Source organism: Chlamydotis macqueenii, chromosome 20 (genome assembly GCF_036417535.1).
Source record: "Chlamydotis macqueenii isolate bChlMac1 chromosome 20, bChlMac1.mat, whole genome shotgun sequence".
Lineage (NCBI taxonomy): Eukaryota > Metazoa > Chordata > Aves > Otidiformes > Otididae > Chlamydotis > Chlamydotis macqueenii.
This window is the reverse complement of record NC_141575.1, coordinates 7,379,707-7,668,064: the sequence shown is the minus strand read 5'-3', so window position 1 is coordinate 7,668,064 and position 288,358 is coordinate 7,379,707. Positions and strand designations below refer to the sequence as shown.

General features: G+C 44.4%; 2 protein-coding genes across 6 annotated transcripts; both read right to left on the bottom strand.

Annotated features, from left to right (window-relative positions):
* Window positions 1-152,976: 152,976 nt before the first annotated feature.
* Window positions 152,977-231,651, bottom strand: CDK5RAP2 (CDK5 regulatory subunit associated protein 2). 5 transcript variants are annotated; one of them, XM_086763512.1, is made up of 39 exons: window positions 231,539-231,651; window positions 231,329-231,390; window positions 229,486-229,553; window positions 224,843-224,953; window positions 223,349-223,425; window positions 222,021-222,144; window positions 219,435-219,586; window positions 217,240-217,402; window positions 215,804-215,857; window positions 215,251-215,370; window positions 214,541-214,633; window positions 212,614-212,832; window positions 207,672-207,842; window positions 206,676-206,849; window positions 200,175-200,272; window positions 197,117-197,247; window positions 195,407-195,522; window positions 193,801-193,929; window positions 189,314-189,409; window positions 188,584-188,631; window positions 187,767-187,957; window positions 185,206-185,659; window positions 181,764-182,031; window positions 180,188-180,304; window positions 177,764-178,364; window positions 176,189-176,421; window positions 173,622-173,670; window positions 172,645-172,829; window positions 171,375-171,500; window positions 166,936-167,052; window positions 165,846-166,035; window positions 165,519-165,640; window positions 163,884-164,132; window positions 162,480-162,563; window positions 162,095-162,354; window positions 159,812-159,958; window positions 157,640-157,778; window positions 154,508-154,554; window positions 152,977-153,730 (listed from the first exon to the last, which is right to left on the bottom strand). In XM_086763512.1, exons 1-39 carry the CDS (start codon window positions 231,589-231,591, stop codon window positions 153,722-153,724), a joined length of 5,847 nt encoding a protein of 1,948 aa, XP_086619638.1. In that variant the 5' UTR covers window positions 231,592-231,651; the 3' UTR covers window positions 152,977-153,721. The 5 variants fall into 5 exon arrangements, with proteins under 5 accessions (XP_086619638.1, XP_086619637.1, XP_086619640.1 ...); XM_086763511.1 differs by having other exon boundaries at window positions 152,978-153,607; XM_086763514.1 differs by lacking the exon at window positions 180,188-180,304 and having other exon boundaries at window positions 152,978-153,607.
* A 4,470-nt stretch (window positions 231,652-236,121) lies between these two features.
* Window positions 236,122-288,087, bottom strand: MEGF9 (multiple EGF like domains 9). The gene is made up of 7 exons (XM_086764205.1): window positions 287,932-288,087; window positions 280,695-280,791; window positions 261,694-261,895; window positions 249,268-249,407; window positions 245,557-245,700; window positions 244,576-244,848; window positions 236,122-240,445 (listed from the first exon to the last, which is right to left on the bottom strand). The coding sequence occupies exons 1-7, from the start codon at window positions 288,085-288,087 to the stop codon at window positions 239,991-239,993; spliced, it is 1,467 nt and encodes a 488-aa protein (XP_086620331.1). The 3' UTR covers window positions 236,122-239,990.
* Window positions 288,088-288,358: the final 271 nt, after the last annotated feature.

Below are 288,358 nucleotides of genomic sequence, written 5' to 3'. Positions count from 1 at the left end.
TTGTCATCCCTCTCTCAGACAAAGACATACATCATTTTACTCCTACCTTCAGTTTTAAGGGTGAAATAGTAGGGGGTGTAAACAACACAAATGCACTATATTTCTTTGTATTTTCGGTTGACTGCACAGGATATTTTACTTCACACTAAACCATTCCTGAAGGGGAAGCAGAACTTTCCTACTCCTTTATTTTTGATACCCAAAGAGAATCAAGATGCAGTGAGTTGATGCAATGACATCAGCTCTCGGTGCTGTCGTTTCACGCTATTTGGCAGTTTTTAATCTTAAAGCTCCAGCTTCCAGAGCCATGTGATAAGACTCAAAAGCCATAGGAAGACAATGTGAGTGTCTCTCCCTTTTCACTGAGGGGAAAAATTTTAAAATGCTGACCATGTGACCCCTTCTGGACTCTGAAAAGATATGGCAATGAACTTCTGGACTTTTTCCTTTCTACATGAAAAAAAAGAATCCTTGTGATTTTGGAGCAAATCTTGTGATCTCTAGAAGCATTTTACTCGTGATTCCTGAATGCTCAAGGTTGGCAACATTGACCTCACCCTGTATTCTAGGAGCACATGACAAGGAAACTTGCTATATCAGCTAACCTGTAAACACTGTAAACTGTCTGTATTTATGTTGAATAATCACTTTTGCAGGGCAAGCGAAAAACAGAGCTCATAGCATTCAAAAAAAAAAAAAAGAGGGGGAGCTGAAATCAATACACCCTCAGTTTTCTTGTCTCAGCAAAAGGAGTCTCAGGCAGCTTTTTAACCCTTTCATGCTCTAAAGAGAAGAAACAGCCCGAAGAGCCCGATCTCTGCCTTGTCACACTTGTTAACATCACCTCTCTGATCTGATTCAAGATGTTGTGACAACAGCCTAAGCCCATGTCCTTTAAATATTTTAAAATACCAGACATGTATGGTAAAATATTAAGACCCACGGCAAGTGTAATGAAGTGGTACGGTGCCTAGGCGGAGACAAGCCCGTGGGAGCCAGGATCCTCGCCCGCAGGAGGCAAGAGATGTCACAATCCACCCCAGATGCCCGTGTCTTGTCTGATGCATCACTTAACTGGCGTGGCAGGCCCACCAACATGTCCAAAACAGCAGTCAAGCTGTCTGACGGGCCTGCTCCCCTTTCTGTCCTCATCCTATGGCCTGTACGGTGAGCAAACACATCACTTTTCCCATCTCATCAAGAAGGGCTGATGCTACAAATGAACCCCAAGACCTCTACGTGTCCATCTCAGGATTGCTCCATCTTTGCATCCTAGTCCTTGGAAGATGCCAAGGGTTTAAGGTGCTGCAAGCTAAGGAAATCAGGCCAAGGCTGCCAGCTCAGCTCCCTCGCCCTTAATGTATGCAGGTAGTGCATTGGTCCATATGATGTCATCCCAGAATTAGCATGCTGATTAACAACTGGCTCCCTGCCACTCTAATAGGCTCTAAATACCTCTCCTAGGAGCTCCTAAAATGAACTGGATTTTGGAAAGGATGGGTGAGGATATTTTGTATTCACGGGGTCTTCTTCATACCCATAGGACGTTCAGTAATTCTCAGTAATTGTCCTACGCTCTGTTTTTAAAGCTCGTTATTTTCAAAAAGCGTTTCATTGGCAGATGCTCTGGCAGTCTCCATCCCCCATCCTTGGCTCCCCTTTTCCCCCCTTAAATTATTGATCTTTAGCCATAACAGGATTTGTCTTCATTATACGTGAGTTGCAATCGCCACAGATATTAGTGTAAACTCCTGGCAGCAGATTGATTAGTTCCTTGCATATGGAAGCAGGAGGTCCCTCCCACAGATTTATCAGGGATCCCCAGAGCCAGTTGTTCTTTACAGGACACAAAAATAGAAATTAGATTTCAGTTAAATACATCAGAAATTAGATTAGATGTTATTACTTCGAAAAGCCAAGCTCAAGGGAGCAGTGCACCTCAAAAGACTAAAAAATATTTCGTACGGAAATATCAGTAGCATCACTCCTTGCCTCAGTGATTTCCAAGTGGGAAAAATTTATGTTTCTCATCCCGTCACTCATGACCAATGGGTCTAAAAGCAATCCTCCTCAGTACGGTGCAAAAATAAACAGTGATAAGAACAAAAACTCACTCACCCTTGGGAAGTAGAACTGCAAAAAGCAAGTCTGTATTCCCTATAGTCCTGAAGCATCACTGCTGCTGGTCTTTACTTGTTGTGAGCAAGGAGTTAGAGACCAAAAGCTAGTTGGGGAGAGGTGTTCTCCCATTGGGACCCATCACAGCTGGCGTATAAGGAAGCATCAGGACAGAAGGGCATCCAGTAGACTTTACTAAATATTCTCTCCTGCAATCACAGGCGTCTGTGGCCAAAGGATCCCAGAAATGTGCACCAAGGCCACAAAAGCCTTCCCCACACAACAGCACGTGTGGCAGCCTGGGGCACCATGAGCACTGGCAATGGTGATTGCAACGGCCAGGCAGCATCACCACACAGGGCACCAGGTAAAACATACCATGTTTGTACGAGACGTGGTATGTGGTGACTACAGCTTTGCACATGAGAGATATTCTGGGACATTGCTGAAAGTTCCCAAAGACAAATGTGACCCAGGATTCACAAAGAAACAGGTTGGCACCCCCCTGCAGCCAACCAAAGGCAGGAGGAGCTCAGCAACATACCAGCAGCTATGAGGAGAGCTGCTGTAAAGGGTGACAGAGCTGCATGGTCATCATAGGGCTTTTTTTTAATCTTACACCAAGAATGGCAAGAAATAGTCTTTTCCCTAAGGAAAAGTCTGAAAGTTCTGGGATCATCACCTATTGTTAGAAAACCTTACAAATTTCCATTCTATACCTAGCTAGTCCACAGAGTCTCCAACCTTAGCCAAACCAAGCAAGCCCTCCCATCATCTTGTATCCTGATTGATGCCTTTCTTTGGGCTTGGAAAGCCACTCTCTGGGCAAGTTATGTTAGTTCCAAATGCTGTTGCAAATGTCATTTTCCCTACCCACCACTCTGACCCCTTCATGCTTTCCTCTGTTACCATCCCTTAGCTATTTCCTATCTCTCACCCCTAAAACAACTTGTTTCCGTTGCAGACCTCATGTAGGCTGTCAGACTAAACCGAGATAAGATAAGGTGCCCTAATTACACAGGTTATTTTAGATAGATACTCTAGTTTTTACAGAAAGCTGGAGGTTTATTTAAGTAAAAATTAAGCTGTACAGTTAATGTTTCTATTATGAGGACTCTTGCAAACAACTCAGTAATAGGCTGTTAGCACTTTTATATTCATAGCCTCTTTGGCCTGGAAGAACAAGATGATTAACATATGTAAAAGCTCCAAATGATCAGCATCCTTGATGCTGATCCAAAGAACCTCCAAAGAGCCATTCCTCAGACATGTCCTTTTGTAACCCAAACCATTTAATCTACATATTCATTTACATATGTCCCACAACACTTTAAAAGTTTCTCGTTGGGCTGGTTCAATAGCAATTCATTTATATTTATCTCACTTCCACATTTGTAACATCATTAGAGTCACAATGAGCTTAAAATACTGTAACAAAATCCTTGGTGTTGGAACAGCCCCACCTCAGAAATGTCTTATTAAAATTTCTCATCACCCAGTCTCAAAACATCTTCTAATCATATTCCAGTGCAACAAATTAGCAAATCGCAAGGTTGTAGCTCACGTTATCCAATTAAATGGAAATGAAGGACTTCAGCTCTGTCAAAGACAAATTATTCCTACTGCTCTTTGCAGCCAACTTGGGCTCCCGTTTCTGGTCTCTTTATAGCACTGAGAAACATCCTACAAGCAGTAAAGACCCATTACTCCAAGGACAATGCAAAGCAAGATTCCCAAATGTCCCATTTTCCCTCCCATGGACCTTGTGGACTCCCACAAGGATGACCCCATGGCCCCCACATCTGACAGATGTTCACTGTTGGTAGAGCGTCCACCACACCGAGGTACTGGCCTGTCAGCAGAGCTTCAGTGTGCTTCAAGATTAACAACAATCCTTCACTTTTTCAATTCTCTGTCCCTAAAATAGTTCTCATCTTTTGTCAGTCTTTCCTATTTATATTACAAGCTCTCCAGAAACATTTTATTTAGAAGCCAGCACAATGGAGCCCCAAATTCCCTCACGAACATAGGTTATTTTCCTTTCTTAATCAGAATAATCATCACTGTCACTGACCTTCTCATACCACGTCCCAATCTCGCTGTCATATGCAGCCGTTATTTTTGGAGCCATTTCACACATCTAAGGTAGCTAAATGGCTTTCATCATTTTGGCAGTCAGAAAACTTGCTACCATACAAGGACAAAGTTTCCCAGGAACAGGAAAGCTACTCAAGAACCTTCTTCTCATTTTCCAAAGCTAACAGTGTCACTGACAAAGGCATTCACAGGTTCTCTATGCGATGGGCTAGAATTAACGAAGGGGTGAGTCATCTTTCATTTGCAGAATTTTAATGACTATCAACAGCATTTGCATTCATTATTCCTTCATGACATACCAAAGAGCTGGGAAAATTTTTGCACTTAGAAAACGACATCACTGCAATGCTAGTTATGTCAAGGCCTTAATATTTATTTGAATTATTCTTGGCATGCTTTTTCTTCTCATAGCAGTATAAGACATATAATTACTGAAGTAAATATATATCCCCACATGCGTGTTTCTGTAAAATACTGTAAATATACCACAGAACTGATCATCTCTATAACATAAATATTTTTCCACTGAAGGATCATATGATTTCAGGAGCTGAGTTTTCTTTCATTTTCAGTTGGGTAACTGTGAATCTACGTCAGAGTGAAAATCCATGGCCAGGATTTTCCAAAGGAATAAAGGATATGAAGTATGTTTTTCCCATGAAGGATTTGGTATATCTCCAGTTAGAACCTAAATTATGAATAACCTAAATTATGAATAACCTAAATTATGAATAACCTAAATTATGAATAACCTAAATAAGAACCTAAATAAACCTAAATAAGAACCTCACTTCCAATATGTCTCCAGCTACAAACATGAAGTGTGAGAAAGGTTCTATCACGAGGCACTTCTGAAAAGTCATAACTTGGCAATCAGCTGAGCACCAGAGGCAATATTGCTAAGAGGTTTCCCCCACACTTTCAACAACCTGTTTAGAGAGGCTGCTTGTAAGGCTTCGGTCCTGACAGCCAGTTTGGTTGGTGGTTTCCCTGGTGAGAATGATGACAAATGAGTCAGTTCATGCCAAGCAAGACAGCAGCTTTTCTGATTTATATTTTCCATCAATAAGAAGAGCTCAGAGAGCAATAAGTTGTGCCAGTCGGGTCAACAACAGATTCCAGAGTGTTCTGATTTTTCATTATTTGATAAAAGAGATAAACCTCATCCAATACCTAGCTAGCAGGAGGTTAAAACCCTCTCCAAAGAAATTAAACACTCGTGCTCTCATGTCTGTAGATGAAGACAAGTCCCTGGGACTGGCTCACATTGAAGCAGCTATCAACCGCTTTTCCAAACAGGAAGACCAAGGAGCTTCCCACAAGTTTACCAGGAGCTAGCAGATACAGGCAAGAGTGGCATTATCTGTGTAGGGAGGAGGCTAGCAGGTATGAGACCCTCCACTAGCATGACACAGTGTGGCACGTATTTATCTCACATGATGGAGAGTGACAGTGCCGTTATCGCCCGTACACGTACACAAGCATCACCAGCCACCTGCATGCAGCCCTGGGCATCATCATTTTTTTTTCCATCACTGTGAGCTGAATGCAAGCTCTGAGCATCAGCGCAATCTCTTCTGAGGTATGACCAAAAACGCTCTGGTGAACAGGGTCCATGGGCTGAGTCTGACCAGAGGACTGCTGCTTTCACTCCTCAACTGTCTTCAGAGGCAAGGAGCATTAAATTGGGACCAGTAGCTACACTTGTCTCTGTACCTTAAAGGGAACCCTGATGGATTGTTTTATTTGTTTTTATATCTTAAGGTAAGAAAGCACGAACATTTACTGACAGAAAGCTTGTTTTTCTTTGGTTTCAATTCTAGCTGCGGCAGTGCTTTTCTTTTATGTTGGAATATGCCTTGCAGTGCAGATTTTCAGCATAATAAACCTGAGCTACAGAACTGACCTGTCACAGATCATTGCAAACCCAGCCCAGATTTTAAACCCATCACAAAACAGTGAAAGACTCCATATTTTATCTTTTATCCTCTTAACCACAAATAAAATTTACTCCATTCTTTGGTAAGAGAGTGAACAAGCATCAGTAGCAGGGTAGAGGTACCATTTAAAACAGCTGGGGGAATCTGTAATCCCTAGGCCAACACTACCTATGTTTTAGATGATATTTACTCTCCCTTGAATTCCTGTTCATAAGGTTCCGTGTTCTGTTGACATTCCCCTACTAATTAGAGAGGCGTTTTACGGTACAAAAGAGACATTCCTTCCCTTTCAATCCCAGACCTATGAATTCCCTTATTTCTCATCCTTATTTGATCAACAGGTAAAGAAATGACAAATTGGTCATTTACAATTCTCTAGACGAAACCTGCGTCTCCGGGTGTCTCTAATGAAGCTAGTCTAATGTGTCATGAATTTCTGATGCTATCTCTCGGAAACACTTGCAAAGCAAAGCTTGTATGAAACAATGCACCTCCAAAGCTATATTTCATAGTCTGCCTCCTCATATGGGACTCACACACACGTGAAAAAGCACTTAACAGTAGTTATCTCTACTCTATTGAAAAAGGAACTTTCCAATTTTCAGTTATGTTAATACAAAACCTAATGTCCTGTGGAAGCTGATGTGAGCTGGGCATGCATGAATTATCATCGATTTTCTTGCAAAGACTTATCTCTGGACTACAAGCAGTCTCAACATAAAAGTTAAGGTGAAATACTCTCTAAACTGTGTTACACAAAAGGAAACTATTTCCATTCTTCTGTGGGTAAACTGATGGCTATTGCTATGATATCTGGCTAATCCTTTCTGGATAAGCATTCGATTTTTCTTGGCACAGCAACTTGAACTACTGAAAAAAAAAAAAAAACAAAAACGTAAAAAAAAGCTGTTGCCAAGGCAGTAAGCAGGAAAATGTTGAATGCTCATCTTGCAAAAGCAGCTCAAATAAACTATCCATGCACATGATAAAGTGGAAAATGCATGAGTCAGGCTGAGCCATCGTATCTGCTGGGGAGAGTGGGGAGCCACGCACAGCACCCAGGCTCTGCCTGGAGCAGCCGGAGAGCTCTACTGCTGCAGATACCGCCGTGTGAGCTGCCTTCCAGGATCACAGCTTTGTGTTTTGCTGGTGACTCAGAGTTTAAGCTTGTCAGAAAATAATTATTCCATATACCCAGGGAAAACATTGATCTTTACATGAAAACCTCTAAACTGTACATTTTTGCACATCATGTACATAAAACCAGAGATTAATAAATGATGCTACCGTACTTTGCAGGCATTTCTGCTCTGCCTTCACGGTGTTTTCATTCTCCCGTGTGGGGTATGCTCAGTGGGTGGACTACATTTCCCCCAGCACACTGTAATTTCATTTCTTGGCGGTTTTCCGTTGTTCATCATGGGAGTTCCCAGCTAAAGCACATCAAGCTTTTTGTGTCCAAGTGAGGAGCCCAGACCAGAGCAGACACAGGTACATGAAAGGAGAGGACAGCAGTACACTGATCCAGGAATGAGGATCCAGGAATGAGTGCACTGCAATTTGTGATACAGTTTCCCCATTTTTTCTGTCTGAGACATCAGACTGGGAAGTTACCTACTCCACCACTGCTCCATTGGGAAAGCTGTACTCAGGGAGAAGGGCTTTATCCTCAGCGTATGAATTCTGAGAGGATACTTCATTTTCCAGTGTTTTTGACCCTGTTTCTAAACTAGCTGGCCAGGGAGGGAAGATGCTAAGACACCAGCCATGCTAGACAGAGCAGAGAGGAGCACGTAGTTTCTGATTTTATGTTCAAAGCAAGTCTGCTGTTTTACTGAATTTACTAACCATTTGACTGCTGTAAATGAAATCAAAAGCAGGCCTGGAGTTAATGCATGGGCTGTACTGATCCTGCATAGCTGTCATCATTTTGTTTTTCCCTCCCATGTCACAAAGGCTGGTTTTTTTCCTCCCATATCACATAACAGTGCAGGATCCCCAAATACACTATCTTCTATTCACTGCAAGGAAAATTAATTCATCCTGATCATTCCAGTAAACACTAAACCCACTAAGGCACATTTTTAATCAAATAATTAGGAGAGGTGCAGGGGAAATGTGTGCTGAAAAGATAATGTTGCACTTTAAAGGATTCATTATTGGTTATTACATTTTACATAGAATGTCATTTTCTTTACTAGTTAAATAAAAGGTGAAGGAAGAGAAACAAAGTCCTACAGACTAAACGTTTCAGCTCCATCTAAATTATAGACTGCTAGGAAATGCCTGAAATTGGAGGTGCCACCTTTCAGAGAAGCACTGCCATTATGCTGCTAACACGGCATGATCCGATTTTTTCCTCTTTTCAAAGTTATTCTCTACATTCAAGTGCTTGAGCAAAGAGATACACGAGCATTCTGGCAGAGCATTTGTATCCTCTAACCCCAAGAAGCAGCATCCCCAGCCTGCTCGCAGAGCATGTTGAACCCGCAGGAGCATGCGATGCAGTTAGAGCCCAGGAGACGAAGGCGTGTATCACACATCACCGTCCTGCATGGGAAGACGCCGGATACACAAGCACTTGGCAAAGACCTAAGAAAGCCGGTAAGAGCAACGTGCAAGCACATGAAGTACGGCAAAAAGGAGGGAGATATAGAAAAGGAGGGTGTAAAATGCTGATCCTCACCCTCACGTCAACATCCAGCAGTAGTTTTGATTTAACACGATGTAAATTAACAGACAATAGAATCATAGAACCATAGAATCACAGACTGGTTTGGGTTGGAAGGGACCTTCAAAGCCCACCCAGTCCAACCCCCCTGCCAGGAGCAGGGACATCTCCAACCACATCAGGTTGCTCAGAGCCCCGGCCAACCTGGCCTGGAATGTTTCCAGGGATGGGGCATCCACCGCCTCTCTGGGCAACCTCGGCCAGTGTTCCACCACCCTCAGTGTAAAAAAAAATTTCCTAATATCTAATCTGAATCTCCCTCCCTCTATTTTGAAACCACAATCCAACCCATAAAAACTCTTAAAATCTTTTTCTGTGCTTCACAATCTGCAGTTCTCTTCACCTTCGACTGAAGAGTATTAAAGCCAGAAGACTGACAAACAGTTAAAAACCACCTTTTGAAAAGTGTCTGCTGCTGGTTCTACTGTTAGTATTGAGATTTCCTGTCAGCTTTTACAGAAATTCTTTGGGAGTCTGACAGGATTAAGGGGATTAATACATTAAAGCATTATTACAGCTTTCACAGGGGATTTTCAAAGACTTTACACTGTGATCTATTTGTCCTGTTACATAAAACGAGCATTAATAGGCTGATTGAAAAGAATCATTGCAATCGATAACCTTAATTTTTGTAAACACATTCTGCCATCAGAATGAGGAGTTGAGGTCACCAGCCCTCCCACAGCATGTTACTTAAATTAAGCTGCATAAACATATTTTTGGTGTATGCCAAAGGTTGGCCTGGGTGTTACAACCTACTCCTGACAGAGAGAGATTTGTTAACACTGAATCACCAGCCCCAGCTCCTCAACCCCTGTGGTGTCCTGCTGACTCATCACCTGGATTGCCCGTCACCTGCTCTTCAGAGACCAGTGCTGCAGCTCTATTGCCAAATGGCTCCACTTGGAGGACAGGGTTTTTACCTTAATTAAAAGTTCATGGGTAGATGGGTGGTTGTCAGTTGCTGGGGTGTTGCTGCTCCTGCTGGAGAAGATTGTGGTGCTGGGAACACCAGGATGCCACATCCCCTTCTCTGCTCCAGCCTGGTACGGTGATCTCCTTGCACGACTAGCTCAAAGAGAGGTAACCCTAGTGCCTCCATCCTCCTACAAAACTCACTCCTAATTTATTTCAGGATTGTAGGCAGCACTTGCCCTTGCTGATTTTCCAGACTTCCCTCACACGGGCAGGGTCCGCGCTCCCCTCAGCACTGCACTCTCACCCTCCTTTGCATTTCTGTAGAAACAATTTCTCACCATTGCTTAGCATAAACTTCAGTGCTTTGTTGAGAAAACTTCCCTTCAAAACTTTTCTCAGGAAAAAGAGCATAAACTCTCCTCTCTGTTTTCAGTCTCTGACTGCTTCTTGTAAGTCTCTAAAATATTTAGGCATAGGGAGACAGATCCTCACCTCTTACACGTCAGCCTAAAACAGTAAAGGTGAGGATGAGGGCAGCATTTTCCACAGAGACATCTTCTAAACCACCACAAACAGAAGGGTGCTCTCTTTATCGATGGGCTCTGCTGTAGAGAGGGGCTGGGTTCCAAAGCTTTTCTGTTGCCCTGTACTTTTGAGATAATACAGACAGCAGAGTTTTGCTTATACATGTCCTGGGCTTTCAGACACTACTTTACTCAACTAGCCACAACTAAACCAGCATCTACGTAATTCACAGACCTTAAGGGATCCATGAACCTCTAAATTAGGAAAAGAAGCATTAACCTTGGCTTTTGGATCAAGACCTAAAATATAGTAAGAATAAAACTGAGAATTTTCTTTTTCTAAGCCAGACTAGGTATCCTATTTTCAGTGAAATACGATAGCTATTTTGTGTCTGATTTCCCTAGGCTGTTCTGAAAATCCAGGTACTATGAAATCCCTCAAAGTCTGAGTAGAGGTCACTCACCTCACACTCATTATCTTCTCCAAGTGGTTGCCTAGCCATTGAGCCTAGTCTCAATTAAGGGCTATTAATGGGCTACTTGTATCACCACAATGTATATTATTGTATGAATGTGACTGTCAGTTTTTGGTTGCTACGAAATGCAAGGCTGGCTATGTGAAAAAGGCTTTGCAGTGAGATTTCAGCATTGCTGTACCAGGCAGAAAAGAGTACGCAATCTTACAATAGGTTAACAACTTTTTAAGGAGTTACTAAAGCACTGAGGCAGTCGGTGGTCTGGTGGGTGGAGGGTTAAAACTATTTTGAAGTTGTATCAAAGATATAAAGAGACTGCTGTTGGAACAGAACAAAACAGAAACCCCAACAAAACTTGTATATCCAAGTCGGCATCCTCTCCGCGATCTAAAAAAAAAAATAAAATCTAACAATATGAGCTCTGCCTAAGAGCAGGAGACATAGGCACGTGATTGAGTAGATATCACAAATGGCTTACTGGCTGGCTAATGGAGAATCAGAGAAGTCTCTCAGATCTGATCTAAGCACAGGCAAACAGAAACACAGTTTTCTTTTATTTCTCTCCTCCTTTTTCCATGATACCATGTGTTACCTGCACCTTTATTTTAGCAAATATTTTTTCAATATATTTTTACTTTTATTTTTATGTCGTGTTTGGATGTTTGGCCCATTTCTCAGAGCTCAACCTCGATTCAGGTCTCCAGAGTGTCTGGATTGCAGATGTGGCCGGTTGCATTGGTGGGAAGAGGTCGGGGCTGGGGGAGAGGCGCTGGCTGGGTTTGCTCCTCGACTGGGTGAATTCTGTACCACCAAACCACACTAGTTTACTCCTGGCCACAGTCCTCTCCTTTTGGTTTTGTGCCTCAGGAAAAACTGTCATATATTTACTGGATTCAATGGGAATGGCAGTGCGCATGAGTCAGGGAACCTTTTCAGAGTCAGAGGCTTTCCAAAATTTCTCTACTTTCTTATCCCACCCTTCATCCACTGAACCAAAGTGATTTGCAACACCTGGAACAGGCAAATGGTTAAAAAATGAACTCTAGCAAGTGGTTGCTGCTGTTCCTCTTAGTATTGAGATCTCCTGTCAATCCCTTCACAGAAATACTTGGGTAGTTTGACAGCATTAGGAGGATTAATATATTAATGCATTATTACAGCTTTTATCGGAGATTTTCAAAGACTTTAAGAGTGAGATCCATTTGTCCTGTTACATAAAACGTACAGTAATTGTCTTAATTACTCTATTGTGACTAGGTATTGCTGCTCACATAGTATCGCAAGCCTAATTGTGCCAATTGTTCCCAATTGTTCCAGGATCTTGCAGCAGTACAAAAAAAACCAAGGTGAGCCAAACATGAGACTGCTCTCCAAAGATTTCTCTCTCTACAAGCCAAATTGCCTCTCTAAACTGGGTGCAGGGAGCAAAACTGGTTCTGTAATCCTAAAAAATCCTGTCCATGCGTACACAGCAAGTAGCGTACAAAGGCAGTCATGAGCACAGGCTTGTTTTCTCTCACCCACAAAGTAGACATGAGTGTGAATTTCAAGGTAGCAAGTCAGTAAGTGAAGTAAAAAACTGTTGAAAGAGTGAGATGCCCTTTTCCCCTGTGTTGTTTTTGTAGAGGAACCAATCATTAAACATACCCCAAAGCTCTTCCTCAAGTGGTATGCAAAAAAAAAAACCAACAAGGAAGCGTGAGAAGATGTGTGCTGTGCTGCTCGTGCTTAGCCGTTGGCCTCTGGCCGTGCACACGCAGGGACTTGTCAGCGATGAGAGTCCTTCACTTGGCGTTGTTGATAAGATCCAGTTCTCCCATGAAGACCCAATAAGACACAGGATCTATGTCCTCTATGCCCTGCAAAGACACATGCAGAAGTGATCTCAGAGATACAGCTGGGTGAGTCCCGCTTGGAGTGATGTTTGTGACAATTACAAATAGATAGCCATTCAGGTCGTTCTCACTAAAATACTTTTTTCACCAAAAAATGCTGATTTACCATGGAAATGTGCAAATATCATTTCAGCTCCTTCAGGAAAAGGACATGTAGAGTTACTGAGGACTGACCTTAGTGCAATGGCTAGGAAGGGCAGCCTAAGTTACTGGGAGAAACTACTGGTGCACAAGAACACAAAACCAGCTGGATTCTCACCCATTCAGTCCAGCTTTTTGCATCTGTCAGAAACTGCCATCATGTGCTCCCAAGGAAAAAAAAAAGAAAGAATAATCAGAGCAGATAAATGCGTGAGAACCTGTGTTTCAGGAGGCTTTTCTCAGTTCTCAAGTAGCTTAAACAGCGAAGTACAAGAGCTGGTAAGCTTTTGAAAGCTCTCCCTGTGTTCCCTGGTATACTGGATTATTCAGTCCCTTTCCCCCACCCTAGGCAGATCCCTGGCCAAATGCAGAGCAGACTGGCAGAGTTGCCTTAGCTGCTCACTTTGGGGCTACACGCCAGCCCACAGGCTCTTGGAGGGAACTCGGGCTATGTGAATTGGTTCAAAATGCCCCTCTCACAGATGAAACCACACATTTGCCTCTTCTTCATAACCTTTCTGATTGTCGAGAACAAAAATTTAGTTATAACTGTGAAGTGATTATAAAGCATCCTTTGAAAGGATAGAGCATCTTGCTTTTCAGAGATTTCAAAGCAGATAGGAAAACAAACAAACTTTATGACATAGTCACAGATAATCTACCTTGAGTTTTCATATTCCAGTTATTTCTCAAGTTCTCTTGCATACTTGATTTCACCTGACTAAGGAATCAGCTGGATTTCCAAAATATATTCCACAGAAATCCAAATGAAAATGCCCATGGGGATAGTAAGAGAATAGGAAAAGAGTAAGGTCTGCTGTGTTGGAAGAAAAATTTATCAGTGAGGAAATAAAAGAGACTTAGAGTTGGGAAGAAGTCCGATGTAATCTGCTGAGGTCCTTTGTCCAACTGCGACATCCCTTTCCATAAAGAGAGCAGGTTCTCGTTTCAAAGGCACACAAGATCACTGCGCAGGCAATTGATGCTATCCCCTGTGAAAGCCTTTCTGCAGTTAGGGAACAAACAGCATCACACTGATTTCTTTCCCCCTAGATTTGCTGCAATGGAAATTGTATTTCTCAGCAGGCCTTCTACATCTAAATTATTCTCCAAGTTGTTATCCATTCCATAGAGTACACCGAAGTCACTCACACAACATCTCCCCGTTTGAACTCTCTCGGATTGCTTTGGTCTTTGGAAAGCATGGGTAATATCTGCTGCAAACACAAGACTTTTTTTTTTTCTTACCATTTTCTTTAACTTTGTGTATATAGGCAGGTCGGGAGAGGGGAATATTCATTTTCTGTGGTGTCCGCAGGAGCCGTGCTCACCAGTCCTCCCCACCGTCTATTTAAACGTCTGCATCTGCTTTAAGCTGGCAGAACCCAGCCATGATAATGAGTTTGCCCCCCTGTGTGACTTTGTTAGCACTCAACTTTGTAAAGAAAAGAGATGGATTTGCCCAAAAGTGACTGGGGAGAGACTTGAGGCTAAGGTTTAAATATCTGTCACTAGATCATTGAAATAGGGAGGAAATATATATATTGATGGACTGTTTGCATTTGTTCTCATTGTGGGCTTTGAAAAATGCTAATTTATGGGTTTCAAGCCTGTTAATAAGCTGTCAGATCGAGATGAAAAATTATATAAAGTGCAGTAATTGAAAAAAAGGAGAAGAAAGCACAGAAATTAAAAAGAAATCTTTGTCCTAATTTGATTTGTGACTTCATTGTAACAGAATAAAGCGTGTGTAGATATTAACAATTCATTTACATAACCAACTCCAATCAAGCAGTTCAGATAAATGTGCATTCACTTCTGGAAAGGTGGGAGGATTAATTTTAACCTATTAACACCCTTCCTTTCAGATACGTTCTTGTCTACTTTCTTCCATTACCAGATAAAGTTGTTTATTGGTGAAGAAAACAACTTACTGGATGGCAGGGCATTTAATTTTCAAAGCTCCAGGCTTCAATCAAGGCATTAGTCTTGGTTTACATACACCAAAAAATAAGAGAGGCCTTGGAAAGCAGAAGGAAAAAGGAATGCAGTGAAGAAATTGCTGGTAGTCCCCATTTGAGAGATGGCAAACTGAGGCACGGAAGAAACCGCCTTGCATGAGCTCTGATGGCAATTCTTTGGGAAATAAAGGATCCTCTGTCCTGAGACCACCTGAGGGGTTTCTGCTGCCTCCTTCTATTTCTCTTACATCCTTCGTCCTTGTATCTAGGCACCAGTGACAAGATTTCCAGTAAAACCTGCCACCATTTAAAACACCTCATACCATTTACCACATAAGGCACACATGCGTTTTATTTGCCCGTCACATGCGAAGAAGCAGAGGCAGAGAAATTTAAGTGGCTTGTCTGAAGTCAAAGAAAAAAACCCTGAGGCACAATAAGCCCTGAGGACTGGCTGATCCCCAAATCCTCTGTTCATGCTCAGCCTGCCACAGTTTCTCATGCCATGCCATGCAGGTTTCTCACTGCTTACGTTGTCCCTGGTCATAATTAATAGAATGGTTTTGTAGTTCTCCACAGAGTAATAAAAAAAAAAGGCAGTCAGATTCCCAGATCCTCTATTTACTGGTCTAGGTGAGGCTGTCTTTGTCTACATACATTACTCAAGTCTAATTAGAACTGTAAAGGATTTTCATGACTTTGTAGTTTTCCCTGCTCAAAAGTAAATCCATCCTTAATACCATAGAGAACATATTCTGAGAAAGCCGGAGAGAAGGGAGAATTAAAGGAAAGCCCAAGTGAAGATACGGGAGAGGATGCCAGGTACAATCACTGAAGCAAATAAAGTGAATTAGTTGGAGAGACAGCTAAGCGTTCTGCTGAGAAAAGGAAAAGGGGATGGAATGGCAAAGCAGGGAGATCTGAACGGTGATATCAAGCTAACAGAGACAGCACCATGGAGTTCAGCAGCTGCGTGTTTTGTTCTCATTTACACGGGTGTGAGATCTGGGTGACCAAATTGACATGAGTGGTATTTGTACGCTGTTTGTCTCTGCGTAGCAAAGAGCAGACTTTGGCCTCCTTTTTGCCATAAAGTCTCCACTCTGTCACAAAAAAAAGCAGATTTTTTTTTCCTCTTCTGCCAGCTGTCAAGTGAATGATGGGTCGACTGAAGGCTTAAGCCACAGAAAATAAATTTTCCAAAGCCACTCACTTCCTGTTCATTCATACATGGTAGTGTGCTCACTTGTTTTGTAGCCTATCCGGGATCACTTTGATGCTTAGGTGCCTACTTTCCTCCAAGACCGTGCTCTCCTTGTGTTTCCTGGTGGCCAGGCCCCTCTGTTGATCAGCCTGTAGGATGCTCAGCAGGGAGAGCACAGCGGTCGCAATCCCTGTGACATCTTGTTCCTGTCATCCTGTGTGTAAAGAAGTAAGCAGTGACACCAGCAAGGCTAACTTTGGATATTCCTGTTACCATTCTCCTCAATAAAGACTTATAAAAAAAAAAGATGTAATGTCTTCCCATGAACAATTTAGTAGCGATGGCACGTAATTTTGCCATTTGAAGTTCACTCTGCAGAGGATGGAGGTCTGCATTTATGTGTAGGTTCTGCCATTCACCGTCGTTGAAAACGCCATGAGACCCGTTTTGTGGTCACAGCAATGTAGTTTGGGATAATTCTGGGAAACAGAGTGAAATCACATCAGGGTGAATTGAGCTGGTCGTGGTCTGGCTCGGTGCTTTGAAAAAAACCCCAGCCACGAGTAAAGTCTTGCAATCACCTTTTTATTAAAAAAAAAAGGAAGTCAGATGCTTCTGGGAGTGCAGGCCTAGGTCTTGAAGGCAACAGCAACCATAAAGCGCTCCTGGTTTGCATTTCCCTTTGACGGACGGTTTACAATAAGGAAAAGTTTCCCAGCTGGGTGCACTGGCCTAACTTTAACCTTTCAGTTTGGGGCTTTTGCAGACTTTTTTTAAGCTTCAGATAATTTAAAGCTGTGAAGAAAGTGTGAACGTGGTATTGACCAGAGCTTAGACAAGAGACGTGGCCATGCTTTGACAAGCTGCGAAGAGCACGGGATGCGCTTGCAGTCATCTGAGAGGAGACCACCCTGCCCTGGGGAAGATGCTTCAGCCAGCAAGGTCAGCGCTGCAGGCAGAGATGTCTGAGGCACAATGTGCGTGTGACAGCTTCATAGGAAATACGTAGCTTAACATTGCACCAGATCCAGAAAAGTAATTAATACAGCATTAAAAAAAACGTTACTCTGTTTGAGCCAACCGAAAAACCTCGGCTTCAAAATCAAACTGTTACCATTCTCTTTCCCTTACTACAAAAATTCATCAGGTTAACTTTTTCACATGGAAATGTCTTATTTTGCAGAAGCTGTATTTTTCTATTTAAAAAAAAAAAGGTCAAAATCCAAAAGCATGCCTTTCTAAAAGAAAATTTTAGTAAGCTGATAACAATTTAATTACCATGGATTAACTAGTGCAGCTACACAACACCTTCTGCTAGAAGATATCCAGTCTCTGTGGAGACCAATGTCCTTTTGAAAAACTGGCTTTTGCAGGAGGGCTGGGCATCGCACACCTGTCTCTGGATTCTTAAGTAATCCTAAAGAGAAGTGAATTTAATTATTATTGTCTGTTTTGAAGATGAAGATGGAAGATTTTTTTTTTTCTCCCGTGGCAAAGACAAGGTTCAGGAATGAGGAAAGAGGAGGCCAGAGTGAAGTGAAGGTCTGCTTTGGTGGTTTCCCGTGTTTGTGTGCTACCTGCAGCTTCCCACGCACTCAGCACCCTCAGCACCCAGACAAATGTGCTTTCCTGGGCTCAGCCACCTCCAAAAACACCAACATGCCTCCACCACAAGCCTGACATTTTCTGAGCAGTGTTAGAAACGTGGCTTATTGAGAACCTGCTTGTCCACTTCCCTGGCAGCTTTGTTGGCACCCATTCCTCTGTATCCAGATGGAAAGGGAAGCAAATAATGGGACTGAGTGCATCTCTGTTCTTACTTCAGCTCTACTCACAGACCACTGCTTATTTATTTATTTATTCTCTTTATTGCACATCCTTGCCCTGTGACTGAACTCCTGTATAACTGAATTGCTTGTACCTATGGAATCCCTCGAGGGAGAAGAGGGATCGAAAAGGGAAAGAGAAAGGAAAAGGAAGTGGAAAAGGAAAAGGAGGAAAAGAAAAGGAAAAAGGAAAGGGGAAAGAGGAAGAGCAATTGGGCAGGGGTACCTGGCCAGGGAGGGCTGCAGTCCCCTGGAAGCACTTCACAAAGATGCTGCTTAAATCCATACAGATATTTACCTCTGTGCCCCAGCCCGGAAAGGCAGTGAGATCGTTTCGCCCGCCACTGGATGACAGTCATGCCTGGGGTAAAACAGGGAGAACGTGTTATGTTTGCCTAAAAATTTACCCTGTTTACAACTCCGTCCACCACAGCAGGCATGTACTTTTTGCCAGACCTTTCGTCTGGCACCCCCAGCTCTCTCTTGTGTACGCCTAGGTTCATACTTTTTGTCCTCTCAGGTTTCTCATTCACTGAGCCACAGATAATTATTGAGCTGGGAATGATAAAAGACAGGCCAGTTAATAAAATAAAGGAAAACAAGAATAAAAATACGACCAGTTTGTGCATCAGCCAAAGTGCACCTCTGTCTCAGAGCTTGTGGATAAGCCTGGCCTTCCTGAAGACGCCCTTCTCTATCTTTCACAGTGACAGGGAAGGAACAGTCCACCCACAAGTTTAAGGCTCCCTCAAGTCCTCATATTTGTGTGGACTCCTCCAATTAGTTTCCCTGCCTTTGCTGAGCAAGCTGAACTATTTTCTTAAGGTTTGATAAAGGGAGTGCACATTCCCCTTGCAGTACATCAGACTGCATCCCAAGGAGACCTTGTGCAGAAGAGATGCTGAGATGTTGCCTCCTCTGTCTGAGGATCAGGGTACGGGTGTGCCCCAGGGGACAGATCTTGGGAGATACCTGCAGAACCAGCCCTAAGGTGGATTGACATGAACCAAGGACAAAGAACAGGCAAAAAGTGATCGTTCAAATAACCAAAATCTATGTGGCAGAGGTGGCACGGGTGGCACTCTGTGGGTTTGAGGCCAATTTGCTGGTGATTGCCAGTTTGGTCAAGGCTTCAACAAAACAGAGAATGAATCAAATAGGGAAATCTCTGGCCTTAACAATTCTTGATGAGTGAATGTTATAAGAATATTTGTCAGATTCCCAGCCATTCTCCCCAGGTTTTACGTCGAGATGATGCCAATGCCTACAAACAGCACTGGGAGGTATGTCTTAATTCCTGAGTTTATCACCATTCTTAGGATTTCCTGTCTTCAGCACTATAGACATTTTTCATTCTTAGGTCTCACTTCTATCTCGCTCAGTACAGCAATGGAAGCAAAACAGTGGCTCCAGCAGGAATATGTGAGCGGCTGCCTGTTCTTCTGTAAGTTGTGGTGTTCAAAACGGAAGAGAACAATAGGACAGAGACAAAGCTGTTTCCCTCCAGTGCTCTGTGCTTTGGGACAGCAAACAGAACTACTGCTGTTCACATCTCCAGGCTATCTATCTCAGATATTCACCTCCCAGCCTCTTCTCACCTTTAAGAGACGCCATCAGAAGAGCACTCAGCATCAACGGTAACACTGCAGGCACTTTTATCAGCAATTCCACTAAAACTGCTCATGTTTTGCGAAAACATCACTGTCCTGTAGTTAGCCAGTGTTCGTGGCTAGTCATTCCTGCAATGGGAATTTCAGACTCACAGAGCTGGTGCGTAAATCTGGACTATGTTCAAGTCCTCTGGTAATGTAAAGCAGCACCACTCCACTGCAAATCCTTGTTTGCCCTGCTCATTGTTTGCTCCACGTGATTAATTGTGCTCCTAATCCATCAACGGGGAGGTGGAGTGAAAGAGAGGGGGAGCAGGAGCTTGGGAGAGGGAGGAGACAGATGAAGGGCAGTGTGGTGGATTACAACATGAAAGTGATTTTTACCCTTTGTTGTTCAGTGCATTTGCCATCGACATAGATTATTATTTGGGTTTTAGTTTACTTTCAAATCCAATCACAAATTGATGGGTGTTGTAACACAGTACAAAGTGTTCATACCTGATAAATCCTGCTTGGCTCAAGTACCTGGCTCAGCTGAAAGCATGCCAGCACGCTGAGAGTAATTAGTCAAAGTCCCTTCTCTGACCAATCATTTATGCAGGACCAGGCAAAATATTTGTGACAAATCTGAATGATTTTTGCTCCCATCAGCTGGGTGCAATGTGGACGCTGGGTACTCCAGTATTTTCACAGCATTGTCAATCTGGATTGAGAGAGAGAAGACTCTTGTTCTCTGTCTTTTACCACAGATTCCTGTGTACTTGATCAACCAAAGACACAGAAATACCAGACATGAATGCAGAATGACCTATATTCCCAGTACATCAAGCATACACCTGCATGATAAACAGATTTTTGACTTTTCAGTACGTGTCACACAATGACTATCGTAGAACAATACTACATTGCCCAGAAGGTACAGGTTCACAGTAGAAGATCACCGTTAATATGATCACCATATGGTTTTGGGTTCCCAACAGACATGTGTCTTAAATTCCCCTGCATACTTCAAAGCATTGGAATAATCTGTGTTTAGAGGTGTAGTACTTATGTGCACTGAAAAATTGTCAAGATCCCAAGGGCAGATTCATACCTCAGAGCTGTAACGCCTGAAGAAACAAGTGTCTGAAAAAACAGAGACTTAAGCGATAAAGCTCTGTCCTGTCTATTGTGCCAGCTCCTCCCACGTGCTGCTATGGAGGGCTCAACACTCTTTTTTGTAGTCTTTGGTTAGGATCAGTCTTTCTGGCTAACTCCTATACATGCTGTCTCCACAGTTGTCCTGTTTCCTATTTTGCAAGACTAAGGGACAGTTTCCATAAAGAAACAAGTTGTGTTTGTACACAAGTACACAGCACACAGCACATGTGAATATTGTAATTATCATAGAGTCACAACATCATAGAGTGGTTTGGGCTGGAAAGGACCTTTAGAGCCCATCCAGTCCAACCCCCCTGCCAGGAGCAGGGACATCTCCAACCAGATCAGGTTGCTCAGAGCCCCGGCCAACCTGGCCTGGAATGTTTCCAGGGATGGGGCATCAACCACCTCTCTGGGTAACCTGGGCCAGTGTTCTACAACTCGCATCGTAAAAAAATTTTCCTAATATCTAATCTGAATCTCCCTCCCCCTATTTTGAAACCATTACCCCTCCTCCTGTCACAACAGGCCCTGCTGAACAGCCTCTCTCCAACTTTCCTGTAGGCCCCCTTGAGGTACTGGGAGGCCGCTCTAAGGTCTCCCTAGAGCCTGCTCTTCTCCAGGCTGAACAACCCCAACTCTCTCAGCCTGGCCTCACAGGACAGATGCTCCAACCCTCTGATCATCTTCGTGGCCTCCTCTGGACCCTCTCCAACTGGTCCATATCCTTCTGATGTTGGTGGCTCCAGAACTGGACGCAGTGTTGCAGGTGAGGTCTCACCAGAGCAGAGTAGAGGGGAAGAATTCAGGTCTCTACACCTCGCTGTCGATAAACATGCAGCACAGAGCCACACTTACAGCCACAGGCATTCAGCACAATCGATCTCCACTCCAGCCCCACAAAATGCAAAAGGTTGAAGGATTTATAGTCATCCCATTAGGGCTGCATGTAGCTAGGCATCTATGTGGCTACAGATGTGTTTACAGTCTTTGCAGTTGTGCTAACTTGGGGTACAGAATTTTACATGACATGCATACATTCATGGCTCGTAACACATGCACACCTTTCAGTCTGGTGTTCGTGTGTGCAATGGGCAGAATGTGCACACACCGGCCTCTTCATGCTGTGCAGTCTGACATACAAACATGAGATAAACACACAAAAACCCATTCATAAATAAACACGAGAAGCAAACCCATGCTTTCCCTCTCACATGGATATGCACATATGGCACATTTTCCTGTACATTTGCAGCGGGCACAAGCTATGTGTGTAATGAAGTCCATGTCACGTAGCATCCTAATTGGTTTTGTGAAGCCACGTGCCTGCAGACTCAACACCTACATCAAATATCCAGATCACACTAGCTTTTTCTGTCCATGACTCTCCCGATCCCCTTTGTGGAAAGCAGGGCTGCGTTAAGAGCTATCAGAGAGCAGAGCCAATATTGCCAGCCAAATTGAAGGCACGGCTTTGCAAGATGTTTAAAATCTAGCAAATCTGTAGCTAACGTGCAAATCTCGAGAGCATTGGCAGAAAAGTATCAGATTCATTTTAAGACCTAGAATTTTGGGATGGGTAGCCAGCTAGTTATTTCAAGAATAATCAGCTGCAAATGATCAGTTTAAGGCATTTTTCAATATCCGAGTCACAAAGAAGCTCAATACTTCCACATGCCACACCTGAGGGGCTCGGACTGGGGTTTAGGCTTCAGAAGGGGTCTTTCAAATTGAACAGACAGGCATTGGGTAGAAAAGCTGCCTCAGCTCTCATTTTATTAAGCTTAAAGGAAAGGTGGGGCAAGGGAAAAAAAAAAGGAAGCCTCTGCGATCACAAAATCAGCTTATAAGACAGAAAAGGAAAACAGCAGGTTAGATGACTTCTAGGGCCAAAATGGAGACAACCTGAACTTTCAGGAGCTGCTCTCCTCTGCCCCACGCAGAGGAAGAGCAGGGTGCGTGTAGATACCTCAGGTCTGGCTGTGCAATTACCACCTCTGGTTGTGTGCCCTGCACGGGCAGCAGGAGCCTTCCCCCAGCCCTTATTCAGCCCAAATCTCATTTTATCAATACCATTATCTTCAGCAGGGAACCCCTCATTTTCTCCTAAAACCCCTGGTATTACTTCTTTGGTGTTCTCATGAATGCTTTTCACAATGAAAGCACCGCTGTCTAGAACATTATTGTAGTAGGGGCTTATTCAAACAAACAGCATGGAGAAAACCTATCCCTCTCTTACTTCATTTTGGAGCTGCACATTGCTTTGTCCTTGCCCACCATGGGCACACCCATGGGCCAAATTTTTCTTTTTAGGTTTGTTTTTTTTTTTTTTTTAAGTTTTCATTTGTTTGAAAAGTGTCAGATTGACCAAGGAGCAATTGAGTTCCCAGAGTGGTTTATAATACTCAGCAGTGTTTTATCCTTTCGCTTAAGGATCAAATGCAACAACTGGGGGACTGAAAAGGCGGGGAAGGATTTAATGGTGTCGTGGTTTTGTTAGTGAGGGGGGGCCTAAGGTGGTAGCTTCTGTAGGAAACTGCTAGAAGTCGCTCCCCTTTGTTCAGTGGACTCGGCCTGTCCTAGGGCGGACCTGCTGCTGGCCAAGGCCGAGCCAATTGGTAGCAGAATGTTCCGTGATAACGCCTCTGCGATAACTTATTTAAGAAGGGGAAAACAGGAAAAAAAGAGAGAAGAGAAGATGTGAAGAAGCTGAGCGGGGGCAGAGGCGCAGAGGGGGAGGCGCAGGCCTCATGGGCCTTGCAGGCCTCACCCTCTGGCCTCTCGCCACGCAGCCAACTGGGCCCGACTCGGTCCGGCCTGGCTGCAAGAAGTGGAGAGGAGATGAGAAGTGAATAAGATGTAAAAAAGGTCCTGAGAGACATCCACCAGCCTGTTGTGAGGAACGGCTGCAGACGCCAAGGTCAGTTCAGAAGGAGGGGGAGGAGTAATACGGCTCCTGGCCAAGATTCCCCTGCAGCCTGTGGGGACGACCATGGTGGAGCAGGTTGTCCCCCTGCAGCCCATGGAGGTCCACGGAGGAGCAGAGATCCACTTGGAGCCCGTGAAGGACCCTGTACCGGGGGAGGTGGATGCCTGAAGGCAGCTGTGGCCCGTGGAGGGCCTGCTGGGACAGCTGTTCTAGAGGGACTGCACCCGTGGAAGAGATGACCCACGCCGGAGCAGTTCCACGAAGGACTGTGGCCCGTGGGAGGGACCCCACGATGGAGCAGGGGAGGAATGCGAGGAGTTCTTCCCCCGACCATGAAGCAGCGGCGTAAAACAACGTATGATGAACTGACTGCAACCCCCATTCCCTCTTCCCCCCCTGTGCCGCTCGGGGCGGGGGGAAGGTAGTAGAGATAATGTTAAGCTCGGGAAGAGGGAGGGGTGGATGGAGGTTATCTTGTTCTCTGTCTCATTATCCTGCTATTTGTAGTAATAAATGAATAGTTTTCCCGAAGTCGAGTCTGTTTTGCCCGTGATGGTAACTTTAAGGATTTCTCCCCGTCCTTATCTCAAACCTTGAGCCATTTTTCTTATATCATCTCCTCCTATTCTCTCGGAGGGTGAGGGGAGCGAGAGAGAGACTGTGTAGTCTGGTCCCGATCGGGGCTGAACTACGACAAATGGGTACTAACAGCACTGGTAGCTAGCAGTGGGTCCTGGTGGCAAAACAATCCAGATGGCAAAAATACAGAAAACCAAAGGATGTTCTGAGCTGCCAATGGGGTTTGCTGTAGAGTTAGCCTAAACCTGTGCCGAAGCGAAAGACATCAGAGTCTCAAGGCATCAGTGGATTCCCACAGGGATCAGGAGGTAATTTCTTTCCACGCATTGCACAATTAGTCTAGTGAAAAATGGCTTGGAGGTAGAGGTAATTTTCCTCTGAATCATCACAGACTGGCCACTGCCAAAGGCAGGAAATGATGTAAAATGCATGGGTGATCTCAGGAGATACAGCAAATCCTATGCTCCCTCTTAATGCAGAAGCTCAGGCTCTCCTGGTAGCTCCCCCAAGGAAAGTGCAGTTCGGCACAATTTCCACATGTATTCGTATTCAATAATTGATGAGCTCAGTGAGTTCCTAGCAATGTAGCTGCTTCCAGCCATTTCCTTTATTTAAATGTGATTGTTTGTTTAAAACCGTAAAATGAAAGCCCAGAGGGAGCCAGAGAGTTTGACCTACTGTGCCCACCGTAAGAGATCCACAGCCGCAGCAGGGATTTTGCTGCTCTGCAATGCTGATGCTTTCCAAAAGTTGCTGTTCAGCCCAGAACTCAAGCTCTCTCCCTTTTGCTCAAGGAGTCTCCACAGCTTCTTGGCAAATCATGGCATGTAACAGCCATGTAAGTGTTCTTGCTCTATTTAATAAGGTCCACACATTACATCTATTCACCTGCCCAGCCATCATGTAGCAAGCCTAGCTTGCTGTGATCCCAGAGAAACATCTTAACTAAGTGAAGAGATGGGATGCATCATGAAATCACCCAGATGATCTGTTGGAGTCTCCTTGTCTCATCCTAAAAGTGGTGTCTAATGGTGATCCATTCAAGTGACAAAGGCCAGCAAGCAAGGAACAGACACCAGATACCTTCCTCCTGTGACCCTCGCACTGTAATGAGCACCCGGAAGCCGTGGTGGTTGCGTTCCCCAAGCTTCCAACATCTGCAAAGTTAAGGTGAGACTTGTACAAAAAAAAATATGCTGCTTCACAAGCTTTCCACAGCTTCCTGCTCGTACTTCTGTATGGGCTGGAAATATAATGAAAATACCCTTAGTCAGAGATATTTCCGTCCTCTGCCTTTCACTTGGATCTAAGAAATACAAAGTCAGATGAAAGTAGTTCATGGAAGGAAGAAAGGAGTCTCCTCTCCCCTTCTCAGGAGCCTCATTTGGATTTGGTGTGCAGCAGATATGCAGGCCTGCAGCAGTCTTATCCCCCAAGACATCAAGTGTGCTCAGCATATCAACTATTCATGTCAGAGCTACCTGCGGGTCTGCCCAATGGCCGTTACCCAATTCTTCAGGCTCTGGTGTGTCCCAGGAAGGTGCCCCCACTTACCCACGTACTTACCATCCTCTCTGCAGCTCTCGTAGGAATGTCCCAGTAGTGTTTGGCAGCCCAGTGCTCTCCCACACACCTCCCTTCCCAGGGCACCTCCCTCTCAAAACATCTCCTGCTCTATGAAGCTAGGTGGGGTGTTTGTTGCGCAAGCCCCATCCTTGGGAGACATGGTCTGGATGCATGCAGCCGCCTTTCTGGGCTCATTGCCTTCGGGTAAAGGGTGATTCAGGAGACAGCAGCTTCCCTCAGGAAAACGCAGGCATATCTGACCAGTCCAGGAGGAGGAAATGTGCTGTTTGCTTTGGCCCTGGTCCCGCAAAGGCTGAGAGATACGTTAACTTTACGCACTGCAAACAGTGCCACCGCAGCTGCTACAGAGGCGTACAGTTTATCTTGCTCCTCATCCTTGCTCTGCAAAGCAGCTTGGCCCTCTTTGCACTGGTGCATCCCGGACTGAACCTCCGTGTCCGTTCCAGAGGTGTTGGTAACCGAGATAAAGCCTGGCTGGGAAGGCAGAAGCACATCTGGCTGCAGGATGCTTGTAGCACCTGAGGCAAATCCCCGTGTATTGTGCGCGTGTGGTTAAACCTGCGCTGTGTGTGCTTGATAGCTGGGTATCAGCTAGGTATATGGCTATGTAATTATACCGCAATTAAATTTAATAGCTTTCCTAACAGCTCAACTGCAGGAGAGTTTGCCTAAGAATTTTTGTACTGGGATTATTAACCTTTTCATGACTTCACACATCTATTTCCACTTATATACTGTCCCCTAAAATTATATTCACATTCCATCTAGAGGTTTATAAAAACATTGTCGTTGTGATTGTTATAAGCCAGCATTGCTCAGTGCAAAACTGCTAAAGCAGGGTATGTTGCACAAGTGGGGCGAGTCCTGCGTGCTGGTGTCCATGACAGGAGGGTCTTGGTCCCATGAGCTGGACAGTAAGCTTTGCCCTCCCGAAACACAGCAAGGAAGGTGCAGCGTTCCCGCAGGAAAAGATGTAAGGTGGCACTGAGATGTTGTAGAGGGAAGCAGTAAAAGAAAAGCTGCTGAGGCGTCCCATAAAAGCCTACATTTTTATTTGAGATTGGTTCTTTCCCATCACCTGGTCTGTGCTCTCTCACCTAATGGACCGAGGCGAGATAATTGAGAACTTCCATCTTAAGGTCCAAGTTTGAAGCAAACCTGTGTGCTGGAAAGAGCCACCAGCTGGTCTGTGGCAGCAGCAGAAGCAGTAACCCAGATTTCCATTCAACAAGGCACTCCCCCGTCCAGAGAATTCATTGCTTCGGTAGTATCTCCAGGGACACAGTGGAATGTATCTCACAGACTTCCATGCCAGTTTAGCACACAGTGTATCTCCATCCTTTTCCTTGTTCAGGTTGCAGGATTCTATTGATCTTCTTATTTTAACCTTTTGTACCTGTAAGGTCTCTCTTTAGGCATCCTCATTTCTCTCTATTTATTAGGAGCGATGATTTCTGGTTTGCAGATTGAATCTGCTTCAGCTTTCACTGTGATTTATAAAGTCCTATCTGTCCTACCATGCCAGGTTTTGTTTTTCTGTTTTAACTTGTTTTCAGCTTCATAATGATTTTTAGTCAGACAACAATTAACGATGCAAATAAGAGGAATGGACACTGAGGGATTGATACATCTACCGCATCAGTTATTTGGACTTTAATAATTCTGTCCTCTTTTTTTTTTTTTTTTTGTCATTTGGAGGCCTATTACCACAAATATCTTCAAGCTACTAAGACCCACTGCAACAGCCTTTATTCAAAAAAGGTATAAGCTTTGGAAAATATACTGAAAAAGAAGGAAAAATAAATCATCTTTCCACCTTAACCCCGATATTAATTTTCACTTTCATGCATCATTGCTGTGATAGTTTTTAGAGAATATTATACTATTAGGAATTAATGTTTTTAGGGAAAAAGAGGAAGTCACTTGGTGACATGATCTCTTTGATGAGTCCAGCTATCTCCTTGTAGAAGACATTGCATCTTCCAAGCTATTCCTTAGCATATGACTGCCCATGGGTGAACTGGAAGGTATTTTCAGCCTTTGCATTTGAGGCAAACCGAAGAAATACTATGTTATTGCTCTTTGAGTGCTCTCCTCTTATTGAAGTGGAGTTTTTGGAGGCTTTTCTTCTCACTCCCATCTATATAATGCAGTTTTCCATGAAATGTATAATGCTACATCAATAAATCACTAGGCAAAATAAATATGCAGATCTTTTAGTCACGAATGTTGCAAGAAATAAACCCTTTGTAATTGATAATTAATGTCTTCAGGATCAATATCTGGCAGAGAAACCTGTAGAGTAAGTCTGAATCATCTATGACTACTCAGGAATGACTGATGCTTTAAAAACAAGCCTGAGTACCAGCCAAGAGTACAAATTACAGCTTTAATATAAGATAGGTGCCCAATGGCTTGAAACAGGATCTGCTAGTGGCAGACACTGGCATTCTAGAGCACTAACACATTATTTCATCGTGTTGAGACAGACATTGAGAGAAGAGTATTACTCCAGCTTGGGACTGTATCACACACAGTTCGGAGATGGGCTGTCTTGCTTTCTCCTGCCATTAGTACTCCTGGGAGGTGCTGTAACTAAAATAATGAAGATTAAAATTCCATTGAAAGAGGGTGCAGGAGTGGGCCTTTGGGATGCATTGCTACATGCGGGCAATTTATACCAATAGAATAACCAATAGCCCAAGCAATGACTGCTGCAGCCCGCAGAGAGAGCAGGCTGCCGTAGCTCTTGTTATATTGTGAATCCAGGGGGAATTTGTGTGCAGTGCAAGTGAAATAATAGAACTCTCCGTTCAAGCTTTGAAATTCGAGGATGAAGCTAGACCTCACTGCTGAGATTATCCTGTCTGGGATTTTTGATAGATTTCTATTCTCTGTGTGTGTGGATATAGATGTTCGATGTGCTAGATGTCCATTACATGTCGTCTCATGCGCGGTGACTAAAAGGACAAATGTAAATACACAGACAAATTCAGGCAGCTCAGGTAATGTGCTGAGAGACCCAGCTATCATAAAAAGACCAATAAGAAAAAGCAGAAGGGTGTTTGACTGCTGGAATGACTCTTGTTTCCTTTTCATTATTCTTAATAAAAGGAGATGGTGCCGAAAAATTGTGTTTCCTTGGTTATTTTTCCCAGGAGACACTTTATAAAACACAGAATATATAACAGACTGTGTTGCAAGCAAATACCTTATTAAGTGAATATAGTTAGAAAGAAAGAGTAACAGAAATGAATGGTAATATTTTTCCCCTTTTACACTTAGTAAAAAGTGCAATAGTTCTTGATATGGATTTAATAGCAGCTGCCCTAAGAGTGGTGAGAAAAAGAATCTCAAGGCCATGGCGTATAAATGGACTTTCTAAATACTAGTACTGAATCATTAGCAACCAAAAAGATATCATAAGACTTTTTGAGTAGACAGCAATAAGATTTCACCTGTGAGACCTGGTAGTGAATAGAAGGCATTTCTTCTTCTAGAGTCCAAAAATTCAGGTCTCTAGGCCATACTTAATGGTGGTATCTGTGAACGGGCCGTTGATTTCCAGCGTTGAAGGACCCAATTCAGCAAGGCACTAAGGTATGCAGTCGCACCACACTATCAGGGCTGACTGCCAGGCACAGCCCCTTGGCCAAACCATCCCAGCTCTGCCCCAAGCCCCAAGCCCAGGGCTCCTGTGTTTCCCTGCTGCTGCCTGGAATGGAGGGTGGGATTCAAGAGAAACCTGACCCAAAAGAACAACTGTTGCTCTAGGACCCTGGACTGGGTTCCAGCAGCAACCCTATGGGAAGTGTTATGTGAAACACTGTATTTGAGATGGTTTTCCACTGTGCAAGCTAGCTCCTAATTTTGTCCAGATTCACAGACTTTCCAGTACAGCCAGCCCAAAAGCTGGCCCATGACTCGTAATGTAGGCAGTGCCAAGACCGCTGCGCAGAGCCAAGGCCAATGTGTTAGACACACTGTGCAGTTAGTCAGCATGAGGGCCTCCATAGCTCTTCAGATAACTCCACTTTCAGGCATCTAAGCTGGAAATGTGAGTGCTCACGATTTCCACTGTAGTCAACAAAGAGAAGTTGACACGTCCGGAGGGCAACTGAGATGCGGATGAGCTGCCTCTTCAGGATATCTGGCTCTTTATTGACTAAACAAGAAAACACACTGAATTAGTCCCCTAATCTGGGCACATCAAGTGTCCCAAGGTAGCTGAGATGAATGTTAAGCTTTGAGTAGCAAACAAAATTCAAAACAAAGAGCTAAGGACGTGCTTGTCCAGTGTTTCTCTGGGAGGGAATTTTCAGCTCACGGGTGTGTGTCCATGGGTACGGCTGCTGACTTGAATGCAACTGGGTTCATGAAAGAAAAATATCAGTTGACACAAGCTTATCAGCAGCAGCGACACGGTTGCCTGATGCTCTTGTGATCCAATGAAAAGGTTTCTGTCAGAAGGCAAAAGGGGTGTCCTTCAGTGAAAAGCCCACCAAAGCAGGACACTTACCAGTTACACAGCCTCATTCTTCCAGGACAAGCTCTGCCAGCCAGGGAATAAACCTGAACAGCAGAGATAAAGTTGTATTGTTTCCACTGATGCTAGATGACTTTTTGAGTAGAAGCCATTCTATGTGGTTACATTATTTTTTATTATTTTTTTTTCTCAAGGATTTGAATCACCTTCAAAAGGAATCCCCCCCCTCCTTGCTACTATCATTCTAGTATCACTCAGAAATGGCTGTAAAAATGACAACAAGACCTGTGGAAGAAAAGAATATTTTTTTAAAGAAAAAGGAAAAAAAAAAAAAGAAACAGCCAAAACCAGCCAGAACTTTTATTTCTTTTTGAGTAACCATATTCCATGAGGCATGGCGAGCAGACATTAAATTCTCACTCAACTCAAAGGCAAACCATTATTCTGTAATTTTGTATGTAAATAAGATGTATTAGGAAATCGCTCAAGCAATTAATTAAACAGCTGTTACAGAATAAGTGATAAAGGAAACAGAGGGATGAATATACGGAATTTTCCTTGCACAGGCATCAGTATGTATTTATTTATTTATTTGTTGCTTGTGTAGACGTGCGTTACAATTCTTGCATGCCTTGGTATCAGCTCTGAGCATCATCAGGGGGATGTTATCCCATGTTGTTGGATCCTAACTTCATCGCTACAGCAAGAGGAACAGGAATACAAGATAATTTGGAAGGGGACGGGAGCTTGTGGCTGTTGCCATATGAAGCTGTTGGTGGCATGACCGCCAGCCTGCATGCATGGTGTACACTTTAGCTGAAGGAGGGATTTCATTAGCTTTCAGAAGCAATCCTTTATCTTTGAGAGGTGCAGTGACCTGGGAATGATGCTCTGAGCCTAAGCCAAATGGTAGCATCAGCCTTGCTGTCTTCGCATGGACACTCATTTGGAGAGAAGCCTACAATTTTTTAACCCAGGCCACGTATTTCACACAGAAGCCATGCAGTAAGGGAAAGTCTTGGGAGAATGAAGCTCTCCAGGCCAAATACCAAAGGATGTCCAGGCCTTGACCACAGCTGAGATCCAATCAGAGCAACGAAAGGCATACAGCAAGGGACGGTCTGGGACTGATGAGCAGGGCAGATGAAAGGTATAAGGAAAAACGGGATCACAGAGATGAGATTTGACTGAAAACACACACAAGGCCATAAGCTGACTAAAGACCTCAAGTCTGCCATTTCCAGATCCTTCCAGGTGGACTGTCCTTTCCTTCACCTCCCTGGAAGCACTAGCTGTGCTCCATCAATGGAGCAGGATCAGGCCCTTGGCACATCATCCCTACAGCTGGCATACCCAATACATTTCTGAGGTGTAACATGAAGAAACTGCAAAGGTTGGCCAGCATGAGGGCCATCACAGAGAAATGAAGCTCAACCCACATTTTCACTGTACTTGCTCTGCTAGTCTCCCTGTCCTTGCATAGCATTTGGTCTGACTCCTCATCTTGGAAAGATCCCTCTCGCCCTGAAAGGCTTGTGGCTTACAGGTGTAGTGAGGATGTCTACTCCTTTCTGACAAAGCCAAAGCAACAGATCATGCTAGTTATGGTCTTCTGCTCCTATCTCATACTCCTGCCGCTCCTCACTGGTGGGATTGGTCTCAGACTCAACTTGTGAACATGTTCAGCCCTTTCGGTAGAAGAACACCATTTCATTTTCAACAGTGGTTTCATTTCAGTAACGGGCTCAGAAGCCACCTTCACCGCCATGTCTATTTGCAGCAAGAACAGCCCATTCTACTGCCTCACTGCAGGTCTGCAATGGATGTTGTCCAGCTCTAGACAAGGTCCAAATTGAACAGAAGCCTTCCAGCTTTTGAGCTGCACTTGTGAGATGGGAGACGCAAATGCCTTGAAAGGTAGAGAAAGGCTTGCAATGAGCAGCGTTAAGGGATTCATCCCTCTGCAGAGGACAGCACAAGGCAACGTATTGGAGCCTCTCTCAGCCTTTGGCTGTTTCCGTCCTTTCAGCTCAGTAGAATGAATGTGCTGCATGTGAGTGGCTGCAAACTGGACCTTGTGCAGAGATGGCAGTGTTGTGGAAATGTCCTGGGTCTGGCTAGGATGGAGTTAATTTTCACCAGAGCTGGGAGAGGAGCTGGAGCTGGTGGCCTCTGTGGCTGGGGACACAGCTGGGACAGGTCACTGATTACCCACCAGCTGGGACAGGTTACCCAAACTGGCCCAAGGGCTGTTCCACCCCATGTGACTCATGCTCAGGGTATAAAGTGGGGATGGGGCTGAGGGGCTGGTTTTGCTGCTCAGGAGGGAGCTGGGCACCAGGATCCGCAGTGAGTTATTGTACTGGAAATTACATGCTGTAGTATATTCTGTTGTTGGTTTTATTTTCTATCTCTTTCTATCTTTTCCTCTGTTGTTCCCTTGAACTATGTTTATTGCAACCCATGAGTTTTGCCTTCTCTTTCCTGATTCCTTTCCTCATCCCACTGTGGGGGTAGTGAGCGGGGAGGGAGCAAGCGAGTGACTGTGTGGTACTTTAGTTGCTGAGTGGGGCTAAACCGTGACAGGGAAACAGGGCCTCCAGAGTATCCACAGCAATTTGCTTAGCTCTGGGACTATACTGTGTGTGTTCCCAGCCTTATTAAAAAGAGCTCACTGCTTCTCCAGTGGCAATGATCAGAGCCTCGAAGAGATGAAGGATTGTTCTGGCTAGTCAAGGAAGTAATTTTAATTTGCAGCATTCAGCTTCCAACTGTTCAACAATAGCAAGAGGTTAACAACGTGGAACTGGGTCTCGCTCAGAAGAGACATTCGCTCAGTCACTGTGCAGATGTCACTGTCGGTCCTCAGGCAGCTCTTTTCTCCTGCCCCCCCACCCCCCCGCCCCAGCTGAAAGGAGCTTATGCCCAGGCAGTGCCATGGACTCCTACTCATTTGCAGTTTCTAAGGCAGTGTCAAATTGAACTGGGTTTGAACCTGAAGTCAGCAGCAGACTTCTGTTGCTCTGCTCTGGCCTTGTGGCCAAAATGTTCTTGTTCCACTGGAAAATTTTGAGTTCTTTCTCCAGTTCCATGAGATTGCTTTTGATTGCAACTCATTATCTTGTCTTAGGTGAGTTTTAAGATCTTACCTTTCAGACTCTGACACTAAAAGAAGGACCTTGGATATTAAGTCAACCAGGAGAAAAGATTCTCCTACCACACCACACTTTTGACAGGTGATCCCAATGTTCTTTCTACTCCTATTCCAGCTTCACTTTTCCTGCTAGAGATGTTGCACTGTTCTAACATCACCTTTTGAGCGACTTCAGAAAGCATGAATTGAGCCTCAGGGTAGTAAACTTTTTTGTGACAAGCACAACAGCTCACAAAGTACCATTGCTGCATCATCATGATGATGCAGGCTGTGTCCTTTAGATCATTTCCATGCCCACCATTTACCACCATCAGTCTGTTCTCCTTGCCTAGGAAGAAGTTGATACCCAGCTAATTTAAAAGGAAAAAGCCAAGGGCAGCCAGGGAGGAAGGGGCTGGCTTTGCTCCTTGCATGGAAATGTGGCATTTTCCCCATGTGCTTACACACAGAAATATGAGAAAAGGGACACAGCATGGTCCGTGAGGCCAAAATAACTCAGTAGGTCATTCTCATATCAGACCAACTGGCCTCTAATTAACAGTCCCAGGAAACATGGGTATTTTCTTTTTTTGTCTGCACTGGACAATTATTCCAACAGCTGTCCTAGATGTGGCAGATTTAGTAACCGCAGATAAAGGACATTTATCTCTGAAATAACTATTTTGATTTTAAAAAAAAATGGTAAAATCAATGAATTCATTACTACATGCTGACAGTAACAGTTGAGGGGGAAGGGAACAAGCTTGTGCTGTTATAAATAATTGCAGTCTGGTGGCATTTCAGTGTTCAAGGAGGTGTTTTTGTGTAATGGACACATTTGTGGCCGTTATCTGGAATGGCAGTGGTCTAATATGCAGAGCACACCTGCAAACACCACTGCAAAAGGCTTCTGAGCCACCTGCAATTTCTGATCCACCCCCATTGGCAGAGCTTGTGGGAAATTATATCCAGGAAAGTGGTCATTCAACACTTCTTATCTGCTGAGACAATGAGGGAGGCAGGGATGGAGATCTCATATCAACACCTCTGTTCTCAGCGCTAAAGCCTGAGCACACAACCTCCAGCATGCACAACATTTAATTTGGCACAAAGCAAATTTTAATAAAGTGGCTGATTTAACTGGTTCTGGTAGGGTTAACCACAGCAGCAAGTGTGTGAGTAGATATTCCTGCATTCCATAGTGGGTCCAGTTTCAAAAATTTTCTGTGCGCTGTTGAAAAATTGCAACTCAGGATGTGCAGAAAATATTAATTTCCTTTGCAAAAATCTTTTTAAACTATTATTGGAGAATTCCTGCAAAATATTTTCACTTCCAGTTTTGCAACTGCCATCTCTATGGTTTTCTTTCCTTTATCCCCTCATCTTTTTCTTTCCTGAATTTGCTACTCAGAAGAGAAGAAGAGGAGGAGAAGTAATTGTATTAAGTCAATGTTTCATTTACTTTTTTGCATGTCAGTGAGAAAAGTAAGAATAAAATTATTTGTAATAACAATTAAATTTTAATAAAGATGATTGGGTTTTTTTGACAGAACAGAAAAATCAACCAGCTATGTTGCTCAGTTGCTATTTCTTGGACCACCTAATTTTAGACAGATCTTGAAGACTTTCATCTCCCACAGAAATGAAAGGGTTTATCCCAATTTAATTTACCATTATGCGAGGTTGGAAATACACGTTGAAAGTGCCATACATTGTCGTCCACCATCTGAGGCCTCACAGTTGTCAGGCTGTATAGAATAACTCAACACATTCAGCACAATAGGTTCACTGGGTGTTCAGTGTAAACAAGCACTGATGGGATTTATGGAAGTACCTTCCAACTTTTTTTTTTTCTTCCAAAAAGCAGAGAGAGATTTTGTGGCATGAACCTGAAAACCCCCCTGTATGCATTAGCAAAAGTCATTTAGTCCTTGCTCGTCACACCTGTGACACTCAGCTCTAGCTTGGCAGCTTCTCTCTTCTCCTCTTGTTTTGCTTTTGATCCTGGTATTTCTTGATGGGGATTTGCAGTGACTGCCTCTCCAGGCTGTTCACAAGAAGCCGGTATATGATGTGAAAACTCTGAGCCTGCAGATCTGCAGGGCTATGTTGTCATCAATGGACTGGGGCCATCTGACACCAGCTGAGGATCTGGCCCATCACCCCTAGCCCGAGAACCACCATTGGATAATTCTTGACTGGGCCAATACACAGCTGTATCGAGGAACACGAGACCCTAGATGCTACAGATGAGTCTGAATCAATCTGTGCTGTACTCGCCATTCGTTTGCCCTAGAAATAACAGCCTCGTCAGAGCACAGCGTACTGGCAAGATCAGCAATGCACCCGACATGATGAATAATGTTTACGTCGAGATTCCAGATGTCATTTTCCATCCTGTAGCTTTAGAAATAATGGCCTGTTACTTCTTATTAAATCAAGGGTAATCCATTCACCTACAGGCCCAATGATAGCTGTCTCTGCTAATCTCCACTCAGGGAGCTATATTCATCAGCAGGAAAGGCCTGTGTTTCTAGCAACAACTGGAAGCCCATGATCTTCAGCAGTGAAATTTCAAATATCAATTAGTAGTTTAAAAGTATGGGTCTGTTGGTGCAGTCCAGCATTTACATAAAACCAGTTTTCCATCAGTAGCATGACTTCGTGTCCTCAAGCACACAGACCCTAGTATTATTCATTTCCTTCACAAACCTTTTTATTTGCTAGCAATAAAAGGCTTAGTGACTCTCTTCAGTGATGACTTTCCCAGTGTCACACAGCACTTCAGCCAGTTTAATCCTCCTGCGGATGGATATGACTTCAAAATTGGCCCTGCTTTGAGCCGGGGGTTGGATGAGATGACCTCCACGGGTCCCTTTCAACCCAATTTTTATAGGATTCTGTGAGGGAAGTGGTGATAATAGCTATGATTAAAATGCCATGACCTTGAAAAACAATGGAAAGCTCTCTTTAAACAACCTTTATGCAGTTTGGTTTTCCTAGTTGGGTTGAACCACTGACATCCTTGATTTGACCTGGCAATTATGGCAATGTGCACCTGCCTTCCTTTGTCTTTCTGCTGAAGTGTGAAGAAAGGTTATTTTTCGGGGGGGGGGGAAATTCAGAAAAGAGATTAAATAAACAAGTGTGTGACCAATTTATTATGAGCTATTTGCACACAGCAAGATCTGGTCACATCTACTTTCAGATTCTAGTCCTTTGCTTTGGGGCTTTTGGACTGTGATTGTGTTCAGTCTTCTATTTATACAATGAATCTATAATGTAATTTCATGAGGTACTGAGATGCACTGAAAAACATATGAGCACTAAGTTGCTCTGCCTAATCCATATGAAACAGTGTTGGAAATCAGCCTGGTAAACATGGCAAGAGAATGAGCAAGGATTTCATCTGGGGCTCTGACGCTAATCTAAAAAGGATTATCAAGGAGATAGCCTGAGATGCAGAGCACTTGAACAGAGAGGACAGCAAATCCTATTTAAATGAACACGTTGGATTGCAGGTGGCTTGTAAGTGATTAGCACACGGACTCCATACTGACCAAGCCGGTAGGAGTTCATCCCTCACAGCCACCGCACCAGTTACGTTGACTGCTCCATTCATTGAATACAAACAGAGGTTAAGAGAAACAGATGATTCTCAAACATTAGCTTTTAATAGGGACAGCACGTCTGGCAAGATGAAAAGAATGAAAAGCCCTCGCTGTTCACAGTTGTAATCCACCCTCAGTCATCTTGCTGTTGATTCTCCACAAGCTCCACCGCTTGTTGCTTTGGGGAGCCCTCATCAACACACATCAATATGAAGACAGATGATGCTCTGTGCTTGGTGCCCCAGCAGAAGGTGGTCCTTACAATGAAGTTCACACTCTGTGACAAAGGTGGTGATGCCTCTGACCAGGCTCCTCTGACCTCCCTCTGCTGTTCTGCTTGTCTTGTTTGCTCTGTAAATTGTATGTTGTTCCTAATAACAGATCAGTGAACAACTGCCCATTTGGGGTGATGGAAAGCAGAAGTCAGGCCAGCAAAATATATAATTGTAACTTAAAACATGAGAATTACCCCTTTGGAAGCAAAATAACTCGTTGCCTCCTTTTGTGGCAGAAACCGAAGAGCCTGCTGATACACTCGGTCTGGTCTGCTTGTCTGGCAAATTGAAGGTTTTGTGGCTTTTGGCCTTTTGAACTATAGGATTTAGTTTCCAAATACCAGAAAATGTTCTGTGGATTGTAACATGTGCAGTCCTATGCTCCTGTATCCCATGTGCCTGAAGCCAAGCGTCTAGCCAAGATCAAGAATTTATGCGATGTTTCAATAACAACTGAACAAATCTGTGCTAATTCTACAAAAGAGCTGCCATCCATCCTCTCACTGTTCTCTTTGGGTTTTGGCTACAAGTAAATTATGAACGCCCTGAAGCTCCCTAAACTCTTCATGGGTCAATGGGGTATCCTGCAATGAGTGAACAACTTCAATGGCACCTCTTTAAAGTTGGACAACTCTTCTTCATGTGGTGATGCTCCTGACAACCCCAGCACTGCCACAAGCGCTTCCACCTAGAGTACATCCACTTCACAGAGATGTGAAGTGCATGCACAGGAAGATGGAGAACAATAAAAGCACTCTTGCTAGTCCTTTCTATTCCCACTCTTTTTCTTCTTTTTTTTTCCCATTGCTTCTGACTAAAGCTAATAAACATCATAAGATGGGAAATGCATTAACTATACCAATACTTTTCCACTTTTCACAAGCCTCGTCAAATTCTTTTCCCAGTTTTGTTGAGTAGCCCTATTTCCACAGAAAAACACTCCCATATAATTGTTGTACCAGCATGGCTCAGCGTATGGTTGAATTAGAAATTGTACTGGGTAATACAGAGCATTCCTTGTTTGACGTAAAGCTGTCGCAAATGCATCAAAAGCACATTTTCCTTTTTTTTCTTTTTTTTTGCATGCTATACAACGGAAGATGCTATGTACACTACAAGCATTTGTGCATTATGAAGTCATATTTTATTCAGTAAGAGCGGAATGAGTTCCGGTAGGTTAAATATCTCAAAAGCCAAGGTTCCTTCTTTCTGGAGTTCGTGTGCTTAGTTCACTTAGCCTTCCAAACGTAAAAGTAATCTTAACATAATAACATACCCAGGGCATCTGAAACCCTCACTGGGTATTTCATGGGATGTATTAAGCCATCTACTGTGCCGTTCATCCATTGGAAGATTTGTGCAAAATAGAGAATATTGTTATAAAAGAAGACAGATCATAAAATAGAGGGCCAAGCCCTCGAATTGTGTATCATAGAAAACCAGTAACACTGTTCTGATTTGTGCCAGCAGAGAATCTGACTCTTTGTATTTAAAATAGACATAAATATCTCAAGAACTAAAAGTGAAATATGCTTTAGCTGTACTTTAAGGAGAGATTTTTAGCAAACTTTATGTTTAAATTTCTCGGTTGATTAGCCCACAATGGCTTCTAATCGCTTGGGAGAATTTTTAAAAATCAAACTTGAATATACTCGAGACACAGAAACTGAGAAAGTTGTCTGCAGTTCATGGGGACTAACTTTTATTTTTTAAGGGGGGAAAAAAGAAATCCTTCAGCTCATTTGCAAATGGCTATTGCATGCAATATTGAGGATTTGAAACTAGCAAAGCCTGTTGTTTGAATGAAAGCTCAGCACCTCATTTTCCACTCATCTCGCAAAGGATGTGCAGTCCTGCACAAAATGATCGAGTAATGTTATTATAAAAATGGAGTGATAGATAAATGCGATCTTTTCTATTTATTGTTTTGAGGTAGCCCTCGCAGGTGGGTGGGTTTTGTGTGTGTTTGAAGATGGGATAGGGATGCATCCTATCAGCCCTCACAGAAGACCAGACAAAACTACGTACGCAAACTCGGGTCAGCGTGGGGTGTAACGGAAACACTTGTTTTGTCCATGGCACTCCAATTCCCTTCCTCACCCTGCCTTTCTCTGCAGCTGAAGGCGCTCGGCACCTCTGAAGACCCAATGGTTTATGAGGCACGTCGGGTTTTCAGTAGCGGAGAGATAATGCAGACATCGCTGGGAAAGCTGCCTGCACCCCTGACTGCCCATCTGTAAAATGTAACTAATTTCATTCACTGGGGAGCTCTGGGAGGATTAATTGGATTTAGTGGCCACAATGTACTTTACATTGGTTGGGTGGAAGGAGGCCGATAAGAGTTGAGGTGCAAATTTCTCAGAGGTGCAAGGAAAAAAAACTGACCAAGGAGGAGGGCAATTATTTAAAGAGTCAGTGAAGCAAGGAAAAGACAATTAGCATTGGTATCACCCTAATTCACAACAATTTGCAACAATGAGGCTGAGCCACTCTTCCCATCAAGGCCAGAATGCAAAATTCCTTGACCTTATTATAAAACATAATTTAAAAAACATGAGTGAGAAGGCTGCTTGTCCACATAGGCAAACAGAAAAATGAAGGACAGATGAAGGAGCTGAAGGACAATGTTTCTTGCAAGCCCTGGATCTGAAAGAAAACCACAGTATGCCTATCAAGCCTAGGGCTACCTGATGGAGCCATCGTAAACATGTGACAAAACTTGAATCACACAGCCTTCACTGTATTTTCTGTCCATCAGGAGTCTCTCATCTGGACCTTGCTTGCAGGAAATCCCAATGCTGGTGCACAAGTGAGTAAAGAACTACACAGCTGGCCTGCTCTCCTGCATTGCACGGGGCTAGGACTCTTTTTTCCTGTATTCTTGTGGGTTGTCTTAGATGTTAGCCTCAAATATCTCCAGCAATGCAGCATGGAACAAACATTAGAGGAGCAGATGGAGCACCAGGAGCAGCAGCATCAATACCTTCTGAGTGGATTAGAGGCTGGAGTACAGCTGCCACTTTCTTGATCTTTTATTAGCACATAATGTTATCAATTACAGAGTGAAAGGAAAGACATTTCGAAGGGGGCAAGAGAACAGACCTCTAATGGAATTGTGACTGGTTTATACCACGGCCTTTCTGTTTTCTTGTTTTTCTTATGTGGAGTATCTGTTTTATATAGGAGGATGTTTTTCAAGGAACATGTGGTGCTAGGGACTTAGGCCAGATCAGCTTGTAATCAGAAAAGTACACCTACCTGACCTTACCACCTTTAAAAGTCTCCTCTATGATTTTTTTTTTCAGGTTGTTTATGGTGCTTGTGTTTAAGAGTCTTGTCTGTCCAGGAGGCAGTGGTAGATATCATGTTTAACTAGGATTGCCTTCCTCTCCTCAATTAGGAAAGGAAAAAAAAATAACACCACCTGGTCCAAAGAACTCCTTAACTTTGTTAAAAATAATACATTTATCTTCTTCTGTTCCATTCTCAAATAGAAACACTTTCAGAAGATTTCCTATTAGGCTAAGCAGGAAAATGTTCATCAATGTTAAAGGGCAAGAGATCTCTGATAATACCAACTTTACACAGTGTTTTTCATATCTGCATAGAATCACAGAAGGGTTTGGGTGGAAAGGGACCTTCAAAGGTCACCCAGTCCAACCCCCCTGCACAGAGCAGGTACGTCTCCAACCAGATCAGGTTGCTCAGAGCCTCATCCAGCCTGGCTTTGAATGTTTCCAGGGATGGGGCATCCACCACCTCTCTGGGCAACAGTTCCTTTATAAACTCTGTAAGTATCACTTTCAAATTTATCCCAAAGGCCATTTTGAGCAACCCTAACCAGCCATATCCTAAAAACCTGGAAACAGGCACCCCCAGCCAACACTGTTACACGGATCAGTCTAACTTTACTGATTTTTGTGTATCTGCAAAATGTATATGGGCTGAATATCAACCTCCTTGCTTTTTACAGTTGTTTACAAAACACCTAGTGCACTGTAGATGTTATTTATAAAACTATTGATTTTTATTATTCATCTTTATGCCTGCCTTGTTCTGTCTGCTAGCTGATCACTGTCAGATGTACTAGATTGCGCTCATGGATTGAACTGGAGTTGATGGGATTAATTGATTTGATTATATTGAGTGAAATCAGTGGATTTCACATCAAATAGAATCAATAATCTGAATTACATTAGACAGATGAGCAAACATTGGACAGGATCATTGCTTTGGTTTTCATGGGCTGTAACAGTGGTTGATATCAGTGGCTTGAATTCATCTGTGCGAGATACGGGGACTGGTTCCATTTGAATCGCACTGGTGGGCTCAATAACTCCAATTCCTTTTTAACTTGAGTTTTTACTGATCTTTATTATAATAATTATACCTAGCAGCAATCACCCTCCCTGGTACACACACAAAAAAAGTTCATTATATGACACAGAGATGAAGTGGCTCATTTTCCCCCTGTTCTAATTTGGTAAATGGTGATTACAGAGGTAGGAGCTTAGCGAAACCCAATGAGCCTTGATACGTTAGTTAGATTTTTAGCAAGTCATCTTTACTGAGACCTAACTGCATGTAGCCAAGTAAGATGACAAGTCCAAAACTCTTGCCTGCTGGTAGTGTTGTTATTCTCTTGATTATCTTCCAGCATGTTGAACACTTTTGCATTAGAAGGGCAACACAAACGGCTACGGCATCACACATGGCCGTCTTTCTCTTGTCCTTAATCAGAAATGTTGAACTGTTCTCTAATCCCTGAGAGGAAAAAGAATTCATTAGATTTCATCTTTTTTCACTCCTGAATGCTAAGTGTCTCTTTCTTTTTCTCTCTCTTCCTGGGGGATATGTGTGAGGAACTAATGTTTAGAAAAAAAATATTATCTTTTGCAATTCCCACATGGTGCTGAATTCCATCTTCTGCATGAAACTGCAGTCAAATGTCACTGTAACAGAGGGATAGGGTGTTAGCAGCATTTCCTTTCAATTCAGTGATCAAAAATAGAAGATTAGCTGCCTCCTTCCAAGCTGAGTGACATAAAAACCATGGGACTGCTCTGCAAAAGTAGAAGGCAGAGAGTGTTGGCAATGAGAAGAAAGTTCAGTGGGTCATGACCGAAGCTGTCACTTGAAAATAAAAGTTTATTCATATTTTCACATACATAACACTACCAGATTAGAGTTCACAAGACCAAAGTTTTGACAGGAAGTCAGGGAGGGTTAGAAGAAAGGATTAGAGCCAGAGACTGCCTTCACCTGCAAAACCCCTTCAAGGTCAACTCAAATCTTCTGTGTTTATCACACATTTCTGTCCAGCAAGCATTTCTTGTTAAAGTTTGTACCGGAAAATCTACATTATTGCTAGAAGAAAGGAGCCCAGACTCTTACTCCTTTTTTGTTTTCTTCTTTCTGCCTAAAAAATCAGCCCAGAGACTGAATCCACAACTGGCAGCCCTCGAGCGAAGCAGGTGAACGTTTCCCCCAGGTCCAGTGCTATTGGAGCTATCCCGGACAAGGGGTGGGTATGAAAGAGGCACAAGACCATCCTTCAGGACACCTACCTTTCTCTTCTTACTCTACCTGACTGCATGAGTGAGTTGCCCAATTTCTCCATGTTCTCATTGCTCACATACACATACAACAAAGGACATTGTGGCAAAGGATGGAGGATAAAAGCAAAATAAAATTATTTGGTAACATGGACAATACCGATGTCTGCCCTTGCATCTTTCCTTTAGTTAAACTGTGAACTTTATTCACAGCTGTAATTTTCAGCTGTAGCTTACTGTTTATTTACAGAATATTGACTTCATTTGAACTTGGGGAGTCTGACATTTTTATTATGGAAAGTTGCCCATTGTACTTACGCACAACTGGACAAGGACATTTCCTGGTCTTTGTCTGGGAGGGCAGACTGGGTTGGGCTAGTAAAGGACAGGGGAATATATCAGATTCGGAATATGAAACACATAGCAATATTCCACTATTTAGCTGTTTATACAGTGCTATCCAACCTTATTGAATGCTAAGAGACTGCCTCAGTTTAAAAACACGTTAATGCAGAGAGTTGGACTCACGTGTTATGCACAAAGAATAGAGAAGCTGCAGCCTTTGGCTCAATATCTCAGTAAATCCAAGTTGCAACTCATCAATGTTGCTAGCCATCTAGCGAGACCTAGCGTCGCTCATCCCCATCTCCCGCTCAGGACGGCTCTCCCCCTCTCCCTGGGAAGGCTGGAACTCATCTGTCTGCAGTTAGCGGAAACCAAAGTAACTGGACTCGCTGCTGGAACAGAAGAAATATGTGATGTTAACAGTTCATTGAGCTGTGAGATGAACAAGCTGGGTGTTGAAAAGGAAATCTGAGCTAAGAGTACATTTCCAGTGTTAATAAAGCTTTTTCCTTTTGTTGTATATTTCCAAACACTGATTCTAGAATGGTTGTCATCCGTTTTCTTCCAGAATTAGACAACAGGACAAATTTAAGGTATCTTGGACTCATTTATCCCTGCTAAATGATAGCTCTCACTGCTGCTTTAGGAGATCTGTTTCCTCCATCTTCTGCTAAAAATTCTATCATGTCTACAGCTGTCATTGCCTTTTGCATCAAAGCCTTCTACAACACTTTTGAGTCTCTATTGCCTATGTCCCTCTTTAAACATGAAGTGATAAGCTGGAAAGCAAGATGTGAATTTACTAGGAACAGAAGCAAGACTGCTTTCTGGATAGAGGAAGATACAGCAATACCTCTTCTGATACATGAAGGCACTTTCCTTTCTGACATGATGACAGTGTTTTTGGGACCCAGACGTGTTGCTGGTGGTGAAAGAGCCTTCATACAAGAGCAACCATGAAGCCAGGTGGAAAAGGCACAAGGAGCTGGGTGTACACTGTGAGATCATAACAGAAAAAAAAGAGCAGAGGGTTGGAGCACCTCTCTTGTGAGGCCAGGCTGAGGGAGTTGGGGCTGTTCAGCCTGGAGAAGAGAAGGTTCTGGGGAGACCTCATAGCTGCCTTCCAGTACCTCAAGGGGGCTACAGGAAAGATGGGGAGAAACTCTTCAGTAGAGCATGTTGTGATAGGATGAGGGGTAATAGTTTCAAAATAGAGGGAGGTAGATTTAGATTAGATATTAGGAAAAAATTTTTACAATGAGGATGGTAGAGCACTGGCCCAGTGCCCAGAGAGGTGGTGGATGCCCCATCCCTGGAAATGTTCAAGGCCGGGTTGGATGGGGCTCTGAGCAACCTGGTGTGGTTGGAGATGTCCCTGCTCCTGGCAGGGGGGTTGGACTAGATGACTTTTGAAGGTTCCTTCCAACCCTAACAATTCTATAATTCTATTAAAAACCCACACGGGTGAAGTTTTCCTCAAAAAACATGGTTTTCTCTAGATTGTGGTGCCTGAGAGAAAATACTTTCTCCCCTTTATTTCTGGCCACAGAGGCATTGCTATGAAAGCCATGTTATTTCTGCCTTTTTGGAGAAATACCATAGGTATGGCAGGTAGGGGTGTGAGGTACTGTTCCCAGACGTTTTTGCTTTCACTTTATGTGAGCAGATGTTGCATGCAGGCTGCTCTCTGCTATTCTTGGCAGGAGCCAACTCAAATAAAACTTTGCACTACACTTTTAGATGCAGAAGAGCTTTGGTTGTGTTTTTTTTTAGGAGCATTATGTGTAGCAATTGCATAGCCTGAAATGATTTACAGATCATCTCTGTTACAGTAAGACCATTTGGCGTTTACTTTCACGAGCCACAATGGAGACCTCATGCTGCAGTGAGGTTTGTCTTGAATTTGTGTTTCACTGTCACAAAGCCATCATCATCTGCTTTTGCTTCTGAGTTTTATCTTTTGCTCAGGAGAGGAGTGCCATATATTATTCACATCACATTAGTGTTTACAACATGTGAGGTGCTGGACAAATGCATTGTAAGAAAACAGTCCCTGCTGTGAAGAGTTTACAACCTAGGCAGAAAAAGCAGATGAAATTTAGAAGAAAAGAGGTGTAACATAAAAATAAAATGAGGTAAGAAAACACTCAAGATGTCATGATTAACAGATGTGTTAATTCTTTTTTTTTTTAATATTTCATTTTATTGGCAGAGATGGTTGAAAATTTTTCACAACTCATCCTCCTTCTGTTAAAAAACATTTACTGTGAAAACATGAAACCAGTTTTTGGTCTGTCTTTTGAATTGAATTTTCATTTTCAGAAATACTTTTCAACTTTCGAAAACTCAACTGCAGATGTGCTTTATTAAACTTTATTTTCAAAAATCACGTATTGTATTTGTCTTTAAAAAAAAAAGAAAAAAAAAAATCCAGCACAGTCCAAGCCTATCCTAACCAAGAGGTGATGTACCACTCCCTACCCATCACCAGAGCAGAGCTGTGCATCCTTCAGATGCACACAGCAAACTCATTTTAGTATTTTTCCAGTCTGCCCATCACTCCTGAGGGATTTGGTGGCTCCTTTGCTGGCTGCGCCCTACACCATACTTCCATCATCAACAGGAATATGAGTTTACGCAACACTTGCTCTTGGAGGATCTCCTATGTCTTGAAGACTACAAACATCTATCTCTTATCATAAGACTGCATTTTTATCACCAAAAGTCCAGAGCAAGCTGGTAACTTTGTTGGTGGCAAATTGCCCATTTAGCTATGGGATTTTAGTTGGCTTTTTCTATCCAGTCTTTTCTATAGCAACTGATCTTCAGTGAGTCTTTGAATCATACAATTGCCTTTGTGAAACTACAGCAGAGAACATCATTATTTTCTTTTCCTCGCTACCTCTCAGTTCAGCAGCAACATCCTTGAGGTGTCCTGTAAAATCCCGAAACACGGCAGCAACAGCCCACGTTTGCATCCAGACAGGAGATGGCAAGTCCAAGTGCGCAGGCACTTTGATGTGATTTTTAGGAGCAGGGATTGTATTGCCAGTGCTAACATGCTCTTTTTAGGCTATTCATATTTCATTAAAACCAAGCAGACTGCATCGCTGTAAGAAGAGGGGGAGAACTGCTGTTGTGTGTCATGTCGCAGAGCTGAGCACAGAGAGAGAGGGGCAAGCACTGGGTGTTCTCTTCCATTGAAAACTCCCTTTAGAGAAAAATAAATACATTTAGAAGCAGACGAGGTCCTCTGGTGTCATTTTTTATTTCCCTTTCAATGAAATGTCACAGCCAAAATGTTTTCAGTTGGTCAGAATGTTTTAGTTCAAACAAGGAGGGATATCTGAGTTTAATGCTCATCCGAATTCTTTTGATGTGAAAGCTGTACCGTCCATAAAGGCAACGGAGCCTGCCACATATGACAGGGGCCTGGATGCTGCAGGGACTCTTCTTAGGGAAAGGAGCGGCATGCGCGGAGCTAGCTGCCAGTGGAGAAGCTCCATCAGTTGGAGTTAGCCTGAAGGAAGCCTGTTTCCAACTTATTTTAAGCTGTCTCACTCCATTTAAAAAAAAAATCAGGTTGGGTTCAAGCCAAAGGTAGCTCTGGTGTTTAAGCATCCCTCTGGCTTTCCTGGTGTGTCACACCAAGGAGAAGGTGCAGTTCAGTCCGCCCTAGGGTCTGGGCGGCTTCGGTCCCACCGCCGGTCAGGTCCAGGTCCCTGCTCTGCCCGCCCTGCTGTATTCCACAGCTGATGCTGGGCCATTTGAGTTCGGTGGCAGACGCTCACATCAGTAAAACTGGAGTCTGGTTAAATCGCTGCTCTGCTTTGTCCTCTCCAGAGGAGCGCAGCGGGGGAACGTTGTGTTTTCAGGTTCCTGGGTGTCGCAGTAGGCTGTTGTTCGGGTGCTCGTTTCCCATTTGTTACCAACAGCTCAATTTTCTGCTTCAGCTGGGGTGTGTTTGCAGGGCTCTGTGGCTGGTCTTTCTTTGCTTTGTTTTACACCAGATTTCAAGATTTCCTTTCCTCGCCTCTCCCACAGCATATTGAATTCCTGTTGGTATGAAGCAGGCTTCACCATCTTAGTTATTTTTCTCTCAAAGCTTTTCAATGTCTCCACTGTCAGCTCTGGTTTTGGTTCTCAGACTTACTTCTCTAGGCTATTTTCACAACTTAATGTTGATTATTGTTGCCACTTTTAGTGTAGCATTTACTTTCAGGAACAAACTCAGGTTTCACATTCAGAAATGATTTCTATTGGAAAAATGAGAAAGCTATTGAAATGTAAAACTTGCTGAAATAAATCATAGAATAATAAAAAAAAATGTTGAAGATGTTCTGCTTCGTTTATATACTTACAAACACACTTAAAGGAGCAGGTGACATTCCAGGGAACCATCAGCAGATGGCAACTCCACCAGCAGCAAGCTCAGGGGGAGCAAGAGGGAGCTGCTCTGCTGCTTTAAGAATGAGGTAGCTATTTTTCTCCAGTGCATAAATCTATGGATTATAGCTGGGGCTTGACAACCTGCCACTAATTAAATTATAAATGACATGACAAGAAAGAAACGCTTTAAAATCACTGGATAACTTTTTGGGACACTTTTAGTACATTCCGCTATGCTCCATTTTCTGAAGCAGCGTGACATCTCCCAGTGTTTATATTTAAAGTAAATTGAACCAGTGAAGGATCTGACACATCTCCCTTCGCGGGAAACCGGGGTGATTGCCGAAGGAGCTGCAGGAGTCTCTGCTAACAGCCTGGGCTTGTTCCTTATTTCCCTGCTCAGTAACTGTGCCTGGACCAGCCGTGATCCCTGCACCAGCTGCAGCTGATTGAGCAGGCGGGGAACCTTCTGCACCTTCTCACCCATCTCCTGTCAGGAGAAAACAGCCCTGTGCTTAGCGAGCGGGTGATGCACTCAGGGCTTGCAGCTCCGTGACATTAACCTCTGCACGCAGCGGAGGCCGCAACAAATAATGCCTCAGGTTCAAACAACGCAGGCCAAGCCCAGAAAGGTTTACTTTTCCCAGGTCCACCAGTGAGGTCCATTGGCAGAGATGGTCCACACTCACAGCAGCTCTGACACTCTGCTGTATTCATCTCCCTGACACTCATTTCAAGGCGTTTCATGTGATGCCATTCACTGCCTGCATTTGCTCTCCAGGTCCGTCTGAGCTTCACCGCCGCCACTGCCTGCAAGGATGAAGCGTGGCTTTCGCCTGCCAGTGCGTCACCGGAACCCAGGTCCCGTCTCTGGGTGCTTGCGGAGCCACGTGTCACCCAGCAGATAATTAGCTGATAAGGCAGATTCATTGCCTCCCTTTTTCCACCGGAAAATGACATAAATCATAGCAGATTTTTTTCTTTGATAACTTAATGCTGCAGATGTGAAGTGTTTGGGGATGAATAGGACTCAGTGTTTGTTAATGACAGTTTAATGTCTTCATATTCTGCATTAAACTCCAGTTAATTAATATTCATTCAATTAGAAAATGTAAAAATAAATTATACAAAATTAAGCTTTACACAGGAAGCAAATGACCTCATTTCTGCTCCTTTCAGGTGCTAATTAGATTAGCCTCTTTCCTATAAAGGGGGAGGCACCAAGCCCTGCCTGCTCTAAAGGGGAGCCTTGCAGCTGGTTACAGACCTTCTCACCTGGGAGTGCTTGGTTCCAGCCTGCCCTGAGCTGATGGAGACCAGAAGCTACAGCCAGGTAAAGCACAATGAGAGCATCTGGTAGTCTGGGAAGCTTGCTGGCCAGTGGAAGGACTCTCTCTGGTGGAATATTCGTGTTTTTATGGAGCTGAGTGTTGCTCGGAGAGAAGGATGTGTGCTCAGCTGGTGGCAAACTGGAAGGAGTGGATGAAGTCTTGGTTCTAGTCTGGTTCTGCCTGTTGGTTTTGGTTGAGAGATTCTTACTTGCTGTGTTCCTTTTTTTTTTTTTTTTTTTTTTTTCCCTGCTCTGAAAGGATTGTCTAAACTCAAAGTCCTTTGGGAAATGCAATAAATGGTGCTTTTCTGGAATTGTGTGAGTGGCTTTGGCTTAGAGAGAAGATGAGGTCTGACTTGAGCAAGGCTAAAGGCAGGACAAAGCAAGCCAGCCTGAGCTGCCTTCATACAGGCAGCCACAGGGGTCCCAAATTATTGCTTATCTAATGTAACTTTGAAGTTGTCCTTGCTTTGAGTCAGGGATTGTCCCAGATGACCTGCAGTGGTCCTTCCAACTTCACCTGCTCTGTAACTCTCTGTTCCTTCTGCTCATCTAGATCCTGATGCCATGCTTCTCTTCTGTTGCAGAAATACTGGCTGTGAGAGCTAGTAGAAAACTCAAACTACTTAAAGATCTGCTGTGGATTATCGCATACTGTGCTGGGGGCAGGGAGGGGAGTAAGGGGACTGAAGGTGTTATGCTGTTACCCATTTTATAGTGCATCATCCATCACTTTCCTCCTAATCTGATACTTTCCTGTAGCCCTGAATAGCAATTCACTTTTAAAATGGGGAGGGGGGTGTGCATCTGTGTGAATAAAACTCAGAGGCTGTATCTTATCTTTGGAGATTGTCAAAAGGAGAAAGCACCATTGGATAAGGATGGTTCAGGTGTAAGTGTCTGGGGAATTGGTTTTGTGTGCACCGTTAAAAAGAGTGAAAAGTGGTACAGACTATTAGTAATGCTGCAGTGAGATTGCTTGTGATGATAATTACTTATTGCAAAGCAGGAGGGTATAATAAAGTGATAAATACTTTAGAACAATTTAAAAAAAAATTGCAACACTACTGACACAGAGAGATGTGGTACCCAATTGTGTTTCATTATGTCATCTCATACTGGAGAGAAACGGGATTATTCTTAGTGTGGTATTTCTTATTTGACTCAAGCCGTCGTGAAGCCATAATGATTTGCAAAGGATACACAAATGGGCTACAGTGTCACAGCCTCTGGCACCTTGGCAGAAAGGAGGATATTTCATGGAAGGGAGGTCAACGATGCTACAAAGGACAGCTTTACTTTTTCTGCCTGGTTCCTGCTGTGGCCCTGCACAGCAGAACACAGTGGCTCTACCATGGTTTGCTTTGCTGTGAATTCCTGCGAAGACTGCCATCCCACTGCCTTTCTTCTCTTCTACTGCTTCTGTGTCTTTCACTTGCTCTCTCTGCCACACCTCCTCATTAGCTGAAATATCTTAATCTTCAGGACCTGTGCTTGGTTTCAAGCCAGATTCCTGCTTTCCTTGGCTTATTCCAGCTATCACAATAGTTGGCACCAACTGTTAGGGCTGTGCTTGAGGCCCCATTTCAGGATATTGCTTGTCAGAGATGTAGAGGTACTGATTTGTCTGGTGTGGGCGATGCTGAGAGGCATGGGCTGCTGTAGTGATTCACTGGACTGCTTCATGTTCCTCTGTGTCGCTCAGACCATCTTAATTTACTGTGTGCTGCTAAGCTGTGAGGGAAGGAGGTGGCCCCCCAAGCATCAGGTTTATAGAGTTGTTTGGATCATACAATATTCCCCTGATCACAATAATGCTGCGCAGCAAAGCACTCCTGCACGTCCTTAACTCATAATGCACGCTTCAAGTCTATTGAAGTAGATGAGATCTGGTTCTCTGTGCTGAAGTGCTTTGAATTGACATGCTTGTCTTGAGTCTTGAAGTTACTCATCTCTCTGGACCTGACACTGTCTCCTGGCTTGGAGAGGAGCTCCAGGCACCTGGGAGTCTGGCAAGGCTGTAATGATCTCATTAAAGGGTTAAAAAATAGAGCCTGCTTCCCAAGGTGATTGGATTAGTCTTGGTTAGACTCACCTGGGCAAAGAGCAGGACCTTCCTCATCAATTGTTTCCTGGTGGAACCAAGAAAATAAGATTGTTCCCATATATCTCCCACAAAGCCTCCTTGCTGAGAGGGAGGTGGAAGTCTCTGGGAGATCAGAGACCTTACTCTGCGTGCTCTGTTTTCCAGGAAAGCTTCTCTTTGCTGAAGTAATGCCTGCTTGAGTAGAGAGCTAAAAAATACAGCGCGCCTCTGAACATCACAGCTCTGCAGATCAGGTTTCTCCCTGGCATTATAGGTTTTCCTACCATATCATCCAGCCTCTTTCTTTTCTGTGATAACTGGGAAAACTGGCAGTTTTGGGTCTGCCAAAAAAAAAAAAAAAAAAGAGAGACATCAGCTTCATATCCCCTGCCCCAACCCAGTGCTGAGTCAAGAAGTGTTTACACTTGACAAGATGAATCTCCAGCTATTCGAAGATTTTACTGAGGTCTTTCATTTCGCTGCTCACTCAGGCTGCTCAGGAAGATTAGGGTGATTGCTGCTCATGGCTTTGCAAACTGCTCCAGTGGACGCTGAGTAAATGTTTTAGAAAGCACAGCTGCAAAACACTCCAAATCCAGCCCTTACAATGGCAAGCCTTACCTAGCCAGCCTGGTCAGAAGGGGAAACACCAAATCCTGGACCGCAAATCCTCCTTGTTATCCTTTTAAGAATGACTAGAGTCATGCTCAGATACCTCACAGAAGCAAACCCTGATTTGCTGGTGTTTTCTGTACTGTGCTTCTGGGCAAAATTTGGCAAACATGAGGTTAGAAGTGGGGCATGGACCTGGGCCTCCACCCATGTGCTTGGTGTCAGTTTGGGATTCATCCTTATGGCACGCTGAAGAGTCTTACTTAATCCAGTGAAAATACTTGGGGATACCTATGCTTCTCAATATTTTTGATTATTGGAAATTTATTAATGAGTGATAGGTCCTGTGAGTTAATCACATGTATGCTAAATGAGCTACCAACCAGGTACAGATTTCTGCCCAGCAGCCATGATATTTAGGGCAGACCAAAAGGGATGGATATTCCACTTTAGTTTTGGTTTTTTTCAGAATCTAGATTATAAGTATGGAAGGGTTCCTGACAGTACTTCATCCCCCAGTTGTTACCTACCCAACTGAGTATGAGCTTTGTACTCAAACAAAACCTTTTAAATCTTAATTTAGTATGGAGTATCTAAGCCTAGTAGAGGCTTTGCTGTTGGAGCTAAAGTTCTGGGCAGAGAAGGCAACCCTCAAGCACAGCAGGCAGTTTCTAGGCTTTGGGAAACGAGTACAGTACTGCCTGTCAGCCCAGGGGAGGTCCCATCCCCATGTTTATTCCATGCTTTCTCAATGGGATTCAAATATGGCAGAGATCTCATCTTAAACATTCTGAAGGAAAGCCAAGTGTTTTGCAAACTCTGTTAGCTTCAACAAAACTAGCTGGCATCAATGATGATATCTAAACAGATCTAAGTTTTCTTCAAAAGTAAATAATTAGGATTATTAGCATATGAATCTTGGACTGTACTGAAAATTGAAATCACTCCTCAGACTTTGTTAGAGCTTTATATAATTTCCATAGGTTTAAAAGAGCTGTACCACCCTTCAGTTAAGGTGTCCCCTCACTGCTTTCCATCTCACAGGTGAAAAGATGGGTTTTTAGTCTAGCTCTGAGGTTTGAACAAAAAGAGAGCACTGCTGAGTGAAATCACCTGGCTCCTGGTGTGCTACATCTCTCCAAGTCGACTCTGCTTATTTCTTTTCACATCGACCACTTCCTCAAGCACGCATGCACTAATGATACTGGTAATGGCAAGAATGTTGTGCTCATTTCATATTTATCTCTGTTTCCTTGGCTTCTCTCCAGCCTGAAAAGTCCCACTAAAAGGAAAAAAAAAAAAAAACAAAAGCTGTTGTGTCTGAACTGATTACAGGCCATCAGACTTGATGTCCCTTTCAAATTATGACCAGCCTTCAGAGACAGACAGATCTCTGCTCCTGTCTGATGCTGATGGGTCATGCATTCCTACAAGAGAAAATAGGCGGAGGGCAGGCTATGAAGCTTGCTTTTTTCCTTGGGTGAAGGGGACATTTTCTAAATGGGATTTTATTACAGTGACAGTTCTGAGTGTGAATCACCCCATTTATGTGATATTTCCAGCAGCTCCACCAATTATGGCCACCTTTGCCATGAAGAACAAGGAAATTAACAGCAGCTAATGGACTGACAAAGCTTTCAGTGCCAAGTCACTAGCATATGACAAGGCAGATCCGTCCCCGCCTGCCTCTTTTCTTATTTTCTTCACTGTCAGATATTTATTGTAATAGTTGAAAGGCAGCATTTAGCTAGCGTAGCACTTTCTATTTAAGGTGCTGTGCAGAACAGGCCATTCCACAGATAAAGGGGAAAGTATGTTTGAGGATGATATCGGGACTGAAATGGAAATTGCCTTAAATTGGGTTGGCGAGCATCCTTATTATTCATTGGGATGATTTAAGTACCTGTTTTAGAAAAGAGAAAAAAGAGTAAAGGTGTGTGTGGGGGGAAATATTCTAAAACTGAGACTGTTCTCTGCTCACTCATTAAATAAATTCATAACCCAGCAATGCCTCAGGGAGTCTTCCTCACAGCATCTCCAGCCCAGGCTGGTTGCAGAAGGGCTGGAGGGGTGGTCTGTCTGAGAAGCAGGTCTATTTGGATCAGCTTCTTGGAGGGCTTCTGCAGAGACCACCCTCAGAGGGAACATTTGCTGAATTTGAGGAGTGGGAATGGCTAAGGTGATCCTGTGGGAATGGTTAAGAGATCCTGTGCCTCAGCCTCTGTGTGCAAGTGCTCCAAGGCAGGAGAACTGGTATAGGATTCATGTTCCTGAGTTTACGGAGGATACAGCAGACTCTTCAGTACATGCTATTGTGTGATTCACATTTGTGGAGCAATTTCTAAGCCATATAGGAAGCTGCTAAAAATATGAGCAGCCCAGGATGAAGTATCCTGGACTGATTAATCTCTCTGCTCTCTGCAGGGTTCCCAAGAGATTAACATTCTTTCCCTTTCCACAGTGTTTCCCTAACGGGGGCTTCAGAATTTTCATGACAATACCAGAAAGGACTATTACAGCAGATACAGGCTTTTTCTGTGGTCTAGATTGTAGAATTTTACCTGATGAGTCCACAATAAGCCTTCAATAGTAACAGACTCCTAAACACTGGCATCTCATGCCCCTATTTAGAGCCTGAGATTCCTAAAGTGCTTTTTTGGATGTACATGCCAGAATTACTTGTCACACCTCTGAATTGCAACCAGTTTGGAGGAGTACATTATTGCAAGTGCTGTGGGGCAGTGATGCTGTCCCAATATTCGGAGCAGAAAATGAGGAACTGCAGTATCTAACTGCAAATGAGCAAGGACTGTGCTTATCAGAGTGTAATTACCCTGATCTGTGACCTTGAGGGAGCTGAGGCTCTGATAAGAAGCCCCTGGGAAGGGTACTCTCCTGTCAGGCTGAGAACATGCACAGAGATTAGCTGCTGCTGTTATCCTAGTTTCTCCTTTATTTCTTCCTCCTTTTTTTCTTTTTCCTACAGAACAAGCTTTGTGAGGTTTGAGCCTTTTAAGCTTCCTGGGCAGCAGTCTGAAGAAAATCACTTTCACATCCTTTTTCTGGCAGAGTCTCAGACATTTCTGGGTTCCTCTCCGATGAACTGCGGGCAGCTGTAGTGTCCTAGTGTCACCTGTGGTGGTCTGCTCTTGACAAAACTTTATAGTTCAGTGTACTCATATTCCCAGTAGCCATTAGCTTTGCAGCCTGAGCATCATTTGATGGGCTGGTGGTGCTTAGGGGCCTGAACACACGGTGTATGAATAGCACACTGAAGGCAAAACTGAGGCAATGGTTTCCCCTTGGGCACGTAGATCTTCACACTCTGCTGAAAACCCTTTAATGGTTTAGTTCAGATATAGGTTTAACTCTGCCCTCTCCATCTCTAAGTAACACCAGATACAACACTTGCACTCCAAGCCATACTACACAAGATGCCTCCTCAGCTGCCCAGGTTCTCCACAGCAAGCTGCATGCCACCCATCCTGTATAATTTTACACTTCACATAGCCCCTTCCATCCCAAAGCATACTCACAAACAATATTCTGTCAGTTCTTCAAAGAAAGACTGAATAATGCAAAACAGAGGCAGTGTCTATGTTTGGCAAGTAGCATGGACCTGTAGGAACACCTGTGGAGAACAGAACAGTTGACATGAAGGACCACTGTCCATGCTATAAGTGTTAAAGGGGAATTAATTCAGGCTATGTCTCTTCTGGTCCCAAAGCCTGACAGTTAATTAGTGTTCAGTGTGTGTTAGGAGTGTGCCTCATCTGAAAGTAATTCAGTTTGTGCGCACCAAGCCTGCCTCACTGTGTGAGCTCAAGTGTAGTAAAGAGGGAGATCTCTTATCCAAAAGCACACTTTTGTTCTGAATCAAAGCGCTGATGTAGGTATGGACACACAGGCAATGTACAATGGCCTAAAACTGCAGAGAAAACTTTGACAGAGCTGTGAACAGGGCCAGGCAGCCTGGCCTTCTGCTCTTCTCTCTCAACTGGTAGATAACACTCAGTGCATCCCAGATAACACTCAGTGCATCCCCAGAATGGACGGCACTTCATGCTTCACATATATTCCCTTCCAATTGGGTCTGAAATATCTAAATGTCTAGCTGGGTCTAAACAAAATTAACTCTATGTTACGAACCCATGACGGGGGGTTAGAGATGAGCTAGGAAAAAGCAGCTGGGATTTCATAGAAATAAAAATATATACATCATATCAAGAGGAAACAGAAAAACTTCCATTGCAGCTTTTGCTGGGAATGTCATTTATAAGCATTTGTCAGAGGACTACTTTTTGTTTTGTGTCTGGAAACAGTTCATTATTAAAAAAAAAAAAAAAAAGCTATGCAAAGTATTGGACCCGAGGCAGATCCAGATATCTCTGAAGCTGAGTAAAATTCAAGTCCACCGTTTCAGTTTTGAAATGAGGGTATATAGATGGGGTCCTGGATCCTTCCTTTCTTTGTAACATGTGGTGTCACCCAAAACCTCAAATTACTGGAAAAAGAATTAGCGACTATATCACAAGAAGCTGTACAGCACTGCTTTTTTGTGTGTATTTCTTCCAGCATATCTGACTGTAGAACCCACACGGGTACAATTCAGTTTCAAATAACCATGCCTGCTAACCATATATAAACCAACAGAGCCTAGATGCAGATGTACACTGCTCGCATAAGTTGGCTTCTGTGTTAGGAAACAGATGTGTTCCTTGCAGGCTTCCTAGGATATTTGAATATCCAGTGCCACTGTATTGCATACAGCCTTGACATGGTTATTTTACTCCACAGTTACTTCCCTAAAATGCTAATAATGGTGCTGTGCCCTCTCACGTTAAAATCGGTGAGTACATGTTATTTCCAACAGAATAATAATTTAATATCCCTTTGGAGCAGTTCAAGAAGGGCTATTTTGGGGAAGGAGAGGGTGGAAGTTTTGTTTTTCCTACATACATCATCTTGTGTATGTGGCTTCAGTGACACTTGACTGCCTGTACTTCCCAAAGACTAGTACTGATTTGTTCCAGGGATCCTGCATTCATTTATAGAAAACTTCTGGGAAGTTGAAACCAGAGGAAAATCTTTCCACAAAGACTGTGTCTGCGTTTGAGGACCCTTCTGTTCTGTGGCCTCATGCTTATAGGGACCAAGCTCAGATTGGGTTATTTATCAGTCTCGGGAGACTCACTTGCTTTAGGGCCTTTGGGAACATCTCTCCTTTCTCTGATGTTTAGGGATGCAGTCTTGGCAAGCCAACACACACCCTGAGGGTCCTGAGCTCATCCTGGCCACTGCTGCGCTGAGAACATCACGGGTAGTGGCGTGCTGGCTCCTCTTGAATCCAATGTCAGCAATACAAACTGACAGCGTCCTGGTAAATCTCAAACCAAAACTGTAACTTTCGTTTTGCTGCTAATTGTTTGGAGTTCTTTGAACTCACGTCTGCGGATGGCACTTGAAGCTGCCTCTGCCTGGTACACCTCATAAACAGATGGAGCGTTTGTTGACGTTCCTGTGACAGCTTGAAAACTTGTCTCCTACCTCTGAGCTGAGCCCTTTCTGCCTTGTCCTCCATCTGCCATCTCATTTTAAAACTAGCAGAACAACTCGAGTGAAGCAATTCCGACTTTTTCCATCTGTGCACAGTTAATTAAGAGGGTAATGAGAGCTCCGAATGAACAAGCCCTGCATTAATTCAAGATATGATTAAGGGAAACATCCAAACCCGAAAAATATATATGTGCCTACGTACATGCTTTTAAAAAAAAAAAAGTCTGAGTCCCTTTTGTCTGTCCCTGTACTTGCCAGCATTATGGCTATGCATGATTAAAAAAAAAAGATAACTGTGGAAAACTGAGGTCATATTCTGAACATGAAATCTGTGTACAAGTGGCTCAAAGGCGTAGGGACGGTTGTAGCCGAGGCTCTGAATGTTGAGTTCCCTTCTTGTAACGCCTGTGCATGTGAAGATGGGTGCTTGATAGTGGGAGAAATAAATGCTGTTTGCTTTTTGCTTTGGGTTTGAAAGGTGAGGTGCAGAAATAAAGGCATGGAGAGATGCACAAACCAAAGAGTTAGCCCCACTGAAATTAACTCGGAACGCAGGGTTCTCCATGACATCTGCTTCTGTGGCCATCTCTGCATGTTCTCAGCCAGGCAATGTGTGATCACATGAATCTATCTTGGGAAATCTTACAAGAAGTCAAGACTGTCTCGGCAGTTACTCAGGAATTCTAGCCTAGGCTGGAAAAAGGGTTATGTTACCTAATTTGGCTCTAGTTAAACTACAGAGGCAGCAAGAAGCCCAGTTGGGGACCCAGGAGTATGAATCACACAGGGAGTGAGGCCGTACCTGGTCCTGCAGCATTTAAAATCAGGAGGGGCTTGGTGGTCAGGCAGGGTGGGACCACAATGACGCAGGAGGTGACACAGGACAGGCAAGAAAAGAGGGCATGGAGACTTCAGAGCGAGGAAGAGGAGAGGGCTGCAGGGCAAAGCAACAGCCGATGAAGACTATCAGCTTTCCTCCATTCCTCGTGGCTCCCTCCAGTCTTATAGCTTGACTTTTTTTTTTCTTTTTTTTTTTTTTTGTTTTACTGGGGGTGGAAAAATGAGTGGCACTGAAGAGGCTGAGCGAATTTCTGTTTGGGTTTTTTCCCCTTCTTGGTTTCTTGCAGCAGCAGGAAACACAGAAAATATTTCTAAACAAAGCCTGAAATTGGCTGTTTGCATTTTGCCTGCGAAATTTCCTGTGGCTCACAAATTGGACTCTCATCCCTTTGCTGCCGGGAAAGGCAGACGCGTTAGCAGCAACTCGGCAGAAATCTCGGATGCAGCCAGCAGAAAGGGGCTCAGTTTCACCTGCTAAAGGCTTTATTAATTAAAAAAAAAAAGTTTTCTGTGACTCCTGGTGCTCATGTGTTGCCTGGCAGATACCGCTGAGAGCAACCACAGCCTTTTAACGCCTGCCCCGTGTGCTGTTTGCCAAGGGAGGGTTTGCACAGACGGGAGACGCTGGATTTGAAGGGCTGGTGGCATTTACACACGGATCCCGAGGAGACAGCCGGAGCGCGGCGTCCCAGACCGAACAATTACACAGAGGAGCGTTGGGTAGGATGTAAGCCATCAAAATATGTATTCTTTCTTATTTCTAAAGCATTTCCAGAGCACTGTAGGAAATGGAGCTGAAAGGGAGATCAAGATATAATCCCCTGCCCCAGAGGAACATCAAAATTGTCAGCCCTGTCAGGCATTTGCCTAATCTGTACTCAAAACCTCCCGGCGTGGGGATTTCACGCCCTCCCTGGGCCGTCTTTTCTGGTGTTTAACTACCCTTGCTGTTAGAAAGTTATCTTAATGTCTAGCCTGAATCTCCCTGGCTGTAACTGAAGTCTGTGAGTCCTTGTCCTACCCAACATGGAGACAAAATTTATTCTCCTTTGTGCACAACTGTTTCTGAAAATTAATATCTTCTAAAAGATGTATACAGAGTTGGGCCTGCAAGGAGAAGCAGGGATGTGAACGCTTGCTCCCGAGCCCACTGGTGACACATCTGCGTGTTGGGATTCTCAGTGTTCCTCAAGGCAGCCAATGTTTGTACCCCAACACCTGAGCTGGGCTGACTTACACTGGTTTGGTGAGGCTGACAGAGTGTAAACCAGGACTGGGAAGAGAAGTGGGATATCAACGTGGGGATACGAAACAAAATTCATCTGTTACGCAGTGCACTTCTGTACTGCCTGCAGTGTGCCTGGGGTTTTACAAGCTGGGAACACCGGATCATTGGGATTCTTTTGCATTGGGATCTTCAGCAGTTATCCCTGGGAACAGGGACATGCCCTGTGTGGGTATCCAGAATGGTCGTCTTACCCTAGCCAAATGCCATTTCTGAGGAGATGATGTCCACTTTAACGCTATCCTGAGGCAGCGCGTTGCCTTTGTACCGAACGTACATACACATACCCACAGAGAGTACACACTAAGCGAAACTGAACTGGTAGTCTGAGGTATGCTTTGTTATGTTATTGAAGACTTACACTAAATAATCACATCATTATCTGTGTGTATATATACGTAGGCCAAGTAACATAAACTTCAGGGTTCTGCTGCCTGGAAGTCCCAGACAAAAATCTCTGCGTAGGCAGCCCAAATACAGGATGGTGTGATGAGTTTGTGCAGCCTCATGGGTTTTATAAGCAGAGATAAACATTGATCCAAACACAGCAAATTCCTGGGGTACCTGGACTCCCAACACGTGAGACGATCTGTCCCACTGATCAGAGCTTCAGTCTGATTTTGGTTGGTCTGACTTTATGGAAAACAAATTGTTACAAATGGATCTTCCTTTTTACACTGCAGTGCGTGCCCTGCTCCGAGATTTAAACCTCTACCGCAAACTGCTCCAGTGCAACTTCCCAGCTGAGTTTTCCACATTCAAGAAATATCTTTCATAAGGCTTCTGCTTAATGTTCAAACTTTTTGGGGGGTTAATCTTCTCATTGCATTTGAACAATAAAATGGACAAGTAGCTTTTGCTCAAATCTGAAGAAAATAATTAAATTTTTCCCCAGGCTGGGAATTTGTTATAAGTTTCCATTTAAAAAAAAAAAATCCCCCACCTTTCTACCAACTAAGTCTGAAACTCCTTGAAATAAGGGCTAGTAATGGAAGTGCTGACAGTCTCTTAACTAAAGCAGCGTGAAAGGAGTGATATAATAGTTTATTTCAGGTAATGCCATGGTGATTTTTAATTTACATAATGTCAAAAATGCAATATGTGAACTTTCTGAAAGCAAAAAAAGTGGTGATAAAAACATCTATTTATTCTTCCTGCCTCCTTGCAGAAATGAGAGAATGAACAAAGCCACAAGGAAAAACCTCAAGGCCATGGTATTTGCATGAAGCACGCTACACATAATGTACCCTAGAAGTGTTTGAAAGAGAAGCTGACCCCGAATACTTACTCTTGTCTCAAATCATTTGCTAGTTTAATAGCTTAACATTTGCAAAATGATGTTTAGATTCTTTTCCCTTCCTAGCATTGAAATGTAACTGGTGTATAGCAAATGTGAGCAATCTGTGGAGGACTTCCAGGTCCCAAAGTCGGTTCCTGTGACGGTTCAGCAGCATGTCCTAGCTGTTGGCGCACAAAGTGTGGTGCAAAGGGAGGGGACTGTGGGGGTCCAAGACCTCTACTAGAGTTTGGCATTTGGGGGATTTTTAGATACTTAAAAGAAGCTACACAGCTGCTTTTTTTTTTTTTTTGGGGGGGCGGGGGGGAATAAGTGGTCCTCATTCCTGGAACAAGGCACCCAAGTGGTGTCCTCCAGTCCCCAGCTGTGCCACCGTGATGAGCTCTGGTTCCAGCGCTGTTGCGTGTGTTCCCTAACAGGACAGGAGGATGGATTTTGCCCCGGGAGCTCAGCCCTGCCACGTGCTGGTGTGTGAAGGCTTTGCCTGAGTGAGTGGGAAGGGGACGCTGAGCCCACTCCCTTGCCCCTCTCCCTTCAGCCAGTGGCTTTTGGAGGGCCCTAGCTATCTTAATCACAGACTTATTCTGGGATCGTTCTGGGGGTTAGTAATGAGTCTGCTGTCCATCTCAAACTCTGTGAAATAGTTGCATTGGCGTTACTATGAGGCTGTTGTGAAGAGAGGATCAACAAGCTCCTTACTAAAGAAACTGAGCAGTAAGTGTCTGACAGATCTACTGTTTGAAGCCCGTTCTTTACGTTCCAGAGTGACGGTTTAACAGTTATTCTAGAAAAAAAAAATATGGTTTGGTATAACCAGTCCACTAAAATCCCAGCTCAGAGTTCCTAATATTGAACCAGTCTGAGTACCTTCTGCGGCTGGAGTTGACTTCTATGGCCCCTTCTGTTGTCAGCAGAGCCCCACTGGACACTGCTTGCTTCTAGATAATTTTATTAATTTTCTCTAGGAAAGAGGACTTAAAGATCACTCTGCCAGGCACTGTACAAACATAGGAGAAGGAGCACGTCCTGTGCCAAAGACTTTACGGGGTGGGGTGGGGACGACACGACAGGAAATGTGGGGAAATTGAGGTGATATTGGTCACCAGCATCTCACAGGAGCAATGCAGAAGTCTTCCAGTTGGGACTGAGTTGTCAAAACATAATTTTAGCATGTTTTCAACATGTTGAGTCCTTGTATTAGCCCTCCACACAAAGGGTAAGCTCCAGCTTGCGCTATTAACACAACCCAGTGTGACACGATAGAGCCTGCAGCCACTGACGCAGCATAGTGTGACCAAAAATTTCTGAGACACGCTAATAGAAATCCTGCATGATAAAAGAATCCACAGAGTAAGAGAATCCTTTGTGACAATATTATACTTTGAATATCATTCATAAAAATAAAACAAATAAAAGTCAATTGTAAGGTCCAGGAAACCATAAAATATTAGTTTGGATAGAGACACTTAGAAGGAAAATTTGCTTTAAATCTGTGTAACCACCTTGAAGCCTCGCACATTTACAGTTTTAATCTAGCACATTAGTGAGATTAGTACATGGGGTTTTTTGCAATTAAACTGCATATTTTATCACTTCTTCTACTTCCATGCTATATAAACCTCCAGGAAATTACAGGCCTATAAAATGTTGCCAGAGCTCTGCCACTGTGGGAGACAGGAGAACAGACAGAAGCAGTGTGGGTGGCTGCTTCCTTTTTTCTCTAACTGTGTCACTAGTCAATAAACCCAAACCTTTGTAGAGGCAATTGTGGGATCAGGATACATGCACGCAGGGAAACCCGGAGCCCAGGTCCCTGAAGAACACTGTACCTGAAGTCACAAACGCCTTTCTGAAGAGGGTGCAGAACAAGTCTCCTGATGTACTAAAGGGAAAATGGAGAGGGCAATGGTAGCGCTGATGCAGCTTCCCACGCAGTATCTGTTGGCTACATCTTCTCCTTTCATGCCAGGCTAGGTCACTATCTGAGGAAGGAGAACTCTCCATTCATCAGCCCTTACACTTGCTAAGTGCAAAGATGTCCTTCCACTTTCTGCCCATGGCCTCTCATGGTTATTTCTCCCTCTCCTCCTATGCTGAGCGTCAGCCTATCCAGGCATGTCTTCTGTTATCACAGTTTACATTGCCTATGAGTTTTCTGTCTTCCTCAGATATTAATTCCTAGTGACCCCTTAGTTCAAATCTGTATTGCAAAAGATTGCGCTAGCATCAATGCTTGCAGTTCTTTTTACGGTTGGAGAAAGCTATCCCTGGGTCATAAGGACTGCAGCTCAGCCCTTTCTGCTTGGGCTACAAAGCTCATTTCCCATTTTGCACCAGACACCAATGTTTCAGAGGGTGCAGGAGCCCAGGCGTGTCCCCAGGTCAGCGTTTTTCTAGTCCTTAACTCTGTGCTGGACCACACCTGTGTGTGTCCTAGAGAGAAAAGCAACCCTGGAACTCGTTCACCACTTTGATCTGTGGGTCCCAAGCCCCAGACACTGTGTCAGAGGTACCTTCCACCTCGTCCAAAGTGCCTTCGGGCGTGTAAGACAGGGGTCGGGCAGTTCCACCAAGTCATACACTGTAACAAGACAGATAATGCTCTCAGCAGAAAGGGATGCGAACAAGAAAAGGGCAGATGCCAGCATTTTCAGAGATCAAGGCACCTCTGTTGTAGGAAAACAAATAAATAAGAGCTGAGCTTTAGGCAGGGTTTGGGTAGCTTTAGAGTCAGCCTGGAATCTGATCCACTCAATCCAGTGCTGCTGATGCCTCCAGCATTGTAAACTCAGCTCCCTTAAATGTCACTTTGGAAGGTGAACAGATGGCAAGTGGAGCTAGAAATACATGATCATGTTAGATTTCTTCTAAGAAATTTTTTTTTTTTTTAAAGTTATTCCTTGCAAGCCCTTATCTGCTCTGTATTCTCTTCCTTCCACGTTGTTAAAACCAACAGAATCCTGATCAGGTGCACTGAAGCAGATCTCTGTCAATTCAAGCCAGTAGCTGAAAGAAAGACCCAACTCGATGAGTGCTGGGCGTTTTGCTGGAATAACAGGAACATTTCACCAGGCTCAGCCAGCTGCATCTCCGAGTCCCTTCCCAAGTGCGACTTTTGAGGCTGACCCAGTAGTGACCGTACTGCAGACGTGCTCGTGCCTCTGGCACAATCGGCAGCTTGGGAAGTGAGAAAGTAGCAGAGCTTTCCTCGATGAACCAAAGAAGATTCGCTGAGGCATCTCCAACTAATGTGCAAAAATCTCTGTGCCTGTGTAGCCAGGAGGTGGCTTGCTTTTAAATCTCCTGGTAAAGCTGTTGTGTATAGATTGTGAGCCTGCAGAATTTTGGAAATAATGCAAAGACTCTTGCTTCCCAACAGAGGCAATAATCAAATTCCTTCATCTTATCAACCGACACTTTTTCAAATCTGACAAGTGATTTGGGATGCTAATGCTTCAACAAACCCACAGCTATATAGCTTAGAGAGTCGTTTCTTAAGACAAACCTACTAAACACATCGCACGGGAGCTCTTTTTCTCACGTTCCCTGCTAACGCCAGTTGTGTCTCCCCCAGAGCTCCTTGCAGATCCGAGATCGGGCCCACCTGCCGCACTGGGTGCCTGATGGTAGAGGGAGAGAAGGACTGGGAAAACAGTGTTTAGTAGTGAACATATCATCATCCAAGGGTCAAAACCTAGCCTTGACATTTTACTATAGTTGCCTTGCTATAGAAAGATTTGCTAAGCCAATGTATGCCTATCACATGGGCCAGGGACTCACCAAATTCTCCTGCACACCGGACACGTGCTCCTTTCTGCAAACAGAGCTGTGCAAAAGCCTTGGAAACGGGGAAGGACAAATGTCTCTGAGTTCACATCCCTCCGGTGCAGCAGCCTGCATCAGAACTAGCGTGCTGACACTGCTAGGTGCAAAGAGAGGTGAAGATGTGCGAGGTAGATGTAAACCCAACATCCTCAGATATATTTTAGGTATTTAACTCCTGCTTTGTCTGGGACAAGGGCAGTCTTGTGCACCAGATGCCAGTTAGCATCTGTGTCTGGTGTCCTGAGCTGGCACTGCTGCAGGACATCAAGACATCACCAGTGGTGAAAAGCTCTTCAGTGACACTTGATGTTTATTCCCATCTACTTTGCAACTACAAGCTGGTAGATATGCCAAAGAATCTTCTGGGAATACAAACTTCCCCCTGTCCATTTGAACAGGTAAGACAAACCCTTCCACCCCGTCACAGCCTTATTCCCAAGCCTCTCACATGCTCCTATCTCACGTTATTGAAGCCACCTGGGGAGAGAATTGGAGAGGGGAATAAATAAATAATGTAATTTGTATGGTCCAATCTCATTTACAGTTTGGCTCACATTCTCGTGTCCCACAAACTCACCTGTGTTCAGAAAAATTGGTTCTGTGGAGGGGTGGTTGTGGGGGAAGGTAGGGGTTTTTTCTTTTTTTTCCCCACTGATTTGTGTCTCCGGAGAAAAGAGTAAAGCATTACAGATTAATGTGGCATAGAAGAAAGAACATATGCTGTACATGCATTTAAATAGCATTTATCTTACTTTTCACTGACGTAGTGGTGAAATATGTTCTCTTTGCTTTCAAATTTTAGGGACGAACAGATGGTAGAAAGCTTAGTTTTGGGTATTATGTCCATCAAAATAACCTGTATTGCAAGTACCTCTTACTATAATTGGGGATTTTAGCTGCAGTAGAATCTGGGCTCTAGGAAAAGTCCCCTGCAGAAGTAGTATGCTAAAAAAAAAAAAAAGGACTGAATGTTGTCCTATCTATATATATATTTAAAAAAAAATACAGTTCTTCAATGATGTGATAAGAAATGCACTCATCTTTTTTGATCTTGCTTTTGCTACGCATGGAGTAAAGCCCAAAGAACCCAGTTTCTGATCTGACTCCCACCTCTCCCCACCCCAAATGGTCTAGCACACACCTCCAAAAGCATTCAGCCAGCCCTGTGGGGATGTATGAGAAGAGAAAAGGAAAGGTTTGCCAAAGGTATTTCTTTCAAAAAGGAAAGCCCAGCAGTCCCAAAATTATCTCACCTATTTTATCACTGTTTGGATATTCCTAAAAATTCTGAAATTGTCAATATGAAATGAGTTTGGATGCATGTTCTGCCCCAGCCACCCTATAACACGTGTTGTACCAAAATTGTTGGAAGGGAGGGATTCTGGCATTACAGGAAAAATTCCAGTCAGACATTGCAAAGGAAGCCCAGCCCTTTGCTTGAAGCACCGCAGAAAGGGAACATACGGCCCTGAAATTAAATAAGCTTTTTGGGAGGAGGTTCATACCGTGTCCGGAACGATGGGAACCTTGTCTGCTGTGTGCCTGTAGGAAGGAAACGCTTACGCCCTGCCACATCTGTACAGACACGTGAACAAGTTCGTTATGGGTTTATACACAGACAGGCAAATTCAGAAACATTCAAAAGCTGTCTTGCACAATTTTAGAGGATTTTAGGTTTGAGCTGGCGCTTTTTCCTCTGACTTTTTTGCGTTAGGTTGTTGGGGTGGGGTTTTTTTGTTTGGTGTGGGTTTTTTTTTTTTTTTTTTTTTTTTGGTTTGGTTTTTTTTGTCATAGGTTTTGTTTTGGTTTTGGCTCTGATCTGCCTGTTCTGCTCTTCAGCACTTTTCCTGGTTCAGTGACTCAATTTCTAATCTCTCTGTTGGTGTGTGTTTGCATGAATTTAATATCTGGTCAGCATTATCCCAGCTTGGCGGATGAGGGTCTTTTACGCTGCCATTTCATTCTTGCAGCTCAGATTCAAGTTAGTTAATTGTGCAGAGGGGATCTTCTAGCAACGTGTTTAGGGACTTAAAAAAAAAAAAAATTAAAATTCCCAAGAGGGAAATATGTAATTCCAGCCACCTTGATGGAAGGATGCCCAACACAGCAGCAGCAGCATTTAAAAAGTCACCATTTGCCAGCAATAGCTGCAGAGTGGCGACACTGGTTTGGTCTTTTCTCCCTATGCTTAGAAAAAGAAATAATTGTCTCAAGGATGCTGAAAAATAATTATGGGAAACGTACTTCAGATACATCCCTCATTTTTAGAGCTGTCAATCATTTTAGTCCCAAAATTACAATGTACAATCAATGTCCCTCCCATTTTTTCCATTAAGGATTGTTTACCTCAGAACTAAAAAAAAAAAAAAAAAATCATTAGAAAAATAACAGATGGATGGAATAATCTGCATAGAGAGAAGGAATCCAACCATGTTTTATATACCTACATAAATAATTCTTTTATTTTGTGTAGACTGTGTCTCACATTTGGGCCCTGTCAGACTGAGAGCTATCGTTCTGATTTTATTTATCTGCTTACAGTGAAGGGTGTATTTGTTTTAATTTAAACTGGGGGCTCAGAGACCCGTAAAATGTTTAAACATGAGCATGGTTACAAATTGTCTGGTGTGTATTTACCACGGCCCCCCGCTGCTTGCGACGAAGTCACTTAATTGTGCTTGTTTGCATCATCTGTGCTGTAACGCTAACAGCACTTTATTCATGTTGGAGGAGCCTATGTTTTTGCATAAGGAGGAGTTTGGTTTTTTTTTTTAATTTTTTTTTCTTTTGTCTGTGCTGAAGCAGGTTAAAAATGCTGGGGTTTATTTTTTTTTTTTTTTTTTTTTTTTTTCCAAAAGAAGGAAACATTTGTTCAACTTGCTTAATAACCAAATACTGAAAATCTTTTTGTAAGGATTTTCTTTTTCCTAAAAAAAAAAAAAATGCAGAAAATTCTGAAACAAAATGGAGAATTGTCAAATCTTATTACACAAAAGACACAGTATCAGTTTTCACCTATTTTTTTTTTTTTTTTTTTTTTTCTCCACTGTAGTTCTGACCACAAATAGCTGTTTTAATCTAGAGTGCTGCCTCTTCATGGTGGTTTGGGTGACTAAATGATACTGCACCAGATTTAATCTCCTTTAAGGATAATACATTTAAGGGGGAGAAGGCAGGAACTACACTTCAGGATTTAGCTTCTCTAAGAAGGATGTTACAAGAATCCCTGATTTCCTTTTACATAAGCCTGGCCAAATGGCAAAGATGCCAGCTTCTAGTGTTTCCCTGGGCCAGAAGATACCATTAATTAGACCAAGGAGAAAACATGTCTGTGTGCTTCGTATGATATACACACATATATATGACATTCAACGAATAATGTGGCTATCCTGCTACCCAAGTCATAAAATTCAGCGCAGTTTGGCTCAGTTCTGGCCGTGCATGCTTGTGCCAGCAAAGGCTCTCACCACGCACACCACCTCTTCTGAAAACATACAGGTCAAGCGTGCTGCGGTGTGTTCAAAGGATAGAAGGATAAAAGCCGGCGCTGTTTACAAAAATCTTTGGCAGTAAGACTCAAAATTCAGGGAAACGGTAACGTGCTTCCAAGTTCTAATCCCCATCCACGCTGGATTTGCGGGTTTGGGGCACGTATAGCTAGGCTTGTGCTGAAATCCATGCTCAGTCCCTGGGTGGAAGAGTGCGCTTTGCGTCGCTTTGATAGGGGGACAAACTTATTAACTGAGCTTCTTCCTTTGGAAAAATGTGGTGTAGGAGCTAAACTTCAAAGGTGAAAGTGGGGAGCATAAGGGCGTAAGAGCAGCCAGACCAAGTTGCCGCCTGCTCAGTCTCCGGCACAGTGACCTGGGCCAGGCAGGGCACCTGCCCTCCTCAAGCCTCCCACCTACAAAAAATTCTGCATTCAAGCATCACTCTGTGCGTAATAGTCTCCAAATTTTTCTCCTTTATCAGAACTGTTGGCCTCCACTTGTCCTGGAGAACATCAGGAAGCCAGTCCCAGGTGTGTCACCCCAGCAAACGCAGCCATGACATGGTCCCAACATGCTTCTATATCTTCCTAAACACGTGCAGATCCACATGTGGTTCTGAAAGACCTCCCATAAGTACCTGGAGATGTTCACCAGCTCCCAACTGACAGCTTCCCAAAAATCTTCCTCCCCTCCCTCCCTCACATGAGCGTGCCTGGGCACTCACAGTCTCTGTCCTGCAGCTCTTCTTCGCTCAAGCTCCAGTATTGACCCCTTGACCTGTAATTTTTGGAAGTACTTCAGTCTCTTTCCAGTCTCTGGAGGGTAAGGGTGGAGGTTATGGCTGTAAAGGGCTTTACAGCGAATGCAGCTTTGTGCAGTCTTTGTCACCACGTTGCTTATCGCAGCTGAAATATGTTGGGACAAGAATTCGGATGTGAAGGCCACAGAGCTGAAACTGCGCATATTTCCTTGTAGTTCACGAGGACCCGGTGTAAATCTACCCTGCTCCAGAGAAATTGTACACTTTCTCATTTTCTGAGAATAAAAGAACACTGGAAGCGGGAGTTCTCACTACTGCCCGTTAGTACAAGTGCGGGTTGTGTTACCCTGTTACTGTCGCCCCGTCTGGTCTCTGGGATAAGCAGAATCTTGTCCAAATACTTTTGTATGGGTTTTGCAAGAAGCGCAAGAGTTATAACCGATGTCTGGATGAAATGGGGAATGCTGTGAAAACATGCCTATCAAACGTTCACCAGTGAGATGGGTCCATCAAAGAGATGATACGCACATTTCCTTACTGGCAAACTAGATTTTAAGCCTAAACAAAGAGACACTGTTCCTTTAAAGGATTTTTATCACTTCCCTACCTCGCAACATCTTAAACCCCTTCTCCTTAACAATTCCAACAGCATAACTTCAGCATGTCAAGGTTATCTATAATTTCTTCATTTCTTTTCAGAAGGGCTTCCTACCTACACACTACATCATGCATCTTTTATCACCACCTTAACGTATTTATAAAATATTGATCGTTCCCTCCAAATGGCTTTGCAAATGAAGCAATGTGGCATGGTATTCCCTTCAATTAGCAGCATGTTCGTCTGTTTACTGAAACGACCCCAGATTCAGAAGCTGGTCCTGAAAATGAACCTTGAAAATAAGCTTTTGCGTATTTTCAGTTCTTGTGCCAATTTTTGCTTCCAGTTATATTCAACGTACACCCTGAGTAATTTTTTTTTTCTTTCTGTGAAGTTGCTCTCAAATTACACTATGCTAACAGGGGACTGAATGGGGTTAGTGGAGATACTCTGTGAGTTTTTTGGTTGGATGTTTTTGTTTTTGTTTTTGCATCAGAGTGCAGGGTAGATTTATCCAAGACTTGCATTGCAGTAACTGGGATTAGCAGAGGGCTGCTCTGGATTTGTTCTGAGGAACTGGAGGCATAGTGAGGTTAGTCTCCATTGATACCAGTAGAGCTGAGTTCTGAATTGAGCACCCAGTGTGTAAATTAACACCTGGAATTAATTTAGCATCACGCTTGCTAATGAGAAAATAGAAATGCTGGTTTATAAAACAAAGAAACACACGATTCAGAGGGAAGAATAAGTGATAAGGAGGGCTTGTTGAAAGCCTTGGCCGCAGGCTCCTTCATAAGGAAAGTTTGTTGTTAAAATTAATGGGCTATAGGTGTTGATTGGTAGAGTCGTAAAATGAACTGTTAATTTGCTATTCTAAGAGTGGAGAAGCTAAATTATGCAAATTGCTTTTAAAACTGGTTTGTTCCCAGCATACAGTATAACAAGGTAACATGGCCCTTTCCACACCATTGTTTTTCGGGCTTTTCCCCATCGTCGTCACGGGTAAATCTCAATGCTTTGAAGTGCCGCCAGGCTTTGATTCCCTCTGATCTGTGCTCTTGCCAACGCGGCTCCGCTAGGCGCTGCCGTGCTGTGTCAGCTGGGAAAGGGGCTCCCTTTTTTCACCTGTGTTTGAGCACCCACATGAGTGAGATTTTAAACTGACAGCCTGAAAGAGGCAGCGGTGCTTGCCGCTTCCAGGATGACACACGGGGAGAGAGACCACGCTGGGAAAATGAGCGTGCGCCTTGGTGAACGTGCAGACTCCATTCATCTGCTTCGTGCTGCAACCGCATCGCTCAAAGACCGGACTGGGGAGGTGTCAGCGTTTACACTTTATGAAGAATGAAATGTATCCTGCCAGATCTGGTGCTTCCAGTGCAGCTATGAAAACGTCAGGCCCAGTAAGCTCAAAATGAGCACCTGAGCGCATGAAACACGCAGCCCGTTAGAATCGGCATACGCGGGGCAACGGTTGGTGTGTTTGCTGAGTGCAGTGTGATAAATAACAAGGGTATGCTGTGGATGCACAAAGAGCTGTCTCTCAGGATAACGCTGAAACACATCAGATCTGATGTGTAAGCTGTCCTGGGCTTTTTGTGCCACAAACGTGATGTTGGCGCCAACCACAGTACTGCAAACTTTGAAACTCTGTCCACTACGATGCCAAATTTGCTCCTGCTCAGAGTGGGGATCGATGGACCACATTTCTGTGGAGTTAGTGAGAGGTCGTCCTGAGGCCATCTTCTACTTCGTGGGAATGGTAAAATTAGCGTCCAGATCAACATCTTGGGCTTTCTTAGTTGGTGCCCTGCTGAGTATGAGGTTCCTCACATTTATCTCTTGGCCAAGGCCATAGAACAATTCTTCATCTTCCCAGGCCCCAGTTTCTGGGACATACACGGCTCGACAAACACTTGTTTTACAGAACCACAGGCGCATTATCTGCCAGGGCTGGAGAGGAGATGGAGAGCAGGGACCTCAGTGTTCAACTTTGTAACCTTCATCATCCCCTGAAATGAATGCAGCCTGTAGCCGCTGTCCCAGGGCTCTCTGCAGGCTCCCTTGTCACATTTTTGTGACTTCTTTTCCAACCACAATGCTTAGAGCTATAACTTATTTTTTTAAGAAGTGTGAACATCTGAATTCTTCAAGGCGTAACTAGATACACCACATTGACTGTAGACTAGCTCTTTTCTTGCTGTTTCGAACTAGAAGTCTTTGCAGGTTGGAGGATTGAAGCATAGATGAAGACTTTTTCAATATCCATAAAAAATAACTTCCAAGTGAGTAATATTTCTACCAAAGTGGTGCTTTTTTTTTTTCTTTTCAGTGATTTAGAGTAATTTGTGCTGGTAGGCGAGCAGAATTCTGCATCTAGTATTGACATTGAGGAGAGGTATGAAAACTATTACACCCAGTGCCAATAGCTTCTCTTTTCTAATCAAAGCAATGTCAAATAAGTAAGAGAATAGGAATGAAATAAGCCAGTTCTTTCCAACTCACCTATCCCTACAAAGCAAGGAAGAAAGTGTGACAGCGTTTCAGATGTTTGCAGCAACCAGCTATGAGGTCTTGCAAAACCCTGTGGTTTTCTTGTATGTTGTTTGTTTGAGGTTTTTTATTATTGTTATTATCATACTCACAACTGTTAAGTGAATTGCTGAGGTTTCAGCTGCACATCCAGCAGAAACATGCCTAGGGCAAGAACAAGGTTTTATTTATTTAACTTCCAAAACAAGGAAAGGAGGAGGGGAATCTTTCATACACGTCCATCCTCAGCAAAGCATTGCGCATCTGTTGATGCAGCCAACATCCGTTCCTTCAGTGCATCTGTGCCTGCCCAATCTGCCCCCGCAAGACCCTCTGCCCTCCTGCCTTGTGCACCTGAGGGCAAGGAGCTTCTGCACAAATGCGTCGGGCACCGCTGAGGGAGCAGCACAGCTGTAAGGCAGTTCTGCTGTGTTGCATGCGTCGCTGGGTAGAGGCACAGGCAAACCCTCTCCCCATCTCCTTGTGCTGATGTGTAGAAATGAGAGCTTGGACCAGGGAAGAGATGTTGGGCTGTTGAGGAAGTGGCTGCTCTGCAGAAAACAGCACAGGAGACTTTTGTTATTGTTATTTTCTTTTCCATCCCAGTTATGAAGGAGTTTGTGCATGCGGTGTGGTAGATGACTCATTTCAATTAGTTAAGACCAAAGCACCCAGAGTGCAGTCATCCTTAGTGTGACTGCAGCCCCCTCCAGTGAGGCAAAGACTCTTTATATCGCTGGGAACCCATCTGTGAGAGCTGCAGGTGCTTTACCAGTTACATCTGCAATGAACTGATAACTACACAGAAAGAACTCAAACCTCAGCTTCTTTCCTCAGCCGTGTCTTGGGCTCAGCACGAGTCCACAGCGGCCTCTCAAGGGCCGTGAAAGGAGCTTGATTATCCCACGTCCAGGCCAAGAGCCCGACCAGGATGCAGATCTCTCCTTGATGTTATCCCTTACCAGGAATTGGGCTTGTACAGGAGGTGACAGGAGCTCCCATGTTAGCACAGAGATCAGCCACTTGTGCTCCTGGTCTCGCTTGGTGCTGAAGGGGTCAACACTGAGCACCGGAGGGATGTAGGTCCCACCATTGGAGCGCACCAGGCTGTGTCCCAGAGCAGCATCCCAGTACCTCTGCACCATGCATGGAGGACCAGGCATGGTTCTGGCTCACAGTGCTTCGCAGCTCCATTTCTCAGCTGGATTTGAGACTGCTCTGCTCTCATTCAGATTCGCTTTTGGCCATCTCTTGTTCCCTGGTCCCTCCCTTCCCAGGACAGGCGGTGGCACAGCTGGCTTTGCCTCCCCAGTGGCGATGGGAAGGGGCAGAGGGGGGGTAAATCTTCTCATGGAGGCAGGTCCGTGCACAGAGCACTTCTCATTGCCCAGCTACCAGTGTTCAAATCAACTTATTTTCCATTCCAAGGGTCAGACTCTCACACCTCATTTCTTTTCATTACATCTTTGATTAAACACTTGCCTTCAAGCACACCTGCTGGTCTCAGTGGTTCCCAGTACCAGGCTCGGTGCTAACATCCTGGCGTCATTGCTCTGAGAAGCACCTTGTATCTTGAGAACCTTTGTTACGTTCAGCTAGGCTTCTCAAAAGGAGACCTCCTGACATGGGTGAAGGACACCAGCAATGGGCCTGAACTGGAACACCCCAGACTTTTTGGAAATGTAGTATGTTCATTGACGTTACATTTGGTCTGTTTATTGTCCAAAGGTGATATACTTTGTTATAAGAGGAGGAAAAAATGACATTCAGCTGTCTAAGTTAGGAGTCCTCCAACCTGATCCTTAGATGCTCCGCAGGTATTTTGGCATGTCCCTCGCTCAGCAGGACACAGCAGATAAAATGGCTCATTCCTTCCCCCTCCGTCCTGTCCCCAGGGGCGGGTGGCTCTAGACAGGGACACATCTTTGAGCAGTGCTGATGCCACAGCACGCTCTGCTAAAAAGCAAACCACTCTCATCCCGCACTGCAAATATTTGCCTCCTGCGCGACACGGGGACAATCCTGATCGCTGGAGAGCATCTGTGGCAGCGGTGAGGAGACGTTAATGAATCTCTGCTGATAAGCACTGTTTACCTGTTTTGCCTGACCTCCAACTGATAAACCAGACACACAAAATGGCACATGCTGACATGTCTTGCTGCTCTGCTCTGCTTGAATAACTCGTTTTTTCCTCGGGTGTATTTTTTACACTCGGGTGTATTTGCATGTTTTATCTCCCCTAGTTTAGTTCCATGTCACTAAAAATGTTTTACACGGCGCTGGTGAAATGAGTTTGTTCTGTCTCGCTGCCTGCCCCGGCTCTGTCTCGAGGTGATATTTCCCCATCCCTCGCAGTACGCGCTTGCTTTTGATGGCCTTTGCATATGCGGATTAAGCTATGAAGGAGTTTAAGACTACCTGCTTTTTGGTTTTTGTTTGAGGTTTTCTTGTTTTCTAATCAAATCCTAGATTAGTCAGAGCTGGAGATGGAAGATCAGCCCAAGTGAACTTCATCAGCAGGTGCTCGGGAGATCTGAATCCTACGGACAGTGTTGTGCAGTCGCTTGGACTATAATCCCAGCCCAGTGCTTAATGATATAAACAGTGCTAATAACTCCGGGTCACCTGTCTGGGGAAGACAGATAAGGAATTGAAAATTATGCACATTACCATAGGTAATCTACTACCAAACACTGTTGAGTAGAGAACTCGATTTTTTTATTTTATTCCCCTTATGTTCTTGCCCTGATTGCACAGCAAATAAATTGGAAGTTCAGAATTAAAGGGTCTGCTAATTCAAATTGATCCGCAGCCTCTAACACGCCGTTCCCCACAGAAGGTGTAAATGGATCCTGGTATCCACCCTGCGAAGGCAAATCTTGTCTTCTCTGCTGCATTATCAGAAACAGGGGAGAAAAGGCTATTTTTGATGGCACCAGGAAAAAAGAAAAGTTTGCAGAGGGAGCAGGTGATGTTCTGCTTTATTGTATCAGACAATTATTTGCTAGCAGTTAATATCCACAGTCCTGTTTCTGTCCTCGCAAACCAAAGAGTAGCTTCAGCTTGAAAGTCACTCTGAACTTACAGGACAAAAAAAGCAGCCCACTCTGGCCTTTGGAGGGAGCTGGACCTGCAGCAGCCTCTCCTGCCGAGTGATGGGGAGAGACTGATGAACCTGGGGCAACCAACAGCCCCTCCCACCGCATGCTGGAGGATGATTTATTTAAAATCTGACCTGGTACAAGAATCAATCCCAGCACCCTAGGGGTGACATTCGTGGGCATAACTCTGGCCTCTCCTGGGAGAAGAGAGGAAAGAAATAATAAATAGAGGGAATAAATGAATGTATTTAAACACCCAGGACAAGGACTGATCAGCCTTTGTGGTGTCACAGGCAGGATGCCAGCTTTGGGGAATGCCACAGGTCACCTGGACTGGTGGGACTGTCCCTCCTGTGTGGCCACACAACACCTTGCAGGAGGACTCGTATGGGACAGCCCAGTCATAGCAACCCAACAGATCTCATTACAGGGACATTGTAAGAGGGAATAATAGAAAATACATGTATGCAAATTGCTTTGGGCCAGGTGGAGTCACCCGCCACCTCTTAAGCGACCCTAGGTGCTGCCGGGAGATATTGGGATGGCAGGGATTGTTTTTGCATCTGACTTCTGAGCCCACGTTAGAACTGCCACCCACCAGGCTGGAAACTGCAGATGGAAAGTGCCCTTTGAGCAAAGTGAAAATAAAGAGAAAGCAGTGCTGTTAGTGTAGATTACATTTCTCTCTGCTGCTAGCCATGTGACAGACAGACTGTGCTTCTCTATTTGTACCTGGAACGCTCCAATTTCTCCCAGTAGTCTTAAAATCTTATTTTTAAATCTTTCTTTTGACACTTACACAGTGTGACTTGATTTGATAAATAAAACCTTCTGGTGCTGTTGTTCAGGTCTGAGATTAAACTCTCGATGCTCTGCATAAGGAAATGCTTTTGAGGGGTGAATTTAATAGCTATTGGCTACTAGCAGGACTGTTAATTGCAAATGGTTCAATTCACAGGTGAATTGCAGTGGAACCATATAGCCAAGGCCGTGAACACAAAACGACCCCTCACTTTAGGCCGTTCTGCTGAACATCACGTTTCATGCTGTTTGTGATAATTTGATGGCATTTTATTTATAAGAACAGAACAAGCAAAGTTACCTTTCCAGTAACTCAAATGAAACAAACTAGTTTTTGAAATTTATTGTGGAATAAATTTTTTTATTGCTTTGGAGCAATGAGAGCCATATCTGAGTCATCCTTCTCGCTGATTATGTCTACTTGGTGAATAATATTGCAGTCTACCATACGCATTTTAGATCTCCAAGCTCTTAATACTTACATCTCAAAGTATTTAAGGCATGCTGGTTGGCATAGCTATCTCCTCTTTGCAGATGTGGAAACTGAGGCACCCAGAGAAGTGGGGTGCACAGAATGACCCTGTGGATTGCAGCAGAGTGAGGGCATAAATGCAGGATTGGACTACTTCTCATTTCAGCTTACTGTTTGAGTTTGTTGCTTTATTCATGGTGTTAATAATTATTTACACGGCAACGGCCACTAGAGGCCTAAAAATGGACCCACCTCAATGCACCCTTCATGTAGCCCTGTCTGGGCACAGTCTGTGTCCCAAGAAGCTTCTGATGCTGTAGGGAAGGTAGACAAGGGAAAGCAGAGAATGAATCACTAAGCTTTGTCTCTTAAGAGCTGGGTATGTGGTCCTGGATTCTTATATCCTGCAACAGCAATAGAGCCAATAGACCATATATTCTAGCTCTTGGCCTTCTTATTTAATGTAAAAGTAGTGGGTTTGATGTGACCTCTCAAGCCTGTCCAGGTCTCTCTGGATGCCATCCCTTCCCTCCAGCACGTCAACCACACCACACAGCTTGGTGTTGTCAGCAAACTTGCTGAGGGTGCACTCTATCCCACTGTCCATGTCGCTGACAAAGATGTTAAACAGGGCTGGGCCCAATACCAACCCCTGAGGAACGCCACTTGTCATCGGTCTCTGCTTGGACATTGAGCCTTTGACCGCAACTCCTTGAGTGTGACGTGCCGGCCAATTCCTTATCCAGAGAGCGGTCTGCCCATCAAATCCATGTCTCTCTAGTTTAGAGACAAGGATGTCATGCAGGACAGTGACAAATGCTTTGTGCAGTCCAGGGAGATGACATCACCTGCTCTTCCCTTATCCACCACTGCTGTAGTGTCATAATAGAAGGCCACCAAATTTGTCAGGCATGATGTGCCCTTATCGAAGCCATGTTGGCTGTCACCAATCTTCTCCTTGCTTTTCCTGTGCCTTAGCATGGTTTCCAGAAGGATCTGCTCCACGACCTTGCCAGGCACAGAGGTGAGACTGAGTGGCCTGTAGTTCCTCAAGCCTTCCTTTCATCCCTTTTTAAAAATGGGAGTTATGTTTCCTCTTTTCCAGTCAGTGGGAACCTCACCAGACTACCACGACTTCTCAAATATGATGGATAATGGCTTAGCAACTTCATCTGCCAGATGCATCACCCACAGATGCATCTCATCAGGTCTCATTATGTTTTCAACTGCTCATTTACCAAATTTCTGTGCCTTATAACTTGTGTTGTCTTTTGTATACTGGCTCTGCATTCACTTCCCGTGCAATATCTGCCCTGTACCTATGTGACTGGTTGGAGAAGTAGAAATTATCCATAGTCCAGCAATGCAGAAGCACAGGTGCATGCACAACCCCATTTAAACTCGGGCTGGGAAGGTTAAATGCTACGCGGTCTGCATCACGGAGATACAGTAAATTCCTTTACAGGAGTACGAGCTTGTCTGATTCTGAAAAAAAATGTAACAGCATCAAAAACATGACACATAAAGGTTAAGGCAACATTGATCCATGAGAACGATCTGCTACAGTCAGCTTTTCTCTTATGTCAGTTTTGATGAAGAGACTTTATATTTTTAAATATACGTATATATGCATACTTACATATCTATATATCTTTAAGGCTTGATTTATTACGTGTTGTAGTTGTTGCTTTTGGTGTATGTTGGTGATATGGATCTTTAAGTCCCTACCTGGTTTGGGTCTAACTACTTCAGATATTGAATCTCACCCTAGATACGATCACCTTGATGCAACCGCACGTCATCTAATTTCTTAAATCTATTTTGAAAGTTGGTAAGCTGAGGATAAGAGGAGAGGTGACCTGTCCCCTATCACAAGAAGAAGGGATAGGTGATGGTGCAGTGTATCTAAGGAGTCTCTGAGATTTTGACCATTTTTCATCCCACCTTTTGTAAGTTCCACTGTGAGCTTAAAAGAGTTTCACTTTCATATCGATTTTCCTGTACTTGGTCTCCTAGTTTTAAAACTACTGAAGTGGTAAAATACCTCTTGGCATTAAGAACAAACACACTTGGCCGTTGTCATGAATGCTATTGATCAAAGATCACTTAAAAAAACAACATTACATCATGTCACCCCTGTTAACCAATTTGCTTAAACCATCCATGTGCGCCCGTAAGAGTTCCTCTGTTTGCGAAGACAAGGCAGGACAGTGCTTATGGAAACTCCCGTGATATAAATAATACAGGATGATTATAACTGTATAGATCTTGGTAAAAGGTCTTGCTTAAGAAAGCTCATACTCAGTCAATTCCTGGAGATTTTCAACACAAATAGTAGCTTGCAGTATGTAATTGGCTTCCTGGCCTCTTGCCTGAACCCTTCATGGTTTCTGTTCTGCTCGTGGACTTCTGCATTTATAAGCACCTTCTTTTATCTAACCCTGAGAGTCCATCATGTTTTATTTACCCTTCTTTTAGCTCTACCTATACGCTTCCAGCTACACAAAAATCAATACGCAGGTTGCTAATTTTATCTGGAAAAAAAAAAAGAAAGTTTTCTAGAGAATTAAACACAGTTGGTTTTGAAGGGTGAGTTTTGAGGATTTGTTTTTGTCTAGATTGAGGCGAGAGTGTAGTTATCCAAATTCACTTGCTTCTTTTTTTCTTGGCAATCAAGGCTTGGCACAAGCATGGATTTTTAAACATCTATATACTTAATTATGCTACACAGCCAATATTTTTGCAACCATTTTGATTTGTGCCTACCTTTTATAACAGATGCAAAATTAAGAGATAGCTTGGCTTTCCAGAGCAATTTATCAACGGAGCTGTGGAAAGGGCAGACAATTTCTAGGCTGGCCATGGGGAAGTTTCAGAGGGACTGATCACAGCCTCTAAGGGGGGGAAAAAGGCCAAGATATTGATACTAGGACACCGCTTCGGATCGAAGACCACTTGACTGTGCTCTTAATGCTGCTCCAAACGCTCGGAGATGTTGGGTAGGTTGCAGCCATACTCTGTGCCTCTATTTCCCCATATGTCACAGCAGTTTTTTTTTATATTGACTCAATTTGCCAAGAAATGAGAAGATCTGAGCATTGCTGTGCTTACGTCTCAGCCTTTCCTTTCAGCATACTTTCTACCTTTCTTTACTCTTGTTCATCTAGATCTGTGACACGGTATATTTCAAAAAAGATACGTATATATTTTCCTTCTCTGTGTACCTAGAGAATAGTCAATGAGCACGCAGCATAAATTCTAAAAATAAATAAGTAAATTAAGTAAATATTCCAGAGCAATCAGTCTGCCAGCAGAATCTTTCAAAAGCATAAAAAAAATATTCAGGGGAGAAATAACTCTTAGTCCATTTATTTGATTCACTCATGAGAAAAGGGGAAAAAAAATTTGCTTGTTCTTAATTCTGAATGGAAATGTGCTTTGGATCAGATCCTGAAAGATGCTGAGCTCTGAGTGTCAGCCTTTGAGCACCTTCATCCTCCGGTGAATTCAGTGGGAGCTGAGCATCCTCAGCGCTTTGCAGGATTGTGCCTTTTGTCAGGAGGCTATCAGCAGGGCTCGGGTGCTTATTTGGAAAGAGATACTTCATGCGCTGGCATGATAATAACTAGATCTAGGAGTGTCCTCCTGGAAGCAGGTACTTGCTTTAGATCTCATAGACATTGTCTTAATTGTACACTAAATCAGCAGGCGGCGGAAGACAGCTCAGCCACAGGCAGCGGAGCAGACCGCGCTGGTCTCTGGTGATGCTGCGCATTATCAACCCCAACCAAATGCTTTCTAAATAAGGTTCATGTTTTGTGCCATAAACCACGCTGGGTTGTTACTCAGAGTGATCTGTTAATGCATCTCTGATCTAGATTTCCTTTATTTCCTGCCTTCCTTTTTTTTTTTTTGGTGGATAATAATCAACTTGGAGAGGGTTTTTTAAAGGAGAAAAGGTTATTTCACTGGCATCAATTTTTGCATTAAATGTGCACTTGGCCAAATGCCAAAATATTTAATATCTTTGCCATCTGTCCCAGCTGAATACAATTTAAGATTTATTGATTTTCTTCTTCCTTTTTTTTTTTTTTTTTTTTTAATTTTGGCTTGAGACAAGGTTAAGACTTCAAGGAAAAAAAAAAAAAGTTGTATCTTTTTTCCTTCAATGGCATCATAGTCTCTGGCTAAGACAAAACTGCCTTTTGACACGCAGCTGGTGCCAGCTGTCTGGGGTTAGAAATGATCTTTTTGGAAAAGCTTTCTTCCCCGGACACCTATGACTGTGCACATCATATCTGCATGTGTCAGGAAGAAAGGTCGTGTGCAGGGAGTTGTTGCTTTTGGTCACTGGGAGACCTCATTAGAGAAGTTCATTAATGCATCAGAGATTGGAGTCCGTGCTGTTTTCGAACAGATCTGGGGCTTTCAGGTCTGATCTCCTGCTCCGAGGTAAGGACACCAACAGGGAGGCAATTCAGGAGCAGGGGGAGATCTTGGTGGCGATGCTCCACTGACTGCCAGCTCTTTGGAGGAAGAACTGAGCTTTTTCAAGCTCAAAACAGGTTCCTGAGTGGTGACAGGGATCTCTGGCCAGGAGCCCAGCAGTGCTGACAACAAAATGCTTGGGCAGATGCTTGAAAGCTTCCTTCTGAGTGGTGCAGAGGCAGGGGAAGGTGGCATGAAAAAGACAAGCCCAGAGGCAGCCTTTGCCGAGCTGCAGGGCTGGCAGCCAGGCTTACACCCCACAGCTGCACATCTACGCTACGTAACTTAGTGTTAATGGTCAGATTCTGCCACTTTTCTCCGTCACTCTTCCAGCAAATCCTTGCCAAGGGACACAGAGAAAGAGAGACACAAACCTTCTTCTGCCACTGTAGGGATCAGGGTTTGGCCAAGGGCCGGCCCCTCTCGTTTTATCCTAGCTCTTTGTCTGTTTTAAGGACCTCCTGCTTTAGCAAGTTCTGCGGCTTGAGTTCAGCCACAGGAATCAACGGGAACATTCAGAGGAGTTTGACTAGCTTCAGTTTTATTCACATAACCCTGAGCATCACCTAAGGAAAATGCTTGCTATGTTTGCGAGCAGCTATTTGTATGGTACTCGCCTTCCCATCTCTGTAACGTAACCCGATTCACTTCCACGGGAACTTGTGTTACTCAGCCAACGTGGAGTCCAACCAACGCCGACGGTGCTGCGCTGCGGTGTGTCGTCGTCTTGCACCGTTTCATTATTGTTTTAACCTTATTACGTTACGAGAACCTTCGCGTGGTTTAGTGCACTGGATAAGTGGTGCAGGTCACTAATGCACCTCTAATCTGGTAATAGATAATTAATAACAATTACAGCTTCGCCGTATGATCCCACTTCCCTTCGTGAACACTCCAAGTCACTTTATACCCTACTGCCAACCATCTGCTTAGAGGTGCTGCTGTAAATGATGCCTTTCCCACATCACACACCAAAGCAGCATCCCCACCGCTGACCTTCGTTTCCACCAATCATATGAGGCATCCACGGGTCCATCGTGAGGACTGCACCGGCCTAACGCGGTCTGTGCTGGTGTTCTTAAAGGGCAGTAGTTAGACCAATCTATCGCTCATCATTTCTGGAAGCTTATGCCGTTCAGATCGTGTGAACAGAAAGGGCCAGCTTGCTGGCTGTGTAAACGGAGTCAGATGCTTGTTTGCAGTAGCGTCCTTCTTCCCACTTCAGCTTGGCTGTGCTGGTCCGCGTGCGCTGATCCGGCTCTGACGGCTGCTCCTCCGCCGGGCTGAGACCAGCAGCCTGCGGCGATGGCTGTTTCCCACAAATCTGCAAATTCAGTACGATCATTCGCAGCATAGATTCTTGCACAAGGGTAAGTAACATTTTCCATCAGAGTAGACATGTGTAGCACTAATACTAACAAACTTATCAATGGTGCATTGACAACCCCATCCCCTGTGGCAGGAAACACATGGCACAGTTTCCCTGGACAGAACTGAGCCATGTTTGTTTTTCACCGTTACTGCAACAAAGATTTCTTTTTAAAAAAAATATTTATTTTATATTTTCTTTTTTTTTTCCGCACTCAAAACATTTCCCTAGGCACAAATTAAAAATAACTGCAGCGTTCTCTGATTGTTAGGAGAACTCTGAGCAGGAGCTTTATAACCAAGATGGGTTTTTACCGTAAATCAGAGAAGCTCAATGTTTATTGCAGGGCGAGCCATTCGCTTTCGGACGGAGTCAGAAAAGGGCAATTTCTCCCTGAAAACCACATGTATGCTGCCTGCCCAGCTCTCCCAGAGAGCTCTAGATGTACTGAGAAATCAGAGCTCTTGCTCGTACATCCCGCGGTTTGCAGGCACGTAGCTCTTCTCTTGCGAATCCCTGCTGGAAGCGGGCTGCTGCCGCTGTAAGATGTTGAGTTGGGCTGCGCGCCTCGCTCCGTGCGTGGCCCCGGCAGCAGTGCTGCTTGCCGGTACCTCAGGGGCTCCTGGTCCAGAGGTACCCGTTAGCAGCCTGGTAGGGAAGATGCTGGAGACCCTGCTGGGAAAGGAGGGAAGGAATTCAAGGCAGGATGAGCTGTCCTAGCAGGCTGCTGCCTTTCTCCTCCATCACCATGTTAATGCTAGTCACAAGTGTCATGAGAATGAAAGGGCTCAGAGGGAAAGACCTGCAAAGCTGCATCAGCAGAGATATTTGTCCCTGCCATGAAGGAGCCATTGGGAACATCTCCCAGACCTGTGCAGCCAGGCACTCACCAGTGAAACATCTGGCCAGATGAAACATCTGCCCCTGGCTTTCAGGCTTTTAGCCCCAACTGACTGTAGTAGGGGCAGAAAAAGCAACAGTGCTGCAGCCTCCCAGAGCTTCGTCCATCCAGTGATGGTGCTGCATTTCTCTTTTGGAACCATGGAAAGAGATACATCCTTTCCACTTTATTTTAAAAATTCCTAAATGAACGTAATACTAATTTTAAGTGTCCATCAGAATTTATTTGGATCAAGAGCTGAGGTACTCTGGATTGCATTTTATGTGTTAGCTTTCAGGCAGCTTATTGCCAAGTAAGTTGGTCCTTAGACAACAGATGGTCAATGTTGCGGTGAAGAGGAATTCTTCACCTGCCCAAGAGACAGGAGCAGCCCATACAGTACCAGTGCAGGTTATCCCTTTTCTTGCTGTCACAGGAGAGACTGGTTCTGAGGCACTTTTTTTTCTGATCTGCATAATCCTGGGCTTTTCAACTTAGAACGCTATGCTAAGCTAGTATTTTGGTGTGGAAGGGTCCTTTGGACTCTGGAACGGGGCCACATATCAAACTTTCAAGTTCTGGATTTTTCAGTGCCAAGTCCATGTATTTAGTTTATCATGTGGGGTTTAACCTCTGCCTTTGGGGGAAAAAAAAATATATATATATTTTGTATTGATTTAACCAGAAGGTAAATACAGCAGGCAAAATTCTCCGCTGGTTTCTACCTCCTCAGTGCAATCTCCTGGAGGTCCAATAGGATTGTCTGGGATGTCACTCAGGCTAGAATATGGCCCTTTAATATTAATAAAAAAAAAAAAAAAAAAATCAAATTTAATTATTTAATATCCATTCTGGAGTTTGCTTTTCCAAATGTGCAAATACAAATCAATAAATGCTCTGTACAGGTGTTCCAAGATGCCTCTGAGTTGGAGAAACTCTGCACGCTCCCCACAGAGGGAAAACTGCCTCCATCTTTGACAGCAACCATAGGAAAGCAGAGGGGGAATGGGAATTCTTTATTCACCTTTCTGCTTGCAAACGTTGTCTATATAGCATCAGCAGGAAATTCTAGGGAGATTTTATAAAGTAATCCAACATGGACAGTTCCATTCAGTTTCAGCAGAAAGTCTGTAGGAAATGTTCTAGGAAAACCCATTGAGGTTTCTGAGGGTGATGTATCACAGCAAACGGCCTTTTTAGAGTTTAGCAGACAGGCGAGAGAGCACGTATTCCTTTACGTTACAAATGAGGCCGGGGTCATATGTGTTTACAAATCAGCCCTTTATTAAAATCCTCTTTAATAGGGCTTTCCTCAGTACAGCTCCTGTCGAGATTAACAGACCCAGACATGAGAGGCAGCGGTAACAGCGGCCCATTAACTTACGGCTTCTGTGAGACTCGTCACCTCTGGGGAGACCAACTTCTGCCCGCGGTAATGAACCAGGGAGGAGGGCTCCTTCCCTAACACCGCTCCAACGCGTTGGTAACCCCATTGATCCCATCTTGGCTCACGTTATAACATACTGTTATTAAAAGCTCTGACTGGAAACATCAAGGTACGGTCAGGGACTCGAGGGCCAGGCCGTGGAGTCTCACCATGGGCTCCCATTGAGTGTGTTTGGGTGTCACATAAACTGTGTCTTCAGAAAGTACGGGCTTTGCCTCAGGTTCCTGCTCTTACCAAGTGGCAGTCTTTTTCTCTTTTTTTTTTTTTTGGTGTTTTTGTTGTTGTTGTTGGTTTGGTGTTTTTATCTCCTCCTGGAGGTCTGAGACCAACGCCCTCAGTGCTGGTGCACCCCTGCTTGCAGAGCACACTGCTATTGAGTCTGGTTTTTCTGCATGAGCTGAGCAGTAGCAAGTAGCTCCTGAGATCCCAACCCTTTCACCTGCAGAAGGAGGTAATTTAGCCCCCAATTACTGCTTTTATTCCAGAAGAGCACCAGGGAGGGCAGCCCAATCAGTAGAGTACTCAGGAAACTGGGGTTCATTCCCCATATATTCTGCTGGGTGATATTCTTCAAGGTACATCACCTTGCCATGCCCAACTTGTGAAACTCAGTTAACGACACTGACCTTGCAGAGAAAGTGCTGTGAGAGCTTCTTGCCAGCAACATCCAAGACCTGGCAGGTTTTTTCACGTCTGTGATCATCTAAACTGTGTCAACCTAGTAGCTGTCAACCAGCTACTAGGGACCACGGGAGGCATCAGTTGCTTCCAGCATGACCATCACCTTCAAACTCCCTCTGCACCACACCAGTCCCTGGCCCCTTGTATCCACCAGTCCAGCTCAGCCTTGGCAGTACCATTCCCATTGAAGCCGATGGCAGATAGCCACTCTGTGCCCAGGGATGAGTTTGGCCCATTATTTACAAATAATTTAAAGCAATTCTGCAAATGTTTGTGTGCCCGAAGGTCTGGGGATGATTTACAGCTCTCTCAAATTGTGTAGACCCTTGATCTGGCAGTGTCATTCACAGTAATGGGATGTCTCAGCTGTCCAAACAGAGACATGTTTTAAATGTTAAAAATGTTCTGTGATCGATTTTCCCTGTTTATAGTAAATGCCTTGATTAGATTCTCTTGTAGGCACTTCAAAGGCAGACTCCCACTGACAGTCTTCCCGTATTATGAAATCTAGTTCTCTCTTTGCTCTACTTTTTATTCTCCCCTTCCTTAAATGAATTTCATCCTTGAGAAAGGTGACTGATTGATGGCCTTGAGTGCTGAGGCTTTCTGAAGCAGCACCTAGGAACATTGTTCTGCTGCTGAGCCCCAGGTGAAGGGGTCATCTCTGAAGGCAGAGGGGCACGTGAGACACGAATCCCCCTGGGACCTAAGGGGTACCCCAGCCTGCCATGTCCTGACCTCAATGTTAAGGTGTTTAGCTTTATGTCTTAATAAAAGGCAGTCAAATGTCATCCCTCTTCTACATAAAGGGAACTGAGACTGTGAGGAACCAGGTGATTTACCAGAGCTGGGAGAAATTGCAGAGCAGAGGTGGGAATGGACAAACGATGCCCTAGTTGGGTACGTTTATCTCAGCTTTTTCCTTCCTCAGATCTCTGCATTTCTATTTTTAAAAAAATGCAAGATGGGTTAAGGTATTTTTGTGAAATCTGCTCTGAACTGGATTGAGACCATCAATTCATTTCACAGCCATCACTAACCAGCCATTAAACTCAATGGCTTTCATTCTCCCTGTTGACCTGGTCCGTAATCAGACCAGAGACCTTGAAACGCGAACAACGCTCTATCCTATTATCAGACCCCTGAGCCGCCCAATCCCCCTGATAGTCATATTCTTTTTCCTTTGGGTTTTTTTTTGTTGTTTTTTAAATTTTTAATGGAAATAGCTCCACTTTAATCCATGTCTCTCTATTGATTAGGAGATCAAGTCTACTTGATGTGCGCTGTGGAGGGCAGTGTGACGCTAAGAACAGCTTGTGACTTAGTACAAAAGGGTCAGTCTAACTTTCACTAAGGAATCTCTTTCTTTAATAATTGTTAATTTGCAATTTGCCCTTCTGAATTTTACCTTTCTTCCCCCTCCCCAGTTGAGATTATCAGCCTTCCTTCCCCACGTCGCAAACTCACTGGCGTATGTGGATATTTCATCTACAACCATAATGTCACGGACATTAAAACAAATACATGAGCCCGCTATTTCTCTGGAGAATATCAGAGGTATGTACAGCATGCAGTGGCAGAACAGAGCCTTACAGGCAGAAAGAAAATGTCATTACATTTTTATTCTACAGATTTGGGTGGTTAATTAGTGACAAGATAAAATTTCTCCCAGAACAATGCAATATAGGAGAGGGGAAGATGCTCTCGTATTCATTTGACTTGGAGTGAAGGGGGTTAGAGGAGCTGTGTATGGCCCAGCGAGGAGATCAGATCACATGGACAGCTCACAGCACTCTGCCTAATTTTCCCTTCATGGACACCACTTTGCGTATCAGTCTGCCAACAACATATTGATGTAGGCCTTCCATAAGAGGACACTTAGGCCTTTTTGCTGGCTAATCTATTAACAGTACCTTTTTGATCACCACTGCAGTGTGTTGTACAGCTTCTTCCCAGCAAAGTTCAGCTCAGAGATGCCTGTCACAGCTGTCCTGCAGAACTAACACTTCTCTTTACTAGACAAGAGATGATATCCCAGTTGAGCTCTGGGGTTTCCTACCCCGTCAGGGGATCAAGTTGTTTCTACTCATGTCTCTGATTACAGGGATCACTCTGCTTCTCTACAAAATGATGGCTAATGTCCTTGCATACCCTTAAAAATAAATATCACTGATCCTCATTATTTAATTTCCAAGGACTATACATCGATTGTTGAATAAAGCTGTCAAGGGTGAATTAACAACTCATCTCTACTGTTACAAACCTACAAATTAAGTTGAAAAGGACCTTAGCTTTTGGACAGCGTTCCAGCATCAGCTGCCTTCCAAAGCGAACCTCTGTGTACCGTCACAACTGGTAACCTCTGCACCATGCTTGTTCTGTTTGGATCACATCTAACCCCAATTTGTGCTGAAACAGAGCCAGGCAAGAGGCATTCTGGATATTTGCAATTCTCTAGGCACAGTGATGGACAGACCCAGATGGTAATTCCAGGCATGGAGAAGGGTTAGGAAGCACATAATAAGCCCCAGTCAGCTAGATGCTAATCTTCTAAGAGCCTAGACTAGTTATAAAGACACACACAGTTAATGTAAGAATTAATTCAGGGTCATGAAGAAGCAGAAAGGAGCTACGGCATGTTTGAGTGCATGGAAGCACTGCTCATATTCTGCAATATCTCTTTGCAATATGTGTTTCAGATACTGCATTTTAAACCCATTAAGTGTGAGAAGCAGTTATACACAGAAGATAAATCAAGAAATTATCTCCTATTGCACAACCTCCTCCCATTAATTTATTTGTTTAGTGAATTTTGGGCTAATGAAAGGACATGAGTTGGCTATTCCTTATTTTAAGGAACTTTAACAAGTAAAGATATGCAGCACAGTTTCTCATTTGATACCGGCCAGCCTTGGTGGTTTTGTGCTGTCCTGGGCTAGCAATATTTCAGAAAGAATTCACTCTGCTTTTTCTTGGGACTCAGTTTCCTTATTGCAGCTACCCACAGGGGAAGCGGCTACGGCAGTGGTTTCTTTAACAAGGATAACACAGACCTCAGGAACCAAAAGAAAGCAGCGTTATCACACCACTGTCTGGAACCATGTTGTGCTCTCCTGTCTGGTAATTGAACTCTTGACGTCTCATTGCCATGTCAGAACTTTGTTAATTTGTTCTATGATGTTTCTCTCTGTGCTTCTCCCCAGTGGGCATCTTCTTTCCTTGTTTCATTTGCTAAATATCATAGTGACTTTATCTCATTTTGTAGAACACTGGTATTGCAGATGCCAGCATCACCAGCGCTGTCTTTAGAGAAGGGAAAAAGGAGAGGCAAAATTATACTAAAGTTACACAGTGCCACTCAGCAAGGTCATAGGAGATGCAGAAGTAGAAATAGGACTTTGGGTTCACTACGACCAGGTGGAGGTGAGATGAAGCAAATGCAGAATAAAATCAGAATGGGCAACTGGATTTCTGTGTAGGAACCGATAGCTGGGGGCTTACCTGTGTCTTTTCCAGTAGTCAAGCACACATTGGTTAGGCAGGAATAGTGAGTCACACCATAATTCAACTGTATTTGCAGTCATTTGCTGCCAATTCTTTTTTTTCTCAAGCCTGAGCTCAGCACACTTGGCTTGCCTTGCTGCCCAGTCAGGCACAAGGAGCCAGAATAATCAGAGTGGGGAAAGCACAGGTAGCGTCTCCAAAGGGCAAATAGCTTCTGAGCTGTTGAACGCGCTGTCACTCAGGAGTCTTGTGGTGACGGCTGCCTCGGGCCATTGTACTACCTGCAGGGCTCTGCTGAGAGCCCAGGGGATTCGGCAACGCGTCCTCCCTCCTCGGCAGGAAGGAGGTTTGGGTTTACAGGTGGTACCAAGGTGGGAGAAAAAGTTGAATAATAGTAAGTAGAGACAAAAAAATGTTGCTTTAAAGGAGCACTCTGGAAATTACGGTGCAGCCAGACTATCACAAGTCATTGGCTGAGCGTATTTAGGGTGTTACTGCTGCCATAGCTGGATGCTGCCACTTCTTCACTGGAAGGGGAGTGATTGCCTACGGGACATTTCACCAGTGCCACGCAGGGACACAAGACAAAGAGTGCTTGTCCAGCCAGATATCACACATTACCTCAGAAGGTCCATAACTGGTTTTAGTTACTCTGATTTAACTGCTGGTGAAGATCTATCCGTCTCCTTAGGGCAGAACTAGGGCATGGCAGCCCAGTGCAGCAGGGTCGCAAGAGGACACTACCTCTGAATCAGTTTCAGGCAGGACGTAGTACGTGCCTTGTCTTTACATACAGGGAATTTGACTGTGTGTAAGTTCTATGAACCTTGGGTTTATTCAGTTTGACTGGAAATCTTGTGAGAACAGGCCTTCCTAGCGAGATGTTGAGCGACCCTCCCATCCCTGGCTGCACGATGTCATTTTAAGCACATCTTTGAAGGGCATGCATCCAAATGGCCTCACAACTGGGAGATGTTCATGTAGCCTGGGTATGTTACAAGCCAGTCATTCTCTTCCAACAGGAGTTTTCTGCCTAAAACTGGTCCCCTTTGTGTTACATACCTGTCCTGCTACATGACAGCATTATGCAACGGTCCTCGTTGCTATTTATTGTCTGTGACGGAACGTCTTGCGTGTGGCTGTGCTGAAATTTGGGTTTCTGCTGATGCTAGGAAACCCTGTTGCTTTGTTCTAGTATTTTACTCCACAGCCTGCCTTCCTTGCTTGGGCCGCCCTTTACAGCATATCCCCCTTTGTTTCCCTAAGGGTCACCGGGGCACGGTGAGAAGGCCAGGAGTTTTGTACAATTTAAAATGTCACATCAAAGTAAGGAATTAATTCTAGCCTAGAGATATAGGCTTAAGACTGCTTATACTTCATTCTTGATTATCTCTCCGGTCGAGGTCCCTGCTAGGAGGAACAGCATTTAGAAAGCTCCTTGGGCTCTGCCTCTGCCACTGACCTTCTCTGCAGCCTGAGGCAAGTCACTTCATTCTTCAGGATTTCTGCTTCCCCTTCCACCTTTCCTTCGTTTGCTTGAACAGTGTGTGCTTGAGGCCAGGCAGGATTTCTAAGCATGTATATCTAGCCTAGAGCAACAGAGCCCTGATTTCATTTGGGGCCTGAGCTGCTGTAGCACAGAAGAATGAACTCATTCTCACCTCTGAGTTTTCCAAAAAGCGTTTTGGTACCAGAATGAAGTGGTATTTAATGAGCAAGCGACACTGTCTGGCAGTCAATGTCAAGAGAGAATGAGACACACGATGTGGCTGCTTACCAGGTATGCCTTTCAGTTCGTGTCCATCAACTCTGTACTTTTGGAAATAAAGGAGTAAGATTCTTGTCTGGAGTCCCAAGGTGTTCATATAGCAGCAGAGCCTGTAGTCCATGGGTCTGTTTGAGCACCTTGCAACAACAATTGGAGCAGTAATAGGCATCAAAGTGTGCTGGTGGAGCAGGATAGAACGCAGTGGGAGACAAGCTGCATCGTTATCTGCTGATGACATGATTAGGACTTTTCAACAGAAGCATACTTGTGTTCCAGGAGGGGCTCATCATCTGGCTTAGGCTCTAACCACCATTCAATCATAAAATATTTTCAGGTGTTGGCAGGTGGAAAATAGAAATTTATTTAAGGAAAGATTTTAAGATCGTTTCAGCACTCTTAGAGGACAGACAATACAGAGGGAGGTCATGCTAATTGTTGAAATCAAGGTGATCTGAAGCCAATTGGAGAAATGCTTGCAGTCCCATCCTGCAGTCCCTTTCATCACAGCAAGACCCAGAAGCCCTGCTCACAAACCTTCAGACCACGCGCCACCTCCTTCAGCCATCGCTGCAAAGGATGCTTCGAGACACGTAGTGCATTATAAACTGATGCCCCCATGAACATGCCTTCCCACTCCCTGCAGTAAATGTAAACCCTGTTTTGTTAAGAATTCCTGGCAAGACTTCTCTGTTTCTTTCCTGAAATCAAACAAGAAGTCAGGGGACTTACAGCAGTGCAAAAAAAAAAAGATATTGTATTCAGACTTATTTCAGCAGCCTTTCCCAGACTCACGTGCTCTGTATCCCCCAACGTTGAGAGGAAGAATAATACCGGATGCGATCTGTGGTAGTTACACATTTTAATAGGCAGTGAAATGTGAACAGGAATTGCGCAAAGACCGACCTATGTTATTAGGAGGTTAAATATTGTGATAGCTTAACCAAAACAACACTGATAAAACCCAGACTTCCGACTCCCAACCTGTGACTGAAGTAATTCAGCAGACTGGAACAAGTCTAAGTTTTGGGTTTGATTTTACTTATTTTTTTGTCTTGGAGCAGTACAATTTGTAAGTAAAAACCAGAGCAGTTCTCTGGAAGAGTGGCCACCCCTTTCCCTCCATGGAAGCTAATGGCTCATCTACCAATTCAGCAGGAGCCAGGAGATAGTCATCTTACTGTAATATCTTTTGTCTTTCTCCACTGACACCTCATTGATGGGCAATTTTTCTGAACAACAGCAAAATTGCAGCGCCTGCTTCTCTGTCAATAAATTCCATTATTTCACATGGAGGTTGGTAGCATAGCTAGAAAATGCTGAAGTGATTACATTGAGGAACTACAGATCTGTGGTCTGAGGACTCTATAAATCTATGGACAAAGTTTGATAAAGCACATTGATACTTTATCTGACGTGAGCCTGTCTAGATTTATGGGACTCAAAGCCGCTCGCACTGTCCTCCTTGATTCAATTAATGCAAAAGCACTTCCCATCTTCACACTTCTTTCTTGTTGGGCAAAATGTGATCTTGACGTTCTTCCCCCACTTTAATGAGCAAAATATAAAGTGATAGAATCAGCCAAAGAATAATAGCATGGCTCTGGAGCTGGTAGGATAATGCAATCAAGCGCTTTCAGGTTAATGTGCTGCGATCCGTGGAGGATTTCCTCCAGTGTTGGGGTGCCATCTGTTTTTCCCTTAATCTTTTGTAGCCCTAATGATGAGCAGCAAAATCAGATGACATGGTGGCAGGTTTAAAAAATGCTGTACTTTACTTTTTCATTTGTTTCAACGTTGCTGGGATTGAGGCACCGAGAGACAGGGAGGACGAGTGGTTTATCCTTTAGCACAACTGGGATGTTGCTTGAGGGAGAGAGGGACTTTGGTTGCAATACCGGGGGCGAGTTACGTTGCTGTACTGCTTTTGTTTTCTGGAAGTGAGGATGTGATGGGAGAATAGATTTGGTGCAAGGACTGTACTGGGTGCAGCTCTTGAGGAATTATTGTTAAAGCTATGGGTTTTTTGAGGACAAAGGACTTCTCTGTGACCAGCATGTCACAGCATGGTTTGGTGAAATGCGGAGTTACAGCAGTCTGTGTCTCCTGCTCTCGCTTTACAACAGACAGTTGTAATAATGTACTCCTGCAACGTGCTCTGGCTTTGTCTTGATTTGCTTTATTGCAGGAAAAGCATCTATTTAATGCTTGCTGTTGTATTGATGTCTCAGGCCCACTTTTACATCCCTTTAAGCCCCAAATCCTGCCAGTGTGAGAACTCAGGGCTGCTTTCCTGCAGGGCTGCAGTTAAAGGAGTGTTAGAGTTGGATACGATATCTGCCATTGGTGTGCACTGCAGTTTTGTGTGGAGGTAGTATCCCGGCATAGAGAATCATGCAAAGCAGTTGACCTGCTAGATTAGGATGGTTTGCTGTGATTTCTGCCCAAGAGGAGGGAGTTTCTCCTGACAGAGCCTCACTGAAGTTTTGAGGACTGAAGTGACACTTGAGAAGTGCGCAGGCTTCACAATGACCCCTGGGACAGGGATAGATTCACCCTGTAGCATCGTTGCCGCACTGTGGAGATTGCTTGCTTTCCCCTGACATCATGTAACTCCTCTCTGCTCCCTGACAGGAATACAATTTACTGCAATTTACTATAAATCCTCATAAAAGCCCTTCTCTTGTGACACACTCAGTCAGAAACCCTAAAAATGACTGACAGGCTCTTCATAAATATTTATGATGTCTAAAAAGAGATTGAAGGAAAGAAAAGTTAAATTCTTCCCTCAGTGAAGTTCAACGGTGAAGTTTCTGCCATGTCCAGGTCTACCCTTCCTCCGGCGCGAGCTGGGCCTGGCCCTGGAGAAATGGCCTGGCCTCGCCTCGCTCAGGGCAACCCTCACCCCAAATGCACGAAGGAGCCGAGAGCCCAAAGCAGCCGGCTCGGCCGCCGTGCCGGAGCTGCATCCCCACACACGGGGATGTAAAATCCAGAGGCAGTGTGGTGGGACTGGAAGCGCAGGAGGTCTTTAAAGCCCTAAAAAATTGCCCAAAGCAGGCAAAGCTGCTTTTCTCACTGCCTTTGCACAGGGCTGCTGCACTTAGTCATTTCTACTCTTTTTTGCCACGGGGAAAGCGATCGCCATCCCAAGAAGGTCCTTCAAGGCCAGGTCTCTCAAGAGGAATTAGCCACGGGCATTTGAGCCCATCCACTAAGTCCTTTGGGGCTGATTAAGAGTTTATATCCATTTTATTTTGCTACTTTGACTTCTGCTCTTGTTCAGTTTATAAATAGTTATGACATTTACTGCTTTTAGTTTGGAAGGAAAAAAGCAGAATGTGTTTGAACCAAGCAAAGAATCGGTCTTTGCCATGCAGAGTCAAGCCAGGAAAGGAAATTTGAATGCAGTAAATTAAGAGAATGTTCCTCAGATGAAACTGTCTCCCAATCATAAGTCATGTGATGATAAATTTCAGTTGAGTGACAACAATATTAACAAACTGAAAAAAAGATTGATGTGCATCACAGGTCCATGAATGCAAAATAAAAGGGAAAGGCTTGCTACCCTGTGATAGGCAAAGTATAAATATGTATCACTTGGTTCTAAAGTGAGTTATGATTACATTTTCCTACTTGTACCTGAAATCTGTAGAGGTTATTCATCTTATCCCTATATCAGCCATGACAGTTATAGCCATGCGCTGCATACGGCACAGATACCTGCTCAGCAGATAAATCAGCAGGCATGAAGGGACCTGTTGTTATCAATTTGATCTTCAGAATAAATATACAAATATGTGTACAGTATTGTTGTCACCGAGAACAATTTCCCTTCTTCTTGCGGATACATTTTTAAGAGGTTGTTCCAAGAGCCACTTTCCGACAATGCCAGAGGGAGATGGAGGGAAGCAATGATCAGGCAGGAGAACTAGATTTATGGACTGTTGTCTATTTTATTTTTTAAAAAAAAAAAAAACCAAACCAACACTTCCTTCTAGCATCAGTTGTCCTTGGAGTGCAATGCTGGCTGGATGCAGCGTGTGAGGGTAGGGAAGAGAGGCGACGGGGACAGTTACGGTCAGTGAATATTTGTAAAAGGAAACAATTTCTGATGAGCTGAGAGTGGTGTTGCCTCTTGACTGGTGCTAAAGAGCTAAGGGTTTTATGGTGCAGCAGAGACTGTAGTTTAATCCTGATTTACCACGGCAGTTCTGCAAAGAGGAGAGACTCACGCAGGACTCAGCCAGCCAACTCGGATACCACCGGGACCTGGTCACTGTGTGCGGAGCAGAGAAGCTGAGGAGGGAAAGCCAGGGGAGATTTCTTCTCCTTCACTTGCAAGTCCAGTCACAGCAACAGGAACAAGGATGTGGAGACGCTGGGGCCGTGCCACTGCATCACACTGAGTAGCATCCGAGCAGGAGGGACATCAGGTTGTGTTCGGATCTGAGAGCAGGGATAGAGGAAAGCTGCCCCGGAGGAGTCCTGCCTCACTCAGCCCAATTTTGGCCAGGTCCCTCATCTAAATCATTCCAGGTTCCCATCCTGGGGATGGGGTGGGAGACAGCACTTCACAGCCCCAGCTTCTGTCAGCTGGAGCGTCCTTGCAGAGGCACCGCGTGAGGCAGGAGGGTAGCAGAGACAGATGTTTCTCCCAGCATCGGGGTACTGGAACATCCCATCAGAATGAGAAGGTAGTGAGAGTGACTCCAGTGCCACGAAAAGGTGTCTGCATGTGTGCACTGAGCTGAGTCCTATGGCCCAGGCTATAAAGGCTCGCCCAGCTAGAAATGTTGATGGGTACTGAAGTTAGTACTTGGATAGGTCTTTGATGGTTACAAATCATAACCTTCAGGCTCCGTTCTATCTTACAGAACTGATCATCCCGCACTCCCTCCCAGGCAGCCTTGTATTGTAAGGCTGTAACACTCGTAGCCAGACACCAGGCTGTTGCCTCAGACACGCTGTGGCTCGGTACACACCCAGGTTATAAAGTTTTCTGACCCTCTCTCCTTGAGCTACAAAACCAAGATTGCGCCTTCGTTTTTACCAGCTGCACATATTTCTTGAAGTACGGCAAGGCTTTGATTTCTGTTTCCCCAAGGAAACCTCAGGATTTACTCAGGGAACGCAGAGGTTAATAAAGATGTGTTTGATTTGGAAATGAGAAGGGAACACGGAAGGGACGGGGAGCCAGGAGTCTGAGAGACGAGGGAGGCAGCGCACTTGACTCTGCGGATGGCTGAGGACGTCACGGGCGAGGCATCCGAGACGCTGCATGCTGAGAGTGTTTAATGACACGTAGGGAGGGTAGATGAATCGGGTTGTTTTTTCTAAACTATGATACTTTAATGAAAAACAACTTCTGTTCTTCAGTCGTAAGAGCTATTCCTATTCTTGAACTGTGAAGGAGGGGGAGTGAGCAGGAAAATGCCATGTGAAATTCAGCTAAATTCAGAGACAGTACATTCTGGCCAACAAGGAAGATGTAGCCGTATATCACAGCATTCTGTTAATGGGGATTCATTTTTAGCCCAACTTGTCTGTAATGAAAAACCCTAACATTTAATTTCCATAAAGCTAGAATTAAGGCTGATTTTAACCTGAGTGTTCTCTACACATTAGCTTTTTGCTGTGGTGTAAATCTCTCTGCTCAAATACCAATATAGAAGCCATCCCCCTACCTTAATAACTGGGTACTGCTGACTCATAACTCATTATACTGCGTAATTCCAAATATGCAACTTCCATTGTTGGGAATACTGTTGCTAAAAAAGGTACCGTTGCTTTAGTAAAAGATTTGTGAAAAGAGACAATTTTCCACAAATCAAGACTGCTGCATTTGTAGTAAAGTGGTGATTAAAAGAATTCCAGTAGATACACTTGTTTCGTGGCCAAAAACAAATTGGAAAAATTCTATTTTTCTCTGAATATTTCCAATTATATTAGTGCCTTACATTGCCATGACAATTTAGGTGCCTATTTTGTGTCCTCCAGTACCAAAATACCTTTGAAAATTTGGACCTTGGATATTACAGTTTTTGTTTTCCAGCTAAAGCTAAAGCAGTTCGCTACCAAACGAGACACAAAGGACAAATCTTGTATCTCTGTGACACTCGAGCATACTCTGAATCGCCTCTTTCACTCACCTGCAGAGATCTTCTGCAGCAGTGTAAAAACAGGACTCGAAATGATTGCAAATGAAAAGGGCAGAAGCTGACATGCCCGTGGATATAAATGAGTGAAAGCTGCAGAACAGCCCATTATCAGACGCGTCTCCGTTTCATCCCCTGCCAAATGAAGACAGTGTCTCCTGCAAAGGAGGGCCGTGGGGTTTGCCTGCTGAACGTCTGGGAAGTGCTCAGAGGGTCTTGGATGGAAAATACAGAGGAATCATAAAGCATTGTTGCACTAAGGCTGCCTGGAGAAATTAGGAATCCTAATGTTAATTAGAGCTGTGTGAATAATTCATAACAGATCGTTTATTAGAAGAATGCTGCTACTTTTTTTTCTGTTTGCAAATTGTCCATAAGCAGATGGTGATTTTTCTGGATTGCATTCATTATTCAAACCGATTTGCTAAATTATTTGGGGGAGTAAGCTCTGCTGCGTGGCTCCTTCAGGAGGAGTTAGCTGGGCGTATTTAACGGTCAGAATTCACCACGAGCATGTTAGTTTTCATTGAACACATTGATCACCTGGTGTGTTTCTGTTCCTGACTGGATGTGTTACCATTTAGAGCCGGGACTCCAGCACGAATCCTCATACACAGTATTCCAGCTCCTCGTGCTCCCCATCTGTATATCGCATCAGCCTGCTGCCTCTCCGTTCAGAACTTGCCTTTGCACAGAATTATTCAGAAATGTTTAAATCGGAATAATTATTCCTGAATAGCGCTCTCTGTGAGCACTTATTCTGTAATAAAAGTGCTGTGTACCAGTTTAGTTTAATCCGCTTGAAAGTGAGCTAAACTAAACGGGAATCAGGCACGCCAACTGCAAAAGAAATTATGCCGCTGAATTTAAGTTCACAGCCTATCTCTTGCTTTTAGACACAAAATACCTTTTCTGGGTCAAAGAGGCCGCCGAGCAGTGAAGCCGTGGAGGCTGGAGGGTTGCGGCATGGGAGGGAGTGCACTCACTGTCAGAGAGGAGATGCTCGACGGGACCTCGAGTCTGGCCCCAGAGAGCTGATCTTTGGTTATCTGAATTAATTCCCACGTGTACACAAATACTTTGGCTCAGGTACTCTCTCTGGTTTGAGGGCGTGCAGCTCCTGGCACAGCAGTGCCTGGTCCCTGGTGCGTGGTGGGGTGACTGAGTGAGCAAGCATCACGTAGCAAGGGCAGAACTGGGATCAGGCACCAGCATCCCACGACCACCTCCAAGCCTCCGTTTGGAATCTCTGAATAGTATTACCCCTCAGTGGAAGCAAACAGAAAGAAACAGAAAGACTGCCAGAACACTGGTGGATAAATATTCCTTCCGCACGGCAAACTGTTGCTAACAGCTAGTATTTTTTTGGTAATTATCTGCTTTTAGATTTTCTCTGAGATGTATATTCCATCTCTTCGACGCTGTCTCAGCCTTATCTCTGCTCATTTTTTTCCCTTCCTTAAATCTCTTTCTTTACCTTCAAAATGCTCTTTCCCCAAGCGGTTACACACACATCATTGCCATCGTGCTCTTAGCATGCAGCTGAACAACTCGGGAAGCAGAGGCAGGCTGCTCGTGCGCCCTCCGCGCCGTGGCCACAGCTGAAGAGCTGGCTGCAGCTGACCCTCTGCCTGAGCACAGCACCCACCCACCCTGCAGGCAGAATTAGAGCAGGAACCAGCAGCAGGACACTGCTTTTCTTTAAAGGCACTTAGAAATAATAATAATAAATTTAAAAAATGAGGAAACTTATCCAAAAATAAAGTCAAAAGTACGGATTTCATTTTCTCAGACGCGGCAGGAAGGCTCCCTGTGCAACCACAGATGAGATTTTCACAAGCGCTCGAAGCAGTTGTGTTTCAGTAAGGTCAGGCATCAGACTGCCGCGCTGATATTGGGTGGGGTACTTCTTGCCAGGCTTCAGTTTGGTACCTAGCTTTAGCTGGTGAGCTGGGGCTCATTTACAGCCAGAAGAGGGAGATGGGCCGTCCCAGTGCTGAGATCTTCCTCACTCACCCTTTAGCCATGCTTCTGTGCAGGCTCAGCATAACTTCCCCTAGCACTTGTTGGTTGCGTTAGTCCTTCTGACAGCTTTGCAGTCTAGCTTAACAAGAGTTAACAAGGCTTAACAAGAGTTTAATTCAAAGTCTTGGATATGTCATAGAATCGTTGAATCTGAAGGTTGGAAGAGACCTCCAAGATCATCAAGTCCAACTGTCAACCCAACACCACCATGCCCTGAAGGGCCACATCTGCACGTTCTTTGAACACCTCCAGGGATGGTGATTCCACCACGTCCCTGGGCAGCCTGTTCCAGTGCCTGACCATTCTTTCAGTAAAGAAGTGTTTCCTAATATGCAACCTAAACCTCCCCTGCCACAACTTGAGGCCATTTACTCTTATCCTATCACAAGTTATTTGGGAGAAGAGACCAAGACCCACCTCCCTACACCCTCCTTTCAGGTAGTTGTGGAGAGCAATGAGGTCTCCCCTCAGCCTCCTCCAGACTAAACAATCCCAGTTCCCTCAGCTGCTCCTCATCATACTTGTGCTCCAGACCGCTCACCAGCTTCGCTGCTCTTCTCTGGACGCGCTCCAGCAACTCAACATCCTTCTTGTACTGAGGGGCCCAAAACTGCACACAGTACTCGAGGTGTGGCCTCACCAGTGCTGAGTACGTGGGCACGTTCACTTCCCTACTCCTGCTGGCCACACTGTTCCTGTCCCAGTGCCTTGGTCTTTTTACCTCAGTTTCCCCAGAGAGACACAGTGCCAGGCTGGGCTTCTGCTTTGGGGCAGGACACAGGAGCAGGAGGAATGAGGCAGCAAGGATCCTTGGCTCTGGTTGTACCCACTTCCCTCTGTTCCTGCAAGGTGCTCACCTCATCCCTTCCTGTGCGGCGGGTGACTGGCTCCGACACGCCGAAGCCCCATGAAGGTGTCAGCATGAAGCATCAACGTGATGCAAAGCTTCGTGTCAGCTCTCCAGACAGAGAGGAAATATTCCACCCTGAGGCATTGTGCGCAGTTGGGAAAATGCCTCCCCGGAGACGCGTTCAAGGCGAGCGGAGCCACGGCTCTCCTTGTGCGCCTATTTTCATCACGATGTTTCCAGGCTGCAACGGGGAGTTAAAAATGAAGTTCTGCAGGTCACTCACCAACCTTCCCGCAACCAAGTCTATAAAGAACAGCAGCTAATGTTTCTTGTGTTTCCCGGGAAGGGTATGTTAATATAGCCTGTCTTTATTATCCTATCTGAAAAGATATTTCATTTTACCAGTTTTTACTACACAGTCTCCATAACTGGAACTTGTTTAAAGGCTCACTGCTCCAGGAAAATGCATTACATCTCGGCTTTTAAACCGGCCAGCTCCCATTTATTGGTATTAATAATACATTGGGAAAGCTGTTCTTTCTATTTTATTTTGGTCCCCTGAATTTTCTTTTTTTTTTTTTGGTAGCTTTAAAATCAAACATTTAAAAAAGAAAATGTTTTCAAACAGCATTTCCGTATCCTGGAGGTTACCACACTCATTTGGAGTGCTTAGGAAAGGGGAAAGGGGAAGGAAAAAAATAGAAAAGTAAGAAGCAAAACTGTTTCGTAATCATTTATAAGCCCAAAGTGTCCAGGGAAAAAGATTTTAATAATAAACAAAATACCTAAATTAGTTTCCATTTAAAGTTTAGGCGTCCTTAATTTATAAACGCTATTTAAGCAGAGAAATGTTGATGAGGGCTGGAGTAATTATTCGCATAAGTGGAAATGCAAAACTTTTGTGCTTCTACACAGTTCATTCTACTCCTGTTAACTCCACTGAGCTTTTTTTAAGCCCAGCTTACCCAGGGAATTGCTGCCTGAATGTTTATGTATTTACTGTAGAAGATACTTTTTTTTTTTTTTTTTTTTTTTTTGCCAAGCTAGCATGGGCTTTTTAATCTTTCACTCATTTCAGCATTACTGCTGTGGAGGAGAATATTCATGGTCAGGCACTTCTCCCAGAAACACCGGTGTAAAATCAGAGTAAATGGGATGAAGGCAGTGGGATTTCTCCACCACATCCGAATGCAATCCCAGTGCTGGAAGGATCGGCTAGCCTAGGATCACCTCGTGTTTACCTTCATCTCTCTCCTACTGCGCTAATCAAAATGGGAGAGAGGAATTTTAGCCAGTAACAATTTTTTCCCCCCTATGCTGTATAAATGCAATCCCTGCATTATTATATTGAAGCTGGGAACCTCTAAGCAATTACTTCCCAGCACATCAGTGTCCACGTACTAAATGTTAAAGTGTTTATTCAGTGCATTGCAGGATCAGGTTATTGCTGAGTCTGTCCATCACGCCAAGAAATGATTGTTATAAGTGCTTTAAGAGCAGGGCCAGTAGAATGGAGATATAACCAAGCTGAAGGACTGCGGTACTCCTGCTCGATGCAGGGAGGTCAGGCATGTCTTTATTTAGAGGGGAAAAAAAAAATAGGCTGCAAAAGTGTTCAGATGCACAAAATCTCATCATCAAACACACACAGCTGTAGGAACAAAAAAAAAAAAAAGACGCAAACAACTTTATACAGAAATTGAGTGGAAATTGGAATAGTGAAGGAAATACGCTTTCTTTTTCAATTCCAGATGCTCATGCAGTCTTTTGCCTGGGATTAAGAGGTCACTTATTGCAGCCTTGAAGGATAAGGACTGAGCTAGATAGGAGAATCAGCAGCTGTTTATTCTGTAAATGTTTGAATATGAATCAGGTCTTCCTTTCCAGAGCTTTGCTTATTACTTTTATTTACCAGGATAATATCAGAAGTCTAATTAATTCTCCCCACCTCTTTCAATTCTCAGTGTCTCAGTGCTCCAGCAAAGCTGGAACCCTTCAGAGCTTTCTATCTATTGAATGAAATATCCTTGTTTATAAGGATGGCTATGTCTTTATCTTTTCAGCTGAGATTGCCTTAAAATGTACTGGTGCAGAGCACACAGATAATTCTCGGGGAATAATCATTTATCTTTTTTTTTGCATTTGGTTATAAACCAGTGGTTTATTTCTGTAATCGTCTTTATCAGAGTCCTTGCTATGCAGTAGTTAATATTCAGGAATGATTCTTCTCCCTTTCAAAAGTTAGAAATATCAGCCTTCGTGAGACAAACTGAGGTCCAGGGCTGTTAAGGGATTTCTCCAAAATCACACAGGGATGGATTTTAACGCTGTGATTCAACATACCTAAATATGATGTTCAAAACTGGTATCTAGTCCTCAGGTACTTCTGTGGACCATTTCTGGGGTGAATGGCCACGCTCTGGAGGTATTTCTGGAGACAGCTCTTAGACTTAACCAAGCCCTAAAAGGGCTAAAGTTGGGCATACTAAGTCCCGGTCTACTGGGCTTCTGCTGTGGTGACTAAGCCAGAAGACCCGATTCAGGCTAAAATGCAGGCCTGCACTAATAGGCCTTTGTAGTTGCCTTATTTTGCTGTGTTTCAGCCCATTTCCAATCATCACCCTCCAGAGACAAGATGGGAGGAGGGCAGTTTCCTAGGGCAAAGATGACAACCAGCGTTCCACCAAGCCTGCAGCAGAAATCATCGTCTCAGATGCCATGTTGGGGTGGTGCCAAGGGTCACCCTGGGGCTGGGCACATCCCCAGGAGGAGGAAAGCAGTGTGCTTGGTGCTCACAGCGATGCACCTCCCTTTCCCAGGTCAGGTACCGGGTTCCACTGTAACCTTGAGCTTCCTCACACTGAGATGACAGCCCCTCCTCTAAAGCCTTGTCTGTTTTGACTGTAAGCTCTTTGAGTTGGGTCTCTCTTGTAATACTCGCGCATCCCGTCCTAGAAAGCTTCCACAATAACGGCCCTTATCTTGATGAGGGACTCAGTGTGCTGCTCCAGTGCATTGTAATAATAATATCATTAGAAAAGTTCCTTCATATCATGCAGCCCAAGGACAAATGAGATCTCCCTCTGTGCTAATTCAACAAGGATTTTGTTTATTCTTGATTATTTCTGTTGGCGGCACTTGTATCACTGGAGTTCGTTCTGTTTGCTCACGGTGCTCTCTCTGTTGCTAAAGCCTTTCTTTTTGCATTTGACCTAAATGTTTCCAGTTTTTAAAATGTTTAGGTAATTCCTAGTGACTCCTCTTAGCTTTTAAGCAAAGCTGCTTCCCTTTTATGTCTCTGGTAGCCCAAAAATACTTGTTCAGTAAAAATAGCTTGGAATAAAATTGCGGCTCAAGGATGTGCACAAGGGGACCACCCATTTCTTAAAGGTATCATCAGAAGTTCTGTGTTGATTATGCATTCATTATTGATAATTATTAATTGCATGCCGGTTATTACAGCGTGCTCTTGTTTTATTGGCGTGCTATGCATTTTACAGAGGCAAAGGCCATTCTAAGAGAAATGCGCGACACTAGCTCAGTACAATGATTAATAAGTTTATGATAATGATGTATATCTACTTATCATTGAGCTCCAAAACACACAAGAGAGTCCTATGCAAGCTTGTTCAGACCCTGCTTGGTACACGAATGGGTGACTTTGCCACTGAGATTGGGTCACTTCTAGAGCCAAAAGAGGGAGACGATAATTAGTCCCTGTTAATTAGTGGAGGCTGTCTGGGTTGGGCCTCTTTGATTTTTGCAATGTGATTTTTACACTTGGATTTTTGAGGGACTCTAAAGATACGCCTAAGCACCCACAGCCACCGCCTTCCTTGAGCAGGCTTGATGTCCAAGAAATGCAAAGCAGGGAAAATGGTGTCCCTTTTCTGGTGTCTAAAGGCTGGCAACTAAAGAGGATTCACCTCTGAAAATCTTGGCCCTTCTCCCACATCCCTTTGAGCACTTCACTCCTGGAAACAGCCTGGGAGCCCAGCCTCAGCCGTGAGGGTTGTGTCACCTCAGGGCAGCTTCTCCTCCACCGGGGCCACCCAGACGTGCCACCAACAGATGCGCTTTGGTGACCGGCGTCGCTCAGGATTTACACCAGCACCCCAACCCTTCCCCTAATGTTTCTTTAACTTCAGCTCCGCCAAGTCAGTATCTGTTTTGATTTCCGGCCTCGGTGCTGTTTGAATGTACAGTAGGGAGCCTCTTGCTGGCAGATATAAGATGCTGATAGCTTCTGAAATCTATATTCCATCCTTGAGGTAACAAGACGACAAATTTTTTACACCTTGAGGGGGGAAAAAAGTGACAGGCTGTTAGACGAGATCAAGATCCATGCAAGCACGTGTCCCTGTCCTTCCACCCAGGATGACAAAAATGTCCCGTTTCCCAGAGAAGGGGACAGGAGGAATGGGGGACCTCAGCACTGGGACTGGTTTGATTTCATTCTGCCGGAGCAATTGCACTTCTGAAGTGGCAAAAAAATAAATAATAATAGATGAGTAATAAACACCCCATTTGAATTGTTAAATGAATATTGGATTTTAATTATAAAGGTTTAATTTTCAGAATGGAAAAGCTACTTTTGCACAATTACTGTGTGCAACTTTTAATTAACTTTCAAGAACTTTCTCTTTCTTAAAAAAAAAATCTAATTAATAATACTTAGGGAACTATTAGCATAAAATAAGTCACGGAAAGAGGTAGAGAAACATAAAACACGTATTGTGCAAAATTACTCAGGAGAAAGAGACTTGCTAATTCTGAAAACAAAGCCAAAGCTTGCAGCTTTTCTAATTCTGCCTATAAGGAGCTTTTTGCTGAATGAAAGCATGAGAAAGACACGGGAATCATAGGATTTAGAACAGCAAATACTGTTGTGTTAATCAGCTGTTGCAGAGACCTGTAAGACTAGGAGAGAGGATCTGCTTCACTCGCCAAAGTTCCTTTATTTGAGGAAATATGACACTAGTAGATAAGACAGATCCAGGGAATGAAAGGGTGAAGGTTGGGAACCCACATGATTGCTCCCCAAAGAGCCCTAAACCCAGCTGCAAAGAGATGAGGGCGAGCCGAGCCTCATCGGCTGGGCAGGAGAACGCAGGCGAAGGGGCACCGTGCTCGTCTGTAACCTGCCTGAGGATGGGGATGGAGGGGAGCTGCAAAATCATGAGCAAAGGAAACCTTTCCAAGGCACCGCACACCCCTGCAGAAGGAAGGCTCCAGGGACAACGAGGGTCTGTGTGCGCAAAATGGGGCGAGCAGAGCAGGAGGGCAGCGGTGGTACCATGGTCTGGAGCAGAAGTATATTAGCGTAAGAACAAAGAGGGAACTTAAATCAGGGCGCAAGGACACGAGAGGGGCAGCCTGTGGTAAAACTTGTTGTTTCAGTAATGGAACAACAGCGAATGCGAGTCACTTCACAACAATATTTTGCCCAGGCCTTGTTCCAGCTGGGTTTTAAATTAACCGGTAGATACAGCTGTCAGCATTTCTTTTATGAGATTGCTCCAAGACAAGAAATCCTCCATGGTCTAAACAGCGTGTTTTGAAATATCCGTGTCTGAGTGTATAAAGGAGGTTGAGGCTGCCTGACCTAGCACTCCGCCAACATGGCTTTGACTCAGCTGAATTAAACTCAGTACCCTGAATTAAACAGAAACCCAAAATTTCTGGACGTAATGTCCTTTATGACCTGTCCAACCAGGTGGTGGCTTTCTGGAAGCAGGACTGGCACATCTGCCGACTGGCCAAGGCCATATCGGTCGCTGGTTGGTGTGGTTATACTGCTGGGACTCCATCATCTCTGGCTAAGAGTTTTCTTTACTGTGGTGATGTCTACTTAGCATTGCTACGCTCGATACTGTAATGCATCCCACATGCATCAAGCATTTATATTGAGCATTTCTTCTGGTGTCCGGAACCCAGATTGCCCCTCTCTACTCTTCTCTGTTTCCGTATTTTAGAGGGTCTGTCTTTGGCTAGTAGGGGGCTGTAGGCTGGAGCATCATGTGGAGGCAGGAGATCCACTGTGCTTGACACTCCGTGCTCACGCCGGAGGAGCCAGCCATGCAGCAAGGCCTAAGGGCTCACCCACAGCCCCAATACCTGTCTGAACTAACTTTAAACTGCTCGGCTTGGGTTTTGTTGGCAGCTTCTTGGATTGTTGCATCACCTGTATCCCTGAAGGGGATAACTTGGAGCTTGCTCTGGTTACATCTGCCCCTTTCTACACAAGCTGGAGTCAAGGGAAGCGAGCCCAGCGTGCGGATGCCCTGCAACCAGAAAGGGGAGAAAGATAACGGAGGCAAAGAGAGGAAATCATTGGCTTGAGGAAGTTGACATTTAAATCAGTGTAAAAAATGGTGCGGTCCAGTGCCTCAGAGTGCATGGTGCATGTGCTGGACCAAGCTTCTCCCTGCTCTTGTAGTGGCCTAGGAACTAGAAGTTATGCTTTCAATGAAGCTATGAAAATATGTCACAAAATCTGTTCCTTTTGTATTCCAAATAATTTTACTTTGGAAGAAAAAAAAAAACCAACAAACCCTAAGCTCTTGAAAAACAACTGCCACAACAACAACAATAAAAAAAAAATGGAAAAAAAGAATAACAACACCCAAACGAGTTTAGAGTCTCACAGCCCTGCTAGCATGTTCCAAATATAACCACAAAACACAGTTCTTAAGCCCGTATTTATTACTAAACAAATCTAGTTTAAAAACAGCTCTACAGGGGTTTGTGTTGGGCTGTAGCGGGAGATCGGAGGGAGAAGGACAACCTGTTCCAGGCAGAACTGTAAGGCTGCACTGACCTCCAGTGGAATTTGCAGAAATATTCCAATGCAGAGGCTTCTCCACAGCCCTCTGGAGCCAGAACTGGCCTTGTTTCCGAGCTTTGTGGTGGCCTAAAACTTGTGTGGGGATAAGGGAACTGATTGCAGATGACTGCAAGCTTGAGACAAATATGTTAACATACTGTAAGGGGATTTGTTTGGAATAACGCTTCCAGTCTAAGTCTAGCCTCATCAAATTTAAACTTAAATATGCAGATATTAAACAGAGCTTTCCAAAATCAATCAGCATGAGGGTTTTTTAATTGATGGAGGTGCAATTTTCCTCCACTTTTCCCATTGCAGAGAATTTTCAAAGATGGGCTAATTTCGGTTTTCACATCAGTTTAGTCACCTGACCGAGGAACTCTAATGATAGGTACTACGTGACATTTCCCCTCGGCACCAAGCGGGCGATTTTCAAGGTCAGACAGAAGTGATCAAACAACAGAGAGGCACTTCCCAACCTGTATGTGCGTGCCTGATTGCCCTGATCAGATATTAGAGCAGCACTGCTTGGTATCGCGCCCTTTGATGTCCTGATGAAAGAAAAAGAAGCACATAGTACACCCAGGATATTCTCCAGAGTGCCCTAATATGTCAATCCCAAGGTCAGTTGAAGGAAAATCTCTTTTTCTGGCAATCTCTGGCCACAGAGGCTCCGCGTCCGCTGCGCAAACGCGGAATAAAGCAGCTGCCGCTGACACAAACAGCTCACAGCCTGAATATTAGAAAAACAATTTTAAAAGAAAAAAAAAAGTCCCTTTCCCCTGAAACAGCTAGAGGGCCCTTCCAGGTTGTTCAGGAGTATTCTCTCAAGAGCAATTAGAGAACCATTGTTCAAAGTGTGCTCAACAAGGAGGCAAGGAGGGCTTCAAAGGCAAGAGGCAGAGATGGATAAAGCCGCTTTAGAAGGAGCAGGGGGGAGTCAGCCGGGCAAGGGGACCTGAAACAAGGAGGGGAACAAGAGAAGGGGAAGGCAGTGCTCTGGGATGTTTTCTTTGTTGTTGTTGGTTTTGCTTTTTTTAAAAGCAAGATTAAAATATTTTCACCCAAAATATTCAAATGAAGTGAAAATAAATGTTTTGTCTTTGGGTTGTTTAACCTTATTTAACATTTCTCTAAGTCCTTTGCTCCAACCGTCCTTTAATCTTAGGCCAAATTTTAAATTAAAATTGCAGTTGGACAAGTTGAAAGGTTTGATTTCCTGAATAGCCTCCTAGGTCCTTCGTGGTGTTTGCTGTACACACGCTATGTGTGATAAGAAGGAAGAAGCACGCGTGCTAGGGGCTGACAGGCAGCGTACCGTTCACCATCTTTCGCCCCACCACGCCAGCAAGATCTTGTTTTCACTGGGAATCATGTAACCTAGCATTTGTGTTCCCAGGACACGAGCATTTTTAAAAATCCCACTCATTTTACATGCCCTGCTTAGACTGTGATTCATGGGAAGCAAGTGCCGTTGTGTTACGTATTTATACACTCCTGGTTACTGCACTGCCATTAACACACGGACCCACAGGTGTACATACATATGGACACACGAGTCCACACAAACCCCAAATTCCCTTGCTGTGGTGGCAGAAGCGAACGTATATTTCCTGGGTTTAAATTTTGGAAGTGTATTTTCTGCTATTTTAAAGGAGAGCAATTGGACGCAAACCTGTCTCGGGAAGACTGGCAGTAAGGAAATTTGGCAAAATAATAATCAACTGACAACATTGTTTGTATAACGAGAGGTGTCAGGCAATTTCAGCAAGTAGAAATGCCACTCCCCTGTGCAACATATTGTGAATATTATTTAATATATATACCAAACTATCTAAATGCATAGTGATTTTGGTTTTGCCAAAGACTCTTATCCATCTCCAACAGAGTTTTCAGGGTTGGTTTTTTTTTTCCCCACTGATATTACACAAGCAATAAAAAATTTTGCACGCGATTTCTTGATATTAGTAACATCACAGAGCAAAAGAGTGACACACAGCAGGTGGAGAGACGCTGCGTATGTAATATACTGCACGCTTACTGGAATTTTTTTGTTCAACAGGCAGTTTTTGTTATTGCAATAGGGTCAGTCCAGCTGTGGCTTTTCACAGAAACCCTCCTTGTATGGCTAGAGCAGCCTGAAACACCTTTCTTTCACTCTGGATATCAAACCAGCTGCACTAGAAAGGCCCCATCGCCAGGTGAAGTCCTATTCAGCTCTGTGAGATGGAGGTACTTGTGAATGTCTTTGGAAGCTGCCAAGTTTTAATGCCTGCGGTGTATTATTTCCTTGGGAATGCATGAAAAATGTCAGTGAAGCAAAGAAATGGGATCTTTAAAAAAAGGAAAGACAAAGAAAAAGAAGAGAAAGACTTAATTTACCTTCTAATGATGATTCTTTGAGAAGCTCTAGGGATCCACAATTTCTAATTGAAGCTAGAAATGTATAAACAGCATCATTAGGGGTAAAATTTACCTCCACGCAGCACTGCGGTGTAAGGCGGAGGCAATCTTTCTGTTTGGAGTGCCAGTGTGGGTTTTGGGAGACTCAAGCGCTGAGCGCGGTGGGTCCGCAGCGTGACTTTGTTCAGGGCTCTGCATCCCCAACCTGCACGTACAGCCCCCGGCACGCCGGCACCGCTGGTGTTGGGAGGGAGCTCAACGGAAAGGGGTCCCCTCCACTTCTGTTTTCTTCTCAGAAAGGAAAATGTTGCTGTGTTTAATCTGTTGCCACTCTTTTAGCTTCTACTCGCACGCTAATTGTCATGCAGTAAGCATAGCGGGTTTGTATAATCTATCATATCTTAATTAAAAGGTCTGCAGCTTTCGCTTGGACTTTGTTCATTTTGGTTTAGCATTACCAAACTAAAGCGATTGGACGTTATTGCAAAAACATGTCTCGATGGCACTGAACCAAGACTCCTGACAAAAATGTTGGCAGAAAACTTCACAAGTGTGACTGTTCATCATGCTTTGCAATAGTTATTTATTTCAAGATGTCAGAATTTTCCACAGACCAGAAATTCCCATTCCTTTCTGTCTTTATTACAAAGCACCTCTCCTACACCCAAACGCTCAGCCGCGGAGTCTGTAGGAATGCATAGATCAGCAAGATGTGCCAAGAGCTGCTGAAAGAATAAACAAAGTTACTCAAATTATTCTTACAAAGCAGAAAAATATGGATGTAATTTTATAAAATTATTTGCTGAGTGCTGAACAATGAGATGAGCCCTCCCGCCCAAGTATATAACATCTCCATTATGCAAACCCCGGATTCATTATTCCCACTTTGATGCCATACCGCATACAAGTGTGCTGCTGTAATTCCTCCTGTCACGTGACATTACAGTTTAGTTCACTATGGAAAACGGCATTTTGGGGTTAGAAATTTAACCTGTCGATTAGTAGGACGTGTAGGTTGTGAGAATGTGGCAGAAAATGAAGTTAGAGAAAAACTTTCTCCCTCTCAAAAGGCACGCGAAATTTTATTTAAATATTTCTTTAGTACTTTAAAATCCAAACTATTTTTATTTCCAAGGCCCCAGTTATCGCTATCAGATTGGGTACAGTGTGTACTGTGCTCTCCATCAGTTCAGTCTCCAAATCCAAGGGTGGGCTCTTTCGAAGAAACCTCCTGTTAAAGTTTCAGCCTTGACTCAGAGCTCGCTGAATGGTGTTCCCATGATCTGTGTTACTGGTCAGACTGGACTACCAAGACAGCCTGGCGCAGTCCTAAGAGCCGTTCTGAGAACCAGCAGAAGACTTCACAGCCGCAGTGACCTGCAGGCAAACAGCAAAGACTTTCTGTAGGAAACAAATTTCGCTTGCATTCACCTCAGAAATCTAATTCAAATAATTAGATCACCCCATCGGAGAGCTAAAACAATATCCTGGCACGTATGCCCAATCAAGAGCAATCAATAACAGCTCTAAATTTTGTGACTGCTTATAACAAACTGCCCATAAACAAGCTGCAGACCTAGGCAGGAACTTCAGATAACAAATGAATTTGAGCAAATCTCAGCAACAGCTCCTGGACAACTTGTGAACGGAGAGGAAACTAAATTAATCAGATAAATGATTTGCTCAGCTCTGGTGGAAAATGTCAAACACTTCAAAACTAACCTTTTGGCAGCAGGATTGCTCTTCCCGGATCTGTTTAAGATTTCTGCCTTTTGCGTTTGTCAACAGAGCCAGGACGCAAGTGTATTTCAGTAAGGGCAATGCGCCATTCCCAACACGCAGGCACAGACCCTCGAACTGCCTGCAGCAAGGGTGCAAGGCCTGCGCGCAGACGGCGCTGGCTGGAAAGCCAAATCCCGTTTGCCGGGCTAAGGGGAAACGCTTTTGAGCAGCTTGTAGCTAAGCCTGAGCGGAATATTTCTCTTGGAACTGATTTTTCTCCAAAAAGCTTTGACTGCTGTTTTGGTAAGGGATATTTTAATAAGACTTAGCTGTTCTACAGGAATATTGATTTTGTATTTAGAAATTATGCAGAAAATTAATTTTTCTCGCTGGAAGTTAGAGTATTTTTGTTCTGAGAGGTTGCTACAGTGCCAAGAAGAGTGATAGCCCAGCTGGCTCGTGTTATATCTCCTGTCGGTAGCAGGGCTCCCCAGCTAAGCCCTGGCTCCCATGCTGGCGCGCGCTGGAGCCCGACTGCCCTGCCGTCCCTGGCACGTGGCCCTGTGGGGCTGGTGGCCCATCCAGAAGCTTTTCTGTTGGCCATTGCCATTTTCTTCTAGAGGAAATCATACTTGCTGTGTACCAGCATTGCAACACTTTCACCCGGGATGATTGTGGTTCCCAAAGAAAAAAAATTACCAGAAAACTTTTCTATGTTGACACAAACACTGTGGGGGAAAAAAAAAAAGTTTTGCAAAAGGAGAGGCATTTATTATTACAGCATAATTACATATCTTAATTGCAAACCTCCTAGTCACCAGGAGCGATATTCCCCCCTTACAGAGGTCCAGCATAAGGTCACTGCAGCAGCCAAATCCCATCCCTCCCTTGTGACCAGGACGGGAGTTTGCACTGTACTTTATGTTCGTGTTTAAGTTGCGTTGAAGCCAGTGCTTTGCTGAGTTGGAGCATCGATTCTCGCCGCGTGGTCCATAGCCATTTCCTGCTCTAGGTGGGTTCACCACGACCGCAGGTGAGGAGACCCTGTTGTACGGCGCCCGCTGCCAGGTCTGCGGTGCATTGATTGATCACAGGTACGTTCAGAGTGGAGTTATCTCTTTACTAGGTTGAAGTACTGGGTGTTCAATGTTTATTGTGTTCTTAACAAAGTCTGTTATCAGCAAGTTTGAAGTTTGTTGCTATCTTCTAGCGTCTTAGACTAATCACAGTAATGAAGGCATTGAGCGGAGCCCTTCTCAGGTGGCATTTACCATTGTTTGCTGCAGATAACATAAAGCTTTCTGATTACAGTCAGCTTTTATCACTTCAGAGCAAATCTACTCCACTGAAATGTGCTAATAAAACCCGCGGAAGCAACAAACTGGAAAGAAGTGTTACAGCAATAAAGGAACATGAGGGAAAATGTACAGCTTTTGCCGCTGTTATCGTTTTCAATTTATTAAGATCTAACCATTTTTGTAATATGGAGCTATTGCTGGGGGTTAATTTAATCTTCTCTAATACCAGGCTTAGGTCAGTTTGCAGTGTCAATTTAGATGTAATGCATATTTCTGCATTAGAATCAGAGAAACACCCTCCGTGGCCTCATGACCATATGCTTTCAACAATCCAAGTGCAAATGTCCAGCACTTTACACGTCCATTTTATGAGATTAGCTCCAGCCTTTAAGCATGCAAATCCCAATAAAAACGTTTGGTGTCATGGCTGCAAGGACGGAGTGGGCTACTTGCAGCAATAGAGATGCGCTGAGTTATGACCGGTAGCAACCCATTCGCCTGCCGCTTGTGCTCCACTCAGCCAACCATCCCGTATTTATCTGCTGCCTTTCGCTGTAAAGGGTCCCAGAAGCAGATTAGAAAACTGCTGGGCTAAATCCTGAGATCTTCATTCAATCTTTGCTGAAGATAGTTGTTTTCTCTATGTAAGGGTAATGTAAAAGCCAGTAAAGATTTTACACTGCCGCTGGGGAGGCTAAAGACAGCAGCCAGGGCAGTGACCTACAGAAAACATAGAGGGGAAAACTGGATCTGAATATTTGGGCCAACACAGGAGGAGGACAGCCAATGTCCTCCATATCTGCATGTAGGAGACAGGATATATAGAGACCTCATCTCTACAATCACACAAAATAAATAGTATCAAACTTTGTCTGCTTTGTATGAAACACACTGAACTGGCTGAGATTTCAATACATGTCTTTGTGTTCAAGTAATCCCTTGCAAATCAAGGACATCAAACCTCCTCTATATCCCACCTCCCTGATGGATACCTGTTTCACTTCAGTCCTGCTGTCCTATGATCTCTTTTGTTGTTGTCTTCTCTGAAAGATTCGGCTCCTGCTTCTTCTCTTTTGATGTGCTTCCATGCAGTTAATGCATTCATCTCACAATAGGAGCTGGAGTGGAAAAGCAAGTTACCAGAACATACTTCCCCTCTTTGGAGCCTTGTAGGCCTCTAGATTTCATTGAACGTGGTTCATCCTCTGTGGTTAGAGACTGCACGTGCTTGCACCTGTTAAGATCTACATGCCCGTCGTGGGGGACGTGTTTCATAACCTACCTCCTGATTCATTATAGCCTCCTGACTGTTTTTCCAGCCTTCATTTTGTTACCTTAGAAGGGAAGCTTTTAAGAAGGGAGGAGGAATGGAGATTAAAGAGGAGGCGACAGATCTCACAAGCATGGAACCATCCAAGAGACCAAGTCTCTTGAGACATAAAGGAGACTTAAGAAGAGGTCTGAGCAAGGAGTGCTGTGTAGTAGGAAACACCAAGCCCAGAGACTTGACCTGTCACAGTGCTGCCCAGTATGCATGCAGATATTCGAAGGACAGAGTGGTCCCACTGTCTCAGTGCTTATTTGATCCCTACCCTGCTGTGTCCAAGTTGCTCTGGTACGCTCAGCCTGGCATAACTGGGTCCCTCTCCTCTAATGGAGCAGATGGAGAAATCAAATCTTCAAAGGATCTAGTGGTTTAACAAGGTCATGTAAGACAGAAGGGCAGATATTGAATTTAAGTCTAAAGAACTCGCATTCTTCTCCTCTCTCTGGACTCTAATGAGAGCCCCAAATATGGAGGCAGGGATGCCAGAGTTACTAAATGGAAAGGCAACATGCTTAGTGTATTTTGTCAAAACCCTCACACGGAGATCACACGTAGTTCCAGTTCCTCCTCTGAGAGAGGCCATGCAAGATCTAGCAAGCAGTTAATGAGACTTTCAAGTCAGTGGGTGAATTAGGTGTCAGCGGAGAGGCTTCAAGCTTCATAGAGGGCTTGGGGTGAATGGGAAGGGTGGATGCAGAATTGCGACACAGCAGGGAGGGACAGAAGGCGTGCTACCCCCTCCCTTGCCACCATGGCTCCTGGCACGAGCGTCTACATCCTTGTGCTGCTTAATCCTAGGTAATGCTGCAAGATGCTGTTTGTGTGGCTGGTGTGATAACGAGTGATGTACTGTGCGGGGCTGAACTGAGTTACGCTGGATTGTATTACACTGAAGTAGTGTGAGGAAAATACCAATCATCTATGAATCTCAATGATGGAAGCTGGGAGAGAGCATGGAATGGCAGAGCCTTGGAGTGCTCGGGCTGCGAGGTTGTGTGTCTCGTTTAGAGCACGCTAAAAGGCATTGCTTGTTGCTGAATCAAAATTTCCTCTTAAACTCACTCCAGTAGCTTCCCTGTGTCTGCCCCAAGCCACCGGGCAGATACAGGGGGCTGTTATGGACAGAACAGCTTCATCCTCCCCGCAGCAAGTGCCCCAGCGTGGCAGATGGGATCATGTGGGGCAGGAAGGGCTGCCCAGCACGGGGCTGAAAAGCTTCGAGCAGTCCCACAAGACGAAGCCCAGGTAGGGACTGAGCGTAGGCGAAAAGCCAGAGATCGACCAAATTAACTCACCCTCCGCTCCGCGTTATGGAACACAGAGCCCAGGAAGGCGCGTGGGGACCGGGCGCAAGGGCAGGACAGATCTGTCCCTTCGTTTCCGCGGTCTCCCAGTTCCCCGGCAAGAAGCAGTTCAGGAGTTGCATTATGAGCATCTAATGAGATTGATGCAAATGGGTACACTGAGTTACACAACATATATATATGCCCTTCACACAATGACGGACACCTTCTGCTACATTTTATTTTTCTAGCAATCATCAGTAGCACTAATAATAATTAAATCTCAGAGGCTGTAATGAATAATACATAGCAGCATTCTGTTAGCAAAACAAAAACACTTTAAAAGATTTTCTCCTAAGCTAACATCAGTGCTTATTTCTCGCAATGATTTATTTTTTTTCAATGTATTAAGCACCTTTAAAGTTTGTGGTACTGAAACATAGATAGTACTGAGCACTGATGCACAAAAAAAAAAAATCCTGGAAACGATTTAAAGAAAAGCAGGTGCCTAAGCTGATGCTTTTTATCTGTGTGCGACCAGCAAAGATGAGTGGCAGTCACAGCTCAAGCTGGAGCAACGGACAAGAATGTAAGGAGCTGGGGGGAGGCTGAGCAAAGCAGGGTTTGGATCCTTCTGTCTGACACTGGACACATCAATTAGGGATGAAATTCATCTCTTCCCGAAGTTAGCCATCCAGCCTTAGCTAATCAGGGAGGTTTCTCAAAGCTAAGGAGAGGACAGCACGGGAGAGCAGCATCTTCCACCATGCATGGATATTCAGGGCAGTTTTGGTGGCCAATGTTAGACAAAGTGATTTGGGACAGTCTTATCTGTGTGGGTATCTAAACACACCAGTCAGGCCCCAAATATGCGCTGCTCGGCATGAGCCATGCTGCAGTTGCAAGTCCCGCAAGCAAATCAATGTCCTTTTGCCAAGAGAGCATCCTCTGTTCCTGAAACTGCAAATGACAGCACGTTCCCTCTTACTGCTGCGTCTGCAGAGCTGGAGCAAAAAAATGACCATGTCGAATGCCCCTACTTACACCAGCGTGTAACGATTTGGTCACTCTCAGAGAGGCTTCCAAAGGATCATCACTCACAAAGTGGGCCTGTAACGCAGGCATTATTCAAGGAGTAGAGTGTCTGAAGGTCGAGAATATGGTACATCTGGTCCTAAAAGGGTATGGGCAGCTGTCCCCCACCTGCAGTGGACACTCAGGCACAGCAAATTCATCTGACAATGCACATGTTACTGCTGAACTGGCTCAGATTTTAATATCTCATCGCTGGTATGCAATATAAGGAGGCAGTATGGGATGTGACACATCTGGTAAATATCTTGTTTTCAAGCGCTGAAGGGGTTAATGCATCGCATACATCAGTTGCATGGTCCGCCAAGGGAGTCAGGCCTGGTTCTGTCCTGTGCACCACACCAGTAGACAAAAGGCTGACCAGCAAGGTCCGGGAGTGGTCAGTTTACTAACTGGACTCTACCAAATGAGTAACCCAACTGTAGAAGGCAGCAACGCCATTCAGATCAAGAGGGATGGATTTGGAGCTGGCAGCAAATGAATTGCAAAAAATAGAAGACCTTACATAGTATAATTGCAAAAATAGATGACCTTACATAGTATATTGAGAAATTTCTAAGAAGATAATGTCTTGCAGGAGTCTTGATGCCAAAGAAGAGAAGAGTGAAGGCAAATCCTATGCAGAACTCAATAAAATGATCAGAGCTCCTTGTCCAGTTTTCAGTGCAACCCCAGCTTGTAACCTCCATCATGCTTCTATAGAAATCCCAATTCGGAGATGGAGCTGGTACGAGAGAGGGCAGCCTCAACAGCAATAACACTGCTCGTGCAACCACTTCGAGACTCTACATCCAAGCTCTCTGGCTCCACATCCAAGTTCTCTGGTGGATTTACACTGCCAGAAGATTTCACAGAGAGTCAACCAGAAGAAAATGTTAATGTGAACCTGATCTGACGAGCAAAGAAGGGACAATTTTCCTCTCTGATAGCAGATCAGACAACGGAATAGCCGACCAAAAGGAGCAGCTAGTTTAATCAGTATAATCAGATATCACAGGGATAAGCACAAGATAAATAACCCAATACCACAGCTTCAAGCACGGCATGAATAACACAATACCCTAGCAATGAGCTCAACATAAATAACCCAGTACCACAGCAGTCAGCCAGTATAAATAATCCAATACCATGGTGATTAGCTTAGCATGAACACTGCGATACCACAGCAATTAGCTTGGCATAAATAACCCAAAATCCCGGCAATCAGCATGGCATGAATAATCGTATCCCATACCAACAAGCACGGCATAGCTAAGACAGAAGGGAAGACAGGTAGAACACCACGGATATGTGTTTATTAATACAGTTAGAGGTTATAGAGCAATATCAGCTTTGGAGCGCTCCCAGTTCTTCCCCGTGCAGCCAGCAAAGTTAACCCCTGCAAGCCCCCGCAAAATCTTATTTGTGGGCTGTGCACACAGCATTTCTGGAGGGGAGGAAAACCAGTGGAGGAAACGAGGTGGGTCTGTGGTATTTTTAAGCAGACGGGATGGCCCCAGGCCTGCAGACAGTGTTGTCAAAAGCCCTTTGCAAGTTCTCCAGTTCTGCTCACAACAAAGCCAGTGCGACTGAAAAACCCCTGCGAGAGCAACTGCACCAGAGCCGAGCATCCTCCAGATATTCCCAGCATCCCACAAGCACCAGCGCTGCTCCCTGAAGCGCTGAGCACGCCGTGGCCGGCGGCCTGTGTGCGGGATGCGGGCGGAGGGGAAGGAGGGGTGCAGTGAGGCTGAAACTCGGTTCTTCCTTCTGGGGGTCCCTACTGTGATACTGCCACGGACCTGCTCCCTGGCCCTGCCGGCGTCCCCAAGTCCTCCTCCCATCTTGAAATCCGCAGTTTTACCACCCAGAGTCCACTTAACTTACGAACGCTGAATTTATATGTGAGTCACAGATACATCTTTTTATGCACTCTTAAAAACCAGAAGCATAATTACTAAGGTCAATATATAATGTTTATTTCCTTTATAATAGACATAATAATTTCACTTTAGGGAAAAGAAACTGTATGCATAAAAATAATGACAAATATTAAAGTCACCGAAATAATGGAACCAGATCACTCTACTAATCCTAAATTTAAATGCATTAACGATCCCTGTAACATTAAAGGTCTGATAAGCCAAATTAGGTTTCTTGTAAGCATAATTAATCTTCTTTTTCAATGAAGATATTACAAGGGAGTTAATTTGAATCCCAAAGGCTTTTCTGAAATTGAATTATATAGATAAAGCAAATATTTGACCTTTTACTGATAATTACTATTAAAAAAATCAACATGCAAATGAAACTTATGAAAACCTCTCCTGAAAATTGTATTATTGGGGTAATAAATTCCTCTCTAACCAAAACCAAATAAATTAACGACTTAAAAGACAGGTAGCCCCTACCTTCACCTATAATTTGGGAGTATTACATTACAATAGTGGGCCTGTGTTTATTAACAAATAATTGAAAACATAGATGATTATGTCAAATGCATAGATTATCTGGTTTCATTTGCAGGTCATTAAATTTAAAAGTCTGCTAGTTTTGGTTCCCCTTCTCTTCTGAAATTATTTTTTAGTGTCATTAAATGATGGTCATATTTATTGATTTAAATTGCCCTCTGATTGGAAGGTGCTTTTTCACAGCACTGAATCAGGCTATTTTTAAAGAAAATTCCCATTCAATAATGGAAACAGCATTCACTCCTTTGTCACAAACTGAGGCTCCTAAAATCACACAGCTGGAGACTCATTGCTGGATGAGTTTAGGAAGGACTTGGGCTCTCCCAGGGGTCACTGATGGCTCCCATAGGCTGGTGAAGATCTGCAGGATTCAACCGCAGGTTATCAAAAAAGTAACAACATGACCCAGGGAAAGTCTTTTTTTTTTGCCAAGGTTTTGAGTTGAAATGGAGGTTGCTAATGACCAGGGCAACATTTCCATGTGTTTGCACAGCACCTTGTGAGGGGATTCCGGCTGCCAGGCATTGGTCTATCAATTATTGTTACTTATACATGCCTACATGGAATTTGTAGTGCAATAGGATAAATCTTGAGCAGTTTCTCTGAAATCTCTGACTTTAATTTAAATTCTTGTTCCCTTTTGTCAGTTTTAGAGTCTAGCTGCTACTTGCCAAAAGGAGCATTTTCATGCAAGGACCAAGTTCTCCTCACATGAGCCAGCTAAACGCTTCAACATGACTGTCGTCATGCAGGCACGATGGCTTCATCCTTTGTCCTCGCAGTTCTTTGAGCAAGTTGACCTTCCCTGTTGAGGTTCCCCAGCCTTGGTGCTTGGTGAGCATGCTGCCACGAGCAAGGCTAGACCAAGAGAAGCAGTAAGTGGGCTTTGGTTTGTAGGAGTAGAGAAACGGCACTTGAACTTCTCACAACTGGGTCACTATTGTTGGCCAGGGGTTTTATTAGCTGGAAAAAGAAAGTACAAGAATAGATCCTTGTCACTAAAGCCTCAGCTGATATAACAATTAGGTTGAAATCAAACCTCAGTGTCACCCATAAAAACAGCAAGCTTCCTGTTAGCCAATCTTTTGGCACGTGGATAGGCGAGGAAGTAAAGAAAAATTTTTCTCCTGCTTAGTGTTGCTCCATTCAGCCCAAATTCGAGGCCCAACAAAACGCTAGAACAGAATTAAAGCTGATATTGTAACCATTCTGGCCCTGTTTTCTTGCTAAATTAAGGACCTCAGTCTCCAGACCTGTCAATCAAGAACCTCTCACAAGCAGAAAATTCACTTTAAAAATGTATAAAGAAAAAGAAATGCTCTGCTGACCCTGGCTGCGCACCAGCTGAAGACAATGCATATTGTTATGAGCCTGGAAGTATTTCCAGTCGACGCCGAGGTGTATTGTGATGAGATCGCTCTGAAGCAATGCCAGCCCATTTGGGCTGAATGTACAGGGAGTAAATGAGCTGCTGTTTCTTAGGCCAGTGAAAGGAATTTTACGGCTCTAATAGTAAGCAGTGTCACATCAAGGAAAGAGTGATTGTACAGCCATGACTCCGAGAGTTTATTTCCAGCTGTGCCACTGATTCATCAGCCAACTCTGAGTCACTTAAATGTTGAGTTTCTCAAACACGGTCTTGTACTTTGGTCCCTCCTTGATTTTTATTGTTGTTGAGTCAAGCACGAGTACCCAGTGAGACACTCCAACAGCTCTCAACACAATGCCGCTTTGCTGACATGGCGCTTGGTGGGCATTTCTTTCCAGGAGAGCAGCTAGATGAAACGGATTGCTTTTGTGAATTTTTACTTCCAGATATAACCTCCTTACGCTCGCGTGGTGCCAAGAGCCCTGATCCCTGCTCAGAAACTTATTACTGTAATACCAACAATAACATCTGCAAAAAGCTCAGTATGCTTTGAATGCCCATCTTCAAACTCCTCGAACTGAGTTACCACGAAAGTCAAAGGAGCAGCTGAAGCTTATGTAGATAGACCTAAGCTCATTTAAACTAGCTAGCTCAGGTGTCAGCGGCAGTCTAGCGGCACAACTTGGGTCTCAGTTCAAGGTATAAAAGCCTGCTGTGACACAGTCTGTACCAAGCAGGCTAGCCAATCGCAAGCCAAGAGGTGGTGCAGTCACTTTGGGGCTGCTGGTCGGCCATGTTGTCAAGCTCTTCAGAGTCTGGGAGCCAACAAGGCTCCTCAGTCTGTTAGGCTCTTTTAAAATGTCTACCTAGGAACACGTAATAACCTGCTTTTGTTCAGAGCTGGTTTTGACATGAATAGTGCTGATGGAAGATGCTCTCCACTGCCCATTTTAATCTGTTCAAGGTCATTGGAAGCCTGCAGAGAAGCATCATTCCTTTATCAAGAGACTTTTCCGAGACAACATTAGCCAGTCTATTCTATCTCAAGCCCCTAGCCTTTAGATATAATTGCTTTATTAAATGTCACAAATGCTCATTTGACTTAGATGGTGTCTCTCTTTCTCTCAAAAAGAGAGAATGTTAATTTAGACACAGAAAATGGCCCATTTGCTGTTGAATTCAAAGCAAATACCCTGTCTCTGACTCTAAACACAGCCTCTTCTGTTGGAGTGTTTGCAGTAAGGGACATTTAAATGGCCTGAAACAAAGTCATTTTCTTTGTCATTATTACACTGGAGTTTTCTATCTCTCTGATTAGATTAGAATTGAATCTGGTTGAAAGAAATTGAATTTGTACATTTCCCTAATCATACAATCTTCAAACACTGAACTTTCTAGTACCAATTAGTCTGTCCTGATCGGAACGAACCTTCAGAGATGTCCCTATTGATGGGAACAAGGAATGAAAAGCTGTTGATGAAAATGATGATCGATTGATAAACTGCCACCTGCATAAACACTCTCATGCTCTTTCCAGGCAATTGCATTTGTGGCATCTTCAAAGCTTCTCTGAAGCTGGTGACTACTGCAAAACATACTTTTCTGTGCTTGTAGAAAACTCACATCATTCTCATGGTCATCATCAGGGTGGGCTTGCTGTGTCGTGGTACCCCTGACTTGCTCTTGGTTGAATTATGGTAGTTTCCCCTGTCCGGGCTGGGCAGTAGGAGGCTGGTTTAGCACGCTGAGTCTTGTAAATCCCTTCTGCCAGCAGCTAACTGTCCTTGTGCCTCATGTGCCTCTAGAAACTTCACCCAGGATTCTCTTGGACACTCATATCCAAGCAATGCAATACACATTTGTTGTAACACTTTATTTTCTGGATGTAGAACTCTGTTTCCATCTGTCTTTTTTCCAAACTGAAAAAAAAATAACATTTTGTACCCCCATGTATGGCAATTGCCTGTCTTTTTGCAATAGGGACCATCTCTAACGTCAGACTTAAACAATTCAGCTAGAGACAGCAAAGGGCAGCTCAGGGACATAACCTCCAGCAAAAAGCAGTGGTTATATACGTGTGCACCTGTGAGCATGCCAGCAGCACGCACGATAAAAAATTATCTTGAAAGATCAGTGCCAGTTCTCTGTAGCCCCTGTCAGCTGTGACCCCCCTACGGTGGGCGTCACCGAGAGCAGCAGGGACCGGGGAGGGCTGATGAAAGGAGCAGAGGGAAAAAGCGCAGGGATTAGGGAGTTATTGATGGCAAGTTAATAGCAAGTATTCAAGGCAAAGGAGATGATTTCTGACAGCCAACCAGAGTTAAATGATTGCCAAAGTGACATTAAATTAAGCTGCTTTTGACACAGATGTATTTACCTCTATGTAAGCAGAGAGTCACCTCGCTGAGGCTGGGATTTTTCTTCAAGTGAAGAGTGGAGACGTTAAGACAGTTTTAGTGACTGCTTAAATGGAATGTGTTTTTATATGGAGAAGGGTTGTTTCAAGGAAACATCTATCAAAAGGGAAAACAAGATTTCGGCAAGCAGAAGCACTGTTAGATCAGAACCCGAGAGATGAAGTGCAGGATCATTGTTAGTGGAAGACTGAAAATAAAATAGGAGAACTCCAACTTGGAAACATTTGGCTTCATTACTCTTCATTCCTCAAACAATCAGGAGTGCCTCAGGTCATCTTCGCACAGTTTTTTTCCCCCCACTTTGAGCATTATTCCGCAGGGGCACTCTCTGCACTAGCTCACGTCTGTGCTGCCTCGCAAACTGACAGACTGCGGGACAGGCGCTCCGTTCCCGGAGCCCAGACGTGGCCCTGTCTGGCCTGGCTCTTTGGCAATGTATATTACAGCAGTAGTATTTAAAAAAAACCAAATAACAAAACTGTTCCACGTGAAATGAGCTGCTAGGCTCCATCTATAAACAACAGAGAGAGGGAAAGGTATTTCTAGAGAGTGACTCACCATGAGATATGTTTACGATAAGAGTGCTCAATGGACTTGTCCTCATCTTCACGGACTATAGAGGAGTGTAGATGTGTGGCATAGTGGTAGATGGCAATAATCAGATAAAATTAATCCATTTGAAGTGGCTAATCCTTTCCAGATGGCTTGGGGGATGAACAGGAGTCCACAAAATTGAGGTTTGAGCAAGAAAGCAGTGAGACTGCTGAACACCCTTTAGCTTCAGAGATCGTGGAGGAGCAAGGACACTTCTAGCAAGGCAATGTGATGTCGTCTTTGCAGTGCTTCAGAGGGCAGGATGCATTTCTGACCCTCCGAGAAGCCTAAGCACAGGCTGGGACAGCTCAGTTCTCACAGGAGACTGCTCACGCAGGCAGCACCAGAGCATCCAGTGGCAAAGCTCCTCGTTCCCATTTGTATATCCATTCTCACCACTGCTCCAAGAGTTCATCCCAAGGATTCTATTCAGAGGATCAAAGTTTGCAGTGTATGTTCGGCCTGATGCAGCAACCCAATTTTTTTGCAGGCACCAAGAGGGAATTCTGCTCAGCTTTCTGTGTAGTGGCTTCTAGTGCTCCTCCTCCATCTGGTCTGTCTTGGAGGGACTGCAATAGTGCCCTTCAGAGGGAAGTCCCACGTCGTACCGCAGTGACATCTATCAAGTGATGCCCATGAAAAACAACTTCTCCTCACGAGACAATTACGGTGATACTCATTTTCAGCATCAAATAATGGCTTTGCAGAGGCTCCAGCTCAGAAGCTAATGAATGGTTGCTCAAGAAAGCTCTTTTTTTGCCAGCTGTTGGCAGCAGTTATTTTGCCTTTAATTGTGCATTCACATACCTGGGTCTGATAACAGTGACTACCATGGAAAAATGCAGTTTCATCAATCATAAATGGTCCCTTAAAAAAAAAAACCACTCTTTTTTAGATACCAGGAACCCCCAATCCACTGCTGTCAGCTTTGCAAAGTCTGGTATTCACTAACGCATTCAGCATCCTCCTGAATAATGATAATTCATCTGTGTTCACTTCACTAAACTATCATATTTTATGGAAGAAGTTAATTAAATGGTGATTTGCACTTCCGCTGAACATTAAACATTTAATGCAGATGCTCCAGTCATTGCCTGAGCTCTAAAGTGGGAAATGGCTTCAAAACTTCATATTTCCTTAAGAGGTTTAATGATGCCAGATCAGACTATTTGCATACATACATATATAGGCATATTTTATACCAGCATTTATTGCAAACAAACCCAGCTTTCTTCCTACCATGTTCTCAAGAATATGAGGCGGGACATACAGATTGCAACTGAAGGGTTCTCTCTGGATGATTTGCCCCTGCCACCATTAAATTAATGGGCCCATTAATGAGAGATTTTCTAGGAAGGCATTAGAAAGGAACAGTTACCTACAGCAGGTCGCCTCTTCTATAATTTTGAAGAAATTAATTGGTAATAAATTAAGAATTCTAAAAATTAATTCTTGTACGGTAGGAGTGGGGCTTATACACATTGCCTTTAGCTGAAGTGTCACAGTAAATCCTCTGCAAAGTAAATAATTGTTGGGATGAGGGAGGAAGAAGAAATTAATATTAATGTGCATTGGAGGGGATGACATAGAGGTGAAATGTAAGGCAGCCTTTGGCTGGCGTGTAATGAGTGTTCTTGCTTTCTGAAATATGAATCTTTGTAGGAGGTAGTAACATAAAACACGAGATACTGTTGGGTGTCTTCCATCCTTCATGCTCTGGGTGGCCCTGATAAATTACACTGCTCGTCTCCAAACGGTCCTGTCTGCGTAGCAGGTCACATTGAGGGTCAGGCTTTTGCCTGCTAAGCAGATGGATGGCTGTCAAACCTGATCTGGGTTTGCTTTTGTAGGACTGCAGTGAACATATTTGTGCAGAAGTGGTGTAGAAGTGGGCACTCACTTCTACAAAACTTAGCACTTTTTTCTCTATTACCCCTCAAAAGAAAAAAAAAAAATTGAATCACTTCAGTTGAATAATTTCTTTTTTTCTTCTTTTTTTTTTTTTTTTAAGTCACAAGCTTTCATGTGAGGGAAAGATGGAGATGTTTCAACATAACTTCAAAAGCAAAGACGTTTCATCCTCTCCACCTCCAATAACCATTTTTTAAATGGTTTAAAAGGCAAAGGCAAACTTTTCCTTTAAGTTGTTCCATTAATAACACTGCATCTTCGATGTGCCAAATTGCTTGGGTCTTTCCCTCCTCCCAAATTTTCACAACCTCAGTTTGAAATATAAGAAGCTCTGATTTGTCATTCTATCCCAGGATTTTTCAGATCTAAACTTATTTTAGCTATTATATGACAATCTGTTCCTAAAAAAAAAAAGAAGACGACTTAAAGCAGTTATTGTTGCATATAACAAATGCACTTAGAGTACCAGTTATGCTTTAATGTACATTAATTTTAGATTTGCTGGCCCTTTTCCAACTAAGCCTGTGCCTAGAATTTTTTTTAGACTATGAAAAATTATTCACAGATATGCCATGCATTAAGTTAGTAAATGAATATAGGTTTGAATTCAATTTGTTTTAGCAAACTACTGTTATAAAGAGTCTAGTGTAGCGTGAATTATTATCCAGATTTATGCTTAGCATCTGACAAAGTGTTAAGCTACTTTTTCAAGTATCCACTAATTCCAAATAAAGGCGGAACTGTGCCATTCCTGCACGGCAGTTCCCAACGCCAGCTTCACAGGCCATCACATTTTTAACTTGACGCTGTTCCTGCTATCGATATCTTCCATTTCCAGGTGCTTCAGCAGAAGCAAGATTTATTCAGAGCCTGATCCATGCTGGCTAGCCTGTTTGAACAAGAAGTATGCGACTTTTCCATATCAAATCAACTTAAAAGTGTGTTCTCCTCCCATGTCCTACCTGGTGGGTATTCCCAGGCATTTAGGGTAGGAGGGAGAGGAGGATACAACAGCTACCTTCCCTTCAGGGATGTCATCCAGTGTAAGCAGCATTGTGTCTTGCCAGACCCTTCCTCCTCAGCAGGCAACGAAAGGAAAATGCAGGAGGACAGTCCTTTCTCAGTGACGGAGGATGCTTCTGCCTCCGAGCCTCAGCCTAAATCCAGGGGGGCTTAGGTGAGCTTTGCTTTGAATGTAGATTTTTTTCTTTTTTTAGCAACACATGGTGTGTCTGCATTATCTGTTTGCACACTGTCAATGAATGTGAGCTTTAAGCTTGCCAGTGTCGCGATGGGATGTGTCAGATGCAGGGCCAGGGGATGGGGACAGAGTTGCTGTCCATCACAGGCTTTGGGAGGAGTGAGGAGACTCTGACACTTCATTGCCACATGAAGAGCAGGCAGCTGACAGGAGGTGTCCAAAGGACTTCAAAAAATGATGGCTAAGGTCCATATCCTCTTCCAGAGGTCAAGTTATATGAGCAAAGCTGGCCTACTCTCCAACCAGTCATGGCAGCTCAGGCAATAGAAGACAGTCCTCATGGTCAGCAGCATCAGTCCCTGCTCGAGGAAGGGAAATTGGTGGATTTACAAGAAAGTTGTACTCAGGCCCTATACATAGGACTATATCTTCATCTCCAGAAGGGAGCCAGGCAGCAGCATAACACAGCCCACGCACCATTCACACCATTAAACTGCTCTTATAGTGGGCCGGAACCTCTGATTAAACATTCACCAGGCTGAGCTCCAGCCTCGCCCTGGAAAGAAGCCACCAGCACATCGCACCAGCATTGCAGGATTTACAAGGAGCAGATGAAGTCGAGTCCTACAATAGTTCATTATAATTAACAAAGCTGGAATTGCACTGGGCTTTGAGCTGTATATCAATGCTAAATATCTCATTACCAGCGTAAAATATTTATGTCTCATGGTCTTTATCACAAATGCAGGCTTGCAGTTAGTGTGTCCTGGTCCAGAAGATGAATTCCAAGGAGAAAATGAACTGCTTGGATTAAAAGGCTGGCAGCCCCGCAGGATAAAATTCCTTGCTGCACATGACCCCAGTGATGGAGGGAGAGAAGACAGCAATGAATGCACAGCCTGGGGCTGCAGAATTATGGTCCATGTTGGGTAATGCTCTCCACTTTTCCCCCTTGCTGTCTCCTTAGGGCCAGATCAGTCCCTGGGCTGTCAGAGCTGATGGCAATTTGTGCTTTCCCTTCATCAAGGACCAACAGGTCCTTCTAGGTCCAGCTTGAGCAGTGGTGGCAATTGCCAGTGCATGCGTGTCCGTGAGTCTGAAGGCTTTCTCTGGAGCATGGCCTGCTGTCCCTCCAACCTGTATCTTGGGGGATTTCCCGGTACTGGGAGCAGGAGATAGGACTGTTTGGCTTTTTCCCTGATCAGAGTGCACCCGAGGGTTTGGGGGGTCTGCATAGTCCAGGAGCTTTCAGGCAGCTGCCTCAGGGTCTCCTTTTCTCTCTCCGTTGGGAAGGATGCACCTCTGCGAGCACAGCCTTTCTCTGGGTACATCAGCACGCCATGCGCTCATCCCCGTCTAGGGCAGGGCCTCAGAGCCCCTGCAGCCACAGGAAAAGGAGAAGTCGAAGTTAACTTTTTGTTGCTCTCTTTGATTTTTTCTCTGGGGAACAAGGGTCAAGTCCTGGGCAAAGACTGTAACTCATTATGTTGGCTCAGCAGTGCTTCACTGAGAACTGGAATGATTTGGAGGTGTGAATATGATGCTGGGACTTGGTAGAGCTGATTCCCCCCACCACAGGCTGTCTGCACATCTAGGCAAGTCTCGTCCGCTTGACTCCCTTCCCCTTCTGCAAATGGAGGCGAGCAAACATCCTCGTTTCTTGCCTTTGCCTGGCCTGGTGTGGGGCTGAGCAAGTACTGCCTCATACTCTGCACGTCGTCAGCGACAGGAGCAGGCAGGCTCGGATCTCCCCTGGGACCTCTGGGCTCCACTCTAGTATGAATAAACAATTTTCCCCTCCGCCGCCTGTTACTCCAAATTTGTAAATAATTCCTAGACTCGCTACGGAGCTCAGGCATGAAGGCTGAGCCACCCCAGAGACCCAGCAGAAGCACAGCACGCTGGCACGGGTGTCAATACAGGGAATGAGCCGAGGAGCCCCTGCTCCTCCAGTTGTCTGCCCACCCAATGCAGCGAGGTGTGCTGGGCCGTAGTCACACCGTCCCGGTTCCCCTCCGGCTTGTGGGTCCCCCCTGCACCTTGTACAAAACCCATGGCCTTGCAGGGAAATAACGCACTGGCTGGGAGAGAGTGCACGCTGGAAATCAGCCCAAGGAGGGAGGAACCAGGACTGGCAGTGATTTTTAGCCGTATCAGCTCCCATGAGTGGGAGTGGTAGTGAGATGGATCCCAACCCAGCTGGAGGGGGGCAAGGTGGATGGATGACTTTGCCCATGCCAGCTTTCGCAAGCGAGGTGCTAAACAGTTCACCTCAGCAGCATTTAGTTTTGAAAAGCTGGTATAGCTATTGCCAACATACTCCAAAAAAAATCAGTCAATTTTTAAAATTCTAATTATCGAGTGAACAGTTTTTGACAGAAGGAATCAGGAGCATAGAGGCACATTTTATATGCATAGGACATTTATTTGGGAGATTAGCACCTCCTAGTAAATAGGTATTAACTAAAATCTGTCTGAATTATGCTTCTAATTCCTATTTCATTCGCAATGGTGTTGTGTTTATTACAATAAACTTCTGGTGTATTTATTGTGTTATGTGTTGGAGTGAGACTCTGGATGCTGAATGTGTGTGCCAAACGCGAGGGCTCATAAGCACTGCAGGGAGCGTAACTGCAAACCCTCGACAGGAGTCAAGTCATTTTATCCAAACCTTGGAACCTCTCGTTTGAATTAAATGCAAGAAATATTGCAGGTGCCCAACATCATTCCCGTCTTTATCTGCATTGCTCAGTCATCTTTGTTTATTATTTCTCTCTCACATTTTTTAGCCTCTTGCCCAAAATGCCAATCCTAACTTATTTTTCCAATAATCTCTCTCTGTTGGAAGTACAATTGGTAGTTAGATCACCCTCTGCTTTTGCTGGAAGTCCTGGAGGTATCTCTTTGCTGCTATTTTTTGAGATGGACATTCCCCTTCATTTTTTGCAGTCTCAGGTAGGCTGCACCAATCCAAGTTTCTGGGCTTGGTTGCTGTTTCTAACGGTGATGGCAACCTCCAAAGTGACATAAGAAACAGCTGGGGGTGGAGACCTTGCTCTAAGGAGCCCATTCCAGACCTCACACTATAACATATTGAGTCTTTACGCAAACTCCACAGAGACAGGATGGCTAGATGATTGTGCATTTAATGTTTCTCATAAATGTATAAAGTTTGTCTCCAGAAAGCTATAATGAAGGAAAGCAGATTCAAGCCAGGAAGTGTCTCGTTAGCATGTGATGGAAATGTTAATCAGGAGCCTTTAAGGAGGATGTAATTAATTCCCCACACACTGCTGTGTTGAGGTTCTTGGGGCCAATGAGGAAGCAAGGGGCAAATCAGTTGGGGGAAATGTTAAACTGTGGTGGGAGAGGGGCTGCTTGGGGTTGTTTTGGGTGCTTTCTCCTGTTTTGTGGTTTTCCTGGAGCAAGGACCTACCTGAAACCTGGCCTTCACTCATGGAAACAGGTAAGTCATGTAATTGCTTTCTGCTTCTTTGTCAAAGGGTTGAAGGTACTCATGTGCAAAACTGTGCAACAGATACTGATGAAAAAAGTACATAATTTGAAGGCTCTCACTAAGATGGGTTCCTGCTGAATACCTGGTCCTCCCTCTTCTCTTTTCTTCTGAGTCCCTCTCCCAGCTGCTTCTACACCTGTATTTTGTGTCACTTGTGTGCTCTGCCCTATGCTGACCAGAGTCTCTCTGGGTCAGTCTCTGGTCTTGTTTGTGAAATGCAAGCTAAATTTGTGCTGCTACAGAAATGTCTCATAACAGTAATAATTGCCTGTGGCGTTGACTCCTACTCTTATGGTGTGTTCTCTAAGCTGTGATCACAATGAATGCCAAGTTCCTGGTGCTGCGGGCAGCGCGGCACCTTGGACATGAAGCGGTGGTTTGGAGCTGTGCGTGCGTGCCTCTGCAGGGATACCCATCACTTCTTCAGGAAACAGCTCCACTACACGGATGGAAAGTGAATGAGGATTTCATTCCCCTTGGGAGCGGGTAGAGGAGTGCTGTCTGGTTTTGGTGTGATCCTGGAGGAAAGCTAGAAATGCAGGCAGCTGCTCCAGACATCTCAGCTAGAGCTTGTCTTGGTCTGGGCAGCCTCTTTCAGAGTCTGAGCTCAAAGGTTCCTGTGTTTTTCTCCAAATTAGCATCATTTGTTTCTATTTCTAGTCCAGTTCAAACAGAGCTTCAACTTGTACGCTGAAAATACAGTTGCCGTGTGTTAAACGTTACCGTTTGTTAAACATTGCTCTGTATGGAACCTCTAGCATTTGTCCAGTGCAAAGGGGTTTCCATCTGAATGAAAATAAAAGTTTGAGTTTATTTCCTTGGAGCTAAGCGCTCCTGTTAGTTATCCCTTCTGGTTTGGATCCAGAGTTCATCCTTGTTATTTTACTCTTCACACTCTGCCTGAGGCCTCAGCATTATAACAAAACAAAACCTCGCGGTCCCGGGGGATCTCTGCTGACTATGACTCTTCCAACATCTGGGACTCTCCCACCCCAACAGACTTGCAAGTACAGCAAGACTTTATTTTACTGGCTAATATTGCAGAAAGGAATAAAACATGCAGACCAGTGAGACTGTAAACCAAACCCATTAAACCTGCTTATTGTCAATTTGTGCCTAGTACCTGCGGCTCGTAGGAAGTTCTCACCTGTGGCTAACTAGCAATTGTTGTTGCTTATGTGTTTATTAGCTTGTACTCGACATATGCTTAATGGCTCTTCTGCTCATTTTTTTTTTTAAGCTGTGTTTTTAATCTGTTTTTGTAAGACATTGTGGCCCCAGCAGTCACAAACTGTTTCTTCCTTGCAAGATCTCCTGACCTTTTTGTAAGAGATCCCTTTTGTGTCAGGCTTTGAACTTTTGTCCTCCTCTCCAGAACTACTTTTGACTGAGGAACTGCAAGGAAGAATACAATAGTGAGGAAAATGCCTAGAGCAAGAAGTCCCTGCTCGGGGCTGGTTGAGGGGGGATGGAGGCCAGACCTGTTAGAGAGGGCTGCTATGTCCAAGTGTGATCTGGGCAAGGGGTGGGGGAAGTACTCAGCTGCTGCAGAGCTGGCTGAGGATGCTGCTCTTCCCATGGGAGAAGACAATTTTAGGGTTGTTTTTAAACTGGGTCTTCTAGCACCTGATTATTTTTGTATGATGACTCTGGATGTGGGACCCCATGTAGGAAGACGTGCCCTTCAGGGATGATTTGGGAGGGCTTTGGATACCATTTCCTTGAGTTGATTGCCTGATACCCTTGTTCACCTGCCACTGGTGCCTGGAGCTGCCTGAACACCTTTGGTTGGGGGCCTTGGTGTTTCCAGAGATCTTTTGGCTGAAAAATACTTCTGTGCTTACTCTGTCTCAAACTCAGTTGTTTCCAGAAACTAAATCTTTATTTAAGTTTCTGAGGAGGCTGGCATTTTTATCACATGCCTAAAATGGATATTCCCACAAAATGCTGTCTCTGTAGTCAGAGGAAAAAGGCATGGTGTGGCTCTTCTGGAATAGTCGGTGTCCTAGTGCAAAGGAGTCCAGGATTTGTTGTGCAAAGAGAGCAAAGGACCTGCTGGCACAAACCATACCTGGGCTCTCCAGCCTAAGGGTTTGCCAGTAGCTGTCTGATTTCTGACAGCTCGGATATTGGGAATACCCTGGCTTCAGCACGTGGGCTGTCTCTCAACTCTGCTCTTAGGTCAGGGATCAGTGGTCCTCCCCTGGCCTGCGCAGCCAGACCTGGGAGGTCCCAAATATCTCTGGCAGAAAGCCTTTCAGGGCAATTGCAATAGCTGCTCTCTTTTTAACGAGTGTTTGTGCTCACATCTTAAACAGTCAGTAAGAAACACAAACTATTACTTCGGTGCCTGCCTTTCTCTTACGGGGCTGGAGGAGTGTTACCTTTGCTTAGCTGGTAGAATAGATATATTCCATAACTCTGCAGGGAATTAATATTCATGTTATTAACTTTAACATATTGCTCTCAGTTCTGCATCTCTTTGGTTTAACAAGCAGTTGCAGACTCGAAATGATGAGCCTGGTTGAAAATGCTGCACCTCTCTTTGGGGTCTGGGGACTGAGTTTTACCAATTAAAGTGGAAATATGTTTGAACTGCACAGTGGAAAATCAACATCCAAATTAGTAGCATGTAAGATTAAAAATACAACAGTAGAAGGGCCTCACCGGAGACCAGCGTAGCCCTCACATCAAGGAGGCTGTCTGGGGGAGCTGGTTTTGTTCCTTTTGCATAAGATTTGTAACTGGGGGGAAGCTCATGGGTCTGACAGGGGCCAGAGCATCGTTCCTTGTAACTCTGGAGGTGAAACTCTTCCCTGCAGTCACTGCAATGGGACCACAGTAGGTCTCTGCAGAGGGTCAGCTGCAGGTGGACAGGAATAGCAAAACCCCAAAGTCTCTTGACAATATCTGCAGCCAGTCCTGGTTTGGGGGGTTTGGTTGAGTTGTGGGGGTTTTTTTGTTTTTTGGTTGGTTGGTTGGTTTTTTTTCTCCTCACCAATCAAGAACATCTTGGGAGAGATGTCCCGCAGATGTGAGTCCCATGGCTCTGAGTTGTTTAAAGGTCCAGCTCCTCACTTTGTTATGTAGTAGCTGAAGGCTTCTGCCAGAGGTGTCCCAGAAAACCCCACTTCTGTGCTTTCTTTCTAGCCTTCCAATTTAATAGGTGTCTCCATACCTCCTATCCACTGCTGAAGTACCATGTGTGATGTGCTGGGAGCAGTCTATAAACCAATGAAGTGGTGATTAGAAAAATCTCTCCCACACTTAGGTTAGGAGATACCAAGGTTCAGGTGCTTCTTTACTGCTGGCTCAGCTCCTCCTCCCTCCCCAGGAACGCTTGGCTCTTGGGAAGGCTGTTCTACCCACCAGGACAGAAAAATAGACCTCCATCACCTTCCTCCTCGGAGGTTTTCTAATGAGTTCCTGCTTTTCAGCCCTCTGTCCCTGTATGGGGTTCCTTTCAGGAATGCAGTACAAAGTTAAGGTCATCAGGAAAAGCTGCAGTAACATCAGGTTATTTATTAGCATGGACAGCAATAATCAATAATAGATGATTTGGAAGAAGTTTTAAGGTTTTCAATGAGCAACTTAGCAGGAATCTGCTTCTGGAACTTATTTGTTGGGATTTTCTACCTTAATTCCAAGCGGTGTCTGCTTTTTTTAATGTCTGGAAAGTATTCGGTGATTTGCCCACAGAGATGGTGGATGCCCCATCCCTGGAGATACTCAGAGGCCCATCCAACCTGGCCTTGAACAACCTGATCTGGTTGGAGATGTCCCTGCTCCTGGCAGGGGGGTTGGACTGGATGACCTTTGAAGGTCCCTTCCAACACAAACCATTCTGTGATGCTATGATTTAAATGTGATATGAACACCTGAGACACTTTTTTTTTTTATTTCAATTAAAAAAAAATCAAATCTTTGAATGTAGCACCATGTTAGCTTTGTAGTAAAGGTGGATTTGCTCTGTGTTACTGCGTGGCTCTGAATTTCACAGCTAAGGGCCACATTGCATTTTTAAATCGTTTTCCCATCTGTGAGTAAGGAGAACTTTCAGTGCCTGGGTTTCAGTGCTGCTGTGAGCTCCTCCATCCCAGCTTTGCTAACCTTGATCGACTTTCACTGCTGAAGCTGATACACTCAGTCCCTTCCATCTCACCACCCATATGTATTCAGTTGCATAAATAAAGAAATAATAAGCCTCCACACCATTAAATTCAGGGAACTGATGCATTTCAAATGCAGAAAACAGAAGCAACTGAAAGTCTTGCTAATTTTTACACTAATTTACACCAGAGGGAATAAGAAGTCTTTTAAATCAGATGCTAATTTTGTTTACTTAACTTCCTAGTCAGCACAATGACCTTTCATCCACGAGTAAGAACAAATTAGTGCAGAAGTTCTTTGTGGGAGACAGGAGAACTTGCCTCAACCTGATACTGAATAATACCCAATTAAATCTGCTTCTAAACTCTGCCTTCCCACCTAGAAGGAAGTTTCAGATAAAAGAACAAAATGATACGCCTTTTATTTGCCACTTTAAAAAAAATCTCTTCACGTAATGCAAACAACCCTAACCCTAGTGTGTCTGATACAGGATTTGCAACGCTCTTGGTTATTGGTAAGAGGATAAGAGGCTTATTACCGTTTATCGGGGGAGGATAAAAGATCCCCTGTTCCCCTTGCCAGGAGGGGAATGGATTTCTGTGTTTATCAACAATAGGGGAAAAGTGGGGAGGAGGGAGATATTTGGGTAACAAAGCTATAAACACACAAAGAAAAAAAAAATTCTGGTCGATGGGGGAATGGGAGTTCTTCCTATTTGGAAATGGGATAAGAGCCATTGAGCATGCTCTTTGGTGAGATAAGGAGCTTACACTGAAGTGGAAACGCTTTTTATACCAATACAGAGCTCTGGAGGCCTCCTGATGATTAGGAGGCAGCTAAGCAGCTACCTGGGGATTTGTGAAGGGAACGGGGAGGACTCTTGATGTGGCAGCTCTGGCATGTATGTGGCCGCGGTGGAGAGTGACCAGCCAGCTGTGGTTCTCTGTGTACAGATGTTTCATCACAGGTTGTGGATGGGGAACCACCTGAGAACTCTCAGCCAGCGAGTCACAGCTGTAGGAAAACAAAGGAGATGGCAGATGCCAGCTGTGCCTTTGGTCACTGTGGATGTGACATAGTCCTGGCAGCGGATAGCGCCTTGAATCTCAGTGCACACAGGGCTTAAAAGATACTTGAGATAGGGGCATCCCCAGCATCACTCCTTCTGCCACCTTGTGCTCGGTCCAGCCCACAGGGTCTCTTCTCCAACGAAAACAGAGCTGTTTGTGCTCAGCCCGGGAGATGGTGATGAGGCAGGAGAAAAAGCAGAAATCCAGACCCACACCATGCTTTTGAAGGGATACTTGTCCCTTCCTCACTCTGGAGGCAGCGTTGCATTTCCTTCACCGTGCTCTTGTTGTTGGGTTGATGTAAATTTAATATCCTTGGGTTATAATGACAGAAAACCAAACAATTTCCAGGCATTTGTCACACAGTAAATGAAAGAGACAATGTGGTGGCAGGCAGAACACTTGATTCACTGAGCTGTAAAGGCAGCTGCCAGCAACACCACATTTAAGTGTTTGTTGGGAAGAAAATTGAGCGAAGCAGCCGGTGGAGTAGGGAGGAGGAGGAGAGTGCATGGCGAACCCTGACGCTGCTCGGTGCATCAGGTGCTGAGGGGCTGGGTGGGCATCAGAGGAGGTTAAAAGTCGAGTCAGCAGGAAGATCTTGGCTTTTTATCTCTAAATGCAGATTGGGGTGCATTGCTGGGGTTGGGCCAGCTGTGGGACTGCTGGGTTCTCTGCTCGGCTGCTGCTGTGTCGAGGCAAAGCCCACCAAACCTCCCGCACAAAGTGGTGGCAACTGCTCTTCTGTCCTGTCTTGCATGTGTAGTGAAATGGGAACTGCTGGCACTGGCTAGAAGCAATAATTTAATAATTTATTTTTATATATATTTCCCCCAAAGAAACAGAGGATGTTAGCTATGTAGTCCTAGGGACACTTAACAAGAGCTCTGTATCAATCTTACACCCTTACCACTCTGTGCCATTGTGACTGCCTCAAGCTGAAACATCCCGGGAAACTTCAGAGAAAAAAAGAAATCCTTTCTTTAGTTTCCTTTTTAATCATCTTTTTAACCTAGCATCTCTAAAATTATTTTCTTTGTTTGTTTGAGTAAGGACTTTCAAGGTAGCAATGGCTCTCTGTGAAAGGAAAAAAAGAAAAATAAACAGACTGCCATATAAATATTTTTTCTAAGTCAGTTTTCATATGCTTGTTAGTTTTTGGCAGCTTCACAATCTGTCACTTAGATTAATTTTTCAGAGGTAGCCACTAGTTGTCTTTATTTTCTGGAGACCCTGGGGTGCAGTGCTCAGAGCTGAGCGCTCTGCAATGGGGAGCAACTTGCATTTCCTGACACAGTAGGTTTAGGCTGAGTTGCGACTCGGGAAAAAGAAACTACAGACACAGGCAAATGACTGGGGCCAGTTTCAGCTTCTGGGTAGCCCCCTCAGTTCCTGCGAAACAAAACTGGGCTTAAACTGACCGCGGTGAGGAGGAGTGAACTCGCCCTTAAGCTTGTGGCAGAGAAGTGTGAGCAACACGTGGGATTTCGTACTGAGCGTATTTTCCTGGAGGGGTCACACTGCGTGGCTCCTTTCTGGTCGCAGATGGCAAAGTCCCACTGCCGTGGGATCCATCCTCCTCTCTGGAAGCTGCTTCTCCTGTTAGGACTCGGGGACCACGAGCTGAGCTGCAGAGGGAGATTATTTTCCCACCAGCATCAGCTAATCCTGTTGTATTTCTATCTCCTTCCTCTGGTGTCTGGTTGAAGAGCTTGGGACCGTCTGTCCATGCACTGCACAGGTCGCTGGGTTTCTTTCCTGGAGAAATGTCCATTTAATCCTCTCTACAGCAGGGCCAAGAAGCCAGCATGGCCCACGGCCACTGCTGGCTTGCAACGCATGGCAGTCCTCAGCCCACGGGGTTCAGACTGGAGGGCTAAATCCATGTTCGCGCCTCTCCCTCCCACCACGCCGCAGATCTGAGACGCGGGCTGCCTCCCTCGCAGATGGGAAGGCCAGCAGGATGCTCCTCGGATCCAGATCCAGAGCTCAGGTCTCCTCAGATAAGGATTTAGGTTTGGGCTTCTCTCCAATTGGGTAGAGGCAACAGATTCATGCCTTGCTTATCCTCCCCTTGACGAACCCTCCGGCTCGGAGGATAAGCTCCAAGCCGAACGAGTTATCAAAGGGATCCAGATGCCAGCTAGCTGAGAGCGCTTCCTGGCACGGGCCAGCGCTGCGCCTTGGCCTCTCCGAAGGATTGCGGGATGGAGTGGCAGTTGTGAAACTGCTCCGCGGGGGCTGGCAGCAGACCTGCCTGCCAGTGCATTTATTTATCGGCAGTGGAAGCTCATGTGCGAGTTATTTCCTTCATGGATATTGCTCTGTGAATTGGGTGAGGTTGTTTACTTTTTAGAGCTGCAAAATGTGTCCGCTGGCTTTAGGTAGGAGCGGAGAAAGAGGATGGAAATCTGTCCTCTCTGAGCTCAGTTCCCTGTTGCTCCATGCCAAAGTTTTATGGTAAAACTCCCCCAAATCTCTAGGTTTTGGTCTCCATGCTAGGACCTGAGGACCCATGGTGGGATCTGTGCTGGTCTGCCAGGAGCTCAGTGAAGGGGGAAACCTGCTGCCTCAACCATGAGTGGGCAAGGGGAACCCTTCGTATTGCTTTTCACAAGAATTAAGAGCGATATTTTGTGGTTTATTTCTTTTCCCACCTGCAAATGCTTGCAAGGGCCGAGCTTCAGCCTAGCCCCTGTGCTCGCAGCATCTCCACCACCCCACCTGGAGCATCGCCAGCTGTGGGTCCAAACCCTGGGGGGACCCAGGCACACGTTGCCCACCCGAAATAAATCGCTGGGACCCTCTCAGCCAGCTGCTGCCACGACCACGTGCCCTGGGGCGAGAGGCTGCTGGCAAGGCTTTCCCTGTCCTCGCACCCGTGGCCGGCGGGGGAGTTCTCATATCCCCTTTCCAGATGAATCTTTCTCTCTGGAGCTTAACTCCAGCAAAGGAATGATTTGCTCTTACAGCCTGTTAATGAATTTCTGAAATAAGGAATTAATTACCGTCTGTCTAAATTAGAGTTGTCCTATCCTTTGAGATCCATCTTTTTGATTCTAATTAATTTTAAAAATTACTTTTAGAGTCTTCAGTAGAGATTCTAATTTATTTTACTCTAATATTATTTCTCTGATAAGCAATTTAATTTTTAGATCGGAATCCTACTAATCTCGAATTTGTCACACAAACTCTGCTCTCTAAGATACTGTTTACAGCTTTTTGGAGATGATAGATCATGAGGCACAAATAGTTCTTTCTTCTTTTTCCTTTTTAAGCACCTGAATGTGTGTTCAAAGGAGATTAATTGAAACCCTTCACTGTGCTACGTTTAGGAAAGATCCTTAATATTTTAGAACCAAAACCAAATATTAGTTATAAAGCTTCTCTAATTGCACTTTTTCATGGAGAAAGATGCATGTCTAATTTGCTTTTTTAAAAAGAACATTTGCTTTATGGGTATTTGCTAGAGTTTGACAGTTATTTAACTGGCTGTTTTTATTAACTCGTGTTCTCAGCATCAAGTGCAATGGCAGCTGGGGAAAATTCAAATATCAATTTTATGTTCTTATCAAAACTGACATCCCACAGGCTGTAATAAACTGTAGCAAACTTCATTCTGACTCCTGAATTTGTGCTGCTTGAGCTTTGGACTTCAGATTATTATTTCTGTTTATTGTGGGGATTGCAACACCTCATCTGAGACTGTGGCTCCCAACATACCCAGTGCTTCCTCCTCCATGTTGTCAGGCCAAAGAGAAAAGGGTGAGGGCCCAGCCAGACCCTGCTTCTCATCCCCTGAGGGGTGGCAGTGCCAACACGGGGCCACAGCGAGGACAAGGATGGGTGTATTTGTGAGGCTTGGAGAGCAGGGAAGGGCAGCTGGTATAAAAGACTGGGTCTCCATCATGATGGATGGTGTGTAGGCACGTGGTCCTCTCCTCAGCAGAGGAAAGGATCAACAGGGGTAAAGGGTTGAGCAGACACTGCAGAGTTTCCCTTACTATGGGTATTCTTTTTTTTTTTTTCTTTTTCATCAAACATACTTGGAATTTAGTAGAAGGTTTAAAAATATCTTAGTAAGGGACAGAGACAACCTGAAATCTTGTGATGTCTACCAAAATTCTAGCAAGCAGAGCCCTGGAGAGTCCTGGAAGTCTTTCCGGTGACCTCAGGGGAGCGTGGATTTTCCTCGTGGGTCTCACTTGCAGAGAAGAGTTCTGCTGCTAAGTACGCTGCTCGGCTGCTTCTCTGCAGCCCCTCCATGCCCCACCTTGGGGTATGATACAGAAAATTTCTTGGCCCTGGCACGTGTTGAAGGGCACTAGTGCATAAAGCAGATGCAGTCGCCTGGCTGTGCATCTGCTCAGTGTGTAGGGCATCCTGTAAGAACCTAGCTTTCTACGTTTGTGTGCGAGCTAGGAAAGAAACTCCTTAGTCACGTTGGACAATTTTATATTATAGTTTGTTTGGGTTCTTAGGCTCCTTCTATTTGTATTTTTTAATTCCCACCTGTGTGTGGTATGGATCTTGGATTCTAAGAATCCCAGATGCTTAGCAGATGGTTAGCTTGAAAAAATAATCAAAGAGGCAGCAAAATTCTGTGTTCATGAGCTCCTATTTATTTCAATCTGGTGTTTTGCCTCACAACAAGACTAATAAGCAATTACTCTAGCATCTCAAATGCTTATGCAGTGTAAATGCATCTGTCAACCAGATTCAACATCATCAATAAAGCTGCCAAAGCTGTTCATAATTCAATGATATATGCTTTGAGCATCTTTTTTGAATATAATTTAAAGATTGCAGTCCTATGATTCCAACATTATTTCCTATGTGTTTAAAATACCTCCAGCTGGAAAGATCCATGCATGCATCACATAATCACCTCTGCCTGCGTGGACCGCTAGCAACTGTGCCATTTGGCTTGTGTGCTGGTCTTACTTTCTGGCTAGTCTCTGTCAGGGCTCCCAGAAGGACTGCTGGGGCTGCGAGAGTCTTTCTGGGATTTGCAACATTTCTTTCCTCCTTTCTCTTCTGGTGAAACCCACCCCTGTACAGAACTTCATCGAAGTGCTATAATTCTTAAATGCTGTGCGTGAAGGGAACTTGTTAACAGGGAAGGTGTACTCTGCAGTTCCCTGGGGGAATTTTTAAGTTGTTGGTTTATTTTATAGCCAGATGTCATTAGGAAACAGGCTGATGTGATCAGTCTCTTAATGTATGTACACGCACATCTTAATTGCTTTTCTGAATTTCAACCCAATCTGACAGAGATGTCTCAAATTTGTTCATAGGCATTAATGAAAACATGCCCCGTGCAAACTGGTGCCTTGCCTTGGCTTTAAAATTACTTAAGATTAGAATCCAGCACCACCTTTGAGGGTCCCCTGTGCTGCTCTCCCACCACCTCACACCTCCCTCTTCTCCACTGCAACCTCCTTTCTTTGCTCTGCATCTTGCTGTGTGCCCACAAATATCACATATCACTATATCTCATCACCGCCCGTGGAAAGGGAGTCGTGCAGCAGAGGGGTCTGGTATTCATGCCTCAGCTGAAGAAAGAGCAGACCCGTAAGCTCAGCTGTTCATTAGATCCCAACCTATCCATGTGGGAAAGGTGTTGATGAATGCCCAAGCTGCAGGAAAAGCTTCAATTGGATTTTGCTGTTTGCCCTAAGACACAAATCCGTGGGAGATGGTCCTTCATTAGTGTCGCTGCTGGTGGGGCAATGCTAAGGCATCGCATTGAGAAAATGAGGAGTAATTTGTATAGCAAATGTCAGTTGGTGCCCACAGGGCACAGTCCCCTCACAGTCTGGTGAGGGGACCAAGACCTGCCTGGGGTCCTGGTTTAGCATCCACCCGCCGCTGCAGCGGGCAAACGCGTCATTGCCCATTGGCCGTGCCCAGCCGCCTCAGCGATGCTGAGCTCCCATTGTGCCAAACACCGTGAGGACCCACGTGAAGATAAGCATCGTCCTCCTCGGTGCTAATGCTTGTACTGACATGAACGAACAGGTGGAGAAACGCGGGGGGTGGCAGGGGGCCCGCTGCTGCCGGCAGGCTTTTGGGCAGGCTGGCTGTGAGCGCAACCGGTAGCTGTGCACAGCCAGATCATTAGCCATTGTCCTGGTTTGCCACCTGCCTGCCCGTTATTTTCTGATCGCGCTCATCCGCTTGCGGGGTTTGAGCATCCGGAGGGTGGTAGGCCCTTGTTCCTGTGTGAAGTGAGGGGGGGGCCATCAATTTAGCTTTGCCGAAAGGCCACCCTGGATGCGCTGTGCTCTACTTGCCGCATAAAGGATTTAGCACGCTGCTCGTGCCATGCCCACAGGAGCTGCAGAGCTGCCGTTAAACTCCCCCCATCCCGGCAGTGCTGCGTGCCTGCGGCTGGGTGCGATGCCCGGCAGCTCTCGGGGGCCAGTGCCAGTGAGACCAGTAATTACCACTGAGCAGGGTTTGTCACGCTCGCTCCGTGGGGCTGAGCTCTCCCACCCTCATAACCAGAGCCGGCATCTCGCTAGGTCTGGATGGGCCGCCCTCTACTTCCCCCACCCTGATCTTCCCTCTGAGGGACAGAAACAAACTTTTTGTCACTGTATAACGGGATTATCGTCACTTTCTTGTTTACCGGCTTTCTTCAGATGTCTCTGCATGGTGGTTTTCTGTCAGGATGGTCTCAACTCTTATTTTTCAGAGTGTGTTGCATGTTTTCCAGCTTCAAGTAGAGCAGCTAATCAATTGCAAGAAAGTGATGCTTGCTGGAGTCTGGCTCCTTCTTATCTCTGCTACCCAATTCGCACAGACCCTCTTGGCCATGGGCTTTACTGTGGCTCCAAGGAGGGATTGACTGTTCCTCCCATCAGGATCATTTTCTGTGAGTCAAAGTCTTCTCTTCGCTTCACACACTGTGTATGCTAATTTACCCCGCCTCTGTTTTCCAGCTACCCACTGGTGTGAGTTTCTCTTTTGGTTTGCATTGTGCCTTTTGCCGGAGTTAACGGAATACAGATTTCTGAGCAAAGAGATCCTGATGACTTTTTAATTTATTTTATTTTTTTAAAGTCTCTGTGTGAATAAGAATCTGAGTCTAGCAATGCAGGAGGCAATCCTGCACAGTTTAATTTCTCTGCTCTCTCAACTGTGGCAGTTCCTGAAGGGAAAAAAAGAAAAGATGGTTAAAGCAACGCAGTAGGAGCAGTAGTCCAAGGTTAGACAAAGGAAGTGTTTTGAAGTTGGTTCTTTGGAAAAGATCCATCTCAACATAGGCAAGGTAAACCAGGGCGGGTGTGATGGTCTGAAGGGGGAATGCGTGGTGCAGGACACCTGCAAGGCTCCCATCAGCAGATGATGCTCTGTGTGGACCTAGCCATGTTGCACGTGCACCACAGGATGTGGTGGCTCTCCATGGCCATGGTGTCTGTCCTGGCCAGGAGCCTCAGTCAAGAGCTGAGCCTGTTTGACTTGAGTCCCCGTCCTGTGGATTCAAAAGCTTTCTGGGGGGACCATGGCTCCCCTCTGCCACCCCAGAACCCTGCAGGCAAAGAAGGTGAGGGGGTCACTTTGGGAGATAGCTGTGATAACTCCAAGCCAATCAATCTTTCCCCGTGCCATCAGAAAAAAATATCCTGTCTGAGGTTTGTGCTCAGGGAACATGTTTTCTCCTAACATCAATTCCTTCATTATCCCTCAGGAACAAGCCAGATTGCTTGGACTGACCTGAGGTTGGGTTTTGGGTTTGTCCCTCCCAGATTCCCTAAAAGTTAAGTGCTCATCTGATGAATGCTGGGAAGAGGTCGGCTGAATAGTGTGCGTCTCGGCTCTGGGAGTTTTTTGGTCTGTTTCCCTCCCCTGCTGGAGATAGGTCCTCCTGTTTAAATGCACACATACGTGTTTGAATCGGTCCTTTGGCATCTTCAGTAAAATAGGTTAAAATTCAAGTTCCCCAGCAGCATTCTCTGCCTCGCTTTGTGAAACCAGTGAAGTTGAAAGCTTACTGAAACACCAGTGTGAACAGTGCATCTAGACTTAAAGGCTCATGAGGAATTACAGGATTATTCTGGATTGCATATTTTTACACAGGAGATCATGTTGAGTAATTTTACTCCATTTCAAGAATTTTTTTAAGACCATAAATAGGAGAAAAAGTGAAGGTGGCTTCCCTGTCCCAGCAAGCTCTGCTCAGCTGAGCTCTCAGCTGTTAAACCCAGCCTGGCTTTACAGCCAAGAGGTACAAGGGGAAAAAAAGACAACAGAAAAATTTAGAACAGTTTATGAAGTATTTTACAGAAGAGTGATGTGGCATATATTGGCCGATTAATAGTGTGGGGTAAGTGTTTTACTGGCACTTGTAAGCGAGGCAATTGCCACCAAGCTCACGCTGATAAAACCTTTAATCGGTGCCATATTCCTACGATCTTCAGCCAAATCGTGCAACTGATCCCTGGGGAGCTGGTGGGGCCAAGCCCAGGTCCCGAGAGGCTTCCCCAGCTGGGTGCTGGCACTGTGCGAGTTCACGGGCACGATGGGCTGAGCAGGTCCTCACCCCACAAATGGTGCAGCTGTAAAGCTTCAGTTTTCCCGTATGTTCTGCTCTCTTTCACAAGACGTTGGTTCTTTGCTGTTTGTGTTTAGACAAAGTGTGTGGTCTCTTTAGAAACATCAACTCAAGTACACATGGAGGCTGTGGTCCCTGATGGAGGAGCTGCAAGGATGAGGGCTGTGCAATGCCTAGGTGGCCCAGGCCATTGAAGGGCAGAGGTTGTACTGGGGCTGGAGAAGCTCTGGGGTTCACCTCTCCAGGCAGGAGAGCATGGAGGAGGCTGGTGAGACTCCATGTGTGGTCTGGCTGAGGCTGCTGCCAAGAGGTCTTCTGGGGGATGCGACGGCAGGTAGAGCACTGCAGATTTTCAGAATCACTCCTGAAAAGCGGAGCCTGGGGGGTGAAATCAGTACAGAGCAAGAGACCTTGAGCATCCATGGAGAGCAGATCATCACAGAGCTGCTCTGGCTGCATAAAATTTTCATGATGTTTCTCAGTTTCCCTGTGTCAATTCTGCACTGTTTGTGGAGGTTACCAGGCCAACTCCCTTCCTATTGATCTCTCTCTCTGCGTTATCATCAGATGTAACTAAAAACAATCAAGGAGCGTGTGCATGCAAGCCTGCACTCAAGCTGATGGAAATACAAATATCCTTCCTTTTCTGCAGACTGAATTCCATCAAACAAATGGGTTTTGGGGTGGTAGTTAGCCCTGTTTCTGCTTAAAGTCACACCTTTCCAGCAGAAGTAGAAATGTCAGGTTTTGGGACCGTACGCCTCTCTGCCTTTACACCAGCAGAAAACAATCAGGCTCCAATCAAAACTTGTCCTCCGTTATCTTGACAGTTGCTGACGATGATGGATGGAGACAGGTTTAGAAGATCAAACGCGAGACAATCTGTGCTGCATTTCAAACCACCTCAGGCTTTTAAGTGCCAATATGACATCTGGTGGACTCAACAGCACCAACCGCACTCGAAAAACCTCTGCTCTCCCCATCAACCCTTATTTACCGTTCTTATAAATTAATTGCTTTCTCCAAGACATCTTAACTTATTACCCCACATGCATTTTGTGTGTTGCTCTGTTAGGGGTGGACCATTTTAACTGTGTGGGTTGGTTTAGATTTTTTTGGGTTCCTTTTTGGTTTTTTCTTCCTTAACCACCAGTGGTTTGCTATATTTTTTATCATCTTTTCTGCCTGGAGGAGTTTTAGAACAAAGTAACTTTTAAAATTGCAGCATTTCTTTAATGCAATGTCTGGAGATAAGGTTGTTGTGCTTTTACAGGGTATAAGTAAACGCATTTCTTAAATAAATTTCCAGCTGGGAAAAAAAAAAATCCTCTTGTGGCTTGAGGCAAGCAGAATACTGGTGGAGACTGCCAGACACCACTGTGTGCCGCGGACAGGACTGGTATGGGTTGGTGGGACGGTACAAGCTCTTTCTCTGTTGTTTTTGTGGAATATGGAATATGGGGAGGGCCGTGGGACCTGTGAGTTTAGCCCTGAGCTGCAACTGATGCTGTGGTGTGTGTTGGCCAACCGGTACGCTGGGATCGCAAGGTGGATTTCACAGCAAGTGGCGCTGGAGGGAAAACACGAGCAAAGGGGCTCAAGTTGTTCTGGGGGAAGCGGAGAACTTGCCGCTCCTACTCGCAGCAAGGTTGGCGCACGATGGAGTTGTTTAATTTCATATTACACCAGTGCCAGAGAACTCATAACTTCCTCTGGTGACTTGAGGAAAAGCAGGTTGTTTTTCCACGTCTCTGACATCATTTTTCAAGGCTGCTGATATCACTCGCTGCCTTGCGGGCACAGTTCAGAGCTGAGCCGGGTCCCTGCTCGTGCCCAGCCACATCTCATGGGCGCGGTGGGATGCTCGTGCCAGGTCAAACTGGAGCTGGGGTGGGAGGAGAGGGGCAGAGGATGGACATGCCTCCCCCCAGACTGGTGCAGAGCCAGGCGCAGTGTCAGGGTGTGATTTTTTTTTTTTTTTTTTTTTTTTTTTTTTCCCCCAAGTCGTGTCAGCCCCATGCAGCACAGATATCTTAATGAAGCCTTAACGAACTGCCGCTTCCGCGCGCTGCTCCGTGCTGAGCCAGGGCGAGCGGAGGAGAGCTGCAGCGCTGCGGCTGTGTGACGAACCACCTCGCCTCTTCTAACCCCTGAAAGGTTCTTTCTATATATACACCACCTTTATATAGCGTAAAGATTTTTCCCTGTCAACCGAGATACGTGGTGGAGGTGTGATGAAAGGCTCAGCCTCACCTACTTCATTTATACAGCCGCTCTCCACTACAGAAATCACGGCTGAAGCTCTCGTATCCCCACCTTCCCCTTCACCTGCGTGTGTGTGGGAGGTACACCAGCTAGCATATATATACATAAATATATATATATATTTTTTAACATCTTTGTATCTGCCCTGGTGGGTGCCTAAGTGACAGCTGGGGTTAATGGGTGGGTGGGTGCATCCTCAGCACCAGCATTAATGGGCAGGGAGGGAGGAAAATGGTGGTGGGTGGGATGGTACGATGATGCACAGGGTCGCGTGTCCTTCCCACAAATGCTTTCTGCCCCCCTGAAGCCTCATGGCTCTGGGAACGGACCGAATTTCTTTGTGCTGAGCAGAAGGGGAGACTGTAAAGAGTGAGACGTGGCCTGTAGGCAGTTAAATTTTCCACTTTTCTGAGCATTAATATCGTGATTATGCTGTCTAAAAAATACCCAGGCTCTGGCCACTATATTACCTATCCTAAGCATGATTTACCACCGTAATAAATCAGCCCCTAAGCCAAAGAATGAAAACTAATTGGCTTTGTATCCTGGTGCCCATTTTATCCTGTTCCGTTTCCCTTTCCATGTGTCCTCTTTCTCTCTCTTATTTACTCTCTCACATTTCCCCCCCCCCCCCCCCCCCCTTTATTTCTTCTCAGGGGTCACTTTCTGATTCTTTTCCGCTGCTCGTGCTCTTCTTGGGGATGAACAGACCCGGTTTCTTGTCCTTCGTTTTCACCTCCACCCATTGTAAGCTGCCCTGGCCAGCGGCGCCAGAGGTTTCACAAGGTGACCCCGTGCTGGCCATACCCCATCCTGGGGGGCTGGAGGAGAAACCCCCTGTCCCCTGTGGGCAAGGGAGGTGATGGAGGGCTGCACTGTGGCAAAGGTGGTAAGGGCAGCAGTGTTACAACTGCATTTTAAATGGACTTTACACTGAGGTACACTGCGTATTGCTCTGAAGTTATAGGAGATGACCTCCAAGTATGAAATACAGTGGGGAGGATGGGGTAGGGGTGTGTTGTTTTGATGACCTCTGAATTTTCTGCATCTCTTTTATGTGCTTCTGCTTTACGTATTTATCCCGAAGGCTTTTGACACAATGCTTAGCAGTCATTGCTCGGCCATTTGACCTTCCAGTGTCACCATGCTCCCCGCCGCGCAGCAAACCTGCTGCTACCAAGGAGTCGAGCATCCAGCCCTTGGGGGGTGTTGGGAGAGAGGTGGAATAATGAGGGCAGATCTGACAAAAAGGCTCAAAGCCTGGATGAACGTGGCCTTTGGGGTTTGGCCCAAGAGTTTTGGCCCCACAAGGTGCTCTGAAAGCTGTTGCATGTGTACATGTGAACAGGAGTGGCTGATGCAGCCTGTGTCTCCCGAAGCAAGAAGGAATGGGTTCAAAAGTAAGTGTGCGTGCAGGCATGCGTGCGTGTGCGTATATATATACATATATATATACACACACATATATATACACACACATATACATATATATACATATATGTGTGTATATATGTGTGTGTGTATATTTATATATGTGTGTGTATATATATATATATATAGGGCCTGTTGCAATAGGACGAGGGGTAGTGGTTTTAAAGTAGAGGGAGATAGATTCAGCCTGGATATAAGGAAAAATTATTTTATGCTGAGGGTGGTGAAGCCAGGTTGCCCAGAGAAGTGGTGGATGCCCCATCCCTGGAAACATTCCAGGCCAGGTTGGCCGGGGCTCTGAGCAACCTGACCTGGTTGGAGATGTCCCTGCTCCTGGCAGGGGGGTTGGGCTGGGTGGGCTTTGAAGGTCCCTTCCAACCCAAACCAGTCTGTGATTCTATATATACATGTATACATCGATACTGGGAGGGATGGAGGGAGTGATCCTCCTCCTAGGAGGGGTACATGCTGCCCCAGCTCCGTTGCTGCTGTGTGTTTGGTGACGGCGAACTCCTCCAGGCTCGACATCAGCGCCGTCTGCGTGTGTCACACTGAACGCAGCAGCTCTGAGCCAATTTATTCAACAGCGGAGTATAAATGGGAAAAACTCGACTGCTCTTGCTGTTTAGCTGCTCTGGGCGATCCCAGCTAGAACAGCTTGAAAGACTGGAGGGGTTTTTTTTTGCTTTCCTTTAAACAAATGGGCATTTTCTTTTTTACTTTATTATTTTTTTTTTTGAGCTGCTAATGTTCATTTTGCGTGCGGGCACGCAATGCCATTCCTGTTTGAGAATGCACACAGTGGAGTGCAAAAATAAAGATTGCATCTCATGCATAATGCATGCCCCAGCATCCCGCTTCACCAAATTACCCAAGCAGATTCCTCCGACGGCGCTGGGGGCAAGGAGGGGAAAAATATTGTTGTAACAAGTATCTTTCTAAAGAAATGACAAGGTAAACACATGAAAAAAAAAAAAATAGGCCCCCTCTCAAGAGGGATCAATTCAAAAACTGAAGATAAGGTGATGTGGTCACCGAGCATGGGATGGGGCAGCAGCGGGTCCTGTAGATCCAGGTGGCCGGGGAGAGCCCAGTGCTGCCCGCGGAGGCGTGGGAGGCTTCATCCAGTGCTGCTGAGAACTTATCTTCCTGGGAAGATAGAGTGTGCGGGATCTCGGTGATGGTCCGTGCAGGGCCGCTGTGGGAAATCACAAGCTGCACACAGCTGTGGGAACGCGACCTTGGAGAGGGGAGCCAGGAGGGCTGTTATCTGGGAGAGGGGAGCTAGGAGGGCTGTTATCCGGGAGAGGGGAGCTAGGAGGGCTGTTATCTGGGAGAGGGGAGCTAGGAGGGCTGTTATCTGGGAGAGGGGAGCTAGGAGGGCTGTTATTGAGCAGGATGGTGCTGCTATCCGGGAACCGCTGTTAGCCAGCGGGGCACGTACTTGGCAGCCTTGCTGCATGCGCTGGCCACGCGTGCACCAACACCTGGTCAGTACTCTGCCACTGAATCTGCTGAGGGGATAAACAGAGGCGGCTCGGAGCAGAGGGAGAAAGGACCCAGAGCTCACTCTACGAACAACCGGGGAGACCCTGAAGATGCTGCGCCTGCCTCCCTTCTCTGCTCTGACCCCGCTGATCATCACCCTCCTGCTCGGTGGTGTCTCCAGCTTACGCTAGGAACTATAACTGCTTATGCAAGGCTGTAACAGAGCAATAAATACTGTTGTGCTTTAAAATATCGTATGTTGGGTGAACTTTGTGCGTAGGAATCCTACGGACTGGTTACTGATGGGTAGGAAAAGGGGTTGCTTGTTGGTTTATTCATTTCTTTCAATTTGCTGTTTTGCAAAGACGTGTTGCAACGCTACGCTGATGCTCAAAGCTAGATTCTGTACTGCGTCTCTGGAGACAGGAGAGAGCTGTGCAAAACACAGGTTTTCATGTGTGAGAGGACGGTGAGGAGGGAGACAGAAAGGTGGGAATATTCGGGCCATTGAAGTGACTTCAGATCCTTCTTGTTTCCTGGTGCCACCAGCCCTGGAGCAACCCCAGTTTTCCCTGCTGTTGCCAGTTGCTGTGTTGCAGCCCGGAGAAGCCGGTAGATGCTGCCTTTCCTCTCTGCAAGGGGCATTTCCTGCAAACAGATGCTACAGCCTTTCCCTCCACAAAAAGGCGTGAAGTAAGTGACCAAACTCCTTCCCCGTGCATGTTTCACCCCCTGCTAAATCCGAATTGTTCGTTGTGGGATGGCAGGAGAGGCAGCAGCCCACCGCCCTTCTCCGGAGCGATGCACCGTGGTCGGTGCGTAGTATGAAACCTGGATGCTGAGCCATGGATTCAATGTCAAACTTCCAGGTGGAGAAAAATAGCATTTTTAGGAGCAGGCGGGGTTTGGTTTGCTTGTGCTTCACCCTGGAAGGTGGGGAGTCGGCCCATCGCCCCAGCGGGGTTGCTGAAGGCCGGTGGTTTGGTGCCGAGCACGGGGCACCCTGAGGGCTTTCTGCTCTGGAAGCCGAAGCCCCCGAAGAGGCGCTGGGGGATTTGCCTCGAGGGGAGCGTTGCTGCAGGCAAAGGGCAGCGCCAAACCCTCAGCAAACACTGGACGTGTTGGTAATCGCACCTTGGCGACAACGCCAGTGGTGTCTGGATCATGGTGGTTCAACGCAGGGTACGTCTGAAAACTGTTCAGGATCAGGGTGGGCTTTTTATTTGAGTAGTAATAAGTCAGTAAGCCCTGGCTCCAAATCTCATCTTTTTAATGTCATTCACAGTAACGAGCGCAGGCCTCATCCAGCAAGGTGCCTGTGTTTCTCTCTGCTTCCCGCAGGCAGGAGATGCGCAAGGTGGGCAGGAGCCCAAATCCAGAGCAGCGGCTTCATGCTGGAGGATCTGCGGCCACAGGTACATGCTGGGGTCTGCACAGCTTCGTCCAACGCCGGCTCCCGGAGCTGAGGCTCCACCATCTCTGCTTTGCAATCTGGTGGTGGCTGTCCCAGAAAAGCCCGAAAATGCAGCTGGGGAGCTGAGGGGGAGATGGCAGGGGAGGGAAGGGAAGGCAGGGGAGGGAGAAACGTATGGGGTGGGGTGGGGTAATCTGTGCTAGTCAAGCAGCTTTTTTCTGAGTAGTTACAGACATGAAAGCATGCCAGGCCTTGAGAGCGCGCTGCTGATACAGAGCCCAGCCTCCCCGTGTGACGCTGCCTGCGACGTGCCTGCACTCGGCTGTGTGTGTTGGCAATGCCCAGAGGCCAGAAGCCCCTCAAAACCTGCACCCAGAGGTGCAAAGCGCTGCGTACAGCCGCCTCAAAGCAGTTGCTGGGGCCATCAAAAGGCTTTAACGTACAGTACGGGCTCCTTTGCACCGGCATGGTTTGACCTCGCACATGATCTCGCTCCCAGCGAAGCCATGTGTTAACCCACGGCCAACGCCTGCCCGGGTGGCAAAGCTCCGGGCACCCACGGCTTCATGCAGCTTGTGTCCGTGGGTGCCTGGGGATCGGGCTTTGGCTGTTTGGAAATCAGGATTTTCGTGTCAATAGAATTCCTTTAGAGTGTTGCTGCTGTCTTTTTATATTTTCTTTTGCATGCTGTCGCTTCTGTTGAATTTGGAAGTGATGACAGGATTTGCTTTCCCTCTAGTTCAGGAGTGTTTAAAATAAACCCAAAATGTAAAGGGGGCACGTTCCTCCCCCCGCTCGGCAGTGAGGCTCTGCCCCATCCCCACAACACCCCCGTCCTCCTCCAGGAGCCCCGAGTCCCCATCCCTCTCCAGCGCGGCAGACGGCACCCTGCAAAGCCTCCCAAAACCGGCACTGGCAGCTTTTGTCGATATTAAAATACCACACAGATCTGCCGCGTTTTTGTTTTTAAATGCTTGAATGCATTAGCATTGATTTATTTTTTAATAGAAGCAACCACCTGTGATGTTTGAATATTATTTCTATTTGCTCTCCTTGGCAGAGGTGATTATAACGCTGGGCTGAGCCTGCGACGGCGGCGTCCCAGCTGCGCGTCCCCGCGGGCCCGGGGCCGGCCGGCAGCGGCAGGTGCGTACGGGGCTGTAGTGGTGATGCACTGCTCTGTTCCCAACCGCACTAAATATTTCCTTTACTCAGTGCTCCTGGGTAGCTGCAAATGTTGTAGGGAGCCAAAAGAGAAGTAAAAAGCCTTTTTTTTTTTTTCCCCCCGCCCCCCTCCTCTTTTGAATTTTATTTATTATTTCCCCCTTAATCTCAACCCGCTCCCAGCTTCCCATACAAGAGACTGGAGCCTGGCTGCTGGTCTGGGAAAAGAGCGCAGAGGTTCAAGGTCACCTGTAAAGCCACCGCCGCGCCGCTCTCCCCACACCCTCTCAAACTCCGTTCCTGAACCGCTCTCTCAGCGATGTTTCAGATCACCTTGCACAGGCAATGAAAACACAGGCAGGAACTCGCTAAGCAAATGAGCCCCTCCTTTAATTCCATTTGCTTACGCTGCTTATTTTTCTCCTGCATAATTATTTTTAAAGGAAAATTTAATTTTGGTTAATGGGAACAAAGTTTAACACTCCATAAGCTTTGTCTTCTGCAGCCCTCCATCCGGTAAGCTTTTTTCTTTTATAATTATTTTTAAGCTGGCCCAGTAACTTGTGTGTGTTTAAGAGGCGCTTCTCATTAAGATGAAATACTTTGATCTCATAGGATCATCTGTTTTAAAGAGGTAATGATTGATATACTACGTTTTTTTTTTAATTTTTTTTTTTTTCTTCCCCTCCCCAGCTAACCAAACCGCAGCAGTGACCCCGTCCCTGGACCTGCCCGGCGCACGCACCGGCGCCTGCTCTGCTGTGGACTGGATGCAGCGATTGGAGCTGATGGGAAGGAAAAAGGGGCCGGGAGCAGAGCTCTGAGAGGGCACAGCAGGGACCATTAAGAAGTAAGTGGCAAATAATCTCAGGAAAGGGAAACATTTTACAAATGTATATATTTATTTTTCAGTACAGATGGTATGGGGCAGAAAAGGCAGCAGGAAGACCACGAGATGCGGGCGCACTATATATAGCTGTACAGCTGTTTCCTTCAGGTGTTACACCTCAAAAACGTAGGATGATTAATTTTGAAAGTTGAAATGTATAGCAGATTGTGATTACATCTGAGTGTCTATAATTTAGCTACTTAGTAAAATTAACTTGACGTTTTTAGTGAGCTGTGAGGACAATAATGTGTGAAGAGACTGAAGAACAAGTCTGACTGCATGCTCTTCCCTTACTTCCCCCTTCTTCAATTTGCAAAGTTTATTTTTAACTAACTTTTCCAATTTTTCTGGCAGTTTTTCCTCTAACCCAGACAAAGGTATTTGCCTCCCCCTGCTGTCAGCCACAGATGAAGACATTTTTGTTATGGAGCTCCCCTTTCCCCTGATGGCTGGAGGTGCAAGTGCTCAGCTGGCAAGTGCTCAAACTTGAGCAGGAGGTTCAAGGCAGCTCAGGTAAGGGCTGTAGGTTGGGCTCTCCATGGCACATAACGCTTCTCAGAGCAGGACACCTCCAGGAAGGCTCTGGGACCTCCCATTAAATCCCTTTACACAGGTCTGAGAAGGCCCCTTGTTGTGAACTTGCAAAAAGCAGGTCATGCTAAGGACCACAGAAACAGGCACCCCGAGGGAGCATGGCTTGACGGTGGTGTTCTTCAGTAAAAGCTCACATGCACAATGAGTGTGTGGGGGTACAGAGTATGACAGACCATCCCACTAACCAGTGCCAAGGACCAGATTATCATCTATGACCTGTGGGATGTCCAGCTAGCATACTGGCAACCACTCAGCACTCAGGAGTGCAGGTCTGCCTAAAGGGAGGATGCAACAGCTCTGACCTTTTAATATCACGCTGCACTTCACTAGCAAAGTAAGTGATTTAGACCATTGTTGTGGTATTCAGAGTGAGTTAGCTGCATATCATCAAACTGGTGGAAGCTGATTTGAAGGACTTGTCTTAGCCTCTGTGTTGTGCATGTACGACTGGACCAGTGAGAACGGCCTCTTGCTCTTTGCCAACTTGGTGGGGGTGATTGATAGCTCCCTCTCTCCACATCCATGCTTCCATCAGCACAATTCAACTTTGTGAAAGCCTGTGACATGCTGGTTATCCTCTGGAGTGCAATATCCAAGGACCCAATACAATCACAACGCTCTGGACACTTCCCAGACCTGGTGCTAAACCTTCTTGGATGATGAGGGTAAGTAAGTGCTCTTATATAATACGGACATCGTCAGCTTGGGGGAGGGGGAATAATCACACTTTGTGTGAAATTTAGTTCAAGTTCATTAAAGCCATGATTGCACTATAAAAATCTACTTGTATAACCAACACTCACTTTAGTTTAACCCTAACAAGAGGATGATTTAAACTATTTTCCAGTTTACTCTGCCACCGAGAGCAGGTTGCAGGTAGTCGGCTCTGCTGTGAAACCGAGGACTTGGGAAGCTCAGACTGAAGGCAAAACTGAAACGGCATTGGACAGGATGAGTGGAGCACAAGGGGAGAGCAACAACGTGTGTGTTATGCTGGTGTTCTCTAGCCTTGCCAAAATATCACTCTGTGGGAAAGAAAAGCCCATGGTAAGATTTATTTGAAGTTAAGAAATATTTTTCAGTGTTTTCAGCACAAAAATGGATTTCAAAGCTATTCAGCTGTGTCCCTCACATGGCCTTCTGTCCTCTCTGTGCAGATCTTGGAGCGGGGAAGGATATGACACAGACATCTCGCTACTGGCAAACCGTTACTCAGGTACTGCTGACACGGGCTGGATTAATTTTAGTTGAACTCAGAGCACTTATTGAGCAAAGAAGCCATATCAGAGTGTGTGTTTCTTAAGTCTGTTGTTTTAAATGAAATAACACAAACACATTTGTGATTATTTTTCATTTTAATGGTCTAAGTAATATTTTCAGACCTAGGCATCAATCTAAGTTTCTAAGAAGGCAATCAGAAAGCTCAGCAGCAAGCAGCTTCCAGAAGAATGTTCCAGAAATGTTTAAAATGCTTTAAAATAGCAAACATTTATCACACTGCTACAAAACAATGATAACTGGTAGTTGTTTGGGGGTTTTTAACCTACATTATTTTAGCAGTAGAGAAACAGTCTGGAAGGTGGTTCATGTTCTTGATTCTTTCAGAATATGTTTGACTATAACAACAAATAGCTTTAGAACGTAAGTAAAAATATAAAATTTCAAAGCAACCAACTTTAAAAAAATCTGGATATTTCTTCGATGTCTCCAGTACCTTGCTTCTGTAATAAATATTAAACCCCATGTTTCACATTACAGAAAATATTTAATAAGTTATTTACCAAAAGATTTTTTTTGCCCTTTTTTTTTTTTCTCTCCCAAAGGTTGATTCCACTAAAAGAGATGAACAAACATTTTTACATCAATAAATAGTAAGGCATAAAGAACCAACTAACAATCACAACACTAGTCTTCATTAGTCTTTTTCCTTCAGAGAATCCTTTTTTTGCTGGGAGAGGAAGGTGATTTTTGATTCTCAGCTGCTGGGACCTGGTTGGAGAAGCAGTAAGTGTTACTGATTTGCAGTACTTCAAACGTGCACAGTTTGTCCCAAACCCTGGGCCATGACGCTGCAAAAGGATCTGCAAACAGGAGCTTCTATGTTCAGCAAATCTTCAAATGAAAGGGGAAAGACTTCTGTAAGCAGAAAGCCTTTTTCATGTCATCACTCTCTAACTCAGGTAGGGCTGAGACAACAGTCCAGCAGCTGCAGAACACAGTGCTCAGGGTAAGGGCAAAGAGAGCCACGGAAAAGGTTACAGGAACATTTAAAGAGAGCCTGGGAAAGGCACAATCATTTAGAGCAGAGCGGTGTGAGGAGAAGGATGGGATGCAGGAGTCAAGAAGTGTATTACATCCTTCTGGGAGTAAAGCCTGAACCTTCTGGGAGAAATCAAACCTGAGCAGTGATTACTTAAACACTCAAACTAATTTAATACACTGCATTAGCAAATGGCTGTTTGCAGAAGGTTTGCCTCTTTGGGCTACGTGAGGGGAAAAAAAAAAAAAAGCACACCAGTTATTAACACATACACAAGCTTTAAATAAGGGAGCTTTTTGTGAACTTAGTAGACAGGTTATTGGACTGTGATCTGCTGAAAATAAACAACACAAACAGACATGAATATTAATCTAAGCCAGGGAAAGCATCAGAAAGGAGAGGGTTTAACCACGTACCTGGTCAGTCATTACACTCTAATTTAAACATCAGCCATTGCAGAATATTTATCATACTAAACAACTGTCACCTAGCCTTGATTAGGTACCAAACCTAAAGCAAATCAGCCTAAACCTAATCTGTGTAATTCTGCCAAATACTACTGACACATCACAGCAAATCTCAAGTGAGCATATACCACAGAATTAAACACAAGGAAACATTTCACTTACTTCCAGGTTTCCTCTAGCCTTCTTCAAAACATCATGAGTTAAAACCACTGGAAAGAGAGAGGAGATGAAAAGGAATACTGCACAGTCTTTGTGTATGCTCTGTGTTCAAGTCTTAAGACCAACTATTAGAATCATGCATGAACTCACACCTCCACGAGGGACAGGGAGCAGGCAATATTCCAGCCCCCGACCCGTTCACCTCCATACTCACCAAACCCCAGCACCGCCCCTCCCTCCCGAGCACTGCTCAGCACAGGCTGAGGTATGAACCCTCCAGCTGCAACAACCCAAGGTTAAGGAGGAACACTGTACAAGCAGTGTTAGGGAAGAGCAGAAGGATGTGCTCAGGACTGCAGACTGCCATTTCCTACTCCCAGTCTCTGTTCCCTCTCACACAATCTGCTTTCCAGATCAAAACATAAAAACCTATGCAATCAAGAGGTTATGGGGGACAGTGGGCTGGGAAGGATAGATGGCAAAGTCAGCCAGCCATCTCCTCCAGCAGTTCAAGGACAAAGCAACCTGTATGTGCTTAGGGAATCATGTCAGTGGCTTGCTCTGAAGAGTTGCGGGTTTTCTCTATTCATCGAGCCAGTTTGCCCCTGTGGGGACAGCACAAGACCTGGGAACAGAGGAGGGGATGCTTCTAAACAAAACTGATACTTAGAACTGTCAGGTTAAATGTGTGATTCTCTAATCTGTGTCAGCTCCATAACTGCTGAAAAATACCATTCTCAAGTACCAATTTAACATTCCGGGCTCAAAAAATAAACAATTTAGCCATAATAAAGATTTTTCATTACAATAATAAGAACCCAACAACTCCAAGGGTAGAGCTGTCATGAGATAATTACACCCCTGGCCGATTACTGCAATTTGGCACTGCATTGTTACATGTGCAGAGGAGGTTTATAAGGAATGAGTTCACTTGCCAGAGAAAGCACACAGAAGACTCGGAGCCACAAGAATGTTCCAGTCTCTGCCTCTAAATATATTTAGGAATGCTCAACTAAATAACAGAGGGAACCTGAATATCCTCAGTGGAGCAGCCAACTAACAGGATGGTTGGAGACTGAAGGAAGGCAAGGGCACCTGCTGCAATGCCTTGGCTTTCTCACCAGCAAAAAGAGAAAGGAAAAAACAACAAACACAAGTGTAAGCATCCTAACAAAATCCAGCAGCTTCATGAGATCCACCAGTTTTGTTGTATGCCTGGTCAGGAATTTGTGTACATCTGCAATTTAGAAACATTTCTGAAAGTGCTCTTTAAGGCAAAGGTAACTTGACATCCATAATTCCCATAATCAATGAAACTTACGGAAAATCGTATCCAGGTCTTTCTGTGTAGCAGAGTGCTCTCTGTTCATAAAGAGCTCTGCTAGTAAATTCATTTCACCTTGCAAACTAGATTTTTCTAAATCAAAAATATTAAATTCAGTACATGAAGAGAATGTAGAGGATGTGACGCTAATAGCAGAGTTGCTGCTAGCCAAGCAGTACTTTGCATTAAGGAGATTTCAGAAAATGCAGGCTTCATTTTATCAAGACCTAGTTCAGATGAGGTTCAATGTCCTGAAAAGGAGTGAGCACAATAAGGGGGAGAGGTACTGTTTTCTTTTTGAAAGTATGGGTGGGTGGAGTGGCTGCCAGGGGATAACATTTTGGCCATAAGGGTAAAATCTCTGCCGATTTATATTCTGCTCAGTCCGACTGAAATTACCCAGTATGCCAGAGATGTCACTGGAACTAGGAACCGACCAAACAAAACCAGTCCATCTATCCCAGGGATATTATTTGGACAGACGTAACAGAATAGCTTTGATTTTTATATGACAACCCAAAACTAACCTATTTAACTTTAAAACCTAAATCCAAAACTATGTTTTGTTCAATATAAGTTGCACATCATTTAACTCAACAATTCTGAAAGAAGTGACCAAAAACCAGCCCATAAACACTTTTAAAAATAATATAATTTGCAGGCAGAAGATACATGTACCTTAGACAAAAAAATTACAGGCTATGGAGCAAAATAACATTTATTCCTCTACCTTGCATTTAAAAGACTTTAGTAACTTATATCATTGTGGCTATTTGGATAACTTTGTATGATGTGTAACACTGTACAGTCTAGATGAATTACTAATAATACAAGTGCCATTCCAGCATAGACTAATAAGTCATTTAGTCCCTCTCTCTTAAGAGATTTTTTTTTAATTTTTCTTTTAAGAAGAAAATTAAATCGTCCTCCTGCAATACACATGATGCCATAGCATGAAGGTAGAGAAGAGGTTAGCTCCATTCAAATCTCTTCTGATGAGCGATTAAACTCTGAAGTAGAAGAGATGATCTCTTAACACAGTCACCTGGATTCACATAGCTACAATACAGCCCATGGCCCACTTGTTTTCACATTTCCACGTAATTTTCTAGATATAGCTGCTAAGGGTAAAATATAATTTCACAGCATGTCCTAACCTTTCTTTAAATAAAGACTCATAGTAAGCTTTTGTTTCCTCTGTCCTAAGCCTTCTCTTCTCTTGCACTTCTCTGTCTGGTGCAGAGTGCTGACAAATCTCGCTTCCTGCCGCTTTGGCTTTTCGCAGTATTCAGCTATCTAGTGCAACACATACAACAGACAAGCACCTTAGAAAATCTAAAAGCCTAATTCCACATTTATCAAGACTGAGGCAAAATCATAATCTTGAGAAGAACAACGGTCTACAGCAACAGTAACTTTGCCTTCGTCAGGGACTGTTGTAGGATACCTAACGATTGTGGGACAGCAATATCTGAAACGGACTAACTCAAGTAATTAGTGCAATTAGTGGCAGCTGCATGGACTGACACACTGCCAGTGGGTTGTGTAAAACCATGAACTGCTTCTCAAGTCATTCTATGCAGTCTTTTTTATTTGGCCAACTTCTTTCCATCTGAATGGGGCTCCCTCACTTCTGTACAGTCTGACCTCATGAACTGTTCACCAGTAACAACTGAGTGCGCACAAGGAGACACCAGTCAGAGCAACCGCAAAAGAACAGGTGCCTCTATCCATTTTGTTGTTTCTGCAATTTTAGAGGTAGCCACAGACTACAAAAATAGAAAAGAACCAGTAATAAAGCATACACTTACACTGGTCAATGATGACTTTCTCCATGTTTTCCTTCAGCTGGTTTGTGGAGTGCAAGCGTTTCACTGTGCTGTGTAACTTCTTCTCTTGCTCAGACAGTTTCTTACGTAATCTAAATATTTCTGCTTTCATTCCTTCATCCTAAATTGAGAGAAGAAAGTAATATATTAAAACACTATATAAAAATACTTTGTACACTGTTAATTGCTAAATACTTTTGTAGAAGAACCCTCAAGCTTCCTTAGAGTATGAACAGCTTAAAGGAGTGAAACATCGAGTGCCCGTCCTTCCACATTCACATCCCCAGTGACAAACGATTCTATGACATCTGCCAAGAGACAACTACAGTTCTTAGCTGCCTTTTAGTGCAATTAATTTTTCTGCTAGTCTGAGAAAAGTCTTAAAGCCAACACCTATTTTTTGTTTTTAAACTTACATTCCTCTTGTCTTGTTTTTTTTTTTTCCCCCCTCAACTAGGAAACATAATGAAGGCCAGTGCTATGGTATCAGCCAGCATCCTGTCTGCCAGGCTCAGAACTTCCAGCTTCCTTCTCCAGTGTTGTGTTAATCGATGATGCTGCCTTTATCAAAGGGCTGAAAGGCACTGTACTAGTGACTGGGACATTTCACTGCAAAATTATTTGACAGTATCATTATTCAAGGTTCACTTTTCACCACCAATTCCAACTGCTACAGTTAGTATCTTTTAAAACAAGACCACGAGTAGCCCTGACATAGTCTGCCAGTAGCACTGATCTGGATCCTCATGGAAACTTAAGCTTGTATATTTTTATTGTTGTTGTGCCACTTGCTTAATAACAGCATCCCCTGGAATTCGCCCCTAGCACTTAGCTCTTCAGAAGAACTCATTACTCACAACTCCTGTGGGGCTGAAGAGAAGGCAGTGAATGCTCAGTAACTTTTGTAATCAAGCTTCAAGGAGATATTATTTCATGTACTGCACTTAAGGCATCAGAAATGGTCTAACATCCTTAACATCTCAGGATGTTGGATAACAAACTCTAGAAAAGATTCTATTAGACTCTAATTAGGTGCAGTCCTGGGGACTCAGAACCCCCACACATGGAGGTTTGATTTGGAGAAGTGACTGACCCAAATCAGGAAGGTTTAGATCAGGATGACAGTAAAGCATGGGACGCACCACACATGTACTGGAAGACCCCTGTGTATGTTCAGATACTGCAATCCAGGCCAACGTATAGCTGTCTATACGTAATGTGCACAGAACGGTAAAAACGGCAGTATACACACTTGACAAGACATCCCAAGTAGGGAGCTGAAACATCACTGAAGTGTATTAGACAGCACAGTTCATTCTTGCTGCTCTTGTGATTTTACACATTTAAGGGTGCGAGAAGATAACAACAAAAATATTATTAAAGTTATCTATCAAATATTTACTTTCCTAAAGTTGCCTTTTTTTTTTCCAGCCATATCCTGCCTCCCTCAAGAAACACATACAAAAAACCTCAGTGAAAACACTTAAAATTTATTTTAAAGCCAGACTTTGAAACAGTTTCATTACTGAGTGGTGGTATTCCGACAGTAGATAATTCATCCCCCATTCAGTTTACTTCCATTCATTTGCATAGTGCGAAGTACAATCCTTTGAAGTTAAAAGGTTATAAAACTTCTCTCACAATTTTGTCACACTTTTAAAAAAGCATCCTATTTTACAGCTTAGGCATCAGAAACGTGAAAGGTAAGTGCAGCCCAGATTACATCAAAGTTGCTGAAGTTTCTGTTGTTACTAGTACATACATAACCAAATTGAATTTGGTTCTGTAACAGGGAGTCCAAACGTCTTCTTGTTGAAGTGGAACGTTTGCCACCTGCCTAGGTTTCCTGAATATCACGTAACAGGGTTACAGATTGCATCAATATAAACTATTTTGTAAATAAACACCCCAGGATACAATATGATCAGGATAGAAAGCCAGCACACGTTCAGCCTTTGCCTTCAGTGATTAGCGCTAACTAAATCCATGTGTCCAGAGGCTGGGCATCCTGGGCTCAGGATATTAAAATGATTTTCCCAAATGACATGTTCCTAACTGGTGCATCTTCCTTGACACATTACAACAGCTAAAAAAAAAAAATAAAAATAAAAACAAGCAAAAACCAACGAACCCCAAAATGAAACATTACAGTACCTGAGTGCCAAGGGCAGTACCGTGTACAGTTTTCAGCGGAAGGGAAACTCTCCAGAGAAGTTTCAGTAAACGCGCAGCCTCTTCTAAAATCTGCTGTACTGTGTGAGTATTTGTGGAAAAGCTATGCAGTGATGCCTGGTCTGGTACCTGTATCATAGGATTAGAGATATGTTATATTTTATGCTTGAAACATTGTGAAAATGTAATCTTAATTAATGGTTTAAATCCAGTTGGTATGACTTCATATTTAAGATGATGCATTGTGTGCCACAAAAGCTAATTTGCTAGTTTACAAAGACTGCTGAATTATGCATTATCTGAGAATTTCAGGAAGGGAGGGGGTTTGTCTTAATCAATAACTGTGATTAATAATAGATTATATTTACTAGATTTGCTCTGCCACATGGTAATAGTTGGCAACTCTCTTCTTTCTCCATTTGCATTTCGTGTCACATTATTTGAAAGTCAAATGATTACAGACATCAATTTAAGCAATATAGATGTTTCTTCCTTAGCAGACCTTTAAACTGTTCCATTTAATGCTAGAATAACTATCAGGACACACATAAAATGTTTTCCTTTGCTGACAGATGAGAAAACCAAATTGAAGAAATTGCATAAATGTGAAATAAAGGAGAGAAAGAATGCAAGGGGAGCAAATGAATTACCAAAGCAATGGTGATGTAGAAGGGGGAAGGGTAATGAAAGAGAAGCATTCACAGTTCCTGCCCCATGCAGCATATCATCTGAATCCTTATTTAGCATTGTTATCTAACCAGGATCCTCCTGTCACATAAAAGATCCCATTTGCTAAGTAGTTTGAAACTTCAATGATGTAAAGCTTGGTAGGAAACTGCAAATTGTGAGATTTACTGCTTTTATCTTTACACCAACAAAACAAGTTAAAAACTTACAGCAGGATTACATTTTCAGTCATTATCAGTATCTTAACTAGGTCATTTGAAAATATGATACTTCAGAGAGTCTTAAGTGTCATTCAGACATCATTACTGTGTGAGCACACATGTGATACCACAAAAAGAATTTCAGAATTGTTGAAGACTGCATCTTCAATAGCTTTACTAATTAAAACTAGAAAGATAAGTAGTGCAAATTTATCCATGCAGTTAAGACCTTCTGGTTTTTGAAGAGCAGCGAACGTGGTTTTTTACAACATTTATTTTATCATAAAATCACAGGGGTGAAAAGGACCTTCATTAGTCACCTAGTTTGCATTCCCACTCCAAGGCAGGAAAGCATTACATGTAATTTTTCAAACAGTCACATTATCTGGTCTTAAAATCGCCTCCAGTAACAGTGTCTCTGAGCACCCTCCCTTCCAGTGTTTCACTATTTTTACCAGTGTCATGTTGTTTTAAATGCCTGAACCAAGCCCTTCCTGGTGGGGTTTAAGTTTCTTGGTTCATTATTAGCTGCCACAGACATGTACAGATTGTTCCTCCCCTTTTGTTGAAGCTTGTACTTAGATTTGTCTTATTCAGTCCATCTCAAATATCCTACCGTTAACTGTATCCAGAAGTTAACAATATTGAATAAGAAAAAATTACCACAAGTAAACACTACTTGTTCTCCTGATTCTAGAGGGAGAAGACTGACATTATTCAATAGAAGGCAAACATTTCATTGGTTTAAGAATTATTATGTTTAAGAGTACAGCAAGAGCACCATGACTTGGTACCACTGTGTCACAAACAGAATAGCCTAGACTAGACCATTTTCAGTCAGCAGTGACCTCATCTAGCCCAACGCTCGTCCAGCCCAACAGCCTGACCAGTTCAGGGCTGACCAAGTTAAGCACGGTACTACACGATGCAGAAAGGATGACGCACTATGTCTTAGAAGTCAGTATTTGATCATTAAGGAGATATTCAAGTTTCTAGACTAGCTACTGATACTGCTAAAGCGTTAAGCTGATACCAGAAAGTAGAAAAATACTAAAAAGCTTCCCTAATATGAAACAACCTTCATTAGCATACATCAATCATTAATGTATAGTTAACACCTGGTGTTACTAGAGGGCTGAACACAAGTTAGTGGAGAACTTTATCAGTTGTTTATCAAATTTCTTTTAACTGTCTCATATTTCCTGGGTTTATCCCAAACCTTCAGTACAAGAAAATCGCCTTAATTATTTTTATCCTTAGGTTTACTGATACATATACCTAGTTTAAGCCCTTTCTAAAGCATTTTAGAGTTCTACCTGGGTTTTTTTCTGCACCTCTAGGTAAAATTTACCATCCTCTAACAGCTTTCATTGTTTACCTTTATTCCAGGCTCCTGCAGTTTCGTACCAGTGACCTCTCCTAAAGAAATCTCCATTTCTGCTAAAACCTGTTGCCCTTCTGAAATCTGTTTCCGCAGAGCATTATAATCCTCGATCAAGCCAAGAACGTGGCGCCCGTTTTTGTCTGCCCACATGCGATGCCCAGGCACAAGACGAGGGGTACACGCCGTACTGGAAGATGAAGTGCTGCTGCAGTGCGAAGCGCTGTCTAAATCGTCTTTAGAGGCTGAGTGCATATCTGGGACAGAAAAATAGTTTTAATTTTTTTCTCCTTACATGTAGATCTAATTAAGACTAGACATCTCTTAAACAGCAAGTCTGGGATACTGATAACACACACGTTTAAGATAGTTTTGGATGTACCTGTTTTCGCTAGCAAAATGCAACATCCATGTTTCTGCAGCTCACAAACATTTCTGCTGGTAGGAGAGCATTTGCAAAGATTTTCTACACATCAAAACAGGACAAGGAAGAGTATATCAGTAGATGCATTCAAAAACTTCTTAACTCTACTTCCGTTCGTCTTTTTTTCTGTGCTGATGCTGCACTTGGACTCGGGAAGCAGGGAAACAGCTGATTTTCTAGTACCACGCCATGTATCTTCCAGTATTTACCTACATTAATCTTTCTAGCATCTATCCAAATTTCTAGATATCTCCCAAAATCAAGTCATAGTCAGAAAATCTAAAATACATCCTGATGAAGATACTTCAGTCAACAAATGTAAGCTTCCCATTAACTCCACAAAAAGTACAACACTCCACAGCCCTACCCTACTTAAGATCATATCTACATCCCCCCTCTTCAGACCTTCCAAATTCCCTAAGTACCTAAGAGTAAAGACTAATCACAGTACATCTAGAAAGCTAACAAATTCAGCCGTTGACATTCCAAGGAATCTTTCTGGTCCAATATCACACCAATCTATTACGACCCTAGTCACCATTTTCTCACAGAAATAACGAGCTTCTCCAGCTCCTAACTACTCTACCTGACACAGGTCAGAAGAACATCTAGGATTCTATCTAGAAACCCAACAGGAACAAATGCAATTTGAGGATACTGGTGCTACAGGTTCCCTGCGATAGTCCCACACCTACCTGATCACAACAGGCCGTAAGGAACCATCCCCATATGGAGCACGTAGTTTAGCGTTCAGGTATAACGTGCACAGAGAATGGTAGCAACCCATAAATGTTGTACACACAACGTGTACCTGTACAGGCATTAGGAGAGGAGGTTTTATGCTGGAAGTATGGAAAGCCGTTACTGTGCAGAATGCTTTGGCAGCAAGGAAGAACATTCCTCTGCCCTCTGTATCCCATGTACGTCTATACTGGGACAATAACCTAACCCTGAGTGTAAACACTATCTTTTCCCTGATTTGCTAAAACAGTATCACTTAACAGTGATTGAAATGAAGGCAAAATATACCTCAAGGGCAAAAAGGGGACAACTGATTTACACAAAGACCATTTAGTGCACTTATTGATCGTACTTGAGTAATACCTAGTCACCCTTAGCATCCCTCCATCCCAGGGACTGGCTGGAAATGCTTCTCTGGAATGAAAAGGGAGGGACAGGGCTGTCAGAGAGCGCAGTGTGTATCTAGCTCCCCGTGCACCGATAGCCCTAACAGGAAAGGGATTTGAAAGGCTGCTGGGGAGCTCCCAGAAGTGCGGTTGATGTTGTACAAGGCTTGAAGAGCATCTTTAAAGAACAAGGCACAAGTTCCACCATATAACAAAAGCATGTACGGCACAGTACCGTTCGTTCCTGCATAATGCTGGGATTCTTGTTTCAAAAGACAGTTGATATTCACAGCTGACACTGATCTCACTTCCTCTCTCTTTTCCTTTGAAAGCTGCTCCTCTAATTTTTCATGCAAGGACTTGTTTGTCTCTGTGCTTCTTTCAAGCTGCACTCGCAAACTCTGTATTTCAGTCAATAGTTCATGTAAGTCAAGTGGATTATTCGGATCCTTTCGGAATTCTTCTGATGCATCACATCTGGCATCTGAGACAATTTCAGAAGAAACATTTAACATCTTTAACAATTAAAATAATATTAGCCATTATCAGAATGCTGAGCAAGTAAATTATAGCCAGCTTTATCCTCAATATTTAGAATTAACTACAAACAGCATAAAGATAATGGTTTGACAAAAAAGCATGTCTTAATTGCTTCTACTCTCAAAAGATTTAAAAAGCTGAAAATTATTTTTCACTTTCTCTATAAAAGCTAATAAGTCTTTTGCCAAAAGCAAAAAAAATATAATAAAAAGAGAACGGAGAGGATTTACAAAATTTGAAGTGCATTAATGCACAGTCTGGGGAAAGAAAAAGGAGTGGGTAGTCTCGGAGTGCGGAGGAGGGATGGAGTAGAATTGGGAGTTTAATTGTAAACAAAGAAGAAAAAAGAAAATAGCGATCACCTGGCAACCAGAGGAACAAATCTAAACCTGGAAAAAGCAAGGGCTGTGTTCGTCTTTTCATAGAAGGAGGTTGGCACGCAAACAATTCCACATATCCTTTCATGCTGAAACCAAACTGTTCTCCTAACTGTGGGAAGGGGAAAACTGCACGAGGAGGGTGCTGCTGCTCTCCAATTACATTACCAGTTCCGCAAGGAGGCTGACTTCTGTCCCTGAGCCAACTTTGGCTTAAAGCCTTCTGCCAACAGGGCTCTTCTGCAGCAGGTAGGTACAAAATACAGTGACAGCAGGGCATATTACTTAAAGTAGCAGGAAGAAAAAAAAAACACCCAACTTTATAAGAACTTGCAATGGGAAATTGGCTGGATCCAGTAACGAGTACGCAGCAATAAACAGCATTCTGCTGCTTGACCTAGCCATACCAAAAGCTTCCTTAAAAAGGATGGGAAGAAGTCATGTAAGTCTCATTCCTACCCCTCACCTTCAGTGAGAGAAGAGCAGACAGGAAATTATTAAAAGTCTCAATCAGAAAGCAGTGCCAGCACTTCTCCCCAGCCCTAGGGGAAGGCACTACCCTCATTCAGACAAGAGAACACACAAGCTACCTGAGCAAGCACTCCCTCTGAGGATGCAGCAGCATGTATTTAGAGGACAAGTAAGTATCTAAGATCCCATGAAGCTTATCCAGCCTGCGCCACTGAATCTTCAGTATTTGTTTTTAACTTAGCTAAAAAGATAAAGGAGACTTGGGTGTGCCTGGTCAGAACAGATTACACATCTCAGCCTTGCAGTTACACTCCTATGTAAAAAGCGGCGTTTATCATCAAATTATCATTTCCGCTCTGCATAGCAGACATGAGCAGAAACAAACAAACAGTGACCTGGCCCTACTGTCCTTGGACAAGATCATATTCAGAAAGGGAAGGGCTGCAACAGCTAAAAGTATAGAAATAATTGTGCATTTATACCTGCCCTCTTCCTTCTTGCTTCTTCCAACTTTTCATAAACCTTGACCTCAGTTCGGAGTGACTGCAGCAACTTCTCATTCTCAGAGAGCTGATGTTGCTTTACATTAATTTCTGTTTGCAACCTGTTAAGTCCCAATAAATGGCTATGTTAAAAGTTAAAGTTCTCTTTTGTTTCAAAATCTAAAATCCATTCCTCTTTCCTCCATAATTGCCTTTGGAATATATCTATGCACCTCATTAATGTTAACGGCTATGGCTAAACACACGCTTGTCACATTGACAATTTTCTTCTCTAAATGAATGTCTAAATGCGGACAGAATCAATACCTGTTTAATTCATTACGACTGCTGTAAATCTGACACGTCAGATATCTGGTTTCATCCTCCTTTTGGCCAATTTGTTTTTGCAACCTTTCATTTTCTTTCTTAATGCATTCATAATCCTCATGAAGATGCTCGATGATTGCATTCTTTTTAGAAAGAGATTCTCTTAACTTTTCATTTTCCTTTTGTTTGTCTGAAACAAGAAGAAACACAAGGTATTTGCAATACCCACAACCCACTAAAGCTATGCTTTTTAACAAAACCAGCTTTTTTTCAGAGACTGTCAGAAAATAACTGCTCTTGTGAGTTTTAGGATTTCAGTATTTCAATTTTCTAACAACTTTTGCTAGATGCATTTTCTGTAACGTGCAACATTTAACCTGCAGGACTCACAGAGGCTCAACAAACACCTGTGCCCAGCCTCATACACCAAATGCACCCAGCACCTCTTGGAATTTGGTCAGAGGGATAGTATTCAACAACGACTGTCAGCAGGGTCCCAAAGCAGGCACATGAATTTTGCCCGTCCTCACAAAATAACGGATTTTACTTCTCTTTAGGAAGAAAAGACCTCAGTAGGATTGTTCTAGGCCATGTTGCATCCATGTTCCTCTTTGCCTCAAGAAATCCCTCTTTTTTTCCAGTCAAGCCTCTAGCAGAATTCAGAAAGTTAGTTTGGTTCCCTTTGCAACTCTTCTGTACTGAATGGTTTCATTTTCAGCAATAATGCTATTCTGTGGCTCTTTTTTTTTTTTTTTTTTTTTTTTTTTAAAGAGGCCTTCAAAATGGAAGCATGGGGAAAAAAGGAGCAAGAAAATGGTAGTGAAAGGCACAGGGGGAAGAGGAAAAACAATGTATAAAAAGAAAGGAATCAACAGGGAAATAAAAGTGAATATAAAATGGAAAATGATACAAATAAACAGAAAGAAGGAGCATTACTGCAACTCCTTCGTCATTGATAACCCTACTTTGAATGCTTACGGTTGAGTATGGAATTTCAGGGGTGGGAAGAATGGTCTGTTAATATTTTATTGTTTTCTGATCTGAAATGAGTTGCAGTCTACTCCTGTAAAGCAGAATTTTGCATTTTTACCTCTGGATCCTTTTGCTAGCATTGCATTCAGAACTTGATTTTGCTTCCTCAGGAAATGTATTTCAGAAGTCAGGGAATTATGCTGCTCTGAGCCGTGGATAAAAATGTTTGCAGAACCTATAAATATATACATAAAAGATGATTTATGAGTCATCTCTAGGTCATTAAAGATTAAACTTTCCAGACAAGAACAATTTAAAAAATTGCAGAAAAACATGTTATGAAAGATATTTCTCCCCTGTATATTCTGAAGGTTATCCCTACAGACTAAAAGGCAGTTCAGGTTAATGCCAAGTAATCCAGAGCCCTGCATCACAAGTACCTCTCACGACTGGGCAACCATTACCACAATTGCAAAATTATCCCTGGCAGTCTTTACCTATCAGCTAACATTCCAACAGGACAAAATGCAGGAGCAGTTTGTGACATTGCTATTCTTTTAAAATAATGCAAACGGTTGGAAGGTTTACCAAATATTTCAGTCTTGCTCTGTTCACACTCCGTTGTATTTAATAACAGCATTGCAGAGGACCATTAGATTCCACCAACTAATCCACAGTGGTTAATGCAGAAAGTAACGTCAACAGTCTGGTAACAGATTTGTTACGGTGCCAGTCTAGAGCATAAGCCTGGAGTCACTGTCTTAGCCTCTGATTACAAACTGAGAACCCATTTATGACAACAGGGGTGAAGATTCACCCCTCTTCAATTTGTGGATCTGAAATTTAGATAACTGAGCTAGTGTTGATCAAGCATCAATAGTCAAGGGGAGAAACAGGCACCTCCAGAGATCGATTCATCCCAATGTACCCTCTGCCCACCTCTCTGCAGATGAGATGCCCTGTCCTCTGAATAAGGAGAAGCTCTGGGTAATCGGTATAGATTTAGATGTCTAACTTTTAGAAACTTAAACGTGAGGAACCCTACTCTGAGCATCTTGTTGCGCTAATCATATGAATATAAATTCCAGCCTAGCTAATCCTCATCATGTTCTGTATTTACGCTACTGGTCCCACTGCGACGCGTCACGTTACAGTACAGTCTGAAAAGTGCCACATTCCCCTCTCAAGGTGGCTGCCTCTGAAGTGCAAGTCAAGTAATTGTTATTGCCCTTTATAACCTGCTTATAGTCAGTAAAACACTTCAGGGCCCACCAGAATTAACACTGCTATTGAAAGTATTTTTCAGTTGATTGGTTATCCCAGTATCTCCTACACTTTAAAGCCTGAGATAACTACACGAGTGTCAACTATTTGGATAATAGAGAAATAACCAGCTGGCAAAAAAATTAGTTGAATGTATGAGGAAGATGCCTTTCAGCTCTGGCAGTTCAATTCAATTTGATGTGCCGCACTTCCGCTGAGTAATCTCATTTTATTGTAATCCCAATTGAAGCTTTTACCCACTACCTAACTGGGATGTAGTGCGCCATGATACGCACCTCTTGTCGTTACTGAAAGACTCAAAGGCTCTAGAAGCCTGGCACTAATGGCATTTTACTATCTATATGTTAAAGAGTTGAGGTAGCTATGTGAACTCAAAAGGCTTTTTCCTTTCAGATTTTAACAAAGCAATTCAACTTGAAGTGGCAAGGCTTGATGGTCTCATCTTGATTCTAATTTAATTTATTGCCTATCATCCAGCTTCATCCTATTTGAAAAGTTATGCTATCAGAGTTCTACTGAAAGGCTTTAGAATATAACTATTAGTTATCTTACATAATAAGGGATAATGTAGAGCCAGTGGTAATAAGGCCACAATCCTGCAATTTGACCCACTACTGAGACTACTACTTCTGTGCAGAGCCCTGCTGACATCAATTACGCTCTCCATAGATGCAAAGGTCCATCTAACCAGAGTAAAGTGGAGCATCAGGGCCTACAATTGCAATACACTTGAGTTTTCATTACGGTTTGTGCTGAAAAAGTGAGTGCTGGGGAAGTGTACCTTGAAGGTTTCAAAGGAAACAGGAACAGAAAGACAGGCACTACTGAAAATCACAGCAAAGAGGAAGGAAACGTTCATTCCCAGGTAAAGTAATGGCACACGAAAGCTGAAGATATGTCTGAGTAGAGACATTAGTTACTTATGGGTTAAAAAAAAACAAACCAAAACAAAAAAAAATCCCTTTTAGTGTTAACTGCCATTAGTAACATTTGAAACCTAGGAAACTCAAAATTAAACCTTTGGTTTTATTTTGAAGCCTAACATTTGAAATGATTGAAGCAATTATTTTAGTTCTACTCGCACTGCAAACCTCAGCTCTACAGTAACGACGTAGTCATTACCAGCACTTGAGTCATTTATAGAACACTAGAAGCCTTGAGGCACTTAAATACTCAGAGAATCTAAATATTAAAAATAGCACGGCAAAAATAGTGGGCAGATGTGTGTATATACATCCATATATTTATCAGACAATAATAATTCTATTAATTAACTTTGAGCAAACAACTCGATGTCACATGAATTTAATAGGCTCTCATCAACAATTAAGTATGTTACAACTTAGTTTTGTTTTTTAAAGGAAAAAACCTAAGGATATTAAGTTAAAAGTAAAAGATTGGTTTGAATTACTACGTCCCAAAGCTAAAGATCTGCTTCAGCTTCACTTTGGGACTTTTTTTACACTGAAAGTCAGAAAAAGCCCATCTATCAGGAAAAAAAAGTAGCATTATTACTAGAGGAGAGAATATGCATATCTGATCACATGAAAGAGATCTTCAAAACGGAGAGCAACAGAAAGCACTGAAAGAACAGAGTAACAAAAAGGAGCCTTCTAACAGGTAGTTGCTTTTCCTCTCTTTTCCAAATTTCTCCTCCATGCATTGGCAGATGCACTAAGGCAACAAGAAGACAGATGGAAGGCATAAGACAGTTTATAAAGAAAATATACTTCCACTGCATTAATGGATGCCCTTGCCAGAATCTTTATGAAGCTGTAAAAGAGCTGGAAGTGTTTCAGTGTGGTTATTTCACGAGAACAGTATGCTATTCCAGCAGTGTAAATACTTCATGAATGAAATGGATGCTTTTTACACACCTTTCCATCACTGTAAATTATTTCTGAAAGCAAACTGCCATTTGCAGGTAGTCTCCATTTAAATAAGAGAAATGGATCACGGGGATGATGTAAAACATAATGAATCTAATGTCAATATTAGGGATATTGAGTAAAAGGAAAGCATGTATGTATTTATTGCCTGCTTCCACTGTGAGTAATATTGCATATTAATCAATTGTCCTATGGGGGAAATGTTGGAAGGAGAGCAAGAAGAGAGTAAAGTGTAGGAAAGTGTGCCTGGTCCGGTGTGCTTGCAAAGGTGGTACCAAAGCATCCTCACAAAAGCCTGGCTACCTTCTCGGGAAAAGTTTTAAAGGCACCACAGAGCTTGGCTTTCAAAGATGCTGAACATTAGCAACAGTGCAGTGACTCTGGATTTTCATACCTGTTTTTAGTATTTTTCAGCCACTGCCTTATATTAGAGTTTGGAATGAAAACCAACTCTATGATAAAATTGCCATCAGTTTCTGTCAGGTATTTCTCATTAAAAACTCACAATGTCATTTTGGGTAGAACACATTTATCACACCAATCAATTCAAATGACAAGCTGAACACCATGGCCCAGGCTTACAGATATTGTGTCCCTGTATGTAAACACAAGCTGGCTTTAAAGCAGTCAGAAAACTCCCAAGAAGGCATCTCCAACAGTCCTGCTAGCAGCAGTGCTGTACTGGCCACCCCAAGTATACACAGAGAGAGCGCTGGAAAGCTAATTCCACAAAAATCCCACTTTGGATCAGTAGCAGCAATGTAATTTAGAGCAAAGCACCTCCTCCTCTACTCATACAGGGCCCAGACCCCACCAAAATTATGTTGATAAAATGAGCTTCCTCTCCTGCAACTGTCCCAGGCTGGACATGGCAGAGAATTAAAACAGGATGATGACATCCTAAAAATCCAAGACCATTACAACAATAAAGATATCCCAAAGGCAAAAAATAAAGTTGGCTATTTGCTGATAACAGAAGAGTCTTCAATCCTCCAGATGAAGTTCCACCATGATACCATCAAATGGCATAAAACTACCTGGTAGTCCTGTTCTCTTAGCAATACATGCCATCATAGGCTTGAGGCTGTGTGGTGTACCTGTATCCCCCAAAAGATTTGTGCATTGGCACTGGATACACTTTAAACAATGGAGTCCAGGAAGAGGCACTTAGATCTGTATTTATGCCACTCTACAAGCATGGAAAAGCTGTGTCTGCTGACGGTGCTGAAGATGCAGCAGTATTCACAGAAAGGCACATCATTTTCCAGCTGTAAAGGGGTGTGGCTTGTTCAAAACAGCACACAAAAACATTTCCAGCAGCATTTGATCCCTCAGGCTTTAAGCAGGAAAGGTGGATTTAATATGCCATGAAATAAATTCTCACCTTGATCTAGTTCCTTGTCTGTTACTTGTCTCTCAAGCTGCTTCCTCAGTCTCTCGTTAGTTTTTATGCAGTATTCCAAACGCTGTCTCAGGATTCGAATTTCTTGCAGATGCTCCATTAATAACTCTAAATAAACCAAGAGACCACTTCTTATTTAGAGTAAATGATTGTATTCCTTTACGCTGTGTACTTCTGTCAAATATAATGCGTGTTAATACTAAAAAATAGTACAGAGCTGTTCAAAGTGTCAGACATTAAATATCTCACTCCAACAAGTCTTTTTCCACATAGTACCCAAACCATGCACTTAGTGAGAACTCCTACTCTACATTTTAACTTAAACAACAATGCAGTTTTAAGGCTCTTTAAATTTTTTCTTCCTACAAAATTGTAGTAGATAACAATTTTATCTAGTTAAAACGTTCCCCATACTGGGAAATGAATCCAAAGTTCTGCGATGCAGCTTCACATCCAGGCTCAACACACCAATAGTACACATTTTTCCTTATAACAACAGGAAGCTTTCAAAAGTAACTCTGAATTAAGCCTGGCTTTGACTTACACAATTCATACCATAATAAATAAATCTGTCTATCAAGTTTCATTACCGTACCTTTTCCTTCTTGCTTTGCTATTCCACAGTTTTTCTTCCATTGCCTGTAAGTTGCAGCTCTGCTCAGGAACTTATCTGTTCTAACTGTCACTGTCTTATTTGTCAGTTTATCCATGTCATACGCTCCTGGTTTACTCCGCAATATTTTTCTCCTGAACAGTACGTGCTATCTCAGCTATTAAATTTTCATCGCTGCCTATAACAAACTACTGCAAGCATCACTTGTGCTCAGCGAAACTATCCAGGTCAAACATGACACCACTTATTAATTATGCAGCACTTACAGTTCTCAAGGAAACACAACACTGGCTTTTATAAAATTAGAAAAATATCTTTTTTTTTCAATGTAATAATCCCTTGACAATTGTCTATTTTCCCCTTATAACTTGTCTATTTAAAGACCATCTGGAGTACTGTAAAAGATGATAGTCTAAAACAACAAAGACACAAAATATCATAGTTAATTTTGTTTCAAACAGGAGGTAGTTCAAATCTTGTCACCTCTGTATGCCTTATTACTGAAATTGCAATGATTATGCAAGATACTGGAAAGCTGAAGCAGACAAACACTCTTCATTATTTCTTAATTAGTTCCCTTGTGTCTTATTTATCACATTTTCCCAATATCTAGCGAATCTTCAGTGGGAAAAAAATTACCTGGGGGAAATTTGTTTGGCAGAAGCACCAGTGTGCCATGCTGTCCTTCCAGGTCATGCCTGTGCTCAGGTGATCCGAGAGACGACTTTTCTGACAAATCAAAGTCAGACAAGCTCTGAAGAGCAGATGGTACAGGCGATTCATCCTTCAGTTGCTGGTACATTGTGGCATTCTTCTCATTACCCCTTTCATGCCAAACAAAACATTTTAAAATACAAAAATTGTTTTATTACTTTGGAAGCATGAACAGGGAGTATGGTGTTAAATTTACATGACACAGGTAAAGCAAGTGAATTTATGCAACAGAACATGACAAACCCCTACACATCAGAGGCACAGATCAGGACTGAAATTCAGATCTCACTGAAGTCAGCAGGAATAATCAGCAGAGCTCCAGCCTAGAGTTCATGTTCCAGCACTAGGTAGTCACCTTCGCATTCGGGGGACCTCAAGCTGCCCTGAACAGGCAGCTGAGGATTTCTGTAGCAGAGAAGAATCCCAGGCTGGCATAAAACCAACACACGCAGCATAACACCACCTGCTCTCTTCACCTTCAGCGTAAGGGTGTTTAGAGAATGAAGTTCAACAGCACCGTACTTCAGTGATTCCGAGCCAGCCCCAAGGTCACGGAAACAGAAAGGCAGCTGACGAACCCTCCTAGCAGCTGCAGTTGGGATAACATCTGAACATGACACAACAGGGCATTACAGTACATGTTCTGTTTCTTCATGAAAGGAACAATCTTTGTACCACGATGCTTTCTCTCAGTATCTCAGCTGTTTGCTGAGAAGCGGAGAAAAAAAAAAAGCCTCAGTTTGCTTTCTGTGGATATTTTATTAACAAAATGGATGTTAACAGAACTGGCAACATCTGCAAAGCCCTCTCAAAAAGCAAACAGTGGAAGCTGTGCTACAAAACACTGTGCATCCTTATCAACTTATCAACCAATCATATGTTTGTTAACGTTCAATTCTTACCTTTGAGCTAATTCATAAAGTATCGTAACTTCTGTACCTATTGATTCTCCTGCAAAGCAGAAACATTAAAAACAGATATTGAGAATTATACTTTTTTCCCCTCCATCTTAAACTATTTAAATACAGAATGGTAAATTAATGAGAAATTAGAGAAGTCAACGGATACTCACAACAGTGTGTATTAATGTCAAATACTGTATACAAGCAAAATTATTTATAGCCCAGCAACAAAGCAATAGCTTTTGATGGAGTTAAAAAAAAATTACTAGGTACCACAGGTGTCAGATTTTATAGCCTTGGTGTTTTAGTTAGCATACAGATATAAAATATTGTGCTAGATGGCAAAAGGATTAGAGGTACATGCCATTACATCTTCAATAAAAAGAAATATAAAAACAATTCCATCTCACTTGGATTTTGTCCACCCAGAGTCAGGCTAACCAGTTATCCATAACAAAGGGGCACACACAGGATTTTTCCTGCAATATCCTCAGTGGTACAGTGCGTGAGGACAAGCACAGCTCAGTGCAGGAGACCTCAACTCTGACATTAATTTGAATACAGAAATAAGAGTTTCACGGTGTCAACTTGGCTCCTCATATTTTAAATTTTTTGTGCAATTAAGCAAAAGTGGCAGGCAAGAATTGCACAGCTGAAATTTCAGGGGAGGGAACTGAAGGTCAGGATGGAAATGCAGAGACAGACGGTTGTTTATGCTTCTTCTTTACAGTCAATTCTTAGCGCGCTGGATGTTCTTTACAACCCTACAAACATCATTTTATTTTAATGTGTGATTCAGTGCAACACCATTGTGTTAGATATATTGAATTGTCTCAGTTGTCAGTGACTTTTCATAGTATATAGGATACCATCTGTTGGTTTGGGGTTTTTTTTTAAAGGCATTTAATGTTTATTCACTACACAGCCTTCTCATTTGTAATGCACAGAATCTCTGTAGCCACCAAAATCATTGACTACACTCAATCTTTTATTACGCTGCGAAGGCACGCTAGCCATAATACCTTTTTCTCATATACAACTCCTTTATGTGAGCAATCGAAACTGCAACACGCTGCCACTATCTTTAATGAAAGGAAGAACACAGATCATTGTACGGCTGGGCCCGGCATGTTTCTGAACAAGAGATCTTCTAGAGCCAATTTCAGGAAGACAGAGGGGTCAGGGTCCCTATTTCAGGCCACCTCATGTGTTCTGCTGACAATGTCAGTTTTGTAGCTGGCATCTGTGGAAGTATTGCGAGTTGTTTGGGTCAGAAAGAACAACACTTGTGAGGATAGGAAAAGGTCTTTCACTGAATTTTACTGATGTTAGCGTACCTTTGTCACTAACTTCCTTCAGCCTAAGGACTGAAGGCACTATGCATGAGAGACTCTTCCTTCAGGTGACCAATGTTGATTTTGATGCTCATTTTACAAAACATGGTTACATTTTAGCTCTCTTACGAAAAATAGTGTGCTTTTCTTAAGCAGCTAGACTGTTTGGCAGCAAGATGCAGGTCTCTTAGGAAAATAATTAGAAATGTCAGGAATAATACATCCTCTGATACGGTCCCACTTCTCAGATGTTTAAGGCTTTGCCTTTCCAACTTAATGCTTTGCCAAACAATAGCTGGGGGAACTTGGGTCAATAGTCAAAGGCCAAGAGCATTTTCAGATGTGTAAGCTCCTGGTTTTCAGACAGTATGCCAGGTCTCACTGATAATTAAAAGGGCTTTGCTTACTGGTAGACATGACAATGTCCTTTCCTGGTTATACACTCCATTCAGCACTCTGCCTTCTCTAACATCAGGACAAAACTTCTCTGGTTGACTTCTCCTAGGACCCCTGCTCAGTAGACTCTTGTTCTGCTATTATGCCCTACAGAAACCCTTAAATACACCCTGATTTGCAATACCAGTCTCAAATTCACGAACTACTCAAAATTCTGAAATGAATTATTCTCCTCTGCCTTCTAAGCAAATAGATTTTCCCTTTCTCCTCCTTTATTTTAATTTTCCATGTGCACCATTTGGGTGAGTTTCTGCATGAAGTCTATGGCTCTTTTTGTTGGTGCATCCAGTGACAGATGATTTCACACTTGCATACAATTTAACTTCTGTTATTTCTACAGGAATATCAATAACGTGCAAATCAGCACATATTATCTTCCAACTGTCCAATGCAGGATTCCTTGCAGTTTCTTTAAAGGCATTGGCCATAAAAAATTGCATACATGGACTACTATATGATAATTTCTTCTTTCACTCAAAAAGTACAGCGCTTACCCTTCTTAGAAGTGACTGCACTTTAGGGAAAAGACTTCAGCAACCTGTAATTTTTTCTTGTTAGTTAAACTCAGATTGTGTTAAAAACCAGCTGTGAACCATGCCCATGAGAACCCTTCAAAGGAGATAACGGGTGCTTGGCTCAATAAAGTCAGCTGGGCTGTTTCCTGAAGTAGAAAATCTTGAAGCTTACTTGTAATTCAACTTTCACTAAACTATAACCACTGCATTTTGTACAACTGAAATACACATGTGCTAAGATAAACAAAATACTGCTACTTACCAAACAGGAATGTCCTTTCTAGCTTCTCAAACAATAGCACGCTTTGATTCAGCTGTTCACGGAAGCCTTCAGCAACGTAATAATCTACATCGCTGGCTTGAAGCAGTTCCTCAAAAGCTTTAATAAGGCTGGTCAGATGCTGATGGTAAGTGACACAACCACTGTGGATCTCTTCAATTTGTTGGCGTTGAAAGGAGAGTTCTCGAGCTTGTGAATGAACTAATGAATCGTATCTGAGAAAATGAAATTATCTTTATTTTCTGACCGTAAATAACATTTAAATGTAAATAAATAGTTAATTAAACTTATATTCCCAAGCTATAATTTTACATGACTCAATTTTCTTTTAAAGTGCTTTTACAGCCACAGTGAGAAATGTATTGTCTCTAACTGTTGAGTTTTGTATTTATGGGTATAACTGGTGGGTTATTATCATTCACTCAACTGCTTCATTTATAAGATGGGCAGAAACTGAAGTGATGACTTCTTTGTCTGCTTGGAAATAACCTGGATGGCATGCAAAGGTGCCAAATTAAAGTATATGAGAACTTTTAAGAATACGTCTTTTTCCTAACTGGTTGGGGATTTTTTGTTTGTTTATTTGTTTTGGTTTTTTTTAATTCACTACGGAAGAATAGACAGAGCTATCCCTTCTTCTAAGACTTCATGTATTTCCTGCCAGGAGCACAATATTGGACTTTCTGAGCTGGTTGTTTCACCCAGTCTGAAAATTCTGCACATCTCTGTAGGTTTATTACCAGAGACATGACCATGACAACCACTGTGTCCAAACTGTTGTACTCCACAAGTCAGGATATAAATTTCTACTCAGATCAATTGAATTTATTCTGCACTACACAAATATAGACATCTCCTTTGTATTGCCACTGCCTGTATCACAGAGAGACTTCTTTCTACAGAATCATTTTCCAGCTTACGAGCTTATGTTATAAAATTTCAGTCATTAATTTCTATACAGATCTACTTTCACATCCTTCAAAGGAAGGCATTACAGCACTCCATCGCAAATGACATTATAACTAGAGTGCAAACTTTTATTTTATGCATAAAGTGTGGTCACTCAAACTGAAGGGCTAGCATGCATCTGCCAGCCAATTGCCCACAGAAACATTTATCTTAAATGGGATGTTCCATATTCTTACACTTGTCACCTGAAAAAAAACCTGAGTGATGCAAAACTGCAATACTTGGATTACAGAGGTCAGCCCATCTCACAGAGTAACTGGTGGAGATCTGACTTTGCTCCAGAGAGGATGTCTTGCAGCAAAGAGTTTTGGACCTGAGGTGTGGGGAGAGAGACACCGGTGTCTGGCACAGAAGTGTTACAGAGGATGGTGTGAGCTTATGAGGAGCAGTTCTGTTGTAAGAGAAATACTGTTTTGTACTTCAAAGCATCTTTTAACTAAATGTTTGAGTTGCTTTATGTCAGTGAAATTCAGCCTTACTCTAACAACACGCTCCTATGTGAATAAAATTATCTTCATATTACTTTCCTGTGTTATTTTGTATTGCTGTTTACAAAAAGGAACCTCAAACAGTAATAGCTTTACTCACTTGGATGGTGATGCTTCTCTCAGTTTTTTCTGAAGATGATACATTTCATCAAGATGCATATTTGCAATTTGCTCTTTTTCAAGTTCTGCCTCATTTGCCAATAGTAGTTCCTTAAGGTTTTGTGCTGTCCATGTACCAGGTGCTTCTGAAGACTCTGAATTCCTATTTTCAGTGTGGATCTCACCATCCATCAGTTGATGTACACTAGAAAACGTTTGGATTTCTTGCATAGCTCTATCTTGCACTTGCGTAACATGTCCTTCCATGGGCAAGGCTGCGTCACTCAAAACTACACTGGAAATACCCCTGGATAAAAGTTGGTCACAGGTCTGTAAATTAAACACGAACATTTTGTACTTTTCGAGCTCAGACTTCATATTATTAATTCTTTGTTTCAATTCTTCTATATCATCTATGACTTCACAGTCATCAAGTGCATCTGTACTTGTTACATCCAATTTGAGAGAACACAGGCGCTTGGAACCTGAACATGCAGCAGTTGAGTCAACGTCCTCATGTTCCACGGAATAAAACTCTTCATTTATCTCTTTTAATGAACGCTGGGTATTCACGTTGCTAATGTTATGATGATTTTGCATTTCTGAAAAACAGGAGGCTTGCCTGTGAATATTAATATTTCTTTATCTGACATTCTGTTCTTAAAGCACTGGAATGAATTCATTTACTTCTATAATAAAAGAATTAAAATTCAGAATAATTACAAACGATACAATATTAATTTTGGACTTTTGACCTCTTTCTATGATTTGCCCATTAATTCAACTTCACATCAAATATTTCAAATCCCTTATCACCTTTCAATTAAACAATACTCAAAATACACCTGCTTTCTTTTCCCAAATGATTGAAAATTAGTTTTGCTATATGCAATCCTGAATCAGATACCAACAAAGCCCAGACCCTTCCAGCCACAAAGTTGATAATCTCAAACACAAGGCACTGAAATTTAAAAGTAGACTCTATGACTTTAATTGGTTCTTCCTAAAACTTCTAAGTAAATATTCTTTTTCTCCTCACTTCAATAATCTTTACCAAACCAACCGAAGCATAAAGTCACTGGAATTTTAAGATTGTCAACAAGATAGTAAAATTTGAAAAAGAAGCTTTAATAACTTCACTTAAAATGTGTTCTAAAAAACTCCATAAAAATATTCGGTGTTAAAGATTTTACTGGCACTCATTTGGCATGCACAGCACATCCCTTAGTTGCCTTTGCCATTCATAAATCAGGCAATCACCCTAGATTCAGGCCAATAAAAGCTATACATTCCTACATCTACTCTATGTTTTGAGTTGTGTATGTTGAGGGCTGTATCTGTAAGTATCTAAGGAAATGGTTACTTTCTGGTTACCAGTAAATTAAATTTTCCCCTTCTATTAGCTCTGCAAAATATCACTACGAATTAGAAGCTCCCTTCTGGGAGTCATTCATTGATCTTGCAGAGGTCTTAATACTTTCAAATTGGTTTCCATGGAGAATTCGAACGCCCAGTTCAAGCTCTAAACCAGTTCAAAAGCTTAGGGGGGGGCGGGGAGGAGGGTGGTGGGCAGCTGGATATGAAGGACCAAGTAAAGCCCAAAGCACAAGAGAATAAAAACAAATATAACCTAAAAGCCAGAAAAAACTGAAGCTGCAATACTGGGATATCAACATGTTTGAAATGAAGGACAGCTGATGTTCTCTGCAGTCTCCTTTCAATTAAAGAAGAACTGCTAAGTTCTCTGCGCAGGTGTGTGTCCACATATACAACGAGCGTACATAGAGCAGGATCCTGCAAACCAACTGACCAGCTTCAATTAAACTGGTTACACAAATAAAATTAATGATGTGACAAAGAATTACAAAATTGGGCATGTCCCCTGTACTCTACACACGTGTTAACCAGGTTATTCAAGCCCTCCCCAAAAAGACCAATGGCTGATGCAGAAACACGTAACACACAGCATTAAGCCTATTTACATTTTCATTAAACACTTCCATTAGGTTTCAACCTAGTTGAATGCCTTCAAATAATTCAGACAAGCAAAATTCTATCGTTCAGTTGCTTCATTCCAACAGTTCATAACTAGATGCAGAAGCAATAAGTAACAAACATTTAATTCAGAGAAGAGTTGAGAAGTGAGTACGTTAGCAATAGAGATCAGAGTTAGGCACGCGACTCATTTTTACTGGAAACGAGACTCATAAATCCCTGTGGCCCTTCTGAAAGCATAACCCTTAAAAGACCAACTTGGATTCTGAGAGCAATTAATCCATACTAGCTAAGAAAATGAGAATTAAAACCCACAAATAATGGCAAGGGAGACAATTACCTGCAGTAATTTACAATTTTGCACAATTCAGAAGAAACAAAAGTTTGTTTGTTTGTTCGTTTTTAATACTATACCATATAAGTGCTCTACCTTGGTAGTTTTGCTGACTTTTGTCCATAGCACATTCATTCTTGCGCCCCATACCCGGATCAACACCTTGCAACTCCACCTGGACCTCACTATTATCCAGCTTGGGCAATGAGTGAACTGGAGAATAGTGGGGGAGGGTAAAACAGAAGTCAGTAATGACTGAAAAAGCAAAATTAAGTGGGGGCAGTTAAAAAAAAAAAAACAAACAACCAACCAGACAACAAAAAAAAAAAACCACCCCAGAAATCCAAACTTGGTTCTTTGACAATTTGGAACAGGAAAATAATCTATGGAATAACAACTATTGAAATTGAAACACAAACATTGAAAACAAACACAAACATTGAAATTGAAATACAAACATTACTGGTCATATGAAAGAGTGTTTGCACATATTTTTTAAATACATGAACTAATTATAACGATAACTACTGAGACTGTGAATTGGAAAGGCTGCCTACCAACACATGTAGATAAACATTTGCAAGTCTCCTTTGTAATGTAATGTTCAATTTTTAGTGCATTTTAAAACGTTCTATGTTAAGCTTAGAGAAAAGGCTAAGAAGTTTCTCCAACATGAGCACTGATCATAAACTAATCGGCAATCTCCCATTGCATTAAGTCGCAGAATTACTAAGTGTGCAGTACAGCTGTTACCAGGGTGAAGAAATCAGTGTGGAAAGGAAATCATAAGATTGCAGTCCTAACAGGTTCTGATTCATTTCAGGATCCAATTCAAAAGCACTGCCCTTCTCAGAACTCTCCATGGATTTTACTGGTACCAAAATTAATTACTATGCAGTCCTACCAACCTCAGTATTCACAATGAAGCTGTGCCATCCCCGTCCCTTATCACAAGAACCTTATCATCAACAAAGCCTCTGCAACCTCTGTGTTTGCCAGGGGCTCACTTGTACTTGATTGAATTTATTCCTTATATTTACACCTCTCCTTTCCCCCAGCTATCATTTACACCTCTACTCAGTTTTTAATCTAAGTGCTAAGGGCATTTTAATTTTTTTTACCACACCAGATCTCTAATAATACCCATTGTTCTCTGCCTTACAATTTGTCATACTTTGCTGATCCAGATACTTTGTCAACAGCTGAGTTTAAATTAACCCAGCCACACTGGAAACAGATACGGATGACTTGACTGATCGGGGAATATTGGAAAAACTTCTTTATGCAGCATAAACAAATACAGTATTTTTTATATTCTCCTGTCTCCGTTACAGACAGTTTTCATTAGACTTCGCATCCTATAAAGGAAATTTTTCATTTACCTAAACACTGACACATATGTGTGCATGTGTGGGCACTCTGTGAAACTGCCATTTATTATCTGCTTTATCTGTACAAAGCACTGCCTATTCCATACAAAGCTGTTTTACATTCAGGCGGCAAAGATAAAAGAAGAAAGTGTGTGTGTACATATATTTGCCTACCCAAGAAAACTGTAAGATTAAGGAGCGTTGTACATATGTAAAAATGATCTGTTTTTACCTTCTACTACAAGCAAAGCAGCCACTATTTCAAGCCCCATTACAAGTCATTACCTCTGCTCTTTATTTACCTCTCATTGATGTGCTTTCTTCTGCAGGCTCTTCTTGAAGGTCTTCTGTTCCAGACTTGTTCAATAATAACTCTCCATTTGTTTGTGCCTGAAATTGTTTGTTTTGTGCTTCACATGTTTCCAGACCTTCACAAGGTGCCCTGGGATGATGCTGTAGTTTTGGATCTGACTTCTGCGTGCAGGAGTTCAAAGGCACCTCTCCTAACGGCCTGGATGATTTTAAGAGAACGGGCAGACGGGACTTCTTGGGCAGGTAAGCAGAATCAGTCTGAAAAAGGCATGGAGTAAAATGAGGAGCTAGTAGCTCACATGTAACAGTCAAGTAAAGGAAGTAAAAACAAATATTGCAGGAAAAAAAAATATTTTCCTCTAAGATCAATCAGCTGTCCCATTAGTTTTGAAAATAAGGTCACAATACCCTTGCAACATGAAAAACAAACATTCTGAGAGAATAAAAAACAAACAACTACCGCACTGGTTCCATTTTCTGTAAGCACTGCTTGTGCATCCACAGCCACACAGGGAACGGCTTCCAGTTCACGAAGCAAGACAGCAAATCCACCACTGACTGGCAAAGGCTTCAATCAGTAGATGTATCAGTTAACCCTGAATTTGTGTGTTACCCAGGAAAATAGTTTCTCACTCAAATCCACTTCTCTAACTGCTACTTCCTACTCTCCTGATTTACATCATAAGTGTCTGACAGGCCAGTGACCATTTCCCTTAAATATTTTGTATTTTATAATTGAGGATTCTCCTAATTTTTCACAAATTCTTGAAGGTATTTTCCTTTCTTCCTTTTGTCTCCATCGAACAGGCCCTACCTCGTAGCAACTCTTTCGCACCTTTGAGCGAATCAACATATCCTTGCATCAGCACAGAGGAAATTTATTATGCCATAGAGAAGTTCTTTATGAACAAAAATAGCTTCTTCACCCGTACACCCTATCAGTTGGTTCCGCAGGATTCCCATTTCCTACTGAAACGGATATTCTGTCACTGGAGTTGGGGGGAGAAGTTAAATTTCTTAAGTCACTAGATTTTAACCTCTCACCTTTGGAAGAAAGACGCTACATAAGTGTGCCCTTGTTTAAACCACAGAGCATAAAATAGTATTATCTTCAAAAAAGATACAACCATGCTATATGTTGATGAGAGTTAGGGAATTGTGTATAATAATAATAAAAATCAGTAACGGCATGTTCAGATAGATTTAGTTTATTTTTGTTGCTGTTCATTCGCCCCACCAGTGTCAAAAGCCCCGTAATTTCTTTTACCACCCAATGTATTCTAAAATACCTTTCCATATTCATTTCTTAGCAATTATAGTCCTTACACAACTTAAAATAATAAAAAGCAAGTTCCATTTTCCTAATGACACACTCCATTCCTTTTGCACATACATGAATACAATATCATTTGGAGGCTGAAAAATAAATCCAGGCAGGATGAACTTCCTGCTCGTTTTACTAAACTGTACTAATAACGTCGAACAATTTCCAGCTGTCTCGGGGCTGCCGTACAGACACATACGTCACCCACATTACCCAAAGTCCAGTTCTGCCGGCTGCATGAAGTTATTTATAAAAGCCATTCAGAAGCAAAAGCTGTGCTGCATTAGTCCACACAAGGAAGCTTTCAAAGCCATTGACTCAGGGATTGCATTGGTGTTGCAAATGATTAACTAGAGAGGAATGTGGAAAATGATTAATCAAAACAGTATGCTGAAACACAGTGAAAAAAGGAGCTTGAAAAAACAGAAATGCAGAAAGAACTCCAGGGATGCTCTGTGGAAGGCAGACAGAGAGATTGTCCTTCAGAGAGATTGTCCTTCATTCCTCAGAGACAGACCAGCAACCCAAAGACATCATTAGCGCTCTTAAGCAAGCCATCACAAGCAAATCTCCACTAACAGACCAGCTACGATCTCAAAACTCTTCCCTCTCTGCTACCCATCTTCACTCTTCCTGACTTCCACCTGCCCTCATCACTTCATGTGTTCTGGGAGTCCGCTGCCCTCGATAGCGCCAACACAAACTGAGGAAAAAGCACATCCACTCCTTTGTCTTGGACTGGCCAAGGCATCCCAGAGATGCAGGAACGGCTATCACAGCAGCCAGCCTGCCACACACCACTGACCAAACACCTAACAGACTAAGAACATCAGCAACAGCCCAAGAACATTGCCATTATTATCCTCTTTCCTCCCCAAACATCACTTTTTAAAAGGTAGGAGATTTACTGCCAGTAAGGAAAGCTTAAAAGACTAAGAATGTACCTGAAGATACTCTGTTTGGTAAAACAAGAGTTTTTGTGAATTATTTAGGTTTTAATTTTTCAAGAGTGTCATAGCCTATTGCTAAGGCTGGCATGAATTCTCTAGGGTGTTTGCCAGGGACCAACCGTGCACTCCAACATCTTTTCCTTAAGATTCCAAACTACACTGAAATGTTTATGCCTGTACAGAACAAAGTCTTATCAGCATCTCTTGGTTTACAAGCCCCTTCCTTCAGAAAAATGAATCCAACAAGAAGAAGCTAAAATAAAAATGAGTTGCTCCCAATTGCTAGCTCACACAAATCTCTTGATCACTAAAGTCATGGAAACCATTCTTTGCAGAAGGTGCTACAACCTTCTCTATTAGCAGCGCACAAAATCAAAAGCAATCCTCTCCTTTGCAAGAGCTAAGATCTTCAAAATGTTTTCAACTTCACTTCTATAACTGCTACTGAAACAATACACAGGAACTCTTTAGCAGACATTGTTTTCTCAGCCCTTTGTTTGGAATCACAGACTGCCTGCGTACAAAATGCTTGAAAACTTACCTGGCGCAAGCAAATTATGTCTGTACTCACAAAAAGATTCTGTGCACTTAGGTTTCAAACAAATAGGAAGAACTGCCCCTACAGTTTTATAGAGTACTACTGGTCATACTTCTCTAAAAGCAAGACACAATGATAAGATGTTGATAAAAGCCTAAAATTAAGATTGGAGGTTGTTGAAATCTACCATTAAGTCTTCACCAGCATGCTCTCAAACATTACGCAAGTCTTCAATTTTCTAGAACACATTTGCCGTTTATTAAGCCATCAGTTCCGAATGCTCCAGTTCTGCGCATTATGAACATCTATGCAGAGATGTAAGGTAGTGCAGAATCAAGTCATTATGATATAAATGACCTTTTTCCAAAGCGGTAATATTTACTAGTATCTGGTCCCAGTGAGGACTGAAATTCAATTAATTAATGTTCTAAAGCACACTGAAGTATTCGATGAAAAGCTCTGAACATTAAGAACTATTATCTAAAATATATTTGGCTTACATCTCTTTTTCTCTTTTTAAAAATTACACAAAAGCAAGAGTTCATATTAGAAATAAATAATATTTTTCTTTTATACATCTATTCCCCAAGTACCAAAAAGAGAATCTTAAACAAACTTACTTCATTTGTTCTCCTTGTAAAAAATAGTCTTTCATGTTGATCACCCTTCTTACACACATTTTCTTCCTGATGTTCTCTTTCTGCATTCAATCTTGAATATTTTGTGTTTTCTTCTGAGGCTCCTTTTTTGCCTTCCTGTTTGAATCTCATGACATTATTCTCTAAAGTCATTGTTTGTGTAGCTGCATCTTTCAATTCCAATTTCAACAACTCAATATCCTTATTAATCTGTGGCACTGCATCCTGATAAAGCTTTTCTCTCCCATCAAAAGTTGATTCCAATTCTACTTGCTGCTTTAAGAATTTATTGACCTGCTTGAAACGTTTGAGTTCAGCTCTTAGTTGAACAATCATTTGCCTAAGATCTTTCTCATCCTTTTTCTCTAGATCTTCTTCCTCAGTTGTGTTCAGATGATCTAACAGTTCATTTACAATTTTCATTTGTTCTTGTCTGCTATACTCAGGAAGAAGGAAAGAAAAGGCATGAATTTTTATTTTTATTTAAGCAAACAAGAATACTTTCTTAGAAACTCTTTCACAGCATCTTGACATATTTGAAATCCCCAGGAGATGCCGTTTTAGTCACGAATTCATTACTCACTAATGAACAAGTTTTTGAAACCTTTTCACAACTTGAGATATGTCACAAAGCTCTCATCAATGCTTTTCTCTGATTTGTGACCATATATGCTCTACTCCCCCTCTCCCTGTTCCTGAAAGGTACTAAACCTCTGGTAACTAGATGAATTGTTTACATAACATAGCAACACAAGAAATAGGAATGGATTTTCAAAAGAGTTCGCTGTCTGATTTAACCACCTTAAAAATACAATTCTACCAAAAAACACAGGAGACAAAGCCATTCAGGTTTTTTTTCAAATTTATGCCTTTGTGTATTTCTAATGTAACGTGGAAGATGGAAACTGAGAAAGCAGCCAAAAGCCTGCAAAAAAAGTTCACGACAGACCACCAAACTGCCCCACAGTGGTCCATGGACAACAGTTTGGTAAGCAATGTTTTAAGATAAACTGAAGCCAAATAAGAGACATTTAAAGCATAAGCAAGCCCTCAAATTCTACACATGATTTCATGCACCCAACAGAGAGTTGTTTGTGCCACTAAACATAGAAACCAGCATTTAAAACAACTGCATTTGAAATGGTAGATGCTAACTAGGCTTTTTATGTCTTTCTCTGGCATCTAATGTCATCAGTGAGAATTCAGTTATGCAAAGTACAGGCTCATCCCCAATCTGGTCATTTATACTTGAACATAGAGAAGATTACACACTAGAGTGGTAAAGATGATGGTGCTGGAATCACTCATTAGCAGACTTATAAGTAAAGTTAACAAATAAAACAACGTTATCTTTTCATCTTCCGAGAGAGTAGTATCTCCTCATTTACCACTAACTACTGCTTTGACAACTAAAACCATTTATATCTGTTGGAGAGTTTTAAATAGTAACGTAAAAACACAGAATTACTTCAGAAAGTCAAGTGCAGTGCATGCTGAACACAGAAAACAGCAATTGACTTGTGTAATTCCACAGGATAGTCTGCTACAACATTGCTGAGCACGATGTATATGGAAGGTCATTCCCATTACTTTCCGGCAACCACTATGACTAGCTGAGGGAACAGCACTGATGGGCACTGGAAAGAGTCACATAATACTGTCCGTACTCATTACAGAGTGGAGAGAACCAAGAAAGAAAAATGAGATTGATCTCCAGCAAAGCTCTAATTCAGTTTTCAACCAGGAGATTAAGTAGTGTAAGCCTCAAACTGGGGGAAACAAAACTAGTCAGGGTGCGGTTTTCCCATACAATCTTTTCTTGCTCGGTCTTGTCCAGTTCCTATGGAAAGGAGCATTTCAGCTGGGAACCGATCTAACCATAGTGTCACACACGCAGAGTTGAAAAACACTTGTTACACTAGGGCTTACACAGATTGAGTTACACAAGTATTTTCTCCTGCACGAGAAGTGACCTAACTCCTTACAACACGGTTCATCACAGCACAGTTCTACAAGTGGTTCCACTGGAATAACCCACTTATCAACTGCAGCACATGGCCCAGACTCCCTAAGCTGCTAACAGCGAGCAAACCTCTGTCCGAGCAGCTCAGAGGAAATGGCAAAGGCCACACAGTGGACAGTAAGGTCCGTTCACGATGAACCCTGTAAAGCCGTCACTGTAAATCCAATTCCTTCATGCTCAGTTCCTCACGCATGTAATTGTGACAGCAGTACAGTGTCATCCCTTCCACCACGCTAGCCCCCATCCTGAAAGTAATCTGTCCCTACAGTAAAGCTCTGTGTATCAGTAACTTTGGAGAGTTTTTTTTTTTCTTGTAATGGGTTTTTCACAAGGATTTCTACTGATAGTATGTTTCCTAATTACTTAATTGCATGATAGACTAAAATGGCTCTGAAGGCGCCTTGCCAATCTCTCAGGTAAATTAGACAGCGCCATTATCTAAATTCGCTTTAGCAAAATTACTTCATTCTCTTCTCAAATAGAAATACTGTCAAAAGCAGTGCATATCCCTCATACTTACGTAGATTCCAGTACAGATGTTCTGTTTTCTCTTAAAAGAGATGTGAGCAAGTTCTCTTCTGTCTCATCTTCACTCACTCCTATTCTGCCCAAGTGTTTGCCAATGGTATCGTGTTCAAACTGGGGCTTATTTGGACTCCTGTGATGGAGTCTGTCTTTGCAGAAACTCTCCAAACACTCTGATGGAGTTACCTGTTAAAAAATTGCAAACATTTTCTTATTACACAGCTATGTAATGTTCTATTAAATTCAGGGCTGTAATCTTTTTGTAATCAGGTTTTGTAATTCCTGATGATCTCTACCTACATTAAGAAGCATCCACAGACATTTCACTTACTATTTATTAATAGAAAAACTAATTAATATCTCTTTCATATAATTAATTCATAGTGATCAGTTGTTTAGTAAGCAGTAAGTAGATTTCCCTGAAGGTCTTTATCTGCAAAGAGGAATGAAACTTCTGGAATGTTGCCTGCAGAATGCTAACTTTTTATTAGTTCACCTTTGAATCAGCTGTCTTAACAGTACAAATTCTGTCCTGGGGTCTCCAGATGCCCTGATGGCCATGACAGGATGCAACTTGAAGTACTTACAAGCTGCCAACTTTTTTGTATGCAGCACTGAGGAGGTGTCCTAGGAAATTTCTACATGAGTTCTCTCCAGTAATTCAACTCCCATTTAAACCAGTGCAAGTCATCTGTGTCAATTACATGAGAACTCGGTCTGGGCCCATTTGGATAAATTTCCATCAGTAGACATGAGCAACGAGAGATTAAGATGTTTAAGAGTCAAGAGAACATTTACAATACACCACTTACCTGTTTATCCACCTCACAAGGAAAATCCGAAGACACCTGAAGGCATACCTATTGAGAAACACAGAAATTACAAATTTCAAAGAACAGAACATCATTATTCAAGATTATTAATCAAAATGCCCCATTTTGTGTCTTATTTTAGCATGTTATAATTTTTAAACCAGAAAGGTTCAATTTTAATTGCACTCTGTGATCCTCTAAGGTCCCTTGCAACCTGAATTATTTTATGATTCCATGATGCTTTACATTGCATTGCTTTTGAATGACAGAGGACAGCAGATTCCTGTACATATGAAAATGCAGCCAAGTTACCAAGATATCAAGTATTTCAACCCTGGAGAAGGCTCTACAGTATTTTTTCCTCAATCATAGCAGCAAGTGAATCATATACAATTTGTACTATGGGCCTGACTGCGATGGAGGCTGAACATCAGAGCGTGTGTACGTAAAGACACACAATTTCAAGGGATTTTCTGTCATCCCCATTACGGAAGATTACGAGTACTTGAACAAAACAAGGACTAGAAGGAAAGCTATCTTGACTGCAAAACCCTAGCAGCAGAAAAAGCTTTCAGAAACTCTAAGATAATTAGTTGAAAGCAAAATCAGATACCAAGAGCAGCATGCTTTGTTTGCAAAAGACTTTGTGTTCTAAGAAAACAAGAATTTTTAAAGACATGCAGAGAAAAAGAGAGTACTGCAACATAACGTTCTCAGAGTGGAGTCCTACCTGACTGACCCCCTCAGAAAACTGACTCTTCTGCATTTTCCTGTCATTGTCACCATCTTCAGTCTGCATCACAGGCTCCTCTGTTGTTTCAAGACACTACACAAAGTATGGAATGATATGAAAATGTAGCACAAAAAAAATACTGTGATATGAAACATGCATAAATAAGTCAGTGACATGTCTTAAAAGAAAAACAAAAAAAGCCTGTAATACAAAGTAACAAACACTGAATTAGATTTCTTCACCGAGATCAAAGAAAGATAATATAAAATCCAGGAATGACTCATATTAAATACAGTGAAACTTTATCTTATACATTCCTTCATTTTTATTTAACCCTTTATCCTCAGAAATTACAAAAACTATAAAAATCACTTAACAACTTCTGGCAAAGACCTCTATATCTTCAGTCATGTTCTCATTGCACATATTTTATCTTCCAATTTCCAGAATTTATTTTCATTTTCTACACAGCATCCAAGAAATAGATGCTTTTAAAACAAAGCCCATGTAGCTTGCTATACACTAAAAAGATTTACTGTAACACTGAAGGCTACAATCTGCTGTGTCTTGCCTAAATTGGCCGATTTGTAGCAAACGGTGCCAAATCATCTTTTTCCTCCCTATTTTCCACAGAACCCAACCCATCTCCCATCACTAATATTTCTTGAGCAAAGAGGAGGAGGAAGACTCAGCTTTTTTAGCAGAATCCATGTTCCTGACATCAGCATAAATGCCAGCGAGACCAGGATCCCTTTGGTTTGAGGGATGTCACATCTGCAAGGCAGGGACAAGCCCCATGCGTTGCTCATCTCTCAGCAGCAGGGAAGCCCACCACTGCATGAGCTTCATTTACGTGGAGAATATTTCCGTCTCGCTCACAACTCACCTCCTTTACTCAGTTTGCTCTGGCAACGGAAGATAGAATTTAGCGTTGCCTATGTCGGCTTAATTGTGATCATAGGAAAAAACCGTATTTACAAAGAATAGTTATACCATTCTGGCACAGCCTGTCAGACAACGACCCGAGTACAGGGACAATCGTCCTTCGTCCCACTTCGGGATCCATCACGGCTGACCTGCAGTTACCATGTTCAACCACTCCCCTGTGATAAGACCAGATTGGACATTTATATCATCTTGGTTTACAGCAACATTTCCCAATCTATCAGAAGAAGATAGACATTTAAGGTCTCTGCTGCTAGAATCTCATTAAATAGGGAAAACATGCGAGAGCGATGGTAAATATCAACGATGCTATGCCTAATATGCCTAAACCATAGGTAGGCTACAGCTCAGTGCAATCAAACCTGCATTAGATAAAAATTTTAGTCTCAAAGCACTTGCGGCAATAACATCCCACTGCTGCGTGCAACAGTCACATTCTGCTGTGACTTGGGCTAAAGAAAAATTACCTTAAGACAAGAACAGCAGAATCTTGGGCATAGTTACAGAAAATTGAGATTATAGGTACAGAGACTCAGATGACAGACTAGTAGGCAAGAAACTGGTGTCTAGGGGTTGTGGATGTGATATTTATAGCTTCGACGGATACACAGCGCAGTTCTGAGACTTATGACATGAAAAGAGAAACCTGCTCCCCCAGACACTGGAAAGTCCTGGCGCATAGCTTGTCAGTTCTGTTGCAGACAAACAAGATTCTGCAAGGAGCATTATTTTTGCTTCCTAAGAACACTGGGAATGGAATGCACATGTGGGTTTTGATTTTTTTAATTGAGTATGCACAGAATGTATGCATATATATATACTTGAAATAAATGAGAAAAGCCTTTTTATCTTTCAACCCCTAGCAGTATAAGCAACTCTAAGGGTTTCAAGTATGAATTTTAAAAGGCAGAAATCAGATGGTGCAGTATATTAATATATTTGCCTTTTACTATTAGAAACCCATATTGAATATTAACTTCCAAGTCACATTTGAATTACTTTGGTATTTTCACCGAGATTTGTTTTTTTAGGACAACACAAAGTAAAGACACTCCGAAAACTGGAGGAAGACACAGATAGGATTGCGGTATATAGCAAGGGCATGTATTGTGAAAAGATCTTTTTGGGATGCCAAAAGTCCAATAATGTTAGCTATTATAAAAAAACCTGTTAAGGTTTAATCTTCCATGTGTAGATTCAGGACAAACCCTGCCGCTGTGTATTAAAAATAAACTTATTTGTGCATACATCTTATCCACCCAATGCAACTACCTTTTATAACTCAGTATTTTTTAGTATACGCTTTTCCCAAGTCAGTATTTGGTTTAATAAGTGATGATTCTTCGAATGAAACTGTTAGATAAGATCAACAGGTTATAGCACACTACGACAACAAATGGCTGCAGTTTGAGCCTGTTCCTATGGTCCTGTCTCTGAGAGGATGAAAAGAAACTTTCTGTGCTCCAAGGAATAGAACTTAATGTTCAACAAAATATTAAAAGAAAATGAGTGTCTTAAGGCCAGAAAAAAAAAGTCTATCAAGAATAAGCTGCCTGCTTAAACTATTTCCTTGGAGACTGAAAACCTTGAGAATGTTTTTCCTAAATGAACCACTGATATGCTTGGTTTGCAAAGCTCCCTAGAGCCCTGAAGGCTGAAATCACTGAAGCTCCTTCTCTCAGAGAAAGCAGATGTTCAGAGGACAGTACAAAAACAACCTTTTTCTCTCCTCCTTCTCTCTCCCTTCCGAACATGAAGCCAAGAAACAGAGTACTAGGGGCTGTCAGACCTTTGGGAGACGCCCTGCAGAGGCACTAACATGCAGATTTCATCTGATTTGTGCTCCAGCTTTGGGAAGAAAAAAAAAAGATTAGCTCATTTTAAGAACCTGAGAAGGATACGTCTTCCTGCGTCTGTCCAAATTCCTCTTACAACACATATGTTAGTGTCATCTCAGCACTACCTGCCAACAAAATCTAGCTCCAAATACGCACCAAAAAAAATAGAACTTAGGTTTTTCAACAATGGTTATTAATATGCAAAACACATGGTTGTCACAATCCATAACCAGAAACACAGGTTGCCATTTATTGTTAAGACTGATAAAATGGTACCTTTTAAAATAAAGGCTTTTAATTACAGATCCTTTCACTTCTGAGCTCCATAGTACTATTATCATTCTGGCACGCATTAAAATACTGTATTTTACTTTCCTATATCCTTCAACAGTATTTTGAGGGTGATTTATATTTTACAAGCTTCACTCTTTGTCATTCTACATCTAATTTCATGTAGTCAGCTTCTTGAGTAAGTAGCCCTATACGTACTTTTCATGCCAAGACAAATGCAGGAGCACACAGTATCTTGTCATGATAATCTGAGCTCAGGATATTAATTCTTTTGGCCCTAACGATGGCATCAGTGGGGATGCAGCACCCTCTGCAGGTTCACAAGGCAAATTGCTATAAGTATTAATCTACAGAAAGTGCATGCACCCCAAAACAGATTGCCCGCAAGCTTTTCATGCAAACCTATTAGAGTAACACGTAAATTCCTTGTTTTAATAAAAGACATGGCCCCCCTAAAGGTAGATCTAAAATTTAAAACATATTTAAATTAAAGGTAGCATGAGTATGTCTTAAAACTGAAAAAGCAAGAACATTTTGTGAATTTTGATGATTGCTCCCAGTGCATCTGCAGCACATACAGTAAGACATGACCCTTTTTCCAGAGTCCCGCAGAATAAACTGTCCTGCAGAAAAATAATCAATACAGAGTCCCAGTTCTCGAATGAGGCAATCCCTACGTATAATTGATTCAAACTATTCCTAATTTTCTGTTCGTTTGAGTTTAATGAAGAAATTCAAGACACAAAATACTAGCACCATAATTATTCCTTTTATATTTTTACCTTCCCATTCAATACATGCTGCACAAGAACAATGTAACTTAAAGTAAAACCACAACACAACAGAAAGAAAAGTATACCAGTCACATTTCAAGTAATGCTTTATAACAAGCTGGAACGTTCACTAGAATCTACCAGAGCCTCCAGAACATCCTTCTTCATTCACACACTTTTTTGGCCATGGTGAACCCTAGTTGTTTTGTAGATGCAGAGGAGATATGAACAAAGCTCTTACAGAATTAGACACAGCATGAAGATGACTCTTGAACATTAGACCAGCAGACACTCAGTAATAGCTAAAGTGTTATATAAGGTACTGCTTTCTTTGTGCAATTAACTATTTCCTCCCCTTTCAATTGGCAAAACAAACATATCACAGACCCAATTGATATTTTAATGTGTAAGTTGCTTCCTTAAAATCAACTTGACACATCACTGAACACTTGCATTGAGCTGATTCTGTTGTGCTAACATCTTAAAGTTGTTTACATCATTAATTTTAAAAGTTATTATAAGGAATTAGCAACCTAAGCCCCAAGGGTTTTACACTCATTCTGCACTGATGTAAATGACTCCACAAGGCATATTAGATGTGAGAGTCAGATTCTCTACTTTAACACAGAAAACCTACCTCACTGTGGTTTAGTATTTTTAGTGCTTCCTTCCCTTGAGAATCTGTTGTACAAAGTCCAAGCTGTTTTTTCTTAAGTTCTTGATTAAGTGACTGCAGATCCTTAACCATCAAGATAAGGTCAGTAACCTAAAAAACCACAGAAAGAACAAGCAAAACCAGTAATGTCCATACTAGCATTAAAACAAATGAACATGTATAAATCTCCAGCTAAATCTAAACTGCAGAGTTGGAAAGCCTGGCCTTCTACATCTGCTCATGAAGCAATCTCACTACATATGAAAAATATGATGATGTATTTGTGAGTTAGCGTTCAAGAAATCTTAACTTGTAAGACTGTAGTTTCCAGCCATGCTATTAAGTTGAAATATCACGTTTCACAACTCAGTAGCAAGAAGAAACCTGAGGGCACCTCACACCAACAGGCTGATTTGACAAAAAAAAAAAAAAAAAAAAAAAAATTTTAGTTCAAGGGAAACCAGCATTACAGGGAAATAGTAGCATTCAGAAACAATCTGTTCCTCTATCTCCAACACCCTTTATAAGCCACTGTCCTGCTGAGTAGTTTCACAGATACAAAATCTGAATGGACAGACTCTTGACCAGACACTATCGTCACAGACTCATGTCGAATATCAAGAAGGCAATGCTTGCAGAAGTGAAATATTTTTATTAGACCAATTAACATATTTGGAAAAAACAGATCAGCTTTCAGGCATACAAACCCCTTCTCAGGTAAGAAATGGTTTATAAGTGTCCTTATAATGAGTGTCCCTGAACCTACGGAAGGGAGTAGGTTCAGAGAGAAAAGTGGTATAACCCCAGAGTGGGACTGGGACAATGTAGGGCTTTTTTTGTCAACACCTCTTCAGTGTAAGGCAAACTTCTTTCCTCCAGATTACCCACCTCCAGTTTTTGAACACCTGCCTACAATTCAGCTGGCCATGAGAAATATAAAACTGCACTTATATTGACTTCCAAATGACCACATTCAAAATAATTCCTTGTCATAAATTGGTGCGTGGATCAGAAGTCACTGCACAGGATAAGGAGTCAGTTCTGAACCACGATACTAGTTTATTGTATGATAATAGTCATTACCTTTAATCTCTGAATTTCAGTTCTCCTTACGTAGAATGGAGACAATGTGAACTTAGCGCAGGGTTGTTTTACAACGTGTTGTATTTACCAAAAGATCTGCAAATCCTGGAATGGAGTGTGCTATACAGAGGAACAGACACCACTATGATCTTCGTGATTAATAAAAGTGCATGAAATGCATGTTGTAGGATACTTAATGCAAAAACTTTTCTTTGGAGTTGGTATGCTTTACGATTACTGAAATACGGCATTGAGTCGGAAACGTGAATTCAGTATCTAACTATCACAAAATCTTTGCAGCAGGCTTCCTATCTTTCAGCTGATTCTGAAGCTCACATGGTGTAACAAAGACTAAATAGTCCATAAAAGCTGGATCATGAACCACAGAGACGAGAACTTCAGATCCCAACTGTACCTAAACAAACCTTTTTGTGAGAGATGCACAAACTATAAACAAAGCAGAATTAAGCCATTAGAAACAGTAAATAGCAGAAAAGATCAAGACCTTTTTCTTAAGTTCTTCAAGAGACAGATGGTCCATCTGTAGGCTTAAATGATCTTGCTCTCCCAAACAGATACTCATGTAAGATGTTTGATCTCCACAGAAAGACAGTGTTTCATCTGTCAAAATAACGAAGGACAGGAACTATTTCAGAAACTCTATTTGCAGGAAAACACAGCATAAAATGCAAAGACAAGACTTTTCAAGTAAGAACCTACTAGTAAGTCTGTGGGAGGCCAATTAAAATGTTTCATCCCCCAAAATAAGCTTTCTGTTTAATTGAACAAATTTTGTCCTCATATTTTTTTGTGTTTCTGACACATAGACATGCTGTATTTTCTGTGGTTATCAGCATGAGTTGTGTATGTAATTCTCAATTATAAATTTGCATATTTAGCATTAAAATTATAAATCATTTTTAGGAAGGATAAGCAAGGCATGAATAGTTATTCTGTTTTAACTATATTTTTATGAACATAAACTCAAGGTCTCAAGGCAAAAAGCTGTGTTAGATGAAGTTATTTATTTTCTTTCGGGTCAAAAAATTGCATTAATTGAATTGAAAATAGTTACTTATTCATTTCCTCTATAACTGCAGGAATGATTTGTTATGTTTCAATAAACACCTGTTCATTTACAATATAGATGACAGTTAATTCTATAAATATATCTCACTAGATAGGGAGAAAGCATATCTAAATTAGGACAAAGAAGAGCCATCCAAATCCTACTGCCAGCTCTGACACTGATCCCATGGCTGCCGCAAGGACCCAAAGCTTCACAAATTATTACTAATTTTCAGAGCCTTCATTCCTAGCAGCCTCACCCTCAACACAACTGCTCTTGAGAACCCAGGAGTATCCACAAGACCTTTTGACCTACCCTACTTGTTCATTATCTCAGTTCTTTTGAGGTTGGAAACTCTGAAATGGCAGAAGCTTACCTTTTGTCACTTATCATAGCTGTCAAGAAAATGATGCTAAAATTAAAAGTGTAAGTTTAAAGTGAACAGGCTTTACTGATATTTATATATCCCCTATGGAATAAAACAGATACATCTGTACATACGCAGTAAACTATATTTAACAATGTCTACTTACATTATTCTTTTCTATTACCTAAGTATATACTAAAAACACCCCCAAAGAAGTACGATAAAAAAGCTAGAAGATAAGTTTTATATAAAAGCTCTACTATTTCTGAATTACAAAATAAAAAAAAAAAACCTCTGGCTATTTTTTCTGGCTCCAGAAATACTACTTTTGTTAGGAGGAGTCTAGCCATTTCCTGAGACAAGTTCTCTACTAAAGTATTGTGAAAAAAAATTGCATTCCACAGTCAGAAAGCGATCCCAGGGCCACAGATTTATTCAAAGCCAGGAATCTCTGACTCCTGCAGAAAACAGAAAAGTCTACGGGTACAAAACAGTAGGCAGCCTGAAATGATCACTGCAGTAGAATTGCCATAGAATTACTAACATTTGCTGCACGGAAAGAGAAAAGCTGTCCCTCTGCCTATGCCCTGATTGCTCAAAGACAATCTGTTACAAATCCGCCAAGTAATTTTCAGAATAGAAAGGCGAAAAGAGGTTTTTCACACCTTTTTCTTCTCTCAAATGTTTCTTATCCATCTCAGCAAACTGAGTGTAATAAAACCAGTTTTATTTTGTACAAGAACATCAAGAAAAGGGATGGGCTACACATGTATACAGACCTTGTCGGTTTTTCATGTCCTTTATCTGATCTTCTAAGACCTTCTGCAGATTCCGATTAGCTAAAACGTCGTCTTCTAGTTGTTTTCGCAACATGAAAATGTTGTTTAGCTCTGTTTGCAAGCTATTTATACTACAAAAAGGGGAAAAAAAAAATACTCAATTCAAAACATTCTGTTGTGCATCTCAGTGTGTTTTATACATCCGGGTTTCCACAACAAGCCCATTTCGCATCAGCCATCACTGGTTTTATTACACAGATACATTATTTTGATGCATAAGAATAAACAAATCCCTACATAGAAAGATGAGACTAAACCTCTACACGTACATTCTTTTCTTGCTGTTTTGAGCTAAAAAATGACATGTATAGTCTACCAGCCAATTTATGTGTAATTATTTTTAAGGAAAATCAAAATTAATAACTTCTGAAGAGTATGCCAGAAAAATATCATTATCACATAATACTGATAGCTCTGTGTATTCCATTCTACAGTGACCATGGAAACTTTGTTCTCTCGCTACAGAACTGTACTATACAATCTAATGCTCCATTTAAGAAAAAAAAAAAAAAAAATTGTGTTTTGTTGAAAATACGGCCGAGACATAACTAATGTTTTATTTCATCATTTATCTGATAGTCTGCAAAAAGACTTTTCAAGGTCTAAATTTTCTCAATTATCTCCATGGGGTGTAAATGCCAAAACTTACAAATGATAATTTGTCAACGTGAATTAATTCTCTAAGCAGTTTTCTTCCAAGCTGGCCACTGAAGCTCTTACGTTAGCATCAGTCACTGTCCCTCAGGCCTCACGGTGTCAGGACCTCTAGCTATCCTCTGCTAGGATCTTCCCCATATCCTTCAACAACATTGCCAAGGTACTTCTGATTAGATCATAAAAAGAATTAAGTACACTAAAAACATAAATTGTCATAAAATGAAATAAATTGGATTTAATAACAAATCAATTACAAGGTGTTACTGAATTCATTCTGTTATTTACTTTCACATTTACTTCACTCAGAATCTCAGTGTCTTAAGATAAAGTAAGCTGCTGTAGAATTTCCAATCCACTGCACTAAATGCCACAGAATTTCGGAATTTAAAAAAAAAAATAATTTAAATCCCTCTTACAGGAGACGATACAGGAACATACAGCACATCATACTTTTGCATGAGAATAACAGCATATCGTAGAAACGCATTAGCTCAAAGACAGCATGTAGGAAAAGACTCTCAGTCTGTCTTTTGGTAAGTGTGCTGGTGTCAGTCCTTCCTGCACAAGAAACTGTTGCTTTCACCAATTCTCCCTCACTCAAGACTGTTTTTGAAGAGAGAGCTCTTAAATGCTCAGAAAAAAATTAAGAATAAAGACAAACCAACACATTACTAGAAGCTAACCAAGAACATTTTCTCCTTTTCATGAGCTGAAGTTTTTATAAGAAATAGCATTGATTCTCTGCTTGGAGAGACAAGAAATGTCTTCATCCTGACATCCTGTAGCTTCTTTTGAAAAATAACCATCCAGGTTGCTTAAAATAAATAATGCCTAAAAGTAGATATGTCAGCAAGAAAACAGATGCATGCCTAAAATCTGTGTCACTGCTGATGGCAATTACACAAACAAGGAAGCTGAATTTATCTGCAGGGTTTATCGGCTCCCCAGAACTTTGGGGGTTCAAGTCCTCCTTGATGAGATTTACAGCACATCCCAGCCCACAAAACTACAAGGAGCAGAAATGAGAAGACCTGCCCTCTGCTTCCACCTCTGTTGTTGAATCATTGCGCAACCTCTGCAAATCACTGCATAACATGCACTGCTCTGTGCATCCTGTAACTCCAGATCAAGAAAACTGAAGTAATGAACCTGCTCCTGATAGCACAGAAGTTAATTGTAAAACTCCTATTACCCTAATAATTATAACTACAGTTATAATTTTCCTTATTTGAAAAATATTCCAAGAAAAACTAGTATCGGAGCCATGTCACTTTGTTGTCATTACTATGGAGTGTTGACAGTCAACCCACCCACAGAACATACTTCAATAGCAGGTCACACCCTCCATGTGCAAACTGGCTTCTTCCTTCATTTGATGATTGTTCAACAGAGAAGTCACAAAAGCCATCGCTCTTTTCCCAGAGAAAAGAAATAATCTCCATAATCTGACTTCTGTCACTATTTCTAATGAAAAAGATTCTAGTATCTGAAAGAGCTTCTGAGCTGTGGCCAGGTTCAAGATGGCATTACTGTTAATGCACTGAATTCAAATACCAGATCTCATCTGCTTTACTGCTACTCACTTTATGGTTTCCTAACTACAGTAGTCTATAAATCACCTGCAAAATACAAACACACATTCCCACAGCGTTGGCAGGTATGAGCCATTGCCTTCAGGCAGGAAGAGTCAGGAGCTAGCACTCAAATGCTGCCAATACCTAATTAAGATATTTGTAATTATAACAGTAATTTTTTTAAAAAACATTTGAATTTATTTTACCTAAAGGCTAAGAATTTTCTTTATTTTATCATAACATCTCCTCCACAACTGCCAAGCAAGAACACAATACAAAGTAGGCCACAGATTTCTTTCTAAAATGTTGTATTCTTTGATTTTAAAAGGTTAAAAACCACTCCTGCTACACTTCTGAATGCTTTATATTGAAAACATATATGCAAACTTCAAGTATTGTGTTTTGTTTAATCTTCTTCAAAAATCTTACTGGCTTATATTCTCTGTCAGTAAGATTCTCACAGTGCCACTTTTTAAAAGACACATAGCTCCTGAAAATCTAGCTGCTTACCTTGGAACCTAAATTGACACCTAGCTCATCAGAGAGTCCAGTCCAAACAGAAACATTTTCAGAAACATTTACGTAATTTAGATAATACAGTCTCACTTACAAATATATTTATTTTTTCAAGGAGGCTACTACAGCTAGTTTATGCCTTATGAACAATTAGCTAGTACAAAATCATCACCAAATTGCACCTTTTTTCACAGCTTCTGACTTTTGCCTTTTGAGTTTAGATCAGCCACCAAAATAGAACTAGTCCTTACCTATCCGATTCTTTGAAGGTCTTCACTAGCGTAGAATAAATATTTTGTTCCTTTCTTAAAGCAAGGATCAGCTTTTCATATTCGGCTTCTTTATTTTCCTAAATTAAAACAAGAACATACTGAGCTTACAATGTTATTTTTAAGTTTGCATGTCTACAACTGCTTGTGCATGTGTTCTGAAGAAACCATGAAAGAATCCAGAAATCCAAATTTCCTGAACAGAACTGCCCACCTCCAAAGCCTAATATGAATCCAGAAATTATTCGTGATACTTAAAAACAGTTACTATTAAAGGAGGCAAGTAGTGTTTCACATATCCAAACAGTCGTTCATTTTTATCACAGTATAAAAAGCTTTTTCCCCTGCCCTCAGCATCCTCACTTCCCGGGTTCACAACCACGTAGGAACAACCTGGCAGGCAGCCGCTTCAGAAGGGAAAGAACATTGTCCTAATAGTTCTCGCCGTATTTTGGACAAAACTGGCTTTCTTCGGGGGACAGGTTCTGCAAATTCTGTTCCACTTCTGAACAAAAGGACCGTACCAAGCCGACAAATAAAGGATGAACGTGTCAGACAGACACTCACTGAGTCAGCTTTCTGCACGCTTGGCTGGGTCCCTACGAGCTGCTGCTTTACTTGTGCAAAGAAAAGAAAATTGTTCACCTGCAGTCTTGCTCACAGAAAGTATATTATTTTTAGAATAAATCCAGACTCGTAAGCTACATCCTTAGTAAGGATCCACTAATTCCCCAAGACTTTTTCACTCCAAAACAACCACACAGCCAGTTCAACGGGAGGCAAAAAATGCAGCTTTTTAAAAGGAGTATTTGCTTGTGCTTATTACATCAGCTTTCTCAGAAGATAAAATAACTGAGATCTCTATAGCAAATTTAGGTGTATTAATGTCAGACAGATATTCTGCCTCTGTTTGGGAAGAAGAATAGACCCCGTTGCTTCTCTCAGTTTTCTTTTTCGACTGAAAACTGAAAGGAAGAACACAGAAAGTGCCACAGCTAAGGGGGAATGTTTATGGCTCTAGGATGACAAGATAACTCTGGAGAGCAAGAATGAAAGGTAATTCTATTTTCTCCGTATTACCACTTCAAGAATGGAAACTAAACTCTCAAGAGATAGTAAATCATTAGTGAACAGATCATTAACAAGGAAGAAATCTACGCCCAGGAGTTTTAAGCAGCTGTTATTACTCCAATTGCAATTCCTAAGGAAGGAATTGCAACAAAAATGCAGCTACAGTAGAATCTCGTTAATTCACACTAATGATGCAAAGACTCTGTTAATTTGAAAAATTCAGCATTCTGCAAAGTAAACAGAACAAAAGCAAGGACAACTGTTGTTTACTTTTAATTATTTACACTCATACTTCACAGTATGCTAGCAAATATGGTAAATAATATTTTGCAAATGTAATCAGGTTTTGGTCAGATTACTCTCGTTAAGGTAATCTGCATGTCAAATCTTAGGGCAGAAAGAGCAGCTTCTCCCACCTAACACTGCAGACTCTTTGAAGGAGTGACCTTGCCCTTGTACACGTGCAGGGTGTTCATCTACCGTCATTCCTAAGAGCAGCTGTGTTCTGACAAGTGTTTCTGGGTACTAGAACTGTTAGAATTGTTACACTAAATACTATTCCGCGTGTGAAGTGCAAAACGCTGAGCTTCATATCAAGTTTACTATCAAGATGAGTAGATGAGAGCACACAGCAATCGCTTCTGCTGGCTGAGTACTGAGAAACACAAAGGCAAACAGATGGAGGTGAGTGATCCCGAGTCCATTAATAAAAAAAAATCCCACTAAAAAACCCGTGTCAAAAAGTGCATCTTACAGCGTGAATTAAGAAGTCTCATCAATATGTTGGAATCTCAGCCTCTCGAGAACAGTTACTAAACATAAAATACACAGATTGCAATTTAACTTGGGAAAAAGTTTGATCACTATGACACCGATCAATGACGTAGAAAGCAACAGGAAGAAATAAATCTTTAACTTAATTTAGCCGGTTAACAGTCTGTTAAAAGTTCTAGCTAACTCTTCCATATGTCTGATCTAAGCCTTGCAACTATTACTGAAGACACTACAGAACTATACCCTAATTAAAAGCTCTTTCTGAAGCACTGGCAAAGTAATATCACTCTGAAGAGTTTACGGTACACAAATTAGACAACGATTGCCACCAATTGTCCTGGGTCTGTATTGCTGTATTAACAAAGCAGCGTTATACACAGAACCGTGCTCTGGTTTCCTGGGTTTCTTTTATAAGTCACATGTTAATTTAGCTCTACATTCGCACCAAAATCTCTGTAAGCTCATGAAATCCTCCCAATTCTTTTTTTTTCCCTGCATAACAGGAGACATGAGCTGTTTCTTAATTCAAATGTCACAGACTATACACAAATTATTAAATTCTAAATTCAACTAGCTAGGTAGAGGTTAGCAAAATCCTGAGAAGTCTTCTTGGTTTTTCAGAATCTGTCATGAATAATAACGATAAGAAGATACAGCATGAACATTTTTTTTTTTACATTATTACTGTCATTTCTAAATAAAGCGTAGGAGTGAATTATTCCAATCAAGTCCCCAATGGTACACAAAACATAAGGCAGCCCTGTAACTTAAATAGACCATAATGCTGTGGGAGTTAATGAAACATTAAACCTCTTGACACATGGTGTGAGGGAAAATGTGTTAGAGGAGATAGCTGCAAGACATCCAGGACCATATTGCAGTGAAAGATTTATATTCCCATGAAAGGAGGCAATCTAATACATTAAAGTCTATATTTAAGTCTGAAATACTATTGCTAAGCAGCAGTGGTGCAAAACATAACTTATTTTCATTAAAGGTTTTTCAAATTGTAAGCAATGAAAGTAAAAGGTTTATACCTCCCCAATAAATAACCTTTTGGCAAAGTCACAAGAATATCTGGTTGCCTCACTGAATACTCTCTTCCTTACAACAACCATCGGGATCATTCTGAAATCTCTGAAAGGTTAGAGGATGAAGGACTGAGAGAATGCCATAACCTGCACCTCATCGCTGACGCATCCATCCATCCACCAGGACCGGAATTTGGTAATGTCCTCTAACACTGCAGTAAACTTTATGTATGGTCTATCATAAGTGATACAATCGCTAATAAGATTAAAATTGTTATAGGCCACTGAGCCATCTGTCTAAAGACGAAAATTACTATAGCAAAAGACTTTGTTGGTGACTCTTAGAAACTGTCATCTCAACCACAGAAAAAGTCACAAAGCTGACGGCTTCAATGAACTTACAGCCCTTTTTGGTGATATGTGAGGCAAAACTACATACAGATCTCCAAATACCACTTCATCAGGTTAACCCCTTTAAGATGACTAGATGACCTTTGAAGGTCCCGTCCAACCCTAACCATTCTATGATTCTATGAAATTTCTACCAATATGGAAACCGTAAGACACACCAACCACATCCATTCCCATCACCAGGGCACGCTCAGTGTCACAGGTGAAAAGCATAACGTTTACAGTGTGTGAAGAGATGGATATTGACAAAAAAAAGATTGCTCTTTTCAGCTATAAGCTAATCTCATCAAATCAAAAATTGAACTACCACTCTGTTTGTGTGCTTAGAACATCAATTTCAAGAGACTGAAAGCAACAACTACAATGCACTGATCGCTATTTAACAGACAGGACACTTGTATTAAAAAAAGTCAACTACATCACCTTCCATAATCACAACAATTCAGCAACAATGTGCACACTGCATCAGTATCCAGAGCTAAGACATGTCCGCAGTACTGCGCCAATTGCACCACTTCCAGTTCTCACAACACCCAACTGCAACGCTCCAGCTCCATCAATAACTTCCATCCGTTGACTGTAGTTTCTCCAGCTGCAGCAAACTAGACATCACAACTGTATGCACACAGTATTTGTCAATTCCCTGATGGCACAGTGTTAACTCCCTGAATACAGGAGTAATTATAACCAAAGTCAGCTAATGTGCTGATTGCACAGGAATTAGAGTGTCCTGTGTCTGCAGAAACATCAGATTGGCCTTGCAGTGTATCAGCTAACTGTGTTTCCCGCTCCACTCTCAAGTGGTACATAAGCTCCCCCTCCCAAAAACATACAGCACAGAAGGGCTACATTACAACAAATCCAATAATTTATTTTACGCTTAGAGAAATCAATTTATAATTAAAACTCCTGTCCCCTTACTGCAGTATACTCTGTGTGCAAGTTTACACGTACAACACAATAGAATCCAGCAGCACAGCCCAAGGACTGAGCAAGAGCCACTGTTGTCAATTTTGCTGCTTTTCTCAGTAATAAAGTGAACCACAAAGGTCTAAAACTCTGTGTTAGAAATATATTTACCTAACAAAAAGAGCTTTGTAAGTATAGGAGTACTGGTTGTGAGAAAAGAGCATTAAGCACAAAATCAACTAAAGTCTCTAAAATTATGTGAAGCCCATTGCATTTCTAAATTCCTTGGCTGTAAAATATATTTCATTCTGAGACTCCATAGCTACCAGAGTCAGCAGTTGCATGACTAACCTAATTATCAGTGCCCTTGCACGCTCTCTCTCTAGCCCATGACAGTGGCTCAAGAATCCAAACTCTAATTAGAAACTGTCATTTATCTTCCCTGGTCTGGCCAAGGCACCCAGCAGAGCTTTGGATGTTGGTTGCTTTAAAATTTATCTTTACATTAAAATAAAGTAAAAAGGTATGATGAAAGAGAGAAAGTTCTGCATCTCTCAATTCAGTTTCTTCAACTTTAAAGATCAGTGAGGCTAGAGGAGCTTGGTTTCTGTTCTCTCTGGTGGGGAGGATCCAGCTGTGCGTTTGTTGAGATTTGGTGCAGCACTGTAAAGTCATCAAAGAGTCCAAGGCAGCCAATGAGAGCAGAGCTCCGGGTAATCTGCGTCCAAAAACTTGTGATTAATATGCCAAAGTCAGTTCTTACAGGAGATATCTGACGCAGAGGTTGAGCTGAGAGGACAATGGATTGTGATTAGGTATTGTTCACAATCACGAAGTGAACCAGCAACAGAGAATAGCTTGTGATTAGAAGGTGGGTACTGGGTCATTACCGTGCACGGCTTCGCTTGCCACTGTTCTCTCTCTCAGTTATACACCTGTACTGGAAGTGGGGTGTACAGAGGAAAGTTAGTGTTTGATTTTCATTAATTTTGCATGATTTTCCATCACTCTTAGGTCCCTTCATGACAGAAGTTACGTGCATGCAAAGCAGTTTGTTTTACAGAGGTAGAATTTCTACTCAGCCTTTCACAGACTTTCTTTTCTCTGCATGTATATTCATATATTCTTTGATACACTCTGCACGGGTATCCCGGCAAAGGGCAATGCAGCTCCCTCACTCTAAACTTGTCATACAACCCGTGACTCAACGCATGCTTGCATCTACCTTGTTCAATAGCAGTGTCCACAACACATTAAGCATCACTGCTGTGTTCAGAATGTGACACAAGACATAGCAATCGTGTTTCCTTTGCCATTGGCTCACTTTATTTTAAATGTCCTTGAGAAAATCTCTATGACTGATACATTATTAAAGAAACTAAATAGCTTTCTCCTTCATTAGTACATGCTACTCTAATTCTTTCTACGTTGCCTTACGCTTTTGGAGACGTTAACATACTACACTGCAAACACCACCAACGAAAGACAAGAAATGTACCTTCAAAAACACTGTTCACTAATCTGTACACAATAATAAAAAATGCACTGATAGAATCAGCAAGTGATTCAAAAACTTAACAGTACCTGACCTTCTTCTGTCAGTACAGAAGCTGGGGGTAAAACGGGAAGGAACGAACTCTACGTTTTAAGACTTTGAATTTTAACCTCCGATTTCAGGTACTAACAAGTCTTTTCAATTTATGGCATCCAGTAAAATAATAGGCATATGTTGTCCACCTTTAAAATATAGATATTTATTTCGGTACTATTTCCTTTCTTCTTTGCTTTAAAGTTATTCTTTTCTTGTCCTAGACATATCTTCACTCCTATCTATATTTTCTATATTTTTTTTATCCTCAAACTCCATTTATCTCCTGTGGTCACTAGCTCTATACAATCTTTCCCCTTATCTATCAGAAATACACACACTCTCCTCTGCACCTCTCTTCAGAAACACAGACACCATCCCACTCAGGGAAATACGTCTGCCCTAAGAACCACAAAATCCTTACTTCTTTACGGCAGGCAAAACATTTTACACACTGTCCAAGAGTAGAGTATAGTGATGCCATATAAACTCAGAGTACAATAATACTATGTACTTTCAGGATACCAGATCAACACCACCTCAATCATAAAAATCATGTGACAATTATTAATAAAGCTATTGTTGACAATTTTAATAATACAGAACATTTTATGATGGTACCGATCTGAAGGAAAAACACTCCCCTGCTATATGACGTCAAGGTATTTATCTGCAAATGATTAGTTACAAAAAACTCACCTCTAACTCTCTGACTATCTTGATGATTGACTGTTGAGACTGTGCAGCACATTTTTCCTTTACTAAGCCCTCATTTTTCAGTTCAAGTTCTTCATTGGCTCTTAGAAGGTTCTTGTACTTATTCAGGAGCTCTTGCAATTCTGCCTCCTTTTCTTTAACTGTTCCATCAAGTTTCTAACAAAAGGAAACAATGGAACAGTTTTACAAAATTTACTCTAGTTTAATATTGCAAGAGAGAGAAACAAAGAAAATTTCAGTGAATATCCAAGGATGATCCAGCTCATATTCTTTACATACCTCACAAAAGAAGGGCTCAATGTAACATAACAGAAAAAAACAAAAAAACAAAAAAACAAAAACCAAAACCAGAAGCTTTCCCCAGCTATCCAGTCCTAAGTATTAAAAAAAAACAAAACAAAAAAAAAAACAAACCACCAAAACCAACAAAACCAAGTCACTTGGTCTCCAGGTTAGAGCAACCTCAGCTATTGCTCTTTGCATTGCTAGTTGAATACCATTAGCACTTGCCAGGATTACACTTCCAACTATAAAAACACTGAGCAGGGACCCATTAACATTCACAGAGCTCCCTTCTCACACACATAGGTTTTTTTTTTTTGGAGCCCATTCAAAAAGATAAAATATTTCTGTATCTATACATCTTCCTCAACTTCTCATTTCTGCACAATAAGCTGAAAATCATAAGCACTTCAGGGCTCTTAAAGTATCCTACCACAACTGTGAAAATTCTACATAAGTATTAGTAGAGCTTTCTTCCCATTCTGTCCATGTGCTTCATAAAACCCTAACAAGATATCTTGTTGAATACCACACAGTCTATAAATACGTCTGTTCTGCAAATACAGTATTATAAAAAGTGAAGGTTTATCATCAAAATCAACAGTAATTCCAAATACAAATGGGATTTTGTAATAACTCCTCATACAAAGTCAAATTATAACTTTCCTTTTTTCATTTCAACTTAAGTCTACCTACCTGAAGCAGCAGATCCTTTTGATTGACATTGTCTGTTAGCTGCTTGATAACTAGTTCTTGGCTCTGCAACGTCTGATTGCTCTCACTCAAAAGAATATTGTAATGATGTTCAACTGCTTTTTCTTTCTCAGTCATTTCACCATGTAATTTCTCTAGCTGATTTCTAAGATCCTACAAAAAAAAAAACAAAAAAACAAAAAACCCAACTGAATATTTAGCAAATCAACTTAAAAAAAAGTTTAAGACTAACAACCCACATTATTAGCTTAACTTTCCATTGCTTTAAATTACTCATATCACTGAAAAGTCTAGAGAATGTATTTAAGCCAGTATCTTTCTCATGTCATCAATGAACAAAATCAAAGAAATAAAACTTTTAGAGGAGGTGTCAGTATCGTCTTTAAAAACCTAGGTTGTTGCTGTTTAAATGCCTTTCACACAGAATGACTGGACAACAAGGCTGTTGGGAATATCGTGCACGTAGACGTAGTCGCTGTCAGAATGAACATTCACTTCTGAGTCAATTTACTCCCTTGCTAGAAATAGGAGAAAATTGGTTACGGGTGATTCAGTTTGTCATTTGCTCTTTTTCTCATCACACCATGAAAACTCTTGCACTAACATTGTATTACTAGTTACTTTTGCATCTAACAAAAGGTCAGAAACGCTAAAACATTTCCTTTTGACAAGAACATAAACTTCAAAGGACCATTCAGGTCAGTCTCATGATCAGAAGTTGTGAACAGAACTTGCTCTTGGTTCTGGCTCTGTTAATTACTTCCTGCAGCTCCAAGATCAGTTGCATCATCTCCACATCTTAGATCCCCATCAGAGAAACATATACTTCTTGTCCATTTCGCTTCCAAAACATAGGCACAGCTTGCATGTACACTACCCTCATTTTACAAGCTTTTTCTCTGCCAGAAGATCTAAAGCATTTACTGCATGGATCGTGTGGAAAAAGAGTAGTAGAAACTTGTAACAAAGGAGCTGTTGTCTAAAATTAAGCAGTTAAAACTTTCAAAAGGCTTTAGACTATCTAAACTTCTCTTCAGACCCAAAGAACCCAGTAACACAGCCTACATCTTCAAATAAATGTTTTCCATTTATTCCCATAAAGGGCCCATTTGTAAAACACCATAAGCTCTTTACGTAGTTTGCACATATGGTAGTCACTGGTAAACTTCACACTTACCTCCACTGGGAGTTAAAATTCAATAGTTGTTTTTTATTCTAAGTACAAAGAAATAGTACTAGTGACACGTTAATAGCAATCTCTTTACAAACTGTTTTATGTCCTTTCCTTGACTTAATTACCTTGCTTCATGCAGGTTCACAGCAAATCTTTAACATCATTTTACTGCTTCAGTGTTTTAGTTCTGTTTATTTTGCACATTAAAAACAAATTGTCATTTACAATGCCTTTTGGTTTACCTGTTTAATTTTAGCTTCATTACCAGGGTTCAGCTAAGAAATCCCTAAGAGCTCCCAAAAAACCTCAAATGTTATTCAGTTTTGAAAAATGATTAAGTGTAGACCTTCAGTTCTGCAAACTAATAGTTAATTTTTTCAGAACCGGAAGAACTACCTTCTTGACAAAGAAAACTGAAGAACTGCAGACTCAGGTCCAGGTTTTGTCTATATACACAAATTCTCAAATGTTTCTATTTCTTCTTAAGTATAAACATAAACCACAGCGTAGCACAGCTCTTTTGGAAGTAGTGTAATGGTCTGATAACTGCAAAGTCTTTTGGCTTCAAGTTATGGAGCTCTTCAGGTGGGTCCCACTAAGCCTATTCATACACAACACGTGAACTGGAAGCAACTGCAGTGTTAGGATTTTTCCCTCCATTGCTAAGTTCACTCCTTGACTTTCACTCATACATTGTTTTTCTACTATTACATCACTGAGAGGCTTTAAGTGAATACAGTACCTGTCAGGTAACTAAACTTCAAAGGAACAGTGTTGACCTGTCCTGTACCTTCAAGTGACCAATACCAAGTGACTTCTCTTTATGAAAATGACAAACAGCTTTAAGAAGAAAAAGATGATAGACATGCATAGACAGAAAAGATGCTGCTGCAATAATAGTACGATACCCCCTATTACCTCATCTTAGCCATCTTGGTGTACACTTGTCAGGTACAGAAACTCTGCTTCCCCTTTAAATCAACACAAATATTATGACCAGGTTTATGGAAAGAGGTGGTCGGACAAGACATAGAACTGTGCAAAAAGTAAAAAAAGCCCACAAGAGACTTGCAGTTTGCAGATAATTTGCCTCAACTATTTCTGCCCCCAGAGTTCCCTAAATTCTTCCCAAAACAAGCTAGAGATGAGACTGAAAATTATCTTCTTTGCATGAGCCAGAGTTCCGTAACACAAAAAAACTATCCATCACTATAGCAGGTTGCTTGACCTCACTGACCACTCAAATTGTCTGGGAGAAAAATCTTTGCTTCCTATACATTGAGATGCAAGGATAATATAGTACCTACAGTTCTCGGAGCATAAACTTTGCAATTCCCTCTGCCAACCTTTTTCCCAAGAGACTTTCTTATGATTAATGATAGTTGAACTAAGAAAAATGAATGTGAAACACAATAATGCAAAGACTGGAGCAGATGCCTCCCCCTCCTTGTCAGATGGAAAACAGGTTGGTGAATAATTAAGTTGTGAGGCTCCAAAACCTCCCTCTCAGGCTAAACTACAGGTAGGAAGACTAAATAAATTCTGCCTAATGAGTTATTCTGCATTTCCCTAACCAACTGATCAAATAAGAATACCTAGCAAATACACGCTAATTGTCTACATTCAGGCCTAGAGGAGTATGCATACTTGAAGTGTTTAGTGATGTCGATTTGAACGCTCTTCGATCAAGAAGTGCTGAATCTGTTACACACACAGTAACATGGTGGACAAAAGCAACATTAAGGATGAGCTGATGTTTGTTCCTCATCAATGGTACGCAAGAATATATGCCCAAGGATGTTTTAGTTTTTTAATTGCAAAATTATCCCAATTACAGGATATGAATTTACAGTCATTGAGAATTTCCCTCAAGAAAGAGAGGAGCCAAGGCAGTTCTGTCCCTTACTTTCTTTAATATGTTCGTTACAGATATCAAGGGCATTTTCTACAGTTGAGGCACATTCTTGCTAGTTTTATCCTAACAGAACAGGAACACTGATAAATAGGTATCTCTGAGCAAAAATAGAACAGAATTTTTAAGGCTGTCTCATAAAAAGTTTGCCACAGATCACTGAAGTGCTTTTCTATTTGTCAAAGAGCAAAATATCACAACATATTTTTTTACTCCCACGTATCTACTACTTAATGGGCAACATTTCACAGGCAGTGTTGCAATATCCAAGTGTACTAGCAACTCTGAAACTGAAGCAGCTGTTCTGCAAGGAGTGGGAAATAGGTTAAGGATATAATTTTTATAAGACTGCTCATCTTTTGGCAGGAATGCTTTTCCCCCAAGGAGCCAGTCAGTTACACAAAAAACTTGGGACATAATGGAGTCAAATAGGCTTCTGTAATACAAGTAACTTTGAATCCCCTGGCAACTCCCTTCTCAGTCCTATTTTTCCTGTCTTTCCTATACAGAGTTTTATTCTAGCTCCCCTGAAAGATGAAAAAAGTTCTGAATAGAGAAAACAGTTAAATATAAGATGCTTTAAATCAATAAAATATGTTCTTTGTGGCTGTTTTTCTGACGGGAGTTATCTATTCTTTCTCTCCTTAACCTCAACACCCTGAAGAAATTTCAAAGCACACCAGAGATAGGCTGCCGTCACAGAGTCTCTAACCACGGTTGACAATCAACCAAAAATGCAAGTTAAATTGGGGTCAGGAGAGAGGGAAAAATTCTTTGTTTGCAGGTAAAGAGATCCCTCTACCGGTTTTAAGTGATATTGCAGGGACAGCAATTTCCACATATAGCTGGTTTATTAAGGTCCTTATTTAATAATTGAACCAAAACGTCCACTGAATAAAGACAAGCTCATTTAATCTTTTATTTAATTTAATATAGCAGGAGACTAATCCCTAACTGAAGAGGATCAGACTTTGCATGCAGGAAGGACTCTACTCGTTATGCAAATGTTATCCTAATGGAAGCAATGGTGAGAAGACTTTAAAAAATTACACATGACAAGACATACAGGCGAGAAGTATGTTTTATGTCAAGCGCTCAGCAGAAGGTGCATCCTTTTTTCAAAGGAGGAAAAGAAGAAACCTGATCATTCACTTTTGTGCATAAGCTGTGCGCGCTAGAAGCAGAAGTGCTTATCTGAACACCTACAGCAAGGTAAAAAGACTCTAAACAAGATATGAAGCAAGCAAAATTCATTAACAGACACGGCACATCCTTTGTGTGTTAAATTGTGACCAACCCTAAGCATTGAGATTTTTACAAGCAGAAATTATGAAATATACAGCCTTTACCATGACCGTGCTATGATAGCAAAAAGCAAGCTTAAGTTTGGCTTAAACTTGCAACAACTGGCTACTTACTCCTGTTCTGCATTAGAACTTAGAAGAAAGTTTATACATTATCTTAAATAGCAGTACTTTAATTAGAGATGTAAGGATACATATAGCAGCAATGCAAAATGTACAGTCACGTATGTTCAGATTCTGCCATCAGAAAAAGTGTAATCAATAGTAACCATTTATTATTTATAACTACTAGTTATTTTTTCTAGGACCTAAGACTGTCAAGATTATATTTATTTTGATGTATTTTTCTGTGCAGACTGTGTGCCCGAGTTTGCCTCAATCTTCTTGACCACATTCTTTTCAACACTGGCTTTAGGGAAATGCATTTACCTTTCCTAAAAGTAAAAAAAAAACTAGATCTTAGAAAAAAAGACATGCTAGAAATACTAAATTATTCTTAAACTTTATGAAATAAAGGCAAAAAGTGATAATAACATTAATGGTTTTGTCACTTCTGCTCTTCTGTAGTTGTGCTTCATCCAGCTCCTTCTCCATTTTCTCTCTTTCTAAATTCAAATCACTTAGCTCTTGATCCGTCCTTTTAATCCTCCTTTGTAGTTTACGATTCTCAGCATCCTTTGTAAGGTTTTCCGAACGCAGCTCTGCTAAGAGAGTCTCTTTTTCCATCAAGAGAGCTTGATAATCCTCAGCACCCTGAAAAATAAAGCAGCATTCAAGTTCTATAAGAGTATTTTGTAAAGACTGGAAGTCTTCTCCTGTTGAGTCCAAATCCACTCCCCCGCACCTCTTTCCACTACTTCAAAATTATGGTGCAGAAGTACAGCGAGATGACAGTTACCCACACAACAGGGAACACGTTACACTGAAAGTTTTCTCAACTAGTGTAACACAGCTTTCAATGACAAAGTCTTAGATAAAGGTTGACTGACAAAGGAGCCTGTATTATTATTATTATCGGTTCCCAAAGCTCTTCTTACATAAAGCTTTGGGGTCAGTTTGAATCCAGACTAGGTCATGTAGTTACCAAGTCATAATCAAATTTTCTATATGAAACAGCCAGTCTAATTTGTGTTCTTCCCCATCACATATTGTTACAACTGGCCTCCTTGAAGTTCACAAGGGAGAGGACAGGAGTAGTGGGCTATACAGCATGATCTACTCACAGAGAATTGCCTTCAACTCAAGTTTGCAGCTAAGTAGCAGAGTAATGAGGAGAAAGGCTTGCTCTGTCACCCACCATGCAATATGGATTCTGTGGACAGGAGGGACCAGTTGCACGCTTTTTAAACCTATAATTTTTCAAAAATAATCAAGCTCTCATAAGAACAAAAAGGGTTAAAATTAGAGGAATATTTCAAAGCAGGACTTCCATGGCAGGAAAAAATAAACATAAGCTACAGATCCACACACAGGCCAAAATGACCTGAAGAAAAAATAGAGTATACTTTTCTCAATAAAGCACACTTAAAATTTGGGCTTAAGTGAAATAAATAGCTTTTGAAGAAATGAAGGTGCTCTCTGTGAGAACTAAACATTATTACTCCATTAGACTTTGAAATAAAAAAAAAAAAAAAAAAAAAAAAAAACAAACCAAAACCAGCCACAAAAAGCTTTAAGCGTGTGCACTCTGGAGGCAAGCATATCAACCTCTTCCATTCCTGCCAAGCTAAGAGACCAAGTGGATGAACAATCATCATAATGGAAAACTCATCTCTGCCTCTAATCAGTATTGGTTAGTTTTATTAGACTTAGTTTTAGATGAGTTGGAAAACATTACAAGAGACATTATGTTGTCTATTTTAATATAAAATTCTTACTTTCTCCCATTTTACATTTTAGGACCTTTTGCATAAATCATCATCATAAAGTCCTTTCTTCTCCACACACATGAAAGCATTGCTAAATCACATTATCACAAACAACATTCCACTATTTTATAAACAGCAGTTTCACATTTGTTATATAAATAAATCCAAACAAGCGTCTCATACCCAGTTCAACTCTGGTAACACGAACAGTGTGCTGTTACCATACTTTTGGAAGAAAAAACAAAAAACATTCATAGGTCAACAAAGAAAGCTCAGTATCATCTCAGGTCCACAACTATTTGTCTTTATTTTTAACTCATTGTGCTTTTACACATTTCTCCCTTAATAATTCTCAGTTGTTATAGGAGGAAAAAAAAACACCTCATCAAACAAGATAAATAATCTGACATTTTAACACTCTATCATTTAAATCATTTGACTGGGGAATTTTTTTCCAACGTAAGAAAAATTAAACATTTTGAACTAATTTCCATTCCTCTGCATCCAAAGATAGAAAGCAGTACCCACGGTGTGGAATTATGGAGAAGGGAGGAACAGGGATGGGGAGGCTACATTAATTGCTTGCTTCTTACCTTGAATTTCTGAATGTGTGCTTTGTGAGTTGCCTCTCTTGCCTTAGCCAATGAAGCATTTAGGTCTTCAATTTCAGAACCAAGCTCCTCATTCTTTAAGTAAAGTAAAATGAATACTATGTAGACAGAGTTATTTCCAAGGGATGGTGACTCAGTAATAGCTATCCCATCTCATTATCCACTAATCCAACTACACAAAACAAATACTTTAAAGAACAAAACCACCAAATACATCATAGTAAGTCTTGTATAAAGAAGTTCTTGTTCTTATACAGCACTTAATAGACTGCCTATCGTTCAAGTTAAATATTTCCCATTCTTCCACAAAATACGGATTTCAGCTGATGTTGACCTCTCCTATTTTAGCTGTCTTCATGACAGCTCCTCTTGCTCAACCACATAAAATACTTCTCATATCTTTTAAGTGGTGCTCAGAGCTGATAAAAATCAGCGTGCAACTGAACACATTTTTCCTCAAAGTTCTTAAGGGAGAAAGTATCAGTTATGCATCTTTTTCCTCTGACCTTCAGTCTCAGACCCAAAACTCTAGATAAACAGAGCTGTTTACAGATACAACAGCGGTGATTAAGGATCCACTAGAAGCCTCCTAATGGTTACAGTGAGATTAGTCAACCCTTGCCACATGCACAATGCACACACTCCCCTCCCAACGATAGTTCCATAACTCAACAAGATCATAATCACCATACCTCTTTTTCCTTCGCTTTTAATGCAACAGTTAGCCCTTGAATGGTTTTATCCCTTTTCAACCCATTCTTCTTTTCCACAGCAAGCTCATTTTCTCTCTCTTGTAGCTCTTCTTGAAGTGACTAAATGAGATTATGTGAAAGTTGCATTAGCTTCCCACTACGAGATACTGTAACTGCACATTAATAAGTACATACTCTCAGAGTTCTTATATCTTATTATTCTGATTACTAACATAAAATATACTCCCAAAACGCGAGTCTTCACCTTAAAGGTGTGCCTAGAATATAGCGCAAGAAGCCTGATCTCATGGGCTGGCCATGAGCATAAGCTTCAGTATTTCATGAGTGTGCCTATCAGCTTTACTGAAAATTGCTTCAAAAGCAAGGTGAGCCTTCCTATCATCTAATATAAAAAAAAAAAAAATAGAATTTACCAGAGGACTTGCTTTGCATCCTTTTCAGCAAAGGACTCTCTGTATCCATGAATGTGTAACAAAAGAGATCCCAACATGCACTGTAAGTGGTCAAGGAAATAAACAAAATGAGAACTTACCTGAATTTTTTTTTCAAAGGAATTTCTCTCATTTTTAAGCTCCGTTCTAATAGCCTATAAGAATAGAACAGTTGTTACAGACAAGTAAATTCATTCTAAACACAAATGTAACTCAGTAAGCATCAAAATGAAGCAAAATAAGCTTAAAAACCCTGGGAGGAGGGGGGTGTGGGGAACTACAACACAAACTTAGCCTATGCCATTTGGCAGGAATATATTCAATCAGTTGCTTCTGGGAAGTCTACAAATCTACCTGGGCACAGCGCGAGAAGGAAAAAAAACAAAACACCACCACACAAAAAACCACAAACATCCGCCGCTCCCATCATGTTCTTCCATGGGACAGGACAACTGTACTTGTCGAGTTAATAAAAATGCATTTTTATGCAGCATTTATCTATGTCAGCAAGATGCTTTTCTCAAGGAAGATTTTAATTAGCACTTTCCCTTGCAAAGGTTACAAAACATTTTTTCTAAAAAGTAATCATGTATAAAAATAGAGTTGTGCAAAGGCATTAATCAGATTTTTTTCTCCAGTGCTACATCCCAAGATGACCACGCAGTCTGGTCACCTCCTATGAAATGATGAAAGATTACCCTGTTCTCACCTTGACGCACAAATACTCTTGTGAAACCAGGGTAGTTTTTTCCTGACACATACTGATTTAATTGCAAGACAACCCCAAATCAAAAACTTGAAATTCCATTAAGCGGTCAAAAACAAAACAAAAGAAAGTTTCTCAGAAGCATGACGGCCTCCATGATTACTTTCTTAATTCTGTCAGCTTTAATTTATTGTTTGAATAAGTAACAAAAAAAAAAAAAAAAAAAAAAAAAAACAAAAACCACAACTAAACAAGACAACAAGCCTTGAGACCTGTTTCTACATTACAGCTTTCAGGATATCTGTGTTCCTGTTTAAGAGCCAAGTGAAATACAAGACTGACTCTTAGCCCCTTTTGTAAGCCAAAGGCTAAACTTTCACTTTATTTCATGAGATTTTTTTTTTTTATGCTTATCTCCCTTACCACAGATTTTTGTCCAGGCCATAACAATAGAGATACTTCCCAAAAAGAAACTCTCAAGTGACATTCTTAACTTCTATAGAAGTTGAGTCATCTATTGCGGGATCTGTTAACTCTAGCATTTTTTAATATATATTTCTGTAAAACAATTGCACAGGCATAAAGTCAATGGGAAACATGATTTCTCATTGAATGAATGGTAAGCATGGATAATAAGAACGAATATTGACCCCCCAAAAGCACATATAATCAATGAATGTTAAGGAAATGGAGAAGGGAGGGAGGGAATAACTATGGAGAAGAATATTTTTTAAAATTGGCTTAAGTTACTCACATACTGTCATGCACAAAACCTTTAAAATTCTACAGCACATGAGATTTATAACATAACTGTTCAGTCCGTTTCCTCACCTCTAGCTCACTATCTTTTTCATGCCTCAACTGTGAGGTAAGTTCTCCGATTTTTTCTGCTGATAAGTTCCCATCATAAGATCCACTCTGAGACTTTTCCTCTTCAAGGTGCTGAATTATAGCTTCTTTACTTTTCAATGACAGATTCAGTTGCTCTATAAGTCTAAAATTATAAGATTTTTAATATTAATCTTTCATCATCTACCACCAATTCTCCACTCATTGCAGTTAAACTTGAAAACAACTTTCCTAGGTGAAGGCTGCAAGAGTTGTAAAACTTAGGAGTACTTTCACACCCCTTCCCCCTCCAGAGAAACCAGAAAAAAGGTGCTGTAACTTCAAAGCAAGCAACAAACAGCATTGAGCTATCTGCAAAGCACTCATTCTTGTTTTCCTCCAGTACCATTTCAAATGTCAACACTTAAGCTTCAATATTTTAGTTACATTGTCCTCTATAGCACACACAAAAAGCTTATCAATCTATTCCACTTCTTAGCACATACAACATATCCTTACATGCCATCATTAAGTGTCCCTCAAGCACCCAGTTCCATTTCTATTTGTACCTAAGCTGCTTCTCATAAGCAAAAAATAAAGTTAGGTCAGCGCTGCCTTCTTTGGTCAATACATATCTTGACACTTCCAGTATTCCAACTGATAAAAACAACGCTTGAGTTTTCTGACAGATATAAGGGTTATACGTGAAAAAACTTCCTAGCATAAGATGGTAAGATGGCAGCTGGCTATTCCCAGACAAGTTTAAGGCATTGTACATGAATATTTGATTCACTTTGAGAAGTCAAATAGTCTCTTCTTCCACTGGCACTATGTTTTTCTGGTCCTGTGAATGCTTACATTGATCTATCAGCATGTAATTATAGAGGATCCTGCTAACACTAGATCACCGGGGGTGGCAGGGGCAGGGGGGTAGAGGAAAAGACAGGAGGAATTAAAAAAAAAAAAAAAAGGAAAAAAAAAAAAAGACATTCTTCATCATACTCCACACCGTGTTCACTTTAGTGATCCAGTCCTGACAATTTCTGTTTCCAAACTTTAAGCACCCTTTTCACACAAACTATAGAGCTTGTAACTTAACTACCTCTGAAAGGGACTGGTTTTGTAACTCTTTCCCAGCTCAAGTCACTCAGGAGAGATACTGTGTTCACGCAGATGGCTAACAGAGAGAAAGGAAGACAGGAAAGGGAAAGGAGAGAGAACTTGAGAGCCAGGTTATAATTACTGTGATACTACGTCTTAAGTATCAACAAAATCTATTAGAACAGTTTCATAATTTTATGCCACTGTAGCTTTCAGAATTGCAGTTTTCAATCTGTTATGCTTTAAAAAAAAAAAAAAAACTGTCTGGAAAACACTGCAAACCTTGCTTTGTTCCTACTATAATATAAAACCAATGAGATTGAAGCCTCAGGCCAACATCACTTTCTGTTGCCAGGGGAGCCCAACTGCGCAGTTACTCAGGGAGCAGCTGCCTGCAGGGTTCAGGCACAGACAGACAGGAAAGGATACTCCAGAGTATAAGGAACCATGATGATCTTTTGATCTCCACTCCGAGCTCACATGACCCCAAACTAATTAAGCTTTACTGAGAGGCTTGCCAGGCATGTATTTTACCCTACATATCTTTAAAAAAAAAAATAAAAAAAAAATAAAAATCCCCCAAAGTATTGCGATTTGAGTTTACACGTTTTCCCCACCTGAATTTACTGAACAATTCACACATTTTTCCAACTCTGTGCCAAACAAAGCAAAGCCAGTGCTTTGCAAAGCACCATCAAAATCATGAAGCTCAGCCACGCTATGTTTCTCTTCGCATTAGATTGACCAACCTCATCAGACACATCACTGGGACTGAAGAGTACGTAAACACCACGAAAGCAGCAACGGAACACAAACGGTAAAGCCAAGTTCTATTCAGCAATAGTTTCAAGAAAGCAGCAAGCAGAAGGTAAGTGAGCAAAGCGACAAAGACCCTTTAAAGCATGCCATGGTCACATCACATGCATACCGATTCTTTGCTGTGTTCATTTAAAAGCAGAATAGGAAAATGGCCACTAAAATTCACTCAGGTATCTGAGGGTAAGATCAAACTTAAAACCTGTATCCATGTTGACTCTTCACACTTTAAACAGTCAATAACTCCAGTGGTTAGCAATAGCACCGGCAACGGTTCTGACCTGTCTTTCTCAGCTCCTGTAATCATATCCAGATCCTTTGGAGGGGCATTCATAATTGAAGAAAGTTTCTGCTCAGCAGCTATTCTCAGAGCTTTCTCCTTCTCTGTCATTGCAATGGCTTTTTCCACATCTTCTTGGGCAGCTTTAAGATTCTGTAATTAAAACACACAATCCTGATGCCTATAATAACAAAATGCTCACAAAATCTTTCACATATTGAAGTTTCTTCTACCAAACAGATGTTGGTATGTTTAAATTAAACTACTTGGTAAAAGTTGCTAAGTGCTTTGCCAACACTTCTGAACTCTTTGTATGTGCATCTTCAAGATTCATCTATTTTCTGTGGTACATAAAGAAGGGAAGTTTGTTTCAAAGAAATAAAACAAATACCCTAACTGATAGCAGAACTGGAAACAAAAGTGCCCCTATGCTATAGTTTTAGATTTAGCTATTATAATTTGGCTTTGTCCCACTGCCCTCCCACTATCATAATAAATAGCTACACTTAAAGAGGTTAAAGAAGGGCTTTTTTATTCACTCAGAGATGAAATTAATATTCACAGGCTTGCTGTAGCTAATTGGAACTCTTCCCAACATCAATTGTAATATTTTGCAAGAATTGATAAAGTATGAGCCAGACGTTTTTCTCTTGAACAGCAACAGAAACAGAAATTCCTGTGAACTTCCTCTAGTGAGCCAGCTCATGGAGACAGGGAACACCAGGAAAACCCCACTTGTCAAACACTACATAAAATTTGTTTCAGATCTTCATTTTCAAATAGCAAGCATCCCTGCTGTGCTCACTGAATTTTGCTTTATACAAAATAAAAGCCACCCTATAGCCTAAAAAGCCTAATTCCCCTCTCTCCTTCAAGTCTGTATTAAAAAGCGTATTTTTGGGAGGAGGGTGAAGAAAAAGTCTTTCACTGCGAGACTTCACCACTCACTCCCTCTCCTGGAAAGCTGTTCTGTCAGCATTCATCTTTCAATGAAGAACTCTGACAGAAATTAATCTTTGTTAGCGTTACCTGGATCTGTATAATTATATGGTGCTACATAAACAAGTGACTACTACTCTGCACTGTTTACATTCAGAAGTATAATAAAATTAATGTCAGAGGCCAACGGTATCTTTAGATTACAGAAAATACTATATCACTATGAGATTAGAATATTTGCCCTTCTGCCCACAGATCTGGCAAACATTCAGTACCAAAACAGCCAGTCAGACTGGTACATAATTTAGGAACTTCTCTACCTACTATCCAATAGCACAGAGAATGCTTTGAGAAATCCCAGTTTCACCAAACCAGAGGAAAAAAAAAAAAAAAAAAAGGTCATGCAGATGCCCCCTCCTCCTCCCTGAAGGAGCTCACTGCTTTATGAATACTGCTAAATCACCCTGATAGGAAGTACCATCAGGAGACTGCCACCAGTGTAGACATCAGTGTAGAAGACCAGTATCTTCCATGGCCAATTCATTCTTTAGGGACAGGAAAGCAAACATTGGAATATAACTACTTGTGCTACTTGTTTACTTACAGAGGAGCACCAGATGCTTATCCCCCTCGCAAACACAGCTACAAAATCCCACCCCTCCAGATAAGTGCATGCAGCCAATGATGCAAAACAATCATGAGCTTAGAACTTGACATAAACATTTCCAACACAGACCATTCAATATCAAATTTGTTCTCTACAAGAAACAGAACTTCTCCCTGCTTCTGAGGAAGCATGTTATTCATAAATATTTTACTTTTTTTTTTGCCTTTACACTACAAAATGAGGAAAAAAGTTAAGCAATTCCCCTATAAAGATACCAGCACTGGCTCAATAACAAATACAGGAATAAACCATCTCAACCACAGACAGCAAGGAATTAAAAAAGACTCTGTTAAGAAAAATGCAAAAAGGTGATACAGTGACAATGGAAGCCAATAACATTTGGCAGATAAAGGTCATTCTAACAAGACAGCGTAAGGCATGCAGGCACAACACGGTGAAGCGCCTGCTGTTCACCCACCCAGAAGCTGCCCTAAGTAGGTGGCCCCTCCCAGCCTATAATAAACACAAGTGGAGATACAAATCTGAAATTCTGTGGCTTTCTATATTGCAGTAGTGAGGTCTCTCACAAAGGAGGGAAATGATACGAGTGCTTAGACTGGTTTCAGCTGTTTATGAAGCTGAGATTTTATCAGTAAAAGTGTTGAAAATTCAGCCCCTCCTCCTCTCAGAGGCTGCACTCATAAAAACACAGCCTCCTCATACTGGAATTCAGGAATCAAAGGTTTGTGCTGAGCGTACGTAAATACCACCAACAGGTACAAATTTCCTAAAGAACTGCTATTCTCATATTTGACAGTTCAAGAGCAACTAAAATCACCTTTCCTTTCACTAGTTTTTTTTTTTTGTTTGGTTAGGTTTTTTTTTGTTTTGTTTTGGTTTTTTGTCTGGTTTTACACTGGCTGTTTTTCCAGGAAAGCTGAAACAATTTTGAAAATGTAAGTAGATCATAGTAGCAAATCTCAGACAATACTACAGAGACAACACTGATTTCTAACTACTCCTTCAGTTTCGGCCACTCACCGCTTCCAGAAAGTTTATTCTGCTGGTCAGGATTTCTTCCATTTCTTGCATCTTCTTTTGTGCCTCTTCCTTCACACGCTGTATTTCGGCATCACCGCCCTGGGCCAAGCTTTCAACTGCCTTACTGAAAGACCATAATATTGATATGCAATGGAATTTCTATCAAAGTGGGAAACATTTGAAGTGTAAATGGCTGATAGATTATACACGAGCAAGTGTCTTACACTTTATCTGTACCTGCTTGTCACTTTAAGGTTAAATACCCACATCTACACACTCTGTAGCAATTTTGGTGGTATAGTTTGGAGTTCCACACACAAGCCTTGTCACAGTGTCTAAGCAAGCACTTCACATGTATGATGAAAAAGTGTAATACTCTCTTCACATTTTTAAAGCTTCCAAATACAGTATCAAGCCTTTGGCAGAGTTGTATTTTCTACAGAAAGCAGCACTGGAATAAACTGAAGATACGCAGCTGCTGAGACTTTTGCAGTTGCCTTATCAGTAATCGTTAATACCTTGTAAGAAAAGAACAGCTAGCTTTTCCCTACTAAACAAAGGATGACCACTGGTTTCCCCCTAAGTTTTGCTTCCTATTATGAACTTGTGCAAGGTTCCATTCAAAACCCAACAATACCTTTTGACAGCTACCTGCAGAGACCAAACAAAAATTCATCTGGTCCTTAGGATCTACTCGAAACAAGGCCTCTCTGAACTACCGAAAAAAGGCTATTTGGTAACAATTCAATGCCATGTGAGGTAGGCCACACAAAGAAAGTTCCGTTAAGCCTGAGGCCCATGTAGCAGTCAGAAACTGTCAGACTTGACCAGTTTGGATTAGTTTTGGCTCAGTCATCAAGAAGGAAGCAATTAATAGGCTATTGTCAGCCCTACAGTCATCCATTCCCTCCCCAGAGGACATTCCTGCCCATGTCACAAGACAGCGTAGCACAATATAAATACTACTTAAATAAGTAGTATTTATTTAGAAAAGAGGTTTTTAAAAAAGCTTAGCCTCTTAGCTTAACCTCTACAAAAGGAATGCTAAGCCATTCCCAACAAGGGGGTCATTTATTTACCTGAAAAATACAGTAGAATGAGAGATAATATCAAAGTCGCACCATGCAGTATAACTACCTTAACATCATTGTGCATTTCAGAATTCAAACATGTAATTTCTGTAATGAATGAAACAATTTCTAGCTAAGTGCCCTTAAAATACTGCATCAGGATTCTCATATTCCTAAAACATCAGGAAAAAAAAACAAATAGAAGCAAGACCTTGGAAATTCTAAGTAACAGACATCAAGAAATACACTGGTACTTACGAAGCTTTGATGAGTAGTTTCTCTCTCTCCTGCAGATCACGCTTCAGACTTTCTATCTCAACTTTCAGCTCAATGTTCTACGACAAAAGGAAAGTGCGTGGAGCTAATTCAGCAGTCACCCTACCCAGAAGTTTTTAGCAATACATACATTAGTTTTTGCTTGGATGGGCTAAATATAAAGCATCATGGGACTACAAATAGCATAGAGACATTGCAGCTATTAAAGGACATATTTAGCAAGGTTCGAGACTTTCAGAAATCTCAAGAAGCACTTAGGACCCTTGTATTCAAGCAAATTCCCTACACACACACACACACTTTACTATAACTGGGAGTAGTACAGATCAACTTTGGAGTTTCTAGGGCTTCCATGGATGGTTTTTCTTTGAGTTATGAGGTATTTCCTTTCCACTTTCTTTTAAAAACCCAACTGGATCAACTATTGAGTTTTTCAGTAATCTTAAAGTTATTTTGTTGCAGCCTGAGAAAACTACTCATGACATAAGCACACATCGTACAAGGAACTACTTGGCCCGCAAGCTGACAGATACCATTTCAATACGCTGGCAATTACAAGAGAGACGTCAGTGTAGAAGACCAGGACAGAAGACTGATCAGCAATATTCAGTTGAAAGCATGATCTAGCTAAACATCAATGTACTTAACTACTGCAAGCAGCACCAAGACAGACTACGTTTCAATCCTACTACAGAAAAAAGACCTGATGTAAGCATCTGTTACTTATAACATGCTAAAATGACTTCTTTTCCCTTATAGAATGCAGGCACCACCAAAGGGCATAAGAAATGCTTCCTATCACCTGTAAACCTGAAATCACAAGGATGCAAGGCATACCACTCACCTCAAATCATTCTTCCAACTTTAAAAGATACCAGTCTTTTCTACAAACTGACACAGGACTCAAACAGACTTCCTGAATCCTGGACAAATATGCATTCTTTCAGTTTAGAACAATAAAACTAGAAGCTACACACAACACTAATACAACTTTATCTACATGCTTCAAAGGAAGCAGCTTTGAGCTGGAGTGCACAACCAACCTCCAAGAAGCTGTACTGACATCTGATAAACCTAGGAAAGAACACAGGGGTGATCTGAACTGCTCAATAGTAGAAAGCAGACTAACTCCATACCAAATTCAGAAGCGTGTTGCTGCTTCTATTCCCCATTCAGTATATGATTTCAACAGCACAACTACTGAAGATTCATAACCACTTACTGGAAACATAACATCTCTTAGTCTGTCCCATAACTACAGACACTCACACATTTGAAACTAATTTTTCCACACCTTACAAATGTCATTTCAATTCAGTTATGACTGAAGAGGATTAGCCCAGAATGAAATAATCATACTAAAGTTTCCAATAATTAAAAAAAAAACCTCAGAAGTTGAGTAAAACAAGTAACCTGTCCACAAAACAAATTCTTCAAAAAGATAAATAATTCTATTAAATTATTCTAAATGCATACGATTTTGTATATTTCTTCAGTGGGGCCATCAAACTTCTGCTGCATTCGCTCCTCCAGAAAATATATACGAAGCTTCAGGTTGAAGTTCTCTTTTTTCAGATCAGTGATTTGCTGTGAAATAAGAAGGAAAATGAGCAAATTATGTCATGTGTTTCAAACCAAGTAAAATAAAGAGTGAAAACTACTATCATTTGGTTCTGCTCTCCACAGTGCAAGATTAGAATTCAACCCACTGAACATGGTTAAATGTGTACATGTGTGTGAGTGATACACACACACACATTTTTTTTTTTTCAAATGTTGAAGGTGTTAATAACAGCGTGATACCCAGGTCAAAATGAAACATCCTTCTCTCCAAGATGGTGTCACCCAGGGAGCTGCAAATGCTCCAAACCCTTCCACAGGTTTCTATCTTCTCCAGCTTCAGCACGTATCACAGAACACATTTTTCTCCCATAATCCTATACCAGGCGTAACATTTCCCCACCCCACAGCCCCCCCATCTCCATTCCTTACCTGAACGAGAAGAAATCCCCCTCCAGCCTATCCCTCCTGAATGTTCTGGGGTTTGGCTTTTTTTTGTTTTGTTTTGGTTAAGATATATAGGCACATCAGCTCACATAAACTTTGTGTGTTTGTGTAAAATGTTATCCTTTACTTGTGTTTATTTTTAGCCCTGCAAACTCTGACACAGTAGCACTTAAGCAAATAATAATTGTAAAACAGTATTGTTTAAAAAATTATAATCCAAGCTGTTGTGCAGACAGTGTTCTTCAGAACGTTCCTTCTTTAAGTACTAAAACATTGTTTGACTTCACACAAAAAGAATCCAAGACTTTCTTTAAATCTAAGATTTTAAGTAGTTCTTTATAACGTAAAACTCAAACAAAATATAAGATGTCACATTGAAACAGAAGTATTGTCTTGGCAAAAGCCTTGGATGGTAGCCTTATTCACAGGAAGAAAAGCCACAAGCACACAAGGCACGTGAGCCCAATTGAACACCGATAAAACCTTCATCCCATTCCATATTTCATAGTGCAATTCTCTGTGGAAAGAAATTGCTCATGATTGTTAACCTTCCTAGTAGAAGCAGCAACATAGCTGATGGTTTCATTAAAGAAAGGAGGCTCCCTCTAAATTTTTTTAAGAGACTAAGCATAAAACATTCATTCAAATAAGACTTGTGTCCTCCCCCAGATGCTTTCAGCCAAAGGAAATCTAATATGTTACTGAGTCACTAATAAAATATTTATGTAGGCTCCTCTAGAACAGTATAGTACCACTTGTAAAAATTACTAGCAATACAATTCTTAAAATATTTGGCTTGTGAAACCTAAGATTATTTTCTGCAACTGCACTCAGAATCTGCATCTGCAAACAATTCTTCAGTTTAATAATCTTTACCCAGCAAGATGCCTCGTCATTACTCACACAAGTAAGTATCATCCAAGCAACTGAAAATACGCTTGGCTACACAAACTTTGTGGCCCATTCACACGTCCTGAAGAAGCCCATCTTCAGAAGCAGTAGCAATACATATACTGAACATTAATCTTTCTTGCCCAGCGATTCCAAGTGGATGACCACAAACAGCAGTGGATATAAACTTGAGCTATGCAAGTTGTTAACTGTTTAAAGCCTCATGAGTATCGCTGAGTATCTTGATTAACTGGAATGACTATTTTGGAACATTCAAATAGATATAAGCATGAAAACAATGCAACTTCCTACTTCAATTCAAACCACAGAGCCCAATGCAGAATATTGCTCAAAACTGAAAGCCTTATTCAGAGTAAGCAAAGAAATTAAAGATTTCTTAAATGAGGGAAGGCTGCAGAACTGGGCTAGATCCTGCACGTCTTGCTGGAGAGTTAAGCACTAACGAGAGCAGATCTTACAGTTTTTTGATTGGTTTGTGGGGTTTTTTGTTTGTTTGTTTTTTAAGCTGTCAGTAGAACATTCCTACCAGACACTCTGAAGTTGTATCAATTGAACTTCTTGTTGGTCTTCACATATTCAATACACTTCTGAGTCAAAAAGAAAAAGCAACTTCAAAAGGACTTGGCATTCCTTAATTCTAGTCACATGTATTTCAGTGGCAATAGAATTAAACCAAAGAGCTTAAGGGTACTATTTTCAAAAGGCAAACAAAATAGACTACACAATCATAAGCCAAGAAGTGAAACAAATGTCATCTCTGACATTGAGTTTCTCAGTGGAAAGTTAATCCAGGCAGACTACAATTTAAAAGTTATAGCTTAATAAAAGACAATGTATAAGATGTGAACAAGTTCACACTACAGAGGGATGTTAATGGCAATCCTCTTGACTTAAGCATTTAAAGACTCAGTCTTAATTCCTTTATGCATTTTGATTTCTGTATTTTAAAAAACTTCTGTATTTAAAAAAAATCAGGACAATGCAATACACTCTACACAGAATATTCCACACCACGGACTGCATGGCAGCAAACATCGCTTGCCCAGCTCGGTTTAGCGCCTTTCCAAGTCTGCACAGAGCCACTTTTATGCAAAACGGCATCTGTCAGCAGAGGCTGTGGTTTCACAGCACAACACAGTTTTTTGCCAGCAGAGGCCATTTTACACGACAGCAAAACTCTAAGTGGGTTTGTGGAGACAAGAAAAACTCACAAATATTGCTACTTAGCTCCCTAACTTGATGGCAGTTGTCCTTTCTGTTCATGAACATCTAATAAACGATAACAAGGTCCTCAATTAAAGATGCCTTTCATTTTGCCCATGTAATCACATATTCTGTCACAAGGTGGTTCCCTCACAATATTGCAAAAAAGTAGAATATACCATAAGTACTAAAAAAAATCTACACCTCTAATATTCTCTAGCTCAGCATCTTCTCTAGGTCTAAACATACGAGGACCTTTTCTACAGGGATCCACTTTTTAGTCCATTCAAGGGTCGTTACAGCCACCCTGTTCTCTCAGAGTTACAAGGCAAGGAGCCCGCTCTTTTCATTACTTCCTTCTCATATTCTGTATAAATAACAGAGCTTCAAAGATTAGTGAATTCCTGCAGTGATACACCCCCCTCCCCCAACCAACCCCCATCTCCGAGCAGGAGAGATCGGGAACTGTACACGCTAATTCAGATCTGGTTTAAAGCGGGATAATAACAGCCTTATGATTTCGGTTCAAAAGCACATGTAAACACAGCTGCTGCTGGGTGCTTGGGAGACAGTGAAAGGACAAAGAAAGGAAACGCCCCCTTTCTCAAGTTTAGCCTTCCAGCTACCAGCAATCTTAAAAACTCAAACCCATAAGTTATACAGATATCTGTGTTTAATTGTGTTCAATGGATTCTTCTTCACTACTTGAATGGATTTTCAAGCTTCGCTATCCCGTTGGCATCCGTAAAAGCCTATGAGAAGTTCTACAGCTCAGTTTAACTTAAGGGCTCTGTATGTACCAGGAAGCCAGAGATCTGTGCAGCAACCCTTTCTCCTCTACATCACACAGAAAAAAAACAACAGATTTTTTTTTTTTAGTCCTTTCTGCAACTTTTTCCCCTGTACAAACACTGCAGATAGTAAACCACTTGCAGAATACATATTGTGGACTGAGGCCTTTGGCATATATCACAGTGAAATACTTTAAGCATATACAAATGCCAAGGCTGTGCCTTTCTACCCCAGCCAATGCACAAAACCAAAAGAGAAAGTGAAATATATGCAGACTGTAAAAAATATCCTTCACTAAGGCTTTCCAAAACAAGTTTTAAATTCTGAACAAAGAGCATAGCTTTCTCCTCAAAGAAATATAAGGCCATAAGAAACTGAAAGAGTTTAGAAGAAACACTCATTTCAAACCTAGCAATGCTACAACAGGTAACAGCAGTTACAGAGCACGCCACAGCCTGATCTGTAGCAATCATCTCAGAAATTTTTGATTGCTTTCCCCTCTACAGTTTCTTCACACAATCATAAGAAATTCATTTAAACAATTTAAAACTCTTTACAGGGAAGTTGTCCTGCAGCACAGATACACCCCAACCAAATAATAATTCAGCAGTTATAAACAACTGGCTTCTTCAATTTAAATAAGCAATACCATTAATATACTTCAAAAAAAAACCAACAAACTAATGTTTTCCTTTATATTCTACTAAGTGCTAAGAACAGTTATATCTACAGGACTGTCACAGTGATACCAGACCTTTACAACGAAAGTATTCCAAGCATACTCATACATAACTCGAAGGTAAAAGGTATTATACAGCAGTCAATGAATTAAAAAGCCAAATCCTGTATGAGTCTAAAATAAACTTGATGCCTCCCTGAAATAAATCATTTACAGACTTGCAAACCAAGGTCTTACGTTCCTGGTGATGGCATGAACTTATGAGCAGAGGGTGCCAATTTTTGTTTCGCAACTTAAGAGCAGCAGTTGGCTAGTCTCAATAACAATTTTTTTGCCTCTGTTTTTGAAAGCAATACTTAAGAAATTGAGGTTCAAAGCACAGATAGCGAGCTGGTCACACCTCCAAGAGATCTATGTTGACTGACACAAACTAAGAACCTGACCCAGAGCATCAACGCCTTAGCCAGCATGTTAGAAATCTCAGCCACAACTCTGTCACCGAGTCTGAAATTAAAAGTCTGCTTACATTTTCATAGTCCTTCATGGTCCGAGCTCTAGTTGGTGAGACTCTATCTTCTGCCACATCTGGTAACACTAGACATTTAAGAAGACAGAACAAGTTCAGACAGAGGAATCTCTAAACTCAGCTTCAATTCGGAAACAGCAAAGGCCTACACTAATCTAAACAAAACAAAAGTACACCACCTTTTGCACTTCGTTTACATTACAAGTTAGTGGTACTGAGTATTTGGTATCTAGATTTCTTTCCAATCACAGTAAGTTGTCTTTCACTTAAGCTCCCAAATTCCAACATCACCCCTTTACACCAAGATGTACACTGAAGTAAAGCTATGCGAGGTGCACTTTCAAGAATACATCCTCAGAGCAAGTACAAAGGACTCCCTAGCAGAATTAAGTCCTATTAAACTATTAGGAAGCCATTCAAATCTTTCAGTATCTTACTGGTCACAGGACAGGGCTCCACCTTAGACTCAGGGAAACCACAGACAGAGGAAATGGCCAGTATCTACATTGCTAAAATGTAATTCCTCCTGAGTGTACGTGTACTTAAACTTTTGTTTCCACACACATTCTGTAACAGCCACATTTAACAGGACGGCGTAACTTATTTCCACTCAAACACGTGAGAATAAACTTTTAATCAGAATAATGAGACTGTATAAAACACATAGCACATCATCTGGATGAGGCTCTGACCAACCTGATCTAGTCAGGGATGTCCCTGCTCCTTGCAGGGGGGTTGGACTAGATGACCTCTGAAGGTCCCTTCCAACCCTAACCATTCTATGATTCTATGATCTTAAGGATAAAGAAAAGGTAGCTGAGGACTCAGACTGACTCCATGCTAACTAAAATAAAATATTTCATTTAAAGGACTTCCAAAATTGTTATGCAACTATGCAGGGCAGTCTTGAAGATAATCCAAAGAAAACCAGTCAGTGTTTTTCAAATATTGACATTCTAATTAATTTCACAAGACAGCTTTCCTAGGGCACCTGCAGAATACAGGAACATTATTTGACAGCATTGTTATGTTTCTTGTATTTGCTTCCTTTTGTGAGTAAATAGATCTTCCTGGTAAACAATGTAATCTGTCTTGCTGTCAATTACCTACTTCTTCTATACAATGAATCGGCCAAGTTATGTTGCTAGAAACAGGCATTCATAAAGAGAAATAAAAAACATACACCTCGAATTTACATAACAGAACAGAGAACAGTCAAGCACACAAGTTTCAAAATAATACTATTCAGCCATTTTACTTTAAATTAAGCGTTTCAAGCAAGTCTCCCACACCTGAGGGTGAACATGGCCATCCTATAGAAAAAATATGAATTACAGCTTCTGCTCACCACAAACTAGACAGGAAGGCTTCTCGGTACAAAAAGAGAGAAAATCTAAAATTCTGAGCCTGGGGCAGGACTTCACACAGGAAGTAACTCTGAAGAGCTGAACTGAAAAGCCTAATGATACGCAGCACGCAACTTCCCTAAAACTGAGCAGAAGATTAGAATTAGAATATTACAAACAGTCGTATCGCCTTGCTGGATGTTGTAAGCATTTCAAGTACGCGCTGCACAAAGCTGCTGATCATCTTAAGTACGGCTCAGAGCCACGACGACCGCAGGCAGCGGACAGCGGTAACTGCAGCAGCTGCTGGCGTTTTATAGTCTTAAAAAGCCATCCCTTACTGAAAGCTGTATCACTTAAAGATGTTTTCTGCCTTTTTCCCCCTCAGACATGAGGTTTTCCCCTCAGGTTCCGAGCACTGCATGCAGCACCGAGCCCCCGGCGCGGGAGGGAGGGCTCCTCCGCACGGGGGGCTCCCGCTCGCCACCCGGCCTTACCTTCGCCGCCGGCCAGGCCGGCCTGGGGGTCCCCGCGGGAGACGTCTGGCAGGCGGGAGGCGCTGAGGAAGAAGGAGGACAGCGCTGAGGAGCCGAAAGCCCAGGGGGATGCCGTCCCCCACCGGCGAGGAGGGGGGCGCGGCGGGCCCGGTACCTCAGCCCAGCGCCCGCGGTGGGGCCAGCGCCCACCCAACGGCCCCGCACGCCTACCTGTCCTCAAACGGCACCGGCAGCGTCAGGTCTTCCCCCGGCAGCGAGTCCATCGGCACCGCCGACCCGCAGGTCCCGCCAGCGACCGAAGCCGCAGATCCTTTGTGCGCAGCTTTGGCGGCTTCGCTGGAATTCAAACGACCAGAGGCGCTTCCGCCATCTTCGCGTCGGCGGAGGTGAAGCCGGTGAAGCCAGCGCGGAGGAGCGTACAAGGCGGGCACAATGGAAACTGAGGGGGAGCCGCCATGTTTGCTGCGGGCAGCAGTGGAAGTTGGGCGGACAGGCGCCATGTTGGGTGAGGGCAGAGTGGGGCGGGGGATGATGGCGACTGCCAGCTGGGCAAGGGGAGAGAAAGCCATCGGGCGCCATCTTGAGTGAGGGAAGCAACAGAGACGTCCCCAGCCTCCATCTTTTTCCAGAGGAAGGCAGGCGACGCTAAGCCGCCATCTTTCCTGAGGACACAGCGGGGCGTTCCTGGGCACAGCTGCCATCTTTGCTGAGGGCAGGCTGGGCGCGCCGTTCGAGTCTGGCGAGGAGCCTGAAGGGCCCGGCCGGGCGGCGGCGACGAGCAGCCCCCACCTGTCCCCGGGTGCCTGCGGGCCCTGCTCCGAGAAACGCGCGTTAGCAAGAGGCTCTTGCTGGGGTGCGCCGGGACCCCGGGCTCCTGGCAGAGCCGCTGGAGCTGATTGTTTCCATGTCCTCCACGGCGCCAAGCTGCCATGAGCCTTACAGAGAGAAGTAATTACGCTTTAGTTTGAAATTCTAGTCACTAATTCTTTGGAACTGGCAGGGGTGAAAATCCGGGAAGCCAGCTGCTATCATAATCCATCTTGCGTTGATGCAGGCTGATTTTGAAACAATCGGGGATTTTTTTGTAAAGCATTGCAGCTCTATCCTGCATTTTCAGGGAGAAAACACAATTATGTTGAACATTTCAGAACACTGACAGTTGGAAATGCTAAACTGCATTAAATACTGCCAGTTTCCCCTTCTGAGTGCCACCATCCCTGAGGGCGAGCAGAGGAGGGCCTGGCTTGGGTGACCCGACCGGGAGCAGGTGGAGCTCCAAACCACGTCTCCCCCCTTTTTTAACTCATTATTGCAAACGTGTGTGTAGCACCAAAATACTTTCCTGTAGCATTGCATCCTCAACTGGAGCGTCATGGTCTCAGCATTACCTGTAACATGAAGCGCTGTTCCAGTAAGACACTCGCCTGGCTCTCACCCAGAGTAACCACGTGCTTAAGCATTAGATTTGGTTTCCTCTTCCATACAGTGTGTCAGGTTTCACAATTTGGGCTAGCTCTGGGCTATTAAGGGAGAAATTTTTTACAATGAGAGTGGTGGAGCACTGTCCCAAGTTGGCCAGAGAGGTGGTGGATGCCCCATCCCTGGAAACATTCCAGGCCAGGCTGGACGGGGCTCTGAGCAACCTGATCTGGTTGGAGATGTCCCTGCTCCTGGCAGGGGGGTTGGACTGGATGGCCTTTGAAGGTGCCTTCCAACCCAAACCAGTCTGTGATTCTGTGATCTCAAGGGGATTCTTACCTGGCTAGGAAATGGGACATGGATAAGGGCTGACCATGGACTATGGTCATTTTGTGATTTTGTTATTCCAAATTGTCATGTGCCCCATTTTCTCTGTCAAGGTGCCCCATGGTGCTCCATTTTCCCCAGGTACCTGCTCCAGCTCTACTCTCTATTCAAAACAGGTGAACGTTGCAAGCCTGTAAAATGCCCTAGACTGGTGTTGACAGTCATTGCAACCACTGGATGTGTGTGGTTACGGTGGCCTTCCCATCCCCGCTTCTGTCTTTCAAGTGTACAAGTGCATGGTGGAGCAGCTGTTATTGCCCCAAACTGCCAGGAAGTGCCAGGCACTACTTAGCGCAACTAAGCTCTTAATCTCATCTCCTATCCACTTGGACATGCCTGATGCTTTGCACTTGGGGTCTGCTGACCCTAAGAGATGTTCGGTCCCTTCAGCTCCCCTATGGCCCTTGGGAGACATGTGTCACCTTATGTGACTGGGTCGCCTTTTGCAGTGGCCTCACCTTCTGCCAAGCTGAAGTTTGCAAAATCGGGTCTGCCATATGGCACCAGGATCCCATCAGCCGGTCTGAAATGTGGCTTCACGTGTTTACAGAGCAGATCTTCGTAAAATGAATGAGTCCACTTACTGAAAGGATGATACCGGTTTGCTCTTGTTTGAGGTTCCAGTGAGGTGTTGCATATTTCATGCGTGCCATTAAATCAGCATCCATCAGCCACAAGCGCAGCGCAGACCGTTGACTGCTTGTGCGCTGCGGGCTGGTACAGCAGCTCTGTGTCGGCAGAGCCACATCCCACGCTGTCTTTTGAAAGGACATCAGCCCTCCTTGCTAATTTTATCACTTTGCGAAATTATTGTCTGACGGACAAAGCCATTTAGATATATACGTGTATGTACAGCAGATATGATGGAAAATTTCCCTGGGTTACGGCACTGCCCAATGTTTTAACACCTGCAGCAGCACCAAGAAGCTGCGAGGGGCAGAAAGGGCTGAGGAATGTATTGTTTAGAAGCAGTTAACAACTTGCCTTCTGATAATCTGCTTAATGTTGTTTAACCTTATCTTAATTAGGAGTACATTTGGGAAGATTATGCTAAATCCTCCTACCGTATTGGACAACGCTTTCCTACTTTACAAGGCAGTCTGAGATCCTTACCACCTCAGAAACAAGGTAATAAGGGAGTCTAGGAAATAAATACTACTGGTGAGTGCGATGGCATGGATGAGCTGACCACAAACTCCCAAGGAGCAGAATGAAAGCCAGCTGCTCAGCGCGCGGTGGCTGGAGTGCGACAGCAGCACAAGGAGGACGGGCGGCGCTGTCAGATGAGCACGGGTTCTCCTCGCCGTCCTGTTCTCAAGTCTGTGCTGTGAGGACCTGGCTCTGCATTCAGTTACGCCTCCTCTTGTTACAGTGCAGAGCAAAACCCCTCCTAAGCTAAGTCATGCACAATCAAGCTGTTCTGCTAATGCAAATCAGGTCTCAGTAAACTCCCTGGAATTTCACCAGTGTGGCTCTTGCTTATACAGCTCTGTCTCAGTTAAACATTTGAACAAACACTTAGTTTTAAGTGCTCGCTTAATTGATGCTGACTTACCTCTCTTGAAGTTCTTTGCTTAGTAAGAGCCCAAAGAGTAAGACATAGCAAAGACTAACCTTTAGCATTTGTATTTGCTTCTGCACCAAAAAAAAAAAAAAATCAATCTCCTAACACTGACAAGTGAGAAAGAAATGCAAGTTTTCCATAGGTCCATCTGCAGGGACTGCCAGAACGGTTCCAGACTCCTGATGCCGCAGAGGTGGATTCCAGAGTATCTGATAACATCAATCTCCTTTGAAAGACCCATTGTAGTCATTAAGAGAAATCTGATACGGTACCCTCTTCCGATTTCTGGCTTTGCTCTGTCGGTTTCGTTTTTAATGACGGCATACATCTCTGACAAAATATGTCTGTGTGAGTATCACAGGCAATAACGGGGAAATACACACTGACCGCTCAGCCACCACACACGTTAATGAGAGTAGCTGGAAGCTGGCATCGTTAATAAGCAGACACAAAAGATCACAGGGCTCATTTTTTAGATGGATTATCTGACACAGAATGTCAACTGTGCTTATGAATATCTGACGTTAAAAACCATTTTTGTGCCATGTTTTTCATCTCACATACAGGGCAATAATGAAGGAATAATTCTCTTGGAATAAATGTCGTTACTGAGATCAGAGTCAATCCTTTAGGTTTCAATCCAGCCCTGACTGCTGTCGGTGGAAAGATTCCGGCTGAACTTTAATGAACAAAAAACCAATGCAAAAATCCAAGTGGCATAGATACAAATTATATACATTTATTTTTACTCATTTTAAATAACATTCTTCTGTATAAATTCTGACATATATTCAAATCATACACTTTTTTTTTTAAGAAATGCTTTTGTAAGCACAGCGTATGCTCAGGAGACGCCTTATTTGGATGTGTGGTAAGACTGATGGGTTTCAGTTGGGAGCAAGTACAACTTTTAAGGCCCACATTTTTCTTACTTGAATCCATCCCTCTCACACACGAAGAGCAGAGTCCTGTGGGAGCTCATTTTAAAACTTCACTTTAAAGAGAAACACATTTTTAGAATTCAATCTTACATCCTTTATTTAAAGGAGACTGTGCAAACTTTCTGCCACATTGATGTTGCGTGTACCATTGAAGATAAAGATGCTGCATAGCAGTGGTTAACTGGCCCAGGACACCTGAAGGATGCTGAATACGTCCCCTCCTCTTTCACAAATGGCTTCCAGCGTGCTAAGTTTGCTCAGCCTGGTCCAAGGGAATTATCATTCCCGTGGATGACATCTCCTGACAGCTCCCCAGGGCTAGCGCTCCACGCAGTTATTTCTAGCTACAGTGGTTCGTAAGATTTGAGATCATCTACCCACATTACCCAGTTTTATCCACATTACCCAGTCACATCTTTGCATGCCTGTTGCACTCTGCACTTACCAAACACTCTCCCAAGTTTTGAGCCATCCAGGCATTGCTTTTTGCCCTTTATCCTTTTGCATTCTGTTACTTGACTGTGGAACTGAACTCACCCCATCCAGACCAGCTGGGTCCAGAGGGCCCTCAGGACCCTGGGGATCGTGCCTTGAGAGCTGGTTTCCCACCTTCACCCAACCTTGTCGTACCTTCTCTATGTTCTACAGCTACTGTACCACGCCATCGATGGCCTTTACCACAACAGCCACACCACCGCAGCCAGACAACCGCATGCCCAGTTAGAAGGTGATGCGTGCTGACCCTTCAAGAAAGCTACGTGTGTCTGTACTGCCACATCAGCCCTAGAAGTCACCCAGATGCCTTCCCCTTGTCTTGCTAGCTTCTGAGTTGGGCCTCAATGCAGCCCCAAAAGTCCATTTCTGGTTCACCTGCCCATACCCCAATGTGGCGTAGGGCAAACCTCAACATCTGGGAAGCTCCATGAGAAGCTGTAACACACGGCAGGTCCTGGTGGCCTTTAGAACCCTGGTAGAGGTGTTTTACCTCTGCACCCCATCAAAGTACGATGCCAACCTAAGCTGATGGAGATGTAACTAGCTCAGCTTCTTCCTCGCCTCCGGTGGTGCCCAGGGGACAGCTGCATGCCTGATGCAGAAAGCAAGGAGGATCTAATCTCACATCGAAGTCGAACATGAAGCTGTTTATTATTTCTTTGCTGAGGCACTGATCTCCTTTTATAAACGTTGTTCCTCTGTGCCAAAGGGCTGGTTGGCTGGAGATGGCTGGTTTTTTCCTGCTGAGTAATTCTGCCATCTGACAAGCACTGTCCCAGTGCCACATCCTCGCTGTGCTCCAGTCCCTGCCAACGAACATCCTGTGCTTTCCCCCGCTGTCCAAACCTGGTCCCCCCCGCCCACCCAAGCTTCTCATCGCATCTGCGGGGGCCGTCCAGATCCCTCCATCCAGATGTGCGATGCACAGCAGCACGGCTGTACCGCCCTCCTTGCAGACTGTAAGGCATCCTGACCTCCTCTTCCTCCTTTCCAAGCCGAGGCGCAAACACAAAGCATTTACAGCAGCTCGGAGGTCAGAAGCAGCACAGACGCAAACACCCCCTGTGCTGTGGCAGGCACGGCCAAGGAGGGCTCAGCATCTGAACTCACACTCTGGCTTTGCAGATGGTCGTTATTTCTACACTCAGAGAAAAATGAAAGCCTATTGCTGTTACAAAGTAGCCCACAGTCATACCAGAATTTGAGAAAGGGGTGTTTTGTGGCAAAGATGAAAAGATCTACTGAAATATTTTGGAAACATTCATGTGAACAATCTGTCCTTCACTTTGCCTGCTAGCATCAGTCCCAGAAGCTAACACTTCCTAAATGACCTCTCCCCATCCTATGAAGTGACCAAGTGCAAGTGTACCACTAACTCAGCACTGCTAAATAATTACAATTTTTAGGAAATTTTCTGTTTTGTCACCACTCTGCTCTTTAAAAGCTCGATGAGTAACTGGAGGATTAGCAACATCCAGATTTTCTCCTCCAGTCCTCCCCCATTTTTACCTAAAAGTAACATTGCTCTGAGTGACATCAGCCAAATCTATGTCCTAAACTCTGGGAGCTCACCCAGGCGCACAGCAGGCTACGGGAGCTTCTCCATCAGCTCAGGCCTAAGATCACATTCTGCCCTCACCATTTCCCTTGGTCACCATCGACTGTTTTCCTTCTTACTTGCCATGCCTCTTCTTTAAATCAGACAGCACATTTTTGAGGCAGAAATGGCATCTTTGTGGATGTGTTCAGAGCAGCTATTCTCCCTCCCTCCCCAAAAGTCTCCAATGATAAGAAAAGCCTCCACACAGCACCAGAAAAGCAAATAAATAATCACCACATTCTTCCTACCATTTCTCATCTCGAGAACTATTTACCTGTGCCTGGCTCTGAGGATGCATCAGTCAGCTCCTGCTGACCTTTAGCAGGTACTTCATTTCTCCTCAGCGCCAACCGCGTGCACAGCACCAACACGCACAGCAACGCAGCGTTAGTTCTGAGGTCGGTCACGGGTCAGGTGAAATATTTGTTTCACGCCCTGATTAAATGTAACGGGATTGATTTTGCTGGGGCGGCTCCGCAGCACGGGGAGGGCTCGGTGCCTGCAGGCACGTGTGCACGCTGCGGGTACCAGCGAGGAGCTCCGTGGCGCGACCTCCCCGCGCTGCGCTGCCCGTCAGTTGTTCTGCCTCTCCTAACCGTCCGCCAGCCTCCCACAAAAATCAGGGGAATCTGTAAAACCTGAAGTGCTCTGTAGGTTTTTTTTTGACAGCTGATTCCCCATCACCACCTTGTGCTACATAAATTTCCTGAAAGCATCCACGCACTTTTAGCTTTTAAGCCTAGAAGCGCAGACTGGCTCCTGGAAGCTTCAGCTGAAAGCTGTTTCCATCCAAATCCAGGAGATTTTTGCTTTTGCCCTTCGAGAGGCTGGGAGGCTGCGCTCAGCCCTCCAGCAAGCCCTCCATCACCGTGTCAGCACGGGAGAGATGGCAACGAGATCCACGCACGCGACAAGCAGCCGCTTTGGAAAAGCTTGGCCATCTCAATGCATTCGTGACAGTGTATTTGCATTTTGTGTAAGGATTTAAAAGCAAGTGACAGAATGGTACATCCGATTTTTGGGCACCTACTGGGCCCTAGTCATGGCGACACTGGTGTTCACTAGATTTAAAGGAATGGGAAAAACTGACAGATGCAAGTAGGGAGCACTCACATTTTCTCTCAAAAAGAAAGTTATTCAATGACACTAGAAGAAAAGCTTTAAGCAGTTGGTGTTTGCCAGAGTCCCAGCTCCAACAATATTGCCATCTAATTTACAGTATTTTAAACAATCCTCATTTTTTTTTCTTTTTAAACAACGCCACTAACCGCTGTACAATTAAAATCTAGACAATAAAATATGACTTGGGGAATAGGGGAGATTAGGGAGGGTTTCACGGTTTTGTTGTTGGGGTTTTTTTTGGTTGGTTGGTTGTGTTTTTTACAAATAATTACAAATACAATTCCAAGAAGATATATTACATTTTATATACAGAACACACCATTTCTATCAGGGTAGGGTATTAAGCCTAGCTTTTATTTTTACATGGCAACCCTGAGATGTCTTGTCGTCTTCCCTTGCACAGAAACTATACAAGTTCATTAACTCCTTCTAGAAAAAAAAAAAAAGGATTGCTATGGTTTAATAGCATCATCACCCTGTATAAATACTCAGACAGGGAAAAGCTCAGTCTCCTCCCTAACTCCAATATTTTCTATTTTTCCCCCTGTTTCCTTGCTTACTGGAAACTGATAATGGTGACTTTTTTCAAGTGTGCAACTCACTCCTCTACTTGCCTCTTGGTAGCACAGTGAACCATTATGTGCCTTTTTTTGTCCTCCTTTTCAAACAAAATTTATTTCAGGAACTAATATGAAGCCTTTACAAAGGTCTATTTCCTGAAAATCCACTGTTAATTCATGAGTTCCTTTTCAACCTAGAGGATGCAGACCTCAGTGTTAGCTTGGCTGGAAATCAAGCAGCTTCTGAGTAATCAAAGGGTCCTGCTTTCTCCACCCCACCACTTCTTCATTAAAAAAAAAAATATTTTAAGATCAATGTAATCAAGTATTTAACAACAGTGAATTCTATGGATCTTTAAGGAGAACAGGACACTGAACGCATTCCACCACATTACCTGAAATTTGGATGTACCACACTTTTTTTTCTGTTCACCTGCAAGCTACAGCATGCCCAGCACAAGAGTACCTGGAGAGCAAATTCCTCTGCGTGGAGCCTTGGCACGGATCCTGATACCCCTTCCACAAGCCCTGTAACTTTTTTCAAACCAACTTTGGAATAGCTGGATCACTTCTTCTAAGCTTTATAATTATGCATGGGAGTCGTCAGTGTTAGCTGTCCGTTCGGCGCAACTTCGTTCCCGTCGTCTTCCAAGAGCCCCGAAACATCGGCGTTGGGTATGCTGTCATGGTAGCTGCTAAAGCTGATGTTGTCCTCTTTGAGTTCAATGGTCCAAAAAGGAGCATTAAGTTTTCTGTTTTGATACTCACGGTACATGTAGACAGCACCCACAAAGCCCATTAGTAGGACCACCACAATGATGATAACTGTCAAAATAATGATGTTAAACTGTGTCCATGAAACGTCTGCAAAAGCAGAAGTACTATTGTCAGAGGAGCTCATAGGAAGTATAGTCTGTAGAGTTGTTGGTGACAACGTCGTGTTGATCACTGCCGTTGAAAATGATGTTGCCGTGCTGGCATTTGGAGCAGAAGTTGTAAACTCCCTTGTTTCTGGGCCAAGAGTGGCTTCTGCAAAACAAAACCAAAATTATCAATAAAAATATGCTAAGATGGAATTAAACACAAACAGAAGACTTTTGACATTTATATCACAGTTATTATGGCAATCAAGTATACACTGTTAAAGCCGGTATCTTTTCAAAGCAGTTTACCAGAATGGTTAGCCAGGATTGGTTTGGTTGGGTTTTTTTTTGTTTTTGTTTTTGTTTTTTTAATAATTCTGTGTCCTAAGTGCTCAACAACTACAGCATTCTTATGAAAAATCTGGTGGTAACTGAACAGGTGCAGTAGCCAAGATTCAGTGTTGGATACACAAGCTCATGTGAAAGCAAGCCACCCAGTCCAGCTCCTATTCAGCCCAGGAAATCGAAGGTCCACCAAGCTCAGCAAGTTTGGGACTTTGAACTGAAGGAAGGCAGAGTTCCACTTGTCTACATGGTCTGCACGACGAGGCTGGGAGAACGCCGCTACTCCAGGAGCTTAAACCTTTCAGTTAGGACACGAGATGCAGGACTATGTTCACTGTATTATTATTTCTGCCTCACCTGTACAAGAAGATTAAAAAATGAAAAAATGAACTATGAATATTCTGCTGTCTCGGTGTTTAGAAACGGGTTTCAATATTTACACTGCTTTACGTAAAAGGGCAAAATAATCCCAGTTCTGCTTTTGCGTGAAGAAGCCATACACAAATCTCATGGAAACTCCCAGTCTGCATAACCAGGAGCAGAAGGTAAGCTAATCACAACAAAAAAAAGACTGTGGATGTTCTTACAAAGCATTCGAACGTGGCAGAAGGCAGTTTGGATCCTGGTTTGGTTTCAGCTGCTGGCATACGTCCACACACGAAGGATGAGAACATGGGAACTACCAGACTGTGCCACAAGCTTCGTGTTCCTCTGCAGCCTGTTCCCAGCCACAAAACAGCCAAGAACCTCCCTGGCTTCCAGCAGACATGGGATAACTCCCTTCTCAGGGCTAGGAGTCAGTGACAACGACACCTGAGATCTCCTAAGTGGGATGCAAATTCATTACACCTTCTTCAAACCGGTTGAGGAACAGGCCTCGGAAAGCACCACAAGAGCCTGAGTAGGCTCCCAAATGTGACAAATAAAGCATTTTCTTCACAGAAATAACCTGATCTATTTTAGATTCTCAAGTCCAGGCACCAGGAACCTTCCAGAAGGTGAAGCCTCAATAAACCAAAATGTTCTCTACACCTATTGCTCCACAGGACTCTGCACTCTCTTTCCCACTCCCTTCCATTTCTCCTTCTGCTATTAGAAATACAACTTCATTTTAAACCCTCTTGCAGCTGCAGCGATTACAGCTGATGGTGCTGTGCTGTATTGATCCAGCTCTCCTGAAGACAATGTCTACTAATTATGACCGAGGAGGAGAATCACTTCCGAAGGACTAATTTTGCACCAAGTTGCATCTCCAATGGCAACCGGAGCTGGAAATATTCAGCACATCTCCTGCCACAGGCCCTCAAAGGAGCTCCCATGAGTTCACTTTGGGCTCTCACATTCCCAGTTCAGGCAATGGAGAAAGAAAGTCCTCCGGAGGGGGCACCACATTTAATTTAGGCTCCCGCGCAGAGCCCCCTTCCTGCAGCAGCTCCTCTATTCTCTGCAGGTCGTGCCTTAGGTTGATAAGGATGCTGAATGCCAGAAGGCATTCCTCTCTGGGATAACAGGCAGAATTTAGCAGTAGGAAGCAACGTGACAGGAGCAAGAGGTTCCTGGATACAGCTTTGGGAGAAGGGCATGAGGAATTCAGTCATCCTTTCCAAATTCCTTCATCAAGACTCAGTGCTTGGCAAACCCTGTCAGGAGCTATAATTAGAAGAGAGACAATGGCTGATTCACCAGCAAGGAAACAGGACTTTTCTGAGCTTTATTTGTGAGTCAGCATCAGCTAAGTGCTGGCAAGGGGTACACGGGTGAAAACATTTCCTGGAACTGGCGGTAACGTCACAGAGAAAGGGTGCCGTGCTCTGACCGCAGACCGTCGCTTTCGGGCCGTGGCACAGCGATGCCTGTTTCCGCTCACCAGGGCCGTGCCAGCCCTCCAGATGTCCTAAAGCAGCTCCTGGAGAGCGGCAGCTGCTCAGTCAATGGGCTGCTTTGGCAGCTTTGACGTGAACGTCATATCCAGCTGCTTGATTGAAATGCCGTCTCTGCAAAGCTTCTGCTGCCTCGTGCGATGAATGAGCCCCGGCAGCAGCCCACGCGCCAGCTCTCGGGGAAGGCTGCGACGCTCGGCTGGGTGGCACGGTGCCACGCTGCGTCACTAAATCCATGCTGCTATGCCTCAGCATCGCAGCAGGAACACCGTCCACCCAGGGGTCGAAAAAACTGACTCTGGTCACCCCATGTGTCCTTTGAATATTGTCTCCATCAGCCTTGAAAGCATCAAAACCTTGGTCAGGTCCGAGACTCTGACCAGACCCTGTGGATACTCAAGGTTGGTTTTAGCTTTGCCCATCCCGTCTTTTTTCAACTGTGATCATGTAAATAGAGTCTGGGTGATGGTTTCACTCTAGGAGCCACTCCAAAGCACTAGTGGTTTAGGAAAATCCTAACCTAAAACTAGTTTTAATGTACAACAGTACCTCAGCACGTCAACTTTTGGGCAAATTGTGCGTAACAAACTGGAAAGAAGTGTACACCTTTTTAATTGCTTAATATGAACAGGAAAAAACAGGTGTCAAGGAAACAGGAAAGCTAGAGAGCATGTCCCAGTCTCTTTGAAAGGGGACAGTCTTTCCCCACATCAGAAATTGGCTACAACAATGCCATGAGAATAAAACTGCATGGTGAAAACGGCAAGTGCACAAGCAAAGCCAGACATATGGATTTTAATGGAGCAAGGTCATGCAGCTCTTCACACAAAGACAGAGCTGTGCAGGGGGAGATAATGGATGATCTGATGCAAAAGCGCCGTTCCCAGCCCTGGAACGGTACAGTTACATCTAATGAGCATTCAACTTTTTTGTATCGATCATCTCCCCGCGCAGAGAAGGACTCTGTGATTACACCTCCGGAGAGCAGCATGGGAGTGAAAACCACATTAGCTCCTAATGGAAGATCTGAATTAAATCTCTGCTGGTGACAAGGATGAATTTGGGCCCAGATACTTTCCTGAACTCTCAGTTCTCCCAGCTAATACGTAACACCGGTAATGTTTCCAAGCGTGGAGCTGGAGATCCACCTTGTGGACCAACCTCCTGATGACTGCTGAAGAAGCAACTTAAGAACCATTTTCTCTCACTTTGCTATGCATCCTCCTGCTATACAGCAGCCTCTGCGAGGGCAGGTGCCACATGCAGCATCTCGGATGTGGACTGATGACTGATGAGAGATCCCTGGAGCGGGTACCAGTAAATTCTGGCGTTGACTCGCTGTGCAAGTTTGGAACTCACCTCTCTGAGCTTTGGCTTCCCCATTTAGAAAGAAAAAAAAAAAAAAGAATATCACAGAATCACAGAATAGTTTGGGTTGGAAGGGACCTTTAAAGGTCATCTAGTCCAAACCCCTGAACTTGGTCCAAGTAGTTATTGTTTGCAGAGTATGAGGAACAACAAGATTTATTATTAACACCCTTCCCAGGGAACGGGACAGTGCTATTGAAGGGACTAGTCCGTAAGGAGAATCCACTGGGCACTAAGAGATCAGGTATATCAAGCAATGGCAATCTGAAAAGCCACATTTAAATACACTGCCCATGGCTTTAGTTTTCCAGCTTGTTCACCAGAGACGCCTGCCACAGTCTGGCATGAGGGGAGGTCACAGCACTAACTCTCAACCACAGATTGGAAGACCAGCAGGCAACAATGTGTTATAAAGGTCTGGTTTTATTCCCTGACAGATGACAGATGAGATGGCCAGATGACAATTAAGAGTATTCCCTCACCAGCCTTTGGGCAGCTCGTGCCCACCTGAGCTGCACAGCAAGCTTTGACATGCATTTCATAGAATCATAGAATGGTTTGGGTTGGACGGGACCTTCAAAAGTCATCTAGTCCAACACCCCTTCAAGGTGCAGGGACATCTCCAACCAGACCAGGTTGCTCAGAGCCTCATCCAACCTGGCCTTGAACCTTTCCAGGTCTCCATTTCAGGAGTATGTTTTACCTTTCTTGGTGCAGTTGGTCCCCTCAGGGTCTCGGACGTAGCCATCCTCGCACTCCTCGCAATGAAAGCCAGCGGTGTGGTACAGGCAGCCGACGCACTCCCCGCTGTCCGGCTTGCACACGCTGGGTGACCGCGCCGGGTCCACGTTCCCATTGCACTCACATCTGACGCAGATGCTGTCGGAGTTGTAGTAGCCGTTGTCGCACTGGTTGCAGTTCAGGCCGGTGTACCCGGTTTTGCATCTGTCACAGCTTGGGGCCGTTTCACCAGGCTCTAAAGAAAAAAAAAAAGCTTTTGAGTTTCTGATGCCTTGTACCAGCCTTGTACCACCAGAGCACGCGTGGCACGTTGCTAAGCAAACAGATTATCACTCAACAGTTCCATCTCCAACAGGTAATTTCAGAAAACAGCTGGAGCTATATCGGGGATGTTAGCGATCTGCAGGAACTTTTTGGCGTACGTGAAGCCAGAGGTGGCTCGATTGCAAAACTGATTAAGGAAATATCAAAAAGTCTTACATGTGTTTATCACAATTATGACATCTTCTCTTGTTTACAACAAAATAGAGCAGGGGGATTGGGGAATCTCTGTCTGGAGCCCCATGGAGATGTTCAGAAGAGGGCTTACAGAGGCATGGACAGCTACGTGGCACTGCTGCCCATCTCATCTACCTGTCCTGGCTGCCACAAGCCCAACAGTTTATCTCTGCAAAACTTTGCAGGTTCTTCAGAGCATGCTGCAGCCTGCAGCAAAGCATTTCTGATGCCCTCCACCACGCAGCTGCCCTCACAAAAGGCAACGCAAGCACCAGGGACGCAGGGCAGCAGGCGCTGCCTCCAGCAAGGTGCCCCGGTTCCCACAAACGAGAGATTCCTGGGCTATAAACTGCCTCGCTAGGCTGATGCACCGCAACTTAATTGAAACACACTGGGAAGAGCTACATTAATTATCTGAGGAATTAGACCAAAACGAAAGCCTTACGTATTCGGCAGGTGCCAGTCGACGCCACAGTGGAGCACGGGCAGCGCAGGCAGGCGTGGGTGGGATGGGCACTTCGGTAGAAGCCCTCCTTGCAGAGCTCGCAGTGGTTTCCCTCGGTGTTTTCCTGGCAGTGCAGGCAGGTGCCTGGGGAAGGGACAGGAGCACAAGCAACCGTTTGACAGCAGGAACTGGAGCAGAACATTTGGAGCAGGAATCCGTGTGGAGCACACTCAATTATCAGAGCTCCCAGGTGATTTTGGATGCCCTCTGGCCAAAACATGATCCTGGCCTCTTATGACCTTCTGATGGCCATCCCCCCCCTCCACACGCACGCATACACAATGTGAAAAAGTAGGTGGCCCCAACAGAGATGCCCACAGCTCATCACCGTAGAAGGCCAGTGCAGGTAAACCCATGCTATCAATCGGAAATGGTCTTCAAGAAAGGAGTTTCGGTTTGCTTTTGTGCCACTGAGATGGAATCTCGATGCTTTGAATCCCTTCCCTCCCATGAGGGGTCCCTCCAGTTCACACCTTTGCCTTTTTTTGTGTGCAGCCTCTCCCTCCACCACAGAGCCGGTGGTCAGGGGTCAGGCAATGCCACCGCCTCGCTCCAGGGGCAGATGGCTCCATCCCACCAGTGCGGCTCCAGCTCCTCCATCCCCATCGCAGGAGGAACGTGTGCTGCGGGCACAAGGCAGCACCAACGCCTGACCTTCCCGGAGAAACAGAGGAGAACCGCGGGTTCACGTGAGCCACCTCCCCTTCCTGGGGAAGCCCCTGAATCAGAAAATCGACGTGCTGTGTCTTAGCAGAGGCTGTGTCCTGATGGCCCTCTAAATTGCATTTTGATTCTGTTGTGACCAGAGAAAGAAAAATCTCCCTAGTTACAAAAACGCAGCCTCCGTGAAGAGCCCATCCATCAACAGGAACATCCCATAATTCAGCAGGCTCCTTGTCAAGGTGGCAGTGACCTGAGGGAAGCTTTATTCGTTTAAATTCCACGTACAAGACTCTGAAAAGGCAACAACCACCTCCTAACAAACCAGGGCGGCACGGAGCAGTTTATTCACTGCCTGTATAGGCACAGACAAGAGGTTCGCTGAGCTAATCTGGCACTGCCGCGGGGGCACGGGAAAGTCTCATACCAACACTAACCACGCGAAAAACCCTGAATTCGGTTAACGCTGACGGTTAAAAAACCACAGCAGATTTTCTTATTAATATTGGAACAGTTTGGCTCCCTCGCAAGCCCAACACGCTGCACGGCTCCCACTCTTCCCTTGCCAGGGCGATGACTCTGCAGCCGAGCATCCCTGAGCGAGCCTGGCGCATCCTTGCAGCAGACCCTGGTGCCAAGGGCAGGAAGCAAACCCCGGCAGCGGCCGCTTTTGGGAAGCGGCCGACTCGCCCGCGCGGTAGGGCTGGCAGCGCCCCGCTGACTAAGGACACTTGCACGGCGTCGGCTCCCACACACTGTTTGCTCTTCACCCGAGAGCTTGTCAGGCACGAGCCGGTGGTTTTTGTGGGAGATGTGTCAGGGTCAGAGGGGAAAATGATCTGCTGGGCTGGGTTTCTCCAGTTGCAAACCTCGATGGGCTGTGTCAGTGGGATGCCTGGCACAGACCGGCTCCGGAAGGTCACTTTGATCAGCACTGAGGGTGCCTTGAACCGTCCTCTGCTGGCATTAATGGCGGTGTAAATCTGGAATCACATCTGCATTTTCTGTACGGCTTTGGTCATTTCAGGACCAATGTCTTTGCCATAGGCGGAAATTACTCACATTTATCTACACCAGCCCTGCAAAATGGCTGCGTTTCCAATGAGTCAGCAAATTGCTCAGCCACGCGAAGCACGCATGGACTTGCAATCAGGTATCGCTGCGGAAAGCCTTAATAATTAATCGCACTTCCCATTCCGATAACGCCCTCAGGAGGGATCAGACCTCACCGTACCCCGACTGGGGAGAAGCAACCAAACTCACTGCGCAGACACGACACGGGGCACAAGGGTCGTGCTGAAGGAAGCGCTGTCGCCTGGGGAGCTCTGGCTGCCCAGTTTCCAGCCCAGTAATTTGAAATATTCCTCCTGGTCAGAGCGATGCGGAGCGAGGCCGTGCGGAGATGGTGGCGGAGCCGGCAGAGGGAGCCCGAAGGTTGACATTAACACGAGAGAAACCTCGAAAATCTGACAAAAGGCTCCAGACGGTTGATGTAAAGGAGGTCACACAAAGTGCACTGCATTACTTATTAGACGCCAGATCTAATTTTTAAGCGACACGGTCTCTGTTCTGGTTTTGTTGGGTTCCCTGACCCCCAGCAGCAAATAAAGCAGATGGAGGAAAAAATTTAAAAAGGGATTTTTGTCAAATCAACAATAGGTCATTAACCAAGAAGAGGGCTTTTCTTTGCAGTGCTGTGGTCAGCGCTGGGCAGCCCCAGCCGCAGGGCTGCCCGACCAGCCCCGTCCCGGAGGCACGGTCTGTGCTGGGTTTTGGTTTGTCTTTTTTTTAAATCGGGAGCTGGGGGAACATTGAGGGAGAAAAAGGAAGCGCAGATTATCTTACTCCTTCACAAAACCCACACACCCAGCTCCAAATCAGTACCGCAGCTGATGCGCACGCAGCTTTAGGCACAATCTTATATCCTTCCATATTAGTAGCACACGAGCCCATAAAGCTCAGCGGAGGGATGAATGCAGTAATTCACCCTTCAAGGAGCGCAAGTCTGCCTGCCGCTGCCCCTGATGCCCACAGAAACCCCCTCTCTGCCAGGCAGGGTCGGGGCACGGCCTGGGCTCAGGCAGCGCTGCGGCTGCCTGCTCCTCTGCTGCACACACAGAAGCCACGAGGGAACAGGCTCCGAAGCAGAAACTGCCCACAAATCCCATATTTGATGAGCTCTGCCTCTCTGCCAGCTACGCAAAAAAAAACCCTGCAGCATTTTTTAAATTCTTGCTCCTTTCTAAGCTCCTGGATACATATTGCAGAATTGCATTTCAGCCTGGAAGTTTTGATGAGAATTTGGATTTTGAAGTGTGAGCTTTGTTGCTGAAGCGGGGATCGCGCAGGCACTCACATAACATTGCTCCTCTGGGATCTCTGCATTCGGTGGAGCTGGGAAAGCCATTAGGTCCCCCTGCCCTCCCAGAAGCTATCCAAGCACAGGTGCTGCGACATCTGCACTCCCCCACATCTGTACGAGTGAGGGACAGCCAAAGAAACCATCGAGGAAAAGGAACAAAGCAAATTTATAAAAAGTGGGCAATATTAATTAGGTGCTGCCAGTTTTTTTCCAGCACTAATCATGTTATCTGTGGCAGTAACCGTCACCTGACGTCAGTGCCAGTGCAGTATATGTTTCCAGGTAAACGGCAGTTAAACAAAAGCTCCTTAAAAGCCCTGCCGTGTATTTGTGTAAGCGCAGAGAACAATAGAGCACTGATTTCCGATGGAGACTGCAGAATAAAGGCTCTGCGCTGCAGCCTGGGGTAAATCACGCAGCCTTTATTGACTTCCTTCAGAAGAGGATCAGCTCGAACCTTGCCCTGCGTTTTAATTTTGGTTTTAAGGTGAAGCTTCTGGGGATTCGGGGCATAAAGATGCACAGGAAGAGGATGAGAGCAGAGGTCTGCTGAATGAAGATGGCAAAAACCCAGAGAGAGAGGAGACAGGTAAAGTCTGCACCCACCATGCTCACAAAAGGGAAGGTACCTGTTAAGCGGTCGCAGGTTTCGGAGTGGTTGTTGCACTGGCACGGCTCGCAGGCGGTTCCGTTAAACCTGTAGTATCCATCGCTGCACCGGTCACACTTCGGGTCCGTGAAACCAACTTTACACTGACATTTCCCAGAGCTGCACAGAGAAAAAGCGACAGTGAAATCTGGGTGTGCGGGGAGGCACGCAAAGTACAAACCCGTGGTCAGCGTTCTGGACTCCCTTTCCAGTGGGGAATGCCGCGCAGAAACGCCTGGTGGAAGCAGGACACGAAACACATGGGCAACAATTTCCAAAAAGTGACGGAGAGCTCAAGAAAGGCTGAGTCTCTGCAAAACCAGTTGCCCTGACAGCAATTCCCAGCTGGGCACCAGAAATCATGGCTCATTCTGGAAAGCCCTGGCCCGAAGCCATCGCCATGCACCAGCCCTCAGCAGATGCTCCGACAGCCCCTCGCTGGTCCCAGCTTCATAAGGCACCTGCACCAGCCCTGGGTCCTGCAGGGCACTGGGACACCCGTGCTCGCGATGCCTGGACGACAAAAGAGCAGCCAGGTGTGTGATCACCTCAGCCCAGGCAGGCACCAGCCACCAGCACTCCCTCTGCTTCTCCGTGATCCCATTTATCCCTTCCACGCGACATCCCCACAGGCACAGCCCAGCTTCTCCGAGGCAGCAGGAGCCAGGGAAAGACAAGAGCTAACCCCAGGCAGGAGCCTGTTCACCTGGGCACCGAGGCTGACTGTGCGGAGTGGGGAGCTCAGCTAAAATCAAGCATTTCGGTGTTAATTGGCACGAGCAAACACCAGGCTACAAAAGCAGGGGTTACCCTCACTCCTTTGGCTTTCCAGGCCAGTCTCTCCACGTGGAGGCTTCAAACCTATCGCTTTCGTAAGCGACTTTATGTACCAGCAGCATTCAGGCTCCGCTCTGGGAGAAATCACAGGGATGGAGAAAATGCTCTTTCCCACCGAGCCCCCGGCACGGCGACTGCCGGCTACGGCTCGTCCCACCTGCACGCGCAGGAACCGGTAACGCCCCAGCTGAGGATGAGAGCGCGCGGAAGCACCTCTCTGCGTCTCCGACAGCCCTGGGGTGACCTACAGGAAACCTCAACGCCTGCGTGCTGCCCCGGGAAGGCAGGGCAGCAACCCAAATCAACGTCACCTGGTCTGCTCCAGGAGCTGGATTTACTTGCAGCGTCAAGCGGACGAGGCGGGCACCATCGCCGGATGCACCCCCTCTCAGCTCTCCCCCCATATAACCGCCGCCCTGTTCACACACTTTTCAAATCCAATATTCCAAGGTTCGGTGTGCCTGCAGGAAGATCTATTGTTCTGCCTCGCTTCTCCTGGAGAAGAGCAAGCAACGCACAATTTGCTTCTAAAAGCCCCAAGAAAAAGAAATCTGTTGATTTGAACAGAGAGAGGCTGAGGCTCCAAACGGCTCGATGCGCCGTCGATGTGTTGGTTTTAATTAAAATGCAGTAGATTGCCATGTTTTTGGGAAGATGTCGCTTCTGTTTGAAATTAGTGTAATTTAGTATTTCTGCTGCTTGTTCACTTGCCAGAGGAAGAGGAAACACTCAAAGGCACACCGAAATACGGAACTCAGCCCAAGCGGCTGCACAATTAAATGTTTCGGAATATGAAATTTCGGGCCTATTTAAGAGACTGATTACAAGCAGGAAAGAAGAAATATGACGTTTCCTTGCTCTCCAGCCCATTATCTGGAATTGCAGCGGGCAGATGCAGAATTCAAAGGGATGCTGCTAGGCAGCTCAGTGTGTTTGACTTTTAACGAGCTTTTCACAAGACCCACCATTAATCCAAGCGTTGTCACCAGCGTTTACAACAAGAGCAAACAAAAAGCAGTTTGTTTTTATTTGCTTCTGACTGCTACCGCACCGATATTCCTGTAAGCAGGCAGGGCACGGGCAGAGCCAAGCAGGGAGAAGCAATTAATTTGGTGGGGATCTGATTTTAGCCTGATCTTCTGGGGATGTGCCCTGTGACTGGGACTTCACAGGACCAAGCACCAGCGCTGTGTCATCTCCACCCTCCCAGGCTTCCTCCTGGGTGCTCCATTTTTCTCTCCTGTCCCTCGATGAAGCCTTTATCTCCATGGCACCCTCCTCTTCCTCCCAGCTGGCACCCATCCATCCAGCCTCCCACTTCATCTCGTTACAGGAGCTTTATTTCCCCAACGACTCTGCCCCAGCTCAATGCAGCATTTTGGTGCAGCATCCCTCGATTTTACTCGTTAGCTTAAAAATAACAGGAAAGCAAGCTATTTTTATAAAAAAAAACCAGACCGTTTTGGAAAGTTTGGGTTTAATGCCGCTCAAGCAGACCTTTTCTCAACATGTTACGCGTGGCGCAGGGCCAAGTTCTGCATGTGCAAGAATTAAATCACTCAGCAAATATAAAGCTTTGCCTGTGGTCATTGCTTGCATAGAATAAAGCCCCCTCACAACGCTCCTTTTCATAGCTCCAGGCCAGTAAAGGCTGTCAGACACTTTTTAAAGCAAAGGTCAATGATATAAATGCATTGAAACCACAGGAAAAAAAAAAAAAAGTCCTGTTAACAGAGCGATTGTGCCCATAAAAATCCAGAAACTTGAAAGAAAAGACCCACAGTTTGATACTTGCACAGTGAGAACTGAGCTGGGTTTTGAGTATCAGCCAGGAATTTCTGTTTTGGGGGAAGTCGGGGGGAAGGAGGGAGAAGGGAGGAGGGAAACGTTTTGATGCAGCAACATCAATTGCTCAACTCCGTTTCAGATGATTATTAACTCCACTAAAGCCAGCCAGTTTTCAGCGCTCACAAAAGAATTGATGGAAGGATGTGTTGGGACAAAAACAGACGCTCAGTAACAAAAGTCTCCTGCCAGCCTTGGTTTCTACTAGATTTTTAGGAATATACCTCCTTTAAAGACCGTGTGGGTAGCGTGTATCACCATCACATCATCCATCAACTTTATATACGTTTCCTAACGATTAAAGCCATCACCAGCACGAGAGATCCTGGCGGAAGGAGCAGGCAGCGGTCAGCTGGCCGGTGGGGACCGGGGCAGAGCACGTGCAAGGCTGGGATCCAGCACCGAGTGACCTGACTCTCCGGGGCAGAGGGCTACACGCCAGGTTTGGGGAACCCCCGGGGCAGGAGCTCTGCTCGCCCTCAGCCATCACGTTACACCTCAGGAACTGCCGCGTCGATGCCGCACGGCGACAGCCTGGGGCTGGACGGCATCCGCCCGCGGGATGCAGCGACCCAGGGCAGCAGCACGCCCGCAGACGCTGGGGACGAGGTTGTAACTAAGAGCAAAATATTGGGTAACGGGGAACAGCCTACACCCCAAAATATGTCTGCAAAAGCCAGGCTGATTTCACTTCCACACAGCCCCCTTCTGCTCCACCCAAGGGGAAACAGCCACAGGATGCAGGAAATCCCATCACCCACCAAGCGATCCGTGTCACCGGTGGCAACACACCATCCCCTGCGGTGGGATCTTCCACGGGGCTGCAGCTTCACAGCCACAGAAATCACGGGGATGCAACGGGGAACCCCTCTGGGCACTACCCTGGCTGCAGACAGCTCTGACCCTGCTTGGCAGCGTCCCGGGAGCAGAGCACAAAGGGCAGGGAACAGCCCCAAAATCCCGCCTTGTGCCTGGCCTGAAGCTGCAGAGCGTCGTGCAGACAATCCTCTGCCAGGTCTGATGGCCGGGGAAGGACACACTGATGGGATGGGAACTCGAGGCCTCATCACAAGGGAAAGAAAACAGCACTAAAATACCTGATCTGGGACAGACCATAATGTGCAGTTTCATCCCCGTCCCTCCACAGCAACTTCCTTAAGCGAGCGGGGCCAGGACAGACGCAAGATGGATGGGCAGACGAAGCACCACAGCCTTGAGGGCTGTTCGGAGGCACGCTGTGCAGGTTTAATGGTGTAACAGGAAACCCTTAGCAAGCTCTAATTGTTTATTTTCTTCTTCTTTTTTTTTTTTCCCCCCCAAATAGGAGGGAAGGGAGAAATTCATTTTGAATGTTTTCCCAGCTGCCAGAAAAACCTGGATGCCCAGCTGCCACCGAGAGCCGGGGGGCTGCCCGATCCAGTCAGAGCCAGCCAAAACAGAACGGCACCAAGCTTCTGTGCCTCTATTTTTAAAATGTAGGAGAGTGGTAAGATGGTGGGGCAGAGTCAGAGAAGGAGGGAGCTCCCATGGGTCTCAAACCAGAGCGTACCAAGCGGATGAGCCACAACCCCCCCCCGCCATGGCTTTGGAGGGGAGTTTTGCCAAATTTATTGAGGCACAGAGCACACATTTGCACCCTCAGGTGCCACAGCATCTCCCAGGACCACATCACCTGCCAGGACCATCCCCAGAAGAGCCGGCAAGGGGAAGAGCAAAGCGAGGGGCCCTGCCAACCCTTCCCCGACCGGGGGCATCTCCAGCTTCTCCTGCCACCCCGTCCCTCACAGCCACTGCCTTGTAAACCCCTGGTTACAGGTACGCCCAGCACTCATCCCCGGGGTGCTCCTGTAACACACGCAATTCACGGCGCTCTGTACAAATGAGGAGAAGGCGCTGCTGAGCTGTTAGCCTCTGTGAAACAACCCTCCTAAACAGGCTTGGTCCCACCTTGATGGAGTAACACAAAAGGACGCTGCACAAGATCAGGGGGATTCAGAAGAGATGCCACTAAAAACGGTGCGTTTCTCCAGCGAGCCCAGCTCCTTTCGTGCTGATTTTCGGTGACGTCTGACAGCAGCCAGGGGATAAACCTCTCTCACATTCTCTGGGCAACATCGAAAAGTTAACATTTGAAAGCGAAACGCTCCAAGACGCTTCCATGGGAAACCAACGCTGTTAACGCTCACCCCAGGCAAACTGAGAACCCTGGTAAGCCAGGTGTTGATTTTCCTGTCGGTCAATTAATTTGATTACCAGCGCATGGGGAGACGAAGACCAGGAAAAAGCCTCAGGTAGCACACGGTTGGGTTTCACCTCCCCACTCCCTCGGCTCAAACCAAAGCCACTGGTGGCCAGAACGCTTTAGTGGAAGGGTTGGTGTGACCAGGGCCCAGCCCCGCGCCCGCCGCCCCGCTCAGAGCTGCCTTTGTGGAGGCCAGAAGAAGCAGGGCTTTATCGCGGCGAACATTGGGCCATTGTGCGCCGCATTCCTCGCTTTGTGCCAGGGGATGGCATCTGTTTAGATGGCAGCCCTCGACAGAGCGGGGACACTTCACAGCTCTGAAAGGCCATTCTGTAAATGTCAAAGGGCCACCTTGTCTGGCCACCGCCGCCTCCGCAGCCCCGTCTCCCCCGCCGAGGATGCCCTGTGCTGCTGGGAAAGCCAGGGAACTCCAGCCCGGGGCTGTGCTGTCTCCTCCGGGTGCCCTCCCGGCACCACCCGCAGGGACCTCGGTGGCTGCGGGGGCCGGAAGCGATGGGGAGACCCGGATGGCCCTGGAGAGCAAGGTCGGATGGGGTCCTCTACGGTTTGGCACGCGGAGGAGCAGCAAATCCTAACTAACCGCAAAATCTCATCCCCAAAGGCTGGGTCCTGGCTTCCCAGAGCAGCCCTTGGAGATCACAGCAACACAGGGACGGGACAGGCAACCTCAACACAAGACGAGGACACACCAATGGGGAAGGCAGGGAAATGGGGCTGGTCCAGGCTGGACACACCAGTTTTACCCTCCATCCCTCCAATCTCTACTGATGCCTCCTCACAGGCAGCGAGCAACAAGCCCTGCCTGAAATCAGGCTGGGCACCACCTCCCCAAAACCAGAATTCAGCCACAAGAGCTTAAAAAGTTGAGCCAATATTTTTTTCGAGGGCAGTCAACGTTTACCAGAGCAGCGAGTCTACAACAGACAACAGCGGAACGGCAGAGCCTGCTGGAAAATCCACTAAATAACAGGATTTCTGAGAAGCCACAATTATTGCAGGGGAGATGATAACAATCTACCTTCCGCTGCCGCTGGGTCCAGTCACTCATTTATTTCCCATCCCAGGCTGCCACCAAATAGAAGCGGGCGCAGATACGACATTTACCTGCTTGTGGGGGAAGAGGGGAGGAGGGCTAATCAGATGTAAAGGATGAGAGTCTGCAATGGGAGAGAGATTTAGACAATTAAAGCCTTTATGATGTCCACGTGTAACAATTTCCGCTACAAAAAAAAAAAAAAAAAAAAAAGAAATCTATTCTCTGCAGAGTGATGCTGACAAGGCATTATTGGAGATAATGAGCCACCACGTGCACTCAGCCAATCTACAGAAGGGAGAAGTCTTTTTAAAATAGCGAAAAAGGGGTGGTTTTGCTTGTTTGTTTGTTTGTTTTTTAAATAAGTCCTTGAGGATTTGGGCTCCCAAGGTCTTATCTCCAAAGGAGAGCAGTGCCCGGTGTGGTTTACTGGACTGCTGAAGTACGGCAGGATGGAAATACCATTCCCAAGCAAAGAAGAGCCATCTCAGAAGCGTGATGACACTCTGAAGACAGAAAATGAAGATTTTCTCTATGCAAAATGAGAATTCCACCATCTTCCCTCAGATAACCTCCTGTGGTTGGGATGGGGAGAAGCCCTGGGAACATGAGGTCTCTGCCATCTCACACCATCGCCACGAGCTCTCTTCCTGCCCAGGCTGGTGAAGCTCCACAAAAACCTTGAATTTCAATGAATCTGCAATTCCTGACTGACAAATCCCCCCCAAATTCTGCCCCATGTAGCTTCACACCGCATGATGCTCAAGGTGCATCCAGTCTGGGACCCACCTGGGTGCTTCCCAAGGCCATGGGGACCGACGTTCCTCATCGCTTCCCCCAACTCCATGATCTCTTTACGTCTTCTCACATCCCACCAGCTCTGCAAACCCAGCGCGGGGCTCTCCCTGCCCAGCAACCCCAGGCTCCTTCAGAACCCCAGCCCTTATTCAAAGACCTGAACAGAGACCATTGTCCCGTGCTGCTGACCTTCCTCTCACTAGCAATGCTCTTGGAAATCCGTATGAGTACGGGTCACAAGATCAGCCCCTCCAAAGAGAAGCCCGTTACAAAGACGGCATACAGGGACGGCGACTGCCCAGCTACCAGCGCTCCCCGTTCAGTGTCCCTGCTCCGGGGCACGGCCACGTATAGATGCTCTGAGGGACACTCTGCCTTCTTTCTAGCGTGAACAGAAAGCATGAGATCCCCCTGAGGGGGCAAGACATCTCTGAATTAACACTTTGGTATATCTATGCATCCTTTTTATCTTTTTTTTTTTTGAACGGAAATGAGTGACAGGAGCTCTCTCTAACACGACTTATGCCGAGCCCGCGGCACGAACCGTGCGTGAACTGGGATCCCCCGCCGCAGAGCTGCCTCCCCAGCCCGCAGCACGGAACGGCTGCTCCGTTAGCGAAAGAGCAGAGCACGGCACGCTTGAGCGCCATGCTTCATCGCCGGGCACGAACCGAAGCGAACGTCACCTCCACGCAGTGCGTCAGACCCTCTGCTTCCCGTCGCCCTTGTGGGGAAACTGAGGCAGGGGCAGAGGGAGGAACTGAAATGGATTCACAGACCCCAGTTCAGCACGTGTCTGTGTTCACTAGGGACAAAGACAGCACGCTACGTGCGTTCAGTTCAGACCTAACCCAGTTTAGATGGTTAACCCAGGTTTAGGGTGAGACCCCACCTGCAGTACTTTGTCCAGTTCCGGAGCCCCCAACATCAGAAGGACATGGACCAGTTGGAGAGGGTCCAGAGGAGGCCACGCAGATGCTGAGAGGGCTGGAGCAGCTCTGCTGTGAGGCCAGGCTGAGAGAGCTGGGGCTGTTCAGCCTGGAGAAGAGGAGGCTCCGGGGAGACCTGAGAGCCGCTCCCAGTGCCCAAAGGGGGCTGCAGGGAAGGTGGGGAGAGACTCTTCAGCAGGGCCTGCTGGGACAGGACGAGGGGTAACGGTTTTAAAATAGAGCGAGGCAGATTCAGATCAGACATTAGGAAAAAAAATTTTTACGCTGAAGGTGGTGGAACAGTGGCCCAGGTTGCCCAGAGAGGTGGTGGATGCCCCATCCCTGGAAACGTTCAAGGCCAGGTTGGCCGGGGCTCTGAGCAACCTGATCTGGTTGGAGATGTCCCTGCCCCGTGCAGGGGGGTTGGACTGGATGGGCTTTAAAGGTCCCTTCCAACCCAAACCATTCTATGATTCTATGACAGTTGCTTGTCGGCGATGCTGTCGCTGTGGGGCCAGGCTTTGGAGAAGCCACAAAGCCCTGCTGGGCTAGGGAAACCTGGAATGAACGCCCTGCAAGAGGTGAACCAGGGGAACACCACCTCCCTCCGGCACTGGGCACAGAAAGCCCTGCGCCAGCACACAGCGTACGCGCCGTCGGGGCCGCTGGGACGCTCCGGGCCACCCTTGGCCAGTTTTTACCCACGTCTGCAGCCCAAGGTGGGGAAGGCCAGCGTTGCTAGTGAAGTAAAAATAAATAAATAAGAAAAGTGCAGACTCATTTGAAATCTGCTCACCAGGAGGGCACCACACGCTGCCTCTTCCAGGCTGGGCTCTGCCTGCCTGCAGTCCTGCTGCTCCTTTAAATAAAGCACCCAGAGGACAGGATTGCACGGGAAAATGATTCCCACACCGATCTGAACAGCTGTGCCTGCACAGCTCCTCGTGTCGGTGTACGAGTGCTGCCCGTGTGCCACGAGCCAGCCGGGGACACGAGTGGCACTTTGGGAGAAGCCACGCCGCAGGACGCAGTGGGCAGACGTGTGCCGGGCGCTGCAGAAACGCTGCGAGGAGCCCCAGCGCTCCCATCGTCCCCCCAGCCAGGGGGGCTGGAGACCACCGTGCCCCCAGACCGCCTCTGGCTTGGCTCCTTGCCCGGCCGTAGGGAGCAGGAGATGAGAGCTCAGGCAGACGACTCTGCTCACACAGAGAAAAAAGAAAATAAATGCGCAGGGTTGCAAGCCTGGGAGATGCAGGCTGCCCACCATGGGCATAATGACTTTCTCCAGGAGCATCACCCTCACCTTTGCCTCCTGCACCAGGTAGAGACGTTCCTGCTCCCTCAGAGGAGGACAGACGGATGGACAACACAGCTTTCAACTCGAGGTGCCCAAAAGATGGTGAGAGAGGGGGGCAGCTCCCAGCTGGGGTCACGTCGCCCTGGGCTGTGGCCACCACCAGGCACCGTCCCCTCCCAGACACCATCCCCCGGGAGTCTGCAGCCCTTCCAGCTCAGCCCGTGCACCCACGTGAGTCACCGTCCTCGTTCTCCACTACTCCCTGACCTTGACCATGGCTCCTGAAACTTCAGCTTCTTTCTCCACCCTTCCTCTACGGACTATGAACACTTCCAGGCCACAGCTATCTTCAGCAAGCATCTACACCGCATCCAGCCCAGGGAAATGTGGTTTTAGTTAAGGTTTCTAGGCGTCACCGCAACATGGGGAACACGCTCCCCCTCTCCAGGATGCGTCTGCCCTCTCCGAGCAGCCCAGGATCGCGTCCAGCCCCACGCCAAGCTCCACACAACTACACACAGCTTCTCATCTAACAAAAACCCGCCCAGAGCGGAGCACGGCAATCCTCTGCCACCCCGGAGGGGGATCTGTGTGGATCTCCCCAGATAATCAAATTTAAACCACCACCCAAACGGACCTTTGATTAGCGGCCCTGGAGTCCATTCACAGCGACAGCATGTCAGGTCAATGTTCACTCCCAAAATCAAACGTCTGCCTCGGGAAAGGGATTTTTTTTTTTTTTTTTATTTGATGGTCTGCATTGGAAGGCTAGTTAATAAACAGTGCGCTTGGGTCTGCCATCTGGCCACAGAGAACGCCTAGAAATAATACCGATCACCGTCATACGGTGGAGCTTTAAAAGGCAAGCTGACTGAAAATTATCAGGCGTGTTTTGCGTGTCCCGAAGGCTCGGCCTTCAGGCAGCCCGCCTCTCGAATCGGCCGCTGTCGAAAAGGGTCGGAGTCCACAATGACGCTGCTGTTTTACTCGGTGACTGATCTGAACGGCACGCGCTTTTTTCTGAAGCCAGCACGCAGGAATTAACTTCTGCAAGTCAAAAGTTGGGCCGGTGCTTAAAAAAAAAATATACAGCTTCCAGTATTTTCAATGTCACCAGAGCAGAAGCCGGTTGCTGGTGTCGGGCAGCGCTTGTGTGCTTCATCCCAAGCTGGGACTGCCCGGAGGGACAGGCACCGCTCTCCCAGGGACTCGGCAGCACACAGACACCAAACCCAGAGCCCCAGACCCAACCTTTCCAGAACGAGAGCCCAAAATCTCATTCCTGGATCCACACACCCATCTCCCTGCAATGCAGAAGAGGCTCTCACACCCATGGGAACGGACCCCACGCAGGACCCACCCCGTGCTCCTGCCCCACGGATTTTGCATCCCGCTCCATTTTCCCAAACGCGTCGCTGTGCACGAGGCTGCCCATCTCACAGCCATGCCGATGCCCCCAGCCTACCACACAGACAACTGACCTAATTTTCCTCTTTTTAAACACCCAGAGGTCATTTCAGTCTGCAGCAAACCCCGCTGAGCACAGAAGAGCAATGCAGACCGATCTCTGTAAACATCAGTCCTCCTCCCCACGTCTTCCTCCAAATTTTGCCCAATTCTGCCCCTTCTAAATGCCTGCGGATCCGCATCTCCCACGTCCCTCAAGGCTGTAAAATGGTGCTGAAGAGGAGGAGCTAGGGAGGTCCTCAGCCCTTTCTGGCTCCACACAGGTTGGGGTTAGGTGCGATGGCTCACTACGCGCATGAACTCCACCTGCTTCTCCTTCACGACTCAGAGCATCTCACCTGAAGTTCCCAAAGGTGTTTCTCTGCTTGCTCCACGCAGCGAGACGTGGGGAGACACCACCCGTGTCCATGCTTCACCCACTGCCCAGTGACTCAGAGTCGGGGCGAGAACGCTCCCTCCCAGATAACCCAGTTGCTCCAGCAGCACCTCCCTCCTCTCCCAGCCCTCCAAGATGAGATATGCCCTTTCTGCCTTTCTGCCCAATTTGCCTTTCCAGCAGAACCAACCAAACTCAGATTTTCTAGTCTGACCCTGATGATTCCAGTCACATCTTCCGATACCTAAAACAATCACAAAAAAAAAAAAAACAGTGAAAAACTCTACACTCTCCATGCCCAAGAATCACCGTTTTCAGTAAGAAAATCACTCTAGTCAACTGGAGCATTGCTTTCCAGTTCTGATTTTTTGGAGCTTATGTAAGCAGAAAAATGCAGCACTGAAATGAAAAGGAAGGACATCAACACAGGGTTTGGGTGTTTGGAAAAAGAAATAAATGTATAAATTAATGACAAACGGCTTGTCCTTGCAGAACATTTCGATTCTGACTCCAGCCTGGGCAGGAGAGTGCAGGTGTTCACCACACGCTGAGCCTGGACCAAACCCGAAAAGACAACAGGGCTGATGCCAGCGCACGGCAACTGGTGCAGAAGCCCTTGCACCCGCGCACAGGCAGGGCGCTGGAGAAGGGTCACGGGCTCCGGGAATGCCTTTGCTGCCGACTTTCTGGTGCCCAGGGTGGTTTGCTGGAGGGTCTCCCCCAAGGAGGGACCCTGCATCTCCCTGCCCTGCGAGCACGAGCAAGGGACCCACAGGGCCTGGCTGCTGCTCAGACCATTGTCTGCAGGAGTAAAGTGAAACCCCCAACTCAGCAACAAATCCGTAATGACCGACACATCACTGGAAGTCGGGGAAAAAAAATACAATTGCATGCTGGCTTTTAAAAGGCAAAACGTGAGGGTGGGTAAGGTGAAATGAAGAGGGACACATTCGTTACACAAGGGCTCAGAGCATCAGCTACGGCGATGCTCTTCACGTAGCAAAGCGGAGGAGGCGGCAGAGCCGATCGCCGGGCGAGGCAGGAGCCGACACTTCTGTCAGGCTGCTGCCGCTTTCGTGACGTTCGGCAAGAGCACAGCACAAAGTTTCGCTTGCCTCTGGTGTAACAAATATCCCTTTGGAAAACAAACCTCTCCAAAGCTCCTCCACTGCCGTCCGGAGCTGAAGCGTGAAGGCAGCCCCTCTGACAGGGACTCACGGATGCGCAGGGCATCAGAGGGGAGGTTCTGCTTCGTACAACCCAGAAATGCAAGCTGACTCCCCTGTGGGCTGCCAGGGCTTTTGCCACAGCAATGGATATTTTTATAATCCAGATCTTGAAAGAGAGGAAGGATACGCTTCATGAATTTTTATAAGGCCAGCTTCCTTCCTGCTTTTTCCTTTCTTTTTTTATTTCTTTTACTTTTTTTTTTTTAAACACTAGCACCAGATGACAAGATCCATTCATGCCTCATCTGCATCCCGAATCCCAAAATATCCCCAAATCCCAATGCCGCGCACGCAATCCCCCGGGAAGCTCAGCGAGACGTCGTCTTACTCACTCATCACACTGGGCGCCGCTGGAGCCGGCGGGGCTGCAGCCGCAGGGACGGCACCGCTGGCTCCGCTGCTCCGGGTAGAAGCCTTGGGCGCAGGTCTCGCACCGCAGCCCGGCGTAGCCTTCCAGGCAGGGGCACTGCCCCGTGGTGCCGTTGCATTCGCCCGCGCTGGCACTCCCCGCGGCGCTGCAGTTGCACAGGTCTCCTGCAAAAGGGAAGAGAGGATGAAAGCGGTGCGCTGGGGGCACAACGCCGAGCGAAGGCCTGAGCGGGGCCTGCATCACCGTCTTTGCTTACCCCAGGTTGGAAACATCCTCACCGTAAGGACGGTATTGGATTTAAAACGTTAAGATGGTTAAAAAAAATGTTGGGAGCGCCCTGGGGTTTGAACCTCCATGGTTCATGTTTCAAATCTCTCTCCAAAAGAGAGCTAGAAGATTATACAATCATAGAATAGAATCACAGACCAGTTCGGGTGGGAAGGGGCCGTTAAAGCCCACCCAGTCCAACCCCCCTGCAAGGAGCAGGGACATCTCCAACCAGATCAGGTTGCTCAGAGCCCCGGCCAACCTGGCCTTGAACGTTTCCAGGGATGGGGCATCCAGCACCTCTCTGGGCAACCTGGGACAGTGTTCTACCACACGCTCATCGTTGTCTGGTTACACGGCTCCAGGAGCTGGCAAGTGCTGGAGATAAATAAGCAACAGGTGGCTAATCACTAATTATAAGATCCTCCATTTCACACCACTGGAACACATCTCATTAATCCAACGGGCTGATGACACAGGACACGCACAGCAACGGGCCACCTTTGGCCCCGCGGTGAGGGGGGACAGCTCTGGGACCCACACGTGTGCCCTGGGGACACCCCTTGTCCACAGAGGTCATGGGGAGCATACACCGAGCAGCTGCTTTTTCAAGAGAGAAGCAAATCTTCTGATCAAGTGACGAATTCCCAGTCCCCTCGCGCATTATTTCTCATAATACTTTAAAGTACCAAATGCGCCAACAAGAACAACTTCTCCCTGACAATTTGTTTCTGCCAAGAGCTTTATCTCCATTCCTTCATCACAAAATATTTACTGCCTTAATAATTTAAAGTCTTTTTCTGCCAAGGGTGAATTGTAAACAAGGATTATTTGCAGAAATAGCGCATAAAGCATCAGGGGCTTTACGCAACTGCTGGTATTTGTTATTCCCTGAGAAAAGCCAGTGTTCAGGGCTCTTCATGGAGAGGGGGGAGGCCAGGCCCCCATCCCAAGAAAACTTGACTTAAAGCTCAAATCGTGTCAAGAAGACCCAACACCAATGCTCTACGTCAGCACAAATATTTCAGATTATTCAACATTTATACTGCACACTTGTGTCCTGGTCCAACGGAAGGGACCTCAGCGGGGGCCTGGATCGAACCACACTGAAAACCCAGTGAGTGAATAAAGATTTATTTATGAATACGGGAGTAATCTGCTGACACTGGACCACGCTGAAGACCTTAGAGTGTCTTTGGAGACACTCAGCACATCACAGCAGCGCTGGAAAGGCTCCCCAGCGTCCGTCCTTCCGGGGAGCAGCCCTCGCCCCGGCCACGTTCACAAGTGGACTGCAGTGGAGCGGGACGGCAGATGACAGAGCAGTTTGCCAAACACGTTAAGTGAACACAAAAACATGACGACAGGCTGCCTTTTCAAGGAGCCCTACAAGCCAAGGGGGAGGGAGGACCCCCCTCTCCCCAAAACAGGGCCATGCAGAAGCCACAGGACCTCTCCAACCCCCAGCCAGCCTGGCTGCAGCACCTGGCTGTTCGATCGCCCTCAGCACTTCTACTTTGCCTCTGTTTTCTTCCAACACACACGGAAACACGAGTGCTTTAGCTTTGTTACTCTACACAAGCACAGTATCCCCACAGAAGCCATTCTGTACCTATACACCTGTGAAATTGCACCTAAACTTCCTTCAATCTAGACCAGCAAATAGGACAAACCCCTCAAGATCTGCAGTTATCCCCTTCAGCAGCCACTTCACGTAACGAACCCAATTCCCATCTCAATCACCCAAGCCGAACCTTACCAATTTGGGCACTGGGCTCCTCCCAGCCAGCGGGAGCTGCGGAAACTTGTCGAGCAAAAGCGCTTCGGAGTTTGCCAAACACGCATCAAAACAAATTTACCTTTCAAAGCTCATTGCGTGCAGCGCCATTACCCCTGCTAGGCTTGGTGAAGAAAAGAAACCAAGCGTTGCATCCGTTCTAATGGCGACGGGAAGCGCTGAGAGGGCAGGTCCGGCGCGGCAGCGATGAGCCGCTCTGTGCAGAGACCACCTCACGCTGCAGGAGCATCGCAGCCGAAGCCACCGCCGGCCGCACGCCGAGTCCATCCCGATGCTCCAGCAGCAGCAGCTGAGGGCTGAGCTTCTTCAGCTGGGAAGCGATGGGCTCTACAGGTCAAATTCCCATTCAAACCCACTGCCTCCAAATATATTATACTGATAGGAGGGGGAAAACCTGATTTTGACAGCGTATTACCTTCCAAGAAAATCAGCCATGGGAAAATGTTAAAATAGAGGTCAGAGGAGCTGCATATACTGGCAAAAGCTTCACATTTCTTTTGCCCCTTATTGAAGGACCTCAATCAGCCATCGCCAAACCATGGTACAACTCACTGGGAACGTCATTGCTACTTACAGGAGCCCCACGGGTGCCGGGAGGCGAAGGCAGGGTCCGTCCGGGCCCCGCTGCCTTACCTGAGAGATGCAAACACGAACAGCCTTGCTGGAAACAGCAGCTGGCGTTGGGTTGACCTTGGCAACGGCACCAACTACCAAACTGGGTTTTCCTTCCAACGGCTGGGCTGTTTGTGCGCTGAGATGCTTTTGGAAAGCCATACGCTTTCCAAAAAACACACACAGACACTTCCCAATGCCTTTTTTTTTTTTTTTTTCCCCCTCACGGGTCTTTGTCCATCAAAATTGCACAAAGTTGGGTCACAACCCGGAGGCAGCTCGGTCCCAGCAGCCAAATTCAACGGCAACGCAGATGCTGCCAGCTCTGCAGACACCAGCTCCGGGAGAGCCAGAAATGCTGCAACAATCCAAAATAACACAAGGAAAAGGCAGCTTTTTGTTCACAGGCTGGTGGAGCGGCGGCTCCAGCTGCCTCGGCAGGGACGGGGGAGGCCGGTTCTGCTGCCGGCGGGGGCGCGGAGCTGAGCCTGTCTGCTGCCAAAGCGAAGGGGAAGCTGCAAAAATCGCCCCCGCGAGCATGATAAGGCGCAACGGGGCAGACACAGAAAACATCTCCCAGAAGGGTCATTTCCTTACGGGCCCTGCCTCCTCCAAACCGCCCCAGAGGTTTCTGGGGAGCAGCATCACGCGTGGTCCCTTCCCACCCCCCTCCCCCAAAACACCCTGGTTGCACCCAGCTCGGCACCCGCATCCACCTGGCTGTCGCAACCCAAAAATGCCCTGAAGCCCCTTTGGTTGGGCAGCAGAGGAGAAGCAGACAGCAGCGTTCAAATCCATCGCCTCGCGCAGCGCCGAGGTTTGACATGATGATGTACCAGACTATGAAAACCCGAGGCTTAATTTGAAAGACGCTTCGTTGTCCTGATGGCAGCCGGGTTCGAGAAGGCGAGGATGGTCCACAGCCAGAATTGGGAAGCAGTAACGAACATCTACCTAAGACATCTGGGGACACACCAGAGATTATGCGCACTGCAGAAGATGACTAGGGAACATTATCCTGGCTAGCAGCCAGAGCCTGGGTTTTTGGAGCCTTTATTCAGTTTTCTCAAGCAAATGTTTTGCTTTTGAAGGTAACCTTCAAAAACGCCTTGCCGAGAGCTGTCGCAAACACAAAGGAACAAACACGGGTGGACGGACCCCGGAGCTGCCCCGTGCTGGGATGCTCAGCCGCAGCCGGAGGTACTGTCTGGAGGTTGGACTTGATCTTGGAGGTGTTTTCCAGCCCGGGCAATTCAATGGCTCTGTTCTATCAGCGACGGGAGCCAAGGGCAAAGCCCTCTCTGGGATGGGGCACTGGTCTGAGATCCAGTTCCCAGCTCTCCCCAGCTTCCCACAGTCACTCACCCTCGCTCTGCCTCAGTTTCCCCACCCACAGGGTTTTCCCCCATGGCCTCCGAGCTCTGCTTGTCTCTGCCTCAGTTTCCCCATTTCTAAAACATCAAGGTTTCCCTTCCTTCCCCGTAAAGCAGCTCAAAGCACTTGGCGATCAGTGATAAAACCCACCACCTTTGCTCGTGAAGGTGTCGACAGGCTTTAATTAACTAACAGCCCGATGACCTTTTGGGATCCAGGAATAGAGGCACTGTAAAAGCACGGATCACTGCCACGTTACTCCTCCAAGCAAGAAAACCCCCAAGCACCGCTCCCTTCATGAGCTGCATCTTAACCTCTACTTTTCAGTGCTTCAAGGCAGGGGTAAAAGAAAAGGATTACAGTTTGCACAGCAAAGGACAGGCTGCTGGGTGGGAGATACGGATTTAACGTGCCATTGCAGGTAGCTGCAACCCTGAAGTGATTAATTCTAATGCAGGAATCATAGGTTACTAATAAACTGGAGAATCGTTATTTCTATTCTTTACCGTTTGTTGTACTGGATGCACGCTGTGGCCGCAAGCAGCACCAACGCAACCAAGGACCTGCCAGGTTTGCAGGACCACCGGCTCCCCGCAAGCCCCTCCAGCCCACGCCCCCAGGCAGGGATCTCATTCTCCAAATCCCACCCCAAGGCAAAGTTCTACCCTGTAAACATAATCTCCCAAATTCTTTTTTCACATCCTTTCAGACGTGCAGTGCTTTAAGTCCTCACACATATTTTAAGCACGATGCCTTCTCCCATCCCAGCCACTTAACGAATGAATAATTTAAAAACGGGTGAAATATTTACAAATGGCAAAAGAAGAAAACACTGTGAAACACACAAAGCTGTCTGTATGAAGCTGTACTTGCTGGGGACATCCCGAAACCATGCAAATCCTGAGCAAAGTCACCTACTTACTGGGAAGTGACTTGGGAAATCTGACACTGGAAATCCAGCACTGGGGAATGAGACCCCTGCCTGGGGGTGCGGGTTGAGGGGCTTGCGCTGAGCACGAGATGCACAATTTTTTGTTAGAGGAACGCGCAGCTGAAAGAGCAAGCTGTGAAGTCCTAGGGATGCTATTTATTTTCCTGCTTCAAAAACATCCCTGGGGAGACAGCCATTTCCTATCCTCTGGAGATGAGGAAAAAAAAAATTAAAAAAATTATATATACATATATATATAACCTGGAGGTACTGTTGGTTTTTTGGGCAGCAGCGTGGTTTCCGCAGCACGGTGCTGCAGGGCTGGCTGAAGCAGGTGCCGGCAGGTATCCCACTGGATCTGACACAGCAGTCACGATGGCAGGCTCGGGGCGTCTGCTGCCATTTTTTGGTAGAGGCAAAGCCAGCGTCCTCACCTCCTCCCTCCACCACTGCACCCCAATTCCTCCCCGGCACGCGTGGCTCAGGGTGAGCAGCCCCAAAGCAACCCAGTCCGAGGCTGGAGGCACTAGCTTCTTGTTTACCAACTGCTTGTACTTACACGGGGTTTACACCAGTGTAATCTCACTTCACACCAGTCTGACCTCCCAAATATTAAACTGCCAGCTCAATATCCCCTTCATCGGCACAGAGAGCTGCATGCTCTCCACGCGACGGTACCCCATCCCAGGAAAGGCTCCCATTTGGTATTAATACAGCAGTTTCCTCCCCTCTCCCCATATTTTATTCCCAAATTCAAGCCCTACCTTCTCTCCCTGTCCTTCATTTCCCCTTCTCAATCCCTCTTCCAGGCACCATTTCTGACAACACAGGAATCAAGGGACCAGGCAGCAGGTTTAAAAATCTAGCCAAGGCCATTTCCTTTCCCCCTGTAATTAAACTGTGGAACTCATTGTCAGGGGATGTTCTAGGAGCCAGAAATACCTACGGCTTCAAAGGAGGGCTGGATAAGCTCACGGAGGACAGGTCCGCTGGCAGCTGTGAAACACAGGAATCTGGAAGAAGCATCTGATGGGAAAGTCCCTGAAACAAAGGCTGCAAAAAGTCAGGATTATGCCCTGTCCTCTTGGCATCTTCCTCTGGCCAGTCTTGGATGGGTGGAGCTTTGCTCTCACCCAGACTCGCAGTTCTGATTTTCTCCATTTCCACTGCTCAGGGATGGTTGCAGCTCCACTCCTCCCCACAAACACACAAATCCCCCTTAAACAGTCTGACACGGCGGTTTCCACTGGGAATTTTTCCTTATTGCAGCCAAAGATGCAGCTGTGCCGCACCGCTGCTCTTTCCCCCTCACCTCTCAACAAGCTCTTTCCCTTAACTCTGAGAAGACATTTCATCCCCTCAATACAATCCACCAGTGGGCTCAACCTCTCCAGCAAACTGGACGAAGGTCAGGATGGTGCTGTCCCACCACGGGATACAGGATAACGAGAGCATGCGTGAGCCTCGCCACAAGCTGCTGTCTGTTAAAAGAGAAAGTTCTATTTAACCCAGCCCTTGTAAAACAATTCACTGAGCTCCAGCCGGTCCTTTCCACGTCTCTGATGCCATCATCTCAGTGTGGTCAACTCTTCTCCTGGACTGGCTTTTGCATTCAATTCCATCTCTCCTCCCCTGGGTAGCTGGGTGCTACCAAGCTGATGCCATGAACACAGGAGATGTCATTCCAGTGTACCGGTGCTTTTGCCTCCAACCATCGCAGGCAGCGCACCTGCACCCCACGGCTTGTAGATCTGAAAGGGTAGGGGCTGGGCGAGCTCTCCCGCAGGGAGCTGAGGAACATCTGCCATGGGCTAAGAGCTCCTGCAAGAACAGGATCAGAGATGAGCTGATGCTCTGTAACTTCTTAAAGAGGGGTGTGCTGCCAAGTCCCAGGCTCCATGCGCATCTAGACGGCACTTAGTACGAAATAATAGTTGACTCTCGCATTACGAAGGTGCACTGAAGTGCTCAGATTCATAATTTACTCTCACTTGAGGCTACAATGCAAAGTCAGAGTGGTAGAAAGAGGATCTCTGCCTACCCCAAAAATATTTATATACATAGAGAAGTGTCTTCTGTTCTTTTGCATTCACTTTATTACCGAGTGCATCACACCCAGGGCACCTACAGACTCCACCAGGCTCAGGGCACCGCAGAGTCAGGCGCGCGGCTGGCGAAGAGAACGGCATCGCTCACATCACCGCCGTTCAGAGCTTCACACGAGTCACTTCTGCTGTTCCGTAAAAGGATTGTATGGGTCAACAGGGGGGAAAGACAAGGGTTTCTCGATGCGTATACATCACTTGTAATGTCGTTAAAAGATTAAACATATTTGTTGAGGAAAATGAAATCTGATTAAGTCTCTCTCTTATCACTTGGAAGGAAGCACAAAGCCAAGGTCCCGGCTCTCTGGGTCACCAGAACCCACACGAGCGCTTTTCGTTGGCGTGAAGCAGGCAGACCTGGGGTTTCAGCCAAATCCCAGCTCAGCCCAGACCGTGCCACCCTTCTGCCCTTTCTCTGCATTTCCGAAGGGACGCAGCATTTTTCCCCACTGGGGTTCACAGCCCTCCCACCCCACGAGCCACCAAAGCCACCGCTCCTCTCTTTCGGCTAACCACAGCCAGGGCTCTCCGGCCTTAAACGCAATGCTGCTTCCTCCCGGGATCAGTTATTTTTATTCCTTCCCTGCACCTGCAATCGAACATCCAGACATTTGGTTTCTGAAAGGCTCCGCTGTGCATCAAGCACCGAGGAATTTTGTTGCTTTCCCTTCCTTTTTGATGCTGAACAAGTTAGCAACCCGCACCGCAGCTTTGAACCAGCTCATTCCCCGGTAAACGTGCATCAAAGACGGCAGGCTCACAGGTGTACAGCTGTCTTGGGAGACTAAAGGATCAAACCCTGCAAAAATAGGCAAAAAAAAAAAAGAAAAAGGTAAAATATAGATTCTCATTAACTGCGCTGGGAGATCCCCGCGCATGGCACCGGGGCTGACAGCTCCCATCGACACAAGGTGCCAGGGGAAGCAGGAGAGGTCCAGTAGTTATTAAAACCAGGTTATAGCTGTGCAGAAGGGATTACACAGCTGCAGTTAAAGAATTACTGCTTTAACAGTGAATTTCCATACGCAAAGCCTCTGGGTCTCTGCTTAAGCAAACTGCCTATAAAGAAGAACGTGGCCCTAAAATGTTTATGCTACAAGAAGCTACAGTAACTTCAAATAGATTAAATAAATGCCTGAGGATTAAAATCTCAACAGTGGAAAAAAAAATGGATTCAAGCCTTTTAATGAATTTGAAAATAGTTTTGTTGGCATTTTACTTTAGTTGGTTAGGTTTTCTCACTAATATTTCCACAAACGTCTGCAACCATATAAATATTCCCTGTTTCTGTTTGAAAATCTCCGTATTTGTTACCACCCAGAGCGTAACACATCCAGGCCAGCTCCAGTTTGAGAGATAAACAGGACGAACTGGAACTTGGACAAACCCCTCCGCAGCAGCACGCAGCCAGCCTGGCATCGCGTGCCCTCCCTACGGACGTACTTTCCGCAGTGCCTCGCAGGAAACTTCATCGTTTTGTCAGCAAAATGCTTGAGTTCAGAGATCAAGACACCTCGCACGGGCCGGGGCTGGCAATTTATCAGCAGCCTTCAGTTTTAGCATCTATCGACCGCGGCCTAGCAGAGAAAGGGATTAAAAAAAAAAAAAAGCTGCATGAATAATGCGAACTGTAATCCTCTGCTGAAGACTCCACGTGCTCAGGTCACTGCAGAAAGTAATTAAAATCACAAACTTTGCTCGGTGCTTTGGGGAATTGCAGCTAACGAACGAGCACAGTCATTTATAAAGTAGCTTTAAAGGCGCCACAGAGAAAAACCCCGAGCCAGAATCGTCCTGTCCATGCTCGTGTTTGGGCCATGAAGTTCATTGCATGAATAACCACGGAGAAAACAGGAGTTAGGAGCGGAGTTGGAGGATGAGCTCGGATGAACCCCCCCGTTATCGCTTCCCCACCCTTCCCAGCAAGGCTCCCAGCACACAGCCAGGACTGGAATCCTCCTGGGGAGGGACGGCATTGGGGTTTCACTGAGGCTGGCTCCTCCCCGGCTCCAGGCTCCCACACAGGCTCGCACACATGGGGAAACCCAAGTTAACTTTGCCTTCACAGCTGCTGCTTTCCTGCCTAAAAACCACACCTGCAATGCAGACATCCCCAGGTCGGAGCCGGCGGGACAGGATTCCGGTGCGTTAACAGGATACGACAGGGAAGCTCTGCCCTTGCCGCTCCGGAAAGCCACCGTCTCCAAGGTCACCCAGGTGAGCATCTCCCACGCCGCCAAACCCACCCATCTGGAGACGACACCAATAGCGAATCCCCCGAAGCGAGGGGTGGCTCCCACTTCTACAGCCAAGAGAAATGGGGAAGCCAGGCCCTCTCGGTCACTGACCCTGCTCCGCAGGGGAGTCCAGGGATAAACCACCCTGTCAAGGAAAAATCCCTCACTCCTTAGTTTTTGGCCAGAGCAGAAGGGGGAAACGCTCCAGGTATGTTTGCACTTCAAGTAGAGCAGCAATGCCCAAGCCCAGACACCACTGCAACATTAGATCTTTAAGCACAAGGCTAATAAGGCCTTTTTAAGGCCACAACTTTCCATATTAAAATAATTAATCTCTTTTCTTTCCCTTAACACTGGTGTAAATCAGTTAAAGCCTCACTCAGTGCTCGTGCTGAGATAAAACAGGCAGGTGACACCAGCCCGGGGTCAGAGCTGTGCAGGATGATGTTCGCCCCGGTCCCGGGGACGTACCCAATTCCTTCCTCAATTTTCAAAAGCCAGAAATTTTCAGATGCTTCACTGCGGCAAACATCCAGACCTTTCAAGAGCTGCCTCTGTACAGCCCCAAGCTGCGCTGACGTGCCGTGACGGCCCGGGGGGAAATGCTGCATCACCCTAAGTTAGGGACAGAAAAGGATTTGTACGTCCTCCTTGCTCAGCGACGAGCTGCGGACTCCCGCGGGTGACATCTCGGCCAGGGCACGGTAGAGCCGTTCATTTAAATAACAGTCGCGTCCGCTGCTGGAACTTGCCGCAGCAGAGATAAGCAACGCTTTCAGTTCCGGATGCGCTTGACCGCATCCCCTGCCCAGCCGCGGTCGGAGGCACGGCAGGTCCAGCAGCCGCAGATCTTTCTCGGCAGCAGCTCTCCTCCTCCTCCCAGATAAGCTTTTCAGATGTCTCTCCTGAACAATTCCCACTCCGACAGCACCAGCGCTCCCCCCGACGCCTGTTGCCGGCTCCCAGGGCCAGGCAGTGGGAACAGCCAGGCGTGGAGGTGAAGCCCCCATCGCTGTCCCCTTCCCGAGGGACCAGACGACCCAACCCATGGGCGCTGGTCGGGGAGCGGCAGGAATGAGCTCACACGCCACTAAAAAGGTTTAACAACAAGGTGCTATACTGGGGCAACTGGGTGGCTCCTCCAGCATTGCAACTGGTGCTGCTGGAAGGCGAACGGTGGGGGATAAAGCAGGCGAAGAAGGCAGAGCTAATGGGAAAGAAATAAAAGCAAAGAGTGGGGCATAAAACCACAAAAGCAAAAGCCAGCAGGCTGGCAGGAGTGGAGAAAAGGAAACCAGTTCTGCCGCACCCATCTTCCACCGGTACAAAGACAACTCTGCACAAAACCATCGGCTCGCTGGCCGGCCAAAGCTCAGCTCGGCGCTTGGCAGGCCACGCTGGCCCTCACGCCCAGCTACGCGAACTGCTGAGGCAGCGGGAACCACCTGACCCTGCTGAAAGCCCCACGACGCTGTCGGGTCTGTACAGGAGAGCTTGGTCCTCCAGCTGCCTTCTTCTGGCATTCAGTGGTCACGAATGATCCAGACACTGCTGATGCTGGTATGAACTGGCGCAACAAACGCAGGTGTCCTCAGCCAAGACTCCCAAGGGCTCTGCCTTATTAAAAGCATATTAACAAGCTGCCATCCATCACTTGCCCACCCAGCATGGTGGGTGCAGTCACCGGCCTCATCCCACCGCACCTAATGGGTGCCAAGGAGCAAGGACCTCCAGCTGGGGATGGGGAACAGGCAGTGGGCAATTCTTAAACCGTCACAGCTCGTCTTGCTCTAGATGACTCTCGTAGAGGAGAGGACTTCCCTACTGCCAAGAGCCACTAATGAAGGTAAACCTTCATGCAGGTGGCCACACAGAACACAGAATATGTGAGTTTTAACCATCTGAGCAGCGATACAGAAAATGTGAAGGCTGCACTCTCTGTCTTTGCTCCTTTATGTCTCATTAAGGCTCTCCCAGCAGCTGTGGGGCAGAGACGACACCAGTGCTGGGGTGAAGAACTCAGGCCACGGGCTCACACCACAGGCTCCGGCTCACTCCTCCTCCCCAACTCCTCCGAGATAACCACCAACCCCTTAACGGACCAGCTCACCACGCCACGGCTGCCACCACTCTCAGAAACTCCACTGACAACTACGAAAAACGGCTGGACATGGGATGTTCATCTGACAGATTCAAAGATGTAGCATTTGCTTATTTTGATTTATTTTTTTTCTTTAAAGCAGCTACCACTGCAAATGAGCCAGCTCCAGGCACCAGCAGTGCTGTGGCTGGATGAGCCACGCTGATGGCAAGCCCTCACTAAACGCCTTTCGCCTGCCCCTGTGCCCGCACGAGCACACGCGCCCTGGCCTGGCTCCATCACCTTATTTCCCATCACGTTACCAGCTCCGACCATCGCCCGGTGAACATCAAGACGTATTAAGGCAGCATCCCGCTGGCAGGAGCACGGTGTGCCGGGAAGTTAAACAACACAAGTGATTTCTTCTTGCTCGCATTAACAAATAAAAACTTCCTTGCAAGGAATCCCACTAAGATGCAGACTGCAGCCACTAGATACTTCAAATACAGAGCAACTAAGGAGAGCATCACCAGAGACCCGCTCTCTCCGTGCCTCCGTCCTGAAGACAGTTAGAAACTGCACGTCAAGAAGGGCAAATCTTCTTCATTCCCAAAAGCCCAGGTGAAGCATGCAGAGGAAGACTCCTTTGCTCCACAAATGAAGCCAGGGCTTGCCTCCCCCTCTTTACCCAAAAGCTTTTTTTCACGAATGCAAAAGTTGTTGCTCGTTCCCCCCATCCAGCTTGCAAGGAACTAATCTGCCCAGCTCCAGGAGCTGCCTCCTGCCTGCACATTTGTCTGACACAATTAAGTTACTCCAACCCAAAATACATTGCTGCAAGGCAGGCAGCCTTGGAGAGCCTTTCCCCCTCTGGACCCAGCCTGCTGACAGCGTCTGGAGATGCAGTAGCTCCTTTTCTTCCGAGCCACCACAATTAACTCCTCGTGCTCTCAGCATCACATTCAGCTTCAGCAGGAATGGATGCGACCTCCAACCTCCTCCTTCCAGACCACGCTGGACCCAGCTCGGTGCTGAGCACCCACCGAACGACCCACCCCGAGCCCAGGGTTTGCCATCCTGGGCCGTCGCTGCCCCCGCTCCATGGGTATGCTCACACTGCCTTCCAGAAGGAAAGGGAATGGCCAAGTTCAGGCTGCTGCAAAACTATTTTTTTTTTTTTTTGCTTAGTACAGAAATCATAGCGTAGGTGATAACACATCTGCTTCAGCATCCCCAGCTGCTGTGGCCGACGCCTGTGCCCAAGGGAGGTGGGCTGCTGGGGACGGTGACAGCCGTGTCCCCTCCACGTAGGGACATCGCGGTGCGAGCTGCAGAGCCTGGACCTCCGGAGAGGTTTCTTGGTGAGGTGGCAAATGCACAGGGCTGATCTCACTGCAAAACACATCTTTTTTTGGTAGCAAAGACGTAACCTGATTTCTTTGCACCAGATGTAGCCATGGTGTAACCGGGTGCTCCACCAACACAGAGAGGGAGCTGGAGCTTCCCCTTCCCACCGACCCCAGGCAGTTACCAAAGACCAGTGAGCAGTTTTCTTTAAATCCTTTCCAGACAAAATTGCTGAAGGGGCTCGTGCACATCTTTTCAGCCATTTCAGCGTGAAGTGATGCTCTCTGCAGATATGGGGCAAGGGGCCACTGCACATAGCTCTGCAGCAAGAGGCACTTTTACAGGTGGGTTTTTTTTTTTTTTGCTTTTCTAAGGAGGAAGAGAGGGCAGACTTGCTTTGGAGGGTTTCAGGCTATTTTATGTTTAAGCTTGTGAAGAAAATCTGGAATGAAAAACTTTCAGCAGTGACTCCAGCAGGTGCCCAGAGCAATTCCTTTCAAGATGCAGCTCCTCCACAGCAGGAGCAGAGGGACAGACCCCTTCACAAAGGCTGCTTTTATTCACAGTGCTAATAAACACTGAAAGTGTTAATAAAAAGAAGCTTTGCAGAGCCTGAGTCCCATCCATCCTTAGGTCACTGCATTCCCAAGCCTGGAGATGAAGTGAAGCCCCAACATCACAGGATCCATTCCCAAAACACTTTCATAATTTTTTTTTTCCTACTCTAGATAAACATATTTAAATGCAGACTTTCATTTACCACAAACAAAATATCTTTCTTCCTCTCTCGCTCACTTTAAAGGCCACGCAGAGGAAGGGAGAGGGGACTTGGAGAGACAAAAACCTTTGGGCAGCCTGAGGCCAGCGAGTCCCAGTTCTCCCATTGCTCCCAAGCCCAGTTCCGAGTTTAATAAAGGTGTTTTGTCTCCTCGCTTATTAAGTGGAATTACCACAGCAGAAACTCCAGCGGGGGAGAGGGATAGCATGAAGCATGAGTAACCACAACTGGTTTCGGGCAGGTTGTGCCATGTGGGTCCCGTTTCAGGGCTATGACGACACAGCGCCGCGGGCTAACCTGGAGCTGCCCTAACTCTTGCCAGACACGGCCTTGCGAGTTATGATGTGCTGCAAGCTGGGAGAGGGCAAAGAAAATGCCTTCTGAGCTGGGAAGAGAGGTATCCTGCTCCGTAAGTTTTATTCCCTTATTTTATAATGCGACAGGTTCGCTTCCGGCTCACGTCAGGCGACTGTAGCTCCCCCTGTGAGAACTGGTTTCGCCTTTGCTTTCATCCAGCACCAGCTGAAACGGGTGGCAAATACTGCAACAAGACAAAATTTGCTAGGAAATCCACAGATGAGAAGTTGAGCTTTCAAAGAGGGAACTGATACGGGGCAGGGCGCGTCACGGAAAAAGGAAACCTGGATGGAGAAAGCCGTCACTTGTCACTGGAAACGGGGAACCGCAGCAGATCCGGTATCACCTGCCAGGGACTGAGCAGGAGCAGGCAGCCGCAGGGGATGTCTCTGTGCACCTGAGCGATACCCCAAACCTCCCTCTATCAGCTGCAGTGACGGAGTAAATTTAGAGAGGACAAATCCAGCCCGAGCACACAGACAAGCCTCTCGCCTGCCTCTGCTTTAACCCCAAGCCCTGCAGCAGATTAATGACTCCAATCAAGGCTGCACATCAGCTTTTAATTTCTCTCTCCTTACTCCCCGTGCTGCTGCCGACACCGACGGACACCGCAGCTCCATCCAGTCCCGGCTCCCGCCTCCGCCACGAGGCATTGCCTGTATTTATTTCTAGCAATAGCTCACCTTCGAAAGGAAAGTGTTTCCATTAAACACATTTGTGGTTCAGCAACCACAAATAAACAGTGACTTGTTCTCTGAAATGTTCACAATAAATACAAGGCATCCACAGCAGCACAGCACAACAGGTACCAGCCCTGTCCCACAGAACAGCCAAATCCTCCTTCAACAGGCAAAACCCCCAAGAGCGCGACGGGGCGGACGAAGGCAGCCAGGCACGAGGGTTTTGGGCACCCTGCACACTCCCCATCTCACTCACAACTTAGGCACTGAGCTAAGAACCAAGATGCTAAACCCAAACGGCTGATTTGCAGGGCCAGACCTGAGCCTCCCAGCAGCGCCACACCACCGGCATCCTGCGACCGGGACGGCATCACCGAGGGGGAGCATCCCTCAGCAAAGGCAGCGTGCTCCGTTCTGGGCTGGCAAAACAAGCCTGGTCCCAAGTCAAGAAGATGCTCAAAACCACAGAGTTTCCTCTGTAGCCAGTGGGCAGCCAGGAGAGGTTTGGTGACATTTCTCTGGTGACCATTTCCCAATTGGAGGGCTTTATAATGGCTGTTTTGGCGTTGTAACACCTCTGCAAGGGGCCGGGGGAGGAGCGGTGCCCCCGCTTCCCCCAGCTCTGCTGCCAAAGAGAAACCCTGCAAAAAGAGAACCTGGGTCCCACCTGCAAAGGGACATCCCAAATCCTACCAAATCCTGGGGAGCTGCAGGTACCCGGCACAACCCTGGCAATGCACGGAGAGGCTCTAGATCAATATGGCCAACACTGCACAGACTATCCAATACCTCACCTGGGATCACAAAGATTTGGGTGGGAGAGGCACCAGCCCCAGGGCAAGGGCCACCCAGCTCACGTACGTACACGACAGGACGCAAGGGAGGTCCCTGAGAGGGATCACAAAGCAACGGGTGGTGGAGCAGAGAGAGGAAAGCTTCGATTCCCCAGCCCACAAGCTTCAAATCACCATCTACACACGTACTGAAAAGCTTTTCAGAGGTGTATCAACCAAAAATGAGTGACAGCCATTGCTCCAGGCACCCCTCGACCCCAAACCGGGGTGCTGGGGGGACAGGCCCTCTCCTGGGCACGGCTGGACCGTCACCCCCTCCATCCCACCCCAACGCTCGCCGTCCTCCAGCACCGCCCTCATACCCAACTGGCCCTTCAGAGATCGGCCCATTTCTTGTTTATTTTTCATTTTAACTGGATTAGACATGCACAAAAGCCTCCCTTGAAAAGCAACAACCAAAACGTGAAAAGGACAGGAAGATCCAACTGCGAGGCGTCAGCGCTAATCCGCGTCAAAGGGCACGTCCTCAACAGCCTACTGTAAACTTCCAGGAGGAAAAAAAAAAAAAACACGCAGAATAAAATAGTTAAGTCCAGATAAGTGTTTGCCATTCATTATCTGGAGTCAAGCTTGGATTTCTCAACAACACCGCCAAGCCAAAGCAAGCACGTTAATAATAAAACATCTTCTACCGGGAGCTACACGCCAGGCGCACAGCCTGCCCTTGAAGGGAGGAAGGCTGGAGGCAGGTGGAGGCTCTGTTTGCTTTTCTCCGATAACAGGTATTTCGTTCTCGACGTCACTTCGCTTTATCGTAGCCTGAAAGCCGGCCAAGCGGCCCAGCTCCACCTCCCCATCTGCTCCCCGCGCCAGCTGGCCCCGCGGCGGAGGGGACGCTGCAAAAGGCACGGCGACGCCGCGCAGCCCACCGGCTCCTCCGACCCAAACTGGGGCAGCCCCAGTCCTGCTCAGGAATCGGTGGGCATTGCTGGAAAACCCCACAAGACAGATCTGAGCACGGGTTATTCACGAGGAGGGGGTGCCAGGAGACGGGATGGCTGTGCTCATGTCCAAGTCGCTCAGGGTGCTTAAAAACAAGGCAAATCCCCCCAAATCCCTCCTCAAGCACTGGGACCGGGGAAAAAAAAACCCAACTGATCACAGCAAGGAAGGGCAGAGCACAACAGGGCTGCTTTCATTTTCCAGGGAGGCTCCTGTACTGGCAAATGAGCAAACACCCAGCCCAGGCAAGAGCCGACAGGTCGGCGCGCTCCACTTCAACTGGAATAACTTTTGTTTTGATAAACAACCTGGAGTGGATTCTCCACCTTCCCTGGATACCCTAGGGTCCCAATGACATCCCAGCCCAGCTTCCTACCCCGCTCAGGCTGCAGTTTGGGGTAAGAAGGGGTGCACAGAAAGGACCCCCCCCCCCCCCCCCAAGCTGTGCCAGCTGCGGGCGTAGCGCAAGGTACCGCGCCCTCCTTCCCCATCCAACGCGCCACAGACGGCACCGCCAAGGTGGGGATGCCTCTGCCCCATTACTCAATCGAGACAGGTTTTGGAGGAGCAACCTGGTTTGTCGGAGCTGTATCCAAAAATCCTGCCTGCTCCCTCAGCGCCCCCGATGTGGGATTTTCCCCCCAAATAACTGGCTTGTTGCAGTGCTCCGGTCAGCGTGTCTCTGTTTTGGGGCAAGGGAAGAACACCAGAAAACAGTAAAATATTTATTTTGTGCCCAGTGACAAAAGGCAAGAGTTACAGCTGACGGAAGAAAATATTTTAAAAATTGTATGTATTATATAAAAATATACATATATATTATACCTTCTTCGAAATAGAAGGCAGGAGGAAAACAGAATTATTGAAGTTTTTCATGGAACAAGGAGCTTTGAAAAATTTGGAGGGAAGGAATGAAACATCAACTTTAAACTGCTTTCAATATAAAGTCCATCAAAGGAAAAGGAATCCTTTGCAGAAAGATATATATTTTGCTGATTTGACAGAAAGCCCTGTTCAGAGGAGGGGGGAAAAGCCTTCATTTAAAGAGTTTCAACCAGCCTTGCTTTGCATCTTTACGCTGGTCTTCACGAAAGCATCCTGGCAAACCTGCTGCTGCTGGAGGACCGTGTGCCCAGGGGAGAAGGCGTCTGACCACGCGCTGGGGGCAAGGGTTAGGAGACAACCTGCTTCTGTCAGAAAATAAGCAGGTGTTATAATAGGCAGGGGAAATAAAATAATTTAAAAAAAAATAAACAACAACTTCCTTGCCTCTGTTTTTCCCCTGGGGAAGGGAAATGCTGATCCTCCAGCTCACAGATGGCCCTCCTGGAACAACCTCCTGGTTTCCACCCCGTTGGCCACGTCTGGCGACGGGGAAGGAGGGCTAGGGTTTTGGAGGAGGTATGAAGGGCATCAGGCTCCCTCCCCTGCGGCAGCGCCAGGAGCACTCCACGGGATGCGGTGGGTATTTCCCGGGATGAAACACCGTCTTGGCCCACCGGTCCCTCCCCAACCACGACCACATCCCGCACCGCAGAGGAAGAAGCTGCAGGTCAAGCACACCCCTCCCTGGCAATTAAAATAATTTTCTTAATACTGACCAGTCCCAGCCATCCTGTGATAGGCCACAGGAAATATTAATTATACCCCCTCCAATTCAGACAGGTTCCTTCCTCATTCGGATGTCGCTGGACCTGAGTCATGCCTGAGCTGGGATTCAGCAGTCGCTCACGGGGAAGGGTTGAGCATCACCAAAGCAGTTGGCTTTCCACCTCATATCTCCACAAAACTCCAAACAACGGCTCACACAGCGATGAATTTCGAGTAATGCCACCAATGAAACGCTCAAATTAACAGCAATAAAGTGTAAATGCTCCATGTGATAACGGCGGAGTGACACTTGGGAAAACGATCTGTGAACGCTTAGAAACCAGCACACGATGAGACCACTGGGGAAAAAAAAAAAAAGCAACAAAACAAACAGTCCATTTCAATATCCTCTTCATAAGGGACCAGTATGAACCCAGGAACACATCAGAGAATCATCATTTAGCACAGATCAAACAGCAGAACTAGCACATTAAAAATACATGCAGCATTAATCAGCTACACAGCGTTATACGCCGTCATTTCCATAAATAATACGGGATCAAAGCAGCCCAAGCAGCACTATCAGTTAATTCAGTCAGTCAGTCAAAATAGAGCAAAGCTGCCTGAAAACTGCGGCAGGATGATTTGCCAGGAATAAAGCAGATTCGTTGAGAAGCGGCATGACCAGTTGAACAGGTAAAGGTTACCGGCAGCCTCTTCATTATACAGAGGTGATGCCACAAAGGGGGGGAGGAAAAAAAAAAAAAAAGAAAGGGTTAATGCAGCTTCCGAAAATAGTTTTTTAAAAAAGCCTGAGGAATATCGATGTGTATCTTGTCTGGTGATAACCAACCCAGAGGGCAAGGTGGGAGGACCGACCTCGCCCGGAGCATCCCCAGTAGCACTGGTCCCAACCCATGCTAAAGCGGAGCCCCTTGCCCAAATCAGAGCAGCGCTGGAGGGGCTCCCCTTCGCCCAGGAGGAGCATCCCCACCGCGGAAACCAGTTCACCTGCTCGGGGCGCAGGCTCACCGCCAACCGCCTTTAGCCACGCGCCCCTCTGCCCGCGCCTGCGGCAGCCTGCGTCCTTACGCCTTTTGCCGAAGGGCTGCAGAGCCACCGAGCTGCTGATTTTTCAAACCGGCATGTGGAGCAGCGCGAGCTATAAATAGCAGAGACGCTTGCCTCGTCATGTTTCGGGCGGCTTATTTATAAGGACGGGGGGCAACCGAATTGAAAATGGTGAAATGAGAGACTGGGGCTTCTCTCTGGTTTCGAGGCCGAGCTGCCTCAAGAGAAAAACCTGCAAGGTTTGGCTTTTTTCTTTTTTCCAGGAGCAAAGCAAATGCCTGTCTTTCATGCTCAGACTCTGAATCGGTTACATTTACAAGGCAAATTTTAATTCATACAGCAGGTGTTCAGAAAAAAAAAAATCCCACGTTAAGCAGCACAAGATTAAACCAAGGCTTTGCATTAGTTCATCCAGCTCCAGGGAGGCTCCTTATTTATTGAGAAGGGACCTGTGTGTTTATGGAGCAGCCACACAGACCCCAAAGATCTTTTCCAGAGGAAGGGGAAATAAAAAATAAAAAAATAAAAAAAATAAAATAAAAAAAGGCCTGAAGAGGGTTGAGCAGAGCTATTGCTGAGCACGATGCCTGTCCAGCATCACAACCCCACAGCGCTTTGTGACGAAGGGCAATAGGAATTTTGCATGGGAAGATCCAGGCGAGCACCAGCCAGAGGAGGAATTCAGCCTCCAACAAAAGAGCGGCTGCGGGCAGCTCAAACCCTCCCCGGCCGACGCGCGCTGGGCAGCGTGTTTAGACAGGCCATTCTTTGCAGGCAGCTAGGCGCAGTCCGGCAAACCACGTGAACCAAGCGTCCCCCCTCTGTGCTCGCTGCCTTTTTAAACGGCCGGTGAAAACAAGGGGAGACGGCCAGCGCGGCTGCAGGACCCCAGCCAGCTGGGATGCAGGAGAAGCTGGACCACTTTTCCAGCATCCCTGGCTGTGAAGAAGCAGGGAGAGGAGCCACGGGGGACAGCAAGTGGCCCCATCAGAAGAGGTGACATCCTCCACGCTCCTTTGGGAGAGGTGGCTGCAGAGGAACCAGGACCAGCACTGTTGGGAATTTTCCTATTGAATTAGGGGCAAAAAAAAGTTCTGCCAAAACCAAATGAGATTCAACTATTCCAAGTGCAGAATGTCTTGTTCTAAATGCTTCCAGACTGACAAGCTGTAATCCAATAAAAGACCCTTCCAGACAAGCTCAGCTGGGATTTTGGGAGTGTTTCCCCCTTGCAGGGAGCTCACAGCCCCCAGCTCCAGCCTGGGGCTGGATTTAGCCCCAAGCACAACAGGGACATTGATCTAACTGGGTACCCTCAAGTGCAGGGCGCTGGAGCTGACTGCAAGCGTAAGCAGAAGTAAAGCAAGAACAACCATGTCATTTCAGCCTGACCCAACCCAAAAGTCAAATTAAGAAAAAAAGCAAATAATTTCCTGTGAACCAGAAATCCTGGTTTTCAGCCAGTTTAATGAGACTGAATTGCAACCAGTTCTGTTCTCCTGGGGCGGCAGAGCCACGCGACACCCCCGAGGCAGGGCAGATGGTGAGACTGCAATCTAGCCTTCAGCTCATAAAACATATTCATATCCCCAGCCAGCTACAAAGTGCCAGACTGTGCCCGCCCCGGCCCCCCGCGCCCATCCAGCGACGGACACGCAGCGCGAGCTGGGACAGCAAGGCCTGCAGGTTTCCAGGGCTCTGGAGCAGGTCTGAGCCCTTGCTGTAGCCTTCTTTAAGAGCTCGGTGAAGTCTCAGGTGTAGTACAGCAACCCTGCTCCTTAACATTATTTTTTTTTGTTTAAGTGCCTGTCAGAGGTAAAGCAGAAGGACCACCCCCTTCCAGCCAGACGGCTGCAAGAGAAACCCCTGCGTTCAGCACCCGGCAAGGGCATGAGCTTATTTCCAACGACAGCAGATGCATCACCCCACCGCTAAGATCTCAGCTGCTTCTTGGAAGCGCCGGCGAGCACCTCAGATCTGCAGCAGCACTTCCTGGCAGCCAGCTGGCGTTCGCCCTGCAAATATTAGCAGCAGCACAATGACTTTGCCCTGTGTATTTATAAGCCATGGGCTCTTGTCAAAAAAAAAGACTCCGAAATCTTTCCCCTGACTTCAGCAGACTCGCATCCGGGGCCTCTGTTCCGCGGGGACGGCTTGTTCTGCGCTCCGCGGCCGCAGGGTGAGGGAAGTCCTGGATGCCACTGTCCCTGTGCTGCTCCCCGCACGCAGCCGGTGGGGCCAGACCCGGGTACGGACTGGCTGCCCACCATCACCACCACCCACCCAGAGAGACCCCAAGATGCTGCAGCCACCTCCAAGGCTGCAGCGGAGCACACGAGGACCACGGTCCCCTCCGGGATGTGGTTATTCACCCACTGCGGTCACACCTCGGCGCAGCCCGTGAGACAAGCTCTGCTGCCAGCCCAGCACCATGGCTCTTGAACCGCAGTGGTGTTCTCCCCCCCGGCACAGCCCGGTCCACGCCGGGCAGGATCAAGGCCGAGGTGCCTCTCTGGGAACAGGCGGCCCCAGGAGGATGTTCCAGGGGCAAAACCAGCCGCTGGCCAGGAAACCCATCCCACACATTTCCCAGCTGTCTGGACAGGCACCACCTCTGCACCCCACGCAAACCCCGGGCTGTGTTGCAAGAGTCCCCCCCAGTCACACACCGGCATCCTGACCACAGGCTGCTGTCCCAGTTGTCCCAGTCCCTGGGACCACAGCCACCTCTGCAGAGCCCAGAGGACCACTGGCATGGGCGAACAGGGCCGGGACACCTCCTGCCCACCACGCAGCTTCAGGCAAGCCAGCGAGTGAAGACTCAGTGTTTCAGCAGCCTGGCCTCCCCACGGGCTGGTGTTTGGGCATTACCAAGAGCAGACGGATAAATAACTTCCACACACCACCCAGCAGCAGTCCTGTTTTACATACGGTGTTTTCCCAGTGGCAGCTCAGTGATGTGATGATGTCTCAATCTCAGCTACCATTTAAAAGAAAAAAAAGAAAAAAAAATCCCAGCACTGATCCCTGCAGAGGGAAGCCAACAAACGAGACCTTGGATGCTCCGCAGATCCTCCCAGAAATATCCTGATTTTCATGAGCATCGCTAAGTCCAAGAATCTCAGAATCTTGAGTCAGGACAGTTGGATGCATCTGATTCGAGAATGACTCAGACAGGAGCGTGGAGGTAGGGAGGAAGGCAAGGGAGTGACATTTTCTGCTGTGGGCAACATCCCTTTATTTTAAGCTCAAAGAGACAAACCTCACAATTTATTACTTGATTGGGAAAAAGGCGCTTTCTGCCCTGCCTGCTCCCATACTGATCCCAAGTAATGGGACCATCTTCCTTATTGTCAGCCTTTACATCTGGAAATTAATTTCCATTTCTTTAAAAAAAATTTAAATCCCGCTGCCATCTTGAAAGCAAGCTATATCAGTAACCACGCTGAACACAATCCCGAGCCCTCACACCAGGAAAGCTTAAGCTGCCTTCCCAAACGACGAGCAGCAGGGCAGCCCCAGCTCACCCCCCCAGCTCCCCACGCTTGCCCCTCGCTGAGTCAGGCGTTTTGTCTCCCTTACCACGCAGACCCAGCCCTGGAAACCCAACCTGCTGCACGGGCATTAAACATGTATGGGCATCCCTGAAAGAGGGATGCTAAGCACAGGGGAAAAGCTGATCACGGGGAAGCCTGGGTGGGAAGACCTTTCCTTAACAGTGTAATGGCTGGACAGGAGGAGGGAAGAGGAGTCACCTAGAGCTGCAAGAGGGACCAGCACCAGCAAGATGTCCCAAAACTGCCTTCTGCAACTTGGCTGTTTCTGTCCCACCAGGGTTTGACAGCTCCCAGTCCCTTGAGGAGCACAGCCCTGGTGCGGGAGGGTCTGGTTGTTGATGGCTCCGTTGTCTGGACCAAAGTCTTTCCCCTCCAACAATACCACCAGTGCTGCAGGGACATCCCCCTCCAAGGTGACCTGTCCCCATGGTGCTTCTTGCTCCCCAGCCAGATGATGAAGAGACCAAGTCAGTGCTCACAACTGGGACCACTCCTTGTCTCACTGTCTGTACCCCTGTGCCCAGTCAGCCAGGCCACCCCCCCATTGCCTCCGGGGTTTTGCCAGGCTCCTCTTTCCAGCTAAACCCACCAGCTAATCCCACCCAAAGCCGCAGCCACCACCCGTAGCAGGGCTCCGGCTGCACCTCCTGCACCTCGGCTGCCAGCATCCCAGCGAGAGATGGCCCCATGCCAGAGGCTGGAGACCCATCAGACATCATTGCACGCCCTGACTCAGCCCTCACCCACTTCCGTAGCAGCACGGGATGCCTTCCCCTTCCCGTGGCTCACTGCCCTGAGGAGCCCAGCCACCTGCGTTTCCTGCCCTGTGGCTGCAGCAGAAATTGCTCGTTGTCCCCTCCCACGAGGTGCAGAGGTGAGGAGCCAGATTCAAGGTCACGTCTGAGACCTGGTGACCCAGGAGCATTACAGAAACCATGGAGAGGAGAGAAGGCAACAGCTTGGGAGATCTGAAACACTTAGTACGGTCTAAAGATGCCTAAAGCCAGGGTTTAGGTGCAGCTCTTCTGCTGAGCCAGGCTCAGCACGGGGACAGTGGGGCTGTGTAAGAAGGCTTGGGCTTTTCTGCCCACCCATTTGCTGCACTTGGGGCTGGAAGAATCAGAACAAAATGTCCTTCAAAGAGACTCACGTTGTTCAACACCACCCTACAGAAATGAGTGGAAAAGAGAAGTTTCAATTCCTCACGCAGGGAAAGTCCAGCCAGGACCACGCTGGCCACAGCGGCCGCATCTCTGCTCCAACACCCAGCATCCATCCAAGCAGCAGCCGTCCCCCAGTCAGCTTCCCCAGCAAAGCTCCAGCTTTCGCTTCAAAACGAGACAATTTTGTACAAAAGGAAGCGGCAGAGGCTCCGTGGCGGGTGTTAGAGGCTTTGGCAGTAAGGCAGGGGATACTTCTAAGCTTGTCTCCACAAACATGAGGATTAGCAATTTACTTCTCTTAAAAACAAAATCCGGGATTTTAACATGATCACAGGCTTGGAAAGAAAAATAAACATTGTGAAACTGGGAAAGGGAAGAGAACGAGAGCGGAGCAAGCAGGCAGCTCAGCAGTAGCTGAAGTGCGTCTTAGATCAGAACGAGAAAAATGCACTGAAGTGAGAATTTAAGCCCTGGTAATGCTGAACAAGCACTGGATGCGAGGACTCCCACACCAACTTCTTATCAGTAATAACCCCATCAGCACTGAAGGGAGCCTTTCTGATAACATGTATGAGAAAAGGCCCTTTTGCTTCATGCAATAAAGCATATAATGCATTAATGACCTACTGAACTGAAAAAGTAATGTTGAAAACATGTTTGAATTAAAGAAAAAGGAAGGTTTCAGCTAAGCCCGTGGTGCCCAGCGGCTCTGCTGTGACTTTGCTGCCTAACACCCTTTGTGAGCAAACCTCTGCGCTGGACTCCAGCAACACCCAGCTGCCAGGACAGCACGGAAAAGCCCCACGCAGAACCCACAGCGACCAGCTCCCACACCGTACCACCCACCCGTACCACCTCCGCGAGCTCCCACCTCACGCAGGGGGATGCTGCCGAGCTCAGCATCTCCTCCCGCTGCCGCCTCATCCCCCTCCGGGATGCACTAAAACCCACCCGCCAGCAATCCCCCCTCAGCCCGGGTTAATCCCAACCTGTCACGCCAACAAATAACAAATTGGCCTGTTTGAGAAGAGCTAATCTGCCCATGTGGCCCTACCCTGGCCATCACCGTAAAGGCACGAGAGAGCAATTTTGAGATCAAGCAGCTGTAGGCATTGATAATTAGCACTTTAAAACTTCAAAGGGCAACACTGGCCTCCACAAGAAAAACTCAGCGCACCCAGGGCTGGTGGGGAAGAGTTATGGTCACCGGCGCTCCTGCTTCACAAGTGAGATGGGAAGCGCAGAGGCGAGGGCGGCCCACGGGGGGATCACTGGGATTAGACACAAAACCTCCCGGCGCGCATCCCTGCCTCCTCCTGTAGCAGAAACGCAAAGGGATGTTATGTGAGCATCGCATACGGACATCTGAGAGCATCCCAAAGCCACCGCTGAACCAGCCACCGCTGTCTCGCAGTACCCTCGTCACCTGGCCCACAGGAGAGGGACGCTCTCGATGAAACCATTGGAGCCCAAGATGGGAGAGGCGACGCCTTCTGACACCGACAGAACCAAATACAACACACAAGGTCAGACAGGGAAATATTCGCTCAATGTGACTCGGCGCAGGTTTGCGTGTCCCCTGTTTGGCTCTGCACTGCACGAGCCAGGTGAGTCGCTGAGCCGACGAGGTCTGATCACGGTGCGATAGAGGAAATTGCTTTTCCTTTAAAAAAACTCAACCCCTCCTATCTTTATCAGCAATTCCTGATCTCGAGCCATTCTGTCTCTTCTGGAGAAAGTAAAGACAGAAACCTCGATGGAAAAAAAAAAAAAAAAAAGGAATTAAAGTCTGGAAACAAGAGATTCCAGATCTTCAGCTGATTATATTTCTAGCCAAATAAAACAGGTTGATTAATCCACTTGTTCAGACTGCTAAAGCTACCAGAACAGCAGAATTCAACCCTTTCACATTAGAGGAACCTCAACACGCTTAAACCAAACATCTTTCAGGCAAGGAGAAAAAATAAATACAAAATAAGGAAATAAATCACTGCTACAGCATTTGCATGTGTCTGGACACAGAGCTTTGGAAACGTAGAGTGAAGCCAAGTTCTCCAGTGAAATAAGCGGACAGCGCTCCATCCGTGGACTCCAGCAGAGTTTTGTCTACTTAATCTATAAGTAAACTAGATTCTTGGCTTCAAAGACCATCAGTGTTTTCATCTCCCAGCACCATCACCCAGCGCTACACCCAGCGAAAGCACAGCCCTCCAGTCCACCCTTCACCTCTTCCATCCTCATCCTCTTCATCCGTAACTCCATTTATCCCTGCCACGCTTTCCTCAGCTCAGTGCCAGCCCCTGACTGTGATGGGGGCAGGATCGGCCCTCGAGCGGGCTGCACCGAGACGCACGTTTCCCATAACAGAAAAACCCCACGGCTCTTTTCTCCCCTCGCGTACCACGCTAGTGCGGGCTCTTCCAACATCCACCAAGGTGCAAACACGCTTTCCGATACCGGTACGAACGGGGGCTCTGGCGACACCAAGCTAGCGTTACCCCCGCTCTGCTGCCGGCGCGTGGAGGTGGGATGCTGGGAGAAGCTCACAGAGCCACTCTGCCTCCGACGTACCACCCGGCGATGCTTGAGGCCAGCGTCCAACGCAGTGGACATGGACCCGATGCAACGGTGATGGGAAGGGTGCGTTATCCGCTCCTCCGTGGGCAGCACGGTGCGTGGCAGGGATGGCTGCTGTGAAGGATGCTTTTGGGGACCAGGGCCAGCACCCTCTCCAAAAACACCAGTAAGGCCCGTACCACCACCGGCACGGCATGGGTTTGGGGCACCTGCCTCCCCCGCATTGCCCACCCAGCCCCACTGCCGAGCCCCACGCGTGGGTCGCTGCCCCTCGCCGAGCCCCAGCCCCGCTCCGGGCTCAAGGGGC

Coding starts and splice junctions, on each gene's coding strand:
- CDK5RAP2 (XM_086763511.1), bottom strand. CDS start 231,591: ATGGACTCGCTGCCGGGGGAAGACCTGACGCTGCCGGTGCCGTTTGAG. Junction 222,145..223,348: donor AAACTACTCATCAAAGCTTC/GTAAGTACCAGT, acceptor ATGGTCTTTCAG/TAAGGCAGTTGAAAGCTTGG. Junction 215,371..215,803: donor CCTTTGAAAAAAAAATTCAG/GTAAGTTCTCAT, acceptor AATCTCATTTAG/TCACTTCAAGAAGAGCTACA.
- MEGF9 (XM_086764205.1), bottom strand. CDS start 288,087: ATGTCCACTGCGTTGGACGCTGGCCTCAAGCATCGCCGGGTGGTACGT. Junction 245,701..249,267: donor AACCTGCGACCGCTTAACAG/GTACCTTCCCTT, acceptor TCCCTTCCCCAG/GCACCTGCCTGCACTGCCAG. Junction 244,849..245,556: donor GACTGGCACCTGCCGAATAC/GTAAGGCTTTCG, acceptor TTTTTTCTTTAG/AGCCTGGTGAAACGGCCCCA.